This window comes from Gavia stellata, chromosome 15 (assembly GCF_030936135.1).
Source record: "Gavia stellata isolate bGavSte3 chromosome 15, bGavSte3.hap2, whole genome shotgun sequence".
In the NCBI taxonomy this organism is placed as follows: Eukaryota; Metazoa; Chordata; class Aves; order Gaviiformes; family Gaviidae; genus Gavia; species Gavia stellata.
The window spans coordinates 15,030,662-15,319,019 of NC_082608.1; the positions used below are offsets into that span (position 1 = coordinate 15,030,662).

Sequence of the window (288,358 nt, forward strand, 5' to 3'; positions counted from 1 at the left end):
ATAATGAGGCCCATAAAGAAGAAAAATGATCTGGCCTAGTATAGATAGGGAGTCACATTACAGTAACTTTTCATCAGAATTAGAGTAGTTAGAGACTACTATATTACAGCTGTGGTGGGTAACTCTGCTACTGTTAAGAGCCAGCTGTCAACATTTCTGTTATAAACACCATTTTTCAGGGGTTTATAACTCCTCTGGAAATTCCACTCAGGGTGAAGCTTAGTTTAGAAAGACTAAGTAAGGGAGTGATCTTTTGAAAATGAAATAGTGGGGCAAATGAAAGAAAACTGAAATCCATGCATTTTCTGGTGAACCGCTGTTTTCCCATTTTTTTTCCTTTACCTTATTATGGTTGCTTTAGTTTTAGTATAAAAGACTTGCTCATAGAGTTTTCAAAAACATTTCAGTGCTGATACTAAAGTGATTACTGTATAGTTAGAATCCAGCCTCAGCTCCAGTGAGTAGCTTTACCAAGCACTCTTAAATGGTTACAGAAACATCTGACTCCCCTGGGACAGTCTGTTAACAAAAGAAAAAAGGAAAAAAAGAGGGGGGAAAACCCCCCAAAACAGTACAGGATTAAAATGAGATGATGAAGATGATTCCTTTGGTCTTTTTGACCCAGTCAACTTCTGGCCCATCTCAGCTCCAAGATGTTTCTTCATGTAGAGCTCCACCACAAACTGAGATTCTGTGGGCTGCAGAATGCAGCACGGAGCATTTCTAAGACACTTGATCCATCATTGCCAAACAGAAGTGAAATCTGTGCAGGGAATAGTCATTAAATAGACTGTAGAAAATAGTAATGGTAATTCAGTAAATGCCATTTTTAACTGAGGAGAGTGTCTTACCTTGGCATTAGAGGGCAATGAAGGTGCTGCTTTGCCAACAGGACATTAAACTAATAGCCACTTGTAGGCACTGGAGTTTTCATTGGACTCTTCTTCTAAGACCCTGACTGTTAGCCTTAATGCCATAGCCAAATTTCATGTCAGGTGATTATTAGCACTAACAATCAGTGAGTGAACAGTGCAAAAATAAAGCAGTGAGTTTTTATTTAAATTTCAAAGCAAATTTATTACTTTTTTATGACCTTTTTGAATAAATCTCTAGAAACATCCTTGCACTCAAGCTTTATTAGAATGCCCATTAAATGTCAAACTTTGTTTTGTAAGAGTTAATTTCTATTTGCAGTGTATCTTCCGGTTTAATTTGCAGCTTTGCTAAAAGATATGATCAATTATTGCAAACCAGTGAAAATTACCAGACTTGAAAATAGGTTAAATTTGCCTACGTGGTTATTTCTTACAAATTATCCACCAGCTGTAGTAGTTGCCTACTTACCCAGAATTTCTCTAGCATTTATTTTACGTGATGTTTTCTGTCATGCAAACAGTTGTAACGTTCCACTCTGAGGAGGCAGCCTGGTGATGGTGAATGAAGGTCTTCAGTTGCTCAAGGGCATTGTAACCCAATTTTACATGCTCAGCTAATCATCAGTATGATTATATGAGAAATACAGAAATAGGGCAACATAGAAAAAAAGTCTACGTATTTTATTCACGTGCAAAATGAAAAGGATGGGAAAGGTATCTCCAAGATGTTCAGCTTTCTTGTGCTGTCGAACATTCCTGCATTTTGGATTTCTGTCTTTCAAGTATTAACACTTCTTTATTACCAGAAGTGTAGGTGAACACTGGGACTATGTGAAGCAAGCTGTGGGTGCCTTTTCAGAATAGGCTGAAAGTACTAATTTAATTTTGTGTCTATACATCTGACTGCTGCAAATCAGATCTTCCAGGGAAGGATGATACAACTACCTGAAAGGGGGTTGTAGTGAGGTGGGTGTCGGTCTCTTCTCCCAAGTAACAAGAGGAAATAACCTCAAGATGTGCCAGGGGAGGTTTAGATTGGATATCAGGAAAAATTTCTTCACCAAAAGGGTTATCAAGCATTGCAACAGGCTGCCTAGGGAACTGGTTGAGTCGCCCTCCCTGGAGGTATTTAAAAGATGCGTAGACATGGTGCTTAGAGACATGGCTTCGTGGTAGACTTGGCAGTGGTTGGACTCAGTGGTCTTAAAGGTCTTTTCCAACCTAAAGGACTCTGTGATTCTGTGATGTAATGCCTGCTCTGAGAATAGTGAGGTGTTATAGAAGATTGCCACTTAGTGTTTTCTTTGATAATCTTTCATCTTCTGGGAATGCGATGATGTTTCTGTAGCCTGTTTTCCCACCAATCTCTGATGACAGCATCCTTCACCTCAGAGATTTGATTCTGGGTCCATCCATTTCTCTCAGTGTGCAAAAACCATACATATAACACGTTCCTTTTGCAGACTGCAGTTTCTTTGCCATTCCTGCAGCTGAACTTGTATCTTTCCACTCTGTCAAGCAGATATTTTGTCTGTATTTTATATTTATTTAAATTATAGTTAAAATTAATGCAAGGTAAAAAAGAACATGCAGCAACAAGACAAACAATAATTTTAGTCGTGTTGTTTTATGCATATTTTATATTGTTGCTTGCCACTCATTGATTGTGCCTTGAGTCAAGAAACAGATGAATCATCATCTCAAATTTTTCCTCTCCTTATTTTTTATGATTCTCTGTTCTTTCCAGGACAGTAAGTGGGAGTAATTAATAGCCCAATTTCTTTGTTGGATATTCAAATAATTACACTCAGTATACCTGGCAGAGCAAGTATCTCATCTTTACTACAATTTTTTTACTATTTTTGTGTGTGTGTGCTCACTGTAGGCAGAGATACTTAAAAGGGCAGAGATTTTTTTTTTTATTTTATTTTTTACAGCCATCTTGACTTTGACACAAAGAATTAAGAATGTGAAACGCAAGGGCAAGTTATTTTCTCTGAGAGTTAGGAAGCTAAGGATATTTTATGATTATCAAAATCACATTTCGTTGCTTCCTTGCTGTTATGACAACACAAGATAATTGTTGCTTGTTATTCAAGGGCAAGAATGTATTTACAATCTCTTCGCTAAATTTTCTCCGTAAACTAAAAATCATCTTCTTTTCTGAAACAGCCACTTAGGAATCTAGAATATTGCTGATAGCTTGCCAGTTGAACCAGAATAAAAATTGGAATTGCAATTAACACAGTAATTTCAGCCTCTATTTTGATAAGCATTTTGTGTTGCTCAAGTTCTGAAAAATAAAACCAGCACTGTACAATTGGAAAAAAGCTTTTGATAAAACTCTTCTCACAAAGGGAGAAGCTTTTGGACACACTTTTAATCAAATCAGAATCAACAACAAATTTTTTTATGACTTTGTGGTTTCAGCAATATATCAAATGATGTAAAGGAATAGTAATCTCTGACATGAGTAATAACAATTGCTTTAGGGAGGAGAATTTACATTCTTCTGGGAAATGTGTATAAACCCAAGTGGTAAAATCTACAGAAAAATTAACCAAACGGGTTGTTCTAGCATGTCAGATAATCTGTATGAATGAAATGCCTGCTTTCAAAGATAATTGCATCTATAAAGAAAAAAAATAAATAACCTTTTCTTTGATTTATAATAGGAATATATTCCTGGTTGAATGCTCTGAGCAGATTTATGTCTACAAGAATATGTTTAAATACTTACCCAGCCTCCAATTCTAGGTTGAAACCTTATGTTTTTGTATTGGGAGACCGAGAAACTGCCAGAACAAAAGGATTGAAATAAGTTTTATTTTCCTATTTCTGCAACTCCTGAATGGGATAATGTTATCAGCAGAGATAATAACACCTTTAAATGACTTGGCATTTATTTGGTTCAGAAAATCATATGGGAAGATTGATAGCATCTTAAACAGCATCAGTCAGTGAGGATGTGGCTTGAGTATTGACAGAAGTGATTTTTCAGGTAATGAAGAAGGTGACGTGATTAAGTTTCCTGAAGCATACATTGCCTGCCGTGTGCACTTACTGTATATTGTCACCCTTCTGAGTCACAGAAGAGCTTCACTTTTTTTCAGAAGCAGGATCAATAGGATTAGGGGATTTGTGCTCAAAGCTTGCCTGTGGCTTCTTGTTAAGCATGTCGTGTGCTTTATAGCCGCTTTTGACTGGCTTTTTGCACTGTTCCATGGTATTAATCACCTAAATAATATTCTTACATTCTGATGTTTTGGCCAGTTTTTTCTATTAGTACTCTAAAAAATAAGGTATTTAAAAAGGATTCAGAAGTCAGACTCTGAAATTCATGTTTAGAATTTTAAATAATAGCCTGCTCGTCAGAAATTCTGAGTAGTCTTCCTTCAACTTTCATAGCAACTGGTGATGCTCACAATTTTATTTTTTATTATTAGAAAAGTTATTCGACTGTAGCTGTTCTGCGGAAGACCTATTGCCTTTGCGTATCAAACAGTATACACAGAGAAGTCTGCACAGCCAGATGGATAACATAGTTCGGCAGACACATCAAGTCAGATATGCAGAGGACAGCTTAGCTGGCTCCTTGCAGGTCAGCTAACAGCCCATCAGAACTCATTGGGTAAGCTGATGATTGTGCAAGCCAGATGTATTTTGCAAGCCATGCTTTGCATGAAGTGGTAAAGTCTGCTGGTGTGCTACAGTTTAATGGGCTTCCATTGAAGTGTGGAGTTTAGACATTTTATCTCTAGTCTTTATTGTCACCAGTCTAGTGGATTGTTATAAAGTCACAACAAAAAGAAGTGATTACTGAAGAAGCTGAGGAATGAAGTCCTTTGCAGAGCTATACAGAAAGCACCTAAAATGCCAACTTTGAATGATCACACATAACATTTCATTGCCCCAGTTCAACAGCGAGTGAAGAATACTGCTGTTTATCTTACCTACTTTAATCCAATTTATAACTTCTATTCTATATCTGTCCCTTTGTCGTAGACAGAGACCGTTGAGACATACAGCTAGATACTTGAGAACAGTTACTACGCATACAGGGGTTTGTGTAAGCGGAGAGAGGGTCAACTAAAGCTGGAGCAATACACATTGGTAGGCCCCCATCCCTATAGATAGAGAAAAAAAAAAGAGTTTTGTTTCTTGTGTGGTATATTTTTAAAAGGTTTCCTATTGAGGAGTTTAGAAAAAAGATGCAGCATACCTGTAGCTTTGCAATTGAGTAGTTCATTAGAGAGCTAATTAGATGAAGTGTTTGATCAGTGGTGGGTAAAATATGTCAGAACTTATCTGAGCACTGGTTTAAGAATAGGCTTATCCTTTTTCTAGGATGGAACAGAAATAGACTCCAAAAGCAGAAATAGCTGTTTCTCAGGAGAATTTGGCTTAAGAACTTCAATATTAAAGAAAGTCATTTAACTCAACTTTATTGTTTTGGAGCTGAATTAGTGGACATGAATTAAGCATTGTCATACTATCCAGGGAGAGGAAAAAGCACGTAATTGTGTGCAAAGAAGTCCAGGAGGACAAGGACTTGAAACAGACAGGTAGTAGTGGCTGAAATTTCAGTAGAAATGGATATTGGTGCTAGCTCAGTGACAATAAATGTACTGCAAAAACTGGGCCTGAGAAAAATCATGTTTATATATACATTCTCAGATATTTTATAAAGGACAAAAGGACATAGGAATCATTGAGAAGGGTGAGATACCTGTCTACTAAAGGATTAAACTTTCTCTGATGTTCATAGTCTAGCAAACTGGAATGACTTTTGCAATGATACTATTCAACTGCAAAAATGGTCAGCTAAGGAGAGTAAGGAACATTTTTCCTAAAATGGTCATACAGACTTCTAATGAGAATCTTTGAGGTGCTGTGCAGTTACTTTTATACGGACACAATCAACAATTTTGGAAATATGAGACCATTTTGAAAAAAATAAAAGAATTATATTCACAATTGAGTACAGATATTCATCCAGGGAATTACACAGAATAGATAGCAGATGGTAATTACTTTTCTGATTTATCCTGTGTTAATTACCTGATGCCCAAACTGAATGGATGACTTCAGTTGTGCTAGTGATACAACAGCAGCAGGAATGGTCAAATTGAAGTTTAGCACCATGAGAGAAGTAGTACTGATTAGAAAGTGTAAACAGGCAGTGGTACTGGTAATAATCAGATTTTTTTTTGAAGTGATTGTCATCTTTGATTGGGAAGAAAAATTTTTAAAAAAATTAAATTTGGTAGAAATATTGGCGAAAAAGTAGAACTGATGGAGTACATGTATGGCTTATGATAAGTGAAACCAGAAGTTTCCTGTTGTTGAAACAGGTCTCTCAGTGGTTTAGTGTGTTGATTCTTTCAATTTGAGTTTCCATCTTCCCTTTTTTTTTCCATCTTCATCCATTCCTTCTTCAGGAAGGAATATTGTAAGTTTGACTTAAAACTTGCTGTTGTGAGTGAGCTTTGTATAATTGTCAAATGTTACTGGCATTATGATTGCACTCCCTGAATTAAGTGAATTTCTTTCTGGACAGTTATAATATGACTTTAGCTTAACAAATACTGGGCAAATTATGACATGTGTACACATGCATTCCTTCTCATTTCAGATGATGCTCCATGCCCTCACAGTTTGCAGGATAGGATCCATCAATTAAGTAACTATAAAGTTATTAAATATACGCAATAAAAATGAGATTAATATTCAGTACTTCCAGCTGTGTGATATGTATTGCAGACTAACACCTGCATCTGTGCATACACCCGTTGATGAGACTGCTATGTACATTTGCAAAAGAGCTTGCTTTTCTACTTCACAATGCAGAGTTCTTGTAAACAGCTGTCTTCCAAGAAAAAAAAAGGTGGTTTTAGATTACAAAATTAGTAAGAAAACAGTTTGAACATAAGGATTGTTTGAAATTCAAACTGTCGCAGAATATGTTAATTTTTGCCTATATTAAACTTTGCATGTATTTTTGTTTGCTTATTTGGTTTTTTTAATTTTAAACAGACTGGGGAAAAAGAAGAGCCAAAGTTCCTGTTTCCAGGGTGAAAATTAGAGTTGTTATTGTAGAACATTTGAGCTGTGATAAAAATGGTTTGAGAGGTCCTGAAGGGAAGTGTATGTTATTTTAAAATATAAGGCACTGTGAGAAAATAAGAATGATTTAGGTAATTCTATATGCTTGTCTTTCTCTTCACTTGGGATGAATTAATATTACTAGTATTAGTATATTTTAATAAGGGAAAAGAGAATGATGCAGTCAGCAGTGTTCTGGTTGTCTGTAAGCTTTCTTTGATTTTTTCATGACTGTTTTTTCCGCCATCTTCAGACTGAAGGTTATGACTTTCCAGTAGAATTATAGAATAACTTAGTTTGGAAGGAACCTTTTGTAGGTTATCTGGTCCAGCTCCATGTTCAAGGCAAGTGAACCTAGATAAGTAATAAGAGACCCAATACATAGTTGGATTCCTGTTACAATACTTCTTAGCTGCCTTTTCCTTTATCTTAATTTGTTTTGAATGTTATCTTTACATTTTTCACGTTCACATTATGTGCAGAGCATTTATACTATCTACAGAGGTAATAAAATCAGACCCAGTCTGGTCACAGTCATTGTTACACAACTTTATCAACTTTACAATCCATTTTTTGATGGGCCACTGAGTCAAGATTGCTTTGACTATTGGGTTGGCAGATTAATATGATCGCTGTGTTACCTGTCATAAATTGTTCATCATAAATGCAGGATTGTTATTTATAGTTGATGGCACAAAGTCAGTAGTGCCCTGAGCAAAACCACCATTTGAATGCTACTCTATTCTTGTAGTTCAGTAGGTCTCAGGAGAACTTCCTGTGTGAGGTCAGGCATTTTGGATGAGGATGATGAACAAGCAACAAAGAGCTAAAAAGGCAATCATTTGAAAGATGCTTCACATTACTAGGCCATCCTCAAGAAGGCTGGGGACAACTGACAGTAACAAGGCTTCAAAGGACTAGGAACAACCATAACAAAAGGCCATGTTACCTTCAAAGGTGTTAGTGTGAACAGGAAGTAGACGTCATTTCTAACAGTGGTGTCTCAGAATAAGGTGCAGGCTTTTCATTACCTGAAGAAAATGTGTATCCTATTATAAGAAAAATAAGGTGTCAGAATTACCTTGTCTTTTTAATCCAGATCTCCTAGCCCCATCACTTTGGCCTTTCAAGAATCAATGGAAGTTTGCATTGCTATAGAAATTCATGATGCAAAGCTTGTTCCTAGGTCCAGACGAGAGTAAGAGGAGCTATAAAACTTCACTTTAGAAATTGTGAGGAAAAACAAGGAGACTATTCCTTTTTTATATATATAAAAGGGCCAGATAAGAAAGTTTGAGTTTGGATACAATAAAGAATAGAAAGGTTTATCAGTTATTGTGGTAAGAAAACTGATGGAGGGTTATTATTTGATTATGGATCATTTGGATACATTTATCAATGAGAAATCACTGCAACACATTTTATAAATTCTTCTTTTGAAGAGCATTGAGTGGGAAATCCGTAGCTACAATTTACTAGGGCATTTAAGAAATCACTTTATATATACAGTGAAAATATTCAAAAGACTAATCTATCTAAATCAATCTAAAAATACAAATGACTAATCAGCAAGATCAGTAAGTTACAAACTATGAGCAGCTCCAAGATGCAGAACTTGATTGGATCTCAGTGACAGAGGGCAAATATGAATGACAGGACTTTGGGAATTAGAGATATAAATGCAGGTGCAAAAAAGATCAGGTTCCTAACCTTTTTTTCAAATGTATTGGCTGATTTACATCATAAATAATTTGGAAGAAGAAATGTGTAGTAAGGCAAAGAAATATGCTGATGAAACAAATCCAAGGCAGGATGGTCAATACAAAGGGCATGACAGTAAGAGCAACATACTAGAAAGGACGTTATGTCACAGGCATGCTAGTTATTAATGAATTAATGTTGAAAGATTTGATGTTTTAGTTGAGAGAAGCCTGGAAAAGTTCAGGTGACAGTGCAAAAATTAACCTAAATATGAGAGTCTGCAAAACTTCTCTGGAAACGTTAAAAGACAAACCTTATTGTCAATTTAATGGGCATTTTTTATTCTGTGCCACATAATAGCTAATTTAGCTCATAACCGGAAAATAACTTTTCATTTTGAACTATTATATCCTTCTAAGATGGGGAAAGATTTGAAAGGTGTGATTCAAAATCAATGATCCTACGTTTTTTACACTTGGAAACCCATTCTCCGAGTTATGTTTGTTGCACTATGGTATAAGTAACAAAACAATTTCAGAAAAGAAAAATAGATCTCATCTGAGTATGGATTTTTTGCTATTGTTAATCTTTAATCGGTTTATTAACAATTTTTTACAGAAATAAACATCATTACACTTCTGTGAGAAGTACTATTTATGTTATTGTGGAAAGGGAGCTAAAAGTAAAAAATGAAAAATCCATCTCAAAATGAAGGCAAAGTATAGTAGCACCAACCTTTATTCTTAAATACTTTTTATGATTTTGAGTCACTAATCATTACACACACATAACAAAAGGTAGAAACATGGTTCAAGTACCTATTTAAAGCCAATCATTTACAGAAGTATTCAGTGCCATTTTCTTAGTAAATCCAAGCATAAAGAGTACAATGGAAGGTTACTATTGATTTGTCATTGTTCTCAGATTAACTTTTTTTATGTTTACTTGGATAGTCCCCTTTCTGATGCAGTTTACTTTTCCTTTTTTATCTTATTTGAACTTTTTATTCCAATAATGTAGTGACAGACACATAGGGATTAAAAAAGCAATTTAATTTGTGATGGTTCTGTCCCCTGTGTTGTGGAATAGCAATACAGCACTGAATAACTAGTTTTTTCCATTGTTGGACCATTTATTGGAAAACTTTCATAGATGGGCAGAGCAGTAATTAAAAAAACAACCCTATGGTTGGTTTTCTTAGAGTAATAATCTTCTGAGTTTCCAGATCTTTTCTGTTTAACGTTTGAGCGGGAACACCCTAAAATGCTTTTTTGGTACTTTCTCTCTCTAAAATATATACATTGTGGTATTTTTCTGTAGCTGTCACCTTTTTCCACTAGTTCTACTACAATCTTAATTTTTTCTTATGCTTATGTCTAGGTAAACTACTGTAAAATGTAACATAATAGGTGGTCTTCCCCTAACAAAATAAGATTATGTTTTTTTCTTAATAGAGTACTATCCCTCTGTCCATTTCATTTACTTATCCTAATGACTTCAGGATGTTGTAAAGTCTGAGGCACCATTATATCTCACAAAAGCCAATTCGTATTCCTAAGAGGCTCTCCTGAAAGAACAGGAGGAACAGAAAACAACCTATTTAAACATTGATTCTGTTTCTCTGAAGCCCATTCTTGAAATTCTACATATTTTTCTTCATATTTTCATTAGCAAACAAATAGTTAACATATCAGTTGAGTAGGTGACTTTTGCCTATAGCCATTTTACTGCTTCAAATGTTTGTGTTACTAAAAACTCCATAAATAAGTAACATGTTCAAGCTAGACGTCAGTACACAAGTAAATTAATAGCTGTTTCATCGACTTCCACGTAACCTGTTTTAAAATCTAGGACTTGTCAGCTTTGTCCCCAGTCATTTTACTGAAGCTCCTTATCAAAATCTTATTACTAATATTTCTGCAGTGCTGTTTTCTGTCATCCTAACTACTTTTTCTTGCTGTAAGCATCACTTTTTTCACCATTCCTGGGACAGATCTTAAACACAGAGGCTGTAGTAATGTGAAGGTTTTGTTCTTGTTTTCAGTGGAAGGTGTGCTCAACATCAAACAGAAAAAAAATCTTTAATTACCAAGAAAGAGTTGTAGGTACTTCTCTTACAAACTGTAATTCCGTACTTTTAAGGACTTACAGTTCTAGGTGAGGATGTGAGGCTTAGAACTTTTAAAATCATAATTACATTAGCAGTCCTGAAAGTAACTTCTGTTTGGTAAGATAGTTTTATATCAGGTTTAAAGTGCTTTTTGTGAAGATGAGTACTACTTAACATATGCAAACAAACAGTATCTCCTACCCATTCATTTTATGTTGTAATTATTTTGGAACAACAACAAATAACAGGATTTTTTCCTCACACAAGAAATCACGGCATTAATAATGATGTAGAAATTCCTACAAGGTGGTGTGACATCTGCTAGTAAGATGGGAAATTCAGCATGCAGCTGTGCAGAAACCCAAACTCTTAGAAACGAAGTCCTTTGTTATAGTTCTGACAATTTCAGACTGTACATACATATATATAAGTACACACACACTAATTATTTTCAGAAAGAAGCATTTCTGTCATCAAATACTTGCAATACACTTGAGTTTCAGAGTAGCAGTAAAAGAGTAGAAATAAATCACCGCACTAACCTTTTGCTGAGACAATTAGCAGGATTGGCATGATTTGTTAAATAATGTGAGATAATTATTTTTTATTAGAGGCATACAAAGTAAGAATAATGTCACAGCTGAACAGATGGACTCGAGTGTACCTATGACTAGTACAGTTCTAGTGTATACAATGATTTTTAAATATTATTTTATAAAAGTATATACATAAGGAAAAGTGTACACACATCTACTGATAGCCTTTTGTTTTCCAACCTTCTTCTTTCACTACAGATTGGGAAAAACATAATCTTCTATTTCATCTCAAATTAGAGATGGCAGTTTTCTGCCATTATTTGTTTCTCACAGGCTGTTATGAATACAAAATTCACAGACCTCCCCTAGTATTGGCCTTCCAACATTCCAGCCTCAGTAGAGAAGTAAGATGTGGTCATGTTCATATTTCCACTATGCCTGGGATTGCTTTGAACTCTTACTGTCAGGGTTTTGACCCCATATCCCTCTGTCTTGTTCATATTGGTTGTGAATATACAAATACCAAATATCCTTCTCAGGAGCACGGTCAGAGGGAAGAAAACAGTCGCTAATATTTCTTCATTTTACGTATGTATATACACATGCACACATACATACATGCTGTTAACATACATGTGGAGTGAAAATCACAGGGTTCATGCTTTCACTGACGCAAAGGCAGAAATCCCATCACCTTTGAGGAGCTACAGGATTTCATCCCAGAAATGTAAGTGTCCCAACCTGTATTTTATTTTTACTTGCATGCTTTGCCTCATTAATTAATACTATAACACACTATAACAAAGATGAAACACCAGAGACCACCTTTTGCTCCGACATTAGAGACCCAGACATTTTGTTCAAATGTGTAACAAATAGCAATGCAAATCTAATCTCCTTCCAGTTCTCAGAGACAGTTCTGGAAGAAGCATACAAAACGCCTTTGAGCCTATCCACACTTTTCAAGCTGAGCTAGTCGTGGTAAAATACACAGCATGAAGAATTTTAGTTTGATACAGACTCCATTAATGTTACCTACTTGTTTGAAATATATGCTGTTAGTGTTATCCTCAAGTGCTGTACCCGGCCATTTTTGTATTTTTACCAGAGAAAATGTGATTATCATAGTAATTATGACATTAAACCTTTAAAAATAATGTACTATTTCAAGTTGCATAATCATCTAAAACAGTGCTTTCTCTGAGTCACAGCAGAATCAAAATTTACCGTGTAAATAGTCTGGGATAGACCTTTATGTGCCAGGGCTTTTTTTCCATAGTCACTTAAAAAAAAATAACGTTCTTTGGGATATGTCCACCTCAGTGCCACCCACACATCCAGCAGAAACTCAAAACAGCAAACAAATTAGATTTGCATTTAAAAAAAATACCTTAAAAGCCCTGTTGGACTGCAACACAGATACAGAATAACTTACGGAGAAGGGAGAAGATACCATGCTCTTCAAATGTATTTGAGTAGCTAATTATTAGTTATCTATAAAATTGGAAAACACTTTTTACTTGAAATAACTTAACCTCATGAAGTTATGTATTTAAATAACATCAAAAGTAGCAGTTGTCACATCCATTTTTTTTCTTATCAGTATTTAATATCTGAGTATTTTTGTACTGATCAAAGCTACAGATACCACTCTGCTGTAGGGAATTAATGTGGTTTCACTAATAGCATCAGACATTTATCTATAGCATAGATACATAGATTCTATACAAATAGAAAAATGCTGCTGTATTTCTATTTCTTCCCCAAGGGTAGCCATTTGAAAGATTTATTCTCCACTACTCACTTGTTTCTTGTATTCATACTAAAAACCACTTCTTACTTCTTCCTACTGTGTTCAACCTAATCAGTATCAATACACTAATACCATAAGCTCTCAGAAAGCAGTATAAGATAGCTAGAATATCCATTATGTCTTAGTTAAGAGATTAGCAAACCTTAAATATTCAAATATCAATATCAAGCCTTAATTATTTAGAGGGAGGAGTTAGAAAAAGTACCTTTTTACTTTCATCTAAATACTCTCCCTGGAAGACAAAAAGCATTCTGAAAGCTTTCTAAATAATAATAAACAGCTTTTCAAGGAAATAGAATACATAGTTTGTATGAATCATTTCCACATAGTAATTGCTACTGCAAACACTAATTAGTCACATTATTAGAACAGTTGCCTATTTTCTTCTTAAAGTTATGGTGAGTGGACCCAGTAATGACATACATAAGCCACAATGTATTTGGCATACCACATACAATTAAGGGAAGAATATTGCACTTGTGTCTTAATTCCTAATTCATTATATATATATTGTGGTGGGTTGACCCTGACAGGATGTCAGGTGCCCCCCCCAGCTGTTCCAACCCCCCTTCACTCCTAGCTGCTCAAGTCCCCACCAAGTGCTACAAGGGGCTGGAAGAGTGTTCCTCTCCCTCAGTGCTCACAAGACTGCTTCCTCACCACCTAGGTGCTCTTTTACTTTTCTTAAATACTTTTTCCCAGAGGCACCACTAGCTCTGCTAGTTGGCTCAGCTGTGACAGGTCCATTTTGGAAGTGGGGCAGCCCTGACCTCTCGTCGCAGAGGCCACCCTGCAGCTCCCTACTACCAAAACCTTGCCTGGTAAACCCAATGCCTGTATGTATTAATTGGTTCTGTGTTTCAGCTGAAGCTAAACTCACAGCTGGAGTAGATTAATGTAGCTGCGCTCAAATCTATAAAGCTGTGCTAGGAGGCATTTGTGGTGGTTTTGTTGTTGCAGCAGGTGAAAGCAAGAGCAGGCTGGTGTTCCAGGCAGGGTATGGGGCTATGTTGAATGGCCTCACTACTGCCTTCAGTGCACAAGTATGTTTAAAATAATCTTTCTTTGTTTTTAAACCAATGATATGCTTGAGCTGTTTTCCCTAGGGAGGGTAGGTGTTATTTTTCCTGGTAACATTAGGGTTTTTAAAATGTTTTTTGGAAGCTGAAAGTTCCTCTGGTTTGTCAAATCCAATTGTCTGGAGCTTAGAGGTTTTTGGAGGTTATAACTTTTTGGTTAAAAAGGAAAAAAAATTGTCTGTCAGCCTTGTGAAATTGTAGTGACTTCAGTCTGTGTTGGTGATGGTCTTTCCTGGTGTAAATTTTATTAAATTGGGAGAAATAGCTTTTGTTTCTGTAAGTGGTACTTTATGATTTTATAATTTTTTTTTTTAAATTAAAAAGTGCTTGAAACCAACAATGTATTGTAGTGTTTTATTAAATGATATTTCTGTAGTAGTATTTTTACATGAATGCTGGTTTGACTTTGATATCCAAAGGAAACAGAACTATGGTAGCTAGGTTTCAGTAGTAAGTAGATTAAGGTGTGGGAAAACTTTGTTATGCAATTTCTTACCCAAGGAGTGGCATGGACTGCCTTGTGACTCTCTGGTTGAAGCGTGTCCTTGTCTGCTTTCAGAAGAGAATACACTTTGTCGATAACTTGTTGGGACTAAAATTGTCTTTATTTGATTCTTTCAATTTGGTGTTTTTAATTTTGTGCAATAATGCTGTTTTCTATAAAATGTTTGCCTTGCTATTCCCCTCCCTTACAAAATTTCTCATTAGTGTCCTTAATTGCCTCATGACATCACTGTGTTACTGTTGTGGACTTTCACATGCTCCTATAGACCGTACGGCTCATAAAGCTTAATGAAAGTAAGTTCTTTAAATTAATCCTAAAAATTAACAACCCTGCTGCTTACTTCTCAGTTGTCTAATTTGTGACAGTCTTGGCAATTGGCTTCCACTGGAAGCAAGACTTGCATCCAAAAGCCCATAAAAGTGAAAAGTAAATTAATCTTCATTAGAATTAGAATGTTGAATTTAATATCTGTTGCTGATACCTATAGACTTAAAAATGGCTTTTCACTTTAAAAAAACCTCTCCTCTCCAGTAAGAGGAGAGTTCACTAAAGTAGCTTTTCTTTCTTTACACCTATGTCTGAAATATGTTTTGGATACAGTAAATTTCCTTAAGTTCAGTCCTTCTGATTCGTTAGAACACACCTTTGGCCTCTACGGGAAGACTAAGTGGAGAAGGTGGCTAAATAGCTATGCTCTAAAAATCCAAAACCAAATGCTCAATGCCTTCTGATAATGTTTTGATCATAATTTAATATTTGTTTTCAGTATTAAATATCAGTAAGAATAAGATGAATCTTTTTTAGAAAGTCATGTAAAGAGATGATGGATCTGTTAGACCAGCAAGCTAATCTTAATAACAGCGACTGCTTGGGGAGACTTTGAATGTGTTTCTATTTTTGTTTTTATCCAGTTGACTTTAGTGAGGTTACTTGATTTGTTTATATTTCTCTAGCTAAACTAGAATTGGGACTGTTGAGGTTTTATTGTTGTATTATTATTATTAAAAGGTTTTATCTCTGAGATAAATTTTATTCTTAGTTAGAATAGTTAGTTAGTAACAGGAAAAAAAAGACACTGTTTTCTTTTTCTTGCTAAAATTAAAAAAATATTGTGCCATTTCAAATATTGACTTTGGATTTCTGAAATGGGTCAGGCTTTGCAATGAACAACTGTTCTAAGTTTTCATAGTTTTTATTTGAAGCTGTAAATAAAAGGCGAATGCATGCCAAGGGGAAAGTATGCTGTGTCTGCTCTGTGCATGTCAAGAGAACCAAAACCTTCACATGCCTTTAAGCTGGTTTTAGTACTTAACTGTGGAAGCTGTAGCTCAGAAAAGTGTTTGCCATTAAGACACCAATCCTATGTAGACATCTGAGCTCAGCTTTGGGGGAAAGGGGAATTCCAATAGTTTTTTCATGGTTGCTGCCTGAAGTGGAAGTAACAGTGCTGAGTTAGGAGCCTTGCTTCCTTTACCATGTGAAGGGGGAGCTGGTTGCTTCTAGAGGGCTAGCTAAAGATAGTAGCAAATCTCGACTCTAGCACTTCTGGAGCCTAGACTAGACTTGTACCAGATCTCTAGCTTTCTCCTGAAAGAAAACGTCTGAAAACCATCTGAAAGAACTGAGCATCACTATTGTCTTTCTTAAATTAACAGTGATCTTATCTTTTATGTAATGCCATACTCTATGTAATATCGTATTGGTTAGGCTGCTTGCTGCTAAAGCAACATTCTTGCTGCTAAATTTCAATTCTTTACACTGAAGATATCCAAATGTATGTTTTCTAATCTATAGACCCCATATGCAATCAGGTGGGGTACCCCAAACAGCAGTTTCTGAGTTGTGATGATCACAGTTTGTATGGACACATGGTACTTACAAAAATATTTTAACTTTACATTGTTAAATAGAATTCAGCTTAAAATAACTTCTTCAAAGTTTAGGTTTCTAAATGTAAGCTGTTTGACCAAGAGTCTGGTTCCAAAATGAGAAAATTGCTTTAATTGCAGAATAAGCAAGGGTAAGAAGATTTGTCTTTTATAGAATGGCAGAGAAGTTATGATAATATCTACTATTGTGTATGTGAATTTAATTTTGCTGACAGGTGACTGATTAACTATTTTGACTGTCCTAGCATTCCTTTATTTATTTTTAGACATTTGTCCATGGAATAGATTCATAGGGTTTTTAGGCAGATGATCTAGGCAAAAATCTTCAGAAGTGATCGTATCTGCTTGGATTTTCAAGAGCTTTATGGGTTCACATATCAGTGGTATGCATGTGAAGGTAAATAGTGGTTTTCTTTTTTATCCTGATTTAATTCAGCTTTCCCAAGGTGATTCCATTAATGATGATCTAATTCAAAGTAGGATGCTTGATTCTAAGGCAGGCTGTTTTTCTGTTTAAAGACCAACAGAAGGGAATGTCCTCTGGCAGAGAAAGACTGAAAGCATCATATAGCAAGCTGAAAAAATTCTAGGAGGAAACATTGTTTACTGAGATCACTGAAAATGCATATATTAATGCAAAAAAAACCCTGAAACATTTACTGAAGTGCCTCCTTTTTCTCAAACAAAAGTCTGTTGTTAATAAAAAAGTTCCAGTTTGTAAAGCCCCATGGCCTGATTTGCTCTTGCTATCTGAAACTGTTGGTCTAAGAACTCAGTATATGGTGAAAACTGTTGTATTATGTGATCTTATGCTTCCATCTGGTTTTTATGGTTTTTGATTTCACTAGTTGAGAAGCATCATACCTTTGCAATTTCCTTGATTAGCTGCAGTCAGAAGGCTCTGAATGTGTATCTATTTGTAATCTTACATAATTGACTTCAGGCAAAATGTTTATTTTTAGTGTTTGAGTAACTGAGATCAAAATTATTCTTACATTGTTAGCACTCATCCAGGTGCTTTCTTTCATTTAAAATAATGAAGTGGTTAAAAAAAACCCCAGAAATCTTTGCATGTGAACATGTACTGCATTTCTGATTTCCTGCTTTTAAACAAAGGGGAGCAACACTGAATTTTACAGAATTTGAAATCTGTGTTCGAATTTTGTAGTTAAGATTGACCTAGGTGGTTTTGAGTCTGCTTCTAGCATAATCTAGAGATTAGGGAAAAAACTATTAACTACTTTTTTGATTTAATTTTTTGATTACTTTTTTGATTTGAAGTGCTGAAGAAAAACCGGTAATAGTAACCATAAGGGTAAATGAGAAGGCAACAGTAGTGAAAGCATTTCAGACCCAACTTTAATTATTTCAGTACTGGAAATCTACTAAAAGGTTGCGTAAAACTTCCAAGTAACTTTTCAGAGTGAAGAGATAGAATGTAAATTATCTGAATCTGCTTAATATAAATTGTGTCTATGTATCAAAAGCTAGATCATAAAAATATTTTTTAGTGCAAAGTGAGAAAATTGCTTGAAGGGCCAATAGAAAGCATAGAACTTAATGTTACTTGGTGAAATGTACTATCATGTTTGAGTAGTATTGTGTTTGGTGAGCAAAGGATAGAAATAAAAGAAATTGCAGTATTGTTAGAAAAACTGATGTACCTGCTCTGAGTAGTTAAACTCCTTTTTGAAAGGACGGCTGTGGATTAAGATATGAAGTGTCATAAGTGAAGTCTCTGTAATTTTGTCCATAGTGCTCTACATGAACAATGTGGATTACAGTCAAGGGAATGAAGAAAAATTAGCTATGTATAATGGGAATACAAATTGGTGCTGACAACAGTAAAGCCAGATAAAAGTATAAACTAAATATTTTTAATTGGAATGCAAGAATTAATTTGCCAATATGGGGGCATTGGAATTTTGTTGTGATCACTGTGCAGAAATAAAAGAACTACTACAAGAGGCTAGTATTCAGGAAAGCAGAGCAATGTTGTATTTGCTCTAAAAAATGAACCCTCTATGTTTCCCTTTACCCTATGCTTTGTGAATGTTATGTTTTGATAGAAATTGTATATTAACTGATGAATAAAAAATGACAATTTTCTGTTAAATAGAAGCCTGAAATTACCATCAGCCTTTTAATCTGAATGATCAGTTAAGACTAAATAATTAAAATCATAGTTAGAATAAGTCATTTATTCTATAATGAATTATGTAACCAATAACAATAAGGTTTTTGGTGAAGTCATTCTTTTAAGTGAAATGTGGGAGACTGTTTAAATCCACTTCTTTCCACTTAAAGATCTGTTTCTTGCTATGCATGTTGTTTATCCTTGCACAAAGTTCATACTTTTTGTAAGTTCACAAATAATATTCCAGCTCTGTTACGTGGCAGAACTTGTAGTCTGGAGAATAAAAATTGAAGCTCCAGAATTACTTCTGTAATCATTTAGTCATAATTCTGAACAAGGTACTACAACAAAAAACAACCACAAAAAACAAAACCAAACAAAAAAACCCCACCTCTCAATGTAATTCATTCACCTGCTATGAAGAAAAAAAATATATGAATAGTATTTTCAAGACAAAAGGATTTACTGAAATAATTGAGCATATTCATCTCAATTAAGTATATGTTTAATAAGCCTGAAATGCAACAGGTTCTTACCATGTGTTACAGATAATATGGAACAGAGCCAGGGGTTTTCTGAAGGTTGTGCTGAAATACGGACTTGATAGTAACTATCAGTATTGATGTAAAAGCATCTTCATATCATTTTTTCAGTGACATGAAAATAATTTTGATACTGAGGCAAAGAAAGAATGAAACTGTACAAGTGATAGTGTTTTCTTAGTAAATTGGCAGATAACTTTAGTTTTCAATTAGCAGAGTTATATGTATCCTTGAAAGCTGTGTAAGATGTTAAAAAGTTTTCGAGAAAGGCTGTTTCTGTTACTTTTTTCCAAAAGACCTTTGGCTTCTAGATTCTGATGTCTTTCTGTGAAATGAGTTACAGTTAATACACAGTTACCATGCTGACCTAAGATAATTGTCCCTGCCATGCTTGATAACTTGCCTGCCAGTACCAAACGCAAGAAAACCTTGATGTAGGTGAAGTTGTTCACTTCAAACTAAGCTGAGCTGGTTTACTATATACTTGACTAAGAGCATATACAGAGACAGCTGTTGTAGCTGAGGTGATATGAAGTAGCTCATCCATGTTCCTAAAGCACTTTCCAGTGCAGTATTATCTGGCATTTCTTTGAGTGATCCACTGATCTTTGCATTTTTAAGTAATTTCTTTGATGGTCAAACAAAAAGAAATAGTGAAGGATGGGTGTTGATAGGACTTCATATCTCTTGTGATAAACTTCTGAGTATAGCTTGTGTGCTGTGGGCCTCAAAAAGGTGGTAAGAAAAGAAACAGAACCAAGTAGAAGGTCTTGCTGACTCATTTTGTGTACAGTTGTACGTTTGGAGTAATGCATGAAGCTCTCATGTACTTTCTTAGGAAATAAATGCCTGCTGCTTAACTGCTGTCTCTTGTGTATTTAACTGTTTTCCAGAATACGCCTTTATACTACATGTGTTTTTCAGTGCCAGGTATCCTAAATACTGACATTTTCTTGTACAGTGATGGTCACAAATATCTCCTGGGAGTTCTACTTCTCTCAGATTAGTAGTACAGAACAAAGTGCATCTTGTGCTTCTGAAAGTAACAGAAGCTGAAAATCTATTCTTTGCATTGTTTCAAATTATCCTTGCTCCTTTAAAAAAAGGAAATGTTTATAACAATATTAAAATGTCTTTCTAGCTTTCACATGTTCTGTTGTCTCTTGAAACCTCAGATGCTCAGCTATTTCTAGAAAATGTAATAATGTTGCAATGTTTCCCAGCTGATCTGTCAAAAAAAATTATTCATGATTCAGATTGTATGCATGTATGGACATTGAAACTATGATTTATCAATCAATGGCATTTTGTTTACCTAGTCTTGTCTTGAAATGTATGTTAAGTCTAGTTGGTTTAATCTTGTGTTCCCATTTCCCAAAAGATTCAGATAAAACATGAAAGGCAAAATGGTGATGAAGAGAAAGTGACAAAAAACCTGAATTTCTGCTGATTTTTATATTTGTTTTTTTCTGTGCTGAATTTCAGGCTAAGGCATGTTGTACTAGCCTTTAATTTCTTTTGAGTGTTAGAGTAAGATTTTATGCTGTCATAAAGCATATGACACCATTTTATGCTGTCATAAAGCCTTTTTTAAAGGCAAATCTTTCAACGTATTTCAGAAAGGGGAAGAGAACAAAACACTACAAACTATTGTCAAAGGTGTAAATGGATCTACCTGCCAAAAAAAACCAACTTGATCATGAAATGGAAGCAGTCAAGAAGACGACAAGGAATACAAGAAACAGTGCAAAGCTGTCTCAGAAGTAGGTGGAGTTATGTTTAATTTGGGGTGGTGGAGTAGAGAGAGCCTTTGGTTTCTGATACAATTGTTCTGAAAAGTTTCCATTCAGTGGAAAACATTCCACTAAGTTTTGTGCATATTAAATAGCTGCCTATAGAAAGTGGACAAAATGAGCATGTGCTTTTTACTTTTCTGTTTGTGAAAATTTTCAAGCTTTACGTTGGGTTTTTTATTATTATCTACTTAGGAGTGATTGAGTTCATAGTTTTGATTTCCACCCTCTTCCAGCAGACTAGTTTGTACAGGTTTTGAATCCCTAAGCAACTTTGTCTAGATACTATATGGGGCTCAGAGTAGTTTACCCTGTGATTCAGTCTTGACTCAAGAATGCTCATGTGATTTACTGACCTTTATCTCACACCTCAATACGGTACCCTTTTTTCCTTTATCTTGCTTCATGTCTCTGTGGAGTTTATATTTTTTGGCAAGGTGAAAAAGGTTCTGTAGTGCTGAAATACACTTAGATTGCAGTATGTTCTCTTTTTCCAATAATGCTTTCTATATGTTTGTAATTTTATGTGAAAAGAGGCATATACAGAAAGTATCCTTTATTTCTTGCATGGACAAAGTAAACAAGTGGAAAAGAAACTGCAATACATCCAAGTATTATGTTACTCCTTTCTCTTGTTCACTGAATTGGTATTTGCTTTGAGAGAAGGTGTTTCCCTGCAGAGTCCAATGCCCTTCTCCAAGTTTGACTTGTTTGAAGAAAATGAGTGGGTTTTTTGCCTTTGCCTTGTTACACAAACACACAGGTAATAACTAATTCAGTTAATCAATGTATGTTATCTTTTGTAAAGAGCTTTGAGATGATATTTTTAGGTGCATTTGAGATGTTAAAACTTGCATAATATCAAAGATAAATTTCTTAAAAATAATAATAAAAAATACTGTAGGTGAGGTTAAGTAGGCTTAATTAGTGCATGGTGACCCCTGGAAGTGTTTCATGCAGATCCTGGCATTTGGAGATACTCTTTTCAAAATCAGTGTTCACATACTTGAAAGCTTTGATCTTGAGTATTTAGTAGTGATACCATTATTTCAGAATAAACTTCATAGGTGCTTGTATATAAAATTCAATTAAAAAGATTAGATGGCAATGTGATATGTGCTTAGAATATATCAATTCTATGCTTTGAAACACAGAAGACTATGTTTATTTTAACTTATTAATGAATGATTATCTGTTGACTTACAGGAAAAATAAAATGACAATCATCTGTGGAATTCAATATAAATTCATGCATCATGTAATGCTGTGGTATATGGGAGTTACTGGTTCTGTAGTTTTTAGCCTGCTCATTTGTTTGAATGATCTCTAGTTGGTATATAACCAATTTCTTCATCTCTTAATGCAGCAAGAAATCACTAGCAGTAATGCTCATGTGATACTTGGGGATAAATTGAAAGAGTAGTGCCAGCAACAGCTACTCTCTAATCCATGGGCACTGTTTCAGACCCTAAATACAAAGATTTCTTCTAGATGGCATTTCTAGCAGGAGAGAATACTCCAACTCTGCTACATAGCTTCCATTCTCTGAAAAATGCACGTTCCAGCCTGTTAGTGTCTGAGAGTGGATGTGATTTATGCAACCAGCAGTTGGTTTCAGATCCACAGAACAACTCTTTTAGAGTAAGTCAGATTACTTATGTGTTGTTGTGGTAGCATTGCTTGTATGTCTGCCTGGTGACTTCTGCTTCAATTTATGTCACTGCAGAAAGCATCTGCTTGTTCTTTCAGTTCCCTGACACTTCAGGTTTTTGTTTCACACTCTGCTTGCACTGTTTTCACATTTCAGCCTTCTTTGGCTGACTGTTGTTATAAATCAATGTTTGGTCAATTTGTCTTCCATTCTGTCTCAGGGCTCCCCTAGATTCATGTTGACAGTCCAAAATAGTTCCTTCATACTAACCAAAATGGTTACTGCTTGTGTGCAAAATGAATTAACTTTTTTCTCTCCAGTATGAGAAAAGAATTAATGGAGAAATTAAGCCTAAACTCTATTCAGCAGATAAGTGGTACAGAAATTTCTTGCATTCTTTACAGTACTTCAGTACCACCCTGCACCGTGTAAAAACTCAAAGTACCTGGTAGTTATCACAGTGGAAACTGTCACCGCAATGATTCTGCCAAAAGAATGGTTGCTTTGTGTAAAAGTTTTGTATCAGGAAACAAAGTCAGCTCAGTGCAGAAGAATGAATAATATGCTGTTCAGAATGACCATTTCTTGGAGAATACCTAGATGTTTAACTCTCATACTACATGTGAAGTTGATGACCTGGGTGCAGTGCAGATTTTTAGTAATGGTAAAGTGGTTTGTGGGTGATTTCTTTTTTTCTAACTTCAAGGCATAAAGTTGTTGGAATGTGAGCCCTACAGCCTCTTAAGAAATGAATGAAACAAGTGAATGAAACTTGCTAACAAGTGAATTTCCTGACTTGCCAAAACATGAGCTCTAAGCAAAGCATGCTTATTTACTGACAGGTAAAATAAATGCTTTAATCTGCAGTTTTGAGCCTCCTTTAGTCAGTACAGCTGTACAAATTCAGCAAGCTATGTTCAAGTCTGCATAGGAAAGAGGTAGGAAGAATTCACCACAGTTTTGATAAAGCCAAATTAAAAATTCATGGAAGTAAAACACTGTTCTGCCTGATCAAGTAGGAGACAAGTTTGGGAAATAAAAAAGCATTAGTAGGTGCAGAAGCCTCTGGTGCATTATTTTATTTCATTTTAAATGTAACTTGTCTATTTTGTGATGATTTTATCACTTGCCTCTTGAATACAGTAATTCTCAGAGGAATAATCTTACCTCCTACGCTGCTGATGTAGGAATGTGCTGCATTTGATGATCAACAATAGTATATGCAGAAAGGGCTTTAAGCCAGTAGTGCTTGGAGGAAACGGATCTTGTAACAGTAGCAAATCAATACTTTTTATATTTGAGGAACATAAGCATTTGTGCTAGATAAATTCAGCACTACCTGGTTTTGCTTAGTTTGCTTACCTGCACAACTTCCAGAGATCATATCTGTATTTTTGTAAGGGTCATTATGATCTCAAAAGTCTATTCAGAAGAGATCTACAATATTTGCGGGTTTTTTAACATTTGCTTTTGTATGTTGGAAATAGGCATGGTCTGGAAAATAATTCAGAACTAATGCTAAACCTTTGTTAAATTAGCTAATGCAGTTGGGATTAGCAGGAAGAGTTAAATATCCCTTACAGCAAGAATTTAGCTAGTTCAGTGGGATACCTTACAGATGATTGCTTTAAGCAAGAACAACAAAGCAGGAATGCTATGTAACTCTAATTTGCAGCATAGTAACTCAATTAAAATGAGAAAAAATACAACAGTATGGAAATGAAATGGTGTGATGAACAAGTGCAAATTATATCTCCAGTTTCATGCATTTTGATAATTACAATTTCTTGACTAAGTCTGTGTACTTCCAGCAATGTGTCAGGCAATTTACGGGAGAGAGAGAGAGAAGGTCAGGCTTCAGTAAAAGTCCAAGAGTGGTCTCGCATTAGTCCAACAACAATAGATTGAGTTCCCTAGAAGTTTGGGGCCACTGAAATACATACTAAAGTCTGCAATCGAGAACTGCTCATTAGATGAACAATATTTTGAGAGCTAGGCACCTTGGTATGAGATACATAACAAGCAGAAACCCTGAACAGGGAGCTGGAGGGGCAGGGATGTGGCAAGGAAGGAACACTGAGCATGGATTTGTGCAGACCACTTCTGAGATTCATTTTTAGGGCACCATGGGCTGCAGGGAGGAGGGGGAGGCATTTTGGTCATACAACATAGTGGTTAAGGGTCTCTTACTCTTTCCTGTTCTCTATTCCCAACAGTGTCAATATTTTCACAAAACAGTCCCAGGATCCAGGACTCTTATCTCCAGGTATTTCTTGTGCTGTCTAGGCAACAGGAGACTTTCAAACTTAAAATAAAAACAACCACCACCACCCCCAAAAACAGTGGGGAGAGGGGATGTATAGCTACTTCCACTGTACAATGGCATATGAGAAGGGGGGGTGTGTTTTTTTGATTGCAGATTTTTCAATTGCTTAACTTCTATGTCCCACTTTAAATATTAATGATGTCTATGCAAATGCTTGATATGGCACTGTAATTCCTGGGGTGTAAATGGTAGCCTAAGGGAATAGACTTCATAAAGTACTGGGAAATTGCTCTGCATTGTGTTCAGAGGAGTACTATGTAATGGAAGCAGTACTTTAGATATCACAGGCTTTCATCTCAAAATGGAGAAATATTAGGAAATCTTTATTGTCTAAAATTTAACACTTGAGAATTCCATATGTACTGTTCTGGATCTTGTCATAAATATTGTCTCTAATCTGCCATAGAAATGTTGCAACTTGAACTATAGTAAATGAATAGTATTGTCTGAATTCTGTAAGTGGATTGGATTAAAAATGGTTAGATTCTGGCTTTGTCTGAAGTTGAAAAAAAGGACAGCTTCTTATTGAGACAGCTGTCTAACTGTATAGTTCTTTTGAGATAAGGCATCAATAACTTTCTCCTAATCTTAGTTGAGCTTAATCAAACACCTCACTTATCAGACTTAGCTGCTCTCAGGTAAAAGCCTCCTTATCTTGCATTCGCAGGATTTTAAAGGAAGTTAGTTAACATCAAAAAGCACAGATTTTGAGCATGACAAAGTCACCTCTACTCTGCAGAATATAAGCAATCACACTGTTCACATCCGTGAAAAGTATTAAATCTGAAATCTTGAGAGGTTCCAGTCACAATTTGTAAAATTTTCTTTATTAATCATAATGGCTGAGGGTTTTGTTCTTTGGAGTGTAACATTAGTGTTTCTGAACAGAATAGCACCAGGTTACATGTGCATACCAGATTGAATTCTTCTTACGTAGGAAAAAAGCCACATCTAAGGGACAGTGAAAAAGACATAAAATTTACATTGTTGAAGGATTATTTTCATAATAATTCAGTACACCAATGGGTGATACTAAAGGACCTATGTTGCCAAGTCAAGCTATATATAGCAAGCCAACTGCTAATTTTGCTTGGTTTAGGCATTTTGTCTCTGAATTTTTACTTATTGTACATGCCAGCCTATGAAGCAGAGGAGGCTTGCCTTACTATCTGATTCTGCTAATTTCGTTTAGAACAGTGTTGGGTTTTTGTGAGTAAATACCCAGAGAAGATCCAGAGGAAGGATTTTGTTTGTTAAATGGTAAAGGAGATATGAGAGGACAGATGTAATCCAGAAAGGGAATTGACTTGGCACTGATGTAAAGTCATATCATCCTTACTGAAGTCTAAGGAAAATGTTTCATTTCAAAAGATAAAAAGCATTATGAAGATTTCAAAGACCTGGAGTGCTACTGAACTGTATCTGGTGAAAGAGGAGTGTGAAATATTAAGCATTTGAAATGTTTTGTTCATATGGGAATTCATTTGAAATTGTTGTTGACTTTATTATGCAGTTCATGTTAATGGATATTTGACTGTAAGGTTGATTATTAATGAAGGACAAATGAAATCTATGCTTAATGTTATGCCATAGCATATCACCTTGAAACTTTAATTGTAAAAATTCAGTAGGGCCAGACTTGATCAGTATTTCAATTGAAAGCCATGAGATGCATGAAGTAGTGCTGGTGACAGGCCTCAGGACAGCTTAATAACAGTTCATGGTACCTTTAGAGAGAGGGACTGAACTGCTGCAGCCTTTCATGATCTTATATTATTTTAAGATGGGGGGAAAAAATACAAAAAAATTTTGGAAGGTTTGGTTACATGCCAGTCAATAAAACCTGTTTTAACACTTTCTGTAACTAAACAGTTTCTTGCAGTCTTACTGGCTGAAATATTTTTTTAAACTACTTTGTGAATGTTAAGTGATTGCTTTGTTTCATTCCATGACCTTCAAGTACAAATTTGCTTCAGAATTACGGGCCCTCTTATGAAATGTTTTACAATGGCACAGAAATATTTGTTGGAGCAGGCCAGGATTTTTTTGTGTCACATGTTGAGGGTGAAGCTCTTTGATATTTTACTTGGTTTTTTTCTGATAGAAAATATTGGTTTGTCAGAAGTCTTTCACTGAATATAAAATGTTAGTGCCAGGATGTATTTTTTCAGAACTAAAGAGAAGAAGCCTTCTTTACTTCCTTTCCACAATCCCAAACCACAGATTTCGGTAGCTCTTGTCAGTAACCCAGCACTCAGTATTGCATCCTTGCTTTCACAAGCATTCATGCAGAATGGGACCCCAGGAGACTCTAGAATGTGAGCCTGGCCATGTCTGTGGTTGCAAATGATGGAGACTGATGGAAGCAGAGCTGTAGAACAAAATAGTTGTTTTAGAGGACCTGTCATCCACCATATGTGCTTTTCTGTTACTTTTTTTCATTAGCTGTTTTCTGGTTCTAGGGAAATAAATACACATTTGCAGTTGGAATGCCACACTGCCACACTGTGGTTGTTTGGAAAGATAGATGATAAGCAAGAAAGTCGTCTGTGGACCCCTAAAACCATAGTACAGAGTTTTGGTCCTTGTTAATCTCTTACTCAGATGAGACAGGTTTGTGCAGGGCTGATACCTAATGAAGAGTATCAGCATGACTGTTTGTCTCCTCTGGTTTTTTTTGTTTCCTTGAATCCAGCACTTGTCTGGGAGATTTTCATAGCCTTGTGAGTAACTTGTTCTGAAGTAAGCAGAGGCAAATATCATGAGAACCAACAGAAATTCAGTCTTCAGTTTGTTCTTTTTTTCAATTTCTTCCAAAGCAAAATAAATTTCAATATCCACTTGTTTTAGTCAGGCTTCAGATGTAACCTGTATATTTAATATAATCTAATATTAATTAAACAATTCTTGAAGTTCGTTGTTCAAAAATTTATCTGCCATTAGGGCCTCTAATGGGTTCCCTTAGGGAATCCCTCTATAACTGTTCTTCAGAAGTCCCTTTCTGATCATGTCTGTCTCTCCACTCAGTGTGCTTGTGAAATTAAAAACCTGCACACAATCAAAGAAATAAGCTGGGGGGAAAAAAAACCACTGTTTTAAAGCTTCTTCAAGTATCTGTGGCACAAGCTGTAGTCCGCCTGTGCCTGTTAAACAGCATGTGGTTTGTGAACAATGCCAGTGCTGTCTCAAGGCAGTGCTCCAGCATGGGTATCGCCCTGTTCCTGACACAGCTCCATGCCCTGCTCAGCCCTGTTTTACCTCAGTGTGGTGGGATCAGCCATGGGGACCACGACCTGTGTCACTTGAGTGTGGATGTCCTTTGATCCAGGGCTGTGACTTTGCCATATGAGGACATCTTTTGGTACATGGCTAGTAGATGAGGAAGCCTGATCTCATCTGATCCAAAATAAAACAAAAGGACCAAACTTCTGAAACGTACCCTTTAGCGAGGACACTGTAACTAGTTTTCTGCCTCTTTCAATCGGGGAGCAGTTCTCTCGCATGTCCTAACTGCTGATTTATCTCATCAGCAAGAAAAGTAATACTCAAGCAATTGTCAATCTATTTAAACTTCTGTATCTCAAACCTGATTTCTTCAGCTGCGATTAGAAAGCAGTGGAAAGCAAGAGCAGATCATTGCATTGTTACATTATTTAGTTCTGTCTTACAGGGCCTACGGATGCTAATCACACAAATTTCAAATCTTTTGAATGCTGGCAATTTGCAGATGCCTAAAGGCATAGAGAATAAAAGAAACATAGTCAGGGTTATACAGTGGCTATAACAGAGCTAGAAAAAGAATTAAGAGTTCTTATTCACTCCTCCACTTTTAAGCATTAGAGATTTTTTTCAATGGTGTCAGGTCTCAATATTTGTTATAGGAATTGAGGAGATCGATTTAAATGCTAAAATTCATTGGGAATTTAAATAAGATTTTTAATGAACAAAGGAGTGTTCCTTTGTGACATGGGATACTACTGGAACCTTTAGAATTGAGACATTTGGCCCTAACACAGATTAAGCAACTTGCATGTAATTAAGATTATAGAAGTCTTCTGAAGTTATAATTACAGTTCAGTGTTTTAGAAAGTGTCGTCGTCTTTTTTCCATTCCTTGCTACCAGCAGCACGTATGTGACTTGGCACTTTAACTGTATGCATTGTTCACATTAGATCACATTAATAGGGTCAGTGCACCTGAGGTAGAATGAGCTATTGCACAGCTTTTTTCCCCTCTCTGCTCCAGCATGTGTCATAACGAAGGCTCCACGGGTCATTGTGTTGGTATCTTTGGGCTTTCTTCTGCCAGATGGTTGGGTTACAAGTGTTGAGGTCTCAATCTCATTCCTTTTAATTTTTTTTTTTCTTTGGTATATCTTTAATTCTGAAGAGTTTGTTAAATCTGAGTGCAGCATGTATAATTTTCTCATTAAATCAATGGACAAGGTCATTATATGTTAAAAGGAGGAAATAACTAGTTCACACATGTTATCTTCACAAAAATATGAGCTGAGCAATTCTGTACTGACCTTTCAATATCATTCAAAATTAAATTCCATATGCACTCTGCTACTATATTCCATTCTGATGCTGCTATGATGTTAGAATGGCTTTTAGACAAAAAATGTAAACTGTAACTATTTCTTTGTAACTGTTCCATTGCAATTGCTTGTCACTGTTTTTTCGTTTGCCTATTTTAACTTTTTAATTTAATGCACATGTTTTCACTGTGATAATGGGAATGTTGGGTAGTTTCTAATTGCAATAAAAACTGCTATGAACTTTGCAGGTACTACTGTCTCTAGAAATACAGACCTTGATATGCTTAAGAGTAACAAGTGGAAGGACTTGCATCATTAAATACTATAGAAAAGACATGAATATAGATTTGTAGTTATGTAATGAATTGGTCTGTCTCAGTGGCAGGAAGCAATTTCTGCAGGGTGTAATTGAGAACACAAAAGAACGTTGCTACGAAGGTGCTGTAAAGATACAGAACAGTAACAGATAAGCCCCTAGAGTACACATATTTACTAGAGGAATATTAGAGTGATTTGAGGATGGAGAAATGGAATCATCACACTCCGCGCTGCAGTGTTCACATCTGTGAATATGCTTAATTGTTTTATTGCAATACTCTAAATGTAATGCATGACAAATAGAAATCTATAAGATGCTTCCTTATTAGGGTTTCACCTGAAGCCTTAAGACGGAGGCATTTATCTTTGCTAGTAGCAATGTTCTGTATGAGCTAATACTTTATGAAAATCCATGGATACTATGCAAAGGAAGTCAGGTACTTTGAGGAAAGCTTTGTGTTGCTCCGTTTTCAGATCCTAGCACAGCTACCTTTTGATACTTACTGTGGTCTTGGAAAACAGCAGAGCATAATAAATATTTGGGGGATGAGGGCAGAGGTGACTACTACTAAAAACTTTCTGTGCCTAAAAATGAAGCATTTGAGGTCAGAGACTGTGCTGAGTAAGTGGGTATTATTTTATTGAAGTCTCAGTTCTGTCTTGACTGAGACCTGATCTGATGATAATGAAATTAGAGCTGGATAAGAAGGTGTCTCATCTTTGAAAGTTTCAAACAAAAGATTTGTCCACGAGGAGAACAGAATTTTGCCAAGGTTGAGGACAAAATATTAAACAGCAATAGCAGGACACTCAGAAGCCAGGGGTGCCTCTGCTGAGATGTTGGATTGCCCTGTTCAGTTGGTTCTGCTCTAGATAAGATTAATGTCCTAACCTTCCTATTTGATTAGTCTAGGATATCTCCATGTCCTTCTGGTTTTGACCGGAGACCTTTTCCAGTGTATTGCTGAAGTTGGTCTATTTTCAGCCTTTTGTCCATTGTGACTAAAAATAATTTTGTTGAGCTAGTCAAGAATTTGGCTGTTTCAAATACAGACAGAAAGGGTGTCTTGCCAAACTAGAAAGAGCACAATGGAATGGTTTCACTTTGAAGTTGAGTTCATCCCGTTGCTTTTAAGATAAGAAATTCCTGAACTGAGAAGGCTGATAGAACTTCCACTTTAAGAAAGGACACTAGGAAAGGTCAAAACAATTTAGAAGAGATTTGTCCCTTCAAATAAGGCAAGTAGTTATGTTGTTTTAAAAAAGGAAATGAAATCTTCATTGTGGATGACTTATTCATGTAAAACAGATTAAAATATGCATTCATAGTATGTAAATATAGAGTCAATTAACATGAAGATTTTTACTGTATAAGTGTTTGTAACCTGCAAGTGCCCTCTGGGACGACTTTGAAACTGAAATGCTTCTTCTCTATAGTCCCAGTTAACAAAAATCAATAAACAGTAAACATAGAGCAGTCTGCTGCCAAGTGAGCAATGTCTGAATAGGACTGTTTAATTTTCAACAGATGAGCAGAATTCACCAGGAACAGATAGGTTCAGGGGTCCACAAAGCCCTGCACGTATTCCAGGACCAATTCCAGTAGGCAACAGAAAGAGTAAAATTCAGAAAGAGGATTAATCTGTGTGGTTTGGACTGACTCCTGTCTGTTCTGCCTCAGATTTAGTCAGTTACACTTGTATGAAGTCAATATGAAGAGGGTATAAAAACATTGAGACATTTATTTCCACTTTCAGTTTGATCTTTTCTTTGATCCTTGAAAGGTTCCATCAAAGCAGGACAGTTTGAATCTGTCAGGAGGCCTGTTGGTAAAGAAGGTTGTGGTGTGTCAATTTAGCAAAAGTGACATCTTTCCCCTGCAAGTGATTCTGCTAGGAGTCTGAAAAAGGGGGATAGGGAGGCAAGAGGCCAAATTCTTAAGAGCTTTTACCACTGCCCCAATTCTCTGTAAAACTGATGCTGTCAGGAATACACAAGTCATAATGAAGAGATAGCATTATTTATACATAAAATTATACACAAGTGGATGTCTGACTTTTTCCCCCTTGAACAGTTGGAATAATTACTCTATTTGATAACTAAATTACACCATGTAACATAGACATTTAAGTGGCCATGCTTTGCTCTCATTTCTAGAATTTGGCCTTTTTGAAGTCTGACATGAAAGCATATAACAAGGCATTTGACCATTTTTACATGAGGTCTGCTTATATACAATGTTCTGTTCATAATCTCTTTCATTTTGCATATAATTCTTGAAGTATTCATCACTGCATCTTTAATTGCATTAATCCAAGTTGCAAATAGCTTGCATGTTTCTGGCGGTACAGAGGTTGGCTCAACTAAGTACAAAACTCTTAAAATTAAGTAGATTGTTGAGGGTTTTGTGCAATTGCTACATTCAGCATTTCAAAGCAGTTTCTGCTGAAAGTCTGTCTACTTAAAATTCAAGCACTCTGCAACTAAGGAACTCCAAAAAGAGGTAATGAACCATAAATTATTGCTGTTAGATATTTAATACTCAATCAGTATGTGCTCTCTCATGCATATCCCACTGGCATTGCATTTATTCTGACAGTGTGGTACTGGTTCAATTACTTTGCTCATTTACAATAAAAGATTAATGAAAAGAGGTATATTTTAGTTCACAGAGATTAATTGCATCCCTTACTTTCCCTACTCTAGAAATATTCAACCCATAATCCTGATAGCTTTTTCGTCAACAAGTACATGGAAAATTAATAGACTTTCTTCTGCTGGAATCCTCAGTAGGCTTGCAGATACAAACATCCAGGGAAAAGCTGACTGAAAGTTGGCTTTCTGGTATGGAGGAATTAATTTACCTTCTCTCCCTCACTTTTTCTCTTTCCTTCTCTCTTTAATCCACTCTGATGCTTTGAATTAGCTGAAATAAAAACACTTGTGCAGTAAGTTTGAAACCAGCATGCTCTTTGTCTTATATTGTCCAACTGATACATGTTGTGTGTTTCTCTACTGAGGTGCAGTCAAAGGCAGCTGGTCCTTGTGAGGGTGGATAGACATTTCAAGCCCTTTCTAGGGTGTTACTGCCTTATAAAATTTAACAACCTTTATATTTGCGGAGTGCTTGCTCAGGTTACTAATAAAACTTATTTTTAATCTTGCTATGAATGTAGTTGATACTTGTTTAAAATTACAAAGGTTCTCACATAGTTTAAGGCTGAATAACCTCTTGGGCATTTTAGTTTGGAGTTTTTAGTTCACTGTAAAAGATTATGGGGGGAAAAAATCAACAACAAAAGGCACTTGTGCTGTTCATGTGTAGGGAGAGAAAATGTTCTGCTTTGTTACATAGGAGTTCTATCTATATGAACAGGAAAATGAATCTAAGAAAAAGGCAATAATTAGAATATCATGAGAAAACTCACCAGTGGCAATCGTTTATAAAAATACAAAGTTAAGAGGCATACATGCAAGCTGCAGAACCTTAAGGCAGATCTTCAGCAATGTCACATTTGTAGCTGGACTTTGTTTAGCCTCTGAAGCAGTAGCCAATTTGTGACCCTACTGGAACGCAAGTATAGCAGGGCAGATTTCAAAAGGGATTGCTTTGAGTTCACCTTAGATAAGCATCCAGAAGTTCAGAACTTACCACAAATTTCTAAACCTGTTGAGCTTACAAAACCATAAGGGAAATCTGATTAAAATAATCTTTCTTGCAATGTTTTGGTGGTTCTGGATCTGTTCACTACTGGAAACTTAGTGGAAAAAGATACAACATTTCAATATTTCGGACATTAAGCATTTGTTTTAGGCATAAAAATATATATATGCTTTAGGTATGTGTCTAGTACATGTGCTTATTTTACCTAACTTGTTTGCCTCTCTACAGTCATATAGTAAAGGCTTTTAGAACTAGCTTTGAAAACACTTCCTGGAGATCCTGCTCTAAATCTACTGTAAAATATGTAACAGCTAGCTTAAAGTCTATATCCAGCTCAACCTCAAAATGCAGTTTTATGTATTATGATCCTTTTTAATCTGTACTATTTTCCATCTTATTAAGGCTCATCATTAATTCAGGTGAGCCTTGCTGACGTAGAGTAGAATGAAAGTTGAACTGGTTTATGATTGGATAGTGCAATTCGTGGGGCAGTTTAGACTAAGGTAAATGAAGAAGCATGACCTCAGGGAGCTGTAAATCCTCTGTGGTCATTACACAATCAGGTTTGTCTCCTGAGGGCTGAACAAAGTCATGGATAAAATACTCAGACTTGGATTGTTGGTATCTTAGTAATGAGGACTTTACAGGCCTGTTTAATGCATCTGGAGTAGGGCCTGTGCATCTTTCTTCAAGACTTTGTCTCGCTACCATTGGACAGTATAAGGGATTCTGAGTTGTTAGCTTGAAAAAGAGGGCATAAATCAGATACATATGTACAAGTTCTGAAGAACTGAGTTTAGGCAATATTGCTTAATGCACTATGCCTTGATTGTATGATGCTGCTGTTCATTTTCCTCATCTTACTAGGCATGGGTGGTCTTTCTGGAAATATTTCACTGGGGAATAAATGTTCTTTGACTGCTCTTCAGGATAAACTGTGGATTTATTACTTTGCTCAGTTTAATGAGAGCTGAATAGTTTGCTGGTAGCTACACCTGATTTAGAAAACTATAGCAGAACACTACTGCTGCATATAATCCTTTTCTGTGTGAAAACTGTATTTCAAATCCGAATAATTTGGCTTATTTCATTTCTGTCTATGCCTACTATTTTTTTGAATGCTAGATGATTCTGTATTTAATTTCTGATCTTTCTACTAGCAGATTTTTTTAATTTAATAATACAATAATATACTTCAGAGCTGCCTGTAATTACTTGGAAGATATGACTTCTTTTTGTGTAAGTTATATGCCTGTAATTAAAAGAAGATCTGGCATATATATCTCCAGTTAATAATACTCATGATAATAGAAAACTTGTGTAGATTTTAATAGGAAACAACTTTTTAATTTGCTTTTATTGAATCCTGTATAAATTGACATGAAACTATTTCCCTTCCATTGCACAGTATGTCTTAAGGAGAAAATTTGATAAAAAGATAGTTTTAAATTCTGCAGAATAGACCCTGATTTGAGCACCTTTGCAGAATGCCATGCAGAGCTGCACTCTGCCATTGGGTTTCTCTACCGAAACATGATGCAGCATCCTAACCCAGAAGTTGTGTTTTCGCCCAAGTCAAAACTTGTAATGCTGAAGAATCACTTGTTGCTTAACCCTAATAGGCATAGATGCTGCATAGGCAGCTCAATTCTGACCTTAAACCTTTTGTGCAGAGGTGGAATTTTAGATGTTTGTTCTCAGTGTTTCACTCTCCACAGCCTGAGACATCAGCTGGTAGCCTGACAGTAAGACCAAAGCAGGTGGGTTTAAATCTCCTGTGGCAGAGAACAGACCTGTGGTAAGGATTTAGCTACTGAGTCTAGTGTGACAGCAGGCACTGCAAGAAGAAAAGGAGATTATGGTACCTCCTTTCTAATACATCACCGCTCATTTTCTTGACACGTGGTTTGCAAATATTTTTCTGCCTTTGAGCCTGTAGGACGGTCTGAGGAGAATATGCTGGTGGAAGTCCTTTTTGTGGGCTTCTACAGTATCAACTGGTAATGAGACTACCTACACAATATCTTCCAGTGAAAATATAGTTCATTTGGCTGTCATTGGTCTTTCCATACTTCTTTGAGAAAGTGGTATGGCTGGAGTGCTTACAGCACGTATTTGTCTTGAGGATAACTGTAACACTTGCACTTCTTATTGTTCTGCTGGGTCTTCCTCAGTCTGATTGCCCAGCTTGTTGTTAATATTCTACATGAATATTTGTAATTCTATGCCTGTCTTTCAAACCATAGAAGGACCTGGTGGTCTGCAATTCGAAAATGCAATTATTCTTCAAGCAATGCTCTTGCAGAGACACACCTTAAAGTACATGATTTCACTAACGGTCTTGCGTACTCATAGAGAATTCCGTCTTACTTCACCTCAAATTCTGAACCAATTTACTTAGTGTGGTATTAAAAGATAGAGCAAAGTAAACTTGAGAGGGGAAAGGTATATTTTTTTAACTGATTTGGCAGTCTTGATTCACTTCCTCTGCACTCTGTTTTCTGCCTTCTATCAGAGACCACATCTTAAATTCTAACTCTTAATCTAAAATTTTGGACAGATAATTTTCTACAGCACTCATTGAATAAATCATAGCATCTGTTTCTTTAGCTTTTGGTTTTCTTTCTGTTGCAGCCAGGGCAGGACCAACCAAGGGAGAAGAGAACATTGATCTCTTCTCTTCCACTTGGCTGAATAAGATCTCTGGTGATGTTTGCTTCTAGGACCTAATTCAAAAGTTCAAGGAAATCAAAAGTCTTTCCATTTACTTCAGAAAGCTTTGAATATTGCTTATAGTGGATAATCACACATTTATTTTTTGTGTTTGTATATAAATTTTAAAAACAGGAAAATGTCTGTATGTGATCAGCTTGTTTAATTAAAATTTGGCTTATACATATTGATTCTTTAGCTCAGCAAAAGCACAAACAAAAACAAGGTAGAGAGCCAAATGATGATGAATCTGGCGGGAGGAGGGGAGGAAGCCTAGCAGAACACTTTACATCAAGCAAGTAAAAAGTAATATGGAATAAGAAACACGGCCTGATGTGTTGAATTCTTTTAATGATCTACAATGCTTATTCAGACTATACAGGCGTCTTAATTCTTTTCTTTTTGTGGAGGAGGGAAATCACCCTACTACTAAAAAATTTACTCAAATAACCAATGCAATTCTGCTCATCCTTTAAGACAGTAAAAAGTAAGATGACATAAATTTTAGCCATTTTACTTTATAACTAAATTTAATTGAAATGTAGTGTTTTAAATAACATTATTAATGCAATATTTTAAATCAGAGCAATTCTATGAATGACTTCTTCATAGAATCATAGAATTGTTTAGCTTGGAAAAGACCTTTAAGATCATCAAGTTCAACTGTAAACCTAACCTTGCTAAGTCTACCACTAAACCATGTCCCTAAGTGCCTCATCCACATGTCTTTTAAATACCTCCAAGGATGGTGACTCAACCACCTCCCTGGGCAGCCTGGTCCAGTGTCTGACAATCCTTTTCAGTGAAGAAATTTTTCCTAATATCCAGTCTAAAACTCCCCTGGTGCAACTTGCAGCCATTTCTTCTTGTCCTATCACTTCTCATTTGGGAGAAGAGACCAGCACCCACCTCTCTACAACCCCCTTTCAGGTAGTTGTAGGGAGCGATAAGGTCTCCCCTCAGCCTCCTCTTCTCCAGACTAAACAACCCCAGTTCCCTCAGCCACTCCTCATCAGACTTGTGCTCCAGACCCCTCACCAGCTTCATTGACCTTCTCTGGACACGCTCCAGCACCTCAATGTCCTTCTTGTAGTGAGGGGCCCAAAACTGAACACGGTATTAGAGGTGCATTCTTGTTAGGTATAAAAAGCAGAAACCCATCAGTGAAGTAATAGTTGTATGTAAGAGTATTTCTTAGTGTATTCTCAGAACTGTTGTCCTTTAACAACGTCTCTTTTTTTTTTTCCCCCAGGAGCCAAGTGGGAAAGGTAGGGAAGGAGTAGTTGCTTGAATGTATCTACATCAAATATACTTTGATATTGTCCTAAGTCAGTCAGTTCCTCATTCTTCTTCCTACCTACCCTGGTACTGCTTAACTCCCTTACAATAAAAGAACTGCATAAGTTTTATAGAAGGGTTTATATAACGGAGGGAATTGGATCCTCAGGAAATTCTGTCTGCCTCTACACATGGTGGCTTAAGAGGGAAGAGCAGTCACAGTTTGAGTTTTGAAGCTTAAAATTACCTATGCATTATAAACCATATGGGGTGGGGAAAGATGATTAGGGATCAATCATTTTTGCCTTTTATCACAAATGATTTTGTATTTAAGTCTATTTGATTATGTGAACAAAGGTGAACACCTTTTATTAGCTGAACTTTCTAAAAAAAAACCCAAACAATTGAATTCATACTTTTGGGATAACTTGTTCTTTACAGTAGCAATTCTTTGTGGCATATACTTAATGTCATCTAAAAAGCTGTCATTAACTAGAGAGGAAAAGTAGTTAATTAGGCCTACAAGTACAGAAACAGCATTCTTAAAGAACTTACGTAGAAACTCACCTGTTGCTGAAGGAGAGAGGTAGGTGGTTTCTTCCTCCTTCGTGATGGAAATAATCGGACAGTGTCTTTTAGGGGATAACAATATTGATGGTGATACATGGCTTTCTTAAGCAAACAAAGGATCAGAAGCCTTCAGAGTGCTATTGAGACTCTAGTGGCTCCATGATTTATGACTGATTTTATAAATAACTGGTATGTATTTGCTAAATTTTTTAAACTTTTTTCTTCCTGTTAGAAAATTATGCAAGAATCAAGTTGAAAGAAAACACTGTACAAATGCTATGTGAATACTATTTTAACCTTCCTACATAATGTGAATCACACTAGGGAAATGCATCTGTGTTGGAGTCTTGAGTTCTTGTTGTACTATGCAGCTGGTGCAGTTATTTACGCCATGCATCTGCTTCAAAACCACAATAGTTCAGGTTGGGGATAAAAAGTAAAGTACTACATTAAATACAGAAAATGGGGTGCAACTGAGCCATCTGAGGCAAGAGTGGCAAGTCAAAATTAGTTGCAGTCAGCTAATATAGATCACCCCTTTCATATGAGCCAGCTAGATTTAGAGCATGAACCTTCTACATATTGTTTAAATCAAACACCCTCAAAGATGAGAAGAGCCAAATTCCAGTATTAATTAATGCAACTCTGTTGTTGACCTTTGAAACATAACTTGTCTGTTAGAGGTGTGATGGACAATACTTGGATCCTTTGGGTTCTAGAAGCTAAATATTAGACTTTAAAGTGAGAGGCAGGTGTGCATGAAGTTATCTGTAGCTTGGAAGGAAAAGGAGACTGATGGTAGTCAGCCTCCACTGACAAAGCATGGGATAGATCTGTCCCAGGTAGAAAAGAGAAGGTGAGGAGATGATTTCAAGGATAAGTAAGCAGGCATCCTCACCTTATGGGGAGGGATTATATCAATTTGTTTCTTGCAGGAATAGGAAACACCAAAATACATTAAGACCCTAAAAGCAGTTACTTGTAGCATGCTTTACACTGCTATTGCTCCTAAGCCATGCCATGTCCGAAAGTCCAAACACTCAGGCTCAAATGCTCATTTGGGAGCCTTTTTCTCATGAATGTAATTATTGAAGTGATCAGTAGTTCAGCTGGAGTCAATAAATTACTGTTGGAATAAAGAAGAGGAAAAAGCAGTTGGGGGGGAAAACCCTTTTATAAAAAAATATCTTACATGTATCCCTTGCAGTTAAGGCCAATGGTGCTGCTACAAAGCTGACTTGAGTAGAACTTAGTTTGAAAGAAATAAGGACTAAATGAAACAGTTTACTATAAATCCATAGGTTCTGTGGCATTTGTTAAAATATTGTTATAACTGGTTCTGGTGGGTGAACAAGATGACAAAGCAAAATTTTTGGGGCTTCTTTTTCTGTTCGGTCTTAGTCAGAACATTATTTTATTTAGTATCAGGCTTTTAAATAGACACCAGGTCTTTGCACTTACTCAGCTGCACAGGAGTTCCATGCAGTTAGTCTCTCTCCCCACTGACTATCTTGTTGATTTTGTCATTACCTAAGTGTGGAAGAGAAGGCGTTAGAAGGCTTCTAATTTCTTCCTATTACAAGTTCTGCACCATACCTTGTATTCCTTGAGATGACTCTTACAGGGTAAAAAAAACCCACAACAATTTGCTGAAGTAAAACCCATATTCATTTGCTTTGTGACTTTGAGGAGGAGTTAACTGCCAAAGGTTCAAGAAAATAGTCCTACTGGTCCTACTTTGAAGGAAGAGAATAAAAGCACCCAGAGGGTGTAGTGCTTTCCTCCTAAAAAAAATAAAGGGGGGGGGCAGGGGGAGTAAACAAGAGAGTCTTGATATAGGAGAGTTGGGTCATTGTTGTAGAATGGGTGACATGCTTTTGACAAAAGGCATCAATAGGACATAGCTGTTGGATTCGAACCTGGAGAGAAGCAAAATTATATGAAAGCTAATGATATTATTGACAAACTTATCAAATGTATTTCAGAATAAGACTTGGTGTGAATACAACTGCAATGACCAGTTGGTGTATTTGTAATGCATGAACCTGTTGGTTTTATCTTCTTCTAAACTCTCTAGTGATTTGTGTTCTCTGAATTGTTTTTCCTTGCAATCTCTATCTCGCTATAGGGTTCTCTATTCAAAGCAGAAATGAAGGAGTGGAAATAGGAAACTGAACCATTTCACAAGAAATTTATTGCGGATAGCAATTTAGGAGACTCATTATCCCAGCATGAGGAAATACAGTAGAATCCTAAGAAAGCCAACACAATACAAATACAGTGAGTATACTCAGGGATTGAATAGCCAGTATCATAATTTTTCAGTTCAGGTTAATAAAGATCCTAATTAATTTTGCTGTAATAGAATGTATTAAGTAAATATTAAGTGTCAGTTAGTATCGTGCTATTGAAAAAGCAGGAAATATAGCACATGAGATTAGTTCAAACTGGTAGAAATTCTTAAGTTACTGGGTAATTGGGAATGCTATAACTAAGGTATGGGCAGAAGGCTCAGTAGCAAAAAGGATAAAAATGCTTGTAAGAATTTTCCAAGCAAGTCTAGTTACAAAAAGAAAATATATGCAGTGCTGAGTTGGTGGAGAGGGGTAGTTTTAAGTTTTCAATATTTTTTTAAGACTGGAGCAAACAACCTAGAAAGGCAGTTTCATCAGTATTGTCGGTGCTATTAACGCTGTTTTCTTGATTGCAGCAGGTTTAATGTATGCTGTTTTCTGATGGATTCCTCCTTGTATCCCCACTAAACACTTTTTTGAAATGCCAAGACACTCTGTAAATGGAGTCAAAAGAGCTGGTCAAAACCAGCAGAGACAGCAATTTTATTGAACATATTCTGACTGGCTATAAATATCAGTAACACTTCGGACACTGCATTCAGATATATGGTCATGTCTGTGGTATATCTCAGCTTTTGACTCAATAGGGGGTATTTGTGCTGTGGAGGTGCAAGTCATGCACTAAACTCTGGTGTCTTGAAATGAATTGTATTTGTCAGCCAGCTTTGACGGTCTAACCTTCGCTCTACCCATCATTGCAGGAACAGTAATTTTAACTTAGAAAGGTAAAGTGATAGGTAGTGCATCAATTTATTCTTAAAACACACATTTCAAATTGCTAGCCATGTTATAGCAGTTACGAGCTGATATGGAAAATGCCTTTTGCCTGACCAGTAGTGCACACACCAGAATGCTTTTCCTGCTGAGTTAATAGAATTAAACTTTGTCTACTGACTCATGATGAATTAACAGAGCAAGTAATAAAAATACTCCTTACTGTTACTGGAGTTCAAAAGATGTCTGCCACATACAAACTGAATAACAGTTGTTCAAATGAATTCAGCCTGGTAGGGGATACCTTCTTAATGAAACTATAAAGGGAAGCCACCTGAGAACTGTGTAGCACCCATGTGTCACGAAAGCCATCATAGATGACTTTTCTAACAGATCAAGGATCACTTTGGTTTGGGCTGTTTTGTGTAATTCAGTGCAGTATACCTAGTGCAAGTGTAATGGTGGCTGTGTTAGTAAAAGGGAAATATTGACAAAAGTAGTCTCACTTGTCCAATCTGGATGGAAACCGAGTGCTCGTAACAGATTCACTAGTACCAGACCAAATAGGATAAACATGCAGTATGTGGCATGTCGTGCTGAATGTTACTGCAGTAATAAAATAGTTGCCACAAATAGCTTGTGCTGGTTTTGAAAGTTACATACAAAGGATATTGTTTCTTGTATCAATGTGGAATTACAGTAGATATTTGCAACAGGCTGTATATCCCTTCACACATTAATACTTGTAATACCTGGCCACCCTTCCCTGGAGGGAGAGGGGACAACCGATATATGAGTAGGACGGGGTAGAACTTAAGTAGAGTAGAACTGATAAAATTCAGGGCTGGAGGAGGAAGTTCTTGGGCTCATGCTCTCAGCAGCAGCATTTGCTTGATAGGAGATACTCAACTGGTTGGACTTGATGATCTTACAGGTCTTTTCCAACCTTGCTGATTCTGTGTGTGATTCTGTCTTTTCCAACCTGTGTGATTCTCTGTGTGAGAGTGTGTGTGTGATTCTCTGTGTGAACTGTTGGGCTATTTTCCCTCTCTTCATCCCAACTCAGCCGTGGCACCAGGTGTCTTCTATGCAACTTTGGTGTCTTTGCCTGCTTTTAAATTTACTTTCTTACCTTGGAGGTCTCTAGTCACCAAAGAAAAACATCTTCATCTTTAGGTTCCACAGCTTGTCTACCACAACTGTGCATGCATGTGATTACTGCTGTAAACCGTTTCTTGTCACTTAGCCTCACTAATAGCACAAAAAATATGGGCATTTACTGCTTCCTGAGGGGTACCACCTACAAATCTAATTTCAGGCTTCTGGTGAACAATGCCATAAAAACTATTACTGTTCTTTCAGGGATTTCACTGTAGTGCTCTAAAGGTTATATCCATGTAACTGGTTTCTTAAACTTTGTTTTTGATGTTTTTCAGTCTGCGAATGTCCTGGAGAGTATAAAATAGATATGTTAGCGACAGAGAAAGCAAACTGTAGAAATGCAGTCTGATGTCATGTATTACTGCACTGAATAATTTAAAACTGACAACGTAGAAAAAAGTGTATGTTCTTATTCAGTTCAATATAAAAAAGAATAGATGAGCTTAATCCTTTCTCTGTCTAGAAGAAAAATGTATTCGTACAATTAGTTATGTTAGCTACTGGCCAGAGTCACTTTGTACCATCTAGAGACCTTGTAAACCTTGACTAAATCAAGCTATTGAAATACACTTTTAGATAGACTCCCTGTAATGGATTTGTATTTGTAACACCAATGCATTCAAGAAAAGTTATTGAGTCCTTCTGTGCCTCTTCACCCATTCATTAAAATGGTGTCCATAGAAAGTGTTTTCCAGTGCTAATACTGTATTTTATGTGAATATATTTTTATAAAGTCATTAAAATGACTTATGTGACTTACTGTCTTTGGATGAGACTTTTTTAAAAGTCTTCTACTTGAGAACAGTAGCGAGAAAAATAGTCCACATTACAGTGCACCAGGCTGGGTTCTTTTCCTTACAGTACAGTATGTCTTAAGCAAATGAGGAAAACTTGTACCAAATCAGGTGTTTCAACATGTGAGGTGGGGTTCTGTATGTGACACAAATGTTGGAAAACTTACTGTTGTTGCTGTACTGTTGCAAAATTAAGCATCTAATTTTCATTGAGTTTCCATGTAATAATGACTTCAACAGTAATTTACTAACTTTAATTAAAATACTTTCCAGCTAATCTTGGGACATTATCCCTTTAATTATAAAAGGTGTCTGTTATATTAATAGCCTTGGAGACTGCCTTATTTGCTTTAAAATGTAGGTGCATGTACAATTAAACTTTTGCCATGTTTCACTGTGTTCTGGGTAGGATCAGTGACCATTATGCATTACAAGTCTTACAGAGCTGTGATAATGAAGCAAATTTGTGCTGAAATCCTGTACTTCAAGCGAATATTAAAGCTCATTAATTTCATTAGCTGAATGTATCTTTTTCAACATAATTTTAAAGAAATCTTGCAACACCATGTAAGAGTACTGTGGCACTGCAGAATGGACCAATTTGTTTAATAACTGTGACTTCATAGCAAATAAACATTTTCACATGATTAGTCTAATAGTATGTGGAGACAAGATTTTCTTTCAAAGTTTAGCACTTTCTCTTTTGCATATTTCTTAACTGCAGTCAGTGGTGACACATTATATTCCACATCATTAGGAACTAGCAGAGTCTCAAGAAATGACATTGCTTGGTACAGAACAAGTGAAGTTAGGAGTTATGCAGAACAGGCTCAAGGCATAAGCAAAGTTGTAATCTAGGGTGGGAGGACAAATCAATTTGATGTCTGAGGAGGCTGGAGTTGACTGCTTCCAGCTCACCTCTTTTCCTACTCTTGCAACTCCTTCAAACTTCAGCTGTTGCCTTTACCACAGTTATGAATTGGAAAAATCCAATCTTTTGTACATCTTCTGAGATGCTTTATTTCCTGAAGTTAGAGAAGGCTATAGCTCTTTATCTGTCTTTTTTTTCAGTAGCTGGGAAGGATACACGATGTGGAGGAGAAAGGGGGGGAAAAAAAGCTGTTTCTTTTGCAGAGGGAGTTGGGGGCAGCTTGAAGGTACGCAGCTGTAGGACAGAAGGTGGATTGAAGGGGTTGGAGGACTTTATGACTGGGGGCAGGGAGAGGGGTAGTTGAGAGGGGAATTTCAGGAGCGAAGCAGACTGAGCAAGGACGGCCTCCAGGTGGCTCTGCCTCGGTTCTGTGTGAGGTGGTACAAAGAGCACCCAGGGTTCTTGGAGGCAGAAGGATCCTTCCTGCTGCCTGTTTGGGTGGACAGAGGACATGTCACTTGCTCCTGTTGGGGTCAGCTTTAAGTATCTTCCTGATCATTATTTTGGGAGACCTTCTAATGGCCACCCAAACAGAGAACAAACTTCCCTTCTTTTAATGGGCCCATTTCCATACTGATATAATAGAAATATTGGCTTGCATTCGTAAGGCTCCTGTGTTCTATATGGTTGGCTTTGTCCAACTACTAGATTGTAATACATCAGAGTTATGGTAGTTGACGCATCTTAAAGGCTGTCTCCATATTTAGGTGGGTGTTTGTTAGGCTTTAGTTATCTTTTCAAGTGTTTCATGGCAACAATGAAAGATAGTTCTCTAAAAGATGGGGTTGTGGTATCTGTTGTGAAAGCAGTAGCAGCCCAGGGTCCAGACCTGTACTGTGTATGCTCCAACACTTGCTTCACCATCCCATTGAAACTAGTGTTATTGTCAAGAAGCTAGTAAAGGATATCAGAATTTAACCTGAGTCAGTCTCCTAGAGATTATACAGCTTCAGATAGTTTTAGCATTTCTATTACTTTGCCATCATTCCAAGAAATAATTGTTTTTCTAAAATAACATGCTATTGGTACTATTACAAGTGCTGTTATTAAGGACTGCAAATGGTCAAATATCCCTTCTTTGATGATGCACTATTATGTAAATATTTTTCCCTCTTTTTCTCTTCTTTAGTGCAAGTGAGATTAGTGTTGTGTGCCCTAAATTTAAAGAATCTCTATAACCCAGCTATGTAGCTATAAGTACTTATTAGAAATTGCTGTCTTCATATCTTCCATATCTTAATTGCTTTTTGTCTATATTAAGAGCTAAAAACAAAGAAACCCCACCTGCTAAAGTCACAGCAGATTAGTCTGAAAGCAATGCATCTTATAATGATAGCGTAGTCCAAAGAATCAGTGCTTTGCTGTTAGTTGAAGAACTGTACTCAATCACCTACTAAAAATGTACACCCTACAAGTAAATGTAACTCTTTACTTTTAGAGAAGTCCCATATTTGTTTCTGTATTTAAGTAATTTAAATAAAGATTTGATCACTATAGTGATCATAATTCATCATAAAATTGTTTTAGCTAATATTAATTCAAAGCCTCATTCCATAGCTCTTGTTCATCTGGAGTGAAAACCTCATTTACAGTCTGAATCCTGGGTTGGTTTCTAATTGATCATTCTCCCTGCTAGGTCTGCTCTTTGATACTATATATTTCCAGAGGTGTCCCTTTCCTTGTTGCATAGTCATTATTCTTAACAGGCAGAAGATATAATAAGGAATTCAGGGGAGCCTGGATGTTGCAATTCTTTCTAAAGCAGGATAAAAGTTTAGTTTGCAATTAGGAAAAATAAGTTTAAAGCATGATTCCAAACTTAATGAAAAAGAACTTCCCTTTCAAATAATGGCAATACATTTTCTCATATAAAAATGTAAAACTGGTATTTCTTCTGTGCCAAGACAACAACTGAAAAAGTTAAGATAGTGAAACTGCAGCATATATTATTTTCCTTAGAGTGGTTTTTCCCAAGCTCTCTGCATTCATTCTACATGCAGCTCAACATCAGTTACAGAAAGGGCAGAGATCTTGACACACATGTAAGAAGCAGCCAAAATTGTGATCAGTGAGGAAAGACTTCATATAAAACTAGAATGATAACTGCTGGTGTTTACTCAGAAGACTATTCTGAAATTTTGTTTCCTTCCCTAATTGCTATCATGCAACAGTGTTTTGTCTAAATCTTGTCTCCTGGATGAGAATTGTGTGCATTTCAGTGCCTTTTCATTGAACTGAATTATTTACCAGTTTTTGTTGGAGTGGTTTTTTTTCCCCCTGTTCCCCCAAAAGCCGTAGCTGGCTGACTTGTCTGCTGTAAATCAAAACATAGGATCTTCCCGGATTAACACAACCAAGAGAAATCCTCAAACACAAAGCAATTGTTGTTAATTAGTATCACAGTGCCTTAAAGAAGAGTTGAGTCTTTTAATTTTGCAAAGTTGATTTTATTTTAATGTCCCTGCAGACTGCTTTCTCCGTGAAGTTTAGTAATGTTAATGATAGTAAAGTCATTTGCAATTACTGTGATACAACTTTGGTTAAGACAAGCTAAAAGGGGAATTGGGCTAGAAACTAGTGATCCTCTCCTTATTTAGTAGTTGCTTTTATTAATATAATTTAGTTGAAGGGTATCTATAAGATGCCTTGCAGGAGTTAAGTTCAGATGTTTACCTAAAATTAAATCAATCGCCTGAATTTTCTGACACAAACAAAATTTCAGTGTGGTGAAACTGTGGGCCAGGTTCTCTGCTTCAGTAAACTTGATTTGACCTCACTGGAGTTGGAAAATTTATTAGTTACGCTGCTTCTAAAGTGACGTTCAGGTCCTATTATTTTCCAAGGAAATACTCAAAGTCCTGATCCATTTTGAACAGGAACCCACTCAGCAGAAGAGAGATCATGTACCACCTACTCCCTCATGTTTTAACACCATGCATTAGATAGTGATAATAACTTATCATTGGTTTCTGAATGTCTTGCTTGCTCTCTCTGCCATGAAGTCCAACTTGCTGGTACTCATCCTAGCATTGTGAGGCTACATTTTTTTTAGCCATGGTCTAACCTGAGATAACAGATTAAGCAGTGATATTTGTGTAAAAACTGAAAGGGCTCATGCCATTTTAAGCAATCTTAAGTTTTTGGCTGTTTCTGATATATGACTGTTCTGTGATAGTCATCTTGCTTTTCAGTGTGAGGGGAAGAAAGGTTGTAATTACTAGTATTTCCAGAGGTTTTAGCTTTATAAATATCAGCCATGGAGTAGAAGTTACTACATCAGACTTAGCGGAAGAGTCATAAGTTGCTTCAAAAATGTAAGGGCAATTTTCCTTTTATGAGCCAAGTTAAGCCATGAAGGAGTGCAACAGCGTGGTGTCAGCTTTGGCTCTGCGCTACTCATTGCTGATAGAATGGCTGACGTCCCTGAGCTGAGGAGAAGTCGTCTCCAAAGAAAGGCAGGAATGCAGCAAAGGAAGGATCAATGGCTCTTTAGCGTTCACTGAGCTCTTCCAGGATAGAACAGTTGCACTTGCGTATATAAGGACTTAGGAAGTGTTAAGTCCTTTGTAGTTCAACAGTAACTCAATTTTTAGAAAAACTTATTTATAAAAAAACCAGTAATACCAGCTACTCAGAGGCAGCATTATAGTCATCCTTCTTTTCACTTGCAATCTGAGAAGTCAAAATAAAAGGACTGTTTTTCAAGGGTATTATTAGATGAATACCACGTAATTTAGTGTTCTCCATTAAATGTCTTTAGATGTCAACGCAGCTTATATCGATGATAATTTAGTTAATTAACCAAGACTTTCGTTTTGTAGTGGTTTGACACCCAATAAGCAGTAGTAAACATATTGTGATTTGAAACCTAATGCTTTCTGTAAGGTTCTGTATGGTTGTTTCTTCAAAACTAACAAATATAGAGAAAAGCAAAAAAGTGAATCAAGGCTAATCCTCAGGGTACTAATAGGTATATATTATATGACCCTTCCTTTGCGTATAAATTTGTTACTGAATTGCACATTGATCCTGTCGCTGGAAAGCTACATAGGGCCCAGATGCTGGATCCCATGCTCCTGTTAGTACATTTGAGCACTTCCTGTGAATTTGGTGTAATCTGTACTGGAGCAAGGAGTTCATAGTAAGCCCTGTTCATTGAACACCTATCCTGAGAAAGTGTGTAATTGATACTTTTTTTTTACCCTGTGTGTGTCTTTTGTTCTAAAATCTTTCTTGGGTTTGGAGCTTTGGCAAAGGTAAAGGCACTACTTTGTGTCTCTTTAAAAAAAAAAAGGGTTATATAGGGTTTTGAACAAAATGCATTGATATCTTCCTAATTTAGAAATATTTTTTGGTGTATATTTTAGAATAAATCGGTGCTTTTTCATAAGCAATCCTGCTATTGCTATTAAAAAAAGAGCAAACCGGTAATACTGGCACTGAAGACCACATTGATATCAGATCGTATCAGTTGGATGACTCGGCATTAGGTGTTTCTGCAGCAGGTATTTGTGGGCTGGAGGCCTAAAGCAGAAAAAGCAAACACTGGAACCTGGAGGGGCAGGTCATGTGAAGTGAGAAGGGGACACTGAATGCTTAAAATTAGATAGGTTCTTAGGAGAAAAAACAAACCAGGAGCTGAGTGCCCTTGATTAATAAAAGTAGTGTGAAGAGATTTCAAGGTTATTCTGAGACCAAATTTCTCTCAAGCATCCTATGACAATACTGTATTATGCTTTTCATTTGAATTAGCTACCTGATCTGATCACTTTTTTCTTCAGAGGTCCAGCAAGGCATCTAAAATCATTTGCACTCAACTATTCTGAGTTGTATAAATATTTGATGACATGAAGTCCTGTGGGCACTGCAATAATTACACAAATTGTAATGCTAATCCTTGGTATCAATAATGCCTTTGGAGAAAATAGCATTATATACTTCACTCCCAGAGAATAATAACAATATTAACGCAGCACTGACACTTGGCAGAACTGCTTCCCCAGCCTATGTTCGCTTGGCAATTGGAATTGCAAAGAAGCATAGAAAGCACACATTTCTGGCTGCAGTTCTGCTTCCAGAGTGGCAGAAAGAATTTGGCATTTAATGATATGCAAAGTGTTGTTCCTGTTTGATTGTAGTATACTATGCATGCCTTGGAGCATGACTTAAAGTAATTTAACAACTGGAATAACAGGCATTTGGGAAGAAACTAATTTCATACGAAGGTAGATCACAGACACTAGGCTTGTTCATAAAAATGTTGCCTTGTCATGCTATATGAAGTTGGATATCAAGCTAGCAAGATGATCATGAGGGGAGCAACATCTGAGTTGAGACTGGATGAGATCCACTTGACAAAATAACATAATTAGTGAAATGTAAGCATTGTAGCTAACCTGCTTTACAGACCCATATCAAAGATGGATGAAATTATTTTTAATTTTTTTCCCCCTTAACATTTCTGAGTATCAGTTTGGACTCTTGCACACTAGTTCGGCACTACTCCATGGCTACCCATCACTGCCTGCTTCCTCTATTCTGTGAACTTGGAAAGATATCAGTTGAAGTGAAAAGTGATTTTGGTTTTGGAGTCCACTTGCTTCGCAGCTATTTTGCTGGTAGACTTGTCAAGTTGAATAATTGTCAATAACTGCTGTCCAAATGTACTGGAAACATCTCTGAAGCTGCTAGTGTTTTCAAGTAGTTCACAGTGAATGTGGAAGGACAGGAGGATAAAAAAGTAGTAGCAGCCTCTATTACTATCTCTTAATTTATGTCATTCCCTATGCCAGAGCTGGATCTGGAGAGCTAAAGGCTCACAATTCAGCTTCCACTTCTTCATACCTGATGGGAGGACTGATGGGAGGAGAGAGGCTGGAGGAGAGCTGGATTTTAGAACTGTCAGATCTTTTCCTTTCCAGTCTTTCTCAAACTAGTTTGACTTATTTTTATGCCAGTAAAAGAATGAGGAGAAAATTGAAGTGGTATGGTGTGTTGTGGGAGAGCTTGGATAGAGGTCACTGGGTTGAGAGTCTTAAAGCACTGTCCTTGATGTTGTCATCAGTGTGCTTAAGGATTTAGGTGATTACCTAACTGAATAAAATCTGTGGTTGTTGACACCCTCAGCACTAATTAAGCCAGAACCACAAATTTCCCTTTTAGATAGCATATGTAAATCCCAGTTCTTAATCTTTCATATTCTACAAGATTGTTACAAGAGCTTTGAGATTTTTGAAGTATAACTCTGAGGTTAAAATTATTTTAAAAATAGAAATTATTTGTACTACTTTAGCAGCTTTCATCCAAGAAATTAAAGTGCTTTACCAACTGTAATAAAGTAAGCCACATAACATAGTTGTGAAGTAAGAAAGGGATATAACTAATTCCCTTCTTGCTGTGAGAAAAATGACGTGGCAAAACTTGCAAAGTCAAACCTTCTGAGGAAAGACAAACAAATTTTTTTCCACTATGTATAATTCTTCCTCTTTGTTCATGTATCTTACGATGTAGCTCTAGATGATTATATAAAATACCTTTCTGTGAGATGCCTATGTATCTTTACTGAATGCGTAGGATAACCATATAAAATAGGGTAGAAATAATTTAGAAAAATCAATATAACCCAGCCTTCAATCAGTGGACTGTGCAATTACTTGATATGTTATATGTTTAAACATAAGCTATATAGTACAAGTGTTGTATAATGACTTCTGTATGTGGAGATAATTTTATTCTTGCACAGGAAAATTTATCAAGTGTCAATTCAGTATTTCCTTTAAACTGAATCTTAGGAAGTTACATCCCATTTCTGTGTCCTGTGACGGCGACCATTTATCTCTCACTATGGTGACTTTACGTTAGGATATCTTGCTTAAAAAAACTAAATACTTCTTAAATCAAGTAAGAAATGGAGAATTAAGACTGAAACTGATATCATCTTGCCATTTCTGTGTTACTTTTCAGACTCCAACCTGTCTGACAAATGCAGTAGGTGGGTGTTACATCCTATTCTGAATTTTGTTACAATTGCCATTTTTTGTGAATATTAATTAAGTTCTGTGTGACACCTCTCCTGAAACATTAGCATTCCATGGTATAATGAAATTCATAGTAGAACATGTGAATGCTCATTTGAGACCTGTTTATCATATTCCCTTCAGTTAAATAAAAAAGATCATTTAGGAAATGTTTTAGGTCAAATTATAGATTAGTGTTTTCCTTATTCATGCTTGAAATTGAGTTCTATTTCAGCTGTGATGGCCAATAAATCTGATATTTTGGGGGCTTTTTTCCCTATTAGTTCTTAAAGTTCATTGTGTATCAGTAAGGGATCCTTTTCCTGCATTTTAGCAACTAATCTCTGATCAAAGGAATTTAAAACCCTAAACATCAAAGGTGTTTCTTAAGGGTTTACAAATCTCTTGCTTTCTTTTGTATCACAGAATACGGGTGCTAGTTTTGAGGATACTGCATTTTATCTCAGGGAGGAGGGGGGGGATGTCTTCAGTTGCTTAAACAATACCAGATCTACTGGTGATTTTCATCTTTGTATATTATATTAGCTTCTCCATTTCTTCAGCAGAGCCATCTGGACGATAGGCTGCAATAACGAGTGCATTGAATATAATTATAGTAATTCAGACAAAAAAGTGTTATTTCACCAAGAATTAACATTGTTAAAAATTCTAGTATGACTTTCAATTACTGAAAAAAAGCAGCAGAATTGACTAGACTAAAAGCATATCAAAACAAGTGCAGCAGAGAAATCTATAAAAAGAAGGAAACGGACAAAGAAGTTGCATAAACACCGGAGGTTGAATGCTGGTCATCTCCTCTGTTACTGGCAGTAACTGAACATGTTAGTGTCCATGTTTTTGTAGCAAAATTTTGTGGGATATTTCATATTTTTTTTAATTTAGTGTGCGGGTCTTCAATATTTATTACTGCTCTTTGTTCAGGAACTACTATTATGGGAAATCTGAACATACACAAATACTGGTACATTTATCAAAAATGTAGGCATGAAGGAGCATGGCAGCAGTGGGCGACTGTGTGTTTGAGCTTGCCGTTTGGCGTGGGGGGGTGCAACAAAGGCAGTGGGATCCTCAAGACTGATGTGGTCCTATCAATGAAAAGGCAAAGTGCTTGTCAGGAGAAAGTAGCCTGTCCAAATCTTAGGGTTAGTTGTGTGGTAGATATGTGCTGTCTTTATTACTAGAATCTCCAACAGATCTCAATAGCGTTTTCAGTCAGCTGTGGGTTTTTTGAAGATGTTCGGTGAAAATCCCCTAAAATCCTATGCTTTCTGCCAAACTTACTATGTTGTGATGCTTGCTAGTGTGTTTTGCCACAGCACTGCATCTCTAAACACATATATGATCAAAAATCTACCATCCCTCTAACAAAAATACATATAAAATCATTGAGGAAGAACACTTATTTCACAGGTCAGGTGAGATCTCAAAGTCAAGACTCTCTGATCTCATCTCCCTTCCTCTTTACAAAGCTCAAGTGTGGTCTCTGGACTAGTCTCTTTGACTTTTCTGCTCTTTTTGAACTCTTTCCTTGCTCACTTTCCACAGGACACAATCCCACACGTCCTCTTCTGCTCCTGTTAACTATTGCTGGTCCTTTTTATGATTATTCTTCCTCTCTCACCCAATCCATGGGATTTCCATTTTTTTCTCCTTCCTTTCCTGCAAGAGATTCTTCCTAGTGTTGTGGTTATTGGGTTTTTAATTTATTCTCAATTTGCTAATTTCATCTTTTGGGCTCCATTTTTTTTTTCCCCCTGCTCTCCTGCCATAGTACTATGTGACAGATCTGTTTACATAGGCATAGGAAAGAGTGAAATTTACTCCTGGGGGTTTGAAGTAGTTTGGTGTCTGTGCATTTCCAGCTTGTAGGTGGTGGTACATGTGTATTGCCTCCACATGCAGTAGTAAACTCCACTCACGATAACACTGGCTTAAACCAAAATTGTGACAGGTCATCACTTCATACTCATGGAAAAATAAATAATAAAGGAGATAGTAACAATCGATGGCTGGAAAGAGGATCTGCAGCCAAAACCTACTGAGTTGCGGACCTATGACAGACTGCAATCTGCTTGTACGGAGCATTGACAAAGAGATTATTTACCATGTTTCTGAATGAAACCGTAGGTTGACCCAGCTGTGCCAGGTACAGATTTTTAGGAGGTCTGTGGAGTCCCTATAATTATTCAAGATAATGGCACAGAATTCTGCATGAAGCAGCTACATGGCTCTTCCCTTCTGATTGCTATTGTCCTTGAAAGTGGTGTTAAAACCCCCATTGATCTGTGGGGGAACTCAGCTGGATTAGCTCCAAATGCTTTTGAAAGTCCTACTGGTTTTCCCTACACTTTGATTTATCCAGTCTATTCTAAAGGGCAATTTCAATCTCTAATGGATGCCATCGGTATTTTCAAATGAGGCACCTTTTAAAATGTGGGAATAGCTTTGAGAATAATTCCTGGTAAAGTAAACGTTGAGTGTTAGCTTTTTGTTGTTGCTGTGCAGAAAAATAGTTTTGCTTGGGGTCGATAAGAGATTGAAAAGTGTGGTTAATAATAAAAGCTGAAGTGGGAGTTACTTTAATAATGGGATGTCATGTGTAAGCCTATAAAATAAATAGTAATTATCACATTTGAGAAACTACTCTGTTAGAATTTGTATTGCTCTTGACAGCTTCATCTGTACCTCAAGCCTTTCTGGATTATGCACTTTCTTGTTTTTAATGAGCAAACAAATGCAACAGAAATTCTTACCCTGATAGAAGGTGTTGATTTCAACAAAACCTAACCAAAAATAGATAAGAGAGCCAGTATCGCAGGCTGCAGGATTATTTCTTGCTAATGCATGTTGCTGTTATGAAACAAGATGAAAAAACATAACTATAGTTTTATTATTTATGTTTTTCCTCCACCTTCTATATATGGTACATGTTGAAGGAGGTGGATTTTACATCTTGTGTAACCAAAATCAGAAGTTTTATGAGCAGTAGTGAATTCAGAATAAAACTCCATAGTTTTTGCAAAGAAACGGTAATGTCTCATGTTTGTGACTCCATAAACTTTGGTATATCAAATTTGGAAAAGATGGTGAGCGTTAGTGGGGGTTTTATTCTTTTTCTCTCTCTAACTCTATACCCCACAACTACCATTTAAGGAAAATTCCAGCAATACTTGTCCTTTGAGGAAAGGGGTTTTTTAAAAATGTAATTTAGTGTATTATTAAAACTACAGATTTTTTCAAATACTCACTAACAGCAAAAATATCCAAGAAAATAGTCTACAGCTGTTTGCCATATCTTTATAACTTTTATGTAAATATTTGTATCTTTTTGTTCAGCATTTATTTATAACAGGATTTACATGTTCTTTGCATTCTTTAGGAAGATTGAAAGTGTAACGCTCTTTCCAACAATGTAAAACATTCTTTATCTTATCAAAAAGAATGTCATCAGTACCTAACTCATAAGAACACACTCCAAAGTGGATTTACTTTGGTACTAAAAAACATACTTGGCTATAAAGATAAAACTGACTTCAATAGCTACTTAGAGATATGTAACTTATTTTCTACACATCAGTTCTGAATTTAGTCTTCTGACCCTTAGTTGGAGTTGGTGTGTGTCAAGAAATAGGAAAATAAAAGTTAAATCAAGGGACGTAAGGAGCAGAAAATAAGTTGCTAGGATCTCATTACACTGTCCTTTGAAAGAGTTTTGTCATGCTTTTTCTTTTGTTCTCTTATAGGGGGCAATAAGTTCCTGTAATCAGAACTAGTCTGTGAAATTGAGGTGTTATGTATAAAGAGGATGTAGGGCACACACTATATGCATGGATTAGCAAATCTGAATCACTACGTCAGGTGCGAATGAGGAAATATATTTTCAGTAAAAGTTATTTCAGTGTTCTGACTTCATTCACAGTGATGTTAATTAATGGCAAAGCTATTGATTTTGACATTAGCAGGATTACAGACTTTACAGTTTTATCTGAATTTAGCCTTGTGTTCTTGGGCAAGCTCTGGTGCCAAGGGAAAAAGGGAAACGTACATGTCCGACACAGCAAATAAGGGGCTCATTTTAAAAAAAAACCACTTGAGGGAGTAGCACCAAACAGCAGAAGCACTACTGATTGAGCTGTTCTAACTTTGCACAATGCTTCAGTTAGAGGGAACCCCCGTTGCGCAACAATAATCCAGGGGCTCCTGGGTGGCAAATGGGGGTTCAGCGAGGCGCAACCCCAGCTTTTGCAGACTCCCCCCCACGGAGGGGCAGGAAGATCTCCATTTCCTGCGTGGTCAGAGTAACTGGTAAAGTGGAAGCAGCACGGTTTCATTCCAAAATCTGTTTGCCATCCTGCTTCAGCACAAATTTACGTTAAATTAATCACAGCAACACCCTAGCAATCGCAAGGTTGGTACTGCCTGCAACTGTTGCTAAAATGCTGCATGTCACTTCCTAGTTGCAAGTGTGTTTGTGAGCCTCTGACAAGGCTTGGAGTTGCTTTGGCAGCACTTAGGTAATAGCAGTATTGCAAAAGACTGTTTGCAATTCCCTGGCAATCTCATTACAGCCCAAGGCTTTGCTGCAGCAGAGATCCTTTTTGGACAAGGATGATGTTTGAGCTAAACTTCTAATGCAAACCTGGAAAGTGAGAGGCATTTCATTTAAGCAGCCAGGGCATAAGAGCCGGTGGGCCGGGCAGTGGCACCATTCAGCTGTAATCCAAGTGCAACACCTCGGCTATTCATTTTTCACCATGGTACTGTCTGTCGGCTCCCAGTTCGAGAGAGTGAGGTAGTCAGATGTGCATACGCTGGGGAATATGGCACTGCATATTGATCATGCTGAGCAGGGAGGGGATCAGGGCCAAGCAGTGCGGATGGCACAAGGGTCTGTAACACCCCAGTTACATATTGCTCCTGCAGTCTTTGAGCAATAGGTCTCTAGAGAAGAGCCATATCTGAAATCTACAATCTGCTAGAGAGAAGCTAGGAAATTGATGTTCAGTTGTGCTTTGCTGTTCAGTGAGCAGTCAGGTAACTGTCTGTCCTTGGTGCCTGAGCACTAAGGCAGGTGACTTGGTTGGTTTTGCTGTTGGCCTTGCTACAGCTGTCCTGCACTGCAATGTGGTCTGCAACTTCCTAGGTGTCTCACACAGTGAAGAGATTTAACCTATTCGATGGTGCCTTTATAAAGCGTTCTTTTTGTTACAGAGGTTGCCTTTGTGATGATGATGCAGAAGAAAAGCACAGTAAAGCTAGTGCAGGTTACACACAAGAAGCAAATAGGTGTGGGAGATTGATGTGCTGTGGAAGCCTGGAAGGAGCAATAATGCAGGACAAAAAAACCTTCCTAAATGTATTGAGTTAATGGATTTTTTGTTTGTTTTGTGTCATCCCCCTGCTCCTATTCCAAGCTTTTTAATCTTAGCTAAATACAAAGGCAGAAATGGGAAGAAAACAAAAGGGAGAGATTGGCTGTGTTTTTGAAAGGATAAAATGAAGACAACAGAATGAATGCTAGGCTACTATTCCTAGTATGATATATGCTGTGCTGTCTGGTGTCCAAGTTCAACTCTATTAGCTTTAGAAAATCTTCATAAACGCAGAATTCTCACCTAATTGGGGAGTGGGAGAAGCCTGTAACTTGTGTTCATTTTGTGCTGGTTCATTGTTGCGTGTAAGTCTGCATTTTAGTCATGGAACAAAATCTCTGCAAAAGGTTCTGCTAAAATACTAATGACAAATCAGTGGTGGCAGAAGACAGCATAGCAGTAAACCCTAATAATTAAGACTATCTTGGCTAGTCTACACCATCATGTTATGCAGTCAAGCCTGATCTCTGTCGACTTCTGTTCTGGCCCCAGTCTAGAGCCAACTGGATCACAAAATGGGGAAGCTCTGGTATTGGCAATAGCAAATACTGCACTAAAGGTTAGGATAGGCTTACATTTGAGCTATGCAACTACAGGTAGCATGGATGTGTCTGAACTTGAATGTAAAAGATACACATGTGCTATAAAAAGCAAACACGCACCCCTCCCCCAGCCTCAAAGTATGGATTTGTTCTAACAGAGATAAACTGTTGTCCTTAATGTACTGAATGCTCAATGGGTGATCTTCCTCCAAAGCTCAAAAAAAAAGAACAATTTTTGGTTCTCCCACGTTACAGTGCTGTTTGGTGTCTCAGAACAGCCGCTTCCTTTGCAGAGATCCACCTTCTGAGAGAGACACAGTGATAGCTCTAATTAGTGAGACATGCTTGCTTTCCAAATGTCTTTTTTTAGCTGTTCCCAAATAATGAAAACAAGTTTCTATGGTGTTTGCATTTATTTTCAGTTAATGTAGTGACTACTCTTTGCTTTACTCTTTATAAAAGCAAGGATCATTCCTTACGTGGTGGTGCTATAGTTCTGCAGTAAATTTTACTAGAACTCAGAAACACATAGGAGTGAGTTTGCATTTGAAGTAGAGGAGCTAGTTTTTGCTTTTATAAATTAACATTCGTGGATGTAAGTCTTACTTGCCAATATTCTGCTGTGATGAGAATACTGTTACACTACATAGCTTCAACTAAGCTAGGTGTCCATTTAGTAATTATATTTTTTCCACCTGAATTTTTGTCTTCACTGAGAAAATGCTTTGTATTATACAACGGAGTTTAAAAAGCCACAAACTGATCTGGATTTGTGGTGCATAATTTCTAGTAATTTTTATGTATATTAATGTTAAGTCATGTTCTTGATTTCCATAAATGAGCCACATAACATGCCAAACAACTTCTATATTTTAAACAGCCCTAGGTTTTGATGTACAAAATTGATGGGTATGAGATGAACAAAAGAATACTGATAACACATAATATAAGCCTTGATCAAAAGTTATGATCTTGTCAGATGGTCTGCCAAAAATGGATTATTTTCTAAAAGTTTGAAATATGGCTGAGATGCGTGCTGGCCATTATTCAAAACCTTTAATTTATAACGTTGAAGCTGTTAGGCAACTGATAATCATAGGTTTTAATTTCCTACAGAACTGGGCGTAAGTGTAAAATGCTTTATATAATTTAATGTGCAAAAAACCCCTCAGATCAGAGAATAGAATTTATTAGACAACCTATACTGACAGGGATATATGACATAGATTGATATTAATATGTTACATAAAATTGGAATTTTCCTAGACCTGTGGTATTTTGTTGAATTGTTGATGTTCACACTTTCAAAAATGTCTAGATGCAATTTTATGTCCATCTTTAGTAATATACAAACTGTAGTATTTTGTTTATTTAAACATTATCCTATAATTTTCTTCTGACTTCATAATACTCTTGTTCTTTATTCACTCTGGATTGGTAAGATATCTCTGGGTTGTGCATAAATCAGACTTGTTGATTCTATTGTCTTTTTCTGCCTGTTAATAGAATGGGCCAGTCATCTACTACTGATAATTGTTTAGCTAAGCATATTTTTGGTATAGCATTTTAGGTTCTGTTTGTGTATTTTTTGTTTTCTTTTGCAAGGGATAATAACAAAGTACAAGTTGATAAAAACCCTCCTTCAAAAAATTTAGATGTCTTCCATCATATTCTCATCCCAACAAAGCTGATTTCATCAGGAAAAAGCTTTCCAGCAACCATGCAGTCTTGCAGAACCATAGTGTTCAACAGGACTCACTGAACCCCAGCAAGTGTATGATTTCCTAGCTCTTGGCTGAGTAACCTCCCCTTGATCTGTTGTATTCTGCAGACAGCTAGCCATGAGGTGGCTTGGATCTGGTGTCAGGGATCTTGCTCAGTGTTACGTTATTGTGGAGATGAAATCATGAAGTCACTGGCACAGGACCAATTAGGTATCATAAAAAGCCAACTGGCAAAGGGTCCTTTCTGGCCAAAGGAAGACCTGAGGTCCCAGGGCATGCCTCCGCAGGTCCTTAGGAGTGCCTGAGCAGCTGAATGAAACTTCGGGACTTAACAACATGTTGATTTTACTCAGCTATATATAGGGTTCCAGAAACAATGAGTTTCCAAACATCTTTCTGAGTTTTTGTGAAAAATATTTTCTGCAAAATATTTTAAGCTTGACTGTGCCTTACCTCAAAGCAGCTTGTTCTCTCTGCAGGTTTACAGAAAACTTTCCATTTCCTTTCTGAGGGTTTTTTTATTAAACACTCTTTTAACAACATGGAAAACATGCTAAGGATACTTAACAAAAAGTGTCAGTCTTAATAGTTCCATGGCCTTTAATTTATATTTCTTGAGAATCTAACCCAGTATTCTAGCAAGTAAAACTTTTTTCTATTTTTTTCTGGTTGGGCAAACTGTATACAAGGATCTGACTGACTTCATGGTGTAGAAAAGAACAGGTTATGTCTATTTGTAAGTAAAAGCTAGTGTTTTGCATTTTAACAGGGAAGGAAATGAACAGTGGCAGTAAAAACACATCTGCCAGAGCAGAGCCTAGTGGCAAAAGTTACCTCTTGTTAGTGTGATGACAGTATCCAGATGTCGCACAGTTAGGGGCATTTGCTAAAATATTTTTGAAGTAGGAACACCTGTGACTGTCAAAAGTGATAAATATTAGATAATAAAATGCATTCCTGGTAGGTGTACTGAGTAACCAACATCGTCACTGACAGAGCAATCAAATTTGCACTTCCCTTCAAAACACTTGCTTCTCTCGGTTTATTCCTGTTTATGTAGGCCTTCTCCCTTGGCTGAATCTTTTGAGGGCCTCTAATTTACTTTTTCTGCAGCTGTTTTTACATATAATGTACAGTATTGCATGGTTTCCCATTTACTTTCCCGTTTCTCTTATTTTTAGACTGATAGTCTGTAGGTCTGAAGTTCAAATATCTGGAACTTTAGATTTGGTTAACCACTGGGAATTGGGAGTGCATCTTTCTGAACAGTTGCACGTTTGCTTGGCGCTGGGTGTTGCCCCATTATAAGTAAGGAAATCGTATGTGATGAGCACATTGCCATGAGCTATGTTTGAGTATAAGCATTTGAAATACCATTCCGTGGTCTTTGCTTTCCTCAGTTTCATTGAATCTGAAGTAGAGTTTTAGGCTTTTGAGGAAACAGAACTTACAGCATGCTTGAGTTCTTTATTCATTTGAACTCAGAATATTGCCTCACCTAAAGCAAAAAACACCTCAGAATCCAAACTCATTTGTTTTGCAGTGGATCATAAAAGTTTGACCACTTGTTATCGTTCCTTCTGCAGAGTTGACTGGTGCCATTCCTAGCTTGAATATGGCTTGCTTCCTCTGTACAGCTTTGAAGCTGCTGGCAACTCCTGCTCCCAAAAAAACAACAAAGAGGGTAGCAAAACACTATCCTATTGCCATGGAGTAAGAATATTGTTTTCTTTAACTGTGCTGCTTTCAAACACATCTTTGTGCATTTTCAGTTGCAAAAGGATATTAAGATACCATCTGAGTATCTGTGTTTAAATGGAGACAGATGCAATTCTACATTTCAGAGGGAAAAAAATATGATTACACTTTGTTTTTGAATAAAAATGAAATTATGTAAGGCTTTGCTATATCAAAATCCACTGTTTCTATTCGATGCATTAATAGTGACCTCTGGGGTTGCTGTTCTGCTTCTCAAGGGGATTCTGTCTCTGCTATTTTGGCTGGACTCCAGGTTTGGATGACAATTTCAAGGTTGCAGTTTGTTTATTTTTTTATTCAGAGACAGGGGAGATCAATCCTAATCTATAGCAGGACTGAATCTCAAATGCCAGAGAGCCAAAGGCTTGACCCTCAGAAGTGCTGAGCACTCTATGCCTCTAGGCTACCATGTGGCATTCCACACCTTAAAGAGTCAGACTTACCATTACTATCTACTTTGCCCTGAGAACTGAATTACTCTCTTACTTAGCTTTCATACCAGAGGATTTTCTTCCAATTTATATTGATGCCATTGAACTCTGTCTTTTCAAGTAAAGTGAATAGGGGCATTCACTAATTCCTCTTCATTCTCGAAGGCAATATTTGAGACTTAAAGGTTGTTTTTCTTTTTTCCTTAGATTGTTTTCCACTAGTCTTTTCTGCTCTTGCAATCTGTGTTCCTTTGTTTTCCATGTTAGCTCAGAAATGTAGGAAAGCGGACTACCTGAATGACTGGTTCAGTCAGCAGCATCCTTTTTTAGGATCTAACCTTTGGTCTTTGATAGACTTGAGACAATGCTGAATAACAGAAGGCACTACTTGTCTTAATGTTGTCAACAACAGCAAAGAGAAACATAAAAAGACTGTTTCAATTCTTTCTACTTCACATTAATCCTGAAGACATTTTCTTATGGTCATTTAAGTGGGCAGGTATCCCTCCACCTCCCTGATGCTCTGTGACCTTTAGCAGTACCAAAACGAAGCTCAGTACTGGTGACAGTAGGTAGATGTCAGCAGACTGCAGAACCTGGGTGAAAATATCCAAGCACAGCGCTTCTCTGGGATGGCAGAAATACTATTTTTGGAGAAGATAACATCATAAGCTTTTAATTTTCCTTTTTATTTTTTTCTTGGTGAGAGATTGACAAGCCTAGAGAATGAGGTTGTCTATTCATGGAACAGGTTCAGTGTAGGCAACAGCACCAATTATTTCCCATGTTGCCCTGCTGGTGTTTCTCAAACCTGATCTCAAGAGGCTGCTTCTGAGACTGAGGAGTTCAGCCACCAGCCCAGAGTACTTTTCCATTCTGAGACTGCTGAGATGACTGATGCTCAATGCTAGTGCAAAAGTCGTTCTGCAGAGTAAACAGCTCTCTACTAATTGCATTGATCACTAACCAACTGGGTTGTTCATAGCTTTCAGTTCCTAACAACCAACTGATTTCCTACCCCAGCCAAATTTTTTCTTCTGTCTCCAACCTTTTGTGCTCTTAACCACTGCTCACACTTCAAATGGCATAATTAAAATCTTATAGCAGAACATGAGTCTTCCCTTATGCAAAATTATTAAGTATTACTAGTATGCTAAAAGAAATAGACAAGAAAATGTGGAATTGGTTTGCAAGTTGTTGTTTGTTTAATGTATGTTTACTACAGACAGCAGGTTATAACACAGGTTAAGAAAATGATGTGTGCGAAATTAATCTAAGTTTATCTTTTTTCCCCTTGATAAATAATTCCCCTTTCCTAAATCCTTTTTTTCAGTGTTGATGTTAGTATCATCTCCATTTGTTGTATGTGAAAGATACCGCTTTCTGGTAATGAAGATATTGGTCATACAATTACCAGAATTGCTGCTTCTGAGCATTTATAAAAGAATTTGGGGGCCCTTGCAGCAAGTATGGAAGAGAATGTGCACAAAGAAGATGATTCTGTTGTCCCTGCTCTTGCTTGTGTAGATTCTCATCCACCAGCTCTGAGAATGAATAGCAATAAAGAATATCCAGAACTAATATAGGATAATATCTAATAATTTCCTGCAAGGACAAACAAAGTTTAGGGTGACTTTAGAGGGTATTACTATCTCAACTTTAATGATATGATACTTTATATTAATTTAAAATCCTCAACTTCAAAATATTCTTTTGACGTCTGCTCTCAGCCCACACGAACCTGCTAAGACAAAATACCTTTCTAGGCTAGGAAGAGCCATCAGTCAGCAGCGCAGAATACATATCAAAGACATCACAGTTCCAAAGGTATCATTAATACCAATACAGAATAGAGTGCACTGCAGCTTTAATACCCCATCTGAAAGAAACCACACAGTAAATCACACTTTGCCTAGTTGAGAAGAAGGAAGGGAAGCATGCACTGTAAGATTTCTCAAGGATTAGCACTACTTATATCTGTTCAGATGGAGTTACTTGAGTTTATATTTGCCTATGGATCACCCCAGTTATTCCTTTAGGAAATAAAGCACTATACTGTCAGTCTTCAAAAATATGTATTGTTAACATTAGCTTTACTTTGCATTAAACATTTAAATTATATATGAGAACTCAAAGTAAGGGTGTGCAGTGATCTGTAGTGTGGAGACTAAAAGTCTGCCTGAAGGCACTTTACCAGACCGCTTTGTGTGAAGACGTATACCTGTCCAAACAAGTCTGGGCTGAACTATAAAGCAAATGATAAAACCTGTCTTATTTTCAATGACAGCAGTCACTGACTTTTCAGAAGAGGTCTTACAATGTGCTAAGCACTTGTAAACCTTTATGGTATAAGTGGTCTATATAAGCATGTGTGCGTGTTTACCTCTATATGTGTACACATAAATATCAGTTATGAGGCTAGCGCTTGGGAGGACAGAACACTTGGGGCATGCTGCTGAGAATTATCTACTTACACTGAAGTGAAAGGGAAGGACAAAATTACCATGGAAAAGTGTCTTTTGGCTCGGTGGTTCCAGTGTTTCTGTCTCTGCTGGCAGTATTTTCACATTTTCTGTATCAATTTCACCAGCATAGGAGGAAGGATGTGGCAGTGGAACCTTTCAGACTATACATGCTACTGTATATCACTGAAACACACACACAGGTGAAATTTTAGTGGTGACACAGCTGATAAGCTGTTGGCAGGGAATTTTCAGCAATCACTTAACTGTGCAGGTTTGTACATGTGCCTAGGAAGACTGCTTTACCTTATGTTTCAATGATGATCCATTTGACCCATAGTACATATATTATTCCTTATTTGTTCTGCAGATTAAGCTTTTTATTTGTAAGCATAGTGTCACTTATCACTCTTCTGAACCTTGTCAGTTAGAAACAGATGCTTTATTTGTGGAAATTTCAAGGCAAAGTAAAACATAACACTAATGGAAGCTCATTTGTTATTTCTGTTGCCTCTTGAGCCTTAGTTAAATGAAGTGGTAGAGGATATGACACTGCTGGGAAACTTGCTCTTTTTTGGGTAACTATTCCAAATAATGTCATATCTTATTTCCAGGAGATTGTTTATTTGGCAGATACTGAAGTGAAAGCTCAGTGCTTGCTTGCTTTGTAGTATTGTTTTGTGCACTGAAAAGAATACTGCAACAACATGGCTGGCAGCTATACATAATGGAATATGTGTTTATCCCTGTTTATATTTGCAGCATCATGCATGTTAATTAGAAGACTATATCTCCACTGCACTCTTAGCTGCCAAATGTGAATAAATGTTACCTAGTTTTAGATGAGTTGCCCAATGTGCAAACAAGCAAACCAGACTTAGTTCAATCTTTTTGATAACTCTCAAGAATACTCTTTTGCTAAGATTTGATTCATATGATTCTTTAATATTCTGCACAGTATTTGCACTGCATAATGGTAGTACTCCTGCCAGCAACCCTATGCATCTGTCTACCAGCAAATAACATTTCTGTAATTACAGTATGGGTGGTGACAGATAGACGAGTGGGAAATGGTGAGGGATAGTGGGAAGACAATCATAGCAACAAAACACACAATCTACAGAAGACAAGTCAAAAGAATATTACAAAAATAAACACGAATTTGCAGGGATTAAATCAGAAAAAGTATTACTGTGGTAAACAGAGAATGGCTGGAGACAGAAAGAAAACTGGAAAAAGCACAATAGCCAAACAGTTAGGCCCTCATATTTGTGTGCTTGGGAATGAAGAGAATTTCCACCGAAGCATCATTAAATTGTAGCCTCTAATAAATTTGAAATGCTGATGAGTTAGATTTGATTTGTTAGTGTTTTGCCATTTGATTTTAATCAGTGTTTCTGCAAGTGCATGTAATGCATAGTTTTTCAGTGGAAAGCTGAGACATACAGGCTACCTGGGTGTGTGGTTTATATGTACAGCCAAGGCACAAAGAACAACTGGAGTATACTGGAAAGACATAGATGTCACTTTGAAATGCCATAATTATAGGGAGACATTAAAAGTTTTGGAGGTGTGCTGGAGAAGGAAATTTATCTGGGAGGACTATAAACTTGTTGCGGTTTGAACGGTTGCCTGGCATTTGGTTTGATTCAGCAACTTTTTGCCATAACTCTTCCTTGGATTTTTTTTTGTAGAATAACAGTAAAAGTCTAGAGACAATAAGCTGAGATAAATTAATGTAAGGAAAAGAACTGGTGATATTGACACAGGGATGATGGGGTGGGTCATATTCCTTGCAAAGCTTATGCCCTCCAATCCTTTGCAAGCAAAGTGGCCCTTTCTCTTTCTTGCAAGGCGCTGACTTCCCTGAAGATTTCCTGATAGTTTCCAACTGTTACTTTTACACCTGTGTTCTGTCAGTGATAGCAAGGGAGGACTCATGAGTGCAGGCTAGAAGCTGGTCTTTGAACACGATGTCCGCTATACCCTTTTTAATAGGGTTAGATGTTAAATGGAATGCTAGAAACATGGATGGCGATGTTTTATTTGTGCTAGTTTAACTTAGTTCATTAGCACAGATAGAGCCAAGCTAGTCCTAGAAGAAGAAAAGAATAATTGAAGAAAAATGCTTAGCAAAGATGTAGCCCCTCACCAGCCCATCCAGGCAGACAGTTGAGGCTTGTGGAAGTACAGATTGTTCTGTCCTGAAAGCTGACCTTGAGTTGAAGAGGTAACATGAGGCTTCCTTCTTGCTTTTTCTGTAATTGCATGGCTATCAAAAAAAAAGAGCTCTGCTGGGTTTTTGTTCATATCTTAAAGGCATTTTACTAAAGTAATAGATAAAAAAAGAAATATGTTAAATAAAAACATTTATTAGAGGACATCATTTTAAATATTTAATGATATCATTAAGTCTTATTAATGTAATGGTCTTTATTCTTCAGCTTAAAAATTCACAAGGTTAATTTCCCTTTCATCCTTATTATGCAATGTTTGCCACAATTATTTGTTATATATTCTTATAAATATTTGATGAATATTAGAGATTTTAATTTAAATAAAAATATTGGTTGTCTTCTACCACAGTGTTACTCCAGTGTTAAGCTGGAATTAGTGAAATTAGCACAGTAGTGAATCAGGCCCTACTATTCCTTCAGTTATGCCACAATTGGCTCATTTGAATAGAGTAATTCACGGAGAACATTGCCTTTCACTACTGTCTCTTTACTTCAGAGGGCTTGCAAAGAGCCTGAGGATCAACAAATAACAGAACTATTAGCCACATCATTTTCATGTTGCTTCCTGCAGGGGACACTATTTCCAGCACCTCAGTCTTGGATACTTACTCACTGGATTTTACTTATATTTAACAATAAATACCACCTGTCAAAGTTCTTAAATGAATGTAGAATATGTATTTCAGGAGGTATTTACTTGATTCATTTAATTACTGGCATTAAAACTAGTTCTCTTCAGTAAAATGATTCTTCTTCTATGTACTCTGCTTTTTGAGCTACTTGATGAAAAAGTACTCCAGCATTAAGTTGTGGGGATTTAAATGATTTATATTCTCATTCAGTAGTGATATTTTCTACATATGCACCAGAAAATATTTTTTAGGGGAAATGGATGTTTTATTTTACCACACCATTACCTTTTTTGGATCAGTCTGCCAAACTACAATGTCAGCAGTTGCTGAAAAAAATCACTTTATGGGCAATATGTTGACTTACCTTCTTAATTAAATAAAGAAACAAAACAGAAATCTGTGGAGAAAAGTACTTTGAAATAAGCATATACTCCTAATCTGTCACTGTGTTTAGAATGGAAAAACAAATATGATTTGGACTAGCAGTCAACTTTCAGCTTATGTTGCTATTAGATTTGGCTTATGGGGTGTGCAAAACTACATGTCTGGGAGTTTCTTTAGGTGGTATATGCTGAAAGCTGAGGCCTGTGCTGCTTTTCCTTTTGCTTTTATTAGTAACCACAGCCACCTTTAGTTTGTTTACCTGCTATCATTGTCGCCTTCACATGGACCTAAGACTACTCTAGTTAAGGAAGGTACCTTCATGAAGAGCTGGTCTAAACTCAAGAGATTTCTTGTTTAGAACGGAGGTAACAGAATGCTGTGAATTTTGAAGTTACCCATTTTATGGCAAGGAGATATCCTTGCCACTGAATGGCTTTTTCCTTTATGTTATACTAGCAGGTATATTTTGCTGCTGCTGTAATAGCAGTTCACCCATGTCACTGCACTGTAATGATGAGGGCTGAACAGTCTGGATAAGTTTACTCAAATCTGATGGTAATGAATGTGGTCTATTTTCCCAAATCACCACCAAGACCTATCCGGCTCCTACTAACATGTACGTTAGGTCTGTACTTGCTCTAAAGTATGAGAGTGTCTTTTCTGGTATTGTTTCTGGAATAAATCTAGTTGTTGCATTACTGACATCACATTGCCTGGGTGCAGTGCAGCTATTAAGATAGATTAAAATAGCCTGTTAAGTGTTAGAAAACTGTGTCTTGGCGTACTGTGATGTTTAGCTTTCTATTCTGTTAGCCTCATATGTATGCCAAAACTGTGTTAGAAAAGAATGTTCTCTATGGAATGCATGAGGAATAGTTAGGTTACAAATAATAACATTCAAAAGAGCCAACAGGCTAAGCAGGGAAGAGTCTAAGCTAGCAAACAGGTGACAATCCTGTTGGCTTTTCTCAGCACCTTACTTGGAAACCACAGCCCTACAACCACAGCCCTAGTTCAGATAGAGCAATGATGACTCTTTCCACTTACAGGAAGTCCTACTGATTTTACAACTTACAAAAGATTGAATTCTCTCACCTTGTAGCATATCCCTAGTATATGCAAGTATTTCATCTCTCCTGGGATCCATCCATCCCTCTTATATCAGCTTTCAGTTAAAGTCTATTAAAAATCTGTTTTATTTAGAGTATGCTTAAGCTTGCTATCATGGAATTTTATGGTAAAACCTGCTCTAAAGTCAGACCACAATGAAATGAGGAGTGGGAAAAAGTCTTCAATGGTTCCCCCCCACCCCCAAATTAACTCATTTGTGGAGTGGAGAAAGTCAGGTGGGTACCTCAAGTGTTAAGTCTGCTTTTTAAATACAGGGGAGCCTCTTAGAAATATGATTAAGTTAAACAACCACCTCTTGCAGGTACATTTACTAATATTTTTCATTGTTTGTTCTCAGAGCTGCACCTGGTAGTTTTACCTGTCCAGACTATTACCTTGCAACATCCTCTCTCTTTTGGTCTTCCCTTTCTTCATCTGTTGTCAGGTAGCTGCCTTCTGTCCTGCTGATGTGGCAGTTAAGCAGCTAAAACTGCTTGGCTGCATGCATTGCTTCCTGCAGCCAAAAAGCAGTATTGTACAGAACTTCTTCTCACTGACAGACATGACACAACTGGTCCAGCCAAGTAATGTCAGAATCTTGACCAAGCACATCAGTGTAATGGAAGGACAGATTAATCCTGCTGTAAGGGCAGATGAGAACGCAAAGAACTTGTTACATGTGTGCTTCAGTAATTTGATTTATATTCATGGAGAATTACTTACTTTTTAAACTGGTGACAAAAAGTACTTTCATTATGGCCTTATTCAGTCAGCTGCTGATCAACAATGGGGTGTATGTGTCTATATAAGAGTACTTCCATTTTTCACAAATTAGTGTGTATTTTTAGAGGGTATTTGTGTTTGCCTAGAATAGCTAAAAATAACTTTTAAAGCTAGGATTATCAGTGGTGTCCAGCACAAAAAAAAATTTAAAAAAACCCCAAAAACCTACAACCAAACAAAACTCTAGAAGCATAATTAGGGGTTTCATTGTGAAATCTTGTTCTAGGGTCATGTTTTGCTGATGAATATGTTAATTTCCTTTTGCAGATAGAGAAGACTGTTGTTTTGATTCTGGTAACACTGAAAACTGTATGTCAACAACATTTGCACAATGTCTGGAAGAATTATTGGGCTTTATTTGACTAATACCTCTGAGAGTAAAAACTTGACAGCAAAGGGGGTGATTTGATTTTACATAGAGGAGATAATTCTTTTATATCCACACAATTAATGCAGTGAACATTGAATTTCTCTCTCCTCTGAGAAGAAAAGCAGTGTTACACATTACTTTGGGATTTAGAAGAGTAGCTGTTAGGAAAAAGAAAAAAAAAATCATTTTAACCTGCTTAGTTACTGCACACTAGAGGGCACTTGAGGTAGAGCAAAAAAATATTTGCACAGCTATTGAAACCGATCCAGTTACCTATATTCACAAGGCATATTGAAAATGAAAAGATTAACTTTCCAAATTGTATCCAGAACATTAATGTACAAAAAAAATGGTTGACTGCCTTGCTTGATACAATTTTCTTTTGTCTTTTATCTTAGTGTTTGATGTACAAAAGAAATATTTGTTTTTCTAGTAGTCGACCTGACAGCAACTAATCAAAATTGCAAACAGCACCCAAGGAATGATAAAACTTGATAATGTGTGGGTTTTTATGCATTCCATAATATCATTGGTGCATATGGTACACAAATTAGCAGTTGGGTTTTTATATTTTAAAATCTCTAGACAGTGAAGGGGGCTCAGAACTAGTTATGTTTTATTTTACTAAATGGAGTAATTTTAGGGTGGGAAAAGAATTTGCTAAGGGCCCAAAAGCCCCAGTGCTGCTATTGGGTTAAACTTTTGTTTCTGTTTGACAGTCCATGGGCTGGAAATGGAATTTGCATGGTTATAAGAATGTGTTTGTCCAATCAAGGCAAAAGTAACTTAGTCAGAATCAATGCATTTGTTTCTTCCCACGTATCTAGTAACAAGGGAATGGACTTTAATTAGAAGTCTTTGACAGAAGGCCAGACTGGAAAGCAAGTATTTTTAGGTGATTGAGAATCATTTTTGTCGCTTATAGATGCTGCTGCTTTATGGTCTGTTCTTTCTTCAGTGAGTTCTTCCTCAAGCTTTCTGTTCCAGTGTCAGATATTGAATTTTAACCGGTTTTGATTTCTATAAAGACCTGGCATTCCTTTGCAAATTCCTCACATAAGTTTCTCAGTGTTTCTAGCTTTCCCTGTTAAAATGAAACTGTGAATTCCTGTCATTACAAAAAAAGAGAAACCTACTCCAAACCATCTACCTTTATCTCATGGGCCATTTGTACAATTTCCTTTGTTTTATTCTATAGTATCATTTGTAAGCATTGTATGATGAAACTTTTTCAAGTTACAGATGTCTTCAGTGACTTCCCAAACACAGGGGATCATTATTTTTCATGATAACCACCTTGTGATAACTGTATACAAGCAGGTTTTAAAGGTTGCAAGACAGTGATAAGAACCAATGTTCTAAAGGTAATTATGTCTCTGTACTGGCATAGCGAACTGATAAAAGCGCATATTTTATTCAGAAACATTCTGGACTTATCTTGTTTCTTCTTAGTTTATGGAATGTGAATTCTAGCCTTCCAAAGCAAATTAAATTTAGGAATAATCCCTCGCATAACTTGAACAAAAGGTAGAAACTAGTTAGAGTGTTTGGATATTGCCTGAGAAAACAGCATTGAATTTATTTAAAGCTTTAATAGAATAATGGTAGGTTACACCACTATTCTGTAAACCTGCCTTAATAACTTTCAGATCAGTTATTAATTTTATATTATTAATATTACTTTGAAGTGGCATGCTAGTGGTAATCCCTGTAAGCAAAAGTTGCTTGCAGTAAAGTCATTTATCTTAATCAAGTAATTCACACTGGACTCATTAACCTCAGGTAATTTTGGATCAGGCCCCGTATTTGTATTAAAAACTGAAATCACTACTGATATGTTGAGGGAAACATCTCATTACTAAGTGATCTGATGGAATAAAATCTGAAGATGAGGAATTAACACAGTGGTTTCTTTTCCAGGCATGCTTCCCTTTGCTCTCCTCCCCACTGCTTTCAAGTTCCTGACTTTTTCATTGTTATTTAAATGAGATGACACTGAACATTTACATCAGCAGCAGCCCTTGTAAGGCTGTGTTGTGATTGAGTTGCCCCTTAAGAGCTCATTTCAAGTCACTTCTACAGAATATTTTTAAGCAGTAAGGTCTAAATTATCTGTCTTCAGAAAACAGTTTATTGCACTGCTTTGCAATGCTGAGGAACAAAGAATTATATGATAACAACTATTTTCACAAAAATATAAAAGGGTGAAAAGATGCTTGTATTCCATTATGCCACACATTTCTACATGATAGACAGGTATTTCCTGTCTGTATATGAATGAGAAGTCACATTAGGGTAATATGGAAGAAAATCTCCAGGTTCTTTTCCAAGCAGAGGTTAATTTTTTTCCCCCCTTATCAGTAACAATCAGTCAAAACCCCCACCCCCCAAAAAAATAAAAGAAAAATTGCAACCAAACAAAAAAACCCCAAAACACCACAATAAAAAGACACAAAAAAGGCAAAAATAAAAACCAAAAAACAACCCCTTGCACCACAAACCAATGCATTTTGTGAAGCTTCTGCATATTTTTTTCTGGTACAAAGATTTAATATTAAAAATTGAATTCCAGTTTGATCCAGGATGCATTCAGTCACATACATTTTGCAGATGATTTTTTCTTCACTACAGTTATTAAAATGGGATCAAGATTTTTAGTGTAATTGGTGTCAGAGCTGCTTTTTGCTTAAAAAATGAAATGACCATTTAGGAAATAGAGGAAGTATCTTCTTGTAATAGGTATTTAAGATATTTTAACAGGAAACAATTTTTAGCCAGCATACTCATCAGTGCTGTGTGATACTGTGTCTGTATATGTGTTTAAGATATTTAACAGGAAACAATTTTTAGCCAGCATACTCATCAGCGCTATGTGATATTGTGTGTGTGTTCCTATGATAAATATCATTAAATCATTTAATTTGGATAAGATGGAGAAAGTTGTAAGTGTTCCTTTGCTATTCCAATATTATTTAAAAATTAAATATGAATCCATATACTTCTTCCCGTCAAGACTTACTCCATCTGAAGGACTTTCCAGCAGGGAAATCCATGGATGACATAATCCATTTTAACAAGACATTTGCCCCAGTAATTTTCAACTGCAAGAAGGGTCATGTAGAACAAATGGTAAAAGTCAAAGGTTGAAATCAAAACAAAAACTAAACTTTTAAGCTGTACTTGGCGGTATAACCTCTACCATTAGCTTTCTTCCCACACACAACTGTACTACCTGTTTAAAGTACAGACACAAGGGATCTAACCCATTCTTATTAGTGAGAATTTTTCATCTTGATTGCTTCCATCAGGTATTTTTAATAGGAATGAAAACAAGGCGTGCAACTACTCTTTCTGAAACCTTAAAAAAAAGTTGGAAAACTGTCATTAATTACCAGGAGTAAAAACAGGCTAAACATCCTTAGTTTCCTTGTGACAGCATCTATATTCTCACTGTGTTGTTCAGTTGGTGGAAGGATGGGGTAGAAAAATACCCTTTGCCTCAGTGGAACCCCAGGTAAAGGGAAGCCACATCTCTGATGTTATCTGTTGCACTGTAAAGTGTTGTATTTCCCTCAAGGCTCTCTGCCTGTTTCAAGCAAGTATTGTGTGTTTTATATCCATCCTTCTCCAAGGAATCATCCCAGGCTCACAGCTTGGAAAGTAAACGTTTGGGCTGAGGGAAGCAAAGAAATAGTTAGATGTTTCTTCATTGCCCTTGAAAAAAGACAAATTCTGTGTACATTTTGCTACATTCTGATGAATTTGAGGCTTTTCAGAATAAATATTTGTGCAAGAAGAAATGCACCTGTTATCTGCAATAACATGCATTTAGTTAAAATAGTGAAGCACATAAAAGCTCAAAATGCAGGTCTCTTGTTCAGTCTTACCTGCATGCACACATAGTATCAGCACGAAAAATAAGATTAAATATCATGAAACTAAATTACATGGTGTTCTTACTATGTAGAGGAATATTAGGGTCCACCTTCTGTAATCCTAGATATATCTTCAGCAACGTAGTCATCTTATTTTTCGCTTAAGGTTAAAAGGTTTTCAGATTATATGAATGAGTTCAAGATGACCAGTCATTTAAAAATAAAGTTGAGCAACAAACCAACTTTAATAGAGAACCACACTGAATGCTCATATTAAATACAACATAATACTGGTCAAGGAAAGTTGGAGAAAGATGATGGAACTTCATGTACTTAAGCTTCCACAATGATCCTAGTTAAGTGTTGAATCAGTCCTCCATTTTAAGAGTTGTCATCTGTACCTGACCATGTCTATACCTTGTGCTCCTAGCACAATACTGACCCCTTCTCTATTGGTAAACATTAAACCTGGGGGAAAAAATGTAGATGGTGGTAACATTTAGAGCTATGATGTTTATGATTATTAAATATAATACATTTATGGGAATTGAATTATTAAATATAATACATTATATAATACATTAAATATAATACATTTAATCTGCCAATAGATAATACATGCAGCATACAAAGGAAGAAAACTCATAAGCTCAATTGATAAAGAAGGGGGGCAAAGGGGTTGCTTTGACCTCTCGCATGGTGCTGGCTGTGGTGTCCTTCAGCCTTCTGCAGGGGCACTTTGCTGTCGGCCCTGCCTGGGGCTGTGCTGAGCCCTCACAAGGGGTGAGCGACCTTCAGCTCTTTCAAGTCAGAGGCAGTTGAGGATATCCCATGCTTAGGGTCCCTTAGCCTCTTTCCAGCACTTCACAAGCTGGGGCTGTGCAGGATACCGGCACTGTCAGTCACAAAGAGGCTTTGGAAACGGGGTGATGGTCAATGACTTACTGTACCGCCGTTCCCCTTCAGCCATCTCTTGCTGGGTGGAGGTCTTGGCTCTGTTCTGCGTTTAGGCTGGTTCAGGTTCCTGCTTATAATTGGATTGCTACCCTTGGCTTTAAAACAGTGCAGGAGGAAATTTAAATACCTGCAGTTCTTTAGGGTTTGTTGGGAGAAGGGTTTTTAAAGGATGCCCTCCCTGTCTCCAGAGCGTCCGGCTGCCTCTCCCGCAGTGTCTGTCACGGAGATGAACAACTGCCTCCCGCCCCTCTCGCCTGCTCCTTACCCCTCCACAGCCCTCTCCGGGGTCCTGCCTCCTCCCGCGGCCAGCCGCCCCCCCGACCCCGGCACCGCATCCCCCGATGCCGAGCCGCTGTGCCCGCAGCCCGGCCGCTGCCCGTCTCCCGACAGCCCCGGCCTCCCCCTCGCGGCGGGCATCGCCTCAGAGGACGGGGGGCGCTCCTTAACGCCCGCCGCCTCCCGCGCCTTCTGCCCCCGCGGCGCTCTTCCGCCGCTCTTCCTCCCGCCCGTCTCCCGGCGCTCCGGGCACGTCCTAGCCCCGCCGTGCTGCTCGGTGGCCCCGCGGCTCGGAGCCCAGCCTCCCCCCTCCCTCGGCGGGTGCCGCCTCGGCGCCCGCCCCCGCGCCCTTCCCGCCCGGCCTGAGGGAAATGCCCCGGCTCGGAGTTGGCGGTGCGGGCGCCTGCCGCGGCTCCGGGGAACGAGTGGCTCCACGGTTTGTGGAAAAGTTGTGTGCTTACCGGGTTAAAGGCGGGGTGGTGGGGTGCGAAAGAGAGGGAGGGGGAAAAACCACCACCCAAAACTGCTTACATGAATTTCTAAGCGCTAGACCTGCCTCCGAGATCAGCCCAATAAGAGCTGTCAGGGGAGGCTCCCAGCTCACTTTTCCACATCACTTCACAGTTACATTTGGCAGGCAGGCACGCTGGAGCGCTCAGACCCGGAATTAGTGGATTTATTTGGAATATCCCTGCTTTCCTGGAGACCTGCTGCTGCTGCTGGCTTGTGCAAAGGGAGAAATTAGTAACTGCACTTTAGCATGCAGACACAGAAACCCGGGAAGCTAAGTAACCAGCATCTCCCGCATCAGCAGCCTCAAAAAGCATGAAAAGACAATCTGGAGAATCCTGCCTGTTCACAGGGACTGGCTAATGTTTTTTACCTCACCCTTTCAATCCGTGCGTGAAGTGGCTGTCAGCAAGCGGTTTCCTTGGCCCTTGAAAGAGTGAGTATTCGTTTTATTAATGTTATTTATGTCTCACTGGCAGAGGGCTGTCTCTCTGTACATTTCTTTTTGACTTAGTGTCTGTCTGTGTTCTTGCAAGGTGCACTGTGCGAGTGCCTTCCTCGTTAATAGGTATGGTATTAGGCTGAACTGTAGTGGCTCATTAAGTAGGATGTTCTGAAATTCCTGATAAAGAAAATGTCATGGGATGCTAGTTAGAATTTTTTTTTATTCCCTTGGGAGGAGGACAGGTGGTGGTGTGGCTATTTCTCCTCCTGTTTTATATTTTGGGGTGTTTTTTGCTTCCCTTCTTTCCCTCCGTTTAAAGCATCAGGAGGACTTTGGATCATAGAGGGTTGCTTCCAAGGCTGGAGAACCTGTTTCTTCTCCTTGTTTTCTTATTTAGTGCAATAAATCTCTGGGCTATTTCATGGTGTTGAATAGATGCAGGGCTGCATTCATGCATTGAAATAGATTGCAGTTTTCGTGCTGAGAATAAAAATCACCCACCAGCCAGATATGTAAATGAGGGAGGAGGAGGCTGGAAGAACCATGAGGGGGGGAAATCCCCCTGATTTATCACTACCTTCCCTCCCTCCCTAGATAAATAAATAAATAGGAATGGTATGATAGCTTCCTTTTCTACTTTCAGAGAGGAAAGCATCCCAGAAATACTGCTCTTCCTCTTAAAAGCTGAGATGGGGATGAATCTTTAGCCGTAACTAGCCAGGAGTCATCCTTGTCCCACAAGTTGTTTTCCTTCCCTTTCTTTGGTTGACTAAACAGATAATGCACCCAGCTGAAACTTCAGAGGGGGAGAAAGCCCCTTAGCTCCAGTCGCTCATTAGTTGCATCACTGCCAAGGCTCCCAGAGAAGAAATGCAGGAGTCTGTCGACCCCTGAAGCTAGCTGTTCCACTAAATGCTTCATTTTCTCTTTGAGGAAGACGGAGGAGTAACACGTCCTTACATTCTGCTTGGCTCCAGTATCTGCCGGGTAGCAGCATCCCAATCCGGAGCCCCAAGCTGTCAGACAGCATCCCTGCTAGACAGTATCAGACCTGTATACGGTGCTTGACTGGGGAGCCTGGGAGGCACTGCAAAGCTTCGGCACAGAAAGCCTATGGCAGTTTCTATGTGGATATTATAGAATAGATTAATTCAAATCCTTATTTAGACACTGCCTGCCACCATGAAGGTGACACCACTTAACACAGAAAGGAATTCCTTTGTGGTTCGTTGCTGTTCAGTCATGTCTTGAACGTGTCTCAATTCAAACAGTTTGCGTTTAGTGTCAGACTAAATAGAGTGGAATCAATCCAACCTGGCACATAACTGCATTACACAAACCTGCTGATGTTGCCAACAGGTATCAAACTCTATACCCTCACTTCTCCCTCCCTCTTCCTCTCTTTCAGACAGGCACAAACACACATGCTCTGTTTCATGCCAACAATTCTTTCTTTCCTCTGAAAGTAGGAATAAATACTCATACAACTTTCATAAAGGCTGATACTTCTAAACAGCCAATTTGATCACATAAACGGCTTGCCATTTGTGTCTGAGTATCACAGACAGATGTTTTTTGGGGGGTGCTGATTGTAAGAAATCAAATAACATTAACTGTTTATTGTTTCAAATCTACCATGTTAGTGCTTAATAGAAGGGAAGCTAACAGCTGCTCACTTCAGTTTCAATTAAAGAATAGAACTGATAACTACTGAAGCTATAGATAAAGAATCCTCTTAATTTCACTCATCCTCTTTTGGAAATTCTTCAAGAGTTTCTCTGCAATAAGGATACAGAGCAATATGCAGTACTTCTGTATGAATGGTATTCCTCCTCTACGATCAACACCAGGCTGTTATGAGCAAGAAGAGGCTTCACAATAGGCCTCTCAGTAAATAATAAATACACTCGTAAGAGTGAAAAATTACCCTAGTGTACATTTTACCTGTCTTAAATAAAATGATGAAGTAGCTGGAAGAAGTTAGTATTTTGCATACCTGTGAAATTATCAAATTTCACACCCGTAAGATGTGATAACATCAAAAACCAAAAGCTCTCTGTAGTGTCACCTCACAGTCTAATTGTATGAACATTTGCGACAGGAAAACCCTAGGAAGGGAAGTGATTATGATGTGATATTCTAGTCTGTTTTCATCCATTCAGCCTTATTGTTCTACCTTACTGCATACAGAATGAGCACAGCTTTCTGCTAACTTCCTCCTAAGCTTGCTATTTATTAACTCTCCCTTCCTTTCTTAAAACTTGTATCCTGGCTATAAAGAACATTGATTTCTGTGCCTAGTTATAAGTTGAGGGCCTTTAGTGTCCTCAGAGATGGAACTATTTCATGAAAGTTGGTTCTTAAGATATACATGTGAGCAATTTGTTAACTGAGCAGGCTGCTAGCGAAAAAAACTAACTTTGGATATTTTCTTCAATATTAAAAAAGTCAATAAGTAGTATGTATGCCTGCTTAATAAATGCAGCTGGTTTTAATAAGAATAATAATAATCCCTATATAGGACAACTACTCCTTTTACACCTTTCACTTAAAAAAAAAAAATAAAAAATTTCGTATCTGTGAGATGAAGTAGAATCCTCCTTAGACAAAGTTGCTCAGTGCTTTTTCAATATACTTCAGTCATTACCATCAGCTCCTGCTACTGAAGTCCAAAACAGGCTTGTAAAGGGGGAAGTAGTCCCGCAATCAGATTTAAATTCACTTTCTTTGTCATCTTTAATCTCCAAAATTTTTCCAATAATATTGCACCTTTACGAAATAAATTCATTGATCGCTGGATGCTTTATTTGTATCACTGTTAACATATGCTGCATCGTCTTCTCTAGAATAAATATACTGGTACTCCCTTCTTCAGCATATAGAACTGTTACAAGTAAGAACACACAGTCAGACATGGATATAGATTTAGGTCTATTACCTCTTGAAGTACTTCCTGAATTTTCTTTCTATTTTTTCTTGCACAGTTGCATATTTCATCATTTAAAATCTTCATTTTAGAAGACCTAAGTGCCCTACAGACTTCAGCTGGGACTTTTTTAGCTACTTACTGAAATTAGGGGCTTGAAACCCACCCACCTGACACTTGATACATACAGATAATTTAATTTCAAAAAATTGAGAGACTTTCAAGGGGAAAAAATACTGACCTCTAAATTTATGAACAAGAAGGGGATGTGAATGTGTACTTTAAGCTCTTGGTGCTGCATATCTCTAAGTGATGACTGTGCATACTCTGTAACAGAAAGCAACTGCTCAAGCTACATAGTATAAACAGGTATTTTTATAGCATAACCAATAACCATAAGATATTGTATAACTTAGCAGTATTCCTTTTCTATTCTGTTCTTCATTTTGATTTCATTAGAGCCTGACCTTTTGGATATACTATTAATACTGACAATTGTGTGCTCACAGTAGACACTATAGTTTATCATAAGAGTTTTTAAACTATGAGTTTAAGATAATACAAACTAAATTCTTTCAGTGGGAGGGAAATGCTAAGGCATTTTGAGCTTGAAACATTTTAAGCATCATTGCTACCATAAGATCGCATCAATAGAATTAAATTAGATGATGGAAACTCAACATTTTTCTTAGTGTTGTTGCCATAGAAAAGGTGGCTCACTTCATAGCTTTCTGAACATAACTATTTGAGCAGTAGATAGAAATAGAACAAAATAAAATCCAGTTCAGTCTGAGATTTCAAATGTGTATATTCCCCGTCCACCCCCGATAGACCCCTTTGTTCTAGAATCTGTTCAGCACATTTACTTGGTTGACAAAATGAGAAATAACATCAACACAGTGATGTTTCAACTATATTAATAAAATTTTGTTCCCAAAAAACATTGGGTACTGATGGTATCTGAAATGGTAAGTGCAAGCTGAAAAGGAAAGATGACTTCTGAACCAGTTCAGTACTAACAGATAGAGTTTAAAGCATCTGACTCCAGGCAAGAGACTGATTTCTACCTGCCTTAGTCATGAGAGTAGCTTTTATCCATGAGTTGCAATGATAATAGTCATAGAATTGATTTTCCAAGGTGTTGAGCATGATATGTCTTGTGAAAATCATTTGAAATTGAGAATGATCAACACCTTGGCTTGGATTTGAAGTTAGTAATGTCAACCAGATCTGAATAAGTGAAACCTCATATGAGAAGTGTCTGCTGTATCCCGCAGTGCCCAAGTCATAGACAAGCTCTGAAAGGTGTTTCTCGGTGTGTCTTGCTCAGGTCTTTGCAACTGGATGTGGGAGTTCAAAACATTAGGAAAGCAGTCAGTCTTGGCAGTTAGTTCACAGTTTCAACTTTCTAGTTTGGTGTACATCTGGTCGAAGTAGCTTACTCCTGGGAAGCAAAGCTCAGCCTAATTTGAGAAACTCGGAAAACCATTTAAAATCCATTTCCTTTGCAGTCACTGATTATGATTATCATACACATGTGTATTTTATATTTTTATGGGGGTTTTATATATATAAAAATCACTATATCAAAGCCCCTAAATACTAATGCAAATGGACTGTATGCATTCAGAGGTAGTGCAATTCATTAGTTGGGTTTTGCAATTGAGCAACACTTCAGATGTGAACCTCTCTTACGGATTAAATGTAACAACTATGATTGCCTTTTAAGTAACAGATCATCAGAACTTAATGCTGCTGAAATTTGGATTGACTTCTGTATTCTAGTCTGTGGGCTTTATTTTTTGTGCATTTCCAAAAGTGAGATTAAAACAAACAAACAAATAAATGAAAACAAACCAACCAAAACAAAAACCTCAGCCTGGCAACTGCAAAAGAAATGTTTCATGTTGGAGGACCCTAATTCTTTCCAAACAACTCATTTAAGTTGATGATAAAACTGCCATCAAATTCAACGATGCAAAATTAAAGACCTTCACTTCTAATTTCGTATGTTTTAGCAAAAAAGATTGGAGTAGGCTTACTGCAGCAGTCCTGTATGTAGTTAGAAAAGTTCAGTTATATTCATGTTTTTTCCTTTTAAAGATTTATTTTATGTACACACATTTATGTATATGGCTGGAAACTTTATACAACTGTCACTTAATCATGATGACAAGTCATAATTTATAGTCTTCCTTTAATCAGAATGTATGTCAGGAAAACGTGAGTTTTTCCTTAATTATTATATTTTGTTTAATTATGTAGAGAATACCTAATATCCTTTAAAGAAAACCAATGAAAATGAAAGCTCTGTTGTATATCAAAAAAAGACTGAAAAAGAAGCCCACAAAGCAAGGTATTTATGTTCTCCATTAATATTTAAATGTTTTTCAGCAAGTACAGGATAAGCACATCCCAGCTGCTGAAACTCTCATGATAAACAGCGCCCTAGGCAGAGCATGGTTAACACCTAACTCTCAGTCACAAGCCAATCTGTTTGCCTTTTTATGAGCTTTTTCCATGCTGTGCACAACTTGCCTTTTTTCTCCTCTCTCCTTTAAAAGTGATATAGGTCTTCAAATTATGTAATACACCATCATAAAAATGAGCATCAGTTTGAGAGATGAGGTCAGCACGAGCTGAAGCTATTAAATCTATATGTAATGCAGTTCTATTTTAGTCAAAGGAAAATCGCTTTAATCAGTGGACTGTAGAAAATAAAAATTACTTCAGTTCATTTCTTCCTCTTACTATAGAATGAAACCAATGCAGATACGACTACTTTTGTTGTGTTTAAGTTTCTGGATCACCTTGGTTGTTCAAACAGACTGACTTTCTTCCCTCTCCATTTTGAGCCTGTGTCATGGGCTTCTCAGCACAACGGCGTGAGGTGAGCTGGTGTTTTGACACATGTCAGTGGAGTATCTGAATCCTATAAACCCAAAACCAATATTTTTTTTTAAGTATAAGAGGTTGAAAGGAAAGTTTGCAAATACTTTTTGTTCTACAGTAGATCTAAAATAGCTATATTGTAATTTTAATGCCTAGTCTTTTGGTATCAGCTGTCATGAAAAAGAAAAAAACACCAAAAAAAATCCACAACAAAAAAAACCCCAAACCCCCAACCCTACAGTGTTGTAGATACTCATTTTATTGTAAAGGAAATCTAATCAAACAAGTCCTATTACTTCAGTTGAAAACTGGAGTACATACTGCCTCTTTGTCCGGTATCTATACAATGTCTAGCACAGTTGGATTCATGACTGGAATTCCTGAGCGCTACACAAAGCAGGTAATAATAAAATAGAAAAAAACAGTTTGGAAGTGCTAAGAACACACTTGTTTTTTTGAATGCATTCTGGTTCTGTAAAGTAGTGAACGCTTCTGGAAAGACTGACAGCTTTATATACAAAGTATCAGAGTCTTGGCAGCTTTAAAGCTTTAAATCAAAGAATAACGGCCAATTTATTACAATATATTACTTTGATTAAAGAAGATATATTTCAATGTGATGTACATACCATTTTTCTCTTTGTCCCAAAGCATTAGTCAAGTTGTGTAATGACCTATATGCTGTAGCAGCCTCATCTCTGCTTCAGAACACCAGTCATGGTGTTTCCTAGTTAAAGCAAAAGAGTAAGGAAACTAAGGAAGAGGAATTTGTCTTAGCTTTTCTAACCCTTTCTTCCCTCTGCCTCTGGAGCAGACCCCTAAAATTGAAGTAAGCTGCTTTTGCCAATAATAATCTTCTAATAGATTAATAAATCCCCCAATAAATATTAAGGTCTAAATACTGAAGGAACTGTTGCATTTCTGTACCTGCATGTGTATTTTTGCATGTGTATATTTCCTCAGTGCAAGTGTATGGATTCCATCAGCTGTATGTCCGATGCAAAGACTGACAAACACTGTGCTTAAAACAGTCCCTTAGCATTTGACACAAGCTTAAGAACTCACTTAATAACCTAAAGAGCTGTTCAGATGTCTTTATAAAGAGTAGCAATGCATGACTAAGCTTAAAAAATAAAGTGGCATATCTTTGCACACTGAATTACTCTGTGTGCGTGTGTGTGCGTAGGACAGAACATCTAAGACCAAAAGAAAGAGAGAGGTAGTGTCTGTTACTGTTGTTGCTGAAATAAGTAATTCTTCAGATAACTGCCTTTGATTCTCCAAGCAGCCATAAGGAAATTGCTACATGTAATATATCAAAACAAACTTGGACAATTGATTTGCACTTGTATTGTCAGGATCCTCTCATGCACATCTCTGGCAGCACAAAGTATACTTCAAGTGTATGTCACCCTGCTGCTATAGTAAAGTTAGCATAGCATTTCCCATCTCATTTTCCTTCCTTTGAAATTTCAGGTGCTTGGCCAAAGGAAAGCATGTGTGGATAATGCTTTTCTATGTTGCAGTTAACTCCAGGTGACATAACAGTCCCTTAAAATCACTGTTAAGTGGTGAAATTTAGAGCAGCTACAAAGTATAATTATGATTTGGGGCAATGCCTGGAACACGCATGGCTCAGAATCTGGCTGCTGGTTCGCTGCTGTTTTCAGCCCCTCTCCACTGTGCAGTGGTGTGTGGTGCTCGTGGTCAGGATCGCTGGGAGTTCTCCTCCTGACAGAGACTGTTCTCAGAACAGCACATCTGACTGCTGTCTGGCCGCAGCAGAGACTGAGGGAGAGGTTTCCATCCCTAAAGTCTGCCAGCATCAATGAATGGAGCTGCATTAGATTGTCATGGTTATATACTAGGAGTCTATCAGAGTTGTATTTAAGTAGTTTCACTGTCCCTAATTCTTGTTCTCTCCTCTTTTCAACAAGTTACTCTCCACTCAGTTTTGTTGATTCAACTATTTGTCTGACTGCTCTCTAAAGCATATAGTCAAACTTCATATGCTCTTTGGCAGCACAGCTGTTTTCAAAACTTTCTGTTGTCTTGTAGTTCATGGGCTCTTCAGTTGTGCTGATGCAACGACTTGTGCAGCCATGCTGTAACCTAGATCAGTGCAATGATCTGGGTTATAAACTTGAAGGCAAAGACTTCTTGAAACAGGGTTTTGGTGTGTTTTTTTTTTTTTAAACCCACATTTCACTGATCTGGCTTACAGTGTTGCCTTGCAAATAGCACAACTGCAGGGACAGTAAACTGCAGTGAAGAAAGGAATGGGAATTGAATTATTGGAAACATGCAGCTGGCATGGTGATGGGGGCAGGGAAGAACCTCTTAAATTAAAATTGCTTGTGGTGGAAGAACAGCATGAGCAATGGCCTAAACCAGCTCTGTCAAAATGATTTGGTTTAAAAAACACCTTACTATTAAAAGCGTTTAAGTTAACAAGATCATTGTGACAGAACTAGGTTAGGGAGTGACTACACATACAGTTATGCTGGCAGATAAGGGAGGCAGTAAAGTCTAGCTAGGGCATGCAAGTGGCACTTTGCAGTGAGCACTGTAAGCATTATCTTAGCTACTGCCATAGTAGCATGTCTGATTACAGCCTCAGTCCCTTTTCATCTTGCAATAAGGTGGAGAATTGCTTTTTATTTTTAGTTTTTTGGGGGTATCTGAGCAATATTTTCACAAATGAGTAATCCACTGAAGAATAATAGTTATTACTTATGGCAAGAAGTACTTATTCCTTCGCAGCAGAAAAATGAGAATGCTGGCTTATCCAAGGTAATTTAAAATCAAGTTCAGGTACAATATAATGGATATGTACTGGAAACAGGATGAGTATGTAGCAAACTTATGCAGGCAAGGATGACATGATTATTTGTTGGTTATGGTGTCTTGATAGTTCTATTCGGATGGACTTTGGTTTTGTTCTGCTTTAATGGCAAATTAAAATCCTTACGACACCTTAAGTGAGACTGGAGTGCTAAGGCCTTATATTTTTACTATTGAAAACTTAAGGCTCTATTGTGCTGCCAAAAGAGGATCAATGAAGGAAAGATAACTGTGCTTCCCACGGTGGGAAGGCTTTGCATCATGTTGCTGCTATTGGCGGAAAAGGACCCTGTCTGAATCCCTGAGAAATGGGACTACGAAGCATAAGTGGTAGTGTAGCCAATACCTGCAGTAATAAAAGTAAACCTAAAGAGCTTAAGGAACAGGAAGAACAGTGTGAAGCCAAAAAAAACCACCAAAAGATTCTCTAGCTACTGTGGGGACAAAAAAACAGGAAGGAAAGAAATGGTCAGAGGTAAAAAAAAGTAATAGTAATTTGAACAATAGCAAGAAATTTGCTTGGATGTTAACAAAGGAAACACTAAAAGGTACAAAATACCTGCACCTGTGTAGAGACTGCCAAAATGGATCCCAAGTATGCAGACCTATTGATGGGGGAAATACAATACCTGATCATGAGCTGTGGGAAACCTGTGATAGTGTAAAGAGAAACTCATTGTTGCTTAATGAATTTCAGATAAGGGAAGTCACAAGATGTAAATTTCTGTCAAGGACACCTGATTAACCTTCCTATTTTATTCTCCTAACCTATATTAAAACTATTACCTACAGCTCTGTTTTGCAGGAATAAGGATCCTTATTTCTGGCAGAAATTAAATTAAATTCATTCTTCTGCACACGAAAGCCCATGTCGGCTGGATGGAATTTCAAGGCTCCAAAGGAAGCATGCAGAATGCACAGGCTATCTTCCTGCTGTCGCACAGCACTAGTTGGAACTCGCTAGGTGATCAGTAAATAAATGCGTCTCATCAATTATTTGAGGCTGCTTGTACTGTAATGCGGATTTGCTTATGTTGAATTAGCATCAAAGGTAGAGATTATGCATAAAGATATCTAAAACATTTTTACTAGAACTCCATTGCCTTTATGTATTGTTTACCTCCTCATGTTGTTGCAGTTTGATATCAGTGTTCTGAATGATTGTTGAAGGGGTCATTTTAATGTATAAAATCTAAAAGATCCTGAAATTCTGCCAAAGAAAACTGCTTTAGGCAGAGATCACCAACTTTTGTCTGGCATCTCTAGTGTAACTTATTTAAATAAACCAGTACTTCAGGGTTTTTTAGCTTAATAACAGTTGTTTAGGAACTGATAAAACCCACCCTAATGAAATAGTGAGCTCAAAGGGCTTAGGTGTTGCATATCATCACTATGAATTATAAGGTAAATGTAGAATGAAATAAAGAAAAAACTTTGTTGCAATTCTTAAGACAACCCTCCGTGTCTCTTATGTGAGAAAAGACTAGAGTGGCTCTAAAATCTTTTAAACTAAGATCATGGTGTAAATCAATGCACTAGCATTGTAATAAAGTGGTTTAATTGACCAGATAGATATTCTGTGGCTTGAAACCTAAAAATATAGATTTTTTTTTTAAAGCTTTTTATGGTCTTACTTTGCTTTTCTTTCAATAAGAAGTTTATAAATTGAACTACTTCTAAGTTTATTGTTTTGAACACATCTACTGCATTCACCTTTTAAAGCTGCAAGATGATTCTAAAATAATGGTAGTGAAATTAGTTACATCAGAGATGTTAGCCATCATAAAGCTTTCCACCATTCACATACAAAATGAGAATGGTCATCAGATAGTATATCTACCATAACTATTTACTCTCATACCTGGCTCTAACTTTATGCAGGCAATTAACTCATACAAGTAACCTACATAGATTTTAGTTCCAAAAGAGGTTGCAATGTATATTATATTAATTTCTGAAGCTGGTATGCTAGTTATGTTCTAGTGTTAGATTATAAACTTCTACTTCATTGCACTTTTTGTGTTGTATAAAACTTATGCACTCTGTGGCCTAGAGTTGTATGGGTAGTGCTCCAAGATGCATGTTCCTGTTAATAGAATAATATTTTTCTAAAACTATATCAGCACAACCAGTGAGTGGGAAATGAACCACTCAGCTTTCTCTGTATTTTTCTATAGGTTGTGCATGGAGAGCCAAATTTATGAATACAGTCTTATGTTTTTGAAACATAAGACAGTTATCTGAATCTCTGCTACCTGGCATAGTGTCACATTTTCTTTCATCTATTTGCTACAATAAAGAAATTCTTTATATTTGAAATATCACTTTCCTCTCTCAGGGATGAAGGAAGAACTAAAGCTGTTCTGTAAACAGCTTTGCTGGATTAGAGTTGTATCTATAGTTGTATGTATCATACACTATACAGGGAAACCACTTAGAAGAACAGTAAAGTTTTGTTAAAGAAAACAGCCCAGGGCCATTTAAATACATGACAATTCAAAGCAAAAATTATGCTTTTATCAACACCAACAAAATCTTCATGATGGTGGAAATACCCCCTTTAAGGGCTGTGCGCTTGTCCTCTTTCGGTTGCTTAGCAAAAGGTAGTTCTGGCTTCACTGGAATAATTTTGCTGTCATTCTATACTCACCACTTCTTTAGACCCTGGCATAATACAAGAAGGGAAAATGCTGCTGTGCCTCACCTGCTAGTGTTCCCTGGTTGCCAGATCTCCCTTTACATGTGGCTTTTTAGTATCGTCGTAGTAGCCTGATTCAGTAGCCATATCAGTTTCTTCTACACATCTAATCCAGAGGATTATAATTTAACTACCAGGCATTTCTTGATTTTTTTATATTAGCCAATATGAAAATTGCAGGACCAAGTATTTAATAATGCCTTCCATCAGCTCCCAACCATATACATGGTGTTCTGCTCCCAGGAATGGAGAAGAAAATTAATTTCCAAATTTGGTAACGAAATTTGGGGACAGTACAGTCTCCACACATTGCACAAAGTAAATGCCACGATCCACTGATAGAGCAGTGAATCCCAAATGAGAGTCTGTTTCTCAAACACATCTCAAAAGGCTCCAGCAGTCTAGGTTGAACTGTAGAGAAATTTATCCAGCCCTACTGTTACACACTGATCATGTTCCCCTGCAGTACACCGTTACATGCAAAAGCCCCATCACGTTTTTTCTTCATGCTACACTGCCTAACACTTGCCTAACTTTCCTGTCTGTACTTGAGAATCTCACAGTTTTGTGTTCATTGAGCTTGTGTAAGTGTACTCTTGACAGTGTTATTTCATTGAGTTAGGTTTAATGACATGGTATGTGCATTACTAATATTTTTGGTGTGCTTTTGACTCTTGTTTGCCTTAAGGTGTATTGCTGAATAGGGAGATACTGTGACGACAGTCCAGTCACAATGAATCTTATGCATTAGTGCTAGTGGAGAGGACCTCAGTTTGATTTGAATTAGTGAAGAGTAACAGGCAAGAAGTCTGGGGGAGGAACTGAGGAGGGATGCACCGAAATGAACTTAATGCTTGCCAAGGATTCAGAGTGGCAGTCTGAAAAACAAATATCCTGTTCTTTCTTCAAACAAAAATGTTTCTGTGAGCATTGTATTGTTTTATCTCATTTATTTAATCTCTTTTAGAAGGCAGCCTGTGTAGATTAATTAGGAATTGTTTTCAAAAAGCTTCTTGAATATGAAAAGTAGTGGTTTATTATTTGGTCCTGTGAGTAAAAGAGCTATACCAATTTGTACTGGAAGAGTAAGAAAGTCAGTCATGGCCCATTTGGGTTCTTTTTAAAGGTTTCTTGGACAAAGGTGTAGCATACTATTCTGTTTCTGGTGGGCCTCTATTTCTGGGTCAAAAATCATTTCGTATATAAAAACTGAAAACTCAGCTACAGAAAAGGACTCTCAAGCTGGGTTTTCAGTTTATGCCCCCAGTTTTAAATTTAATTCTGGATATTGTTTGAAGATGATGTCTATTACTCTGCTTTGCAGTGGTTCTATTTCTCCTGTGTTTCAATTCTTGCTCCATTGAAGAGATCAGAAGAATCTGTCCCCTGGCAGACACCCGCACCCCCAAGTCCATTTGCATATGCATGAGGTTCCCATGCAAAGAAACTTAACTGCTTTCGTTTTCTCTCTTTTGATACCTTCTACTGCCAAACATTCGCCAGGAAATCTTTTTAACATCTGCTAGAAAGCAGCAGCAGTAACCTCCGTTTAATTCCCTAGACCAAAGAGGGTTTTCAGAGGGTGACTTGACAGACCCTTCCTATCAAGCAGTTAAACTGTTTGCTGTTCATCCTTTTCCCTTTTCTAGGATTGAGAGAATGCCGAGAGATTGAAGGCCTCTCTTGCTTCCCTCACATTTTACCTAAAATTTCATTGCAAGAGCATACTGAATTCTCCGATTTCTTTCTTTCCATCTCAGTCAGCAATGAGACCTAAACGATGTTTCTAAGCCATGCAGCTACTTCTGTAATGGATATTCACCTCATTCTTGATGCATTGTCAAAGCACTGCACTATTAGCTTACCATTCTTCCATGCTACTTGAGATATTGAGTTTTAGTTTGATAACAGCTCTTTACCCCTTTCAACAAGACAAGTTTCTCACAGTTTCAGATTTTCATGCAATAGATTTCACTGTTGCTTTGGCAATTACTGAAGTTTTAAAAAAAATTACTTTTTACATTGTTTACTCCTAAAATAACAGCTGACTTTTACTGGTGTTATTCATGTTTTCAGATATTTTCTTCCATGAGTGTGTATGAACCTTAAAAAAAAAAAAAAAAAACAACAAACCCACCCACCCCCCCAAAAAACCCCCCAAATCCCGCAGAGGGTTTTTAATAGACATGCAACACTAGGAACTCATTTTAGAGTGGAAAAACAACAGCCTAAAACACAGTGTAAGCTTAAGAGTAGACATTTCTACCTGTCTTGTATGTAGTGGTTTCTCATAAGATTGTTTGGATTTGAGTCAGTCAAAGAAAATGTATCAGGAATTTTTTTACATAACTCCAGCCTCATTAGAGTAGCTGTAATGCAGCCCTTCTCCCTGAGCTATGTCCCATCTATCTTTCCAAGTGATTCACGGCTGCATATCAGGTTTTGCCAATCACTGTGGCATTAGCAAGCCCTACTATGTTAACTTGCTTGTCCGTTTCAAGGAGTATTTACACTGAGAGGAAACCTGATGTGGCCTTTTTAATACATGAAAGGGCGAGTGGGGAAAGAAAGACAAAATGCTCCCAAGTGTCTATCGAGGAAAATGTCTTTGAAACAAAATCTGACTGTTTTCTCTGAAAGTGAGACACACACACTGAGAGTCCTCTAGTGCAGATGTGCATAAATGAGCTTACTTAGGTTCTGGTAGTGGTCTGGTTTGGAGATCATGGATTTCACAGTGGACTTAGCAGTCCTGTTCCTCAGCTGGCCTGTGAAGGTTTTGCTGAGCTGTGTGCTGCTGCAGCTAGATGATTACTAAAATGCAAATGTAACGCTGGAGCTTTGTACACTTACTAGAAGTAATTAATATTTTTTTCTTGTGGAGGAAAGGAGAGTAAGTCTGTATGCAAGAACATTATTTTGTTTGACTTTTACTATTTGACATGCTAAGGGTTTATAGTTGACTACATAAAAAAAAAAAACAGGCTAGCAAGAAGGCCAGAAGCTTCTTCAGACCCTAGACAAACTGCAAGTAAAATGTTTTCCTGAGTGTGTGTAATCATGTATCTGGGTTTTCTCTCACTATTTCAGGCAATGAAGGAGTTCACAGAATCACTTAAATTTTTTTTTAAACACATTTAGTATGAACTAATATTATGTACTACAAATTCAAAACCTAATATAGCTTGTTTATAATGTAAAAGTAAATAAGATCTTTCAGAATGCTTTTGTAAGCTCTTCAGTCACTGATTTGACCTTTTTTTTCCCCCCTCACTAGGAATCTTTAATGACTGGAAAACTCAATGGATCATGTTTTTATAATCCAACCTATTTTTACATTGACTGTGCTGTAAACACATGGAGGAGCTGTAAGTAAATGTTCTGTACTGCATGATGAGTTGGATTGCTACAGTCTGGAGGAAAGCAAAGTAATAATTTCATTTCTGCGGTGATTTGCGTAGCTTGTGGTACAATGCCAGAAAGACTAACGGAAATGCTTATGGATACATGGACTCCATTAATAATGTTATGGATTACTGTTCTTCCATCCATTTATATGGCTCCAATGAATCAATCTCAAGTACTACCAAGTGGATCCAGTACAGGACTAAAAAGGCTAATTGAAGAACAAAGAGTTTTGAACCGTTCCAAGAGAGGCTGGGTTTGGAATCAAATGTTTGTATTAGAAGAATTTTCTGGACCTGAACCAATACTAGTTGGCCGGGTAAGGCAAGATTTGTTTTTTTTTTTCCTCTGACTATGTAAGTGTATAGCATGTGAAGGTCCTCAGTCATTTGGACTCTTCTAAGAAATTCAAGTTTGAGGTGCTCTGTTATTCTGAAATTCTTCTCTAGTATCGATACATTTCTGCTTTAAATATACCTCATTTTAAGGATATAGTTTCCTGGTTAGCTAACCTGCTATTTACAATAAAATTATACATATTCCATTTGACAAAAATGCACAAGCATGTACACATCGTTTCTTCAATATTGTTAGTCAGTCACCACTCTTCACCTCTGTCAACTGAAGATTTTCGCCAAAGCAGCTTTTTGTAATACGTTCCTATTCATTCAAAATACGTTCCTATTCATTCATTCAAAAAGCTTGTTACACCTATGGGTTATTTTCTATCTCCAGCCTGATTACACAGAAGTTATTTATGCTCTGAGAATTTTTAAAAACAAAAAGGGAAGTGTGGTATATACACCAAATTACAAAGTAGTACTTTATAGGGGGTTCCTGATATGCACACATATGAAATAACATTATTGCCACAGATTTTGTAATTTACTTTCAAAATTAAGAAGATAACACAAGGAAAATTACCATGTTTTTCTATGTGTCCTAGCTTTCCTGTTGCCTCAAACCTTTGACTCAAGTTGCCGTGCATTAGGTTATTCTGTAGCTCAGTGTATTACTCCCAGTCAGTGAATCAGCCTTTCACTTTCTCTAAAAAGAGGTCATGGGCCATCTGCATTCACCAGGAATGAATTATCTTTAGAATTGTTCTTAGAAAAGAATTGTCTGTTCCCTAAATGCATGTTTGGCCTATTGTGAGCAGTTACAAATACCTTGATTGTTTATCACTAAAGTTCAGTTCCCTTTGAATAACCAGGTACATTATTGTCATGTTACCTGGCTACTGAAATTGAGTAAGAAAAATATCTAGAGAACAGGAATTATAGATATCAGTTAAATCCATGATACTTTTGGAAATTCTCTGGGTAAAAGAATAGCATATAGCATAATATAGGGACTGTCAATAGCTATATCTCTTATTGACGAGAACACAGATGAAGTGCATTCCTAAATTTTTCCCTAGTGTAGCCACTTTCCAGTCGAAACTTAGGGTCAGAAGGTGTAATGAGCTTTATATCCAGTCACTTTTGAGCACTGTGTTAATTTGCATTTATATCTGGTATTATAAACCTGTTCTCATTTGGTTTTCTGTGGTTAGTAACTTGTCTCAATTTCAGAGAGAGAGCGATATGCTTATTTCACAACTCAAAATATTTTATCCAACCCATTCTTTTTAGAATATTTTGGTCAAGCTTTTAAAATTATTTTGAGTTGCTTTGCAGTAGCTGGGGAGAATCTTGAGTTTGTACTTTGTAGTACTTTGATTTTCAGGGTGTATCCAAGTCTTAATATTTCTACAATATTAGGTTTCTTTGGTGGATATAATATCCTGAAATGTTCAAGTCATTACTGAATACAAGTGGGTGGGTTAAACTAAGCCAAACCAATAAACATGTTATTCCATCTTCTGCTGGCATTTTGAATAGAATTAGCTACTCTAAAATGCTGTGACAATCTATTTGTTGAGACTGATGCATAATTAAAACACTGCATGATACAGATGGAAACGAGCAAAAAAGTGAAATTTGCTCCCACAGGGAGAAATCCTTGGTTTATTCATGAAAATGGCTTAAAATATTCTTGTAATTCTTGTCTGTATTTTTTCTCTCACCAGAAAAATAATCTGTATTTCTGACTTATTTTTCTTACCTAAGGTTTATGAGTACTATGGGTGCTTTCAAACTCTGCTGTAGACAGTGGGAACAGAGGTACTCCACATCTTTCAGAGCTGCTGTTAATCTTTCCTGACTATAAAGCAGCAATTCCCTCAATTAGAGTTCTTGGCAGTCCTTCTTCCCAAAACTTAAAGGTGTGCAGAGTGTCACAAGCAAAATGCTCTCCTTCTCCATGAAGTTGGGCTGTGGTTTGTCCTCTGTCACCCTCATTGGTTTCTTTCCATTGCAATTTAAAAATAACCTCCTTTTCCGAACTCACAGTAGATCTGCACTTATCTATCCTCCTCATATCTTTTCTACTTATACTTTTCCTCCAACCTTTCAATTTTACCCCTGCCAAAGGATTTGCACACTTGGGGTATCTCCTTCGTTCTGTGACTTTCTTTATCAACTATTTTTCTGCCCTATGACTTTTTTTTCCCCAGACTCTGAATGAAGGGCACTCTGTAAAATATGATATAGTGAATTTATGTAGAGAGGTTTAATATTGTGGAGAGAATGACACCAAACATCTATGCCACCTATTTGCTGCATTTTCTGGACATAGGTGTGCTTTTGTGCTATTATAGAGGCAGTGTTGCTTGTATGTGCTTTTTACGTGTTCAAAGTACTAGTATAATCTCCAAACAAATGTACTATTTGACAGTTAACTGCTTCAAAGGGAACATTCTTGAAGCAAATGTAATTATGTAGGTTTTGGTTGCAGTTTTTGTCTCTTTCTACATCATTGTATAGTGTACATGGTACTTTTCATAGTCATGTATGATTTGTACAAACATATAATTAGGTGATCTAGATAGCAAATACAAAAATAAGTTTTTGCACAAACAGAAATAATATACACACAAGCAGAATTTGATGTATGTTCTCAAATACACCTTTGAAGCCCACTGAAAATTCAGCTCTTAAGAACATCTCAGAATAATATTGATACTTAAATAATGTTTTTCATGTTAGTGGGTGGAAAGACACAGAGTAGAAGCATTTGATGCTAATTGAATTGAAATGTCTATCAGCAAAATAAAACTGAAGGTTGAGATTAGTTATAATAAACAGAATACAAATCACTTCCGAAGTAAAAGCTTGAATATAGAGTCTATGCATTCATTCTGTTATTTAAAAAGATCTCATACTAAAGTTTCTGAAGTACAGAGAAAGTTTAGCAAGACAGGATTTACAGAGATACGTGATATCTTTTATTAGGCTGCTCAGTTTTTCCAGGAGGAAGAACTTCTATGCAGGAAGACCCTTCTTCAGAATTTTAAAGTGTTGCAATACAACTGCACACTCTTTAAAGGTACTTACTCATTGCTGTTCTGCATGAATATATATTAATAAATGCATTCCCAATGTATTTGGTCTAATAAATGAAAGAATCGGGGGTGAGACTAATAGGAGGATTTAATGTGACTTCTTTCTTAAAGCATGGTGGTTTTCTTCAGTGACTCGAGTAAAGGACAAGAGAAAATATTTTGCTTTCAATCTTGAGCTTCTTACAATGAGTTTGAACAATATACACTTTGAATGTCAATTCTTGTCATTATATTCAGTAGGATCAAGCTCAGACAAAATAAGCACCTCTACTTGAGTTCACACACCTGTAAAAAAGTGTATGAATACTTATCGCTTAACATGATTCCTGAATTTATGATATTTTTCTGTAAAATGTTACAAACATTCTAGTTTTACTTTTTTGTCTGTATTCAATATTGCATTTATTTTGACATATGGTATTGTAATAAATTCCATATTGTTTTGATCTGTACATATAGAAATGCATATATGCATTTTGAGAAACCTACAAAGTAGTGTTTTTCATGTGTGACATACTTCAAACGAGTTTGATTTTGTTCACAGAAATACAATACAGAAAGATAGCTTTACAAATACCCTTTCATACTTCATTTCTTTTTTTTCTTCACCTGTAGAAACAGGTATGTACTTTACAAAGCTACTCCGTCTACTTTAGAAGACTCCATATACTGCATATTGCTGTCAGCAGTTTGCAGGCCTCCCAGTGGCTGACAACCTCATTCAAGTGTAGAGTGATATGTCTTGTGACACTGTATGCTGTCCCTGTGGACTTGATTAGTTCGATAGAACTTTTACTTGATATACACTGCCGCATTTTCTCAGTTTCCTCTGCATGCGTTTACAGCACCATGGCAGATGTGCTGTGAAATCTGTGGTGTAGCAAATGCCACTGTTCTTTCACAGGAGACAGCCGCCGAATTCACAATGAAATAGATAACAGAGTTAAAAAGCAATAGGAAACTAGGTTTTGGGTATATAATTGTAGTTCCTGTTTTATGGAACTTGTTATTTGTGGTGTTTTAAATGGGATAGGACCCAGTTTAACAGACGGTTTTAAGCAAAAACCTGGGATAGTTAATGTGTTAACAGTTGTGGTTTGTACATACAGTGCATGTAGAAAACAAAAGAGAGAATGAAGGTGACAGAAGTTTGGGGTTTGTGTATTTTTTTTAATATTCCTTGACTTACTGCTAAATAAATAGGCCGTTAGGTCAAGACACAAAAAACCACTGTCAGTCAGATCAGTGCTGTTTCTGTGGTATCACTCCTCTGACAGTACTCCACAGTTTCTCCCAGAACCTTCCCCAGACATTTTAAATTCACCTATTTCCAGTCCCAAAATTATAACATTGCATATTTTGCACACAGACTCTCTGATGAGAGATTTGTAAAATGAGTGGGCCAAGGAAGACCAGCACCTATGTCATGTGCATAGCTGCTATGTCATGTCTGTGGCATGTGGTTGGGAGAAGAGCTGTGCTGGCTCTTGAGAAGTTGCTCTGAAAAGCCTGGACAGGGGAGGAAACAAACCAGACTGAGTTACTGAGGCTCAGAAAGACCGTGGCCAGGTCAGCTCTTTAGTGCAGCGGAGTCTCAGGTAGACATTTTTTATCTGTGACTGTGGAGTTTTTATTCTTTGCTTCTGACTTACATGGTATGTGTCTTTTCACTCTGTTTAATGCCAGGGGTTTTTTGCATGGCTTGTCGGATGAGGGAGCTAGGCAACTTTTGCTTTTTGGAGCAATGGAGATTTTTCCCTTGATGTATGGAGCTTAGGTTCAGGCCTTTAGAGGAGAAATAATTTTCCTGTAGGAGGAGCAGTAGAGAGGCATCATGTTTTCACAGTTAAGTGCTTCAGGCTGTGCTACTGTAAAAAGCGAACCTGGAAATGCAGAGAGCGCTTATAAATAGCTTCAAGCTGTATGTTCTACATTATACATGCTTTATGCAATCTTTGATTTCATTGCCAACATACATTTTATCTCTTAACAAGGAAATGGTGAAATCTTACTTGTTTAAAATTATAAATAGTTCTGTTGAAGTACAAGTGATACATATATGCAAAGTAAACAAGGTTTTAATTAAACAAGTTCTTTCCATATGTTTTCCTTTTTATTCCTGCATTGAGCTTGTGATTATAATGGCTACCTGGAAATACTGTTGTACTCAAGTGATACAAACCAGAAATGTATATAACTAAGGCTCTCATTACTTTAGGGGTGAATTACATGCTGTTTCCCTGAATGGAAGAAATCATTCTGAAATACAGGTGTAGTATAGCCCTAGCATAGGTTTCATAGGGTATAACATGGTCCTACCTTAATGCATTGTTAAAGTTTTCACAGTTAGAACAACAGAAATCAGAACACCATATTGTATCGAGTCTCCTCTTTTCCTTCACTTGTATGTTTTGCTATCTATGATTTAAATGCATGCCATAAAATATTCAATATCTGAAATGTTGCAAAGTCAACATTGCTTTCTGAGCCCTAGATTTTTGTTGTTGTTTTGCAACCATAATTATAGACTAATTTTCCTACTTACATTTAATAAACTTCTAGAAGCTGAAATGTACCACTTATTTTGCTACTGTATTCTTTATGGAAAATACTAATTCCCCTGCCTTTTGTGTGCTTCTGAAGGAGAAGAGATGACTGTATACTTCATAGAATGCTCTAGTTTAGGTGGTCTAAATCAGCTTAGTAAGCAGGAGTATGAGTAGCTCTGAGGAAAAACTCTCCTTAATTAGATATTGCTGCAAAGACAATAAATATAGTATACAATATTTTATAGAAGTCTGATAAAAGTAGCGTGTTTTAAACAAAAAATCCTGAGTCTGCAAAAATTTCCTTTGTTTCTTTTTAACTAAGTACAAGTTCCAAGAAATTTCTTTTTGGAATGTATAAATTTAAACAAGGACAGTTTGACTGAGCCAAGAGTGTCTACATTTTCTAACACAGTGTGAACATTATTGTACAGATTTCTCTTAGAGTTAACAAACAAGACCTATCTTCAGACTCTAAAATCTCATTTCTGTATATTTCTGGGAGTATCACTGAGTAAGGTTGAACACTTTCATGCTCCCTCATGTCCAGTCTGGGGGCATGATATAAGCACAATTTAGGTTAGAGTCACAACTTAAAGCGGTTGTATGTCAGCTAATAGAACTAGACTGGCAATAACTTTAAAGAGGCATTTCATCAGATGCTGCCTCTATTTCTGCGTCACACTACTAAAGCAATAGAGTAAAAAAAGTGGCACGTACCAGTATGGTCCACTAATGTGGAAAGCATTTAAAGGAATGCATTATAATGTCAAGTTACTTATGAATCCTGCAGAGTACAGGGTCAACCTGCAAAACACCAGGCACCTTCTGAGCTGTCTGTATTTTCTTTACTAAAGGGGAACACCTCTGTGACATGATTTGTATCTTAAATTTTAGACTTCATAGACAATAAGTGTAGAATAACTTCAATGGGTTTTTGTTTGTTTTTTGGGGGGGGGGTTGTTTGTTTTTTCTTAAAAAAAGAATGTTTTATATGGTGGACACAATTACATTGTGTGTGCTTAGGCATTTGGGTCACCTGATGTTACTTTAATGTTATTTGCTTGAATTTCCTTGTCATATTTTTCTAAAGCCACAAAGATTTCTAATCTTTTGAAAAAAGTGGCTAAGACTGAGAATTTTTTTTTGTTTGTGGAGAATTAGAAGCTTGTGTACTTTTGTTCAATATATTGATCTAAATACTTGATTTTTCTCTCAATGAATTGAAATGTTTTCCAAGTATGCATGCAAAATGCTGAAGTGACAGTATGAAAAATTAAGTAGAGCCTTCCACATGATATTCTGCAGATGCCCTATGATCATTTAGTCTTTCCAACATTGCTTTAGTTAAATGGTTTTCAATTTCTACCTGTAGGGCCCACCTCTGGTGCTGTCAGGATGCTTCAGTTCCAGTTGTCAATTTAACTACCAATTAGTGCCAATTGTGATGGTGTTTTTTTGCTAAAAGTTTGTCCTTCCTGAACTTAACAAACATATTTCCCATAGGCCTCTGAAAAGCTATCAGATAGTAGTGACTTCCCAAAAGTGACAGAACATGTTGCCTTTCGACTGGTAAAGTGAAAGGAAGTATATTTATTGTTTTCAGGTCCTGATATGATGTTCCTCAGTTTGCCAAGGATTCATGTAATGAAAACATTAAAAATAATTTTGCATTAAAATGAGAAATGCTTAGGGACTAATTCCTTTGGTGTCTGCAGGCTTCCAGTAAGAGCCCTGCAGCTGAAGTGGGTGATACCTCATGAACCTCTCTGAACCTGAGAAGGGTTGGCTTTTTAGCTGGTGGACAGCTGTATATTTTTAGAATGTAGTAAATACACATTCACAGTAATCACAAGAAAAAATAGTTTACGTGTGAAAATGGGAAAGAGTTTGCATAAATTATGTTTCTTGAAAGTTCTGTTTTAAAAGTTGGGGTTTTTCCCTATTCTAGTAAAGTGAAAGAAGAAAAAGGAAGGCATAACGTTGTGCAACAGACCAAGGACTTTACAGCTGTAGGTCTTTTGCTTGGTTTTTTTGGTAGGTTTTTTGGACAAAGCCAGGGTTGTTGATGCTGTGCAATTTAATCTGGATGTGAAGCAGTCAGCTTCATTACAGAAATAATTGACTGCAATAAGTATTTTAGGCAGTGTTTAAAGGTAACTATTATTTGAAAGGAATGTGTGTGGGGCATGTGCCATTGAAAATAAATGTAGATAATTTTCCTAAAGATATATAAATACTTGCTTAAATATCTGAGTTAGCCTCTTTGTGATCCCTGAGGAACACCTGTAGTGATATAGAGTAATATATAACTTTCCTTTTTCCTGAGGACACTCTTAGTTTAAAGATTCCCCCTCCATAATTTCTTTCAAAGCCTTTATTTTACAGCAGTGATGCCAGCAGCTAAGAAAAAGTAAGCGTAGCTCTCCCTGCAGACTATCAATGCCATTCCTGAATTAACCGGAGGAATCATTAGGAGCAACATAAGAAATCCCTTTTCTTGTTTCAGGGTCTGAGCTCAATAACTGTTAAGCACCCAGCCCCTGGTGAATAGAAGGAAAGCTGAGGGTTTGTGTTTCAACTTGATGTGCTGCGTGTTGCTATTAGATCGCCTCAATGAAGGAGAATGTAGTGAAATTTTAAAAGACTGATTCAGAGAGGATCACTGGAGGCAAGGAGCCCAGTTGTAGGTGGAACCAGCAAAACATATTTCTTAGCAGTTCGGAGTGCCCTAGTCATCTGCTGGTTTAAATTCAGAAACTATATTAGCTAATTTTCTTTTCCCTTGCTGAGAAAACTGCTTACATACAATAGGGATATTGTTACCAAGTGAGAAAAGGTGAATTTTAGTATATGCAGAACTGGTGGTGGGCATCCAGATGTGAAGTACACAGAGGACAGAAGAATTGAACCAAACGATAGCTCTTCTATCCCATTATTTTCTAAGGTCATCAAGCTACAAGCATTGTTGAGAGCTATGGCATGCTATGACACTCAACCTAAGAAATCAGGATATTAAAGTGAATGCAATAAAACACCTTATTTTGTAATTAATTTGGGATAATCTGCAATATAATTGATGCAACGTGATCCTGTATGTTAAAACATGATGCAAAAGCCTCAGAATCTGATATTACTCAACTCAAATAGCTTACTGACTTACCTTCTATTCCCTTTTCACTCCTTTTTTTTTTTTGAAATTGTCTGTTTTGCAGGCAACCTGTTCTCTAATTATTATGCAGTCTAAAGCATTTAATGTAGACCACTGGCACACATCGCAATTCCTATTGTTGTCTTGCCATACAGACAAGAAAATACAATGTCCAGAGGCAAAATGTTTGTTTCTTTCTTCATGCAAAATCATCTGAAACAAGACTTAATGCCAACACAATATTTCAATTTGTTAGTTTATTTCTGCTAATTAATGGGTCTTGATTATTTTGTTGGATAACCCACATACTTGTTAGAATATTTATTTAACTGAGAGCAGGTGCGGATCTAAATATACAAGGACACTTTTTTTGAGTTTTCATATGAATAAAGAGAATTTACTTAAATAATTTAAAGTATATACCAGGATTTTACTTGGCACAAAAAGATTTACAGACGGAAGTGAGATTTAAGCCATGGGGTTTTTTTAAGGGAATTTCAGCATGGACTTGTTTCTTGTGCAAATTTTTAAAACATTGTACATACCCTCAAAGCACTCATGGAGGGCATTTTTGTAAACTGAACGACAGCAAATGAGGAATGGTACACCAAGTAACAGTAAATGTGAAAGCTGTTAATGGTGCCATTTGTATTAAGAAGCCTTAGCTAACATTTTGCTCCATTTTGAGTAGGAGATGATACCTGTCTCAAAGTTGTAACTGGATATGCAGACTGTAACTGAGGAGGAATATATAAACGCAGAAGGATGGTGTGGGCAGAGGTGATTTTCAGTGTCCACAGTTATGCCTTAAGTCCATGGTATTGCCAGGGGACAAGCTTTCTGATTCTCTGGTAATTTCCGTAGACGGTGCTGTCTCCCACTAGCCAGTAGTGGTATCGCAAGGTGAAAAGACCGAATGTTATCGGGAAGTCTAAGAAACCATGCAATTACTTTTCAAGTGTGTGGGACATCCTGTAAGAGATGCATCCTATGCAATTTATTAATAACTTAAATGTGATATAATAACAAATATATGTACATTTAAATATATTGAACATAAGGCTTACTGACACGGTGGAGTTACTGTACCTCAAAAATAACGAAAGAAAATTACAAACACTCTAAATTGTTAGGCAGAATTAGGCCTACTATGTAGAAGGCAACTGCACTGATCATCTCATTAAGTAATCATTTTGTAATTGATCTAAGTTCTGTCACTCCAGAAGACCACCTGCTAGTTACTGCAAATTACCAATAAGCAAAGGAATGCTAGGAATTGAGCAGTATACATGCATAAATAAATATTTGGATTTTTAAGGGAACTTTTTGTGAGTAAATGTTTCTATCTAAATCAATGGCATTCTGCCAAATACTCTAAGACAATTCTCTATGGGACAAAGTCTGATGGATAGTAAAGCAAAATTTTGCTCTACTAGTCAGGCTGGAGGCCCACTCTGAGACAACAGGTTCACTGCAGTGCTTTGAATGTGTTATGAAATGTATGTGTTTCATACTTGTAAAGTGAAGAAGACCATAGTATGACTGAGTTGGTATTTATTCCAACGGACATCTCCTATGCAGAATCAGGAATACATTTATATTCTTAAAATTGCGGAAAGACTGAAAAACATTGAGATATTTTCCCCACTCTAAAACAGGCAAATGTGGCTCCGTTTTGTCTTAAGACTCGGTTTCCAAGGGTAGTTTCTTTGTGAGAGGAAAGCTCTGATGTCACTTAGGAAGGCAGTTTGTCAGCCTGGAAGAATACAAATACTGACTCATCTGATAGTCCACTTTGTATTTAGCTCTGAGAATCTCCACAGCACAGGAGGATCTAGGCTGGTGCGACACAAAGTAACTGACCTCAGGAGTCTCTTTTCTTGGTGACCTTCCTGCTAGAATAACCATGATACAGTCTTCAGGCACTCATGTGTTCCATTGTCCCCATGAGGCACTATCAAAAGAAATCTCTCAGGATCATTTGTTTGAGAATTCTCAGGGAGACCAATAATCCAGTAGTAGTTCATCCTTAATTTATTCTTTTCTCAGCCACTTAATTTATAAGTCACTTGTCCTTATTATGCCCCATGATACGCTCTATTACAGAGCCTGAATTTCTACTTTGCGAAGCTGTATGCTTTGCAGTACTGCTTTTAGTTGATAAAAATAATTTTGAGGGATCCAGCCTTCTAGATACTTTGAATTGCTTTAAATCCAATGAGTCAAATTCTTTCCAAATTTGGTTAGTAAAGTCACTAGGCATTAAGTCTGTCTTAATGTACTTAATGTAAAGCCTTATATACAGTTTATGCAGTGGCTAGTGGAGGCAGAGAGATAAAAGAAAAAGCAATGACTACACTGAGATTAAAACTGGTGGGTGTGTGTTGTACATATGCACATGTTCGTACGTGTATCTAAGAATATTAAAAGGATTCCTGTTAAGAAGAGGGGACAACAATCAGTAGGGTATGTGTTTCATTAGGGTTGCTCTTTCTAGAATTAAGTAAGCGTAGGAGCATAAGAAAGCTACAAGCACTCACACAGCTTCCTCTCCATGTAGATTGACCATTGTAATGTTGGACAAAATGTCCTTTGTCATTCTTTTAGAAATACTGTTAACCTTTTCTTCAGTGACTGTACCTTCACACTTGATGCAACAGCGTTGTGAGCCGAAATTGAAAAAAAAAGTGCACCAAAGGTAATTTTGCATGGCATACCAAGTTCTGCTCTGCAGCAGGAAAAGTGCTTCAGCTACTTAAAATCCTTTTTTTATAATCTTCCCTATTGATCACATTTGTATTGAAATACTGTATGTGGAAGCTCAAATATTCTTTGCTAGGGCTTCTTAGAAATAATTGAGTTATTTATTTCATTGGAGAATCAAAAAGTGATAGAGACATACTTTAATTTCCAAAAGTCAGAGTCTTTTGTCATTCTGTACCTTACCAAGCTAACATTAGTCTGGATTCTTTTGGAATTGCAGCTTGCTCATTAGGAATGTGTGAAATGAAATAATTTAAAAGAGGAAACATTTAGCCTATGTATTTCTAAATCTCTATTATTTTCAATTGACCCTCAATATGAAAAATTTCTTATTAAGCTTGTTTTGAGAGGCATAAAATGTTTTGGGTGTTAAATAAAAGCTGATATGGTTTCATTTATAGGGATTAATGATGGGCCGTGTAAGTAGAAGAGGTATTCTTGTATATAATGTATCACAGCAAAACTGTGGAAAGGTTTGTCCTTGCTACTGTTCTGGCCTTTTATTACAAAGAGCAGGAAGAACAGTCAATAACCACTTATTAATGTTTTTCTCTCTCCTTTATTGTAGCTTTAGGTACATTAGGCTCTCGGTAATTATCTCATTCATAATCCTCTATCACAAGTAATATTTTCTGCATCTTGTGAAGCATAATTGGAAAATATTTTCTTTGGATGTACACTATTTCTATTCCCTCTTTAATATAACTTTACCCAAGAGTATCTTGCCTAGGAAGAATTGAGCAAGCACAATTTTATACAGGTAATCAAATCTCTCAAATGTTGGCACATTTTCCTTTATCTCCATGGGACCAAAAGCTAACCTTCAAATACACCTAGGCATTAAAAGAGAGAATTTCAGCACACAATTAGAACTCAAATAAGCTTGTACAAGGCAACTTGAACAGAAGTGCTATTTTGAGTTAATAGTACTGTATTTCTACTACAGGGTATTCCATTTGATTAATACAGAACTGCAGGGGAATATATATATTAGGCTAAGGGTATGCATATGTGTCTTGATGTGTGTATGTATAGATATGTCTAACATTATTTAAACACTGGCATATAGCAGGAGTTTTCTGCCTTTCTGTATAATTCTATTTTTTCCCCCACTTAGAACTCAAAACCACGTCGTGATACAGGTTGTCTTATTTGGTTTAGCAAAATAAATGTCTAGGGGAAAAAAAAGAAAGAAATCAGCATGTCTTTAGAATCATCTTGGTTGCCATACACTGTAGGACAGTTAATTTATTCCAAACCTTCTGACATAAATCATGCTGAAGTGGGAGATGACAAAAGCCATACAGAATCGCAGATACAAAGTTAAGGACTGGTTTCAGGCAGAGCAGACAATTTCAAGGCTAGTATATGGTAGACCTACAATGAAACCTTTCAGTCTCTATTTTTGTTGTGGAACTGAACATTCTCATTTCTATTTTCACTCATGTCGGTATCAAGGGCTCTTGTGAATACAGAACCCAGAGAGAGATGATACTGAAAGATGATATGACTCTCCAGGTGTAAACAATTTACCAGGATTCTGGTAGTGTGTAACCCAGCAAGATAGCTGCCATTTTCACAATGCTCGTTTTCAAGGAGATACTAGATCGCTCAGTGAAGGTATTTTTTTTCCCTGTTCCAGTTTAAAAGTTTGGCTTGACATTAGTGGTATATTTAAATGCAATAGTAGGCTTATGTTGGTAATTAAGAATTTTGTGCTGTGAATATACTCATTCTCCAAGACCAAATTTTGGATTATTTTAAATTTCATTTTCAGTTGGCCAGATTATTACATGGCTATCATATGTGAAGCCTGGTAATTGAGGTCTGAATTTGGTTTTTTTATGTTCTTGGGCCAAGATTTTGTTTTGCATTACCATTAAAATATCCGCTGAGTACTTCCAATTATAATACTTGAGGTCTACGATAATTTGCGTAGTGAGTTTTCTGTTAATCATTGTCTTAATTTACTGTGAAAATGCTGTTAAAAATGGGATATTCAGTAATTGGCTTTTTAAATCTGGTGCAAGTATGATTAAAAAAAAAAAAAAAAGAACAAAAGCTCTCAATACAAAAGTTACATTTTTAACCTGAGTTAAAACAGCAATGGAGAAGAGGTAGCTTGGCTAATAGTTTTGATAACCTGTTGAGTTTATTTGCTGATAGAACAAACTCAGATCACCTGTCTCTGCTTGGAATTTCAGCCCAGGCAGAAAGTACCTCTAACATGGAGTCAGTATGGATCCTTTCCTGCATTAGGCTCCTAGCTCAGGCCAGTATTCCTCCTCCAGAAGAGAGAGGGCCTTCATTCAAGGGGTCCTGATAGTCTGAGGTGGGTCTGTTCTTAAATTTCTTCTTTGTGCAAAAATTAAACATCAATGGGCAGAATAAAGAACAGGGATAAAGAGAAATGGTATAACCTAGGGGAAGGGAATTAAGAGGGGTGAAAGCCGCTGTTCAGTGTTCTGGTCTTGGGAGAGAGGATTTTGAAATACCTGCCTAATTATATGGGTAGAATGTGGGATGAGGAAATTGTCAGCATGTTTCCTGTGTTCTCTGAAAGTTAGCTGCGTGATTCTGTAAATCAGGCCCTTTGTGAGAAGGTGTGTCTTATTTTTACATCCAAGTGATGTGGAAGGCTGAAGTATATGCAAACTGATGGCTGTCAGCTTTTGTGCAGACCTGGAAAAAGGCATTTAGTTGTTTCAGGGCTAGAGAGAGATTTTAGATACAGTTGCCTAAAGCTGCTGGTAGATTTCTAAGTCTCTTTGAGAATCTAAGAAGCCATCTGCTAATGTCCATATTGATGCTAGATAATTGTCCTGAAATGGACCTGGTAGTTATTTGTCCTGAGAGTTGCTTAGGAAATAAAATTTTTTAATCCTCTGCTGACACTTTTGCTTTGTGGGTGAGATGACCTCTAACATTTCTTACTTTCCTTTCAATGCCTTTTGAACTATACTTCAGTCTATTTTGTATATAGCTGCTTTTAATATTATTCAGTGTTTCAGTTCCTCTTGTGAAGCTTACATATACATTGACCATGTCTGTAAATCAGGCCTTGCAGGTAAAGGGATGCATATTTGTACATTTTGTCAAGTCTTAGGGCTGGATAACGTATTCAGTTTGAAAAATACAATTTAAAAATAATGAAAAATCAGCTTTTAGAGTACAGACACTCTAAAGGCCACAGCAGTAAAGTCAGAGGTGTGGCACGCTCACTTACATGTGTCAGAACATGTACCATGCCATCTTTCTTAAAGAGCTTCTCCATGAACTTGTACAAGCATATTGTATTATTTGCTGATACAGAAATGGTACTATACATCTTTTCCAGTTGTATTGTGCCTGCTGAAATGAGCTTCCACAAACTTCACTTCAATGTATTTGACATTTTTATTGTGTTTGGATCTTTTTGTCCTGGAAAATAGTGTCCTTTGCACATTCTAGTCATTATTCCTGGGGTCATCTTCAAAAGGTTCATGAACTTAGTGGAAGTACTTCCACTGTAAGAATATGCAACCTTTTTTTCCTTATACTTATTTTTCTCCCTTTCTATATTCCTTTGTGTTGATAAGGAAACTGAAGTTTGAGGGATGTAAAAAAAATTTTAAAAATCCTTTACTTTTTACTTTCAAATTGTCCAAGTATAGCATATCTATGGTGATGTTCAATACTATTATCATTAGGACCGATTAGGGAGGGGGAGGAAAGGATTGTGGGAATAGCAAAAAGGAAGATTTCAAAGGAATTAGTTTTTATTTTTACTGAAATATATTTTCACAAAATTGTCTGGCTGTTCATTGTTGTTTAAGATATTAGTCAACCTCACAAATTCATGAGACTTCTACTGTTGGAAATATGAATTTCTGAAAATTAGTTTCTTCCTAAACTTAGGAGAATCATATGTGAGATTAATAGAAGCTATGTACTGTTTTATTTATTTTGCTTGAAAAAGTCTATTGTTCTTGCAATGCTATTTGAGTTCAGTGAAGCATTTGCATTACAGCACACATTTCATTACAAAGTACTTTTACATAGCCATGCAGGTCTGTAGCAGGGAACTTGCTGCTTCTCTATTTCTCTTAGTATGTGTCTTAATTCATTACATTTAGCTCATGTGGCATAAAAATGTGATGCACTTCACTGAAAAACTGTGAATATATACTCAGAAATACGCAGTTGTATGTGCTCTGAGATGAGAGTCACTCTTAGTATCTATATTGGCTTTTCAAGCACCAATAAAGGAAACTCTGTAATAATAACGGAACACTTGTGACTGGCAAACACCCTCCTGCAGTTCAGAACTGGAATATGAATGGACACCATGGGAGGCTGGCCCATTTCTGATGAAGACAGTTTTTAACAGCGTGAATTTATGAATCTACTCAGTGCAAATGAGAGTATATTATGCTGAGAGTCTAAAAATGATGCTTCATTTATTAAATTAATACAAAAATTGTATTCAGATACTGCTGGAGAGTTTTGTTAGACCTTCCTGAATGTCAGAGCTGAGGCTGAAACCATTGACTTAAGTTATGGGATGTAATAGTGAAAACAGGACAAGCTGCCAAAAACTTCCCATTCTTTGTTTGATTGAAATGAATGTGTATTTGGAACAGCACCTGTCACAGTTTCCCAATCTGTGCACTAGAGAAAATGATACTTGCCTATTTTGAAAATACTGGGATTGTTTAATAAAAGCTTTTTGTGATTATTTTGCCCTAGAAGAAAGCTTTTGTCCTTTTAAGACCATTCCTCCACAACATGGGTCAGCTACATCTAATTGCTGCAAGATTGGAAGCAATGGCAGCTACTGTAGTAGAATCTGAAGTAACTTCAAATTCACGCTGTTACAGTAGAAATCATAACATAAAATTCATGCAAATTTGATACCTAGTCACACATAACTCTAAGGCTTATTGCCAGATTTTGATATCTAGTCTGCCAGCTGTACTGTGCACTGCCCAGTTCATTCAAACCATATGCCTTGAGCAAACAATCAGCAAAGTGTGTTAAAAGCTCTGAAAAGTACCACATTAGCTGTAAGTCAACCAGCTGCATGCACTGCCCTATTAATTTGGATAAAAGCTTACCCCTTCAAAACTGATTTTTTTTTTTTTACTTCTTTGTTCTAAAAATACAGCTTAAATATAACCTGTGCATCTGCAGTTAGGTTTATAGCAACAATTTCATACTATTTGCAAATTATTATTGAAATTCTGGTTAGGCTTTAAAAGTTTCCCTAGAGACAGAAGAGTCCGTTACAATCTTTTCTGTAGCTCAAAAGGAAACAGTCATTCATGGAGTACCCTAAAGCCTTAGCACATATTCTTCATACTCTTGAAAGAGTCTTGGTCAGAGTAGTGTGTTCATTCTTGTGCCATAAACAAAATGAAAAACGTATGCATTATTTTTCCTCCTTTGATTGGATTTGGCTGGCACTCACCCTGGTTGAGTCACTATCCTACGGCTATTTGCGAGTCAAGAATTCACTGGCAATAATAAACATTTAAATTGTATATGTGTATGACTTCTATGAAGTAGTGCTTTGTCTCTACACTTCTATACATTATTTTTTTCATGTGTCCTGATTAACATGGATTCTCTGGTATTTACATTTATGTAGCTATGGATCGTTATTATCTGCATGTCAAAATAAAGGGTAAATAAGGAGATAGCATTGACATTATGACTGGTAGAAAATCATACTTTCTTAGCTATAATCGTATTTCAGTATCCAGAACAGTATTGTTCTAGATTCAATTTTGTAAGATTTAAAAAGAAAGAACAATGCATATTACTAAAAATTTTAGCAATATCTCTGAGCTAGAATGAAATATTTTGCTCCAAGCTGTCTTAGCTAAATAAAAAAGGGTAGCAAGTATGTTGTGAGTGAAACATTTTCATTGCTGCTTCTTACCTACATAGTCTTCTGCTTTCATCCTCTGAAATATATTATCAAGAGAAACCAATGTTGCAACTGATAATGCGGTACAGCAGAGCAGCTGGGGTTAGTTGCCTGTGCTTCATAGTGGTTATGGCTAGGCCAAAGTGAGGCATAATTAGGCAAGTAAATTCAATCTACTTTCTTTCAGTAAAACTAATATTGTACCTTATTAATATCACTCTGCAATGTTAGGAAAAAATCTTTAGGTAGAAAACCTGACAGACTTACTGTTTTATTTATCCGTTGACTTGTGCAAGTTCTCACAGCAAATACAAACAAATTACAAGAACACAGTTCCACTCAGCAGTGCTTAGAGCCTGTGCAGCAGATGTAACATACCATTGCTTATCCTGTGTTGCTCTTCATCTCATCACATCATAGACCTGTAATAACTTTATTGTATAGTTTAGTGACTCAGCTTCCAGTTTCCTTTTAACTTCTGTTCCAGGTCATTGCAGATGGAATATATCTTGAATTGGTGCAAGATGTCTCACTGTTCTACATAGCTAAAAAGTGCTGAAGTTCCTTCTCATTCGTGCAGCAGTCTTAGATAGTTGCTGTCCTCCAAATCCTGGTCCCCAGTACTAACAATGTCAAACATGTAGTTTAAGACATTGGTACAGTCTCAGAGCTTTACGCTCTCCACTTGTGGTAGAAGTGGCTGAAAGTCAAGAGGCATTTTGCCAGGTCTGACTGTGGCTATGAAGTCTTAGGACTTTAGGTCTTCAGAGACATAATAACTGATATAAATACGTGTTATAAAGTTCACTTCAAAGTTGGGGATGTGGCTCCCTGTGGAAGTATTCCTCCAGTCTTAAACTGATACTACGCTGGATGAGAGCCAACAGGCTCTTAACTTTGCTTTTAAAAACCTGAATCTGGAAAGCTTTTTGGAGAATACATCTGTATTTCTAATTTGCACCTTGAAGGATGAAATTGACTGGAGAGTTGGTGAGAATGAATAAATTGATTCACAGCGGGTTGACAACTCCCTGTGTCTCACTTTCTGTGAAACATCTGTGGGTGATGCCACCACAAAATTTGACTGCTGGCTTGCAAGCTGGTCTACTAGCAATACATGATTAAAAACCTGTTACTCAGATACATGCAACTGATTTTGTGGCGCTGTTCTCCAGATTACTTTGTGTAACTTTGAATGGGTGATAAGGGGATGATAGCAGAGCAAGGAAAGACCTGTTTCTTCAAGAAGTGTCATCTCTGCTCTGCTGACTCTCACAGATGTGCAAATGGAATAATGCAGCAGAAAATCTAAGCCCAGAACTGAAAGTAATAATTTATTAAGACAATTTTTTTCTTTTTAAACAGGAATTTTCTTGTGAATTTTTTTACAGCTTTAGAGAGAAAAATAATGAAGATGACTAAGTTTTAGCAAATATTGCAGGGTGAAATTTGTAGCAGCCAAATCATTAGATGCATTCATTTGTAAATATCAGTGATGGAGATGACAAGTTATATAGATCACAATTCTTCTCTTTTGTCATGAGGAGTAGTAATTTATTATTTTAGGAATCTCGCAGCAGACCACAGAATTTAGATTCCCCAGGAAAAAGATTCACAATGTTTGTGAATGTGCTAACAATTTATCATTATAAAATTATGAACTCAGAAGAAATTATCAATTTCTAAAATGCAATGCATGTACACTGAATACAGCTGTTGTATAAAACAGACAGATAGACCTGTGAATCAAATGCTCTTGCACATCATATATTAACTAAAGATTTTCCTAATTTGTTTCTGTTATAGACAAAGCATACTCACCTTCATGCCACTTTAGTCTATGATGAAGGGGCAGAATGTGCTCAGAAAGCATCCTTATGTTGAGCACACTTAATAAGTAGAACTGTACTATTTGGCTTCCTTTCACCCAGAGAATTGTCCAATTTCGTACAAAGATGAAATGAGACAAGAGACGCGGATGCCCTGGCAGTCTACAGTTGGTGCTGAAGACTGAATTTCAATATGTGGAATTCTTAGCCACTGTCTTTTTACAAAGGAAAACATAAAATTATGTAATTATACAATATTGGCATTTAAATTTATTCAGCCCTTGTAGAATTTGCCTGTGGCTTTTTTTCCCCCAAACGGACATTATTGTAGCTTTATTATAAGGAACAATTTGCTGTATCACAGCTGGCCATCAGTGAGGCATTGTAGACTTAATTCCATAGATGGCCTTCAGTGAGGCATCATCTGATTCATTCTTAGCTGAACAGTGCCAGGACGCATACTTGCTGACTAAAACAGTAAGTGTTTTATGTGTCTTTGTCTGTGAGTGCATGCTGTAAGCTTATTTTTCCAGGCTAAAGGGAAGGACTATTAACCACAAACTCTAGAGCCTCTGATTTTATAATTAGAGATCAATTGGGCAAAGCTTAGTTTTGCATATGTGACCTCTTCCTATGACTGTATCCCAGAATGGTTTTCTCCTGAAATGATTTGCTTAACAATTTTACATTAACAGCTAATCTATTTGCAAAATAAGTTTGAAATACTAAATTACCTGTGTGCTTTTGGTGGCCATGTAGAAAAAAGTTTAACCAACATGAAATTACCTGAAAATTTTTTTTGTAATTTACATTTTAATCTTGTTGTTTATTTGTTTTTATTAAAAGCTGTCACAAAACTTGTTGGCATTGCAGAGTTGCATTGACTTTGGTAAGTGCACAGTAGGGCCAATTACATCTGGAGTTTATATTGTTCATTTGTGTCCACAATGAGGGTAAAATGCAGCCGGACTGTGTTATGCCAGACAGATTGCTAAAAGACATTTACTCAACTGATTTGGCCACTATGGGCCACTATGGTGGTGTGGATTCATTTCTGTCCTGATTGCCCTGGTATTTGGGAATCCTCAGGTGGCAGAGATGTAGCGTTTCCTATTCCACTTATTTTCTGGTATTGCGCACAGAGAGCTTTTTAGCTCTCTAAAAGAAGGTGTCTGACCAGTCTATTTCATTTCAATAACCTTCAAATTCAGAAGTGAGGGAATAGGAACGGGAACGAACAATCTGGTTTTTTTCCTGGAAAGTAAACTATAATTTGTAGTAGCCCACATTCCGTATTTCATTTGAGTTCCTAATACAGGGAGGACTGAATGCAGGGTAATACCACTGTTACTCTTTTTCCTGTATGTACAGTACAAGTCAGCCAAACTTCTTGATCTTAGCCAAATGTAAACATAACAAGTTAATTTATAAAATATCTTGCTCTCTGTTCCAGTTAATTTTATGTTGGGAATAGAAAGCTCTTTCCATGTTAAAGGGGAAATTCCTAATTAATAACTCAGTAAAATTATTTGGAATTTTTAATTCACAATAATGAATTTATTGGGGTGGTAACAACTTATATTTTGGGGGAGCAGGAACCAAGAAATAATCTTCTGTGTTTTGTCCTCTTTTTGTATAAGATCTCATTATCCGTGCAAGCTTATCATTTACTATCCCACAGTAATACTGTTTTAAAATGTGCAAGAATATCTGAGATTTGTGGTATGATAGGGCTGAATTGAATTGGATCTAAGTAACTGCAGATGGGGCTGGTTTCATCTTTATCAGCTTATCTAAGCTTTTGCACTTAAAGGCTTCTGTCAGTTCAAAGCACAGACACTGCTTGGTTGAACAGAGCTAAACTATGGTTGCACTTCTTAGCCTTTCAAAAATAATGCTAACTTAATTCAAGCTCATGTACTACAGGGCTTGAAGGAGTTTAGATATGCATCAAGTAAAAATTCCTTTCTGGTTTTATAATACAAGGAGGCACCAAAAAAAACCCCAAACATATCAAACCTCTTGAAGTTTAATTATAGTTTTCTCAAAAATGCCTTTTCTTTCCATGTGAACAAATACAAGAAATCACTAAAATATAAATAAAAATTTAGCATCAAAGAGCAACTTTGTCAATACAGGCATTTGGGGAGATTCTTGGAATGTTGGAATAATTATAACATTGGATATCTGTTCAGCATAGCGATAGACAAAAATTTGCTACTATGTAGCATAATGAGATACCTAACTACATTTCTGAGTTTGAAATGATGGGACAGCCTACTAGTGCAGCATAGATAAAAACTTTTTTTTTTACCTTGGGTTTTGTTTTGTTTATACCTCCATTTTTGATAGTTTGTACTTCAGCTAGACATCATGGCACATTCAGAGGAGAGCTGGTATCCTTTCTTTTGATTGCGCTTCTTGAAAGGGCAAAAATATGGACCGTGTCACAAATACATAATTTCAAAAAGAGCCTCAAAAATTAGGCCTGGAGATTTTCAAAAGCCAGAGCAAACTCAGCTTAATTGATTTGCTAGTAAAATATATCCAAAGCAATACCAGAAAGGGCTGTGCGCAGGAATGATTGGGTTTGCACGTCAAAACTTGTATTCCAAAATCCTTTGGCCAAGCTAGGATCCGTGAAAGATAAGCAAGAAGAAATGATTAGGAAGAGACTGTTGAAAGAGCTAAGAAGATATCGGGTATAATCATGTCTTTTCCTTTCCCAAAACTCAGTCCATCAGCTTTCAGGCATGCTTATGCATTGACCTTTTGCCTTAGGTTAAGTTTATCAGGCTCCTATATGATATTCACTGTTTATGAAAACTTGACTTTCCTCATAATGATAATCTATATAAGATGAGAATATGTTTTGAGAATGTAATTTTCTGATCCCTGGAAAAAATAAGCAATTGGCTCCCCTGTAGTATTTGTGGACTCAGCCTGGGCTGATGAGAGCAGAGGGAAGAGACTAAGTCCAGGGGGCTGCCTGTGGTGCCTTATAGATCAATCAGATGGCACCAGTGGTGACCCTGTCTAAGGGATCATTCATCTAGAATGGCCCCTGTCATCTATTCTGTTGGTGCAGATGGTTTGCACATCCTAGTCAGCAGAGTAGTCGACAAACATTTTAGATGGGTATTAGATAAAGCAGCAGGATATTCCTTTATGCACAGTACCCCAAATAATGTAAAGAAAAAGCACACTAGGAAAAAAAAAGGGGAGAAAGCAAAAATTGAGAGATTGGTTTGACTGAACATCTGAGGCTTTGACACTGTGGGATGACCCTGTCACTTTCTGTCTCTGAATACTGTCAGTTGTGCTAGTGGCAGGAGTCGATTGTGCCAATCCATTTCAGAGGTAGACTTCTGCAGTCTCTTGTGTCTCCATGTTCTTTGGGACCATGGCGACATCTGTATGTGATTAATAGAGCTTGTTTACTGGGGGGAAACGATTGTCTTCACAGGCAGATTTCTCTGTGTCAGTGGTGGATTTCTAAGTAACTGGAAGGGTATTCTGTCACTGGGAATGAGAGGAAACTAATTTAGGAGAACATAGCGTGTGGATGTTTATCATCCTGTGATATAGTTCAATGACTTTCACTGCAAACTACAAAAAAGTTTAAATAATTTAAAGCTCTTTCTAAATCCTACACAAGTTAAGAAGGGCTCTCAGCAGGTACTATAAATGTGGATTTTACTCCAGTCTTAATGCGTCCTGCTGTGATTACTTATTCAAATTGTGCAGGCAGCTGCCAAGTTGTACATGTGATGCCCTTTATCAGAGAAGCACAATACTTAATTTTGTTTGTTAAGATATACTAATCAGAGATATCTTGATCTGTGTAATTCTAGAGCATGATCTAAGATCTGATTTTAGAGACATTAATATGTACTAGATGAATGATTACAGTGGTCGCTTAGCTTCTGTTAATTTGAAGTCTTTAAAGCATTCAATAAAATGAGTGTTTGCTGTCCACCCCTGACTGGAATGCCAATTCTTGTTTATAACATTATAAAGTTAAAAAGAAAGTCCAATAATTGTCTCCAGCAGGCTCATTTGCATTATTTCTTCATAGCAATTACATGAACAATAGGGATTCTATACCTAAGAGCAAAATATATGTTGATCTGTATATGCTGAAATATAATCACAGCAAATATGTTTTAATTATGTTTGTGATGCTGTGGAAGTAAAGGCACGGTAGAAAGCTGTTCTGGTATCTGCAGAATGAGTCATAGCATAAAACACTAAAATAAAGCTGGCTCTAATACGGAAAACAATTAAATTATGATAAACAAAGAGAATGAAATGGCTTTATTTTTGTTGGAAATAAAGGTTTAATTGGAGGATTTGTGTAGGCAGCAGGAATGGTTTTGTTTTTAAAGCAAATAAGAATTTAATTCTCCTAGAACTCAAGTGCTTCTTCTGAGTTGAGTAACAGATTTTCATTTTATGCGCAGTTTGAGAAGTTGGGGAGAAAAAATACTTTTGTGTCACTCCAAGTACACATTTTTGGAATATCCAAAAATATTTTGGGCTACGCATAGTATTTTTATTATATGAAAAAGAAATCCCTAATACGATAACAAGTGAAATTAATTCAAAAGGAAACATTTTGTTTACATTTCAACATATTAAGAAGTTAAATACTGTAAAAGAATGAAATGAATGCATATACAAGCATAGAAATTTTTTGAATGTAAAATAACATTGAAGCATTCTGGTCAGGAAACGTTCAGGAAAAAATACTGCACTGGTCTTTTCCCAAACCTGTATTTGTTTCCTAAATCAACTTCTCAGTAATATGCAGTTGAATGGTTGAAGTGAGTGTCACTGAATCATTATTCTTGTCCAAAAAAATACAGGTGAAAAAATACATGCAGCTACAAGAGTAAGGCTGGTATTTTGGGTGTGGCTTCTTAGTGGTCTCGAGCAGCTGTCCTTATTAGGACCTTCAACTACTCAGTTTGTTCGGAATATTGGGTCTCTTTAGTTCTGTGACTGTTTCCCCATCAGCAGAATGAAGAGAAAAATTAATTTTTGCTTTGCAATGGTGTGGTGATGGTGATTCAATTACTGAGGCGATACATTCAGATTGTGGAGTAGTGTACATGATGTCCATGCATTACTATTTAGATGATGATAACATTACCTTGATTGCAGGAAGACAAATAAAAGGTTATCTTTGGTTTGTGCAAAGCTCTGAGTGCATTGCTGGTATTCAGGATGTGTGATCACTCTCGGCATTGCGCCCCAGGGCTGAATGACACGGCCGGTTTGCTGACGACTCTCTTTGCTTGGGCTATCAATATAAAGTGTCACTTCTGGAAGAGAATCAGGCCAGAAGAGAGCTTTAGCCACAGGGAGTGAGAAGAAATGAGCTTGGCAGTAAGATTCCAGGCAGAATAAATAAGGTTTGGGAGTATTCTTAGCAAAGAAATAGACTCGCTATTGAATATACATTGAAATCCAAATCAGGTATTACTTCGGGGAGGGGGGAGGAAACAAACCACAAACTCAGAGGCTTTCTATTGATCTCGTATTCTGTATCCATTCATTTAGCTATCATCTGCAGTCAAAGAAGCTATTGAAACCTATGTTTTCTTTGCAAACAACTTGTGGCCCACCTTTCAGGAATGTAATACCTTGTATTCTCCTTGATTTCAACTAGCTGCTATTCTAATTTTTCCTCATGCAGATTTCTTGGAAGAGCTTCTTCCCATCAAGCAGCTCCCCTATCCCTTCGGTGGTGAGGGACTGCTTCCCCAGTGTGTCTCCACACAGGCTTAAAAATCCAGTTATTGTCAAATCTTTTGTAGACAAGAGCAGGGAAAGGAAAGAAAAAGTATTTATCAAATGTAAAACTCCTCAGGTAACCCTTAAAGTGAAAATTATCACAAGTGTATATAGATTGTTGGGGGCTTTTTCGTCTTTGCTTTAGGTATTTGTAAGGCTGTGGTTTGTTTGTCTTTTATAACAAAAAAATCCCCAACCATCTTGTAATCAATAAACTGGCATCTGGAAGTTCTCAGCTTCATTTTCTGTGGCAAGATTTAAATTGCCTAACATTCATGTAACTTTTTTCCTATGTGTTTTTTAGGAGCCATATGCTTGGTATTTACTTCCTTTTGTTTCTTTCTGCTTTCCCGTTTGTTTACTCTAGATATTTCTATTTCTTGGTTGTTTCTATCCTCCAAACTGGCTGATGTTTTTGACTTTCACTACCACCCCACTTTTGGAACTATATTTCAGCAGATAGAAGAAAGCTGTAATATGAGGATTTTTTTTATCCTTATAACAATATGCCATAATTTAGATGGAGGCTTTTTATGGTATTTTCACATTTTCTCTATTATCCATCACCTAATCTGCATAACCCCATTCTTTTTTATTGGTAAAGGACAGATACCAGACTTCTAACTATTTAACTCTTATATTGAAGTTCTTTTCTAAGGTATAAAGAGTAAGTACGCTGTATATAATACAACTTCACTACTGTCTTCCATTCTGTCTTATAAATATACATTCTGTTTAGGTCTAGAGAATGGTTGGAATTAATGTAGTATTAATCTAAATTGTTAGAATTGGACTGAGCAGAGACTGACCATACCGTCAAACAGCATACAGAGCTTTAAAGTTACAGGTCAGCTGTAAGAAATCCATGGTAATCGCAGATCAGGAAGTAGAACTGAATCTTTAAATCGTGATTTCTAGCAATACTTATGCATACTACAATCTCCATGAATGTGACTCAGCTGTAAGGGACTGTTCATGACCTATTCATAACAATTGACAAACAAAAATTTTTCAGTCTTTCTGGATTCTTTGACAGACTTAGAACAGTTTGTGAAACCTGCATATCAATAATATATGAAACAAAAGCAGAATATATAGCTTGCTCAGGGACTCTGCTTTTCTTATGAATTTTTATCCTATTATAGGAAATGTAAGTGTTGCAGTCCCCCAAAATTGCTGTGTGTTTTCTCCTTGTCAGGTTGAGATTGCTTGAGCTTTGTGCTGGTTAGAAAGGCAGGGTTGTATTCAGGCTAGTTATTTTTTCTTGAAAAGAATGTTTGAGCCTGTTCCACCACTATGTCATACTTTCTCATAGCAGATACGGAAAAAGAAAAGGAGCCTGGAGAACCCATGGGATTTCCCTGTTTAGCCACCTTGCTAACACTGATGCTGTATAATCAGAAGCAGTTATGTACCAGACTGAAGAAAATTATAGCTCCAAGCATTCTCGTCCTGTGGGCTTCTGTCTTTTTCTGAGAAAAGCTACTTATTAGTGAAGTTGGCATAGCTGAGACAGGGAACTGTGGTACAGCTGATAAACATACACAAACTCAGAACCCAACTGTGGTCAGTAGTGAGATGTTTAATATGGCTTTGAATTTTTGGTATGGGTGGAAAAAAAGTTTAGTTTAATCATGCTATGATTATGATTTTTGACTGGCCATGATCCCAATTTGTGTCAAAAAGGAGTTAACATTTCATAAGCCAAGATACGTTTGTTAACTGTATCAGTTTTTGTGTCAGAATATCCATAACAGAACCGAGCAGCAGTGCATTTGTACTGCTAATATTTTGTTGAAGAACATCATACAGCAGATTATCTTTTCAGTTAACTTTGCCATCAATGTCCATTTACATACCAAGTGACCCCATCTCCATAGGCAAACAAAATATTCCATCTCCTATATCCTGAGTAAATGTGAAAACAGAGCTTTACTGATTGATAAATAATCTCAAATATTTTACTTTACTTCAGGCTCTTGCTATTTTCAACACTTTATTTTCTCACAGTCAGATAATTGTTAATCTTATTATTTGTCTAGTTTGTATCAAAGTCAGTTACACCTGATCTATTAGTTATCAGAAAAGTATAAACAATAAACTTGTAGGCTAGCGGTAAATTCTGAATTTAATTGGGCTATAAATTATGGAGTCATAATATGAATTAATAACTAGATGTCAGTTGTGATTTTTTTTTTCTTTTTTGGGGAGGGTGTCTTTGGTTCTGTATCTTTCTTTGTAACTCTACATATGCTTCAAATAAAGAGTTTGGTCTGGTGTCCCTTGAAATTTGAGACAGAGACTCCTACTGAGTTCCTGGGTCTTACATCAGATCCTAAAGCCATTCACATTAAGAAAAAAAAAAAAAATACTTTTAGGACTAGAAATTTATGTAAGAATTCAGCCCCATTTTTTCTGAGTTTGAACCATACTGAATCCATGGGTGTTAATTGTAAAAATTAGCCAATGTCTTAGAAACTCATTTATAAAATTATGTATTCTGGGTTCATTCTTCCTTGTCCCTTTTTCAGAAAAAGGGAAGGGGGGGAAAAAAGCCATTTGGTATTTCATCATAAGCAGAGGACAGTGAAGTAAGATCAGTGAAGGCTGCAGTACACAATATAACAGAGCCCTTGTGTCAACAAGGACCTCTATGTGTTACTGTAATACAAGTAATTAATAATCATTATTTATAGATGAGTACTGACTGCAGTTGTCAGCTGCCCAGCTAACCAGCTGTCATTTGGTTCTCTCAGTAGAGTTCTTTCAGATAAATAGCAAGAATGTACATAAGATACTTGGATTTTGTGTCATTCTTGTATCTAGGGCATCATTTGGATCATTTAAAAACTTCAGTTCTCAATATGGTATCTCTTTCTCATCTTTTTAAAGTTGTTTTTTCTTCTTTTTTTTCTGAGCCCTTGTGATAGGTACCTGAACTCATTTTATTAGAGAAACCTCAGTAGACTCCTTGGAGATCTTCAAAGATCTCCCTTATGCAGCTGTTCCCCTCCTTTGCTGTTCCTTTTGTGGCCATTATGTTCTCTGGCGAGCAACCTAATAATCAGTTCTTTGAAGGAGGGGGAGCACACTTATCATTTGAAAAGAGGTCCTGAGAAATCATGACATGTTTGTTTGCCTCTTAACTTTTGTCTAGTGTGTATTGTGCATCTTCTCTGCTACTCACAACCCCAAAAGGTATTAGTGCAGGGTAGCTGGTCACCTGTCCTTTCTGAGCAGAAAGTCCTCGTAGAGAAATGCAAAGAACAGCTGAATGGGGAGAGGACCGTATGTATGGGCTTTTGGCTGTTCTGTGCTCACAGAGTGGTATGAGCACTACCAAGTTTGTGTGGGTAGAGAAATCCGACGGTGATTCAACTATCATTAAATTAGTACAGATGTCTCCCGCAGCCTCCCACAGTAGTCTTCACCATGAGCTCAGACAATTTGGATAAAGGTCTAGACTAAATCATTGCTAAGTCTGTATGGATTCTGGCTGGTTTGGGATTGACATATGTTACACACTTACAGCTTTTGTGATACTGATTTGTATACAATTTGTCTGTATTCATGCTGAGCCAGATTTTCTTTTTTGATGGGACATTGACCCTGAATTTTGGATGTTTTGAATGACAGGTAGGTTAGGTGTTTACAGCGAACGACATAAATAGTCCAAACAGTGCCCACACTTATAATCATAGCACTGCTATTTTTTCTCCTTGGAAACAGGTCAGGTTATCTGATGTGCCAGAAAAAGTGATAATTGGCACTGAGACTTTAGTCTCCATATGTACTGAGAAGGGGACTGCAGGACTCAATACAAGTTGCTAGAGAATAAGGGGTAATAAATCACTAAATATCAAACCCTGCTGCAGTGGGCACAGTTGTTTATTTCTGCATATTTAATATTGGCTGGGTGTAATTGTTTGTGTTCTCCTCTCCTCTGTCAATTCTTCCAGAAAAGCATTAACAAAGGCAGAAGCTATGATCTATCTCCAGTGGTTTAAAAAATATTTCCAATTTAATGGTATTCCAAATTGATCACATTATGAGAGATAGAACCTTTGCAAGTCAGTTTGTAAGAAATTCACAGGAACACATGACTTAGTGGAAATGCATGGGAAATTACATTAGGAAGCTTTGAAAACCACACAAGTGATACAGCAAATAATTTCTTGTGAAATGGCATGAAATCATAATAACTATTTTCAACCAGGTTCTTCTGAATAAGTTACAATTCTGCATGACTTATCCCTAATAAACATCTAACTGCAAGAAAATGGGAAAAATAATCAAATTATCCTCATGTTATATCTATTTATTCTGATGTGTGACACTGATGTTACTATGTAAGTGCAAACATAGTAACTCAGAGGAACTAATGTTTTGTTTGACATTTTATAAGGATTTTGCTTTGTAGCATTTCCTAGCTGTGTTTATTTTCACATTCCAAGTAACTTAATTTCTTTCTTACTGAAAATATTTTTCATACTGTACCTATGTGTACAGTTCACAGGTTAGTGTAAGTACACTAAAAATAAGTTATATTATCACATGTAAGCAGATAGTTTATAAGATAATCAGGGTGTAAGTACTCACAATTTAATTTTTCAATTCTCTATTTCACTCAGTTACCTTCTCAACAGTTTTCAGTTTTAGCTCAAAGCTGGCTGCATAGCTGATGTTTATATTTCTGCACTGTAGATGTGTTTGACAGCCAGTTGCTAGAAAAGAGCTTTCTATTTGCACTGCCAGCTTTACACATTATGTGGTTTTAGACAGTACTTACTTCCTTATGTTCAGACACTGAAGTATGCTAAGCAGTCATCTTAAGTTTGAAAAATTACCTTAAAAAAAAGGTATTTTAATGCTTTCAGGTTTGTTTTATTAAATATCATTAAATAACAGAATGCTTTAAATAACAGAATGCATTCTGCATGGATTTGAAATTCTTTTATTAAGAAGGAAAATGGGTTAAATATATTATCAGTGGGATCCTCCTAATCATTGTGACAAAAGCATGCTTAGAAGCCAGGGTGGTGAAAGCAGCTGAAAGCAGAGCCGTGAAGGACTGTAAAATCATGACAACTTAAATATGCTTAAATAAATAGAAATATCCTGTCACCTTTGAACACACTGGTCTATTGTACTTTTTTCTGCCTTTGCTGATCTAGGCTATAGCTTGTCTAGGTTGACAGATTTTTGTAAGCAGCCTTCAAATTACTGCTGTGGGTATGTAGTGATTAACTTTTTTATTCCTCTTCTGCAATCCTAAGAGTATGTATTATAAGATATTGCTCTGACATTCACTTGAGAAAATAATTTGAAAAACACAAAGAGGTCTTAGCGCTGGAGTGCAATGTACTCGGTGCCTGAGAATGAAGCCTAGCAAGTTATAATAAGCTTTTAAAGAGGGAAGAATAAATACAGCTCAAACAACATGGAAGAAAAGCTCAGAACAGTGTGAATAAGATGATGATGATTAAAGGAACAAAAGAGAAGGATTTGGTATATAGGAACTGCCGAACTCCTGCCTAGCGCATTGAATGGGAAACTCCCATGGCTTATGGTTCTTTACAGCCTTCCCCAGTTTTTGTCTATATTGAGGAAGGAGTGGCAAGACGGAGTCTGCTGGCAGTAGAGATTGACAGCCAAAAGGCAACAGTCTTCTGAAGTCATGTTTGGAGGCTTCACACAATCTTACAGGTGGTAGAAACTACAGCATAGTTTGTGTCCAAGACTGACAAGATGGAGGAGGGAGCAAATGGCTTTACTGCTGTTTCACTGAGTTGGGAAAAGAGTGACAAGTGCAGGAGGCACTGTTAATTGTAATGCCTGAAGCACTTGGAATTGTTAATATTGTGCTTGACCCCAAACAGTGGATGACAGACAGATAATTTTTTTCCCCATAAAGACACAGAAGAGGGAATATGTTTCATGAGACTAAAACTGCATGCAATTTTTGAGGCTTTCTATACCCAGCTTTCAGATCTCCTGTGGTGAACCACAGTACACTATAGATGAACTAATAGAGAAGTAAATGAGATGGGAAAGGATTCCTCTTTGGCAATATGACACAGTTTCATTGCATGTTTCCAAGTATCAGAAACAGTTGGATAAAAAAAATCAAGACCTTTTTTCAGGAGCAATGTCTGCTGGAACACGAGAAAGGAACAGCAGTCTGGGTTCAGAAATAGTTAGATGAACTCCAAGCTAGGCAGAAAGCCAACTACAAAAAGGTGCCAGCCATCTGAGGCCACTTGACACAGGACACTTGGGTGTTAAATAGCTGCAGAAAGCAGTGACTAAAGGCGGCAGTCCAAGCTGCGGTGGGACACAGGTCATATGTGGTGGTGGTGTTCTCGGGACAGAAGGGAAGACAGATGGTATTCCCAAATGGAAAGGGCCAAGGCCAGAACTAGGAAACAGAAAGCTTTATCTATCATCTGGCTTAACATAAGGATTTGGAAGAAGCAAGGTATGTAAGAAATATATGCAGAAAAATCAACCTGACACCATGCTTTGGAATGAGATAGCAAAGAGTAGAAACAAATTACCTTGTTTTTGTTGCCATCACAACCACTGAAGGTGAACATGTGATTGTGGATTTGGGGAAGACACTGTGTCTGGGGGGCATGGTTTCCTCTCTCTTAGGGAGTTCCCCTGGCAGGGGGAACAACTTCTGTTAAACAACACTATCAATACATAACAATTCTAATGAAAAATTAATGCTGTGATGAACTGGAAATAAATGTGTAGAGCTGTTTAGCTATGGCTTGGGTAGGTCCTGTGGTCTGAATGTTTTTTCCTGATATGGATCTTTGTGAGACTGAAAGTGGGTTTATCTCTTCTTCTGCTCCTCCCACCTGTAAAAACAAGTATAGCTATTTTTGTTCTCCTAAGACATTGAGTGAAAATATGTATTAATCATTATTAATTCAGCCTGGTGAGGAAGGGAGTACATGACACGTACAGAAAGGACCAATGGTGCTCTAAGCAGGAAGGCCTTAGATCAAGATTCAGTCACATTCCTGAGCTCTTTTCTTGCATCAGTTGGTCATAATCAGTGAATTAGAACAAACAGATTGTTAGATCCCAATCTTGTCTCCAGTTTTTAAACAACAGTTCACTCTAGTGTATTATAAGATGATACCAAAAGGTAAGCAATGAAAAGTAGTTTGTGCACAGTTGCAGTATGAATAAAAACAGAGACAAAATTAGCAAATCAAATAGAATAAAAAAGCAGTAGCAAAGAATAAACAGAAACATAAAAGAAGCCATCTGGAATCAAAGATACTCAAGTGACATGGTAGGAAACTGAGGCAGACAAAAGCAGAGATTACACTCTTAAATGAAAGTGTTAGGGATATTATTGCTTAAATTTTCTTTGAATATGGTTATGAAACTGCAGCTGAGAAGTGTGAGCAGTAATGTCTTTTGACAGTTACTCCAGAGGCATCAAGTTACATGATTCTCACATATTAAATGAAACCTTTGTCATCCATGGACATGTCTGTTTCCTTTCTGAAAGTGTTCCAAGAACTGACATTGTCAGGTACATCGTGTCTGTGCCCCAACTCGTCATTACCCTGAATAATAGTGCAGAATATTTGGTTTTCCTTTTCCCCATTGTGCAGCTATAATTCCCATGACTAAAGATTGGATCAGTCTATCCATGGAGAAAATGAAAGATTACATTAAATTGAAATTACATTCACTTTATTAATTCTGTGTTGTGTGCAAATGAATTGAATCTATGATAGTTTATTAATTATTTTTTTAAACAGTGGGTCATCAATAAACATGCTCATTGTCCATTATGTGTCAGAGCACGTCAACAATACACAACAAAATACCTAATTCTGGGTATGGACCAGACCCAAGTGCGTTACGTACGTTCACTTGATGGTGAACACGTACATGGCTCGAACATGAAATTCATTGTGCTGAGCAAGCTGCTGTTTTGACTACCATTGATTTGCCAGGTAGCTGACTGAGAGCAGGTGAGACAGTTTCCATCTGCAGAAGAGACTCATAAATCTCCCTGTGTACTCAGAGTTGCAAAAGAACTTCACAAACCTAGCTTGGAGCTTCTGCAGGCTTTGTCCATACGTTAAGTCCTTGGCTGCATACATAGTTTAGAACCAAGTAATTGTTAAGAAAACATGGTTAAAAATATGATGAACAAATATCTATGGAATAGGAGAATTTAATATCAGTAAGATGCTCATACATTTGTGTTTTACTGCAGTAGTACTGCAGTACTTTTGTATCTACAGAATATAGAGGCTCTTTGACTAAGTTTCATCTCTGCACTTTCTCTTGCGTTGATTGTAATTATGCATGTTTATAATGTATGTATGTGGGAGACTATAAATACATATTTGAATAGTGTGTTTGCAATACTTTTAGATATGCATTCATTGTTAGTGAAAATAATGTTAATTTTGTGGAAGTACACTGGGTGTGCTGTTACAATTAATACTGACTTCATTGATTATCATCTTTATTATAACATAGAATAGCAAAGGAATTAATAACGATTAGAAACTGCGGTGTTCAGAGGGTTCATTTTGAATAAAGTTCATTTTTTAGGAATAGACCTGTGCTGAGGCTATATGGGAGCTATTAGTAGGGTATTAATATAGGGCATCTGCATCACCATTAAAACTAGGAGAGGATCCAAAATCTCTCCTGTTGTCATAAATCTAGGCAAGAATTGGGTGATGGGGTTGCATCTGCTACTTTAAGGGAGAGGGATGTTTGAATTTGTAGTTCCACAGGCAGGGCAGTGATGGAGGAAGATTTCACTTCCTTTGAAGTCTAATTAACTGAATCTCACATAAAGGAAGGGAGTTTGACTCACTCTGAACATGATTAAGTTTTCCAGTAAACATGCTTTTCTGTTTGTTTTGGGATGCTGTCTAGTAGTGGAACATAGGGGCTAGCTATAGATGTCTCCTTTTTTAAATGGAAATTCTTGTTACATTTCTCGATATTGCTCTGAAGAATAAGAGGTCAGCTTTCAAGTACAGGCACAACAAATAATGCTACAGGTATGGAAAGCAGTTTCACATTTACAGCATTTGTGAGGTTTTTTCAGCAGAAACTGATATTCATTTATCATATTCATTAAGCCTCTCTATCATTCACCTAGACCCTATATAATTACGTGTTTAATGATCTTTAACCTTCACATGAACACAGCTTGCTGAAGCTTGACAATTGCTGTAAATTATCATTCACATCTGGTAGAAGAGAGGAAATATTACTTGGGAAAAAATGCTATGCTTTCTGGCTTAGAATTTCACTTCAGTTCTGTGTTTTAACTTTGTAAGTAGATGATGATGTTTTAATCCTAAATCCAGACAAAGGAATTATTTTGGAAAAATGGCTCTTCCGTAAGTAATTTATTATAATATTTTGGTATTAGAGTGTAAGAACTTTAAAACCTAGAAAAGATATTTTAATCTGTCAGCCTAGATGCTCACCATAAAAAGTATATATGAATTCAGTAAATGCCATATTTATGGCTTGTTTTTTATTAAAGAACTAAAAAAAATTTACTATCATTTTTGCCACTATTAACCTTTGGGTAAAAAACTGATCTTCTGCTAATCAGTCTCAGTTTCAACTTTAAGATTATAAAATGCTTCTAGCTCTTCCACTTTTTGTTTAATGTTTAGCCCTTCATTTTATAGTGTTTTAAATGGCAATATTTATTTATTTATTTTGATACAAAAGACTTTAACTTATTGGAAGAAGCCATTAATAGTAAACATAGACTACTTTTCATTTTAACTGTTTGTGCTGGTTTTGTCTGGGGTAGAGTTAATTTTCTTCATAGCAGCTAGTATGGGGCTGTGTTTTGGATTTGAGCTGAAACAGTGTTGATAATATAGGGATGTTTTCGTTACTGCTGAGTGGTGCTTACCCAGAGTCAAGGCCTTTTCTGCTCCTCACACCGCTCCACCAGTGGGTAGGCTGGGGGTGCACAAGAAGTTGGGAGGGGACACAGCCGGGACAGCTCACCCCAACTGTCCAGAGGGATATTCCATACCATATGACGTCATGCTCAGCATGTAAAGCTGGGGGAGGAAGGAGGAAGGGGGGGACATTCGGAGTGATGGCGTTTGTCTTCCCAAGTAACCATTACGCATTTCCTGGAGATGGCTGAACACCTGCCTGCCCATGGGAAGTAGCAAATGAATTCCTTGTTTTGCTTTGCTTGCCTGCGCGGCTTTTGCTATACCTATTAAACTGTCTTTATCTCAACCCACGAGTTTTCTCACTTTTACTCTACCGATTTTCTCCCTCATCCCACCTGGGGGGAGTGAGCGAGCGGCTGTGTGGTGCTTAGTTGCCAGCTGGGCTTAAACCACAGCACTGTTGTTATCTTACTAGCACTGCAAAGGTTTTATAGCTCTACATTAATTTATACCAAAACTGATTTATGAAGCGTAATTTCTGTTGGATAATATGATTAAAACTTACACCAAAGATTATACTCTCCTACTTACTAGCAAATAGCAAATTGGAGGATCTTTGAGCATTCTCAGATATCTGTGTGGGATAGCTAGTTTATCCAGCCAGTGCCTTCATAGAAATTCAGAATGTAGTTTTTCACTGTAAGGCTCTGTGTAGTTGGGTGAACTGAGATTTTTCCAGTTGCTTTGCTGAGTTGTGTGTGTCCAGACAATGTTGTGATATGACATCACTCTAATTCAGCTATGAATATTCTGCCAAAACCTTCATATGCAATGTTAATAACATATAGATCTTATTCAGGTATCAGATTACTTAAACAATCTGTTTAAAACACAGACAGATTCTGGATGATCTTGACAGGCTCTGGGACCCTGAAAATAATTTTTTGTGTTGCTGATGCCTAGATTGAGTATAATCCTGCTCATAAGGACAATAATCTTTAAGACAAAAAAAAGTTGTATTGACGTGTCTTCCTGAGCAGGCAAAACTGCAGTACCAACCAACAGGGGAGTGCTGTTAGCTTAAATGAACGTAAGTTATGTTGATTGTTCTCAAGTAAAAACTGATGGCAACTACAGAAAGAAAAACAGGTTGAGTTTTTGGGAAAAGGACTCAGCTGTCACTTGATGTCTGTGTGTATGTTCACATGGATTGGGTAGGAAGAGTGAACTGGATTGAGTCATTCTATTCACAGACAGTTAAAGTGCTTTTAAAAAGTTATTAAAACAATGGTGTGGTAATAGCTGGTGTGGTAATAATGTGTTGTCCAGCAAAACACAGAGGATGAAGTTACACCTCTTGTAGTCGGTAGGAGTTCTGCTATTTATTGCAGAGAATCCAGAGAATACACTGGTGGCCCAGGATTTTGTATGTATAATAAACCAGAGCAACTGGAAAATCAGACCTGACTGCTGTTGTCTGCTGTGCTCGTTGCAATGATTCGAGATTCCTTTTTTTAAGGTGCTGTTACCGAGTTTTCTAAGCTCTTATTCCTGAACAGCTAATTTGCGGATATAACTGTATGTGACCAATTATCTACTGAAGAACCTGCAGAGCCTGCTTGTGGTATGACATAAAAATCTACTTGTGGCTTGGCTGTAGCCAGTGTTACAAGGCTTTTTTTCCCACACCTATTTTAATATCCTAATGCAGGTTCTGCATTATATCAAATGACAGAGCTGCCTGGCCCTAGCAACCACTGCTATCAATTGAAGAGTAAAATGCATAACCAGCAACACTTTCTGTTGAGCTGTCTGCACAAAAATGAGCAAACAGGAGCAAGTCTAGTAGTAGTTGTTGTAAGTCATGTTGCAGCTACCCTAAACAGGTTGTATGTATTTCCTTCAGACTATGTTTTGTGAGGCAGAGATAAAAAATAATAAATACAACTTACATTTTAATGACGTTATTCACTACTAGTTATTGTTCATATTGAGTTTGTTAGATTTAATGGTAAATAGAATTTAAAGCAGTGTTACTGTGTATTTAAGTTGTTATCCTGTATTTTTGAATGTGTTGACACTAATACATATGGTCCACCAATTGGTGCATTTGCCCTCACAAATTCAAAATTATTGGAGATAATATCATACTTAGTACTTGTCTCTGAGCCTACAACAAAAATCAGTGGAAGTCCTTTGTCTCCAGTGTTCTTCAGTTCAGGCTTTTAATTAACAACAAATTCAAAGTAAAGAAGAAAACCTATTTTTCCTTTACTGTTTCAGATTATTATAATCTTATCTTGTTTTTTGAAAAGCCAAATACAATCTAAATATTATTTTTTCTAGTGGGCCATTGAGGAGAATGGGAATATGTGTGTAAGGGTCGTTCTTATATTTCTGGAAACTTGCTTTAACAAAGCTTTCTTTCAGGGGAAATACTTTTAGAATAAAGGTCTTAGAACCTTTTAAGTTCTGTTAACAGCTGAGTTACGATATGGTTCTAAATTTCTGTGAACACTGTCCATTACAACATTTACATAGATGCCAGTGTCCAGCCACTTTCAGTCACCTGAAGATAAGCTGAAAGTAATAACTAAAAATAAGAAACTAGATTAAAATATACATTATTGTTAATCCTTCATTTGCCCTTTGATCTAATAGGTTAAGGACATTTGGTGCTTGTTCATTTTGGCGGATAATAGTCCTGAAGACATTTACATTTTAGAACAGGGATAAAATATATATATAACAGCTGCTTTTTAAATAGAAAGTCTAATTATGCCTATGATTACATTCACTTTTGATTAGTATGCATACAAATCCCTACTCTCCTTTGTGTATTCAAGCTGAGATATGGATCACTGGTGCTAAGATTAGAGTACAAAAGAATAGCTTGACAAAATGTATGGTGAGACCAATGCAAAAAAAATTCTGGGTGTAATTTTTGTCTCTAAAATGCTTTTTTTTCCATTTAGTTACACACAGACCTGGATCCTGGCAGCAGCAAAATCAAGTATATTCTATCAGGAGATGGAGCTGGAACAATCTTTGTGATCAATGACAAGACTGGAGACATTCATGCAATGAAAAGGCTTGACCGTGAGGAAAAAGCTGAATACACTCTAACAGCTCAAGCAGTCGACAGGGACACAAACAAACCTCTGGAGCCTCCTTCAGAATTCATTATTAAGGTTCAAGACATCAATGACAATGCCCCAGAGTTTGTTGATGGTCCATATCATGCCACGGTCCCAGAAATGTCTGTTGTAGGTATGTGTGTCTAAACATTGTTGAACTTTGATTACTCACAGTTTAAACTATGCTAGTATGCCATTGAGTTGTTGATGAATAATAAGATATTTATTATGTTGTTAGCATTAATTTGCATGTTTTCAAATCTCTTCTTGGCCAAAGCTTTCATCTGCAGCACAACAATAGAGTCCCTAAGTAGTAAGAAAATGACTAACAGATGTATTAATGTGTCTTTCTTTGTCCAACAGCACTTTAATGGGCTAAATTTATATTTCCCTTATGATGCTGTAGTTAGAGTATTGTTACTGAGAAGGATTTATCAAGATTTGTTCCAACATGACACTCTAATCCTATTGATATTTTGTTGATGTTTAATTATCTGTTTGTGTATTTTCATACACAGATGTAGCACTTGCAGTATGTTGATACATACTTATTTGTTTTTCTCTAAGTGTAACTGTAATCAGCCAAAAACATTGAAATGAAAGATGCTGTGTCTGGGAATTGATGGTTAGACTCTAGAGTGGACTTAACCAATTAGCCATAGGATTTGCGCAGAAGATGGAAGGGGAAAACAGAGAAAGCTGTGGAAAAAGATGGTGAAAAGGGAAATTAACTGTGTGAAAGGGGAAAAAAAGAAAGGAGTAGGAAATAATCTTCTACTTATATTTATTCATTTTGTCGGATTAGTGTGAATCTATTTCATTGTGGATTAATATATTAGGGGGGTTTTTTGCATAGTTTATCCCTTACTCTGTATTTGCAAATGTATAAATATGTACTTACAGAGGTACGTATTTACATACTCAGGTCCTCAGTCTGTACTGATTACATACATATTGGGTGCAGGTGATCTTTAGCTGTCACTAAAGCAAAAGGGAAGTAAACCCATCAAACCAAAAGAGTCAGTTTCAGGGTAATATAAGAATTCAATATAAGCAAAGACATCAAAATCTGGCCATGAAATGCAGAGTAAATTCTAATGTTTTCTAGTATTAGATTGAACATAATGTGCTTTTCAGCAATTTGTCTACATCTGTCAAAGCAAGATAATTGAAGGAGTGCCAAGGCACTTCGTAAAATAAAGCAGCCACCGTATCAAAAAGTTTCAAAGACACCATTCTGTCTAATTTGGTTAAAAAGAGAAGGAATGTGAAGAGCTAGAACCATCCTCTTACTCACATTCAGTACAATGAGTTGTACCAGGTCATTTTCAAATGTGAGCATGGTGTACTGACTAGACGGTGATAACTGAGGCTTCTTTTTTTATCAATGCTTCTCCAACAGATTTTCATATCTTGGCTGCATAGAATTGCTTGTGCTGAAACTGATACATGAATTTTTAAGCCTGTACGTCAGGTCTTTTACCAAAACATAGGTTTAATTTGTTAAGTTACTTTTATTTATACAGCAGCACAAACATTATATGGACCTGCTTTCAGGAGATATTTTTTGCCAAGCTCTAGGCAAGAAAATGGCTTAATTAAATAAATTAAAAAAAAAAAAGGAAAAAAAGGAGGGAGTAGGAGAAGGAGGAAGGGAAATTGAAGGCAGTTTATCCTTGTATGAATGAGACTTGGTATTTTAGGAAAAAAGAAAATTAAGATATAGGCAGACAAGAAAAGATGGTTTCTGATCACAAAGGCTACTATAGTAATAAGCCATATGTTTGCATATGAGCAATATTTATAATCCCTAGTAAAGGCATGGCCCCTGTCCAAGGAGTATTCACTGTAAAGAAGATGAGAAAAAAAAAAAAAAAACTTTGACAGGAAACTAGTCAGAAGATCAGATGAATAAAAATCTGGTGAATTGGTTAACACGAGGTTTAAAAGAGGGTAGAATTGCAATGAGAGCAAGAGAACAAAAGGTAAAACATTAACGAAAGAGAGGGAAAGTGAAACAATTGAGAAGAGTGTGAGGGTGAAAGAGGAGGGAAAATGTAAAGGAAGGTCATGATAAATTAACCAAAAGATAAAACTTTATCTGGGAAAACTTTATAACAGAAGATTGTAGAAGAAATGACCAATACCTGGACATAGATGTCAGTTTAGGGAATAGTGAAAGCGGTTGGCTTTTGGAGGATATTTCACCTGTTTCCCCTAGCACGGTGGGGGAAAGCGAAACAGTTCTTCACTGAACTGCTTCTGAAATCATGTAGTTCCACATTTTTACGTATTCTTAGGCTGCATGGAAGAGTTTGGTCGAAAACAAGTTTATTCTAACAACACAAATTTAGGTAGAAATTTGTTACAGATTATTTCAGAGGTCTACCATTTATTACCTTTATTACTGAAACTATGCAAGTTTTGCACATTTATCCCTTACGATCCCTGAACCTTGCATGGTTTTTTTGATGTGACAATCCTAGGGGTGCATGTTTTCAAGCTATTTCTCTAAAGAAGTACAAACATACGCTCCTGCTCTTTTGCTGAAAAACAAAACCTAATTCTCAGCTGCCACTTCAAACTCAAAGTGTGTTTGCCACTGCATTACATGGGTCATGAATGACTGTAAAATCTATGCAGCATACACAGTCAAGTCTGCGTCTTAATCTCTGATGGAACCAAATTTCAAGGCTGGAAAGTTGAAGATGAGAATGTTACCCCTTCACAAATGTTGCTGTTACTATTTTCTTCTGCCTTCCTCTTTTAACCCACAGGTAGCAACTTCAAGAGCTGTACTAAATGATGCTCCATAAAATATTTTAACTTTAAGTTTTCTTAGTGCTCTTAAAATTGCTTTAACTCCTCTGTAATGATTATAAGAAAAAACTGTCTGCTTTGAGTTCAAGGATTTATTTTTTTTTGCCACACTAAGAGTATTTCATTTTCATTATCCACTTACTTAATTCCCCTTAAAGAGATCTCCACCCACTGCTAATTTCAGCCTTGACATTTCTACAACACAGTCATTAATAGGCAGTGTTCTTATTCAGGATAAAACAAAGTTCTGCTAAACCTCTTCTTTCCTCAAAATGCTTATACCAATTCTGACTGCTCTGACATAGAAGAGGGACTCATATGCTATATATATAGTACTTACGTAATAAGGATACAGTACAAGGCACTATATTTTTGGACCTCTGTGGAAAACAATGCATAAAATACAGATTAATGCATTAACCTTTCTTTATTCTATAATGTTGAGATTCTAACACAATGCAGTTTTTCTAATAGGTACATTAGATAGTGGTCTTACGGTCCTCACTAGAAGAGATGTATTATGCAAATGTTAGTGGTATTTTTGCATGACTATCTAGAACGTGAATGGTACAGTGTGGAGATGGGAAAACTGCAATCTGTGTGCAAACTTTCTGTATGTGTTATGTATGAATGTGTGTGTATGCCAATATATGAGATTATCACACGTGTATGGCCACAATTCAGCCTGTTTGATTTTTATGTTATGTATCAGTGATATATGGAAAATCCTGCTTCCCTACTAAAACAAAAGAAAAGGATTTGCATGGCTTTCCTCCCACTGCTTGGTGCAAAGACGATTAGTATTACACTGTGTTATCTCCGATAGGAACGATGCTCACTTTTTAGCTGTCTTCACAGAACACACACCCACACGTGTACTGAGTGGTGTGTATCGTCACTGTGTTCAGAGTTATTTTGAAATAATTTATTTCTCTCTTTGAGGAAAGAGAGGAGCACATTCCAGAAAAAGTTTTGAGAACTAGATTGAGTTTTCATCCTTGTGTTCCTTTCTTTTTTACATAATTCCTATATAATCTACCGTAGTAAGCCCTGTTCCCCAACTCCAAAATGATGAATTTGCTTGTGAAAGGTAGTAGTATATATGGAGAAATGTTCTTTGCTGAAACTTGAGCACTTTAATCTTTTAATTCTGATACTAATTTTCTTAAGGAATTAAAGATCAAAAAGTGAAATCTGTGAAATCACTTCATTGTAACAGTATTGCCTTTCACAAATAGGAAATACATTAATTTGACTGTAAATCTCGTTTAATCACTTTTAGACGTAAAGGGACACATTGGGAATGAAACCCAGTTAAAACCTTTCAAAAGGAGATTCAGCTAAGCTTCTGTGAGAAAGAACCCCATGACTCTTTTTTTCTTCCCTATTTGTCTATGAGCTCTGTATATATGCCTGCAATGAAGATAGCATATTATGTAAATGAATGAGCAATCTTAGAAGATCTACAAGGATAATTGGAACTGGTCCTGTAGCTTATTTAAAGTAAAGAAAAAAAAGAAGAAAAACACCCCGACACACTGCCGCCCCCCCCCCCCCCCCCCCAAGTATGTTCTGTTTCTTTGTTGCCTTCTCAGCTACACACAGATTCATGTGAAATCATGCTGCAGAGGGGATAATGGGAGCAATAGAGGATATTGTATCCCAACAGTATAGTTTCAGGATCTTTTTTTCAGGAGACAAATGAGGAGTGAAATTTCTTGATTTGGTTCTTGGTGAAGCCAAGAGTGTTTAGACAGCTAGTGTCATGTTGAAAGACAAGACGACAGAAGTAGAGTGACAAACGTGTTGGTGAAATAAAAAAGGACACAGATGGAAAAAGAACAAAAGCCATAAGGGAAGAGAATTCTCTCATAGTTTGCCTGCATTAAGGTAAACAGACAAACTTTAATAATCTCCAAATATTACGAATTTCCCTGACAGTCATATAAAACCCCATCTTAAAATACATACAGTGGAATTCAGTCTGCCATTGCTCTAGAAATGCTTTTGCCTTTAACACTTGAAGATATTAACAATGTGAAAAAGATTAGAATAATATTTCTGTCCTTAAATGCTTCCATGAAAACTATTTACTGGGGGGGAAAAAGGTCTTACTGGAAAGGGTTTAAGCTTTCAGTTGAGTCAGAATATCAATGTCCAATTTGGCACAAGCACATCTACTTGGCAATGTTTTCCTTTGGATCAAAGTTTGCCCTTGATTACACCACTGTAAATAAGAAATCATTCAATCATTTTATTGGGTTTTTTTTCAAAAGCAGAACAGAGTTATTTAGTATAGCCGTGTATAGTCGAAGCACCCTGTACACAGTGTAGCTTTTCTTTCCAGTTCTCCCAAAGACACTAGTTCTCTTCCAGTTAGAAATTGTTTGCAAAAGGACATCTGCTGAATATGAAATCAACATGCAATGTCTGATATAAATAGTGATAAAATAACTTGATAAGTTAGAAAGTTGCGATAAAAACCTGACCTGAAATGTTATCAAGATCAACCACACTGTCTTACTGTGTTTTTTCCTATGTATTCATTGATTTTTAAGGCTCTGAGCATGACTGTTAAATCAATGATAGTTTGTCACAAAATTGTAGAGTGAAAGGACTATATTACTGGGGTCAACTACAAATTAGCCCAAAGGGTAAATGCAAAGGGAGTGCAAAAGCTAAGGAAAAAAACAGCAGATGCTGTAAAATATGGCAACAGCGTAACAGCTGTTAGAAAATGTATATCTTCATGTTGTCTTGTTCCTCTGCTTGTTCATCTTGTGCATAATCAAATTCACTAGCTGTGGTACTGAAGAGCATTTTACGTGAGAAATTTATTTAGTGAGTGTGCGTGTGTTTAAAATCTTTTGTACATTCTGCATGACTGAGACACGGTTCCAAAAGCAAATTCATAAGTAACCTTAAGTAATTGGTTAGGATATATTCAAAACAAAGATGGTCTTCTCTTTAATTTGGCTTGTTATTGAGCCTTGAAAAAACATATTTCTGAGTATGCGCTATTATTTTTGCACTTTCCATTTCTCATGAGGTCTGATTGAAAATGTCATTATCTTTTTCTATTCTTCTTAAATGACCATTATGAGCTTGAGGACCATGGATGAAGTTATGATATTGCTTTTAGGGGTTTATAATCTGACACTTTAGTTGCACTGACCTATATTGTCCTGAGTGTACTAAGCTAGTTCATTGACTTTATACAAAATTGCTAAAATCAGTGGGATTGTTCAAAATACTTCATACCAATGGCAGCAAGTACTTGAATGTTCAGGTTCTGAAGACACTGTCTGGTTCTTAGAAATAAGCCCTAAATTACCTGTGAAGGTATGGAGCTATTAATGTGTAGTGGTTTCTTAGACAAAAGCTGCCTTTTTTCCTCTCCATTAACTGTCAGCAATTTGTCACAAATTTTCCATTTTTTGCACGCATGTTCCCTTTGCACGAAGGAACGTCATGCAAATGACACATAGTGAAGATAAACTCCTCAGGAAAAAGCTGTTTGGATCAGAATTGAAGTCATAGTTCCTTATGGAGTTCCATATAGAGGAATACATCTTCCTATGATGTTTGTGTTTCACAGGATGAGGACAGACCCACAGACATAGCGATACGTTGATCATATGAGGGCAGAGCAGAGAAAATTTTGGCATTGTTAGGTGCATGCTTCTCTAGTCCTATGTAATCTACAAGAATCTGTCCTGCTGTTGTTTTTCTAGATGATTCTTGTCTCGGTCACAAACATCTTGTTCTTGTTGCAGATATTCTGCTTCTGAACTTCTTTGTGTTGCTCTCATTTGTACGTTTCAAACACATTGTCGTATTTCTGTTCTGTGACTATATGAAAATAAGTCTTTGACTCAGGTTTCTGATACATTCTCTTTTGGTTACAAGTTTAAATCTACTCTTAGCAAGAGTAGCACCATTTTCCCAAATTTCAAATTTTGAAGAAAAAAATGTTTAAAACAGTGGTAGGGTTTTTGTTTTGTTGGCTTTGAAAGCATGCCATTTCATTTTTTCAAGCAGCTATGCTTGTGACATGAGCCCATTTGCTGGCTAGTGGAGGATGCCTAAGGGTAAAACAGACAGATGAGAGGAAGTAGACCAGTACCGATTTCTGCCAGACTGAGGCTCTGTGAAATGCCGCAGAAGCGGGCTGGAACGTATTCTCTCTTTTCTCAATTGTGGGAAATGTAGACCAGTTCTAACCACGAGGTAGAAAGTTCTAGGTCGGAAAATTCAGTGTGGTCATATTTTCACAAAAACTTTTGTTAGTATAACTTGTATCACTCTGCTAACAGAAAAGATTTAGCTTTAGAACACTGGGGACTAATACTCCTCAAACTCTGTTAATTCAGATGGCCTGTGTTAGATGTCTCTGATGGACACACTTGACATTTGGGAAAATGAGATTCAGATCAGATTCAGAATCCATTTTTTTTCTGGCACTGGTCGTTCCCCACCCTGCCCCGAATTGGTACCTCTGTCTTTGTTTAGTTGCTGAATCTGCAGCGCTTAATGTTTCTTCATGAATACACATAACCACTTGCCTGTGGAGCTGATGTCAATACAGCTTTCTCATGAATCAGCTGTAGAGTACTGTTGGGCAGCTGATTCAACGGTACCCTTTCCCTGGGGCCCAGATGGTCTCTGCTGCCATATGCTTGCTCCGCAGTGGCCTGAGGGGGCAATATTTCAGAGTCTGCTTTTGCAACCTGGAATACAGTTGCTGACATTATAGGCGTCACTCTACCAAACAAAGCAAGCAGAGCATCAATGCTGCAAGATTATACCAGCTGTTTTCTGTTTCCAAAACAGAAAGTTATAAATGAAAGAAATTCTGCAGTAAACAGCCAGGGCTACTTTATTATTTATTTATATTTTTTTACAAGACACCTGAGCATAACCTGAAACTTCCATCAAAATCAACAAGCCTTATGGTATTTTTCTTCTTCTGCTTGGAAATACAGTGTACAGTGATCATCCAATTTTACTGTCTTTGCCGGGGGACCTCGCAGAATGAATGCTGACAAAATAGTCAATTGATTAGAGACAAGCAGTCTTTCAAAAAGTCCTGAACAAAAGAATAGCTATTTCCCATGTCTCACAAATATCAATTAATATTCCATAGTGAGGGTGATATCTAAAGGGAGACTAGAAAAATAACAGGAAAAGAAAACATAATTCTTTAAGCCAAACATAAAATATATTTTACCCTTCTACTGTTGCCTGTGATGTTACAGGCTGTATTCTAATCCTAACAGCCACCCAGGGGAATTTATAAAAGAATACCTGCAGGCTCTCTAATGGCACCATCTTATAAGTTGTAGAAGGAAATAACTGCCAACCTTAAAACCGAAAAGGCAGTGTCCTTTCTTATTAGATTCACAGAAGCTAAATCCAAGCAGTAGGTAACATCAGCAAGGAAGATTGCCAAAGAGTTATCTATATCACTAGATCTAAATATATATTTCTGATGTAAAACATTTTTGTTTCCAAAAGATCATGTTAAAAAGGCAGCATCAGAGTTCTAAAACAATTAGTTTAGGCCCAAAAAATTGTAAAATATACAGCTTATTAGATTTCACAGACATGCTTCCTACAGTCCTCATTATACAGCTGTAAAATGCTGAAGACTGCCAGCTTGCTCCATTGTCTGTGGGCTGTACAGAAGGCATTTTTCTCCTATGCATAGCAAGCACTTTGCATACTTCTGCAGTTACACATTTGCATACAATATATTTTCCCATTTCCCTCACATGATAAGAAGTCCTTAAAATGAGACATGAGCAATCTAAAAACATTGTTGTATTATATGTGGTAGGATATTCAGTTGTTTAGAGATTTTGACTCATACACATACTGCATGATATTAACATTTTTTAAATATTTCATTAAGTTTCCAAAATATCTACTCTAAGAATTGCATTAAGAAATATGAGCATTTGGAAGAAACATCCAGATTCCTCTCCTGCTTGTGGAGCTAAACCTGATTTAGTATCCCAGAGGTATATGAAAAGATTCTTTTCCTGGTGGAAACAGGAAACAGTTTCTTGCATTTTCCTGCATGGTATTTCATAATTTATTGTAGCGGTTATTTCCTGCTGTTGACAGAGCTGCACCTGTTTGGTTCTTTCAGATCCCTTTATTAAGCCAGATTTTTCAGGTGTTAAAAGTTTTAGTTTAGGCTATCAATTCTTGGGTGCAGCATCTGCCATTTCCTTTAGGTCTGTAGAGTACTGGGTTCTCAAATCTCTTTTTCTTTGCGTTTCAGCGAGATTGCGTACAACTGCTTATATAAAGGAAACTAGCAAAGCAAACAAGTAATGCTTTGTTACTCTAATCTTTTAGACTAGATATAAAAGAATATGAAGTATATCACTTGCAGTTTATTTCAGAAAGTGTATACAATGTCTATATGAGTATATAAGTGCAAATAGCAGTGTATATATATGGAAAATAATGTAAATGAAAACAAAAGTCTTGCAAGATTTGTACTTGTCCTATATGTTGGTGTACTAGCTTACATGCTTGAAGTTCCTGGAAGGTTAATATTATAGACTGGTATGGCCTATTTTGAGTACATACACATAGGAGAGTAGTCATATGACGGAAATTGAGGCATTCACATTAGCTGGCTAATTTAATTTTGATTCCTCTCTGGTCAACCAAGAAAGACGGATCCCCATGAGAGGGCAATTCTGTCTTCCTCCCTTGGATAGAGCAGAAAGCTAGTGCAACTAGGTATCTAATTTAGCCAGTTGAGCCTAAAACTGAGTTGTATGAATAACTCTCTTTTCCTCTTCCTTACCTTAATCATCATAAACAAGATCATGACAGCATCACAGTATTTCACTACTTAGAGTCAAATAAATTGCAGCTGGGAAAGACAAATTACCCTATTAGTTAATCTTCCTGTCTTTCTAGGGTTTTCCCCTAGAATACATTATCTAGCATGCTGTGCAATAGAGTGAACTCTTCAGTGAGGAGGCTTCTGTTATTTCCCTTAGGGAGCTATTCCTCCTTGTACAATTTCTCATTGTAAGGAAGCTTTTGTTGTTTTTCTCTTTGCAGAAGATGAAGTCTTGTATCAGTATGTATTTATATGGTTCTCATCACCCACATATCGGTATTACATCTGTAAAGTACACAAATTTTCTTTCTCATTTCTCCCTCTAGGAGTGGCTGTATACAGGATTCTACTATAGATATAGTAGAGTACATTCTGGCCTTCCTCACTCTCTAGCACGTCAAGCATAAGTTGTCCATTTTTCCGTTAGTGTACGATTCTGGCCCACATCTCTACCCGTTACTGCTGCTTAGGATGCCATCTTTCACTGAAGGGGGTCCACTGGACACTTAAAAAGCAAATACCTTTCTGTTTTTCATATGCTTTCCTTTTAAGTGTGGGAAGATCTCCCAAAAAACCCACACAAGACCTCTGTCATCTGTTCTCAAAGCAGTCCTTAAAACTCTTCCATGATGCCTACGTACTGTAGGCACTGTGTGGTAGTTGTGTTAACCTGACAGCAGTTAGGTCAGGCAGCAGCACCACTGTGTGCTGACAGCATTGCTTCCCAGGATGATTTACATTCTCTTGTCATTTCCTTGTCTCTCTTCAGTTGTCTGTCTGCATTTGTCTTTCCTGGTACTCGGCTCTTGGAGTCTTTGGGAAGAGGACTTTCTTGCATTGTGAGACCTGATCCACATATTGGGCTTTTAGAGCTTTGGCAATAAAGTAACTATTAATAATAATAAAAATACATTCAAGTACTGATGTAGAAGGTAGGAATGAAATAACGTGTGATCTGCAAAAGAACCCTAAAACACTCATACAGCATACCCACATATATGTGTGTTTATCTGCATGCACACCAAGCTATGCAATTTAAAATACCAATGATATTATTTTATGTGTGTGTATTGCATATGTGAGCAAGTTCTGAAGTGCATTACACGTATTTCTCTTTCATATACATTTTCTTTATTTGGCTAGTGAAGTCTCTAATTTATAGATTTTGTGTTTAGAAATGGTCTCATATAGAATAATACAGGATGATAAGGGTTAAAACTATGTTTTTGTATTTAAAAAAGATCAGCAACAATGAAAAACAAATAGGAATAAGTTTCTTCAGCTTTAAGGCAGTAATAATTTACATGTCAAGAAGTTATACAGTTTTTTATGAGATTATTGCAGTTTTATTCAATAAAAAATAGTTACCATGACAACAAGTCATGCTACCTGTGAGATTATAGCAAAGAAGGACAATGAAGAAAAGGCTTCACTTTGGAAAGAATGCTTATCTGACCTGCTGAATACAAACAATGCTTTGCTTTGACCACTGCTGACTGCACAGCTACTATCAGCCAAACTCCAAATCTAGCTAGAGATTTTGAAGCACAGTGATCCTCTTAGAAAAACAAAACAGTTGGTAAATAATGGTAGGTCTTTTTCATGCAAATATACTCTTAATGCCCTGTCAGATTGGTAATCAGATTTTCTGAATGAAATGGAGATTTCAGGCTGCCAAAATTTGGGAAGAGTAGGAAAGAGTGAAGGAGACCAAAAAGGGCATCAGAAAAGCAAAAAAAACAGAAATCCTTAGGAAAATGAGAAAACATGGTCCCACTAGGTTGCATTATGGTCACATTTTTTATTTTTACCAGCCTTTACAATCTTTCAACAAAATGGTTGCTTCATTGAATATGGATTCATGTAAATTTCTGGCACCGACTATGCGTTACTTCCTCTAGAACATACAAGTTTGATTTTTTTTTTTTTCAGTAAATACATTTCACTGCCACACGAAAAAATTTGCTTTCCTACTCCCTGTGGCAGCATATGCATTTTTCTTTCTGACTAATGTGCAGAATCTGTACCCTGACTTGCACATAAAAACACAGCCAAAACAACAGAAGAGCACTAGCTGAGCACACACGTCTGATTTTTATGATGGCTTTTAATCTTAGTTTGCCAGCAAACACAGCCTTTCTTACCTAGCCACATAAAAATACTTTTATTCTTAATCGCGTCTCTGATTGCTAGCCTGTTGCAAAGAGAAACTATGAAACCAGACACTAACAGAGTAAACCAATCAGCAATGGTTAATGGCTAAATCACATTAGAAGTGTTCATTAATTAAAACCTGTTGAATCTCTTTGCAGACCATATTTAATTGCAGGGTCATTAGCATTGCAAAAGTGTACCTCAAAAAAAAATGCAGAAAGGTTTTTAACTGAACATCTAAAAATTTGCCTCATCTATTGAAAAAATGGTTTTGTTTTACACAAGGCAGTATTAGGTATATAAAGAAAAAAACAGTGGTGATGTTGTTGGGCCAGATTATATAAAACTGCTATATTAATGTAATTAGGACAACAGTGACTTGGACTATAATAGTGGCTTTCTTGTAAAAATGGCACCATTTCAAATTTATACTCTCTAGCTAAATGAGTTTGTTGTAGCATTGACGAAGAAACAAATACAAGCCAAATGCAGTCAAAATTAAACACAAACAGAAACCTTAGCTGTTTATTTATTGGGTAGAACCCGGAATGTTGTTTTTCAAAGAGCATTTACTTAATAAATGCTTTTCCCTGCATTCTTACTGCTTTTTCAATGCAAAATTTTTATCTGTAAAACTTTAAGCACATTATGCATGTGAAAAATCCTTATGTGCATGTAGTTTATAACTGCAGTGTCTATAGTGGAGTAAAATCCTGCTTAAATATTGATAATCCAAAACTCTAGACCAAAGCACGGAGAGTTCTGCTGTGTTTGGGAGATTGCCTAAATAACAGACATGGTGGCTGTGAGTTCCTTCTTTCTGCATTACTTTTCACCCTCAGGAATCTCTCAGTTCTCCAAATCCTTTCTTCACGCTTAGTTGAAAAGGGTTCTGTCCCTTATAGGAGTGGGATGGGTTGCTACTTCTTCTGGACCTATAGCATTTTGCAGTGGAACCAGAGCAGCACTGAGGTAGCAACATCCTCTGCAGCTGCAGAGGGGACAGAGTTTGCTCCCTTATATACTTCTCATTGCCAGTTTGAACATGTTAATGTGGCATGTCTCACACCTGCAGAAGATTTGATTCAAGGCATAAAACAAAAAAATTCAAATTAAAGGTGATAAAATTTAAACTATGTAAAAGCTTAACTAATTTCAGTAGTGGAAGTAATGTCTTTAATTTCTGTTTCATGATTGCTTACATCTTTCATGAACAATTTTCATCAATGAGATTGTTGGAAGCAAATTACTGAATTTGACAGACCTTCTCAGAACTGTGTATGATGGTCAGAAATGAAGTGCTGAGCGGCAGAGACTGGCAGTGTAAGAAATTGATTTCTAGGAGCTGGGAGGGTATTTTATTTTTTTCTTCCCTTCGTTAGTTTTATTAGGCAAGATTATAGTCACACTTCAAGTGACCTGTAAGGGAAAGAAAAAGAAGGGTATGCCATTTCCCCCCACCACCACCTTTTTGTGTGTATAAAAAGTGAATGGGAATGCTGACTATTACGTATGTATTTTTAATGTGTGTATAAATTTCAGGTAAATTTGGGGCTGCAATAAGTGATTTTATATCACAAAAAAAAAGTCTTGAGAGTGAAGCATCAGGATTGGAAGCAATATTAGGCACTGATTGCCTCTTTTTATTAAGGCGTATTCAACTTTAATGTCTAATGAACACTTGGGATAAAGGATGCGTTTATCAGAGAATCAGCATACCCATTTAAGTTTTGAAATCTTGAAATAAATATCTACAAAAGTCTTCAGGAATTCTCAAATGAAATAAGAAAAGCCTAGACATTGTATATCAAATCTTTCTAAACAAGCAATGTAATTATTTCCAAAGTCCTTTGAAATGAGAGTCAGCTAGGCAAATCAAACACAATCTTGAAGAAGTCAACAGTTTCACTTCTTTATTTTCCTTTGTGTATGAAGTGTATCATGGAAACAAAATGGAACAGCCTAGATAAAATACTCTTACAAAAATATTCACTGTTCTGTGATGAGCCTTATCTTATTCCAGCCCTGTCCCATTTTATGATGTTCTGCACAAACCTCTTCTGTCTTAGGAGATTACAAACCAGAAGTTTTATGATAGCAGCCACAGAAACCTAGTACATCACCTACACTTTCAGTTCGCGTCCAGTTGAAGAAAGCACTGATCTCTACGTTCATATTTGGTATCGCACATGGCCAGCAGCTGTGAACTGCAGGAAATGCCCTGCTGGGACGGTGGGTCTGTAGCCTGAATTCTGTGAGAGGGGAGGTACAGCTTGGCTAAGAGATTGCTTTCTGTAGCAACAGCAAAATAGAGAACTTGTAACTGGTGTATGAGTTACAGAAGGGGAGCCAACAAAACTTAAATATGTGAGACAATTCTAATAGCAACATCTTTTCACGCTTTGTAACTATTGTGGGCAAGCCACAAAGTGTCCTTTTGTTCCTCTGTTCTTGCAACATCCAGACTCAAGCTTCCTACATACTTCCTTGTCATTGTTCCCCATTTCATTTATTTTCTGTAGCCTGTGCCTTGGCTTTTGAGTGTGCCCCGTGGTTGCTTTCCTGTTACTGTTTTTATTCTACTGTATGTAAAGGAGGTCATTCAGGATATCATCTATAGGTTGAGGCTGCTGTACTTTGCTACAGGGCCGGGGACTACATTTGTGTCTTCTATCCCTTTTATTGTTTTCACTCAAAGCTACCAGGCATTGTCTGTTAGCATCTGGGTATACACCAAAATTTGTAATTGGTCAGATAACAAATTTCCTATGTTCATTCCTTACAAACCAACCATCAAGTTGAGGATAAAGTCCATTTCTCATGCCCAATGGCAGGTTAAAGATTATTATATTAACAGTTAGGTATAAGATTACCATTCAACATCAAAATCAGTTAAGCTTCAAAACATAAACATGTTTACGTGTTTTTAAGAACAGGTTCAGCAACCATCTGCTAAAAGATAGATGCAACATACTATTCATCAGCATTGCATTCCTTTTCCACATGGTACGCATCAGCTGCAGGCCACGTGGATTCTTCTGGACCCTGCTGAGCAGCAGGAGAGATGCTGGTGGGGCACTTTCCTGCCAGGTGGGCCCATGATAGAGCTTGCATGACAGCCAGCTGATCTGCTTCCCTTCATTGATGTTCTCCCCCTGTAAGAATAGATAAATTTATGCCAGTAGCCAAAATAAATGACCAATACAAGCCATAGGCATTTTTTTCCTCTAGTGAGAGGTATTTCTGCAACCCGCATTCCCTTGCCTGGGAGTTATCCCATTATTCCCATACTCAAACCTGCCACAACTTCAGGCACTGCAGAACTTCCACTCCGTAAGCAAGGTGTTACCCGTCCCTCTAGACACTCCCAAATCCTGCTAGCCCCGTATCTTGCCCTAATGTTTGAAGTGGCCAGGTGGGAAAGCGTGACATGGAAGCTATTGGGTGATATGCAAATGATCTCTAAATGTGAAACATTCCTCTAAATAACTTGCATGTACTGTAACGCACAAAACTGCCCAAACCCATAGCAGTGATGTGCCATACAAAGAAAAAAGAAAAGAGAGTGCAATGCAAGGACATACCAAAGGGATCTCCTCCCCCTTTAGCTTACTGTTCCTGTCCTGAAGTGACATGTAATTTGGATACAGCAGCACACAAAGCGTGAGAAGGAAGAGGAGGCTATTTTTATTGGCGTATCCGGAAAGGGGGGGTGTTTTGGTGGGTGCTATAACTCTTTTTCTTTCTGAACGTAAGAAACGTATTTCAGCCCTTAACCTCTCTCCTACCCTTCCTTTCTCTTCCTCTGTAGATATTGTCTTTATTGTTAGCCTAATTGAAGTCGTCATGAAGTTTTTAAGTCATCCAAAAAAAAGTCTCTGCAGCAAGCTTAATGTAACCGACTGAATTTCATTTGATTTTGCTTCTCACAGAAATGGCAAGTGCCATGTTACCTAAGAAATAAAAAGGGCAATTTCCTTAATTTTTTCTTCTATTTTTTTGGTCAGAGTATGGAATTTATAACTCTGGCTAGACGATGGCCTCCTCAGTGGCAGAGACTGATTACAGAGACAATAGATGTTGTCCTAACTCTGTCACTGTGGCCACATCAAACCATTATTATGGCTGCAAGCCAAGAGAAGAAAAAAGAATCCTTTTTATTATTGCTTTTCTATGCGGTCCCTGTAACTTGGCAAGGTTCTTTCAAATGTGATTTTGCAGCTTTTAAATGCAACATATTATATTGTATTTCATATCCCTTTGATACGATTCCTTTGCAAATGCTTGAAGTCTACTCAGATCTATCAGGTAGCTTTAAATGTATTCTACAAAGAAACCTTAAGTAATACTGCTACTAAAAAGGTTTCTCTTTTACCCAGAAATTCAGTCTGCTGGTATATATCATCTTGAAGGAAACATTTGTTTTGTTGTTTTGTTTGTTTTCCACAAGTAATGTTTTAAGTTGTTACTGATGATTTTTCTTCTTTTATTATTATCAGACAACTCACAAGGAAAATAATTTTTGTTTCAAATTATTTTTTGAATAAGTTACGCAAATTTGTAGTAAGAGCATAAACAGTAATCGTGTATATTCTTTTCGTTTAGGCACCTTTGTTACTAAAGTAACAGCTACAGATGCAGATGATCCAGTTTATGGAAATAGTGCCAAGCTGGTTTATAGCATTCTGGAAGGACAGCCTTACTTTTCTATTGAGCCACATACAGGTAGGTGACTCTGAATATGAATCCCTGGGTTATATTTGCACAAGCAACCGTGCCTTTTGCGTATTTCATATAATATACTTAAACAGGGAGCCTAAGTAGATGTCTGTCAGTATTACTGAGTTGTAACACGTGTCTCACTTGTATTCCATCAGAGTCTGATCAAGTGAAAAGACAAAGAAAAATCTGTATTAATGATAACATAAGTAATGGTGGTGCTAATATTACAGAAGTTACTGAAGCAAAACCGAAGGTAGTGGAAGTGCCATGTGACTTAAAACTGATTAGGGATTGAAAGACTTGGCGTGAGGAATTTAAAGAGTATACTGTAATTTTCAATATAAGACTATAGTATTTCCAGTTAAAGAAAGTACAGTTTAGCTTGGGAATTTTAGTGAATATATTGTGTGTTTTCATTAAAAATTATTTTTCTTTCTTGATTGGCTGGATTGGGGGAAAGAAAGAACATGATACCGAGTGTTAGTATGAAGTTTTATTAGTATGCATTTAGGGTGACTTTATTTCTCTGTGGTTTTAAAGTCTTGAAAGTCATCTGAAAGAAGTGCTAATAAATCCATTTCCTCTTGTTTCTTATACATATGTCATACTTACAGCAAATTAATTTAGTTATGTCTAAAAAGTGGTTTTTTAGAGTGATTTGATATTATTTCTTATATTATTTCACCTGTTACTGGAAGCTGTTTTTAATCACTCTGAGTCAAGCAGCTGTGATCTCTGAAGGAGAAGAAAACTATAACTCATTTTAAATCATACAAAAAAAAACCACCGGAATTTATATGACCATAAAGGAGTAAAGCAGGAGTAAAAATTATTGTCCTCATGCAGATTAACAAAATTAGGAAATAAATGCTAAGAGAAATTATTAAAGGATGTTTTTGATAGATCAAGTGTGCTAAGCTTTCTCACCAACATTAAACAGAGTACTGTTAGACTCTTTAAAGTCCAGAAGTTCTGTAACTCTTTCTGGTGAGATTGCATGGGAAAAATTATTTCCCTTTCCTAGAAATGCCCTAACTTGCAGGGACTTTAGGTAAATAGTGTAGGTCAATAAATATTAATAGATTAATGGATTAATCCATTAAAGTATTTTCTTCTGGTTGAAGGACAGCTATGCTAAATGCGAAAACTATCTCTGGAATGTGATTTGGTATTTTATTTTATGCTGCATGTAAAATAGAGTTTTACAAAGAATTATTCTAGCATAGCACAATGGAAAACAGCAGCTTCTTTAAAAAATAAATATGTCAAGAGAGTGTTATTAGTGAAGCCCCTTAGTCCATGCTGGCTGATTTGTCACAAGTCATATGGAAATATAACTGAACAGACTCCTGGCCATCAGGTATCCAAATATATGATTTGGTTTTCTTCAGTATTACAAACTATTGCATGCAGTAATGACTTGAGTTACCCATCTTAATTAGAGGGGGATTAGCTGTAGGCTCTTTCCCAGTTTCTACTAGGGAAAGTTAGTACTTTAGCATGGGGACACATGAGCTTTCACAGAGGAGCTGAGAAGTGTATTCTCCATCTACACAGAAGATTTTTCACTTCTTTCACATAGAAATAGCCTGAAAGTAATATTCCAAATGTAAAAAAATTGTTTAATTTTACTCAGGTTTATTATTTGTATTGCATTAAAACCTTATGCTTAATCTAATGAAGTAACTATTCATCACCTAGGAAAGTGATTTCCATTATCATGAAAGCCAGAGAAAACTCCAAAGCTTTTTGGTGAACCTGAAAATCATGATTTTTCTCCTGTTTCACTAGCATTAAATTCCCCTTCCTACCTTCATTTCCAGTTACAAATGGTCCTTTGAGTAGCAGTTCAGTTACCATGAAAATGACATGTTAGTTTCCAAAGGGAATTTAATGATAAAGAATTCAACTGTGGCTTCGCCACAGTCCCTAAGTAAGTGGCTTCCTATTATGGAGCTGCTTCCGAATGAATAAGTGATTTCAGATTCCCCATTTTTCTAGATCTATGGAGGACATCAATTATGTTCTTCTCTAAATCATTACAACTGAATGAGTTTATGTACTGAGGCCATCCCTTGTTTCTTTGCCATCTCTGTGTAATTGCCTTCATTTGTAGTGTAACTACCATACTACTCTTACAGCTACCCACCAAATTGTTTGTTAAATCCGGAGAGTATGCAGTTGTTTCTGTTATATTAGATGGACCTATCCATTCCTTGTAATGTTTTAAAATTTGCAGAATTTGTTCTTGTGTCTGAGATGTGTCTTCATTCACTTACAGAGATCTTAGCCATACTAGATGTTAAATTGTGTAGAGCCCTCCAGCAATACATTTGTTTAGGATATGTAAACAATAAATACACATAAAAGACTAGTCATTAAGCAAACCAGATGCAGGTAGTCATGTAGAAACTGCAGCTGCATATTATACAGGGTGAAAAAGATTGATTTAAAACCCAGCAGTCTTGTGGTTCTTCCGAAGAGAAGCATTGATTTCAGAAAACGTAACGAACTATGCAGCGGATTTTCTTGGTAATACCAGAATTTTGGAGCAAGGACATGATAATGTTTATTACATAACAGAGAGAGTTTTATTGGTTGTTACATGCAGTCTCAAAACGCCAATAGTATTATGCTAAGATAGCTGTAATTTTGTAGTAGCTTGTGGCACTGTATATTTCACCTTTTAGAGGTAGTGATGCAAAAAGCATGCACACTAGTTTAGCAGCTGTATAATTTGGACAGTAGTGCTGTTACCATGGACGGATAGAGTGGAAGGTGCATTTTAACAAAAAGAAAATGTCCAAAGCAAATAGAAAGTATGTAGATGCTTGATTGTTTCTTTATCCAACTTTAGCAATGTGAACCATCACAACTAATATTTGTTTCCTCCTAGTAACTAGGCCAGGAAAACACATTATCTTACACATTTGTATGTAGTACTCGGGAACCTCAGGGGAAGTTTTCATGTGGGAAGATGTTTGGATGCTATTGTGACAGTGTACACATTAAAGCAGAACAGCCAGGTATAGTAGTGTCTTATCTGAAACAAATCAAACCTGAAGATGATCCTCCAAGCATGGTAGATATTTTAGGATTTGAGGTTGGTTTGGTCCGTTTTGTTGGGGTTTTTTGGCCAGGGGCGGCAGGATGGGGAGATGGGATTGTGTGTATAGATACATTTTCTCTGTGGTTACATTTCATTAGTGCCCCTGCTAAGTTGAAACCCTTTCCAATTCATTTGAAACTGAATCGTTTCTGAACACAGATATGGTGTCTAGAATTCTGTCTTTCCCAAAATGGAATCACTTTTTTAAGAAATGGACTATGTTAAAGTGATCCGCTTCAGAACGTAAATATTTTCTGTCATTCCATGGGAATGTATGAAATGTTATCAAAAGTATAGCTACTTAGAGCTGCTCTACTTAACTATTTTTCTAGATGAATGGCCTTTTCTTAGCTTCATGTATTACAAATTAAGACTAGATTTAGATCTGTGCAGCTACCAGCACCAGGGCAGCCATAGATAGGCTGTCCTGCCTATAATTTTTTTCATTTCCTGCCTCAGCCTAAAGATTGTCTGACCTTGCTGCTTTGTTTTAATGGTGCACTGAGAGCTGACCATCAGGAATAATCCCAATCATGCCTCCTGACTCCTCTCCCTTCTGTAGTACTCTGAACAAAAAGAGGGAGCAAAGGTGTAGGATATGGTTTCATGCCTACGGTAGAAAGAGTTGCTACACCTCAGGGTAAACGTGAGAAAAGCAGTTGCTTACTCTCTGCTTTTTTGTTCCTACTAACTTGACATTAACTAGGTGTAGTCCTTATCTGAATCACACTCTTGGTTGAAACTCTGACATTACTCTCAACCTCCTTGCTGAAACAATTCTATAATGCTGCGTGCACAGAAATAAGTACCGGTAAGTGACCCATAAAACAATAATTTTCCATTACCTTAGCTGAAAAATGCATATACTTCTGCAGTTCTAGTTTGCAAGTTCTTCTATATGAGTTATAGACACATGGAAGAAAGTAATTCAGAGGTTATTTTTCATTCAGTGCTCTGAATGTGGCTTAGAGTAAATGCTTTTTTGATGGTTTGTTCTGAATATTTTTTGCTTTTCATGGGTGAATTTTAGTATGACCACTGGTTTGTTGGATAGAGAGTAAACATAAACAATATGTTACAAACATAGAGATTCAGATTTTCTACGAGAGGCTAAACTTACAATGTGTTGACATCAGATTAGTAATGAAACTCACGGTAGACTAAAATATATTCCATAAATCATGAGTCCTGGTGGACAACAGGTTGACCATGAGCCAGCAATGTGCCCCTGTGGCCAAGAAGGCCAATGGCATCCTGGGGTGCATCAAGAAGAGTGTGGCTAGCAGGTTGAGGGAGGTTATCCTCCCCCTCTACTCTGCCCTGGTGAGGCCACATCTGGAGTACTGTGTCCAGTTCTGGACTCCCCAGTTCAAGAAGGACAGGGAGCTGCTGGAGAGGGTACAGCAAAGGGCTACAAAGATAATTAGGGGACTGGAACATCTTTCTTATGAAGAAGGGCTGAGGGACTTGGGTCTTTTTAGTCTGGAGAAGAGAAGACTAAGGGGGGAATCTTATTAATGCTTATAAATACTTAAGGGGTGGGTGCCAGGAGGATGGGGCCAGGCTTTTTTCAGTGGTGCCCAGTGACAGGACGAGAGGTAACGGGCACAAACTTGGTCATAGGAAGTTCCATCTAAACATGAGGAGGAACTTCTTTACTTTGAAGGTGGTAGAGAACTGGAACAGGCTGCCCAGAGAGGTTGTAGAGTCTCCTTCTCTGGAGGTATTCAAAACTCACCTGGATGCATTCCTGTGCAACCTGCTCGAGGTGAACCTCCTCTGGCGGGGGGGGTTGGACTAGATGATCTCCAGAGGTCCCTTACAACCCTGTCCTTCTGTGATTCTGTGATTCTTGTTACATCTGACTAAGTGACCTCAGGTTTCCTGACTAGTGTGTATTATTTATAAAGGTATACAAGTTGTATGTATTCTCTCATAATCCAAATAATGACAATCAAAATGCTGGGGAAGGGGGTTCCTTAAGACTGCTAAAAGTAGCTAAAGTACACTTCTCACTTTTAAGCTTTTTCAAGGATATTAAATCATGACTGTCAGCTTTAAAATAAGATTATCATAATGGAATGTAATATGAAATGACACTGTGTTCTACAATATAGGAGTGGCAGAGGAAATAAATTTTCAGCTGTGTCTGACTTATTTACATTTCACATGAACTTAAATAATGTCACTCCTACACATACCTGAAAAATAGTTACATGAACAAGGCAAATTACACCAAACGCCCTACTATATTGGAAAACACATTGTATTATTCAAGCATAAACCATTACTATATATGAAAAAGAATAGATTTTAAATACTGCCATCTTGGATATGGTCATTTGGTACAAGCCAAAGTTCAAGTTAGTAAAGCTGAGATGAATAGAAGAGTCAGGAGACCTAGAAAACTAAAGACTCTTCTAATAGAATGGGGGTATTTCTTTGCAGAGTGAATAATTGATTTTTTTTTCCCTATACCTAGCTTTAACTTTCAGGTGAAAGTGCACATGCTTTAATCAACAGAGCTTTTAATGATTTAATATATGGCCCTCTCTGGACCACAGCCTTGAACCCTGTGGTTCTGAAATCAGAACATAAATAAGTAGGCCTAGGAGGAATGAAGACAGCATTCAGCAGAAGTCAGGTTTGAATCTTTTATTTTAATTTGCAGTCTTTATTATCTTCCTCCATCTAGACCTTGAAATACAGTCCAGCAGAATAAAAACAAGTAAGGTAGCAAGAGGATAAATGCAGGCAACTTTTGAGTACTGACATTTTTGTGATGTTACAGACTATTTCTTCTATCTGGTTGTTAATGTCCAGTTTATTACTAATGGTACATATTAATGATAGCACAAGCTGTCCTCGGAATATTGCATGTAGTACTGATGAGACCCGTCATCATAAAAAAGACTACTGAAATACTGAAGAAAGTTCAAAGCAGGGTAGCTAAGGTGAGAAGAATATTACTTATAATGAAAGATTGATTGAACTTAATTTGTATAAACTGGATAAGAGGTGATTAAAGGAGGATATGAAATCACTGCACAAATATTTGAGAGGTGTTAATAAAAGAGAGGCATGAGGACTATTTCTGTAATTATTCCTGATAAAATGACAAGGTTGCATTTTCAAACTAGAGATGGGAAAACAGTTTTGATACAGGAAGTAATCTGCAACTGTAAGGGGAAGGTAATGAGCTGCTGGGAACAGAACTAACTCACGTTCACTAGAGCCTTTCTAAATAGTTCAGCTTATATTATCTAAACAGTTTAGATTTAAACCCTCATGGGATTAGTGTAGAGAAAGAACTTGCTTGACATTAGTCAGAGCCTGGATTGAACTGCTGCTTTCTAGCTCATTTTATTGACTAGGGCTACTGTGATATCCTTGCCCATTACTGCACATTTAAAGTTAACTAAACTTCTAACTGAAATAATTTTAAGAGACGTGAACTGGGATGGGTGGATGTTGTTCTGTCTTAGCAAGTGAGGTGTAGGAACAACTTTCCTAGAGGAGAAGGCAGATGTGTGCAGCACCATACAGAAGGTAGGTCCATGCAGCCTGGTTAGCAACTTTCCCAAGGTAGCAAAATCTGCTCCAGCACATGCAGGGATTTCTGGAGTTTATACTTGGTTGCTTCTGTTACAGCACTTCCAGCTCTGTCTTGAAAGCATTTGATGCACTTAAGCACAATGCTGAAAATAGGGTATATTTTCAAACTAGTATAAGCTTTTTCTTGTCATTGTGTACTAAGCATACTGTGCAACCTTAGGAGTTGCGTTAAGGTGTTTGTACAGAGATTCTTTGGTGATTCTGAGAGTTGTCTTGGTGACAGCCCATTAGGAGAGAGAGTTCTACTGACAAACCGCTAGTGCAGCAGACCTGAGGGTCAGTCCTGTAGTTCTTGCTTTTTACTTAGAAATATAAAGTGTGACTATTACGGATAAGGTATGTAGGATTGGATCCTTCAGTAGCAGCAGGAGCTGTCTTTTCTGATTAATAAAGGAAGTATAAAATCACTGCAGAAACGTTTGAAAACAGTTATGATGGTCCGTAGTTGGTAAAGATGAGTGGCTTAAGATCAAGACAGATTGGCATTTGGAAAAAAGTGATTTCTGCTTCTAGAGTTTATCCAATAATAGTAGTAACAAAAAAGCTGATACCACACATTTCTTGCATTTCAGAGCAATACCTCTATCATTTTAGAAAGCTAGTGAGATAGTTAGGACTTAACCATTTTCCTCATGCTGATTAGGGAAACAGGGGCTACATATCTAAATGATGTTGTGCTTCAAGAGACTGAATTAGAGAGAGGAATTTGAACTACATAGCTAGATTTGGAAAGCATCCGGAAAAGAAACCAAGGCTACTTTCTGTAAAGAGTCTAGTATTATTGTAGGTATTAGAAGATCATTATAAATAAAATCCTAAGGAAGCAAGGTCATAAATGCAGTGCAGAATGTTTATTTACTGCATTAATTCTCAGTTGGTGAGAGGGTGATCCTTTCACTATGCCAGTGAAACTTGGTCCCAGGGAAAAGGCAATGGCTGGTAAGTAGAGATGAAAGCTTTTTACCCGTACTATGAAACCCAGGTACAAGTTCATCTGAATTTAAAAGGTAGTATTATCATAGGTGTTATCCAGTCATATCCTATATGATATTCTTCAAGCAGAATACATACAGAGAAAGGTAGGTACTGTTAATTTACGCACAATGGCGAACTTGCAAGGTCTACTTCAGAATGAAAGCAAGATCAGAAAACACAAAAATGGAAGTAATATGGGCTGAAAAAGAAAATACAATAGCTTGTAAATTACACAAGAAACAATAGAATTAATGAAATGATAGTCAACCTTCATCTCGCAGTTCAACAGAAAGGCAGGCAGTGCCATCTTCCCCATATAATTTTAAAAAATAAACATGGTAATAAAATATGTACACTGTTAGCTTCTCTCTTAACAATACAAAAATGACACAGAGTCACTCCACATAATTCAATTCCTCACCTAGAGATTATTCTTACTGTGGCTAATATCTTTGAAATATATCTACATCTGAATGCAGTTCAGACAACTCCTGTAATTGATAATTTTTCTAGAAGAAAGTTAGCCAACATTGTTAGGAACTGCAGATATTTTTCTTGTCTTGCTAAAATAAAAATCCTAAGGCATTAGAACTAAATAAGAAATGAGAATATTTGATGATAATTTTTATTAAAAATATTTTTATTTTTATGAAGGGTAAACTGAATTAAAAATAATGGATCAGTATGCCTGTATCATATCATCAAAGTACTAGAATTTTTTTAAATTTCAAGAAAGTTAGTTGTGATCTATTAATTTTTTAGGAATTATGGTACAGATTTTCCACAGACCTCCAAGTGAATCTGTTTTATGGACTTCTAAAACATCACTGAAGTCAGTGTGCTTCATGGGAATACAAAGAATGCATCTCACGGCTCTCTGAAGAAATTACAAGATTGATTTTTCAGGAGTTTGGATCCTAAATGACTGTTATATTTAATAAGAATCTCCACCAAGATTTTAGCACAGAAGGAAGATCAAAGCGATTACTTAGCTCTTCCAAATGAAGAAGGGAAAGTTCCACAAAGTATACAAGTTGAAATAGCAGGAAGTCTTCATCAAAACGTGTGAGATGAATGACTTGCTTAAGAAAGGCTTTTCACGGCCAGATTCCAATTTTGCATAGTGCTTGCTTGGTTTTGTTCCATGTTCTCAATTATTATGATGTGTAGTTTTATAGCATTACCATAAAGAGATCCTTAAAAAAATGGAAAGTGAAAAGTGAAAAACAGATCCTTATTTCTGTTGTTCCTTTTGCTTCTCTTCTTTTCATCAGCTATAGCCTCTGACACATTGCTTCTTTTCCCCTGATGTTTTTCAGTGTGAGACAGTGTATATTCTTCCAAACAGGTTTTGAAAGTAGTCCACAGAGGTGTATTTTAACTGATTCAAGTTGTGAGGCAGATTGTGCAAATTGCTCAGTGTGTGCATTTAGGACCACTGTAAAAATAAATCCCGTTCTGCAGCTGGTTTATTTGCTATTGAGCAGTGTGACACCAATAGCCGTTTAGGAAAAGCAACTCAGCCAAAAAAAAAAAAAAAAAAAGGTACTTCCAATATTGGGGGGGGGTGTGTCATTCTTTGATGAAATAGATTACTTCCTGATTTCTTTACCTTCTACCCTGCTTCCTGATGTTTCCAGGTTTAGTCAGAGCATCCGTAGCCAGATTATGATGCAAGTATCTGTTCAGTGGTTATATTACATGTCCATTCAATGTTTTCACAGGACTAAGACTTGTGAAGGATTTTAGAGTATATAAGGCCTTATCTTAGACAATATGGAAGGAATGGACCTCAATTGAGAATGCAGTGAGTGCCCTTGCCCCAAAAAAGGATCATGTTTATCCCTTCTCATTCTCGACAGACGTTTGTCTGATAGGTTCTTAAAAACTTTCAGCAATGGAAATACTACAAATTCTACAGGCTGTCTTCTGTCTATATTTACCTTCTCTTTTACAAAGTGTTCCCCTATGTTTAACTGAAATCTCTCTTGCTGCAATTTAAACCCATATTGTGGTTTATATTCTAAGCCCATCATTTCTTCTCTTATCCCCAGTGGAAAAGGAGAGTAGCTCCCAGTAATTTCTACGTATTTTGCTGTAAAGTCTTTGCTCATACTTCCATAACTATATAAACCAATTTTTTTCAAAACTGGACATGCCATTCCAGCTGCAACCTTACCAGTATGAGTGAAACTGGAAGGATTATTCCACAGTTCTTCCATATAACATACTAAATAATATACCAGGAAATGTTTGAGCATTTTTATCAGCAAAATGCTGTTGACTCATATTCAGCTCATTTTGACTCCACGTTCTTTTCTGTCTTGTGAGTCATATGCTCTATTGTAATTGTGAAGTTAATTGTTTCACCCACACAAAATACTTTTTACTTGCCAAATTGAGACGCATCCTGCTTTTCTAGACTATCCAATTTGTCAAAATCGTTTTGAAGTCTAATCCTGTTCTTCCAGTACTTGCAATGGCTCCCAACTTTGTGTCATCTGAAAGGCTTGATAAGTTCTTCCTGTCTTCCATCATTCAGGAAATATTGAATGATGCTAGAAACAGAACAAACCCTATTAACCACTTCATCCATCTATCCACTTTGACAGTAAGCCATTGATAACTGTTCTGAATACAATCTTCCAACAAGCGTCTACCTGCCCTACATTAGTTTACGGTAATTCTCATCCCTCGCTTTTAAACTACTCTCCTGTTTGGCACATGTGATTTTCATCCATCATAGCATGCTGAAAGTGATTATGTTTTTATTCTCGATTTGTTTCTGGGTTGAATTGAAGTAGAGCAGGTTGAATGTTCAATGAGTTAATGTTCTGTGTGCTGTATGCGTATTAGTATTTGGTGAGTCTGAATTGTTTTCTAAAAATAGATTGAAAGTTTCAGTACTTCCTGTGAGCCCAGGCTAAGAACTGGTGAGTAAAGCAAAAGAATAAATAAATGTCCTTGAAATTCTCTATGCATAACTCCCTTAGTCTGTCTTTGTCTCAATCACATTACTTAGGTGAGGATGGAGCCTTTTTGTGCTTATTAATTTCCCTCATAAGAGATACCAACACTTCTCTTTTTGCTGACCTCCATTCTGTAGATTCTGAATATAGAAATACTGGTGGTAACAACCAGTTAATTTGTGTAATTTGGATATATTTGATGTTTAAAAACCTTCAGCTCCTCTTATAGTAGTTAAAACAGTAAACTACTTTTTAGCTTTTTATTGTGTTTGAAATTGAAACTTGACTTTGTCTTTGACTCAGTTTCTGGCAAATGCTTTATGGGCTGAGAAAACAGATAGAAATATGTGTAAAACTATTGAAATAACAAGTTGTGTTAGTATCTTTATACAGAAAAAACCCCCAATTTTTATGTCTTAAAAGTCAGAAACTATAATTCTGATTTAGGCACTTTTTAAGGTATTTAATCTTCCTGCTATCTTTCAAACCATAGACAAGGGCTAGACTGTTCCATACATTAAGAGACAAATTAAAATACATGTCTAGGAAAAATCATCACTTTATTGAAATATTTAACTTGTCTCAGAGGAAACTGCAGAATACAAAATGTGACAACTTATACAAGTCATCTGTAGGCTAGACTTAACTATGTAAACAAGATTTAAAAAAAAATAACCAAACAAGGGTAGGTTTGCCTAAAAATAATAATGGAGAAAAAGTTATAGTAGGTTTAATAAAAAACCCATTGAAATAAGGTTTCACTGATCTTTGGATCAGCTCTATTAGTGAAAAAAATTAATGTGGACAAAATTCTGGTACCCTAAATTTGCATTAGCATCCTTTTTATGAGTTACCTCACTTATAACAATAGATAGAATTATTTGCAGATTGCATCATTATTATTCCTAAATAGTAAACCAATCAGTCCAAACCAGTCACAACTGTCAAATGCTTTTAGAAATAAATATCATTTACTCTTCTTACCCAGGCTGCTATGGAGGAAATGGCCCTACTCTTTTACTGAATGTATTTTGTACCTATCACATCTGATAAATGGTTTATTATTATCTTCTGGGTTTTACTGTTCCCCTGTTTTAATTCAAAAAATTTAACAGAAGCATATTCTTCAATGTTTTCCAGAATAACTTATGTCCCCTCCTACAGATGGTATAGAACAGTTCAATTACATGAATGTTGTACTTTAAGGTTGCTTCATTGGTTTTACAAGCACTGGATTACATTGTAGTTGTCAGGGTCCTGAGCACGACCTCCTTCAAGGAGTTTAGTTGTCTATGTTTAGAAGTGTAGCTGGCTGCGTCCAAGGTCAGCTTCTTTGCTGATACGAGCTGTTGTGAAGAAAGTTTCATGCAGGGGCTGCCCCTCCTTCTACTTGGGAGCTGCCCTTAGGCTGAGCCTCTACTACTGGCCCCGGCTGTGCTACATCTGCGCCCAGTCTCATATTTTCTCAGTTCTGACCCACATCCAGACCCTCTAGCTGGGTTTCCTGGCCTGGCCTCAGAGCTGCCTTGGTGCTATGGACTTGCTGGGTCATTATCAGACTGTGGCTCAGCCTGGCCACTGTCTCCGGATCTGAGTGGGACCCTACTTGCTACTCTGCAGCCTGGCTCCATGTTGGTGAGGTCACTGCTCCTGCATGCCTTGTTTCCACATGCTGCTCCCAATTCACCTTTAACTGCAGTGCAGTTGGCCTTGCTGCTCCTAACTCCACTTACCACATGTTTGAATGAAAAAATCGCTGATTACATATTGATCTCCTTGGGAACAAAAGATTACTCTGACTTGGCAGTTGCAGACATATGATAGAGGTTTCATTTTCACCCAGAATTCTATTTATAAAATATGTAAGACAACAACCCAAAATATTTTATGGAAATAATTTACAGAATTGTACGTCACAAGACTGCTATTAATTTATTATGTCAAGGGCAACAAGGAAAAGCTTCTATAGGTACATTAGTGATAAAAGAAGACTAGGGAAAATGTGGGCCCTCTCTGGAAGTAAATGGGTGATCTGGTTACCCGGGATATGGAGAAGGCTGAGGTACTCAATGACTTTTTTGCCTCAATCTTTTCCGGCAAGTGCTCAAGCCACACTGGCCAAGTCACAGAAGGCAAAGGCAGGGACTGGGAGAATGAAGAACCACCCACTGTAGGAGAAGATCAGGTTCGAGACCGTCCAAGGAACCTGAAGGTGCACAAGTCTATGGGACCTGATGAGATGCATCTGGGGGCCCTGAGGGAACTGGTGGATGAAGTTGCTAAGCCACTATCCATCATAGTTAAGAAGTCATGGCAGTCTGGTGAGGTTCCCACTGACTGGAAAAGGGGAAACGTAACCCCCATTTTTAAAAAGGGAAAAAAGGAACACCCAGGGAACTACAGGACAGTCAGTCTCACCTCTGTGCTCAGCAACATCATGGAGAAGATCCTCCTGGAAACTATGCTAAGGCACATGGAAAACAAGGAGGTGATTGGTGACAGCCAACATGACGTCACTAAGGGCAAATCGTGCCTGACAAATATGGTGGCCTTCTACGACAGGGTTACAGTGTTGGTGGATAAGGGAAGAGCAACTGACATCATCTGCTGGACTTGCGCAAAGCATTTGTTGCTGTCCTGCATGACATTCTTGTCTCTAAATGGGAGAGACATGGATTTGATGGATGGACCACTTGGTGGATAAGGAATTGGCTGGATGGTCGCACGCAAAGAGTTGTGGTCAGCGGCTCAATGTCCAAGTGGAGACCAGTGATGAGTGGCATTCCTTGGGGGTTGGTATTGGGACTGGCTCTTTTTAACATCTTTGTCAGTGATGTAGACAATGGGATTGAGTGCACCCTCAGCAAGTTTGCCGACAACACCAAGCTGTGTGATGTGGTCGACACGCAGGAGGAAAGGGATGCCATCCAGAGGGACCTTGACAGGCTTGAGAGGTGGGCCTGTGCGAATCTCATGAGGTTCAACAAGGCGAAGTGCAAGGTCCTGCACATGGGTTGAGGCAGTGCCAAGCACAAATACAGGCTGGGCAGAGAATGGGTTGAGAGCAGCCCCGAGAAGGACTTGGGGGGGTTGGTTGACGAGAAGCTCAATATGAGCCAGCAATGTGCACTTGCAGTCCAAAAAGCCAACTGCATCCTGAGCTGCATTAAAGGAAGTGTGACCAGCAGGTCGAGGGAGGTGATTTGCCCCCTTTACTCCGCTCTTGTGAGACCCCACCTGGAGTACTGCATTCAGCTCTGGGACCCCCAACATAAGAAGGACATGGACCTGTTGGAGTGAGTCCAGAGGAGGGCCACGAAGATGATCAGAGGGCTGAAGCACCTCTCCGATGAAGACAGGCTGAGAGATTTGGGGTTGTTCAGCCTGAAGAAGAGAAGGCTTCAGGGAGACCTTACAGCAGCCTTCCAGTACCTGAAGGGGGATCCTACAAGAAAGCTGGAGAGGGATTTTTTACAAGGGCGATAGGACAAGGGGTAATGGCTTAAAACTGAAAGAGGCTAGATTTACATAAGGTATAAGGAAGAAATTCTTCACCATGAGGGTGGTGAGGCAGTGGAACCGGTCACCCAGAGAAGTTGTGGATGCCCCAACCCTGGAAGTGTTCAAGGCCAGGTTGGATGGGGCTTTGAGCAACCTGGTCTAGTGGAAGGTGTCCCTGTCGATGGCAGGGGGCTTGGAACGAGGTGATCTTTAAGGTCGCTTCCAACCCAAAGCATTCTATGATTCTATGTTAAGTTTGTTAGTTTATGTAGCAAGCATATTGCTTTATTTTAAATGCCTTTACACCCCCTTGCTCTTAGCTTGGTCCTGTACTCAGCCAAGAAAAGAACGTCTGATCAGATTCTTAGTAGTACAATATTAAAGATAAATGGAGTCTAAAATTTACTAAAATGCATCTCTATTAATCATAAAGACCAGGAACATTTCTTTATTCGCCATAAATACATTAACAGATAATCTCGGCATTTCAGCTAAAGTGTCATTTCCAAGAAGCATATTTAATAGAAACTATCCCATGTGAAAGAAAAAGAACTATTTGAAGTCTCCACAGCTATGCTAATCCTAACAAAGAAATCAAAACTAACAGATTCACAATAAGTATTGATTGACATCTAAAAACTCCTGGCAATACTTAACAAAGAACAGGTAAAAACAAAATACAGTGTGAGAGCTAATGAAATGTATGATCAGGCCCAGTAACAGGTATCTATGGTCCAGGGTGTGAACTTGGCCACTCTATTCAATATGCAGGTCTTAACAAATTTACAGTACAATATAGAATTCTTACCTTCTTTTTTTAATGAATTCCAAAGACTTAGTGAGTTACTGTCAATGTCTGCCCATAAACTGTGTCCTTCAGCTCTGTAAGTGCAGGCCCTTGAAAAGAGACATTCTTCTTTATGCCTCATAAGAACCCTCAAGCACCATGGTTTAAAGGAACCACTGCAATGGTGGATTCAATTCCCCTCGGCACTCTTACGCTTCACTTAACCACTAAGATAATTCAGTAACTTGAACTTTGTGCTCTCTTTTCACAGACAAATGATTTTTTAAAAAATAGAATTGAAAAACAGGATTAAAAGAAAAAAAATGCCGTATTTCAATTTAAGATTTAGAGTTGTTTTCCCTAGGTTTAGTGGGAATTCTTTAGTTGATTATTATCTTTTTATTATGGTGGACATTACTAGACTGTGATGAACGTGATTTAAATTTACCATTAAACGTTTAGTATTGTACTTTACATACTGAATGTTCTGAATATAACAGCACATTACAGGTGGAGAAGTTTTGGAAGGAAAAAAGTTGTTTTTTTTTTTTTATTTCTTCTGTTAGATGTCAATGAAATCTATAGGAGTTTGCAGTGGATCTGGTCCCATACTTAATTGGATTGTCCCTTGCAGATATCTTCCTGCTAGCCCACTGATATTTTATATTTTGATATACTACAGATCATTTTACTTCTCCATCTTTAAAAACTTATAACCTAATAAAGTAGGTGATAGCAGCTTACTGAGATCATTGTCCAGAAAGTGGCCCTCCTAGAGCAGGGGCAATGGAGCGTCTTTAGGAGTTTGCAGTACTAGTGACTGTGCTGAAAGACATACTGAAAGACATGCTGTCATTCTCCAGTGGAAGTTTAGACATTTGATTTAGGTCTTAAGGGAACAATTGTAGCCTGCATTATATACAACAGCAAATTAAATGGTGGTTTTGGTTTTAAAATATTTGAAATAATTAAGCTGACAGATATGGTTAACAGTGTTTACAGATTACATTTACTATGTGGTTGTCCTCTGTTTGTGAATTCCGTGCGGAAACGATGGATTTCTGTGGGAGGTAGGACAGAAACCAAAAAGTTTATCAGGAAAGAAATGTAAAAATTAATATGTATCACAGGTACGGTTGATTCTTGGGTTTGGGACCACAATTTCAATGTACTTTTAATTAAATCAAGGTAGGTGACCTCTAATATACTTTTTTGAAAATCTCAAATTTTTCTTTGTCCTTGGTACTAAGAGGCAACTTAACTGGACCTTTAGCAGTTCAATTTTTATATCAATATTTACATACATCCATAAAAATAGCTGCAAAACTGAATTTGGGTCTGTACCTGACTTTTTTCCCCCCCCATTATTGTAGCTATAATTAAAACAGCTCTTCCCAACATGGACAGAGAAGCCAAAGAAGAGTACTTTGTGGTCATCCAAGCAAAGGACATGGGAGGACATATGGGTGGACTCTCTGGAACTACAACAGTGACAATTACACTCACTGATGTTAATGACAATCCTCCTAAGTTTGCACAGAGTAAGTGCCTTTATGTCTATGTGTTCTCCTATATAAGAAAGTAACAGAGTGCTTTTTTATTTTTATCAAGTTTTTTTTTTATCATCATATTGCCTGGGTTTGTAATGTAATTTAAAAATATGTAGCTGCTACTAGAGAAAGATTAATAGTCCTCTGCCTGATTAAGAGCTTAGGAAAGAGGGAATTACATCCACAACAGTGTACACAGCTCTCTGTCTTCCTTGTTACCCCTCTTACATCCACACAAAAGGGCTTGGGCAATTTTTTTCATATATTTATGAATATATGCTTTCAGTGCAGTTGTTTCTAAGTGCTAGTTTTAGTTGCTGTTATGTGTGCTTCCATCTCATGCAGACAAGTGACACCACCAGTAAAAGACATATATAACTGATAAAAGAAATAAAGGTTTGACTAATTAGGTAATAGTGAAGAAAACAAAGAAAATAAGTCTGAGTCTAGATAATTGTTGATCTTTAACTCAAAATCCATATTTACTAGTGTGGTTCCAATGGATATCTTGCTGGGCTAGGTTAAAATAATTTGGCATCCTGCTGAGATTCTCTACAAGCTTTGTAGTCTATTTCAAAGATGAAGACAAAAAGTAAAAAGAAGAGGGAAGAGCATAATGACTGGATCAATTTTATTTGGAACAGGTGCAATCTAATGCACTATTAGAAACTTATCTTTTTATCCAGCTTGTTCTGAAAAGCTGAAGTTGTAAGGTATTAAGAGCCTTTTTGGGGTTGGAGAATGTTCACATCTAGACTTGGTATCATTTTTACTTTATTAGAAGCATGTTTTTCTAACCAGGTACTTATGCGCCCAATGTAAAATTAATTCTTTTCCACATATGTATGACTCAAAGTCCACTTTTGCCCTGTTCTGAAGACACAAAGAGTGAAAGGTTTGTCCTAGTACTCGGCATGTAATAAATACTCTCCTACAGTCTAGAAAATGCACGTACAGATATAGAGAGAAAAAAATATAAAACAAATAAGCAGAGGTAAAAGCTTATTTGCAAAGTATATATTTTATTACCTTATATTAGTGGTTTTTAACAGATAGGCACTCTATGCACAATAAAAGGTTTTCTGTCATTATAAAATAAGAAATGCATGAATTTTTTACTTCATACCACATTGCATTGCGTGCACTTGTGTAGTAGCGTTCTCCAACATGTGATGACAATTTCCATAATAATGTAAACATCTATAGATGAGACTCCTGGCTGAACCGTATCACCGGAATGCAGAGGGCCATTTCTTTTATACCTGCAATGTACTACAGCTCTAACTCTGTGACTACAGATCTACTTTTGCCAGCTTACCTGGCTTTTATATTTGTATCAGCACTTTCTGTCTCAAAAAGCCTTTGCCTGCCAGTGTGAAAAAAGCTGATCAGAAAATCGGCAGCACAACTCATACTAATTGGTATGTTTGTTGGAGGTCTCAGCAGGAAGCACAGGAGTGAATGCATACAGAGATGAAACTGTACTTTCCCTGTACAGTTTACTCCTATCTGTCCTCCTGTAGTTTGGATACAGTGACACACTGACTGGGTAGCATGGGGAAGACTGCATCACAGATCCCTGAAATATATTTTCTGTAGGGAAAATGTAGATTAGTTTTCTTTCAACAGAGAGTGAGTTGCTGTCTTTGAAGCTGTTACAGCTAGTGCATTCCAGTGCAGGATTCAAGCTACTATCTAGGAATAACCACCCTGTTCTAGCACTGACTATTATGCAACTTCATTAGAAAAAAACCTGTATGTACTATAACTTTGTATTACGTATATATTGCATTTAATGAGGATGAGCCATAGTAAATAGTGTAACTGGATGTTATTATACAAATTCTGCCTTTTGAAACTAACTATTCATAGCATGCTGCCTAGCATTACAGATTAGTCATGACTCTGGCCTTATACAAGGACTGATCAAGTCTGTAACATTTTTTTACACTATTGAAGCACGGTTTGCATTTGCCTGGAAAGGAAAATAAGAAAGGATCAAACTTACAATAGAGCCTAACCAGAATGAAATAGAAATTCATAAGATGTAATACATGCTGCTTTCACAATAAATTGTAATGAACTCAGAAAGCAGTGTGTTTTATCAGTTTATTGTTTCCAGGCAGGACAGAAATGTGTATTTATGGTTTGATTTCAAAGACTGTTAGCCTCCTGGGTTTTAGAAATGAAAAAGATGAACTTTCACTACTTCTATGATCTCTTTGAAATAATTTTAGAGGCATTTTATAAGTCACAGAAGCTTTTAACCTGGCAGTTTACCATAGTATTGTACTGAGAACAACTGTGCATTACTATGAAAACCAAGGGTGTTCAGAGATGCATAATGTGGATGGATTTTTGGTCAGCTCTGCACTATGACATTGTGACAGGACAATTCATAATTCTTGAGAGCAATTTGTGTAAAAGAGTCAGCTGCATCATCATTTTTTTTTTTACAGTATTTTGTAAACTATCTTAATAAATCTGAGAGAAAAAAATACCAACATAAAAATGCAATCAACTATGTCTGGAGATTCAAACCACAAAGAGTGGACAGCAGTATAAATTGTGAACGCATAATTTAGTCTCCTGAGGCACTTGATTGCTTTGGCTGCTCGTTGTTTGTGAGCCACTGTGAATATTCTTGAGGAATCTTGATGATCTCCAATTTATCTCTAAGAATTTAGCCTAGAAACATTAAAGAAAAAAAAATACTTCACTTTGGGACAGGCTAGATGTATAGCTAATATATGTATTTGTGAATTCCTCACAGTTTCCTTCCTACTTTCAACTGTTACTACTGCAGTCAGCCTACAAACAGTTAAAGCAACAACTCCAGAATATTTTGGTTTTAGAAAACTACTAGCTGCACATAACCGTAAAAATCACACATTGTCTTAGAACAACTATGAAGACAGAAAAGAACAAGTCCAGAACCTTTGTCAAAAACTATTTTAATGATCTCATTGCTAGCCTTGAATTCCTTTTGACTATTTTAATTACTAAGTGGCACTGCAGTTGATTAGATCACGTATTAACCATAGCTTCAATAAGTGTAAATTACCAAGAGTTAAAAAAATAGGCACTTCATAAAGAATTTTTGATGTAAAGCATGCATGTGTCTTCTATTTTTCAGAGTACTGTTAAGGACTGGGAGATGTAATAATAAAATGGGTATTTTGATTTTTCTCTTAATAAAATGCTTACCTAAAATGTACTATACTACAAGTTCTAAATAGATTTTTGGCACCTCTTAGGTCAGAAGGTTTGAATCAAGTATTACAAAAAATAAAAATGCTGACAATTTGAATAGCACTTCCTAGTGGATTTTGGTTTAACCCTACAACCAAATAGTAAATACACTAATGATTACTATGAAAAGTTATTGTTTCTTTTAAAACATTTTGGGAGTTTCCTTGAATGTTTCTTACCACAAAAGGGAGGTGGAAGGGGTTAAAGAAAATAAAATTAAAAGGGTTGAAAAAGTAGTACAGAACTGAAATTGTATAAGACTTCTTTAAAGTATTAGACAAGTTTTCTACAGAGTAAAAGCTAAAGTTTCATAGTTGAATGCTATAAAAAATATAACTACATGTCTGTAAATAAAATGGTAAGTACAACAGTGTCTGCAGTAGAGAACGTTGCATACTTTCAGTGTTGGAAGTAGTTTAATATTTGTTTGCCAACACTAAGCATCACGAAGGAAGAAGCAGGATACTACTGTAATGAAAAGAACATTCATATACAGTAAACTAAATATTCCTATATAAGGAACACATTTTGCTGCTTTCAGTAAATAACTTGTGTGAATGTAGTTTGTATCAGCTGTACATCTCAAGAGTTTGCATTGGGGAAGTATAAACAAATGAAGAGCACACAAGAGATACTGGAATCAGGTGTAATGTTTACTCTTTTCTTCTTATTTCTAAGGTCTATATCACTTCTCAGTAATGGAAGATGTTGCTCTTGGTGAACCAATAGGAAGGGTGAAAGCAAATGACCTGGATATTGGAGAAAATGCTAAATCATCCTATGATATTGTTGAAGGAGATGGAATGGATATATTTGAAATTACTACAGATGCCCAAACTCAGGACGGCATTATTAGAGTGAGAAAGGTAAATGATGTATCTGTTAAAAAAAAATGTTTATTGTACATACAACTATACAGCCAGACTGTACTCTGTGAGAAGATGCTGGATTTCCAAGGATTCTTTTATCTATGGATGAGATGTCAAGCCAGTGAAGTGACAAAAAAGGCATGTATTAGCCATGTCCCTCAAAATTGCCATTTAGGTGACAACTGGGGAGACATTCATGGAGGTATTTTCTGTGCTGGGAATATATTAATCTTACCTGGGCTTCCATGTGGTCAAATCATATTATTTAAATTACCTGATGTGCAAGAAGCTTAATCTTCCATCTTTACTCATGTTGAACTCTCTTTGCTCAATGAATAGTGATTTCAGTGAACCTTATCAAGGACATCAGTACTGTTTCACATGAGAAGTGCCAAATTCGGGCCCTAAAGAAGGCTACGACTCTGTTACCTATTCTATGCTTGTACAGTGTTTAATTGCAGGCTTAATTTTCATTATTTTCTGGGGAAGGAGAAGAGAGACAATTCTCATGCTCTGTTCCGAAAAGGGATATGAATATAACATTGGTATAGAGGGTTTTAAATATGTAGCATAGAACACTCTAAATGGATCTTTGTTTTTTTAAAAAACAAACAAACAAACAAAAAAACCCACCAAAAAAACCCCCCATGACATTCCAGTGAAAAAAGAAGAATCCAATGAGTACAGGTAATTAATATACAACTTGGACCTGTAATTAAAGAGGTCAGGCAGAGTACGTGTCAAAAGTTTATATTTTCTGTTTCTCAGTGAGTAGGTCAGCACTGTAGACGCATAATAAAATGATGTATATTTATCTAAATTTAGATCTGTTTTCCTAAAGAGAAAATTATGATATACATCCCTGATCTTCCTTACTGTTATTTATTGTATCCTGTGGCCTCTTTTGTAAACTAAGGCAATTAACCTTTTGCCCCAGTTCCTTTGGCTTTATTTCATAACTGAGTCTCCAACATAATGTTGTTTCATATATTCATTTTGACAGCAGTAATCATTTTGGTTCTACTACAGTAGATGATGTATGGAGGGTACTGTTCACCAACAGATTTTCTCCAGCATAAATTCATGGGCTTTAAACAATGCAGAGTAAATTTTCAATATGATATTCTGATTAAGCGCGACTAAATGTATTGGGGTGCTGTCATTTCCGTAAAGCATATGAAAAGCAATTGAAAAAATTATATAGGAGCTATGATTGGCAAATTGTGAATATGCTGATTTATAAATCACCATTCATAATTACAAAAGCTTACTAATTTAAGAGCTGCTAAAGAAGCAAGGTTTTCTTATTTACTAGAATTTGTGAGAAAGAGCAATCCCATTAGAGCTTGATTCATACCTGGGAAAAAAATCAACAAAACTTGAAAGTATACATATTGAAGACTTTGACAGACTTCCTGAAGGTCCCTATTTGTGCTCTTGCTGGTATTTGCATTGCAGATTCAGAGTTTCTATGTCCTTTTCTTTTTATCCCTGGGACATTGTGATGCAAATCTTAATATCTTTCCAATGCTTGGCAATTTGCATCTTTGAAATTTGAATCATTGTGAGACACAAGAGAATTATATAGTGAATATACTGATATGCTTCAAGACACAAATTTGAATCTCCTATAATGAAAAATTCTAATATTCAAAAGTGTCACAGATTTGTTTTTTATCTGGTATTTCATTCGTTTAAACCCTCTGTGTTTTCATCTTTTATGTTTTAATATGGAACTGTAAAATAGTAAAAACAATGGTGACATGGCAGGTATATTGACTGATAGAATAAAGTAATCATTTTGTGTTTCTGTCTCTGAAAAAAAAATAAGATACAGAAATAGGAATTGCTGCAGTTTTAAGAAATTCCTGAGAGATGTCTACCTCATTTACCCCTATAAACAGAAATGCAGAGTTACCTGAAGTGCAATAATACTGAAGTACTTTCTTATATGATTAGCTGTACATTTTCCCACATAATGCCTCTCATGTCCAACACATAATAATTGCTAGTTCTTCGCATTTCTCACATTGTTCTGGAAGTAATAAAATATTTATTCTTTGTGGAGCTAGTATAATTTTTTTTCGTTATTTCCATCTAACAAAGCACTGATTAAGTGCATGATTAGTACACAAGTCATGTCATCACCAACAAATTTGTAGTATTTTTCTGATAAGTAATTGTAGCGGTATAATTCATGAGAGAGAATACTTTGGTAAACTTCTTGTGAAAAGCAAGAAAACAGAGAGTCTTGTTTTCTCTGAGGCTGGTTAATAAACAGATATCAATATATGCCTAGAAAATTTGCAGGTTGGATTTCTGGGAGTGAGAAGTGATTGCATTAAAACTCACTGAATGTGCTTAAATGCACATAACTTTCATCCATCAGCATTATATTAATTTGTTCTTTCTCTGTGGCCATTAGTAAAAGACATTTATCTTTGTCATTCTTAACAGCCGCTGGACTTTGAGACCAAAAAATCCTATACTCTGAAGGTAGAAGCAGCCAACGTTCATATTGATCCTCGCTTCCTCAGTGGAGGACCATTCAAGGATACAGCAACAGTAAAAATTGTAGTAGAGGATGCTGATGAGCCACCAGTCTTTTCCTCACCTACTTACCTACTAGAAGTGCATGAAAATGCTGCTATTAACTCTGTGATTGGTCAGGTGGCTGCCCATGACCCTGATGTGTCTTCCAGTCCTATAAGGTAGTGCTGCTTTAAAGGTCTCTTTGAAAAAACTGCTGGCAGAATGCTAAGTATATTTTCCCATACATCATGTGACACTGTTCTCATGCCGGTTTATTTCTATGAAAATACTTTTATAGGGTTTGGTTTATGATGTTAGATGTATCAGTTCAGATCATTTTCAAAATCACAAAAATACTCCTTGCCACATGAGTAGTCTTATGAAACAGTAGGATTGTAATGAAAATAAGAAATAGGGTGTATGAGGTCTGATGGGGTTGAATCATCAGTGTGTATCTCTGCTGTTATTTTAAATAATCCGCTAGTGTCTGCATTAACAATACTGAGTTTGTTCCATGTAGTTGTAAGGTTGTCAAAACATATTTTGTATTCCTTTGGCTAAACCCATTCCTTGTTTAAAGGTAGAAAGTCAGAGATGATTATGCCCATATGACTTTTGCATCTTCGAGGTACAATATTTGTCCTTGAACAAAATCTGTTATTCTGGTTTCATCAGATCAGTGTTTTCTATCTCACTGTAATGAGCACACATCTTCCCCTCACTCTTTGTAATGGTTAGTATGGTATGATGCAAGTGTTCCCAAAACACATTTTGTTATGTATAGTACTGCCTGCTAAAAGCATTATGAAAACAAACACCAAAACATCAAATTCGTAGTAAAGATATGTTTGGAGAGAGTCTATTAATAATAATCATCACTGTACATTATTGCCTTAGGGAATTTAAGCTACACAAGCAGGCTTCAGCATTGTGAGGATGATGCTAATTGTTATTATCTATTAGTTAAGACCATTTGTTAATCATCGTCATTTACATCAGGTTTGTTGCAGAGCCAAACTTTAAACCTTTATTCAGGGGGCCTATATGTTGCATATCATATTTTAGTATTTTCGGAATTAGAAATTCAGATTTTCCAATATGTTTGGATGTATTAGAACTTGTGTATGAAGATGTTGGAGAGTATGTTGCAGCCTGTCATTTCTAAATCATCCTTTCAGAACTAGCTAAATGTAGCATTAACTATCACAGATTTCTATACAAATGAATTGATTAATATATTTTCTACAGCAGTACACAAGCCAGATGGTATTAATAGGCACTGAATTTATTTTCTTACCAGAGAAGCTCTCAGGATGATCAAAGATCGTGATCTGATCATAGAAACAGGAAATAAATGAGGGTAGTTACCCAGGTTAGAAAAATGTTACATAAACAGAAAAAAAGTAATATAGAATGCACAGAGTTTGATCTATCCCAATTTAAGTAGTGGCTCCGCCCCTAATTTTATTACTGCTGTCCGCTGGCATCTGTGAAAAAGGGCTTGCACTGCCGCTACAAAGATAGGGTCTTCTGAGGTGTGTGAAACCAGCCACGGTGACAGCAATTTGGCTTTCTTCCCTTTATTCCAGCTCAATAGTAATTTCTCTTTCAATTTAACCTTCGTTCCTTCCCTCTACCCTGTTCTGCTTTGCTCTTGGCTTGGCCCTGTGCTCCTCTGCCTCTTGATTGTGTCCCCTTTGTTCCTCATCTCAACCTGTCTTCAACTCTGCTTCAGTTTTACCCTGGCTATTTTTCCAGTCTTGCTCTGTTTCCCTGGAATTCTTTTCTAGTCCTGCCCCAAACTCATAATAGTTTAGAACAGCTACCTATGTCCTAAAATTGAGCCGCTGTTTTTTTCCAAGCCCAAAAAATTGAACTGAGTAAAATATTTACTTAATTTCCGTTTTTTCATCATTTTATACATAAAGAGATTTTCAATCTTTTAAAAGCAAAAATACTGTATATGTGCAAACCGAATTAGAATGTTATTACTTATCAAGTCATATAGAAACAATTGATATACATGAAACAGAAATGGCCAAAATTCATTACATTTAAACAAAAAGGTAACTGATTAGTGTGATTTATATCTTCTTTAAAAATATTATCTGCAGTACTTTATAAGATTTAATTTATCTACGGTATTGGCTTGATAGCTAATTAAGGAATATACAGAGCTCAATTTTCTATGCAACTTTTTTTTTCTTTGCTCACCTGATTAATTTGGCTTTATCTGGGATAGCTCTGGAAAGTCCAAATTCCTTTTTTACATTTTTTGAATGAAAAATATTTTAAGACAAAAAAAAGGAGATTTCAAGTTAGTAATTCTACTATTATGGGAGCAAAAGTATTCATCAGTGACAAGTAGGGATCAGAAATGCAGTTACTTTCGTTCCAATTTAGAACAAAATTGGAACATGGCAGGTTCTAACAAAAATATGTGGAAGCATCATTTTGTTGTATTAGAATGTTTCATTTTGATTGTGGATTTCAAGTGTTTATTGTGTTACTGCATCAGGTATATGAGGTAAATTTTATGTGTATGTTCTATGATATACTTTCAAAAATATTAAACATAAGTTAAAAATTTGAAAAGCAGAATTAAAACATTCTGTTCTAAAAATAATGGACTGTTTTAATACTGTCTGGCCATTTTTAAATGTATTCTTCTTCTTTAAAACAGAATTTTAGGAAGCAACAACCAATTGCATTTCAAGTAAATTATATTTTTCAATAGATATGTGTTCTATCGATATTTTGGTTAGACAGAGCTTTTGTGTACAATTTTTATAAAAACCCTAGCAACACAAAGGAAAATATGAATCACCTTATGTGCTACCAATACCACATCTGCTGCACATTAGTCTTACACACAAAGACAGCAAACTCAGACTATTGCAGTACCATAAATGAAATAAAACTTGCATATCTCTGAACATGGAAATAGTCTGATAATGGAGTCATGAGACAAAACATTAAAGAATTTAGAAAAATTATTGTAGAAAACAGCTTGGAAAGAAACTTGTCCTAGGTTTTCTTTTTTTTTAAAAAAAAAAAGTTTAACCTCATTTCTATCCAGTACAACAGTACTCTTTTTTTATGCTTGCTTATAAGGGATGAAACATATTCTCTGATCTTTCCATCACTTGATCTGAAAGACATTAAGCCTATCATAGATTTACAAGCAGGTGTATAGATGGGTTACCAGTCTGGTTCTGAATGTGCCCACCTTATGGAAATACCTGAAGAGGGTTATTTAGCAATGTCTTGTGTCAAATGCAGAGGTTTGGCTGTGGTTATTAGTCTGACATCTCTGTATCAGCCAAAGAAATTTAGACACCTTTAGATGGATGGGACTAAAGGCTGCATATGTTGTATGGGACTTTTCTCATTGTTGTTGTAGAGCCCTAATTGTGGATAAGCAAAGGCATCTTTGAATGGCTAAGTGGTAATATGATATTCAGATGAATTATGCTTTCATTATCCGTTTCTCCAATGTACATGTACTATTCCTATCAGTCGTTAGGTTAGTCTAACTATTTTGTATCTTTCATAAGCCAGTATTTTTAAAATAAGCAGCAAAATTTCTCTTTATTTGCTCTTCTGCTGTGCACGTTGCTTAAGGGCCTGGCTCACTTTTAAGTCCGATGGTGAAAAGGATTTACAAATTTGGCTAATAATTGTAAACACAGTCAGTAGTTTGTCTTATTCTAGCCTAGTTGTTTCAGAAGCATGCATCAGTGGCTCGCATCATACTACATCTAGACCACATGCATCTCTTTTGGGAAAGGGACCCAGTGAATTCAGCTAAGCTAGTTGTAAAGCTTTACTGTAGTTTATTTAGTAAGGGTGGTACATTCTGGCTTATAGTATAATTAGGCTTGAAAGATCATTGTCTATTAGCATACAAGTCTACTGCTTCCAGTAGTACTTATTTCATGTTTCTGTTGTTATTTTATAACTATGATCTATTTACCTACAGTGAATTATCTTGGATAAAGCATGATCCAAGTGCATAGAAAAAAACATGAGTAATAATCTTTCCTCCTATACTGTCTCTGCCCTCCTGTAAATAAATCACTGCCCTGCAGTGTCTTTCTCTGTGGAGAGAGAAGCTTCACTGTGGCAGGTTTTCCCCATTCATATTGACAGAGATTTCATCTTTGGCAGCAGTTGATCATTTTCTTAATTCACAGCAGGCCTTCAAAACCTAGATACAGTATTTTCTGCCTCCCTAATGGTACAGCTGTTTATCTATCACTAAGTTGCATGTCCGATCTGCCTGGCATTAATAAACAATGGTGATTTACCACTGATGAGGTATCAGTACTGTGATTCAGATCTCAGCAGGTCGAGCAAAAAAGGATTTCTGCTCTTATTTACATTGGTGCAAATAAAGAGTAGATCAAATTAAGTTATAACAGCAATAGCAGTAGTGCAGGAGCAGGACTAAGAACCATTTTAAGTCTTCTGTTAAACCACTATGGGGTTATTCCTGTAATTGCCATAGCAGACCCATAAACTAACCAAAACTTCCCAATAACCTGTGCTGGGTTTATGGCAATTTCAAAAGATATTATTTCCCAAGATACTCTTTTCTCATTTTTAGAGAAATGTATGTTTTATGTATAGCTTATGGATTTGACAATGAATTCCCATTACAAAGAGTCACAATACCATTACCATGAAAAGGAAACTGCAAATGTATTGTTAGTTTTCCCAGGTTTATGACATTGCAGATTTTATTTTTTATTTTTGTATCAAATATTTATCAAATTAAAATCAGGAAAGGGTTTTACCTCTTTGTAGTCTTGTAAAGCCATGTAACATGTTAAAAATGTTTAATTTTGAATGCTGGTTTTGCATTGTGAATAAATACTGTTGGGATGAGATGAAATGCGATGTAATAAACTCCCAGATGTTACGCTCCCAGTTTTATAACTTCAAAAAATGTACTGCAGGAAGACAGTGAATGAAAGTTTAAAAAAGGATTGATCCTTAGAGAAAAACTGTGTCATCTCAATGAAATTTATGTCAAGCATAGGTCAACTAAACTTTAAATAGCATATAAGCATTTCATGTTTTGTTTTGTTTGTGGACTGTAAAAATTTCATAGATGTTTGATATCAGAAGAGTTCTTTCTGCATCATTACATAAATATCAAGAATTAAAAGATAGTTTTAAGTGATGACATCTTAAAAAAAGTTATCTTGATTACTGTCTTTCTCTTATTTTCTTGAGTGAAATCTTAAACATGTGAAAGTCTGTAAGATGTTTTTTACTAACTTCACTAGTACCAGAATTTTACTTCTAATACTTTAATTGGAGCTAGGGAGACATCAAAATAAGGTTAAGATACATTTTCAAAAATGATTGCCTGAAGTTAGGCACCTACAGCTTCATTCTTCCACATAAGTGACCTGATTTTCAGAAATGCTGAGGATAGTACAATTCCCATTAAACCATTGAGAACTAAGTATGTGGAGCTCACTAGAAAATCAGTTTACTTAAATGTCCAAATATAGATGCATGTGCTTAGCTTTAAGCACATATATTTGGAATTTTAGGGTTTTTTTTTTTTGGTACTCTTCTTAACCAAGCTACTTGTTTTCAAGTGAGTAAAACTAGTTCTTCTCCGAGTTTAAAAACAGAAAACTTAAATGTCTAACAAATCCCATCTCCTAGTTAAGCAGGGGTTTTCACTCTTAGTTCATTAGTTGTTAAGCACCTTACCAGTGTGATCATGCTAGCCTTGATCTTTAGCAATAGTCTTAAACATTTAAACTTTAAGATTTTGATAAATTTTCATTATTTAGAAATATTTTTTTTAAATTGAATTGTATCTTACTGAATGCATTGCACAAGCAATCTAATTGCAATGTATCTTTCATTCTAAATATGAAAATATCTAACACTGAAATAAAACAGATGAACACCATAATCCTAAGCTTTGAAAGCAGATCCTAATGCTATTTCTATCAAAATCAATTGTGTTATGCTGGAATGAGTTTGAGTTCATCAGAATACGTTTATTGTAGTATATAAAGGAACTTCCGAATCAGAACTTTTTTTGGAAATTGCTTATGATAAAGCATAAAACAGAATGGAGTAACTGATTTTCAGATAACTGTGCCATTGTCACTGTAGCAAAGCATGCTCTTGTTCTTTTATCAGTGAATTAACAGCATATTTGCAAAAAGTAGAAATGTAATGAGAAAATGACTGTCTGAGTCACTTTTCTGACCACTATATAACGTAATTCAGTCTGATACAGTATTCTAACTCACCCTATTATGCCTAGATATAATGCAGAACAGATGTAAAAGTTGTCAGTGCATGCTGTTAGGTTCTGTAATACATAGACACAAAGGCTTAAAAGCCTTTTATATAAATCCACAATTAGGATTCAGTAAAGCCCCTTGAAGTCAATTTTTGTTGAACCGTATCAATAGTTTATCACTAAACTCTCTCATTTCTCACTTTTCCTGTCAAAAAATTGGAAGGCCTAATTTTGTGATTTAGTTTCTTTTTGCGAATAATACATTAATAAAGTAACTCTGTGAAAATGGACAAACATTAAAGCTTTCCTGGAGATCGTGTTCTGAGCTTCAAATCATCATCCTGCTTAATGCACCGTTGGAGCACCTACTGCAGCTCTTCCCTGTTGTCAGGCTGGCTCTGTTTAGGCTACGAAATTTACCTGGACATTCACATTTGCAAACTCTGACTACCTGTCAGATGAAACTTGTTTTGTTAAAAATCAGTGATGTTAATCCATAAAACAATCAGTCCTTCAGTGTTTGAAGTGTTTTATAGGAAAATGGTGGTTCACTAACTGCGCGCTGCCCATGGAGCTGCTTGAACCATAACCATATAATATGCTTGGTGAATAGTTCATGCTTCATTAATCTGAAATTTATTGGTAAAATAATATTATTCAGCCCTTTTTAAAATAACCATGAAGCCCACCATTTTTGTGTGCTTAATACATTACTGTTGAAATTATCATTAGTTACTGTGAAATACCATAGAAATAATCTAATGTCTGAAAAATGTGATGGATTGTGTAATTAACTCTTGATCAGTACCGTTTTTCAAAGATGTTACACAGTGAACCTGAGGACATTTTATGACCTTCACACTGGGTATACAGCTAATTACTCCTTGGGCAATTATTATTAAGTTTTTTTAGTCTCAGTTTGTCATTTTGTCTTTTAAATTATTATGCTATTGAGCTTCTCAATCCATTTGGCTATAAAGCCACAGCTCAGAAGGCTCCCTAAATTGTCTTGTGATTGTATGGATTACACCAACTTCATTAAGTAGATTACAGGGATGTCTATTTTGTAGGTTTTCCATTGATCGGCATACTGACCTTGAGAGACAGTTCAACATTAATGCAGAAGATGGGAAAATAACTTTGGCAACACCACTGGACAGAGAAACAAATATGTGGCACAACATAACTATTGTAGCTACTGAAACTAGTAAGTATTTGTGTATACTGACTTTTAGTTCTGTTGGTTTTATAATTAATTTTAATGGCGTGTGCAGTGGAAACTGTATATAATTCGGTAAAAAGTAAAACACATTGGATTTTTAAATTACAGAATTTTTGAAAGAAAACAATTTCTGCTGAAGTTCCATTTCTTTTAGTTTTCAAAACTGCATTTTTTTCAGTGAATACAGTAGTATAGGTTTTGAAGAGATACAGGAGTACATTTGTACAGGGTATATAGGGTAAATGTTAAAAAATGTTTAAAAAAAACCAAAAACCAAAGGCTTATATTTAGTTAATTATAGTAAGACAGAAAAAATAAAGCTTTCCTTTTGCTGCTAATTCTTGCATGTAGAGAATAGGGTGATGTTAATGCTTCCTTTTCCCCTAGAGTATCTTTTCTAAAGGATATAGTGTTATGATACAGAACTTCTAATGCTCAGTTGCATAATGCTGTAGCTATGAACATAATGAATGGGAGGAAAAAATATGCTTATTTGGCCCATTTTTGTTGTCCAATATTTTTCTGTAGTACTTGCTTTCAAAAACAAACATGTTAGGGGTCTGTGACAGGTAACTGAAATGGCATACATAAACAAGAAAGGTCTGAATATAAGGTAAGCTCTCAACTTACAACCCTTGTAAACTGTATTCCCATGACCTACCTTAATAATTTGTGTATTTCATTGCCAGTAGTGCAGTAGTGCCAACAGTGCCCTGTTAATTACTGTTAAAACTTGCAGGCAAACACTACTTTCATAAATTAGCAAGAATACTTTCTGCTTGCAGGAAGGCCAAGCCAACACAGAGAATCAAACTACATAAGGAAAGAAAGTAAGCTCTGGTTTCATAGGGCATATTTTGCCCAGGTTAATATCAAACCAGTTAATAATTTTGATGTTTTTAAAGGAGAAAGATATAAAATTTCCATACCAATTTTCTCAAGACATGAGGAATGTCAGGTCATGAGATTTACCAGTGGCATGGAAAGCAGAATTATTAGTTTGTGATCCAAAGTTTTCAGACATTGGAGTAGTAAGATGTAAAGTGAAGTAATTTTACATTTTGTTTCCTCCAAAAAGTCAAAAAAGAGCAAAATAAAAAGAATAATTTTTCAAGAAACTCCTCCAATTCATTTTTTGATCTCCCTTATACGTGTGTGTCAGAGCAAAGTTAACAGAAGTGCACTTTACTAAGCCACATCAGAATCAAGTCTGCCTGTTGCATCTTCAGATTTTTAAAACATAATTGTGCTCAAGAATTTTGTAAGAAATCAGCCTTGTCATTAGACTTCATGGGAGCCTCAGCATCAATCACTATTGTAAAATTGCCTCTTATCAGACTAGCTGTGAAAATAATAACGCCAATCTTGTTCTAAGCATTTGTGTTCCTGCTGGTGGCTTATTTTTGCATTCCTAATATAATTATTTGACATTTACATAAAACAAGAGCTTAATTTCATAGACTACTGTCTTTGCTTATTTAAGAGAAATTATTTTTAAACTCTTCATGCAGAAACTAAATGTGTTCATAGAACTGTCAAGCAGGGTAAAATGGGCATTTTTGGATTTTTTTCCAACACAGTAATAAGCAAAATGTTATAAAATAACAGAAATCTCTTGGAGACAGACACAAGCAGCAAATGAAAATACGAAGTGTGTCATTACGATGCTTTCACTGACAGTAATATTAATGGACTGCTGACTTCTCCCATAAAAATGAGTATGTCAGCATTATTCGTACCGGAGCATTTTCTCTTCGTAGGCTAGCTGCTTTCCAGGTTCAGTTCAAGGCCCACCTCTGTTCCTGTGGGGCAATGATCAGACCATTTCATTGCCATTACACTTACTTACTAATCATAAGCCATGATATCGTTTTTTTCTTCTTGATTCCCAGCATGGTAGATCCTAAATACACCCTGATTTATCAACGCTTTCATAGATAAACACCAAGTTTTGCCAAAACATAAATTACTATTTCAGAACTTCATGTTGGTAAGTTATCTGCAGCTAAATTTGTGCTTTAAGCACAGGTAATTTTTGGCAGTTTTCTGCTGTCACCATGACAAAGTTATTCTTTTGTATCATCCCCCAGCCACTGTCTCAGGCGGGAATCTTCCAAGACAAGATTGGTCTGGCTGAATTGAGCATAACTACTTCTGCATTTTCACCTGGCTTGAGGATGAAGATTTTTAGATTCCGACTGGCTGATCTCTTTGAAAGCGATCAGATTTGGAATGTCTATGGATAATTTTAAACATGCTACTTCTATTTAATCTGAGCACCCCAAAATGTGAGCTTAACCCTTTCATGTCTAGTAAAACTAGGAGTTGAAACACAAAAGCATGAGCCAGTGGGGACTGTGACTCTTCTTTGCCTCTAACAGGCAAAAGACCAGTTTGGGGTTTTTTTTTAGAAGGACATTTTCTTTTCCTATTCTTAGCCAAGTGTCTGGCTAGTTCTAATTCAGAACAAATTCATGCTATTGGTGACAAATAGTATTACCATCATATTCTGAGACCTGTGCAAAGTGAGACATTTTGGAGGGTGGCATTTCCCTCCTTTCACTTTCCCATCACAAGCAGATTCCTTCCAGCCTCTGTGAAGGAGTTTCTATTTGTCTGCAGCCTTTCTTCTTGGGTGGTTAAACTAGCCAGGCAGGCTAAGGACAAGTGAACTTCAGTGGCTTTCCCTCAGACAGTTGCCCAAACTTTTCTATTGCCTTTTTGTTGTGGTTCTCAAAATATGTAGACAAGTTTCATATAGTTTTATGCCTCCTGTTTAAGTCACAGTAATTACGTTGCATACTGGTTGCATGCCCCCTAGAGATAATTCTTCAAATATCTCATCCATCTGAATCTTTTTTTTGGTTACTAAAGATGAAACAATGCAAAGAGCAATCAGTGAAAAAGACTGGACTGAAAGTGATTAACATGGTACAAGTGATATTTAGGTGACAGTTTCAATATTTCAGACTTAGTTATACGTTTTCCATAAATACAGTGAAAAACCAGTAGATAAATTCCTTCTGCAGCTTTGATCCTCTCAAATACTCCCCTTAAATCTGTCTGCTCTTAAATGTTCCATTCCTTTTGCACATTTTTTTCTATTGCGTGATTTCTTATACTTCTTCCTTATATTGTCAGATTAATTTTTGGTTCTTAGTTGTTCAACTTTTTTCCTTTCTGGTCATGTAGTGACTCCTCTATGTTGATGAATTTTGTCACATGGATTTTTAAGAGAAGAGAATATTATAAAGAACTTTGACCTCTTTGAAAGATCACTCTGAAATACAGGCTTAGGATTTGCAGAAGAAATACATGTATTAACACTCATGGCAAGAGGAATACTGAAAGTTATTGCACCTATGAATTGATTCTTAAATTTTGTTTCTACATTGCTATACATCCAAGTTTACTCTGCTGAATGAGTCAGGAGCAGGAACATCTAGATGATTACAGGCTAGAGGAGGCAGGCTCACTGGCAAAATGACCTTTCCCTGAGAACGTACCTTTTGGTCTGTGGATGTAAAAGGTGAACTTTGTTTGCTGTCACTGACTGTGGACTTCAAATACTGGACTAATGAGATTTCTCATTGTTTTGTTGTGTAGTTGAGACTTATGTGGGCTTAAAATTGTATCCCAAGGTTGGGAGGTTTATTTTAGCTAGATGCTTGAGAGAACGGCAATGGATATAGCCTTGCTTTGTAAGTCAGGGCTGATTAAGCTGCTCGTATGTTTGGCCTCTCTGGAGCTATGCCCTGAACAGGAAAGGAATCTGGGGGCATATGCAAGTATTCTCTGAGAGCCTGAATTGCAGTGCAGTAAGAATGAATGATTAACTTACAGACATTTCTTTTGGTGCTTCTCTTTTGTGTGTACAAAGGCTCATCACGTCTTTGGTTCTTTGGTACTTTTTTGAAATGGAATTTTCTGCCATTCAGTAAAATCTAATACAGTCATGATTCTAATAGTCATATGTGATCCCATTCATATGAACACACAAATACATTTTTTAGTTTCTATAAGTTACAATTATAGCTATAACTACTGTTCACATTGACATGCTTGTGTTGCTTGCATTAACTGGTTAGCAATTTTGCTGGGCAGTGAAGCAGAGCAGAGTTCAGACTGGGCTGACCTCCTCAGTATTCTCTCAGTTTCTTGTACAGGTTTTGCAGTACTTACCGAGTTATGTGATGCCACTGCTATTCAGCTACTAAAAGAAAATCAAACGGCCATGATTTATTTATTAGAACATTTTTGCTACAGTTTGCACAGATTGTGAATGGAGTTCAGAATCACTGATCATTGAAGCTATCAGATTGTCATACATGTATAAGGCATATAATAATTAAACTCTCTCTTCTTTCTGCCTCTAACTCCATGGATTTCCATTTCCATTTCCATCTTATAACGGCTATAACAGCCACATTGCAGATATTTCTCTAGCATCCTTACTGTGTGCCTCATTAATATTAAGGAAATGCCCTATACTTCAGTCATTGCTGGTTAATTGATATAACAAAACCAGTAATAAATGGAGAACTAATGTAGTTTGAAACCAAAGTAAAGACTTATCTCAGAGAAACTGTTTTCACTTAGGCAAGAAAGAAGTGTATTAGTAACATAATTTAACTGCACAACATTCCTCCAATTTAAATATGAATATCCTGATATTGGCATATTCATACCTCCTAAACTGCAGCTGAGATCTGCTTGAGATACAGGATTCTACTGAGTTCTTTGAAAACCAAAAGCATACTATAATGTATTCACTATTAGCAATGCTTATCTGGAATTCTCTTTTAAAAAAGTGAGGTAATACTTTTCTCAAGAATATGTGTATTACGTAGTAGAAATTCATTGACTGATACCATAGATTTCAACAAGAAAAGACTTCTAAACATATTCCAGTTGGCAGCCTCTGAGATTTGTGAAAAACACACCAACAAATAACAGAAACCATGGCTTATAATCCTTAAAGACAACTAAATGATGATCCCTTTAAAGTCCCCAAGCTGTCTTTCACCTGACATAACATTGAGTGGGCTACTCAGGATTTATATTTTCTTCCTAGCTTTCTTATGACCATGAGTAGCACTGGATTTCTCAGGCTGCATTCAGGTCGAATAGCAGTTACCGTTTGTGAGGTACTACCGTGAGCATATTCAAGCATAGACAGGTTCTTTTATAATTAGTGTAGACTCAAGCCTTTTCAGACATACTGGGAAATACAGAGATGAAGTGTGCATCCATTTGCTCTGTTCCGTCAGGTTACAAGAAGTCTTTTCTAAAACTTCTTCCTCTTCTCACACTCTGTGCATCACATGCACAGACATGCAACAAATCAGTCTGCTGGGGAATTCCAAAGCCAGTGCAGGACTGCTTGGGAGAGGATATTTCTCTTAGCCTAGAGCAATGCTTTTAGCCAAGTTTTAAATCTCTGAATGAAGGGTTTTAATGGAATTTCTGTTTTCCTTATTCTTCAGGCACTGCAGTCATGGAGCTGTTATTTTCATTTTGATTGACTGCTTTATCAAATGATTCTTGGTATTCAGCTTCACTTCCCAAACAAAAAGTATACCAGTGTCTAGCTAAGCCCCCTGCCCAAGTCCTTGGCAAAGCACCAGAACTGCCACAACTAGTAGAAATTCTTGTGGATTATTAGTCAGAGCAATAGATGAAAATATAGACAAGATCTTGAAATGTAAATTGGGATTTGACCACAATAAATATTTTCCAGGCATACAGCATAGAAATCTCAAGGACAAAGCTGGGGGCTCTATCTGACAAAGGTAATTACCCATACCAACTGCATTCTTTAGAAACGAAGAAGTATGAGGCAATTTTATCACCTAATGGGAAAGGGCATAAAGCCAGAAAGACTCTTCATGGTTTACCAAGAATATAAATACAATTATTGAATCATCACCCGGCACATGCTCTACTAAAGTTATCTGTATTGTATATTCCTTTAAAAAAATGCAAGGACACTAATGAAAAATGAAGAGAGACATAATTACTCTTCAGAATAAGCCTTCAGCTACAGTGTACTTTTTAATGCCATGAATACCTTTGCTCATGCTTTCATTTATTTAATTTTATTTAGCCTTTTATTGTAAAAATTTCTATAGGCATTGTTAGCAATAATTTCAACATTTTAGGGAGTTACTTTGGTGCATCATATAATTTCCTCTAATTTAGGGCTGAGTAAATTTCAGTAAGTTTTAGAAAGAGAAGGAAATGAGCCTTTATGGAGTTTTAAACAGGAGAAGCTCAGGAATATTAACCTTCTTTGCTTGACAGTTTTTTCTCTGGCTTAGTGGAACTCAAACTAGGTGATCCATCATTTTTTCACAGAAACACAGTACTTAGTAAGGTAGTTTTTGTTCATTTGCACATAAATACAGGGTTACACAGAACTCCATATATTCTAATGGGTCACAGAGCATTTGCCATTGGTCAGTGGAGGGCTGGTATATTACGTAAAGCTAGTTTGCAGTTCTCAGCTAGGAAAGTGCATTCAGTCACATTGCAAACTTTCCCATTAGTGTTTTTCACAGCTCAAGAATAGCAGGAGAGGTGATCCACATGAATAATAGTATGGGAGTGGCCATATTATGAGGAAATATGAATGGGAATGGAGTGTACTTATAAACCAACCTCTATAAAATGGTCTCAGTAGTTCACAAGCAAGCATTAAATTTCAGGTATGGGATGCTGAATAGAAGTTAGCAACCTCTGATTTCAGAGGAAAACATGTAAGGCAGCTGTGAATAAAGCATCTGAGTAATTCAGAGCAAAAAAAAAAGTCAGACGAGGTAATAAAGATAATAATGGCAAGGAAAAGGAGAGAGATTTGCATGAACAGTCTAACTTTTTTTGTTTCTGGTTTCAGGGCATTGTAAAGCCAGGCTAGACATCTTAGTTCTAGATTTGCAAATGTTGATTTCACAAAAACATACTGGAATTGAGAATGCTATTCAAGGCTTAAAACACAAAAGGTTAGGATACTAGGTGGTGTTTTCGAAGGGAATAAGGCTTTCTGGGACACAAAGCAGTTAGGGATTCAAGTAAGGAATACAAGGATCATCAGTGAAAACCCACTTAACTAGTTCATGTGAAGTATGTTTGTTAATTACCTTGAGAAAACTGGAGGCATGGTTAAACTGACAATATACATATTATAATAGCAAAAGGAGTGCTTTTTTAAACTGAACAACTAACAATTGGCCATCTGCACTTTGAACATTTGAATTAGAATTTTTGAAGAAAATACGATTAATCTTAAAAATACTGTGTAGTTTGATAAGCTGAATTCATCTACTTCCAAGCAGAAAGTGGCTATCAAAAATCTCCACTGTTTTTTCTCCAAGGCTGAAGCATGAGACTAGGTCAGAGTAGAGGTTTGTAGCTGAGTATTGTTTTAGTCAATCTTCTTTAAGCACATTTCTTTCTAGAACAAAGACTCAAGAGTAGCATGCTTTGAGCTTCTAGTGAAGTTGCTGGATAGCAAAGAATGACAGTATTTTCTGGCTGAAAAACAGAGGAAAGGGTTTTTTGAAGGTACATACTGATATGCTAGGGAGATCTTATTGTTGAAGGTATGCAAGTAAGAATGGTTTGATGCTAAACTCCTAGAACCTCATTCAAATCCAGCAATATTTTATCAGTTAAGGAAGCATAAGAGTAATTAAATTGCACTGCTAAGAAAATCAGTCCCAGAAAGGAATATGAGCTCTAAAAATAATGACATTTAAATACTTCTGTAATAAGTTATTGTTTAATAAAATTTTTTATTAAAGCATTTTGATGTTTTGCCTATCAGTAAGGGAGGGATCATGAAATCATTAAAAATAAAAAAATCTAAATATTCCAGACATCTTGTCCTCAATCAGTTTGCTTATTGTTATTATTATTGCTGCTAGTCATTATAAAATTTCATAGCTAATTATAATTGACAATAAGACCTTGCCTATGTAAGTCAATGTTTTATAACATTATAATATGTATGATGTATTAGCATATTAACAATGTAATTGCTCTAAAGTGTGGGCCAGATTCCTGACTGGTTTATGCTAGCGCAACTCCCTTGATTAAGCTGGAATTGAGCAACACAGCAGCAAATCATGCCCTGGTACACTTGTTGTGTATTAAAACTTTTCTTCAATCAATTTTCTTCCTGCCTGTTCACTGGTTTATTTATTAAGGCAAATCCTTTTCTGTCACTTAATGGCACCATATTATTTTCTGGAATTTTTTTCTCATTGTTATATTTAGAAATTAAAACCTGTTACTTCCTCACAATGATTAAGGCATTATAATGCCTCAGAAAATCTGGAATCCTGATTAGGTTTGTTGTGCTGTGATTGACAAGAAATAAAGATCCAGTAGCATTTCATCATGCTGTTATTATTGCTAGTGTGTATAATAACGGTAACAGAAAGATGTGGTTCCCCTATGCTTTTCTGTTGTTTCCTGTTTTCCTAACTTTTTTTTTCCCTTCTTATTGGTAGCTGCCACAAGGAAGTGGAAAAAACTTTTTTCAAAATCTTTTAGTAGACTCTGACTTTTGCTAAAATGATAGGTCTGTAGAATAGTGCTTCCTAGTTGCAGATGTTTCCAGAGATTACAAATGCTATTGCTTATTCTTGAATTTGGGTATAAATTTTTCCTTTTTTTTTTTTTGATTTGCATTGATTTTTGCAAAAAAATGTAACTGTATAACTTCAAACATTTCTAGCTTGCCTTTCTTTATAGTTTATAAGTCCACTGCTGATAGTTGCTAAAACTTAGCCCATATTTTTAATTTTTGCACTCTTAACAATTCACCACTGAAATACGTAACATAATTCATTTACTGAAAGTGACATAACTGCAAACTGCATCCTGACTTGCATCCTCATTAGAGACAAATACGGCTCAATAACACAGTACTGTATACTGTGTTATACAGGGTTTTTTCCACCGGCATTTGTTTCAATTTGGTCTCTGGATAGATGTGTGGGTGGAAGGATGTTGGTGGTGTACTTTTTAAAATTTTTTTCCCTTAAGGATTTACGTAGGATCTGTGAATAAAACAGAATTGTTTTCATCGTCATAAACCTGACATGACTATAGCAGCTTCCAATACAACCCGCTCAAGCAGCTATACTTGTAATTTATTTTGAATTATGTATTTGTTTACTCAATATGATGTGTCACATATATCTTGATTATGTGTCACTATGAATATAAAGCTCACTGTGGTCAAAATTAGATATGCAGAAGAACAGTCTCTAAGGACATGCTGTTTGCATCCAGAGCTTCTGACAAGAGACAAGTGCCTGTAATTGCTACTCAAATATTGAAAAGGTGCTACGGTTTCTGATTAGGATGCCCCTTCTAACTCTTACCAAGCCTCATCCCATCCATTTGTTCCCCCTACTTTAACATTCCCCCTTCTCTCTCCTAGTGCATATCCCATGCAGTCTAATTACTCTTTTATGCAATATGTAGGTTACATGTGATGAGCACTCATGTGTTACCTAGTACATCTAGTATCTACTGTATTTTCTAGCATTTTCTTTTTGGAGTCCATGAAAATTAATGGGAAGTGGTGAAACTAAGGTGGGTTTTTCAAAACATAAACATCATGATTAAAGGGAGACTGTCATTCAAAGTGATTTATAATAACCAGAAACCCTTGAGTTTCTGGGTTGTTGGGTTTTTGGGAGGGTGGCACGGGGGGTGGGGGTTGCATATGCTTCCCATTCCCCTCCAGCTCTAAGGTGGGTATGAATTAATTTCAGCATCCTCTGCTCCCTCAAGGACAAAATTACAGCTCGCTTACCGTGGCCCCTGGTTCTCAATCACATTGCAACAGTGAATAACTTTTCCTCTCTTATTGTGCATGGCTAAATTTAAACAGAACAGTCTTTTGATTTTCCCTTATACCAGGGTTATGGTAGAAGAGACCCTGTTCCCAACTGTGAACTACATTTGAGGGGATGTTTTGCTTTTCCAATCTAGTTTTGCCTTTCAAGCCCTTTTGATCTATCTGTGCATTCAGACAAGACAATATCATGCATATACACCAAACAAAATATGATACTTCTGCAAAAAATTACAAACATTTCCCAGTTTTGCAAATGGATCTTTCAATTCACAGAGGATCAGAGGTAATTACAGAGCAACTATTTGTTTGGCTGCTGAATAACTGTACAGCTTAATGGTATGAAAATAACAAAGAGGTTGCATTTGAATGTCAAATTATAGCCTGCCCTCAGATAACCAAAATGGGGGCTTACTGATTCCATCAATAAATATTGTGTCTGTATGAAAAGAATATACTAACTTTTTTAAAATACCGTTTGATTATCAATATTTATGTATCAGTGTTGATACTTTGAAGTTAACAAAGTACCCAGTTTAAGTCCCTGTTTTAATTTAAATTATATTTACATTTTAAATCTTAAATTATTTTCAATGTAGGAAACAGATAATGTAATATTACAGACAAGGACTAGATTAAATTTCCAGAGTAGAAGAGATCTGACTAACTTCAGTAGAAACTGAATCAGGCCTTGAAGTGAAAGGGAAAAGTGCATACCAACATAGTCTGTTTACATTACTTTGCTACTACAATGGCAAGCAAAGAACTCAGTGCAGGGTTAGGTGGAATGTCACTGATTGTCACTGATTCGGTTGCACTCAATGATCTTAAGGGTCTTTTCCAACCTAAATGATTCTATGATTAAAAAAAATGATCCACATGCAGACATGTTTCATTTTTCTGCGAATTGTAGGTAATTGATTTGAAATTCATATTGGTTCTGGGCTATATTAAACAATTTTTATGTCTTGCATGCAGTAATGCAAAAAAAAAAGAAAACCCTACAGAAAATGAAAGTGAGTGAAAACTTTTTCTGAACAGGGCCTGAAGAATATGGCTTTATTTAATTAACGTTTTCTGGCATGGCTTGTGCATCTGTCACAGAAATTTTACTCTTTCTTTTTTCTTTTGGTATTATCAGCAATCTGAAAGTATAATCTGTCCTTTAGTCCCAAATTATACATCTTATATATTGATTAAAGGTAGGTGTGTGGCCTATCTTAGTCACCTCTTTTCAGATGGAGTTGCTGAACTTTGGAAACCTCTTAACTACAAATTCAGCTTTGAAGTCAAGGAATTGAAAATGTAGTCTGTCCTCAGTTTCCCCTCCTCCTTGTCCTCCTTTCCAGGATACGCAGTCGAAATACACTCCTCGCAATCCACCTGTTTAGCGGGTACGTATGGTTCTTCTGCATTTGTCCATGCCTGTGGAAGCATGCATTTTGCAAGAGTCTGACATCTTTTTCATGGCAATGAGAGGCAGAAGAGTGGACAAAAATGAAGGAGGTGGAAGATGTTGAGCAAGTCCTTGGTTAAACCTGTGACAGTCTACCAGTGAGGAAATAAAAATAGAATGTAACATAGTTTTGCTCTTGACTTGTTCATCTTTCTTCTGGAGACCATGATAAACTAAACTGAGTGATCTACTGAAAGGAGACAAAACTTTTCAACTCTATTGTTATTTTTTTCCCAAAGAATGACTTAGGGAGCAAACCCAAGAAATACGTTTCTCATCTTTTTCTTTCTGCCTCCCTCCTACACACATGTACATACAGAGACTCACCACAATCTGTAGTCCACTAATATGTTCCAGTGTGATGAAATAAATATAAATGGAACATTAATTTTGAAGCAGTGTTTGTTTCTTGTCTTAGCAACTTGTGCATAAACCTTTCTACTATGCACTGATATGTTTATATTATTTTATAGATATTGCACAACTCAGTATTTTCTCATCCTTTAAAAATACAAGCATTTCAGGGGGGATCTAAGTCTTCATGATGACCAGTCCTGTTTGCGGGTATTTTTTTGTTTGGTTGATTGAATTTTATCCTAATTCAGAAATAGCTTATGTTCTGTTATTTTTAACAGAAATATCGCCAATTAACGATGCCTTTTCCTGACAATTTCAGAGTCAGTTTCAGGCACTCAGTCGCTCTTGAATCAGATCATTACATAACACTTCAGGCAAATAAACACCATATTTGCTGCAGTACATGATTTCTATAGTTAAACTTCAACATAAATAAAATTTCAGTTTCACAATAGCATCTCTGTTTCTCAGGATTTTTGAAGTTAGATTTGTCAGTTTTATATGGCAAAAAATTGTTATAAGCTGTGGTGATATATAGTAAAGGATTTCACAAAGACAACAGCAACATAAACCCTAACAGGAGAAATAAACTTGTCCTGCATGTAGATTATCTTAGTAAAGTCATCAGATAAAACCTTGATAAAGTCATGGAGAATTGATCTATTAAAATACAACTTAATAAGTGTGAAATATAAAGGATGTAAAACAAGTGTTGTTGTTTTTATTAAGTCAGTGATTCAGATTTTATTTTGATTTCTCTGTTAGAACTAAGTCTTCCTCTACTTCTAATTTAAAATATTATTATAGTAGAAATTTCACTGAATCAGAGGAGCATGAAATAGCCATTTCCAAGCCATGTGGTGATGACAATAATAATAAAAGATGTGTTATTTTCTAGGAGTCTACTTCTATTAAGGTACTTAATTTTAGTTAAAAAGCAAGACAGCTTATGACTTTTTAAGGAGAACCTTGAAGTGATTTTGGATGATTTAATTAAATAAAGGAAAACTGGATTAAACTGGATTTCTTTGGGTTAAACAAATGATGAATTTCATTTTGTGCAGCCAATAATTCTCTTTCTTAAAGACCACTGCTCTTTAAGACCACTTGTATGTGTATCTGCCAAGGAAAGACAGTGGAGAAGTTTTAAGCATGTTTATGAAGTGTTTATGGGAGTTGAAAAGCTCCATTATATTCTGTTAGTTATGGCTCAAGACCAAAAATTTCATATATAAGCTCTAGTTACTCCTAGTATTACTTGCTGCATGCAGTAACAATGTTAACAATACTTTGTGCTTTGCGTTACAAATTTCCAATGATACATGCACATCTCGGGTATGTAGGGTTTTTCCAGGAAGGAAGAAATGTGTTGATCACAATAAGAACTAGCATGGGTCTGTAGCCTCCAAAAGTTCAGGTTTACAGACACTAAATGGCTTGATAATGGGATTTTTTAAATTTGACTTTGATTATCTCATCTACCTCTTCAATTTTGTATCAAACTCTGCCGCCTTTTTTAATCCTGAGTAAGTTTCAATAGGTATGTTACTCAAAGATGAGTACCAGCAAGGCGTGTATTTCAAGCTTTTAATATTCCAATAGAATCTTGAGAACTGAAGAGAAAAGCAGAAGAGCTTTTAAGGTGCTTATAATTCTTGTAAACCTTTCAATATGCATTTCTAAACTCAGCTGGACTTCCTGTTATTTTTGGAAATTTATTTATTATCACTAGTAAGTTCCCCTAGTTATTTTTGTATTGAGTCATCCTTTCCTTATATCTGTCTAGATGTTCCTTTCTTTGTGTGTGTGTTCATCTACAGCAGACTACTGGATCTTAGAACTGTGGGCAGTAATTGAGACTTCACCAGAGACATAAAAGAGCTGTACTTCTAGGAAATTATGCAGACAATTTGCATATGTGTTTCTTATAGCTACATGCTGTGCTGTGGCAGTGGTGTCCAAAGATGACCAATTGAATGTATTAGAAATTAAAAACTAAGCCTTCTGTGCAGCCTTACTCTGAAAAGAGTTTTGGTAAACTAGACTAGTGGAAATTTTCTCAATATTTTTTGATCTTGCAGCTCAGTGTGCTAAATTTTCAAACCAAGCTGTTGCTTCTCAAGTGACAGTCCTAATGATATACTTGTATTGCAAGATTCAAGGTAGGTCTTTTTAAACTGTGCATCACAATAAATACAGGTGATGAAGCTTTTACAAATTCGTTTAGTTCCTTAAGAGAGAGAGTCTAACTTTACACTCTTTCATGATTTTGCATAAAATAATGGATTGGAACTTAAGCAATCAGTCTTATTATCTACCTGGTACATCCTAGAAGACTCAGTCTCCCTTAGTTCTATTGACTGGGTGGTTCATTGGGGAAAAAAAAAACAAACCAAACAAAAAAACCCCGGTAATTAAAACTCAGTTTTGTCACTAGTTTAGAAAGAACTGACTCATGCAAATGAGGAAAAGTTCTGAACATTGCATACTAATGAGTATGAAGGCGGACACTATGCAGGACATTTGCCAATGCAAATGTAATAGTTTGTGCACTCTGTGGATCAGAGTGGATCCACTTCAATCACTTTCTGCTTTCAGTTCAAGGATACTGGGCACTGCAAATAGCAGTGGATTTAAACTTGAGAGGAACATCCTCTGCGTACATGTTTTACCACGGAGAAGTTTGCAGACATGACAAGTATGAAAATGGACAGATGAAACTATTTTATCTTGACAGTGTTTTCATCCACAAGTGAAATCTGGATTTGCTTAGTGAGATTTCATTAATTTGTTTGAATAAGTATGCTTAGGGTGATTTTTATTTACAGGGAAAACATTTAGCATAAAGTGAAATTTCATTGAAAAGTTTGCAATGACAAAATAATGCAGTGCACTCAGTGTGGTGGGCAGTACAAACAATAGATAAAATTCCCTCTCCACCTCTCTCTATCTCTTTCTCAACAGTAAATTTCATCATAGTCAGAAGAACCCTAATAGGCAGTGGATATCCCCTTGTTTGGAGATTTCCAAACCAGTTGGGTCTCTCTTGTGTTTAGTAAATTAATTTTTTAAATGAATTCTCATCAAGTTTCTAATTATAATATCTTTAAATTTAATGTTTGTATTTCTGATGAAAGACAAACATTTTGGGGGCAGTCACAAGGGACATGAATAATTTCTTTAGAAGCTTATCTAATTAATTACATTTCTCTGTAATGTCTTTAAAATTTGAACTGCCATCATTTCATTAATTTAGATAAAAGTAAATCTTTAGTGTTTAAATATGACACTAGTGCTGAGAATTCTGATAAGCTCAAGATTCATTGTCTGTATTTTTATCAAGTTAAGATAAAAAAATGTGTTTAAAATGTTTGGGATTCATGATTTGCATATTAACTTCTATTTTATTTCAAATACATTATTATTTCTTGGTATAAGTGTTCACCTCACCTGTTAATAAGTAAGATCATATGCTGCAAAATGGACATAAATATTACTCTTCAAATATTTTGGTGGGGTTTTCTTTTTCTCTGTAACATGTTTCTTTCTGAACTAAAGCTTTTGACTCTTCAAATGGGAAGCATTTAAAGTCTGATGTCTTGTAATCTTCCATATCCTACACGGGTGGAATTTTAAAATTTCAGGCTATCCAGCAAACATAAAGCCTTTGTTTATAGCACTAGTACATTTGGTGATACCCTGGCTTTGTGTCTTTTGAAATAGTTATTTTTAAGCTATTTCAAAGTAATGTTAGTAGAGCAATTGAAATTTACACATTTAGATTTATAGGTGGGGCCTCAAAAATTATAGCTGTCTTCAGCATACAAGGAAAAAAAAGGATGCAAGAGGTAGGGTTTGGTTAGGTCACAACACAATTAACTTTGATCGAAACCACAAAAAATACAGCGGTTCTTCCTTTAATCATCTCTGTCACTTGTAGGGCTGCCACCAGTTGCTACCTGCCCACTGGTGGAGCCTGACATACTTCTACTTTGTAGACATTTGTTATGAGAGGTACATTGAATTACCGGGCAATAGGAACTTCTCTCCTGCCTTCCCCTAAGCCAGTTCTCTATTTCCAGAGAACAGAACCCACTCAGACAGATGACAGCTTTGGGTAGCTGCTAAGCTGTCACGACAACTGTGAGTAAGTTGATACCCTGACTTATGGTAGCAGCTTTCTTGCCTGCAGTAATAATTTAGGCAAAAGCACATAGTTCAATTACAAGTCAGACCCCAAGTTTAATTCACACAGTGTGCAGTTCTTCAAATTGTTGATGATATAAACAAGATAAAATACTATGTTTGTAAAATAATACTCACTAAGAGATGCATTTTGAAACTAGTATTGAGTTACTTGTAAAGGTATACATGTGCTATAGAACAGTGTTTTAAACTCTTCAGATCAGCTGGTCACCTCAGTTTAAACTGAATTAATGTTTTTGCTCTTCAGGAAAAATAATCTAAAATATCTATAAACGGTCTCTTAAAATAAGTTAGCTATACTGAATTGAAGGAAAGACACTAGAAACTGACTGTGAAATCTGTTCAAAGTAGAATGCAAACTGTTGGTTTGGCTTTTCTTTCCTTACAGTTTAACAAGGTTATTCTACTCTTTACAGTGATAAACACTTTTATGCAAAATAGCTTTATATTATAAATAATGAGTCTTTATTTCAGTGAAGAAAGAAGTTCACAGGTCATATTTTTGGTCAATGGCAGATGAATCAAAGTGCTTTAATAGCCCAAAGTACTATCTAGTTTTGCCTATGTCAATCTACCATCTATCTTTCTCACAATGTGGGTCTCCACATTAATCGTATTTCTAATGAAGAAATAATAGATGTGCAGTCAGAACAACTAATAGAGTAAAATGCTCTGTGTTCTGCCAAAGATAAACAAAGAAATAAATCTATGTTGTTTACAGCCTTCCCTTTTCCATGTATAATGGACTTTATCAATAAAACAATGCAAACTTCATCAAAGAAAAATCTTACCAATTTAGTCGAAGAAAGGTCTTCATTGAGCTAATCTCCAACAAATGCTGTTTGCAATAGGGATCTATTTATTCTTTTCAACCACAAAATACTGTCCATCCTTCTTTATCTCATGGTCCAACTCTATGATCCATTACAGATAAGACAACCCAATTAAACAAGGACAGAAGACAGGAAGAGTATGGTTACTATGTAAGCATTTATGTATCAGTCCCTAATTAAATATGCTTACCTTTTATGCTTTGATTTCTTTTCTTAGGGAACCACAGTCAAGTGTCCCGGGTGCCTGTTGCTATCAAAGTTCTTGATGTAAATGACAACGCTCCTGAGTTTGCATCAGAGCATGAAGCCTTTTTATGTGAGAATGGGAAGCCTGGACAAGTAAGTATCTCCATGTTTTTATGTTGTGTACACTGGTGTGTGGGTATGGGGTGCAGTTTCTCCCTCTCATCTTACCATTCATTTAAGATAAACCTATGATCGTATTCTGTGGTACAGCTCTATATATATGGACATGCATATTTTTTTGAAGTATAGGTTTTAAATTAAAGGTAGGTAGGTATCTTGGGACAATATCCAGAAAAGATGCTGAGTGTCTTTAAGCTCCAGCTGTTTCCGCTTTGTTTGGTGGAGCTCATCACTTCATAGATTCATGTGTGTTAATAGGTAAAAGTATAATCCAACCTAAATTCCAGTTTAGTTGTTGAACTATGTTGCAGCTGGTCCCAAGTGTAATTTAGAAGAAATGCTTAAAACAATAAAACCATATCCCCTTACCCATATCTCAGTTGTAATCTCTATCTATTTAGTTCTTGCTCACTTTTCTATGACAATTGGGAAAAAACAAGAAAGCCAACCAGAACTTGATGGAAAGTCAAGTAAATTGTAACTGCATGTAAAATATGTAAAGAGGGATGGGGTGTTGGAGAAATGGAGTTCGAGTTTTCATTATACTTCACAAAAAAACCCCAACAAACCGTAACAGGTTATTTGGTTCTTGATTTAATGAAATAAAAGGCTTGGCAAAGGAATTTACACAACACTCTACAAGGTGAAATAAACACAGCAAGATACCAGAAGCAAGATTTAACCTGTATAGCCTTTTTCAAAGAAAATGGAACAGATTTCTTAAAAGGCATCCATTTTGAAGGACAAACATAAAGAAATAGGGAAGAATATCTCATATGCCACGTAAATTACAAGATAAAGATTCAAGAAAATGTACAGACTTTTAGAAGGTAATGCAGTGTAAATGAGATTTAACTTTTGTCCAGTTTGAGAAACACTGTATAACAATTCACTGTTTTTAAACTTTCTAATGTACTTCTAGATTGTGACGTTTTATTTAAATAAACAGCAGCTAACAGCATGACACTAGTCTTGTTAATCCAACTATTCCCGTGTCTCATGTGGGTGTTAGGCATTAAATTCACTATTCTCCAAAGAAGGTTACCTGACAATAGAGGTAGAAATTTTCTTTTACTTTAAATGACAACTTATACAGTAGTATATGACAACCTACTTCTGCCAAGACTGGATTGTTACAGAAGATGATTTGACTTCTAGCACCCCTTTTTGTTTATCATAAAGGTGTCAAAAATGTGTCATTTCAGAAATGAGAATTCTCTCTAACCACTGAAAAGCAGATTATTGAAATGTGCCCTTATGGGCAGACAGTTATGTTACTGTTGGTATTTAAGTTCTTCTAACTTAGAGTGGATTTCTCTTTAGCTCAGGGTGGATTTCAGATGCTGAGTAGTTACGTTTTCTAGGATATATTAAGTTTTAACGAGAATGCCTTTATCCAGGGCTCAGTAAGCTTCCCTGAAATCAGAAAGCTGTGTTGCACTGTGTTTTCTGAATATATTTATCCAGGTATTCCTATCGCATTTCAGGTGGTTTAAGAGATGGTGAAAAATGTTCGCGTTTCATTTTGGAATAAAACAATAAATGAGATGATTAAGAGTCAGCTGGTAAAAGAGGCTTTTGTTTAAGCACTTACAGAAAACTTTCATTAAACCATTATATTCTTCATCTTACCATCGTCTTTTACACTCTTGATCTGATGGCAGATGTCACTTTTGAGCATGAATCCTTCTGTGAACTTTACAGATGGTTATTAAATATTTGGCTGTCAGCATGGATGAGGTAGCACTGATCCTGCAATTTATTCTGTGTTCTAAACACAGAACATTATTGGAACAGCAACTAGTCCAGAATAATCACCAAGGTTAGGTTCTAAATCTAAGTTGTCATTCAAAAATTATCTGCTCCTGTAAAGACTTTAGTATCTACACTACCTGATTGATTTTTCTTATGCTTATTATTCTATATTCAAATTTTGGAATAAATCAGTCAAGATGTAGAATTCAAAAAATATAACTAATGTGAGAAAGACACTACTCTTTTACATAGTATCAAAAGCCTAATTTGGATAGTTCTCCAAAGTTTAAACTTGAATGTTACATGTGCAGGAAAGGTGCAGTTGTGTTATGGTATTCCAAGTTATTTACATTTGCAGTTCAACTTAAATCTAAGTTTAAATCAAATTTGGATTACCATAAGGGAGATTACACTTGAACCTTTTATGAAACCTTATTTGCAGCCCCTAAATATATTGAACCATCTATTCCAGTTCAGTTTCTAAGTGTTCTATTTTGGGTTCTGATATAATTGCAAGTGGCAAGTGCAGCTGCTGGTGATGTGACAGAATGTATTAAAAAGTGTTGTTGTATAACATTGCCAGATGAATTTTCTTTGCTTTAACCTACCTCTAACAGTAGACATACTACAGCTAGTAGGAGAGGAAAGGGAGAAGAGGAGGAAATTCATTTGTCCATGCACATATTTATTTCGTCCTTGCACATTTTTACCCACAACAGAAAAATGCCAGAAATATTTTTGTCAGTTTTAGGAAAAAAATTAAAAAGAAAAAATTTGAAGGTACTGTTACAGTACCTCTAAGCTAACCATAAACCATCTCATGCCTTTCCCTATTATTTCTTTTTTTGCATAGTTCCACTTACTAAAACCAGAACATTCATGGTTTTGCTGGCTATAGCTGTACAGTTGATTGTTCTCCTATCCAACTAAACTATTTTCCTGAACTCCAAGAACAGAACATCTGTATTGTTGAGTAAGAAAAGTGCCTCACTCACTGTTCCCAGTCCATAGCCAGACTTTTCCAGTGATGTCCTTCTACATCATTCATTACGATTATAATGGTAATCTTTTGTAAATATTATTTCAGGCATACGTGGCTTTGTAGAAATGCAATACAAACCTGCAGACTATAATGCCGAGTTGTCCTAGGGGATCATTTAACTATTAATTTCAATCCAGAGCTGCCTGTTAAGCAAAACATGCTGATTTACTATGTTTCTACTAAATGTATGTACAGAATCAAATATATGCATGAATTTTTAATACAACATCAAAGTTGAAATTTTACATGGAAGAATTTGAGAAATTTGAAGATTGAACAGCCAAAGAGTTATTAACTTTCACTGTAGTGCTTATGGATATGAAGTGAAAAAATCAGTTCTTGTTTTCTTTATTATTAGTATTGACCAATTTTGTTATATGGAACACCTCTGTTATGCATGTTATAACTAGGAAAGAAAAAACATCTGTAGTGATAGGTAAGGCAGGTCAGCCCTGGAAGACTCTTTACCATGTTATGAACCACAAATTGAGTTGGAGAATTACTTCAATAGTGTTCCATTACATGATCACACAACACTGAGCAATAAAGTATGCTCATCAGCATACTAATAAAAATGTGGTAATGAGAATTACTGGACTTTTCTCACCCCTATGGAGTAAAAGATACAGCAGCTTTGTATCACTGTATATGTTAGGCTTTTTTTTTTTTAAGAGCCTATTTTAATGCAAACGCACAAAGAAATAAGGTTGCTATGGGAACACTAACTCTTAATTCCTTGATGTGCGCATGTAACACAACAAATGTAGTGTTCCACTAAGCCTGTCTTTTGCATATAATTTTCAGTGCATTTTCAGAGAAAGAATGATTTGGTAATCAATGAAGGGAATGGATGGAAAGAACTGAAAGAATTCTATAGGACATTAAGAGGTCTCTATAGTTCCTGGGGTGGGGGGGGGGAAGAACGAAGAATATGCCCAGTTTCTATTTCTTGAAAATTTCCAATCTAGATGATATTCTAAGCTTATTTCATAAAAATTCTGTGAGCTGAAAACCCGTTACTAATTCTCTTGGCTACTGGCTTTCAGGTATATTAACTGAAAAGCTGGAGACAGTGAAATGAATTTTTACAGTCAACTCTCTTACATAATGCTGGAAAGAATTAACAGTTATGTAGCCAGTAGAGAGAAAATTGCATAACCATCTGATAAACTGCACCTATTATGTGCAGTTGACCTTCCAGACTTCACTGTGCCATTATCCTTTTTCCCTATTGCTTTCCCATTCTAGCAGTATTTGAAAAATGGAGCAATCATAAAATATATCTGTCTAAAGATACTTCTTTGGGATTCCATTCTAAATTGCACTTATGTGTGATGCAGAATTACTAGTACCTACTCCAGCCCTGGGCCCGACGCATGTAGATAGTTTAGTGCCTTACACCTCTGCAAAGAGAAAACTGAAAAACTTCCACATCTGTAAAAGGGTTCATCTCTGCAGTGGGACAGACAACATCTGCTTATATATTTTTCAGCTGTTTATATTTTTTCACACTGCGCAGCTCTCTAGGATCCATTATGCAGCTATTAAATTGGAGACCTACTTCTTTAAGCAAAAGCTATGTTAGGCCTTTTTTTGTCCATACATGTGTTTGAAATCATATCAATAAAGTTTCCACATTGGCAGATGCAGTTATCAAAAAAAAAAAGAATCTATTTATGTGGTATTTAAACAATCTAAAACTTTTTCCAGTAGATTATTGATAATAAATCTGACCTATCCAGAATATGATTAGGCAAGGAATTAATTGTCTCGAATTCCTTCCTAGGTTGCCTTACAAATTATACATGCCTATATCAATACCTGCTCAAACATCTTTTTACATACATAATTTCAAATATTTATGTTTTGATGTTGGTCCTTGTGGTTATCTAGTAAGATTTTATTCTTTCCTTGACTCTTGAAGAACACAGAAGAAAGAATGGGATATTGACTATTATCATATATGTAACGTATACAGATTGATAGTCCTTTCTCTTGCGGTAAAGCCAGTATAAAATATTAGTTATGAGCATTTTTTTAGTGAAGCTTTGAAAATTTAAAGTGTAGGTCTATGAATTTAGACAGCATCAGACACTGTTTCCATTTTTTACTCTACTCCTAACCTTAGTATCCTGCGTTATTCTGGGAATCATTTGTTAATAATGATATTTTAAAACAAACCTATGTTCCTAGTACAGGAATAACAGAGGTTTTATTAAAATTAAGGAAAAAATCCAAATATAGACTTAGATATTTTCTTTTTATTTCAGTTCATTTATCATATAAAACTTCACACCAAAAGTTAATTTTATAAAAAAATAGTTATTCAATGCAGTAAAAAATGGGGGATGTGGGGAGGAGTAGAAAGGATTAAAGGTAGATGATACGTTTTGGTCCAGTGAGAAGCATGGCTTTATGAATGAAAGACTACCGTAGGCATCATGAGTGTTTCTGAAACGCGGTTTTCCTCCTTCTTTACTGCTGAATAATAATATTACTTGCCTAAATCAGCAGAAGTTTTTACTGGCCTCTCTTGTGTACCTTTCTCTCCTAATTTGCTGCCTCCTTGTTCTGGGAAAAGTTTAAATGGGCCAGATACAGTCCCTGTTCCCCAGACTTTCAGTCTAAGGTCTGCAAAAGCCTTGCAAGATTATAAATCAGCATTTTTAATCTGGTATGTAGTCAAATGAGAATGTGTCCAATGGAATGGAATGTTTTTTTCAATACTGTATATTTATCAGGAGTGTGAATACTTAATGAGAGCATTTTCTGTTGTAGGTAATTCAGATTGTCAGTGCCGTTGACAAAGATGATCCTAAAAATGGGCATTATTTCCTGTACAGTCTTCTTCCGGAAATGGTCAACAATCCAAATTTCACCATCAAGAAAAATGAAGGTAAATATAAAACATATAATGTGTCTCTGAACAACTTAGTTTTGAGTTGCTTTGCTGACTTCCAGTTACTTTGCCAGTTTGTCCCATGGGCAATTACAATGTAGATAAACTGTTTAATGGTGCCTTCATTATATATCTTAAGCTATTGCCAATATCTTTACAGTAGATAATAAGAAAGTAAAATGAATACAGAATTTAGATCCGGAAGACAGCTCACTGGCTTAAATAAAATGAAAGTATGGATTTACTGCCTGTTTTATTTCTATTAATTTGAAATTCCAGAGATATGCTGTAAGATAAAAATCTGAAACTATGTTGATAAATAAATGTTGATCCTATGTTGACTAGATATAGATGGGAGCATAAAATTAAGTATCTACTGAATCCCCCAAAGGGAACAGCTTTTAAGCCTGTTTGTTGTGTGTATAAAGGTTCCAACGTATTTCAGTTAGGCACTTTTACTAGAAAGAGAAATCTGCTAGGTCAGCAAAGCCCAGAAGGGCATTTTGTATCACTAAGCTTTAGAGCACTTCTGGAAGGGCATAGTGTCATTTTGTAGTACTATAGAAGTGGAATTTCATGCGTGAGGGAAAAAAAGACCCATTTAATATTGTTGAGCAATACATTTACACTGATCCTTTTCTTTGGCACACAGATATACTTGAAGGTCATGTGAGAAAGAGCTAGGAATGGTCACAAGAATGCTATATATAGTGCTTTATATATTTGTACTTACTTAAATATTCAGCAAAGTTTTTCCATCTTGGCTTTTTTTTTTTTTTAATAAAACACTACTCTGTCAGGAATTTTAGTCAAATTCAGTCTCTTATTTTTCTCTTATTTGAAACAATGAAGGAAACCTCTATTTACTCTATTACTAATAGGAAGATGTATGTGTGAGGCGTATGTGCATGAGTGTAAAAGTAATACGTGAAAAGTAATACGTGAAATAAAGAGAAAAAGCTGTTTTCATTTTTTATTCTAGCTGTTCCAATCAAGAAGAATGATGGTACCATTTTGTTAATTGATACTATAAACCCCTAAATTCTTAAATCTGATTAAACATATTCTGATTTTTTTTTTCATTAGATATGTTTTTCTCTTATAGCATTCACAAAGTGCCTCTCTACTTATTTCCTACGTAAAAGTACAAATACAAGTCTGTATGTTTTCTGCACTTACAGGAGAAGATAAAAAAACCCTCTTCAAAATGCATTTCATAATCATCAGCAGTGTAACACAAGTTGAATTAAGCATCCTAAATGTGAGGTGGTTTGCTCTGCACAGCATGACAAAGTAAAAAAGGTCTTAGCATTTCTCTTCATGTTTAAATACTTAGCTCACGTCACTAATTAGCCTTGTCCTTCCAATCTGTTACCCATTTAAAGACCTACTCTTACTCCTAGTCACAGCCAACGGCAAAATGACTCCTGATCTGAGCGGGAGTGAGGAACCTTTCTGTGTAACATGGTTTAGAAAAATAAGTCCAATTTTGTTACAACATTGCCACTCAGTTTTACACAGTTTTTAATATATTTGAATCAATTAAATGTGTAAATCCTCTTAAAAAAAGATCTTGAAATTAAAAATCCACTTAAAGAGACTTCTCCGATTTAATCTTTCAGTATCCAAGAATAAAATTCCAGCTATGCATACTATCCTTTTCTATCAAGATTGCTCAGCCAGGGATGCAGTCCATGGCTGATGCTAGAACATGATCTCCCACAGGAGGCGAAAATTCCTGTCAAAGCCAAACTCGGGGTATAATTTGGGTGAGGTGAGGTTTCGTGTCATTTAAACATGATAAATCTTTAGTAAGTCTTTATTTAGTTATGCCACTTAAACAATGAACTTGACCATGACTTTGTCTTGCATATATCTGCTAGATAAGCATTAGTGATTATTCTTGTTGAAAAAACTCCAGTATTCCTAAAAAAACTGAACTCACAAGTCAAATTTCTCCTTAGTTATACTAATGAGTGTCTGGACTGTCCAAAAGCCAGTTTGATGTGGTTTATTAGAAGCAATGTAAGAAAATGCCTATAAAAAACCCCTACTCTCATTTCTGGAAAATTATGTTTCTGAGGATCAGATCAGCGCACAACCCGCTTAGGCTTAGAACAGAAAAAGATTTCCTCATACTGGTGGGCAAAATCCTCGACATCTTCCTGACTGTGACCTCAGCCTCAATTTCCTCCCATATTCTTGGCCCTGCCAAATTCTTCAAGGCGGCGGCAGAGGCTGACTTGATGGCTGCTGAAGAAATGGTACCCTCTTACAGATGTTATAAATGGATTGCACTTTCTCAGGAAACCTAATACAGAAACCCAATCTTTTATTTGCTAGAATTAGTAATATTTTTTCTTTATTTAAATGATTTCATATCTTGCCTTTCTCCAAAATTCTCTCAAGTGCAGAGATAAACAAAAGTACCCCCCCTCAAGAGAATTTGTGAAATTATATTACCCTTTGGGATTCTTCCTTTGTGCTTTAGGTAACATTGTGGGCATTTGTCAATTACCTCTCTACTCCACGAAGTAGTGACAGTATCTGATCTGGTGGCCCTAGTATGCAAACAATGCAGTTTGGCATCTGCCATGGGAAGAAAGCTGTGATGTTCTGTTTCTGTTCTTCATACTAAAGAATACATAACATGCATGTATTTTGAATTTTCTCTTGCTATATGGAACATAAGTATAACCATTAATTAATTTATTTTGTTGCCTACAGGCTAATTCTATTGTTTAAACTTTCCAGATTGCCCTAAGGCAAGTTTACATGATACTTCAGTAATTAACTGTGCTGCTCAAATATACTACAAATATTATGATCGGCTACATTGTTATTGCCAAATATGTTTAACTGAGTGACACAACGGTATATCTTCATCAGAAACCACAAAAACCCCCACGTCTCCTAAGATGATACGATGTATTATAGATATTACCCTGTGATCATAGCAGAATCTGTTGCTTGAAATGATATACTGGTATACATTATTTGTTTGGTCTGTTAAATTTGCATATTTACAATCCCTTCTGTAGACAAGATGCCCAAAACCGTAGAGGCTGTAGTACCTTTCTGATGTAAGTAATGTAAAAATGTAAATTTAAATGTCATCATACATCTCACTGAATGTCTTTAGATCATGTGTTAGAAATCTTTTATTTTCCATATCTCCTGATCTGTTCTTTCTGTTCTTTTCTGAGCTCAAATGTCTTGTTACTGAGTAGTTTTTCTTAGGCTTTATGCTTTGGCTAAATGGGCAGCTACTGATAATCTGAAGTAAGGCAATCCTACTCTCATACTGTAATGCAAGGAACACTGATCATTTAGATTGCCAGATGCATAAACCTTTATCCCTTCACAAGAGAAATAATAAAATTATGTAATAAAAATATAAGAAGTTAATGCAACATGAAAATCATGTAATGTTTTCTATTTTAGTCCTGGTGACTAAACCTGTGACTCCATGACATAACAAATCCTTGACTGCACAAACTCACATAGACTGACTGACTGGTCACTTACTTCTCACATGTCTTTGTGTTGGGTTTCTACATAGGAGCAGAAATGTGAAAAATGAAAATTAATGTTTTGTGTAGTGTTTCTGACAAACTTCAAACCAGAAAAAAATCTAAAACTTCAGATGAAAATATCTGATGTTTAGGCAGACGTTGTTATGCTCTAGCAATGTGTTCTAGATACCTTAGCTGAATGGAATTAACCCTTCCAAAAAGCTGTACGATCACAATAAATGACAAAAAACTGACAGGAATTTAGACAGCTGATAAGGATTTTGTACTGTCATGGCATCAGTAAATTGAAATGAGACCTCTGGAAATGGAATTAGCATTTGTTGACAGTCTTTTTTCAGGTGAGTGGTCTTCACAAGGCATTACCTAAAATCTAATGCCAGTACATGGATCGTCTCCTGCATACCAAACAATATGCTTACAGCAATACCTGTTTTCAGCATTGAATTCCTGATGTTCTATGGTTTCCTTAGGTTGTTCAAGTGACAACAGAGTTTTCTGATAAAAGTGTTTTCACAGATACAAACATTTTCATATGCTGCCAATGCAATTTTTTCCTTTCAAAAACTAGCAAATACATCTTTGCCATAAAGAGACTTAACGTTTTTCCCAAAAGATGTTTCCGTTGCTATTCCATTTTTCTTATGCCAAATTCTGTTTCCTAGTGGAATAAACCCTGAATCAAATGTTCTACAGTGCCTTTGGATACAGTAGCTCTTCTGACAGAAGAAATGGTTCATCTCTACTGTATAAATGTGATATTACATACTTCTTACTAGGGCTTATGTAGTAGAAGCAATCACAGGGTTGCTTGGAATATGGGCAGGCCTTATCTTTGGGTTAAGAGAACCGTCTTAATGGCATGTGTTCGTATTCCTACAGAAGTCCATGGCCTTACAAGTAATCAGCCTCCCCTCTCCCCAAAATATTCAATGTCCATCTGGTGATTTCAGCTCTGATTTTAGGCCAAACTGGTTTAAGTGCATAGTAAAGAGGGGTTTTTTTTTTTTTATTTTTAAATTGAAGCATTATATGTGCTTCAGTGATGAACTTTTCTGTTGGTTCTCTGTAATGAACTTAATATTTATTCTCAGCCATCCTTAGTCTATTATACCTATGCTACCTATAATGTTCATGTTTAAATGTCCATTTCTTTTGTTCTTTCCATCTAGCAAGTTTAATCTGTCACTTACGTCCTCATTGCGCTGCCTTGAAAGTATAGGCAATGTGTCATGTATTCAAAAGGAAATAGCCTGGTATAATCACTTCAATCACTAACTGGCTTGCATGCCTTTGTATACTATTGCACATCTTATTTTAAAATATTTGCTATTTCTCATCACCTTTTTACCATTAATAACCAAATATTTCTAAATTATTTTGAAATAGCCAGAGAAGAGAATTGCATGCCACCTCTCTTTTAGATATCCCAAATAATAAAAACAAATTATCCGTACTACTTCATTTTTGAAGGTACTTCTGTGTCACTGTGTTTTTAATGTAATAAAACCTAGATTTTTTCCACATCTTTTTTGTGAAAATATTTTTAGCAGCATCTGTCAAATGCATACCTGGAGGGTGAGTCTTTTGTTCCCACAAGAGAAACTCTCATGTGTAAAAATGAGTTTCTTTCCCTGAATCAGTTTCTCTTGGCATTTCTCGACAAGTCTATCTGCCATTGTCTCAGCTGCCAGCTAAAGCTCCTTCTGTGTTTTTGATTGACTTTTCTTTCTAAATATATACCTCAGAGAGCTAAGAGGTGGCACTGCTATTCGATTGCCCTCCTTCCAGTTTGCCCAATTTTAAAGTTAACCCACTGACCTCGGGTACAAATTGCCTTAGCAAGGACATCATTAAACCCATCATTTCTTGATGGATGTACAATGAACATCTAGACTAACGGCACCCATATGGTTCCTTGGATATGAACAGTAAATCCTTGTAAATTTTTGCAGTTCCATGCAATTTTTCAAGAGCCTTAGGAAACGTTGTGGCCCAGCTGCCTTCTACGCCAAAGGGTGTCTCACAATGGCAATTCTCAAGGGAAAGCACATGCTTATATACTTCTAATGTGTTTGATTACCATCCTCATTTCTTTTATATATAAATAATTAGACTTTCAAAGTACAATTCTAAAACATACCAAATCAAATCCTTGTTAGTGGTTTTCTTGAAAAGTAAAATTAAGTGACATGATTAAAGCATCCTTTAAGTCTTGCATCCTATAAATAAATAGTTTTCTACCATGTGTGTCAATATTAGTGGTATGGAATAACATCTAGAAGACTGCACCTAAAATTGTAAAAGAATGTGCTGCATGATCTAGGAAACAGCATTGATCAGCATCTCTCTTAGCAGGTGTAGTTTTGTCACCAGAAATCACAGGGAATAGTTGAATAGCAAGGTGTATTCAGTGTGAAAGTAGTAGAGTTAAAAATAAATTATTCCAATGTATTGAAAATAACAAACACAAACTAATCTATAATCTGGCACTTCTGTGCCAGAATCTGCCATCCACAGGCACACGTCATGTTTCTTCAGGAGTGTTCATAGTGTGAAAAAACGTATTATACATATCATAGTATCAGCCTTTTTCTCAGCATGGCATTAAAACTGGAGCTGTTTAAATAGCAAAGTTCAACATTTTTATAAACTGAGGATACCAGAACAACCTGAAATCATTGATTTTTTTTTTTATGAATGAAATAGGTAATAACGAAATTGTTAACATAAAATTATTGAAATATTTCCTTTTTATTGTGGTTGAAAGATTTTGTTCAATAAGTTCTTTTTTGCTTATGTTATAAATTTTAAATTATAGAATTTAAAACAAGAAAGCATAAAGATGATGTTGGTATTTTGCTGAGTAGAAAGATCTAAGTTTTATCAAAACAAATCATGTGATAGTTAAGGTAGCTAAGCTCCATGAAACATTTTAGTTCTGTGGATTTAGAGTATTCTGACATGAAATCATATTTCAGAAAACTCTCAATTATGTTTTGGATGCATACTTACCTTTCTCAGTTAAAAACAAAATGTGATTTACAGGCCTGAACATTCTACTTATGATCTACAAGTTATACTACGCTGCTGGATCTGAGTCCCTTTCAAAGAATGGCGTCTCAAGCATGTCTTGGTCTGTGTGCTGGAAAGCACATAAGAATTATGATCCGGCTGTGTGGTGATAAAAGAACACTATGCCACCTTACCTCCCTCGCTATTGGAGCAGGCAGGCAGGGATATCGCGGCCTGAAAAAGGAAAGGACAGATTCTAGCTTCCACTCATTTAATATGCAAAAAATGGTATTCAGCCAGTGCAAATACTTTTCCTAGAGCGAGTGGTGGTGCATTAGGTGGTAAGTGTTGAGTCCCTGAAATAGTTTGTTTTTATAACAGAGGAAATGCAGTTCCTTATTTATTAAACTCTGGTTCCTTCATCCTTAGTCCTTAGACTATTGACCTGATTGAAACTGCTTTGGATCAGAAACTATGTTAGATCATTCTTTGTAGGAAAAGTAATCAATTTTCTTATTTACATATCTGACAGAATTCTAAGATGTAATGTCATCCTGTGAAGTAACAGACTGTGTGTAAAGACTCAAAAAGATGAGCCCTTTCTGCTAGTGATAAAGTGATAAGCAACGTGAGGTGGAAATAGATCTTTAGACTATTCTCAAATTCTAGAAGACTGGTAGAAATTCAAGTTAATGATAATATTACCAAGGGACCCCAACAGAGTAATGCTCAGAAGTTCTGTCTTGCCAGGCACTGAATGCATTTCCATTTCCATTGTATGATTTCACATTGCAGTTGAAGTAATATATTCAACTCCTTTCTACTATACCATTTTGTGGTCCTAGCAAGGTTACACTTTTCCATGGTACAGTAGTGTTAGTTCCATCTAGTCTGAGAATGTCGGTGAAAATATTCTCAGTATATATCTTTCATACCTGATAGCTTTCTGCTTCCTTTCCCCCTTCTTTTACTATCATCGCTATTGACTATGTTCTGTTATTCCCTGATGTTCTGTTTTTCCTTGAGGTTGAATATCAATTGAGTGCAATTTGAAACAACTTCCCTGCCATAGAAGGATGTGATGTTATTTTCTGAAGTGAAGATTACATTAATGTAGATGGGAAACTAGCATTTTTCCACTCCAAACCTTTGTGTGCCACTTCCTTCACTGACACCTGCTTCTGCTGTCTTTCCCATCTTTCTTCTTGCATGCAGATCACTGCTCTTTCTGGACTCCCTTCTAATTAGAACCACAGAACAGGTGAAGACTAAGTGCAGTTCCTCTGCAAACATACTTTTTAGCCCTATCTGGATGATTTACACCTTCTTACAATGGTTATGTGCTTTTCACCACTTCGATAGGCTAAAGAGATTAATCCTTCTTGGTGCACGTAGCTGCTCTAGCTGAAACTGAATGTCAGGAAAAATAGAATCAACTCTTCAAAGGCTAACTCAGCTACCAAGCTTCTCCACACTTTGACCATTCTGTCTATTCTGTCCATCTGAAACCTTATTCACTCCTCTCCTGTATTCAGGATGCAGGGCTCCAGACAGATTCCCTCTCTCCTCCGCCCTAAGCCAGATGTGATCCATCAAGTCTTCATTCGACTGGACAGGCCAACCTGATGAATGAACCAGCAAGGAGGGGGCCATCTGGTAAGCTGATTGTCCTCTTTTAGGCATCTTTAGGCTCTTCTTCAGCTCTGCTGTGTTCCCCAGCACATCCGTACTTTTTGTAGTTTTGTAGCTGGCAAACTGTTTCTCTGGGAGCACTTCTGTTCCAAATGCTGTTTAACCTTTCAGTCCTGTTTTAGTTCAGCTCTGTGATGACAACTTCTTTCCAAGCCTCACAAATACAAACTTTCAGACAACTACAGAAGAGTTGTATATGCATATTGGAAAATAAAACTAATTTCCACAGCATTACATCCTTGCAGAGAGTGGTGGTTTTTTTAATCATATGAATCAATCACAATTACATAGCTATTTCAGGACAATTATGTAAACATGATACAGCCCAAAACAACATAAAATGTGAGTGATGAAATACAGGGTAATACTGTATACATGTAGCATGCCATTATGCATACATGACCAAAGAGACTTTTACTTCACTCATTCTTAATTTATTATTTGTGCTGCTAGCAACATAATGTTGCCAAGCCGTCAATTATGTTTCATTTTATAAATCAAACTAATTAAGAACCAGATGCAAGCTGAGTGAAAAAGATCTGAGGTCAGTGTTGTGTACCATATGTACGACAGTGCTTACTCATGATGAGGAGATGGATTGGACAGCTGTGAATTTTCCTGCTGTAGGAGTTTCATCACGCTCAGATAGTGTAACATGCTTATCTCTCTTTTTCCAGTTTATTTCTTTCATTTTGTAATCAAACTAAAGAAAAGTGAGTGACACTGCCACGACTTTCAAAGACTAAATAAGGGATAAAAGGTTATGAAAACAAAACAGAAGAGGAAAAGAATTTGGTCATCAAATTAGCATGAAAATAATTATTTTAGTAATAATATGGAACATGGATGAAAGAAATAACAGAGATAAGAACAATTTGAATCTTCAGTGTGACTTAATTTCAGACACATAATGGGGAAAATAAACATTAAATCAGGGTCTCAAAACTGAACTGCTTAGCAGACAGAAAGGTGTTGTTCTTAATGAGTACAAAACTTCTTAACTAAGTGCTATCAGGACAACAGTAAGATCCGTAGTACCATCTCGCTGGAGTTTGTCTTTCAATGAAACATTGCTGCAATAGCCCTTTAATTTTCAAAGGTTCCCTAAGTGGTTTAGAAACATAACTCCTTGAAAGCTAACAGCACCCATGATAATTATATTCTAGGACTTTAAAAGTATTTCATAGCAGAATTTATAACTAAGTGAATATAGAATATTTGGAGATAAGTTTCCGGATTTTTAATCAACTGTCTTCTGAAAATATGTTAAGAGATTTCTGCCAAAGTACCACTTCGGGTTTCATGAGTGGATCTAATTCCTCCAGGTTTTCTGCGAGAAACAATTTCTGTAGTGGAAGTGTTCACGGACAATGCACTGAGTATGTTTGATTTCTTGTAAATGGGTTTAATTTACTGAGTAGGAGGAATGATATCCTAGAGCTGAAGGTTCTGGTAGGGCCTCTACCCCTTCACCACCTCAGTATGTTACCTGACAGAGACATATTGCATCTTAAGAAGTTCCCCTCTGTTTTCACCTCATTTTTAGGTTTTGTTTTGGATATTTGGATTTTCTCTCTAAGTACCTAATCAGTAATTATGGCACAAAACCATTTTTCTTCCTTTTCTTGCATCTTGTAAATTTATTGGTTGCTCTCATTATGGAATGTTTCTTTGTTTTATCATGTTCTAAATAAATATGCTGTTGAGGGGTGAATAACAATTAATTTATTAGTTGCTCTAATTGTGCTTTTCTTTTGTCAATTAATGAGAAACTAGGTAGGAGTCCATTTTAAAGTTTCAGTTGTAGTAAATAATAAAAGAACCCCAACACTCTTCTACTAGAGGAAGAATCTAAACAGGCTAATAATGAAAACAATAGGAGCAGGAATCATCACATATTAGCTGTTAAATTTTCCTTTGATTAGTAAAAATCTCCTTTTGTCATTATAACAGATATAAAGTATACAGGCTATTTGCACATGGTTCCTCCATTAAAATAGAAGGTATTAATTTTTCACACTTAGCCTCAAGGCTTGTGTGATAAACCATTGCACAACAAACATTATAACGTGAATTAAAAAGACAAATACCGTGTTCCAATTTCCATCTTGTTTTGAACCAATTACACAAGTGGTGTACAGGAAGGAAGTAATTATTATTGGAATCAGAGTCATTCTTCCTATGAGGTGACATTGATTATTATGTGAACTCTATGTCTATACATTTTCCTGAACCTGTCTGGTGTGGTCACATTTATTCCATACCCTTTCATTTCCTCTTACTCCTTTTAAGGAGATGACCGTTCAAGAATGGGCTGTATCCAGTCACCATCACTGGAGGTGTTCAAGGAACGTGTGGATGTGGCACTTCGGGACATGGTTTAGTGGGCATGGTGATGTTGGGTTGATGGTTGGACTTGACTATCTTACAGGTCTTTTCCAACCTTAGTGATTCTGTGATTCTCTGGCAAGAGCAAATATAGCAGTGACAAACTGAAGGAAATCTGAAATTTTTAATCATTTTGACCAGAGCTTGTCACATCAAGCTTTAAAGAATAAGGAAGACAAAGCTTTTATTCTGTTGGTTGGGGTTTTTTTGGTACTGCTTACGGTATTTTCCCATCAACTTCTGATTTTGTAATTTGTATGGGTGGCCTTGTAAAATGAGTCACGTTGTTGGTCTTCATTTAATTCTGTCTAATTAGGATGTATTCTATTTGGCAAGCATCCAGTAATTACTGATATTTTTATGTAATTATTAGTATTTAATATCGATACAATAAATATGCCTAGAACGCAATCCATTCAGAGGCCAGAAAAGAAGTAGAGTACATGATTTTACCGAATGCAAAGATCTTAAATACTGAGCCAAATGCAAAAAATAAATGAAATATGTAAGTTGACCTGTCTAGTATGGGGAGGGAGTTTGCATATCCTAAAATGATAGGATGTGCACACTTGGTAATCAGTGCTGATTATAGAGGGAGTGAAGATGGCCTCCTGTTTGAAGTGAGATAATAAGCCAGCTTGTTAGGGAGAGATAAATAGAAGAACGTCAAGAAAAGGACCAGATGTCTGCTTGATGGTGTTGAAGAGGGAGAGCTAGTGGGGTCCTTCGAAGGTAACATGGACAGATACGTAGTCAGATTATAGTGAATCATCAAAGCAGCGGTAGCTGTCTGCCCATATTAAAATGGCAAACTCAGATCACCCCAGCTTGGCCTAAACTATTTGTGGGCTCAAGTAAGTAAACTTCACTTTTGCTATAGGCTAAGAGCTATGTACATTCTTGAGCAGTAACTGTAGCACTATAGTAAATTTTTTTCATACATCTGATTCTATAAGAAGAGAGAAGTCGGGAATAAAGTCTTATCTGTGGAGTTTTGAATGGAGTTAGGTATTGCAGTCATAAACCTTATAAGAAACATCAATAATAGTCACTGAATGTTGATGAAAGTACTCTGCTATATTCTATAGAATGTTGAACTGTTGTGAACATGAACACTGACTTTTTCCTTCTCTTTAATTTTTAGAATGTAATAAATGACGTAACAGTTGCACATTGCTTTCATAAAAACACGGAGAACTTTTTGGTTTTGTTTGTGTTTTGTTAGGTAACTTTCATTCAGTCTAATTTAAAAATAAAGCTAAAATCTAGGTTATAGGAAATAATAAGAAATAAGATAAAAATGTTTCATGTAGCCTTTTTGAACTTGTCACTCCCTAACCTTGCTCAATTCTATCATGTCGCTTTCTATAACATTTTCATCCGTTACATACGACCCTTCTGTAAATTATACAGTGTTCACCCCAATAAAGATTAAGACCTTGTGATCTAAGAGCATTCTACAGGAGTGATGGGTTTTTGGTTAAGGAACTGTGCTAGACTTCAGAGTAGTTTTGTATAGCTTGGTTACAGGTTTCCTGTATGATTTTGGACAAGGCATTTAATCACTGTGTCTGTCATTGTGCCATGCAAACACTGCAAATGGTCTTTTAAAAACATTCATCCGATACTGACATACCACATTAATGGCACCTATTAGCAGCTCCCGATGGATTGGTAAAGACTGAGGTTTCCAAGAGTGTGTTATGGTGTCTCTTTGGATTCTTCTGAAACTCTTGAGTTAGAAAAATATGTAGAAGTTATTCTGCAGCTCAGGGAAGGAAATGGTGGAGCCCAGTCTAATGACAGCTGTAGCTAAAGCATTGTTGTATCTTTGATACAAGCTGGAATACTAAAAATAGAGGAAGGTAATTTAGACTGAATTCTACACCATACGTCTCCTTCTATATCATCTTTATCTATCCCACAACATTACAACTTCTGTCTTTGTACTACTATTTTTTATTTTGAAATGAGAAAAATAATTTTTTGTAATGTATCAACTTTCTCTTATTTTGTGCGTGTCTTCTGGATGAGGCGCTTAGGGACGTGGTTTAGTGGTGGACTTAGCACGGTTAGGTTTATGGTTGGACTTGATGATCTTAAAGGTCTTTTCCAACCTGAATGATTCTATGATCCTATGATTCTGCTAACATGCAAGACCAAAAGATGTATTTGCTAAAAACTGTATAGAGTTCTAATGCAGTCTGTCTAGCAGAACCACTTGCTTCAAAACTTTATATAAAGAACTTAGCTTTTTCTAGACTAAAATTGTTTTTCTTAATCTTTTTTCTTTTCTTTTTCCCAGTAAGGAAATATGTATCTTTCTTAAAGTATATGTTGTCTTTTTCTGCTCTCCTTTTTGACTATTTAAGTTTTCTTTCGTGATCATGGAGGGTTTTTTGGCATACTAAGTTGTATTCTCCTTTGCCAGTAGAATTGCCTAGTCTCTTGTAATACTTTTTCTTGATCCTGCTTCGTATTTTTATTGCAGCTTCTGCCTATACACTTCATTTGTACTTTGTCAGACTCTTCATCGTGAATTAGAAGACAACAGGGAACAATTCCACTGTGATGTGCAAGTTGTTTTCTTAGCATAGAGTTGCATTATATATTTGTACCTTATAACTTCTCCGCCTGATACAAAGAGAATGAATGAATAAGATGTATTCTGTTTTGTCGCACACATATTTCAATTGTGACTAACAAATGTTTTACTATTTGCTGAATCTCCATCCTTGGAGATATTCAAAACCTACCTGGACATGGTCCTGGGCTCTAGGTAGCTGTGCTTGAGCAGGGGGGTAGACCAGATGACCTTCAGAAGTCCCTTCCAACATCAACCATTCTGTGATTCTATGAAAACTATAGAACATCTTATGAACTGATGCTATAGTTTGCAGATATTTACCAATATAAGCATTGACTGTAATATCTTTACAGCGGTGAGGCAGAATTCAAGTGTTGACATTTTTCACTGGCTCCTTCTTCTTTCCAAGTTATGTGTTGTCTCATGCAACATATATAGCAAAGTTAGGGTCTTGTAGTATGTCCTGGTCTTGAAATTTAAATGTGTATGCACATGGGTTCCTGTAGACCTGCTTTGATTCTCAGTAATCTAACTGTGTATGCTAGTTTGGAACTTCTGGCTATGCCAAGTTTTCTCTATGTAATCTTTACATGGTGTGCAGAAATGTTCCCAAGAGTATCTGGAACGTTACATTTGAAAACTTTATACAATCTATTCCCTATTCCACTGTATAGACAGGTAATTGTTTTTTTCACTTACTGAAATTCCTTCTCTGGATGCATTTTGCTGTTCCCTGCATTTTAAATGACCATTAGTCTTCACCACAGGAGACACGTCCTCATTGAGAGGTGTGCATATAATAAGACATTATGTGTATAGTTTGGGTGTAAGACAGAGATAAAAATTGCTGCCATTAATGGCCTGATGATAAAAAATTGTTATTGTTATATGTAATCTGCATATAAGAATGTCTTCAAAAAGTCATTGTCATGCTGCCTGTGTGCCCAGGGGCAATCTTATACCACAGCATTTCAGTCTTCGAAATTACAAAAAGCTAATATAACTCTTGATGACATTTACAAAAATGTGTAATGGCACTCCTTTCAGTTCTCTCACAGAAATTATTCTCAGTGAAGTTAAAGGGAGTTTTGCTTATATAAGAACTGCAGGATCTGGCACTTTTTAAAATCAAAGCCACGTTTTTTTCTTAAGTGGCACCAGCTCAAGAAAATGTGAAGTCAAATTTTTTTTTTTAATTTATTTTCTGACTTAAAATGCCTCAGCCAATGTAAGTCATATTTAACTTTCAATGCTCTTTGGCAGAGAGTACACATTCTAAATTTCTTCTCATAGTAAGTTGTTATGTCAGAGTTATAAACCCCTGAAAATTGGCATTTTGTAATGGAAACGCTGACAAGACCTTTATTACACCAGTACAAATAGGCGGCATTCCAATAAATGCTGGTTGGGGTTTTTTATAGTGGTTGCTTTTTTAAAGTGGTTGCTTTCTGCCACTGTATTTCAAAGTGAACATTATAAAAAATGTAATAGCATAATAGAAATACAGTGGTATGGCTTGAATTTGGCTCTCTGACTGTTGTAACAAAATTTCAACATGGTTGATATGTCCAATTCCAGATTCAGTTTTAAAGGACTGTTATATGATCTACTGTAAGTTGTTTTAAATTCTTACCATGTGCATGTGTAGGTCCCATACATACTTGGGACAGAAAAGACAATTATCATGGCATGGAGAAGTGGATGTTAAGTTGCTTAGTGTGACACTCACTTAAATGCCAAGAACACATCACATTTAAAAACCAAAATGTTCCTGCTTATTTTTCTTACTACAGTATTCATAGTTTACATTCTAGAAAGAAAGATTCACTTCAAACACCTGTGATTGTCTTCATAGTCGTGAAAACTCTGAACTTTTCCAGACCCTAGAAGTAAGTCACTGAAGTAAGAATTGAAGGATGTGTGTGAAGTGAGGAAGGTGAAGAACATAGGATGGAATTCTTGGAACGCTTCTATCACCTGCCAAAAGTACTATAAATTTCATTGAATCTGCTTGAGATTTAGCTTTACACATAAGAGAACCCCAGATCAATGTAATGTGTAAAACTGTAAATCTCTCAGTGACCTAAGGGGCTTAGATATCTCTCTTTCATTAATTTCACTGCCTAGACTGCACTTGTAAGTACGCATTCATAGAAAGAATAAGAATAAGAATCCATTATCCCTAAAGACAAATACAGATGGCAAAGGCTTGGGATATTTTGGCTTTTTTGTTTATCTTTGCAGCATTTTGTTGGAATATGGTAACACAGTAATGAAAAGTTCTTGGTTCAAATGCAAAATATAGCCATTATTTTATCAAAGCATTATAAAACACAGTATTACTTTCTGAAACTTTTTGGTTAAAAGATAATAGAATTAACTAGAATATGTAGATTTCAAAAAATGATCCATCAGTCTATGCAAATTGCTGTGTTAATAATGTATTTTTAATGCTAAGCACATTTGACAGCCATTTCATCTCTCTTTCTAAACTAGAGCTTGGCAACCTGCATTAATTCTTACGCTTTACAGATGTAACATTCAATGCACATGCCATGTAGTGATGTGATCCAAATAAAGTAAAGCATGTCAAAGCAATGTGATTATTAGTAAACAAGTTTGTGGCTGGCTTGTTGAATACAGAAGAGAAAAATGAGAGGCAAAAGCTGGTGCTGTTTTAGCATATCTTACATCTTCACTGGCCTGAATTTGCTTCAGATTATGGGAGCGTCAATCATAACTGGCACCAGGGGATTCAGAAGAGATAAATGGGCATAACATCAGAGCGGGTGAGATTAAAATCAGGTATGTTGGGTACAGTTCTGACAACTGTAGTAACTGTGTAGCTTAAACAGACCCAGAGCCCAAAGTTTCCTGGTATGGCTTGCCATAAATATCTGTAAATTAGAGAGAGAGATACTATGTCCTAATTATTTCTCTACCCCATTAACAATAAAACTAGTATTGTTTCAGACTCAATGCGTGCTTCTACATCATTATTTCTTCAGCAGAGATTTTCTATCCTTCCTTCAATGGGTTAAAAAACCAAGGTACAAAATATAAGAGTTGCTGCTAGACTGCAAGTGACCATATAGATATGTTTGATTATAGCTCTGCTGGACTAAAGGTCAAAGGAAAGTTTTAGAATACTTAAGAGACAATTATCTAAAGTTCAGACTTTTCCAAAGGAATAGAACTAGAAATTATACAGACTATTATCTAAAGTTCACATTTTTCAAAGAAAAAAGCTAGGAGGAAATGTTTATTCCATCACTTTGCTATTAATTTGTCTGGGGTTTTTTATTCTGTCAAGAATTTATTTACTACAAGTTCTGCATCACAGTAGTATTAACGTGATTATTCCCCTTTCCAAGAAATTTTAACATATGAGAATGATGTATTCTTATGCATGATTAAATATTACTTTGCTCAGGATTCAATATTCCCAGCAGCACTTTTTATTTCTGCAAAGGAACACATAACCTGGAAGTGTGTTTTGTTTTTTAATTCATTAGTTGATTCAGCAGTTAAATTCTGGCATAAGCTATTATTATTTAGGCCAATTGGTAAAGAAAAAAAAAAGAAAGATACAAAATATGTGACATTTTCCAATTCTTCACCTCATCAGTACATTTTCTCCTGTGAAATACTTTTTTTCCTGTGTTCTTACTGGTGTTTTAAGGGATTCCAGAAAGTCCAGGTCTCTAGAAAAATAAAAATTCATTCAGGTGTTTGCTAACGTGTCATAGGAATGTTTTGTGAATTGCCATTTTATGTGTCAGTATGGCATGTGACTTACTATGGTGCAGGAGAGATAATTTGATCAGTCAGCTGAATTTTTATAGCACAAAAACTTTTTTCTTTTGAACCTGATGTCTGCTATCAAATTTGATAGCAGTCATCAATCTGCTTTTCTGAGGACATTACAAATTTTTGACATTCATGAAAAGCAGGTCAGTTTGAAATATCTGTGAATGCTTCAGTGCCCATATGGTTTGGCTATCATAAATCAGACAAAATATACTATAAAAATGGCCTCTTTTTATTTTCAGGTTATTTTATAAGCCTGCTACTTGAATAGAACATTTATGCCTTTACCATACAGATTAGACAAAGGGTCATCTCTCTTGTAAACTGCTGTTGAACAGGATTTTGTCTGAGACACTCGGTCATCAAGGAAGTACATGTGTAAAATATTACACGTGACCCAGTTGTTTATATATATTAACATATATACAGATAGGAGTTCTCATAAAAATGTGTTTGGTGTGCATAAATACATCCATGCTGAAAATACTAAGTTTAATCATGAGACACAGTTGTTATTCTAATACTAATGAACAAATAGATTGTTTTTTCACCTACTAACAAGTGGCAAATTTATAACATACAAACTCAAAATTGTTCCCTTTTAATCAGGTATTCCTTTACAAAGTGTTACAGTCTAAGGCAGAAACAAAAGAAACTGTCTTACATAAACACGGGTGTATGTCTCAAAGCATTTTGATGGCATTCTTTTGGAAACAAGCAGCTGATGCTTCTAACTTGTACTTAAGTGTAGTCTGAAACATACAATCAGTTTTTCAGCTCAGGACCCGTCTATGAATAGTGTTCTTTTACAAGGTGAACATTGATGAGGGTATGCTTTGAGTTGTCACTTCTGGTTTTTGTGCTAGATCAGAAAGCAGGTCATAAATATTCTTTCCCACTGCTTTCGTAATTACAAGAATAAAAAAAGATTTCAGAACAGTTGAGTTAACAGAGAGCTATCACATGTGGGACTATGAATAGTGAATTGTTGGGGCTGCATTCATTGGTCTTGTTTCTGCAGTGTAATACTACCAATCTAAATATATGTTAATTGTAAATCCTTTCATAGAAAAGTATGTACTATTGAGAAAATACGCAAAAGAATAGTGATTAAAGAATGGCTTATAGCTCATGGAGTGTATATAGAAACTTTTTGAGAGACCTCCGTGTCTCTGGACAACTATATTTCCCAGGCTCTAAAATGGGGATTGGAATCTTCCCTATATTCCACTATTTCTCTGTCGTAAGGTTTGAATTTTGAAGAAAAACAAAAATACCAGTATTACTACAGATCTTTTGAAAATCTGTTTTTAACATTGCAAGGTCTCCAGTACTGAATAGTAAGTATTACAGGAGGCGTGTACGTGTTACGCAAAGAGCTGAAATGCTATCTTAGCATTCTTTTGAGCGTTCTCTTCTAGTGCATTTGCAGACTGCTAAATATTATGTAGCTAACATTTCTTAGAAAGTTGTACATTTTGGTTTTTTCTGCCTGTACTTTGGTAGTTTCCACTGAAACCTTGATGATAGTAACTTAATTACTCAGTTATTTCAAGTTTTCACATGAGAGTAGATGCCATTTATGAACTGAGAAAGGAAATGAATGAGCTGTCCTTGTCTTTCCATTATCAAAAAAAGCAGGGAGTATCACAGTAAGGATATTCTTGCAGCCCTTCTGCTTGTGCCAAAGGACTCTGTATTACAGAGAATCTGTTTTAGACAAAAAAATGTTCACAAAAAGATAGCTTTAATAAACATGAGGAAACATATATTTCTGTCATTCTAGTGTTTCCAGACATAAAGTTTCCAACTGAAATTCTTTCTTCACATAAGTAACATCTCCAGCGTAGATAACAATTTCTACCATAATGTCCTTAATACCATTAATGATTTCTGAGAACATTATAAAAGGGATAGAAAAAGAAAGATAGAAAAAGAGCTATGTAGGTGTGAGGTTACACAGCAGGGAAGTCCACTGATCTCAAAATATTAAAGACCGTGAGGGAATTAAAGAATTGCAATAATGTGTGCAGAGAAAAAGACACTTGGATGTAAACTGACTGCTTCTGCTTTTTACTTTTGTTCTGCCATTTTATTGTCTGACTTAAAATAGCAACATGCATTCTTGTACAAAGTGGAAGATGAAGAAGTTGACTCCTGCCTGCTACTTTCACATCTGGATTGATGTTGATGCCATTAAAGTCACTCATGTCCAGCAAATCCAAAAGTAGCTTTGTATTAAAATTATTGCATTTACTTTTTCACAAAATCTTTCATCCAAGAACCTCAAAAGAGATCGGGGGTCTTGAGAGCAGTTGGGAATCTGCAGGAAGCATTTGGCCCTGTGGTAAGCATGTCCTTGGTTGTGGTTATTCAAACTACTTTTGTCTAAAAATCACACTGAACATCTTGTAAAGCATTGTCATTCTTTGTTCCAGCTGTGAGGGAGATATTCCCATGACAGTCTCTTTCATGGTTGTTTCTCAAATCTGCTTGTAAACTTAAGAAACTGAGAGTCATCCAGTGATCTAAATGACTGATTTGGTTTTATATTTTAAAAAAGGTAAAAATAAGCTCCAGATCTAAATTGTAGTTATGTATTCCTGGAGCTATGTTACTCTGACCTTACACTGATGCAAAAATTTGTGATGAGTTAAGGCAATTATTAAGATCACTTATCTTACACTATTCCTTAAGCCTGCAGGACAGAATATAGCTCCTAGTCCACCCCATGTAGTTGGTACATCACCAGTGAAATGGCATTTAATAGGGCTCTGGCATTTCAATGAACTTCTTCAATCACTTCCCCACATAGAAGGGTACAGAATTCAGGGAGGCTCATTTTGATTGAGAATGTCAAAAGACCTCCTGAATATACCTCACTGATTGAAGGTAAAGGCTTAGTGTCAGTCTTTGCCTGTGGTAGGTTACCTCAGAGCTTTATTAACAGAGAGGAGTTCTTTTTTTCCACATGTAATTTTCCTTGTTTTGCTAAAAGTAACATGAATAAATAAATAACCTGAATAGCGCTATAATGAAGGATCAGTGGGTTAATTGGAAAGATGAGTGGAAAGTGATTGTCTCCTTTCCTGCTGAGCACCTGCTGCCAAGTTAATTCATGCAGCAGTGCTGGAGGTTGTTCCTGGAGGAGATTCTTGCTGTTTTGTCAGCTATGGGTAAGGGGGATGACCACAGAGAGGAGAAAGCAAATCAGATAAACTGAGTTTATTGCTAATCAGCTGCTAGGATTTATTTTCAAGTTCTAGGAACCAACTAAAACGTCAATTGGAGAGTCATTGTTCTTCACTCAAGAGTCACATATCCAGCAACACCAAGGTATATTTATTTTAGGACATAGCAAAGAAGAGGAAGGAATTTGTTGCTAAACAAAATTCCCAAGGCAAAATTGAGTACTTGCCATCCATTGGCATAAAAATTCAGTAATTTCATTCTGCTTTTCCTATTGACTACTTTTGATTGCCAGTTTCTTTCCAGGCTCAACAAATTCAACTTTAGTCTAACACAGCAGTTTTTAACTCTTCTCTCCTTGTCTTGCATCTCTTCTTACATAGTACTAACTATTCAGCCATTACAACTTCTTTTACACTTAAATAGTTCAGCTAAATGTCCCAAATATCTTGTGTATCTTTTACTTTGTCTTATTTCTTTTGAACTTGAATTGATAACCGTTACTGGTAGCAGGTAGTTTCTTATACTCAGCATAGCTTCACTGATTGAGAAGAAATGGGCACTTTATTTTTTCCATCCCTCCTCCTTCCTCTCATTTTTTCTGCCCTCTTCTATTTATCTCTTTATAGTACTCTTCCTTTTTTACTTTGTCTTACTCTCTGATTCTGGCTTACTAGAACCAGGCAGAGTAGCAGTGCGTGTGTCAGAAAGATGGAAGGGATCTGAAGCTGTCACCAAAAAGAACAGCTTCCTTTTTGAATTTCTTCCTAAAGCAGGTTCCTTACCTCTTTTGCATATCTGTAAAGGCCAGGGATGCTAGAGCTCAGCATATTAATCCTTTCCTCCAGCTTGGACAGAGAAGGACTGTACCAGGCTTATAGGAAGGAACAGGCTGTATCAGTACAGATTTCTAGAGCACAAGAAGTCACTGTGTAATATAACTGTAAAAGTCTCTGGAGTTCTGAATAAATGACTACAGATGTGACACTTCTGAGTGGGATTTGTCTCAAAGACAAAAAGAGCTGCAAATTGAGGCCCACAGTTTTTTCTCCTCTGAAAGGTTAAAGCAAAAGGATTAAGGATGCAACTTATGCTGAGATATTTTTAATTTTGCAGGAGAAAGTCAAATGGACAGATAAATTTATTTTTCAGTATTTGAAAATGGAGGGTGTGGAGGAGGAAAAGAATGCTATCAGATAAAAAATGGACCTTTTACACATTACAATAGGTGTTGTAGTCACTCTTACTTTGGTAAAGCTATACACACCTATATTGAGGAAAAGTTAGCTACAGTATTCTTTTACTAACATAACATTTCCCTTTGTTCCTTGCAGTTCAGCTAGAGAGCAAGTATGACACTGGAAGTGGTTTAACTTGCACACGTGTGTATTTAAATCTCTGACACATTCAACCAAGGAGGAGGAGTACAGTTTTTGCTTAATTCTAAATGTGTGCTAATTGTTGACTTAAAACATACTTGACTTTTCCACTGCATCATAGTGTCATGTATAGCACTGGGTGCCATCAAGGAGTTTGGTCCTATTTGAGTTGTCAGAATTCTTAAGAGCTTATACCTGAAATTTATCTTCAGTAAACACATATGCTTCCTTTAATTTTAAAAAGGGCACAAGGAAGGGCTAGACTATTTATTTAGCTCCAGCATGCCAGCAGTTTTGATGTGACTGTTTCCAACTTGAATAGATAAAACCTCAGGATTCCTGGAAAGAAATCATTAGGAATCCGTTTTGTTCTGCATAGGTATTATGAAATGACCATATTTATACTGCTATATAAAGTAGTCAATTTTTAGGTTGATCTTCATGTGTTACGTACTCTAAATGCTATGAAAAATACTGAAATGATTACATAACCTGCAATATGAATTAGAGTAAGAACCTCTCTAGGCTGCATAAGTGGGATTGGTAGGTGATTCCACCATGGAAGGGATACAGCAAGACTGCAAAATCAAAGACCCTGAACTTCAGAAGGAGCCTACTTGAAGCTGAGTTTCTTAGTCACTGAATGGGAAAACAAGACTTCTTTGTTCTCTTCTGTGAGACAGTTACCCACTGTGCTTAAATATCAAACAATCTTTCTTCATCTTTTGTTTTATGGCAGTAATAAATTAACTATAGGAGTTATCTACTGATTGATATCTTGATATAGATTCAGGACATGATAAAGTTTAGTAATGTTTCATTCTGTAATCATTATATTCTGTAACTACCTTTATTCCTTATTAATATGCCTCCTTACTAAGAAGGACTTCAAGAATAAAATACTGCATTTTATTTTTTTTTTAATGTGAAAAATGTCTTTACAGTATTTGCTTCATGAATGTTTTCCCCTTCTTCCTTCTCTGCATCTTTGTCTGGCTTTTGTACTTCGTAGACTGCCAGCTATTTCGAGCATACATGTGTCTTTTATGTTGGGGCAGTGATACATGCTGCACAAATACCATGGGATGTCAGAAATGTTCCTGGTGATCACAGTTAGCACAAAGTAAACATTTCTAAACTATTTCATGTTTTCAAGTGAGTACCTACCAAGATCAAAGTAGCTACAAAGCTTTCTTACAGTGACTCTATATGTATATGCATACACATGTTGTCACACACTTCAGGTACCTTTTTTTGGTTTAAACTCAAGAATTGAGTCTTGTTATATCTGTCATATGAACGCTGCCTGTCTTCCAATTCTTCCCTTCCTTATGTCTGCCACATAACTCTCAGTAATGTCTTCCCTTCCCTGGAATGGCATTTAGTGATTGCATGTGCCCATTTTATAGCATAAAATGTCAGGAGACTTACTTTTGTTCATGATACTTCAGGAAGATTAACTTTGGTAGCACAAGGAAAGAGAGGTTAATGAAAGGAGCTGCAATCTCCTTCTCCCAAATATGATGTGCAGCTTTATTTTCAAATTGTCATTGGATTCCTCAGTAACACATATGCATTCCTATTCTGTGTGTGTCGGAATCTTTTTATTAACTTGCAGTGTTATTTTTGATGAAAGAACACAAAAACCAAAACCAGTACAAGTCAACATGCACTCTGTTAGTATATAACTCATAATACTGAATTAATTTTTCTTATTCCACAGAATAAAGCAGTTAAAAGCTAAAGTGTATATTTAAGTATGTAAATAAATCAAAGTGTTTTGCATATTTTACATGCTCGTTAATCATGGTTTATACCTGAGCATTCTGGCACATACAAGGTCATTGATATTTGATAGTAGCATGTTGTTAAATGGCTAGAATCTATAATTCTTACAACTATACACAATAGAATCTATACAATTACCCTAAGTAAAATTAATTTGTAGTCATTTTGAGAACTGAGTGGCTATGAGAGGTTTAGCTGTGTAACTTTATGTCTGGATAGGATGCCGTGTAGTCAGATGCCTCTATATGTTTCTAAAATTAAGTATCTGCATATGTGTGCAGAGGTAAGAATGTCTGAGAAGCATTTCCTCTGGCTGCCTTCACAGGAGACACAGTCTGTTTTGGTTTGTTCTATTTTCATTATTGAGGCCAAATAAATGTTTAGGTCACTGAAAATTAGGCCTACAACTTTTAATACATTCAGCTTTTCCTTTGTTTATATTGCTCATTAATAAAAAAGAAGACTTTTTTATAGCAGGGAAAAATATTGTGCAATCTGTGCTTATAATGTGTGGAACATTTATTTTAATTTATGAATGTGCTTTATTAAGTTTGGGTTAATTTAACATTTCATTTCTCTTGTTGTTGTACTGGTTGAATTTTTATGACTGTGTGACTTGAAAAAAAGTGATGAATCATGATGGGAAGACATCTATAGGGGTGCATGCAGAGAAGAAAGTGAGGGGTTGCCCTTATGATCATACCACATGACACAAGAAAATGCGTATGTTGCACTCATTCATTTGGGGCATGGGCAGCCAGACAGAAAGGGGAAGGATTTCTGTGTCACAAGCTGATAATATAATGAGTATAATAAAGTGCATATGTGTTTGTATAGAGGTTTTCTAAACACATTAAGAAAAAGCTGTGGTTTTAGCAGTTATTCTATGTGGTGAAACAATGCAAATGTTCCCTTTTTCAGATAATACTCTCAGCATATTGGCAAAGCATAGTGGATTCAGCCGACAGAAGCAAGAAGTATATCTACTGCCAATCATAATAAGCGATAGTGGGAATCCTCCCATGAGCAGCACTAGTACTCTCACTATTCGAGTCTGTGGTTGCAGCAGTGATGGTATTGTCCAGTCCTGTAACGTTGAAGCATACGTCCTTCCCATTGGACTCAGTATGGGAGCCCTAATTGCAATATTAGCATGCATCATTTTGCTGCTAGGTATGTATTCATTTCACAGCCTGGTGGTCAAAATTTTTCTGATTCCTGAGTGGCTCTAAGTAAGCAAAGAAGTCACATGGAAGGACATACAATCTAATACAATGTAATGTGCAGCAGTACTGAAAGACCTGTCAGGACTGCATCCCTACTTTACTAAGATCTGAACAAAAGTATATAAAGCAAAGTCCCAGTCTGAAGTAATCTTACACCCAAGTTACATAATAAACAGGTATGGAATATGAAACCAAAAATCAAATCAGGTATGTTGAGTACCAAGGTGGACACAGTATATACTGCACATGATGGAAAATGGATTTGTTTTATCTTCTAAGACTTGTATGAGTTTATTCTGGGTTTTAATAGCATAAGTGACATTACAGTTTTACAAGATAAGAAGCACTGTATATTTTAATAAAACATAGAAAATTTGTATATGACATCAAGCAAGCAAGAGAGAGAACAGTGAAGGAAGAAGCCTATTTCTGCACTTTGCAGCTTCACGTTGTAACTGAGATTTACATTAGTAACTTGAGATTTTAGCATTAAGCTGCAAAAACAACAGTGTAACCAATTTAGAGCTTTTTGTGCCTCTGTCCATGATCCTGAAACTGATGTATCTAAGCTCTTTTTTTCTCCCTTACTGTCTCATTCTTTTTTCAGTTACATAGTGTGAGTCTGTTGCAGCACATAACAGAAGGAAATTGGTGTCTTTTTTTTTTATCAGGGCTGTTTTCAGAAAAACACCCTGTAATTTTGGAAAACTCCATCGATAATGTAGATCATTATAGACTATGTTCAGTGAATGATGATAGCTTGACTTCACCTAGGTTTGTAACTTTTCCAAAGGGAAAAGTTGTTGTCTAAATTTAATGCTCAAAAATGGAAGTATGCGAAATCTTATTGCTTAGATAAAATTGAGCTTCAGGTGTAAATATGAGCTGATAATAGAAAACTAGAGGACTAACCAGAGCTTCTGATAAAATTTTCATCACTTGAATGGGGTTTAAGTTATAGGTCTTTTAGCTTTTCACCACCCTTGTTACTCTTACTTTCAGAAAAAGTAACCTATTACCTTCCACAACTGCACTTAACATGTGGTGCTTTGGTTGGAAATTTTTTACCTAATCAGCCTGTGATACTTTCTTTGCAGTCATTGTGGTGCTGTTTGTAACACTAAGAAGACATAAGAATGAACCTCTAATAATCAAAGATGATGAAGATGTGAGGGAAAATATTATTCGCTATGATGATGAAGGAGGTGGAGAAGAAGATACAGAAGCTTTTGACATTGCAACTTTGCAAAATCCAGATGGAATTAATGGATTTTTGCCTCGTAAGGATATTAAGCCTGATCTTCAATTTATGCCCAGGCAGGGTCTTGCACCTGTTCCTAATGGTGTTGATGTTGATGAATTTATTAATGTAAGGCTTCATGAAGCCGATAATGATCCCACAGCTCCACCATATGACTCTATCCAGATTTATGGCTATGAAGGAAGAGGGTCAGCGGCTGGTTCCCTTAGCTCATTGGAGTCCTCTACATCAGACTCAGATCAGAATTTTGACTACCTCAGTGAATGGGGTCCTCGCTTTAAAAGGCTTGGAGAACTTTACTCAGTTGGAGAAAGTGACAAAGAAACTTGACAGTGGATTACAAACTTTTTCACTGTTGACTTAATGATCATGTAATATTCTAGGGCCACTGCTGTTAGTTAAAACTAACGTGGCTTTTTGTTTTAGAGGCAAGTTTAGCGCCAGTCATCTATAAAATCAACTACATTGTAATGTTGAACCAAAAAAAGTATATGTTAGGAGGTTAAGTCTTGTGGAGTGTGAAGTAAAGTATGTGGAGTGTCTAGAAGTCTTTGGATATTTGATATTCACTTGACCACTCTGAAGATGGAGATTTGGATCTTTGATTATCTTCAGTGAATTAAAGGAATGAAAAGAAATTGGTGCTTTCTTAGAAAATGGACTTGCAGGGAATTTGCTATTGAACAGTAGCTCCAGCCAGTACGTGTAAAGCTAATGGTTTGTTTCCGCATTGCCAACAAAGATCCCACCACAGAAATGTTAAAAGCAATATCATGGTCTTCTTAGCAATGCTGAATAGAAGTAGCATTGTAAATTCCTACTGGCTTCTACTGTGCAGTGACCATACATTGTACATACAGTAATTGTTGGCCACGTAACCACAGACTGAATATCATCTTTAAACATTGTGTCAAGCCTTAAAATATTCACATGTTCTTAATCCATTCCAGTGATGGGTATTAAATCCTACTAATGTGCAGAGATTCAGAAGCAGGGCTACAAAAGCTTGCTTTACAAACGGATCTTTTTCTAGAAGAAGGATCAATCCTGTACTTCGTCTTCTGAAAGGGAAGAAAAAAATGTGAAAGGGGATGGACTTACATATATGAAAGAATTGCTGATTTTATTGCTAAAGATCGAATTTATTTGTTTAAACTTTGAAATAAATATTTTATTGATGTCCATTACTGCTTTTATTTATTAAGACTGATAATCTATAGAGTAAGATTATGAAGAAAACTAAATTATATCCGTTAGATTTTTTTTCTATATGTAATGAATGTTTAATACATGTACGTTTTGAAAAGAAAAATGACAAATTGTTGCAGGTTAAAGCAGTAACCTATCCATTTGTAGTAGGTGAATTTTAAGAGAATGTTGGCAGGAATAAAACTTTCCCAGAGAAAACTTTTGACAGTTTTATATCTTCTTCATAAATCTAGTACCTGGTGTTTTTAGTACAAGCACAAACAGCTGGAAGTAAACTGGTTCATGTGAATATTTAAACTATAGACTTTTAGAAATCCACACATAACACAGTACAGTAAAAAACATGCTTATAGTTCTCCACTGTATTAGAGCAGGAACCAGTGTGTAGAAAATTTACTGCTTATGTTATTAGCATTTCTTTTCTATAATATTCATAGTGATGCACCAGGGCTCTTGCACACAGAGAAAGAACAACACTAGAAACTGCAAGCATACTCAATTTGTAATGCAAACTTGCCATTTAGAAGTAGCAATTGTATAATAAAACTATGTATTACATGCAAATCATTTTAATTTTCTACTTTGTTTTGAAGCTATATTATTGTTTGTTTATTTACTCCATGTATTGTATTCAGAGAAACTCCTGTATTGTTTCCTACTTTGTGAAATATATTTTTATAAATACTTTTCTTGTTACTGCTTTTCTTTCAGTTTTACCGGTACACTGCAGAAAGGAATCTGCCTGAATAACTTTGTAGTTTGTTGAGGAATGTATTTCCTTCAAAATCATGTATTTATTAGTTGAATACAGTCAAAATAAAAAAGGGTAATATTTGAAGCAATTTTTGACAGTGTTCGCAGAATTAGATATGCAGCAGCCTGTCATCACAGGAGTTATGTGTGTCTAATTCACTGCACCATGCTGAAAAATAACCTCACACTTTTTTTGTTAAAGTATTGCTAGTAAAAACAATCCCCTCTCTTTAAGCTTCTCAGTAATGTTTGTTCTGCAAACAAGAACGTCTTAATGAGTCACCCCCATTTTGCCTGTATTTCAAAATGGAAACATTTACTTTGCTTTAGCTGCAGCATGGCTGGGTTTAATGACTAGTTTGGGGACAACTAATACACTAACACCACTTCTATATGTATTAGAAAAATTTTATTGAAATTAATGAAGTATCTAATTAATTTAAGTTACACTGTATTAAAAAAAATGCCTCTGGATAACTTTTTCTAGCAATTTAGGTGATACTATAAACTAAACAGTGAAGACATCCAAAGATGGAAAAAAAGCAGTCATCAAGATTTCAATGAAATCAAACATATTTGTGTAACAGACTGTAATAACAGCCAAACACATTCTTACTTATCACTTGCACCAAGTGCCAGGGTGTTCTGAATTGCCATGCCAAATCTAATAGTAGAGTAAATGCAAAAGTCTGAATCAAAACTTAGACTGAGCCAATTTCTAGTCTACATCCCAATCCTGGGAGCAAAGGAAGATGCTGTGAGGTATGGATCACATTGTCTATAGTCACATAAGCATTTAAGGCAAGTAGCTCTTACTATAAGTTATAGTACATACTGTAGAGTTTTGCAAAGCTCTTTTGTAGGAAAACTCATAAATGGATAACCTCCTGATTGCCTTTTTGATTGAAAGTTCCATCTGAGACCACAACAGTGCATTCAGTAATAAGATTTCCAAGAAAAAAAATCCCATCACTGGCACTGTAGGAGAGGCAAAGCATGACAGAAATCTCATCACTGTCAGTCAGAAAGAGATGTTAGGTACTACTGGTGGGCATAGCTGTAAATTGTGCATTTATACAGGTTTTAAATGTGAATATCTACAATGCAAAGAGGAGAGAAAAATTAATGAATTTGTGGTCTGTCAATAGTGATGTACTATTTCTTCAAGTCATTGCTACCCCACCAAAGGGAGATGATTCATTCTGCAAACTAATTCCATGTAATTTGAATATAAAATTTATACCAACGTATGTATGTTAGAGACTGAAATGTTTATCATTCAGTTTTCCAGTACTTGCTCTTTTTTTGACAATGAAATTAATTCAGTATAAAATTGTTTTGGATAACAACGGTATTTAGGGGGATTAGAATCATTTCACATCTAGATTTAGACATATTAGTGATACTCTTTTTAAGCATGTAAAATGGTAATTCATCTTTTTCAACAACATTTAATTAGCAATTGACTCATAAGTGACAAGGAAAATGCATTAAATTAGAATTGTTAATACTGATAAATTTGAGAATTAAATTCTCAAAATCTTTTACAACTGCCAAGCGCTTTAGAGTCCCATTGGTTCTGGCTTGCCTTCACATAACTATATCTCAGAACTGCTAAAGTAAGTCATCCCACACAGAAGCTGGAATTCTAAGGTTTTGGCCTGGACATTGTCCAGACGCAAAATTCAGCTCAGGCATTTCAGTATGCTAGTACTGTGAAGTAAATGTGTGTACATGCTTAGTAGTTATAACTCAGATGACTAAAGGTCTTCAAAATGTTCTGTCCTTTACAGTAACTGAAAGCATATGCTATTTGCGTGCTGTGACCTTGAAATCATATCATGGAAAGCTAATTTAGACACAACACATTTTTCACCCAGTGTCGTTTATACCTTTTTGTCTATGATGAATTTGAAATGACTGAAATATACAGGAGAGAAAATGGCTGAAGATTTTCATTTAAGTCAGCAGTTGCTGATCACAGGAGAAACATTTAACACTGTGGTAACTTGAAATACCATCAAATATGTTGCAGTGCAGCAGTAACAATTCTCAATCTGGAGAACAGGCAGAATGTCTGCAAAATAGTATGTTCGAAATAACTTTATTTGTACAGCTCTGCTAGAGGTGGATCTGCTGATTTTAATATACGGAGAAAAATAAATCAACTATACTATATCCGTGCAGTTGCATGTACCTGCATATGTGTGTGGCAAATTTTTTGAACAGCCTGCATGGTCATTGAATTTTAGAAATGGATAAATGGGCTTAGAAAGCTTCTCCAAGGTCTTTCTAGCTGTAGGAAATCTTGGCAGGTAATCTATGTTTGTATCTGATTTTCCTGGGATAGCTTAACTGAGTTATTTGACTGTTTATCTCCTTTTCCTTGCCCCTCTCTCCACCGTTCACCTATCCTGAGCTATAATACTGTGAACATAATGCTAGGAAGTAAGTTCATTAAGACCACATAGCTCTTTTTCAGCTGGTTTCAGCTGGTGTGTTCAGTGACTGGAAACAAGCAGGTAGGCCAGGATAGTTAAGTTCACCAAGCTCTCTTCCTTCTCTCTTATTATCCTATTTGTGTTTAAAAAAAACAAAGCAAAAAAGCAACAAATAACTGTATGCAAGTGACTTACTTTTCAGATGTAGTGAGAGGATTGTATTGTTACTTGAACGAGTTCAAGTGCTGCATAAAAAAATAAAAAGCATGACTAGGAGCAATACAAAAACCTGTCATAGAAAGACTTACAGTGAACAGTCTGGGTTACTTATACCAAAGGCCTGTTTCTGTATTTTAAATTACGCTGAAAAATCTAAAGCCAATGATGGTGCTTTTTAGTTAATAGGAAGAATTCACAAGTATTTCTGGTCAAGAAAAGTGAAAAAAGGTTACTCAAAAAAATTATTTTTCAGATCTGGAAAGTTTTTAGCAGTGGATGTGCTAGTAAATTAAAGCTTAGGAAAAAAAAAGAGGGAGTATTCATCATTATTAGAGTTTACTTTCAGAATGTAGTAGGTGCCGTTAGCAGCAGACAGAGAGTATTGACAGAGTGAGCAGTGGAGGCTTTCTGTAGTCTGTCATTCAGCTAAGTTGGACTTGTATTATTTCTACATTTGTACACTATTTGTGCAAGATAATATTCTGGCTTTGCAGAAGGTGGAAACCAATTTAGCTTGCTGTATAATTCACTGTGATGGGTTTTGTAATCACACTGCAAAATGAGTCTAGCTGCTGTATTATACAATACTGATACTGGCTTATATGCTGCAGAACTAGTCCCTCTCCAAATAATGTCAGAGGATTCTAAATGAGAAAATATAAAAGCCCTGACAATGCTTTTTGTGCAACTGCAACTAAGACATCTTCCAAAATGGCTAATAAAAGCAAGCTGAAGCACAAAGTTTCTGGCAGAGCCTTGTAAATGTGCTCATTAACATTGCAAAACAACTATTCCTTCTTTTTTCTCCTCCTACCCCCCACCATTGCAAAAATTAAACCAGTGAAATGAACAAAATGAAAATTTCAGATTTCTCTTCAAGGGAGATATGTTATAATCTTCAAAATTCCCTTTCATCTCCTTCCACTAATTCAGATGCTTGCTTGAATGAAGTCTGTGTGATGATGACAGGCAGATAGAAGGGATGAGTAGAGGTTATCTGTTTCATTACATGAATGGAGAAAGCATTTATGATATGAAGGCAGTAGTATGCTTTCCTCAAAGTCTTGTCAAAATAAAAATCTTGCAGATGTTCCTCTAGGGAGTTCTCATTATGCCACATATATCCAGGGAAAGATCTTCCTCAATGTATACTAAATAGAACTGTTCTTTTTCTGTGCACTCCTAACGAACTACTTACAGTCCGATACTGGCATCTCAAATTCCTATTCATCAAAAGAACATGGGCCAGGTATTCTGTGATAGATACCCATATACAGACTCACTCCATAGTGCTTATGAACACATAGATTTGTTTCTTTACTGATGTGGAAAGGTTCCGATTTGTGAAATTTGGAATAAACAGCCAGTAAGACAGAAGGCAGGTAGCATAGATAACTGACGGTAAAAGGATGGATGATTCTGCAATGAGTCCTCATTTTGTATCTTACCTGGGTCTTTGTGTTGTCTAAGTCTAGCCTTGATTTTTTACCTTCAAAGTATCTTTTTAACAGCAAAAAAAGTCAATTTCGTGCTCTTCATAACAGCTTGGTTTTTGAATTATGAAACAGGTATTATGTTTGGAGTGGGGGTCTTTTTGTCATTTCTTTCTTTGTTAATGGAACTTTCACTGGTGGCAACACTGCCACAGTTCATTCTGCCAACTTTCACAAGCTGGCAGTTTTAACAACTAATATGAAAATAAACTATGCGCATTTTTTTAACTGAAATATAATTTATATAATTGGAAGCAATGCAAAACCAGTTGAATCACCTTTAAAATAAACTCCAACAGTCCCATCTTTCTGGCCACAGATGTGATCACTTTTGGACTCATTTTCAAATACACTGGTATACCTGTATTCACATATGTAGTTGGTATGAGTTTTACATGCAAGGGAATACCTCAGTCTCTTTAGACATTGTTGAGGAATAAGTTTCCTATATTTTATCAAAAAAGTATGTCATGACTTAAACCTATGGACAAGAATAGGTTTTTATACTCAAAAACACATGCACAAGTAGAATCCAGAGCTGAATTCAAAGTCCTGGTCCAGTGTCTCAGCTGTGAGATACAGGCAAGTGGAAGGCTGATTAGAGGTAAGTAATAGATTATCTTGGCAATGCATATGACCTCCCTTCTTCACACAACCAAGGGTTCTTGTCACAACTATCAAGCACATGATTATTTTGTAGGTTACCTGAGGCAGGGGGTTGTCCCAGCCTCCTGCCAGGTAAGTTCCATGGCAAAGTGGTGAAGGTGGCCAAGAGTCTGTCATCTTACAGAGGGGTAGATGTAGCTTTATAGTCTTGGTATTAAGACAGCTTTTACAGTCTTCTAGTCAACGCTGGCTTCCTTTCAATTTCTGCAGTTTCAGGTGTTAGCTGTTTCAAGCTGTAGCAACCCAGTATAACCCATTACATCAAATAAAGGCAGAGTATTGTTAGGTAAAATGTCATTGCAACACAGAGCAGGAGATACAATTAATCCTTGCAGAAAAAGGTCAAGTATGAATCATCAAATGCTGGTAGACTTTTAATGGATATTTTCCAACCCTCTTATTTCACATGAAACAGCAGCCATTTATTTTGTTGTATATAATATTTCTTCCTTAAATAAAAGTAACAGTTGATGATAAAGGGGCGTTATTTAGACTCATAATGTCTGCTGGTTGTTTTTTATAATTTACAAAACAAACAGGAAATTTTCAGCCCATGATTGTATAGACCCAGCCTAATATCTGACCAGAGCAGAAGACTACATTACTCTCTTCTTTCTGTCCCATCCTCATGGATGCTTTTGGCTTGTTTAATTAATTAATTAAATACATTTAGCATTGTGTCTGGCTGTCCACAAGCTGTCCACGTGGCAGCTTGTTTAAGAGCTTTTTGACTCAGACTCTGGTAAGAACCCTTTCCTTTCAGGCAGTGTGCTAATATCAGCTAGGGAAGAAAAGTATTATCTTACGAACCTGTGATTGCCTTAATAACTACTTTTCAGGTTTTTCCACAGTTTCTGTTTCTGAATATATTTTATCATTTAAAGATGCATGGAAGAACTAGGTGAGTGGGGTTTTTTGCAACCCTAATGTGACACAAACAGAATCTACTAATTTTGAGAATTTACTTCCCCTTATATTATCATGATGGTCAAATAAGCACATAATGATGTGAAGAATTTTGCTATCACAAACCAACTTCAAGTTGAGAATACAAAGAAAAAAGAAAGACATTTTAAATAAATAACACCCCGATATATTTTCCTAAATTTTCAGAATTATTCAGTCTAGTTTTAATTCTCATTTTCAATTCCCACATATGGATTCTAATAAACCCAAAAGGTACTTGCACCGAAATCAATGCCTGCTAGCTAGCTTCACATGACAAAGGGGGCTGGATTCAGCCACAAGAAATGCTACACCAAATGTTTACATTGTGGAACAGAGTACACAGATAAAATCCTTATTCTCCACTCAGGAGATGATACAATGAGAGTTCAGGCAAGTTTTTTTGATAGAAAGTTACATTTTACATTGAAAACCATGTCCCCACTGCTGAACATTCTTGGGTTCCTCCTACTACATTCAAGCCTGATTATAAGTACCGATATATATACAAATCTTTTGCAAACTGAAATCTATTGTTTCTCCTTATGAAAAATTGAGCAGTGGCTACAGCATTTTATTTCAGTAATATTTCCAGTGTGCTTTGTGCAATATTTTGTGGAAACAAATACGTATGCTGGCAGTCATAGGAAAATTATTTCAACTAATAGAACACACATTATTGCTGCAAGTGGTCCTTTCATCATTATGGCCTGATATCAATTTCGTTTTCAACCAGGAATTATGGGAGCTGTAGTCCTCATGGAGAACTTGGATACATTCAATTGCTGGAAGTCACGACAGGTAAAAAATTTGAGAACTTCAGGGTGAACAGGAGGTTTACACGGTGTAAGAAAAGTTGTTGGGAAGACACAGATTGTGCTCCATGTTTTAGTGTTATGCTGTTAAATGCTTCCTCATCCTAATTTTCTGTTTTCATATGAGACTAGAAAACAGGAGGCTGAATAAGCATTTCAGAGAGTGAACCTAGCCATACAAACTCTGGGTGGGAAGTAAGCAACCCTTTTGTTATATAGCAGCCTAAGGTAAAGGAGGAAGTGTGTAGGGCTCCATACGGTGTGATAAGTGCACATGCCTGCTGCACCAGGTGTGAGTGATGTAGACTGAGAAGGGCTAATTTGCCTGTTTCTGGTTTGGCATTTATTTCTGGTTGCTTTTAGGTAGAAGGTGAAGCACAAAAAAATCAGCCAGAAACAAACTGAGGCACTAAGTCAGATGTAATACAACACATCCTGATCTAACCTAATACCTCATCAGGTAAGTATGTAGAAATAATTTTTTTATTTGTCCTAGGAATCCAAACATTTTTCTTTGAAAGCTGAAATTCAAATTATGAATACTTGGAAGTCCATATAGAATGTTGTTTGTATTCATAGCACTTCATGCTTTACGTAAAACATTCAAACAAGTTTCTAGAAGTTATGAAGGGCTAATGATGAAAAAGGGGTACAGCTGAAAAAAAAAAAATGACTGCTGTGAATAGTTCACCTAGCTCACAGGCTAAAAGCTTCCCCTGTGCAGGGAACCAGAGTGAGACCTATATACCACTTAATTAACACTTAAACCCACAAAATATGGCCCTCAGCACTGCAGTGATTTTCTCTGAGGACACAAACATAGAGAATAAGCTTCAAACTTGCAGGCTATTGCTATTATGTTGGCAGTCTCATACATCATTGTAACTTTCATGCTTGTACCCAATGCCTTTATAATTCTGTAGTGCAGTGTAAGCTGAAAATGTTCAAAATTGTACCAGTCAGCTGGTGAGAATTCAAATAATGTACAAGAGTTGAAAGTGAATGAGCAGCTAAAACATAAGGTGTCACTTATAATGAGATCACTGTATTGCAATCTGAGTCTAATTGTTTTTTGTGTGTATGCAGTAAACCCCAAATCAGATTGGGAATGTAGTGATTTCTGGGATGAGTAGCAGGGCAGAAAGCAGTGTAAATGAGAACAAAAAACCATAACTTCTTTCTCCCAAATACATTTTAAATAAGAGACAGAGTATGTGTGTGGAGTATGGAAGAGAATGACAGAGAAATTATCAAAATTTTGGAAAAGATTCTGCAAACATGGACATTTAACACCCTGACATTCAGTCTTTATAAACAGGATTAATGGTCCAGCTTATAAAGTTCTCAAGTATTTCTATTCTAGTGAGATAACTATTAGAAACTTATACATCTACTCAGGTAAATACTTCACTGCTCTTATCTGCAACACAAGCAACTTTATTTTTTCTTGTTATAAAAGGAATCATCATCAGAGCCACATGATCTGGGCAATAATATATGTCTGATCATCTCACTATGCCTTAAACAGAATTTCATATTTCAGATTGCCTTTCACCCAAAGGTGAAAGACAATCAAACATCTTACAGTATTTCTTTCTGATGTTGCAGTATTTCATCTCTTTGATTTGATGATATTTATACAGCTCCTTTGCCTATTGCAAACTGAAGGAAAGATATGTGAGGTTGTCTTCTTTTTTTAAAAAAGGAACCATCCTTACTGGTCAATTTCAGAGAAACAGCATTGGGTAAAGAAATTATTTTGTTCCAATTCAGTAGAATTTCACAGCAACAAAGAAATGTAGTAATATTTTTTTTCTTTAGAGACCATTTTCCAGAACAGATGGATTTCCCCATCACCACTAATTTGTATGTGTATTAGGGAGAGAACTACAATGATCCTGATGATGTTAGTATTGATGCTAATAAAGAGCTAGATAACTCAAAGTTTTTCTTGAAGTCACAGGTTTAAGCCTGAATTTGATTGCCAACGAATCCTTCAGTGTGATACACACACCGTGGACAATACTGACTGAGCCAGGAATGAGCATCCACACTGCACAGCTGTCTAGTAGGTAGTGAATATCACAGAAGCATGATGCCAGAGAACATTCTCATATTTTCCATAGGATCATAGAAAAAATTAGTTTGGAGGAGACCTCCTGAGGCCTCTGGTCCAACCTCCTTCTCAAAGCCCTCATTTCAAAAGTAGACAATGTTGCTCAGGACTTTGTATAATTAAATTTTGAAAGTATGCAAGGATGGAAATTCCATAGCCTCTCTGCACATCTAACCATCTACATATCCTTTTTAGTTGCATATATCTGAAAAATTATTATGTTTGTCTGTGAAAAAGTAATGAGTCTAAACCATGCTGGAGAATGAAAAGGTTGGTTTGTTTAGCCTGGAAAAGAGAAGGGTAATGGGGAACCTAGTGGCAGTCTTCAAATACCTGGAGCGGGATAATAAAAAAGACGGAGTCAGACTCTTCCCAAAAGCACCCAGGGAAAGGGCAAGAGCCAATGACCACAACTTGCAACAAAGGCAATTCTGAGTGGTCAGAAGGAAAGAGTCTTCACAACAGAAGTGGTTAAGACCCTGGGGTGGGTGCTGGCTTAAACCAATATGCTAAGTTGAAGTCCATGAGAGCTTCAGTGATTTAATGGGCTGGGATGAGTTCATATTTTTTTCTTTAAGCTGGATGTAAAAAAAAAACACCACAAAACACTCAACACAACAAACTAACAAAAAAACCCCAATATTTCTGCATCAGCTGGCTATATCTGACTGTTATCCAGGTATTTAAAAAGCAAAGTAAGAATCAATTCACTAAGAAATCTAAGACTGCATCTCAAATAAATGTGGGGAGAGGTAATGAAAAATAGAGAAAAATCTAGAGATCTGCTCCCTTGCTGGTACAAGCTCTAAATAAGTCCAAAATTTGTAGTGGCTTCCTTCCCCCTGTGAGTATGGAATGTCTTTCCATAAAAACCAGTGTACAAGGAAGGACTGTATTTGAAGGTAGGATACTGATCCCTGGATACATTCCTGGGACTATCTATTTAGATGTTGTCTAAATGAGTTCAGGATTATCAGAAAGTGTCATTCTGTCTCATCAGGGGACCAGAGTATGACTTTTTTGCTCTCTCACAGTAATACTGAACATATTACTAAGTGTGAGTAAAGAAAGGCATTAGAATAAAGACCACAAAAGGCAAAGATTAGAAATAAAATATCTAGTCCCCTGCAAGATTAATTCCTCTTGAGAGTTAAGAAAGACTTTCAGATCTTGTTTTGTAAAAATATGCAATAAGCTTAAAGAAGTTATATGATACTATAAATAACTTGAATTTTTGAGTAGGAATTGTCATTGTAATACATGCATCAATAAAGAGGATTTATATAGTTCCTAAGCAGATACTTCACAACAATGGTCAATTTCTCATTACCCTTCACTCTATGCCTGTCTTACTTTATGTGCTATTCTCTCAAAAAATATTCCTTACTTATGTCTGTGTGCTCTGCTGCTGATGTTCCTGTGGAATGTGTTGCATGCCGAACTTTTTAGTTAATGTGGGGTGGCCAGAAACAAAAAATCAACCCTCCTGCCAATTCTCTTCTCCCACCTCTACTCTGTTTTCTGACAAGAAGGTAGATGTATTTTACTAAGGTGAATACCATTTAGTCAATAATTGTTTTAATTATAACCCCCTTTGGTATGGTATAGATGAATTGTATGTTCATCACATGTTTCGAGGTATGTTTGAGTTCTGGATAGTAAGTGTTTTTTAATCATAACTTCATTCATTTAATCGGGCATATTATGTGCCAAAACAGTGTCCTTTTCAGGAACTGGTACTGTCTTTATAGATATCTGTGTGAAAAGAACGGAAGGCGAACTTATTTTAAATGATAGAGTCTCTGAAAAAAAATTAAAATGTGACATTCAAGCTAGATAATTTCTATCACATCAATAAAGAAAGAATATGAACAATTTGCCCTTATATTGCCTGAGCTTAGGGGAAAGGTAGAAAAGAAGGAAAAAAGGAGCAAATGATACTGGATTGGACAAAATTATAATGGAGATTAAAAAAAAAATTGCTGTTATTCACGGGAGGTTCCTAAAGCATTAGCCTGGTTATTTGCCTCCATAGTGAAGCTGAGAAAGATCACATTAATAGTTTAATTAATAGACAGACTTTAGAGTCTCTAGGATTTCAAGATACTGTAAGAATTTTTTTTTGAGATTGAGTCCAACAAGTCGAAGAGAATTGAAGAGGAGGTATATACTTCTGTCTCTTTAATGTACATTATTAGTTTCCATTACTGTAGTAGCTGAATGCTTCTCTTTTTTTAAAAGTTACCTGCACAACACCTCTGTGTTGTAACAATGTGCTATTAACCACTTTGCACGAATTAAGGAATTGAAACTGAGACACTAAAGGGCTTGTGTAGGGCCACACAGAAAATATAATAAAACAGGAACCTTAACCTAAAACCTATGCATGTCCTGTAAGACCAGAATAACCTTCTTTCCTATTTGTATTAAAGCAGACTAGACAGTAGCTTGATCAATTTAACAAAATAAACTATAACTGAAGAGATTGTAATATAAAATACCAGATTTCATATTTCTGTCATTTGATTACATTCTCTTCTTTTAAAATAATTATGAAGTTGTTCAGCTTCTTCTGAAGTGAACAAGAACCTTCCATTGAGTCTAATGTCAGCGTGATCAACTGATTAATTAATAATTTCTCAACATTCAGATGAGTGAGCTGCCTCATTCCTTAGTAATATTTTTAAATGAACCAATCTAGAATTTCTTACTCAGTTCAAAATCCTGATCTTTTTTGGTCTGTAAATTAATCATTTGCATGGCTCTGTATTTCTGTGAGGTACCTATGAGTGGAATGGAAGTACTATGTGGGAAAGGCATTTCTGAGTAGTCCAAATGGGGATGATAGTCTCAAGAGATGAAAAAATTACTCTGGCCTGCTTTTCATACCATGCTTTGGATAATCATTCAAAAAGCTTTTGAAATGAACCTTCAAAAATTTTAGAATCATCCATCCCTCATAAAAGCCCTTTTCTGCATCACATCAGTGAGATGAAATGAAGATGAAGGTTGCTCTGTTTAAAATTATTTCTTCCTGACATTAGTTTTAATTTGGTTTTTATTCACTCTACAGCAATCTCAGTGGAGATCATGTGGCACGGGCTGCTGTTCCCATGCTCAGAAATTTTACATTTCAATGATATGTTTGTATTTCTAGATCTAAGCAGATAGAGATAAGTAGTGATTTGAGCATGCCCTGAATCCAGAATGTGCTGTCCGCAAGCTAGGGAATAAATGTACTTACTATGTGTTAGTTGTTTGTGTTCTTGAAGGAATTGGGACTAGAGGAGAGGATTCTAAACGTCAGTCATGTTTAGCTTAGCCCTGCACTGCAGGCACTGTGAGTGTGGTGTATCCTTGGGTAATTTGGCCCTGCTGAGTGTATGCTCTGAAGTTGATTGGCATACACAGCAAGGTGCTACTCTTCTGAATGAGTAGCTTTGACATGTGGAGATCTTGGACAAATAGCCATTATTGTCTGTTCTCAGCTGGGTTGCAAGGAGGAAATACAGTGGGCCTTGTCTTGGGAAAAAAATGGAAGGGTGCATCTTGTGAAAGGAAATACATTCTCTGTAAAACTGGAAGAAAGTTTCCAGGTTTCTTATTCAAATCCTTGAAATGCAATATGCTTGACAACCCTATTACTCTTCCTTTTTATTACCACTTAATGTATCATGCTGTCAACTAAATAAACAGGGTGGCTTTCTAGACAGACGAGCTTTTTTTGTACAGTTATGATCCAGAAGGCTTTTGGTAATGACATTCCATAAACCATCCATTCAGATTCCTAACTATTTCTTACACGAATGGGAATCTGCAGTCATTTCAGTGATGTGAAGTTGTAATCCAGAGCCAGCTGAAGCCAGTGGAAAGAACTGACATCACTGGGCTTGCCTAATATCCTGCTTCTCAATTTCTACTAGAGTAATCATGCCCACATGTGGACATTGATCCCTGGTAACATCTGTGTAACAATCCTCGTTAGCAATTTTGCTTTCATCTTGTTTGCTATTTTATTTGTCCCATATGATAAGAGGTCCTAGGCATTTTTTCCTTCAGTGTTTTAAGGAAAAACAGTAGGCCTGAAGAGAATGTCTGCAAATTACTTCTGTTTTGCTTTTTATGATGATTATGGATAAAAGGATGAGATAACAGTAGTTTCATAAAAGAGCAACATTCTTTAAATGTATGACATCTCCCCTCACATTTATGCACTATTCGTTACCTAAATATTTCCTTCTCCCTGTTCTCTGTGTTTTGGAAATAACAAAAGTTATCAATCACCTGGAACTCTGCTGATGTTTCCATGGCAGTTTAGTAATTAGGTTTGTTCACCAGGGGCTCTGATTAGTCTAATAAAATCCTTTGTGCAATTCTTTCAGAGTATTACCCTGCGTTGCCAGCCTATGGACAAAGTAAAATTGTTCTAGCCACAGACACTTATTTTCTCATTGATACACAATACTCGAGCCTTAAATGCCTTTATTTTGTCCTTTTAGGTTTCTCCGTATTTAATTCTGATTGAGAAATCCAAGCTCTGACCTGAGAATAATCATGCATTCCCCAGCAGGGAACAAGCAGTTAACAGTTTGTACTCTAAAAAGTGCTAACAGCTGGACAGCTTTTACTCCCAAATGACCACGGCCAGTATGATTTAACTGGTAGACACTTTTCCTTCAGAAGAAAGCAAAGAACAGCTCTGTGAACAGTTCACAGTATTTGCACAGCTATGTTGCACATCAGCATTTAAAATTGTCCCTTCTACTAAGTACTTATAAGCCAAAGCAGCACCTCCAACTGAATAGAGTGACTAAAATAACCTATTAGATGAGTTCTTCTACCTACTGTCAATGTGCCTACAAAGCTGGCATATGACCCCCATCTTCATTTGACTTGCACTTACACAAGGAAATTGTATTCCTACAGTTGTGATATGAGTGAAATTTCTATTGTACTTCTGTTTATATACTCCTATCTCCAAGTACTGCCATATGAAACTGATGAGGTGCAATGTTTGCTAGGAAGGGGCTGGTATGATTAAGACACAGGAGCATCTTCAGATACTCATTGGGCAGAAAACTTAAAGGTGAGTTAGTTTCCACTTTGGAGGATAAAGGGAAACTCTGGTAACTTGGAATTTCATGTAAATTTTTGGTACTCCAAAGAATCATAAGGCAAATAAGTCATATTAATCCAGTGTTCAATTCTTTCTCGTTGCACCTTGCCATCTGTCATATCTATCAAACAATTAGTTCTACACAGTAAGTTGCTAATTCTTCTGGGTTCTCCAGTAACATGAAACAATTAATTCTTGTGATGTAAAGATTTCAATTGCTCTTTATTAAAGGTATTTAAGTATTGTTTGCGGGCACTTTGTTGAATCGTAAGTCTCTACCATAAATATAATACATAGAAGTTTGTGGTTTCCTAGAAAGTGTAAACAAATGCACTATATATTGTTTCCTATACTAGCATAAATGCAATCATCCATGTTCGTCACTCCAAACACATATGCAAATACTTAATTAAGTGACTAGTGAATGAAAAATGACACATATACGGTATATTCACAATAGCAGAGGAATGGAAACTAGTATCAGTGTTTTATTAAAATTCACAAGTGAAGTTTCAGAACCTTGTTCAAAGTTGAAGCTTTTTAGCCTTTTGATAGAAAACACAAAGGTTTTTGGAAGTCAAATGGCAGTGAGGAAGAAGTGACAGATTTTACCCTTTTGTGAAATCCCGTATGGTTGCTTGTGATGCTTTACCCTGCCACTCTTTACTTCTTCTCCCCAAACAGAAGTCTACAAACCTTGTTTCCATGTTTCTGCAGCAGTAAAAGTGTCAACTGTCACAAATTCTGAGGCAATAAAAAATGTTTAATTCCTTTTTCAGCAGTTTTATGCTGCAAAATATGTTTCATGCCACTTAACCTCCTCAACTCCTTGTAATTTTCTCTTTTTTTAAAAGGATTAAATAAGAAAGTTTTTAATTTATTGAAGAGAAAGAAAAAGAGAATTGAGGAACACTATTTTACCTCTTGTGTCAGCAAAGTAATGTATGTTAAGCCTGGATGTATGAAGCTGTAATGTGAAATGTTGCTTGGATGATGGGGCCTGTCATTTATCTCCAGTTTTGTTCTGTGGACAGCATGACATCTTTCTTGTACTGATGTTGGCTGTTGAAAACATTGCAGTGAAGCTTTTGTTCATGCAAAGACCAAGATGCAGTTTTTGGATTGTGGCTTTTTTTTGCTGAGTGAGAAAGGGAGTAAAAATTTAGCCTTTTTAGTAGAAAACACCAATGGATGCTTCAGTGCTAGATAGCTAATCATAAGCAGCAGTCTTCAGAGAGGGAACTCTAATGCCCTAAACAGAAGGACAACAATGAGTGATCTTGGCTGTGCATGGCACCAGGAAGCTAAGAAGCAAATTGATAACAGGATCTGGGAATTACATTTAATATAATAGCCTTATGACTATTCAAGGCACCTCTACAGACTTCCTAAACAAAATGCCAATGTGGCGAACATACCAGTGGAAATCAGCAGCCCTGCTGCTGATCAATAGACAAAAAAATGGAGTGATTCTAGATGGGTAATGTCTGAACACTATATTTGTATACAGTAATCTGGCAAATCCTGAAGCATCTGTAATTCAAATTACCATTGCAATGCTTTATTACTTTTCGTGGGGCTGGGTGTTCTACGCTTAACATTTAACTTCTTCTTCTGGGCATTTTTTAAAATCACAAAGCTTACCTTTTCTTTGATTTCTTTGAAAAAGTCCCCATTTCATTAAACTGACAAATAGTAGGGTCTATAGCAGATAAATGATGTTTACCTCATTATTCTTTGACAGCTTCCCTACACTAGAAAATTTTGTTGTTTGAATCTGTGTTAACTAATATGGTACAAGTCTGTGCTGTAGGCTAAAAAGAACATGGATCTTATGGGACAGTACAGCTAAGTGATGCTATACTAAATACCCTGATACACACTGAAAACTAAATTCTTAAATATTAGGTTGATGTCCGCAGAGTAGCATAACTGGCTTTTATTTTAAAAAAAAAAAAAAAAAAAAAGAGAGAGAGAGAGAGAAGTAAAATGGCTTAAGAATGGGACATTAAGCAGATGGTGACTCATTCTTGCTGACACTGCTTGTCTGTCAGTGCAGGATTCCAAAGTAAAAAGAAACCTAAAGATATTTGAATATTTCGTTATTTTTTAATTAGAAACTCAAGGATATAGCTAGATCTTTTCTGAAAACTGTTGTAAACCTCACTGTTTCTTCTGTCCAGCAAGCAACCTTTGTTTTTTCTTCCTATCAATTAATACAACCTCTCAATTTCTCCTCTAATAATAGAGGAAAATATGGGATGGGAAGGTCTCATAAAGAGCTGAGCTGTGACTATACTCAAAGATAACCAATGCCAAATAGAATAAAAACATGGTGATCACTCTTTATTCAGAGGGAACAGATGCTCAACCCACATCATTGCCATAGAGACCTTGGAATTCCTGACTACCCTGTTGTTGAACCTTTAGAGATGTAAATGGGACATGCAGAGCACATAGCTCTTATTAAGTTTGAATATGCAGAAATATAAAAATGAGGTATCATCTACCTACATACAGCCTATAATTTTCTTCAGATTGATTTGTGAGTAATAGTGCTAATTTTAGTCTTTTTTTTAGTATATGTTACATTTGCTATGAACTAAATGGCAGAGATTGCCCTTTTAAAGTACCTTGAATTTTCAAATGTGCACCCAGAAGCTGGAATAATGCACAAAGTTATCTCATGTGCAATCAGTATACTTTTACCAAGTGGTCTATTATTTTGAGGTTTTCTTATATAACTAGCATTTTTATAAGAACAATACATGAATACTAACAGTATTTCTTGTGGAGATGCTTTCCTTAGTAGATAACAGAGGTTTACAAAGGTACTGAGATATCTGTCAATATATTTGACGTATCTGAGGTATTATTACAGATCTGTTCATGTATGTCTTGATCAGATATCTGGTTAGGTAATCACCATGATTATCCCAAATTAATGTGTTGAAAATTATAATGTATTGCACACTTCATTTACATTATCTATCTTACTGGATTAACTCAGATGAGTAATGCATGTTCTCTCCTATATTTGTTAAATATTTCATTTTTGGGTATGCTGTTAGACATTAACCAAATAATTCATGATTCAAGATGCACATTGACACAAAAGCCCAAAATATTCCCTATATGTAAATAATAACTAAACTGTATGAGAACTAATGATGGGTCAGAGCAAGTTAAATTCCAGACTTCTCCAAGTAGTTATTTTGTAATGACACATTATTGTATGTCTAGAATTTTTGACAACTCCTATTGCTAATCTAAGTCAAGGAGGCATCTTGCTCCAAGAGCTAACTTTGTTAGTATCCTTATTTGGTTCTTCACAACTCCAGTTACTGAGTCGTGTGTAGTTGAAATCACACAAGCAGTGCTCGAGATGACGTACAGCTGGTAGAAGCTAAACAATATCAGACTGATTTGGAGTTCTTTTGCATGAGTTTCACTCGGAGTTCAGAAGAAAGAATGAAATATGAGTACCTCTATTATGGTAGGTACTGAGAAAGTGTAAGGTAACATAGCAGCCTCGTACTTAATTCCGTGCTTTTTTCAGACTACTGGGTACGTAGAATGGGTTAAGCAAGTCTAAAGATTTTTACTGTATTAACCATTTTTAAGTTAGGACTGTTGTCCATATTATTTTTCCTCTAGTGCATTAAGTTTAAATCTTGCCTAAGATTCTTCTATCCATTCAATATTAAAAATGCTGGCAGAAACAAAAATTTCTAATATAAAACAAGCAAAGCCTTTACAAAACCACCTCCTTACACCACCCACCTCACTTTGAGATGTTTTGGATTTGAACTTGGTTTTAAATGAAAAACAAAATTGAATGTTCAAGTTCAGAATATGCTCACTTTTGATACTGTACTTGTTCACTAGATATTTTTCAGTGTATTAATTTATTCCTACCGTCCATTTGAGAGCCACATATTCATCAGCTGGCTGCCTTAGTAGCATTTCACTCCAAGCTAACAATTTTTTTTCTCAAAGATAAAACAATAGCATAGTTCTTCCAGTAATGCAATATTTTTGTTTAATTTCTCATCACATTATGTTTGAATGTCAGTTTTCAATTAGATGAAATGAAAATTATATCCTTAAGCAAACAATGGGGGATTCTGCCAGTATGACCTTTAGGGTCAATCATTTCATTAGCAGTCAGCTTTTACAACTGGATGTTATTTATAGGAGAGGGATTTACAAGCTGTTAAACTAAACAACAAATTAAATTGTCCATGAGCCACCATCATCCAATATAGAAATTCCCCTTGGGTAACAAGCTGCTGCTTTTTCAATGGGAAGTTTTGGAAAAATTTAATACACTTTATTTTTTGTCAGCATAACCTTTATAGGGAACAGTCCCTTTTTTATTATGACGGAAAACTGTGCCATCAGTGTAAACAGCTTCAGATGCACAGTGAAATTCAGCAGTCACAATCCACAAGTCTCATTCTAATGAATGCTCACAGGCATCTCTCTTGTCTGCTAATTGTTTTCAATCAAATTTAAAATACCACAAATAGAGAGTAGCACAGTAGTGCATTTGCAGTCTCCATTAACTAATGGTTTTTATTAAATATATTTGAAAAACAATAATCTGAGAAGATAGCTTTAGGAAAGTTTTCCATCTCTGCTTTTTGAAAATAGTAGTATCATTTCAAATAACCTGTCAGCCTGAGCATGATGTGATGTAATAAAGAAACACATTGTGACATCATATGTCCAATGTACTTAAAGAATAGGTAGACCAGATTTCTAGCATGTCTAATGCTGTTTTGCACTGACTAACTTAAGTGTACTTTAGTTACCATCACAGGGACTCTTAATGACTTTTGCATGTTTTGCTGTTTCTGCCTTAATATTTTCAAGTATTTCCATCTTAAGTATTAGTCTTCTCATATAAAGTCTATTGGTTGTTCTGTTTTGAATCAAATTGTTTATTGCTTTCAGAAGTCTAAGTCATTGCTCCATTGTGTGTTTCAGCTTACCTCACTTTTGTGTATTCTTTTTTAATATTGTCCTTATGAAAGAAACATAGTCCAGTCTTAATTTATCATTTTCCCTTGTTCCAATACCTCATTTTTGCCTGAGAAACATTTGTATCAAAACAACTCCAAAAAAAACAACTTCTGTTACTCACTGTGTTTTGTGCTTGTTCTGGTCTCTCTTTACCCTGCATATGGATAGGCAGAGAAATAGCAAGCTGCTTTCAGGGCTTCTGAACTCCTTATAGTCAACTGTTTCTGGAAAAGAAACAGAAAGAAACAGAATCCAGAGTCAGGTGCTTGCTTAAAAACAAAGCAAAAAACCCGCAAAACACCACAAACTTTTCCACATTTTAATATTTAGTCTATATTGCTAGACATTGGCGGGTAGGGGAGAGCAAACCCTGATACTGTAAGTTCAAGTGAAACAATGCTCATTTTCTGTAAGAACTAAAAGAAATTTCTGAAAACCACATTAAACTATCTGTGCCATAGTCCAATCAAGTCAGCAAACCTTAGATAACTTACTTCCTTTATGACCTTAATCAATGCCAGACTAACTTCACAAATCTAATCAAAGCCAATGATTGTTGAGAAGTCTGGTGACCCTGTAACTAATAATGCTACCAACATCAGGCCTACATGCTGACCTTATGCTTAAATTCATGGTAAACATACAAAAAATTCCCTGCAAGACATACAATGTTACATAAAACTATTCTAATTCATCACACAGCATGAACGTAAGAGCACTAATTTGCAGAGAGAGCTTTTGTCAGGGTAGTGGCTCTACAAAGGTTATGACTTTTTTGGGGGGGCTTCTATGAAAAGGTGAATCAAAGTTCAGCCAGGCAAGAAGTCAAGGAGGACATGGAGTTTTCACTACAAGAAGGGTATGGCCTTCTGATATATTTAGCATGGACTAGACAATCACAAAAATTACCATGTTCCCAATCATGTGTTTAGGACAGTTTCTCATGAAATGCATAGGGGGTCTAGTCCTTTAATACACTGATGTGCAAGGGAAAATTTGGGAGATAAAATAGGACCCCTAAGACCTACAGAAGAGAAATAATATTTTGCCTTGGGTTGAAAACTAGCTGTGGATGGCTGCGGTCAACTTTCACCCTGGTAGAAAGATTATGCAAGGACCTGTGTCCTATACTGTGAGATTTAATTCTGGATAGCTCTCAAATGGATTAAATTAAACAAGCTGTTACTCAGTTAAAACTTGCTATTAGCTCTTCATTTGCTTTTTTTCCCTCACACATCGGAAGAACATTGTCTAAATCCTGCAGTGAGAGTTCACATTAAAGAAGGAACTACTTTTAATGACAGTTGAGGACTTTTGGAAAACAACTCAATAGAAAATAGCAAAATATGTGTCGTGGTTTAAGCCCAGCCGGACTAATCACCACACAGCTGCTCACTCACTCCCCTTCCTCAGCTGGACAGGAGAGAGAAAATATGAAGAAAAGGCTCGTAGGTCGAGATAAGGACATAGGGAGATCACTCACCAATTACCATCATGGGCAAAACAGACTTGACTTGGGGAAATTAGTTTAATTTATTACCAATCAAAATCAGAGTAGGATAATGAGAAGTAAAACCAAATCTTAAAAAACCAACACCTTCCCCCCACCCCTCCCTTCTTCCTGGGCTCAACTTCACTCCCGAACCTCTTCCCCTCCCGAGCGGCGCAGGGGGATGGGGAATGGGGGTTGCGGTCAGTTCATCACACGTTGTTTCTGCCGCTCCTTCCTCCTCACACTCTTCCCCTGCTCCAGCGTGGGGGTCCCTCCCACAGGAGACAGTTCTCCACGAACTTCTCCAACGTGGGTTCTTCCCACGGGCTGCAGTTCTTCACGAACTGCTCCAGCATGGGTCCGTTCCACGGGGTGCAGTCCTTCAGGAACAGACTGCTCCAATGTGGGTCCCCCGCGGGATCGCAAGTCCTGCCAGCAAACCTGCTCCAGTGTGGGCTCCTCTCTCCACGGCTCCACAGGTCCTGCCAGGAGCCTGCTCCAGCATGGGCTTCCCACAGGACCACAGCCTCCTTCAGGCATCCACCTGCTCCAGCGTGGGGTCCTCCACGGGCTGCAGGTGGATATCTGCTCCACCGTGGACCTCCATGGGCTGCAGGGGGACAACCTGCCTCACCATGGTCTTCACCACGGGCTGCAGGGGAATCTCTGCTCCGGCGCCTGGAGCACCTCCTCCCCCTCCTTCTTCACTGACCTTGGTGTCTGCAGAGTTGTTTCGCTCACATATTCTCACTCCTCTCTTCTCCGGCTGCCTCTTCCTGGTTTTTCAGCCCTTCTTAAATATGTTATCACAGAGGCGCTACCACTGTCGCTGATTAGCTCAGCCTTAGCCAGTGGCAGATCCGTCTTGGAGTCGGCTGGCATTGGCTCTATCAGACATAGGAGAAGCTTCTAGCAGCTTCTCGCAGAAGCCACCCCTGTAGCCCCCCCTGCTACCAAAGCGCTGCCACGCAAACCCAATACAATATGAATCACTAAACCTGTGAAAATGTTTAAGATTATGTACTCCACATTCTAGAATGATAATACGTTGTACACAATGCTAAGCTCCAGAAATTACATCTAAATGAAAGACTTCTGATAGATATTGGGCATAAGCTACTGACATCAGTCTGTCCCAGGTGATTAATTCAAGTCACTCACAATGACATGAGTGGCATCTAGTTTTTACTTCTGTTATGACTGCCGTGTCAAGCCAATGGTGCAATGAACTGGTATATATTTTATTGCATGCGTCATCAGCAGAATTGCAGCTGGGTCTCACTGTGGAACTTTTATTAGAAAGATGATGTATGAAGCAGAAGGAACACAGCTTGACTTTCAGATCCCAGACTGAGTTTGCTGCTCTAGCAGTTGGAGAAGTGGGAGAAAATCTTTTGACATGCAAATTTTGTATCATTTTGGTACAAAGGCAAATGATGGATGATAAATACCATATCCCATTATATACACTTTGCAGACAGAACCACACTTTGATATGGATAACCAGGAGAAAAGGAGTCAAAGGGGGACTATGATAGGGACATAAATGTCTACAAATAATTGATCAGCAAGAATCCCTGTTGTGTTATTGACAGTGGCTGCAAATAGCATAATAAGGAGCAATAGCGTGAAATTACTGCATAAAAGGAAATATTTAAATCAGACATTAGGGAAAAAAATCCTTAACAATGAGAAAAATTAGGCAACGGAAGTACATATTTGTAGAGATATTTAAAACATCACTATGAGGTGTTCGAAAGTGTGATTTCACTTGACAAGTAGTCATAAAAAATGCAGTTTCTTTACCCATTTTATCTGTTTGTTTAGTCACACTTACTGATTTTTAGTGACAACTTGTTTTTATACCATGCTGTTCTTGTCATGGGCACTGAGAAGCAACAAAGTGAGAGAATAAGGTGAAGTTTACTGGCTTTCAGTTATAATCAAGAAAATTGGTGTTCTTTAGAGTAAGTTGACAGTGTCTTTTGGATTCCTGAAAGAAGATCTTGATTTTAGGACTGATTTTGAAGTAATAGAAGTAAGCACGTCACTTTACTTACAATGCAAAATTCAGCCATATGACTATTCTAAGAAGAAGCATACCTTTTTAAAAGTGTGCAGTAGTCATACTGGGAGTTGGTATAAGAATGTAAAAGAATCAAGGTCTGCTGGGAAAAATAATATCTTCATTTAAACTGCTGATATTGCTACTGAGCCTCTTTTTATGGCATGGTAGTAGCCTTTAGGTCTCAGTCTAATTTTGTAGATCACAATGAAAAATCGAATGAATTCCAAAGTTTGGAGTCATATGAACATGCTGAAATGTACAAAAAAAGGTGAAATCTAACACCAGTTCATTTCTGCAAGAAACAATGAAGTTTGTATTCAGAGTTTCTTTTGTGTGATAAACTGTGATAGTTTGTTTTTTTTTTTTTTTTTCAAAAACATCCTGCAGCATGGGGGACAACTCAGTTGTATTGCAAAGTTTAATTTTTTTTGCTAAATAGGGCATGTTTGGTTTTGGTTTTGAGTGGTTTTTTGGTTTTGTGTTTTGGTCTGTGGTTGCTGTGGAAACAGTTTTTTTCACATTTGGGGAGTGTAAGGGCAAGTTAAGGACAGATGGCAAGCTCCCTTAATGTTGGCCATAGGACAGAATCCATCCATAAGGCCTTCTCCTGGTAAATGTGCATCTCAAAATGCAAACTAGTCCTTATACTAGGCATATTTTACAAAGGATTACATGTGACTTTCTGCAGTAGTAAGTGTGGCAGCATGAGGGAAAAAATAATCTAGGCTGCATTCCTGTTTCCTGGGTATTTGCTAGAAACAGTATTCTTATATGAAGTGGTAAGATATCTTCCAGAATTGGGTGGGTCAGTCTTCTGCTTATTAATGAGGATGTATTAGTCATTATATGAAAATCTACCAGAAAGGACTAATTTTTTCTCTTTATTTCTCACTTTTTTTTAATTTCATTCTTTTGTAAGGAAGTTTCCTGTTTACTTTTTGGAAATTCACAGTATTTTAGCATTTGGAGTCTGCTGAGACTCCTGTCCATCCCTATTTTGTGCTAGATTCTATTATGAGCAGTCAATACTTGATGCGTACTCATGAACCACAAGAAATCCATTATATGTGGTATGCTACAGCCTTTAATGTAGCATATTGTATGTGTTTAGCTTAGACTATTTTATTATTTATCTTAGTTTATTTCAAGATAGATCAATACCACCTGCTGAATTTGGTACTGTTTCCAAGACATTCACTTGTGGCTAAGAAAATGAGCGCCCAATCACAATGTACATTCTTTTTTATCACTTGAGATAATTCCAGTTAATGCAGCTTATGTACACTTTAAGAAATTGAATGTTAAAAGCATTTTAAGAGGATTCAAAGGTAGAATTACTGACATTCTGAAATGATACTTAAAGGCCAATTTTATCTACTATATATTAAACTTGTCAAGGTGTTTTAACTTTCCTTTTATTTTTGCATTTGTGCATTAGCACAGGGGATGAACTCCCATAGCTTGCCACTTTTAAATCACAAACAAGCTTGCTATTCAGTGCACTGTGAAAAGTTTCTTGGTAAATGTAGTATTATGGAGATCCAAGGTTGTTCTACCTTGATGACTCTTTACTGAATGTACTTACCCCTCAAGAAGAGGGATCTCCTGCCAGTCTGGAAAATTCTGTCTGTGTCCAGAGAGTCAGACAGATGTTGGGGTATTTTTTTTCTGACTTCAAGCATTACTACTGTTAAGAAACAGTCCGTTTACTGAATTAAGCCCCCAGTGGTACCTCTGTACCCCTGTTGTACAGCTATAACTGACTGGAACCTTCCAAACTATTTCAATCCTGTATTGGCAGAAATACCCTTCAGTTAACTCTAACCTATTTTGGCTCTGCAGGAGCAATAGGAATAAACTTTTGTCACTAATTAGATATGACTGGATACACATATAGATCAGATTTGTTGAAAAAGAAAGTGCCATTTTAGCTTGTCACTTTCCAGAGCAGAGCAATGCTTTAAATAAGACCTGACAGAACACTGCTCTTTCTGGTGTCTGAGTGGACAACTTGATACATTACTGTGTAACATCACCATTTGTTTGCAGTTCTTCAGCCAGCTTCCAGTCCAGCTGGCTTGTTTCCAAGTCATTTTGAATTACTTTTGGAAGATTGTGTAAGACATTCTGTCCAATGGTTTATTACTATAGAGATCTTGAGCCTTTTCATCCTTGTAGAAGCTTTTATTCCCCTGTATTTTTCTATATTTCTGTAAGGGGGAGCAGCCCTAAAGCCGATTTACAAAATCTTTAGAGGAGTTCTTCCAACAGAGGGAATAGTCTTGTGGCAGACAGGGGCTGTAGAGTCCCCACCCCCTTTTCATGCTTGTTGTCTTTTCCCTCTCTTACACCTTCTAGAAATACCAGTTTACTTACTTATTTGTTACAGTCTTGTTTTATAATGCTATCAAAAAGGATTAAAAATAATGAGGACAGTGAAATGCACTGTGGAGAACTTGTTCTCTTTTTAAACCTGCCCAGTTTCTGGATGGTAGTGAGAGCTGGTGTGTAGGCTTTTGGGGTTCAGACCTCAATTCTCTTTCTCTACCTGGAACTCTTTGCCAAGACTTTTCTCCTTGTGCCCCAGTCTTCTCTTCCCTAAAATAAGGATAACAAAACTGACCTTTGTAAATTACTTGGAGATCTCTGATAAAAAACATAAGTTGAAATGATTATTCTTTTTTTAATAACGTTTTTTTTTTAAACCAGAAAGTAGTACTGAAGTATTTGGGGAGGGTGGGAAGGGTGTGACATTTAAAAGCATTCTTCCTGTGCAAGATGCACTAAAAGGTGCCTGCAAAGATTGTCCTTTTGGGGCTACTCTTATCATAGAGGTTCATTAATATTAATATTAAAATAAATAAAAAAAAATGTTTCTGTCCTAGCAAAGCTTCATCTTTACTTGTGTCCTTTTTCCCGTAAGAGTAGCGGAAAAGAACCTATGGATCTGTCCAGCACTGATCAAGTTCTGATCTTGGGGGTTTTTTTTAGTGCTTCAGTGGGTCATTGTACAGTAAGATGACAATGTTTCTTGAATTGCTGAGAAAAGAAATAATAGACTGGATAATTTTTAGCGCTCTGTTTTTCTAAAAATGTAATGTCATAACTCTTCCATTTCCATGTTTTCTACTTCCTGTTATTTCTAAAAGAATGAGTCAGAGAAATGGAAAAATAGCTGCTGTGAATAATTTAAAAGTGGTCTGAGAATAGCTAACCATTACTTCTGGTGATGCTGCTTGTGATGGTTACACAATGATAAGATTATCAAAAGAATTGTGCGAGACAGAAAAATGGAAAGGATGCATTAAGTCATGTAGTCATTTCTGCTATTGTAGGATTATGCCTTACATTACTTTTACTAATGGCTTGTCTGGCTACCTTTAAAAAGTTTGAGAAAATGGATTTCCAGTATTTCTTCAACATTATCCCTATACCTTCTGCTTCCACTAAAAGATTTTTTTAATTAGTACTATTATTTCATCCTATTATTTCTAAAGAATGTTCTTGCCGCTAAAGACTCTACAGGTTAAAACAGATAGTGATCACTCCCTTTCCTCTTCATACAAGTGATGAAAAAATCATCCTTCATATTTGTTGCATAACAAAAATGCATGACAACACATGTTTTCATAAAAATGACAGCACTTCATAAAAATGAGTGAACTTACTGAATAAATTTCTTTACTTTTTTGCTTTCTCATCTATTGTGTCTCTGCTCCATCTTTCATACCAGTGGGTGTGAGTAGGATGCACAGCCCTGAGACTGGAGTTGTTGTCCAGCCAAACCATTTATGTTTTTCTGTGAAAGTAGGATGGCACCATGGTTGTCCCAAATATTCTCTAAGTAGCAAAAAGATAGGATAAATTTAAATTTTTTCGTATCATCTTCAGCAATCCTCAACAAATTGTGTAGCTCTGATTCAGTAAATGTTTGATACTGAGTCTGAAGATGGGACAGAATCCCATTTACTCCTTCATACTTGTTTTAGAAACTTAACATAATAAAAAGCAATCAAATATTAATTTATTCTAATTTGGTCTCTGATTTCACTGTTTGGTGAAAAGAAACTTCGGCTTTACCATAAACAAGCATGTGCTGAATAACTGTAAAGATCAAATTTGATCAGGATGGGAGGATACCGCTTTCCAGACTGAAATTTCAGAATGTAACTACCATCTCAAAACTTGGCTTTCCTGTTTGCTTTTCTCCTGTTAACACTATTTTCATAAGAGATTTTAATCCTTAACTCAGGCAGAGAAAAGGTCTGGAATTAGAGATATAAATGGCTCAGGGATAAATACAAGCAGTGGGTAATTTTTTCTGTGTTGCCTGCCAAAACAGAACACTGGATATTTCCCATTTGGCATCACTTTAATTAGCTGATTCCATTGTAACTACACAATTACCTATCTATTAGTATTGCTTAAGCCCTGTTAATTTTCAGGAAAAGTCTACCTGTGAAACTGAGCCCCTTCTTATGGCTCTACACTGAGCCCTTTTCTATGGCTCTAAACTATTCAACTACAGGGATATAAATACAAAAGGACAGGCCAGAGTGAACCCCCAGAGCTGTATGTTTGCAGAATGATAGAAATCGGATTTCACATTTGTCTGAAGGCTGACTTAACTCGGAGAAGCTGTCTACCTTCTGGTCCTCTGAGTACCAAATAGCAGCCAAGAAGTGGCCTGGCCATTTTCTCATTCTTGAGGTGCACATTGCCTGATCAAGCCCTGCCTTATAATGTCTTCTGCACTGGCATATTTGACAAAAATCATTCACTTCACTTGAGGTTTGACATTCCTCTAGTTTCATAAATTCCATTTTTCCACCCAAAGCTGTACTGATCTTTTATCACCACTGTTGCTGTTCCAATAGAAAAAGCAGTTGGGCAGCCTCTCTGCTTCCTTTCTTCACAGTCTATTGAGCTTACACCTAATGGGCAAATATGAAACTGGGACCAATGCCTTGGAAATCCCTTCAAGTTTCACTTAGAAGTCAAGTAGTTACAATCCCCTCAAGTGATCTGTACTTTAACCCCAACAACTGCTGATTTTCTTCGAGCTTCTCTATTTATCCTTCTCTCAACTTTTTTCCTCACAGATTCAAGTAATAGTTTTAAGTCTTTAAGAGAATTGGCCACACGTCATTACTGCTAGATCTTTCAGCAGGGTGAAATCTACTTCAGGGAAAGCCATAGTCACCTATCATACAGTTTTCTGACATTGTTCTCTACAAGAAACTACTTCTATTTGGTTTTGACTTCAGGAAGTTTCAATTACGTAAGTTAAAAGGTTTCCAGCTTGGATGTTTCTCTCTGATTTTGGGAATGAGAGAAGAGTGGGAGACAAGAGAGGACAAAAGTTTTATCAAGCAGCTTCTAAAGTGGACTCTTGCTTTTGCCTGTGTTGAGGGACAAAAGGCAATCTTTTCCTTTGAAAGTACTAACTTTCTTATACGTGGATTGGATATTTTCTCCTTTCTTGTCCAGGAGGTACCATTGGGATCTTAACATTTGTATCAATTTTCCTCAATTAAAAATTCTTTGCCCCAAAAATGCCATAGAGAAAAGCCAGAGGAGAAAAATCAAAAGCGATCCATGGCAGCTGGGCAAGGGCACATTCCTGTAGCGCTGTGCTCCCACACAATGGGATGACAGGCTAACAGGAAAGGAAAAGAGCTGAGTGACAAAGGCTGTCCCTACCCCATACTCTGCTTTTCCTGCAGAACAGCATTCCCAGGGGTCTTACATCTCTCCAACCCCCAAATGCCTACACCTCCTTTCCCTTTCCTTCCTCTGTCTCACCTTCGGGGATGTGGAGGGGCGAGAGGGAGCAGCTGGGGCACATTTGGATGCACTCCCCCCTGCCTCTCCCCTCACAAGCGGTAACGGCAGCAGCCGTGGCCGCGAAGGCGGGAACACCCCCTGCTGCCCCAAGCGACGGAGGATGAGGGGGGAGAGGCGGGGGCAGGGGGGAGGGGCAGCGGTCGTGAGGCATGAGAAAGGAGGGATCCGAATGCACCAATCGAAAAAAACTGCGCGCCCCCAACCCCAGCAGGATTGGCTGAACACTGCAGGTGCCGGGCGTGGGGCACCTCTGAGGTGAAGTCCACCTAGCAACCCAGAATGTTCTGGAAACTCTGAGGGACAGAGGGGAAGCAGCTGGTTCTTCTTGTGCGGGCAGTGAATGCTCTGGTTTCCCAAGGGCCTTTGGCAGGCTGGTCAGCCAGCGCTGGTGTGTTATGCTCATGTGTTTTGTTTGCCTTGGTTTTCTCTGCCTCATGAATCCTGCACAGTTTCTCCCCCTTAGTAACTGCGGAATTGGCTGTGGCTTACCCCTTTGGGTAACTAGTGCTGTGGGGAGATGGCTGCTACGAACCTTACCTGAAAAAAAGGTGAGAATTGCTGTTCTCACAGTTTTAGTTTCCTTGGTGTGACTGTACTCTGCTGTTGTGAGTGTCAGTTACCTCCTTTTCTAAAACCGGTTGCACACTGGTGGCCACCTCCAGCTCGTGTTCATTAGTGCAAAGAGTGGGTGCCTGTGCTGCAGCTTTACATGTGGCAGCTTGGTTGCTAATCCCTGTGGATGTCACATAATAGTGAAACTGTCAAGAAACTGATGGGTTTTGGTCTTTTCCTAAGGGGGAAAAATGCAAAGTTTATTAATTCCTTCTTAAGATTACAAAATAAAGTCCTTAACAATGAAGAGTGTTAGTGTTTAACTCCCAAGTGCCTAATTACATGGTCACCAACCAATTGTAGGTTGGTTTCCTGAAGAAATGAGGTTTAGTTGTTTGTCCTCCTTGGCTCTAACAATGTGATTGAGTGCATAAGAGAGATGTTTTCTCAAAGTGATTTTTGCATTTTACCAAAGATTTTTACATTTTACCAGACTAAAGGAAATTCAACTCGAACACATAAATGCAGGCACTATTTGTTTCTATGCGTGCAGGTTCACTAAATTAAGGTGCGTGTGGCCGCCTTGATTTCTGTGGGTTTTCTGACTAGTGTTTGACCTTTCATTTTTAGGAATATTTAACCAAACCTTTTGTATAAGCTCCAAGATATGCAAAGTGTATGGATTTGTACAAGACTATAATCCATGTTCAGAGGGTTCAGTGGGTGCAATCCCTATTACATAGCATATTGGATAGCATAGGGTTATTTGGCAGCTCTGTACTGGACTTCAAGTCTGCCTCTACTGAATATTTAGGGATGGGTTTAATATAGGATGAAGTAGACATCTCTGTTTGAATGACTTACAGAGGCATCTGTGCTCCTTGTTGTGGGCTGGACTGGTCCCTGTACCTTCAGCTATCAGAACACGTGGATCAGCCACGATTCTGATAAATTCCTTAAAGTTTAAAGAAGCTTTTGAACACTGAGATGCTTTGTCCAGACAACAATTTTGTAATTAAAATTCTGCCCATACCAAAATTTCCATAGTTGATTCCACCAAGCATGTAGCCTGTCGTCCTCATTTGAAATTTATGAGGTCAAAGTTTTACCACTTTCAATGACTCATTTTCAGTGCTGTGCTGTTAGTTTAATTTAAAGCAGGGTAAACTGATAAAACCATAGATTGAGGGATCACAGCAAAAAATAAATCAATAGTTTCAATATTCAAATAGGTTTTCATAACCCCGTACAGCCTCTGTTTTCTACTCCTTTCTGCTTCCTCCTTTCTTCTAAAGGATAAGACTGTTTCTTATTTTAGTATTACAGCTGGCAATTTAAGGAATGTAGACTTTAGCCAAAACTGACCGCCTTGGAGTTCAGATCATTCATTAATGGAGAAAAAGGGTTCATGGCTGCTCATAAAAGTAGCCTATCTGCTTCATTGGGAATGTTAATTTAAGTAACAAGTGAGTGGTGCAACCAAGACAGTTGGACTTTTGCCTCTTGTTAGTGAACATTTACAGAGTAATTACATTGTTAATAAACATCGTGTCTGTTTTTTATTTTGAAACACTTTCAAATGTAGTCTAAAATACTTGTATTTTAGCTGGAGGGGCTAGTGATGATATTTTTGTTTTATACCCATGGCAACTCCTTTTTTTAATTACTCCTTAAAAAGAGAATTTGCTACTCTTTAACATCTTTTTTAAAAAGTTATTGAAACATAGACTCTTTGTTTCAATTAAAAATATTTTCTGCTTATTAAAATATTGAAGTTACTCTATTTTTAAAAGAAAGAGCATAAAAAAAATTGTTATAGAAGATGAAATACTTTAAAGCAGTATCTTTCTCGTTGCAATTCAACAGCATTAAATATTTCAATGCTGTGTAACTCCCAGTATATATATTTTTTATGCTAGGGAAGTGAGGCCTATCCCTTTTTAGAGAATCAGTTGTGAATTTTGGTTCATTTCTAACTTCTGATAAAATCCTGCTTTTTTTTTTTTTTTTCCCCCTGAGATACATGTCCCAGATATTAACTGGTCTGTATATACCTTCTCCATCTTTAACAGGTGAAACTTATATAGTGGCTCAGCCCTAGCATTTATTTTGTGGAAGGAAAGGAATGCTTCGTTATATCTTTTTTTCTTTTTGGAGTGGGGGGAATTGTTATGTATTAGAAAATAAATAGATCAAAGGCTATGTTATATAGAAGTGCCAAAACAAGGTTCTTTTTCATGTAGGCTCGAGAACACAAAATATTAAATTAATCATAGTAATGCTTTTCAAGTAAGATTAGCTTTTCATGAAATTTAGAAAGAACAGAAGGTGGAATGTACAATGTTAGTTGTATTTTATATTATTACTAGGAATCACTTGCAGTGGTATGTATGTGAATTGGAAATAACCTGGGGCTACATCAAGGTATGCACTTCAGCAGTGTCCTCAGGCTAACAAAGCTGCTCTAAGCTTGCAAGTTTTACTGGTAAGCATTCTTCAGGTTGGCTTCAGGTTTAATTTTAATCAGCCTTTCCACATTTTCCATGAGGAGTGAATCTAAAGGCATTGCTCTTGCTCGCACTGCTCCATCTGTGGAAAAATGCAAATGACGTCAGTTTAGGACCTGCTGAAGTGAATGACTGTATTCTAAAGAGTGACCTTTTATGTGCTACACTGTATTTTTTTCTGAAGGGAAGGGATAGATGTGGGGTCAAACAGGTGATGCAGAATGTGTACATTGTGAAAAGAAAAAACAAAATACTTCTGTTTAATAGCTTCTCCCCTTCCATCAGACAGGGAGTGGCTGGAGTGAGCTCACACATATTAGAGGTTCCACTCTTACATGGGATTCTTTCATATGCTTAGCGCTGTTTCCAGCTTTTGTGAATCTGAGAAGGAATCCAAATGATATGCTACAAAGCCTTACCACTTGAGTAATCTTAAATGTTTGAGCTGGATTAAAATTTTTTTATATGTTCTGAAAAAATATTATTGGAACAGATTATTTTTTTTTTTTTTTTTTTTAATTTTACTGGGGTGGGGGGGAGCTCTTTCCTTGTTTTTCCTTTGTGTTTTCCTATTTCTTTTGTGTTCTTCCCATCAAAATTTTTATAAGAAGTAAGCCATAGAACAATTATGCTTTTTCAAAGCTATAAGAAAAAGTGAAAGATTGTGACAGAAATATTTGGAGTTTGTTTAATTTTTCTTTTGCTCTGTGTTAGGCTATGTTCTGTCAAAGTGACTGCTGACAGGATCCTCCTAGAGGAAAGGAGAGATTGTCTGCTGAGGGAGCCACTAAGCAGGCACTCCCAAGGAATGGAAGCTTCAAGAGGCTGCAAGGCATGGTAGGAATGGTGCTACTGCAGCTTGCCATGCGGAGAGGGAGACCCAGCCAGCCACGGCAAAGACAGTTCAAGAGGAACTGCCTGTGGACCCAGAGGGTAACAGGCAAAGTTTGCTGCAGTTGTGGAAGCTGTTGAATCAGCATCACCAATCCAGGAAGTGGGGACCTGCCTGGAGGGATGCAGTAGGTAAGGAAATACTAATAAAATTAATTTACTAGCTAGAATAGGGTACAGTTGCAGTTGCTTTACAATTTTCTGAAACTAGTCTTGAAGCTTCACTGTCCTTCCTGCGAGTCAGTGGTTTTGGTATCCAAATTACTGGTTTTAGTTTCTAGGCTCATCTTTGAAAGGTGTCTGAGAGAGAGACCCCAGAGTCAAGAGAGACTTTTTCTGGTAGGTCCCCTGGCAAGCATGATTTCTCCCCGCTCCCCCTTAATGAACTGCGTAGTGTAGTAGCTGTTTGTTTTCACCTGAGGGCATTTGGTAGCCAAATGAAGTATATTCTGCTCTAGAATGAAGGATCTGAAAAAGCTTATTTTTCTTATGCCAATTATTTTGATGGTAGATGTGTTAGCATGTTTTACATTTCTACAGTGCAGGCTCTCTGGCATGTTCTGACAAAAAGTTCGCTTTTGATTATGAGTTTAGTAAAATGGAGAGGAGGTGGCATTTGAATTTTAGAGAGTGGTGGTGGAAGAAACATGGTACTGAAAAAATTCTCTTGTGCTGATTGGTTGGCTTTTTAAAACATGTGTTCTGATTGTAGAGAGGAATGTCCTTGCTGGCAGAAGTAATCCTTTTTAGGTTATTGAGGTAGGAGTGATAAACTTTCCTCTGAGTAAATGCAGTGGAATTTGAGGACTTGACTTACCATTGGAATTTCTGAAAAGTGTTTCATTGTTTCTGAATTAGTAAGGTAGATGTGCTGATATGTGTAATTTATAAGGGAGTCTAGTATTGGCTGGGAGATACTGTCTAGTTTGACCTAATCCCAGTTTCAAAATGCATTTTAGTACTTAAAACTGTAAATTCCATGTTGCATGAACACACTGTAGAGTTCATGCTCCTAGCAATAAAAAAACATGGTATGCAAGCTGATATGCAAGCTTGGTTTGTTGAAAGTCATGTACATGTTTGTATACTTTGTGCCTACCTTTGCCATTGAGAAGGTCAATGGAAGAAGAGAGCTAGCTGATGGCTATCCATGTGTTGAAACTGATTTATAAGAAAATGTTGGTTACTATTGTGTTGTTCTGGAAATGTCCTAATCTGAGAAATAAAGGTTTGGCTTGCTGTCTGCAGTATGGGTCCTTTCCAGAATTCTTCAGTCAAGCAACCTGATCATAGTATATCAGTTGTGAATGAAGTTTACTTTCATTTTGCTTAGTAACTTTATGACTGACATAGTTTGGGAAAATGGAATGACATTGATGAGGTGATACGTTATGGCAAGAGAATCTGATTTAGTAACTACACAATTTACATATCATTTCAATTATGATTATTTTTTTTTTTAGTGCTCTCTTGAGACTGCAATTCACTGCAGTACTATCCTATTTAAAGTGCAGGGAAGGTGTGTTGTGTAATGTTCACTGGGTTTTTTTGGTCCCTTCTTGTCTGGTTTATGGACCTGTTGTGACTCCGTCTGGCCTGTGTATGCAATCTTCTACCTCAGGGAACCAGGTTATAAAGCAAATAATCTGGCACATTAAGTCAGCCAGCTGTGCACATTCACTAAAGAACTGGGAAGTGCTGTCAGACTTGTGGTTTAGAGGTAGCTGAAAGTAGGGTAGGATCTACTGAGTACATAATTATTTCTTAGACTAAGAAATAATGAGTTACAGAGTATGTCAAGTTGTTCAGAAGCAGCAGGGAATTTCTAAACATTTTCGTGGATTACTTTGGGTTTGGTTTGATAATGTATAGTAGCAGTTATTTGCCACAATCAACTTTCAGTGTTATTAACAGTCTAAAATAGCATAAGTAGGCAAAAGACATCTTAGTGAAAAAGCAGATAATGGTTTCTATAATCGCTAGTGATAGGCCCTAAAATGTGTTTCTCAGTTTACCATTCTATTCAATGAAAATGTCTTCTGTTTATTGAGATACAAAGATTTTCTGAATTGGCTAGGAAAATTAAAACTTCTACCCAAACTGAACAAGGTGATGCAATTTAAAAAAAAAAAGGTAGCAAAGCCAGACGCCTGAATGATGCAAATTTCAGCATCAGATGTAGAATTTGTATTGTGAACTACATTGTCTTTCCAAATTAATCTTATTATTGTGATGCCTTTAGGTTGAGTTCTGGATTTCTGTTTAGTGAATTACACCCCTTGTTGCAAGAAAATCAATTTGGTTAAAGTTGATGTTTCTCAGGGAAAAAAGGTCTAGAACGCAGAGGCTTCAAACATGGAGGCAGATCTGTCTCAGTTGTGTTTTGTTATTGATAGGGAGGGTGCTGACTTTTATTGTTCTATAAATTAAAAAAAAAAAAAAACACTAATTCTCTGGTGCCTTAAAATTAAAATGGGAATTCTCTATAATAATGTCTATCACCACAATACCATTTAAAGAAGTTTATTTCACAATGTGAAACCCGAGCTGGCTAAAAATATCTACTAGTGACTCTTCATAGTGTGATACCTGATGTGTAGCTTTGATGAACAGTAGCTGTGTTGAAACTGATGTGTGGGGAGAAAAGATACTATTAAGAATTCAGAAGGAAAAAAAACGATGCAAAACTTCAGGTCACTTCTTTCCTGCTCTTTATTGAAGGCCTCTTCTGCACATTATGTGTGGGTTCACCTCTTTTTGGATATTTAGAATAAAATCCATTGTTGCAGTGCAAGTGCAGAAATTTAGGAGTGTTATAATGCATTACAAACGTGCTTTTTATTTGTTTTAAAATTTTCATTTCATGAGAGAAAGAAATTTTTTAGGTGGATATACATAGTCTCATTTATAAAAGGGTGGGGGAAATTGTACTTTTAAGAAGGCATTGCTTTCAAAGAATTCCTGTAAAAGCAATATACAGTATGTTTCTTACAGCAGTCAACAACTTGCTTAAAGAAATAGAGAAAATATTTAAATAAAACAACTTTGAGCAACAGTTATTTCCAGCTCGGGCTTTTTGCTATAGTTTTTGTGGACCACATTCATCAGAAAGGAATTTCTTTCATTAGGGAACAGTAATCATGACTGTTAAGATTTGAGTGATGTAAAGATTAAAAAAATGCACATGCCATGTAGTATTTTAAAAATTCTTGTCCCCGTCGATACTGTGAATGAATTCCACAAAAGACTGGTCTTTTCCTTCCAGATCTGTTGTTCAAGGAGTATCTACAGTTTTCACGTGTTTGTATAGTGAGCAGTATTTCCAGCTAAACTGAGAGACATCCAAGAATCCAGTTCACATCTTTAGACTGAGCACAAGAACTCTATGCTTTCCGAATTCATGAGATCTATTGTGCACATGTTGCAAAACAAAATGCATGGAACATGTTGGACTTAATGCTTATGTACAGATAATTTGTGTAGCAAATCGTTTGCGTCAAGCAAAGTGCATATGCATGTGTTTCTGTCCAGCAGATGTTCTGCTGGAGAAGTATGGGAGTCTGCACCAAGAGAGAAATCTTGCATTTAATTAAAATGTTTTCCTGGTTTTTACTGGCATTCCAACTAAACCTTGTCAGACTGTGAGGTGTGAAGGGTGGTAGCATAAACGTTTATACACTTGTTCAATTTTTGACACCTGAGAACTGTAGACTAGAATTTACACACCGTTCAAATTAAATTTTACAGCCTATCTAGCCATATTAAATTCTGTTTACATATTACATAAGGAGAGGCTGTGTGTTCTATATATCTGTAATTGGTTGTGTGATGCATTTGAATCGTAAGGATACAAAGAGCCAATCTTAAATATCCTTCACAAATATCTGTATTTGGTTTAGGGGTAGGGGAGGAGAACTCTTTGTTTTCAAAACCTCTGAAGTTCTTGAAGTGCAAAATGTTTTCTTTAGGTCAACTGATTATTGACATCAGATATTCCCATTTCTCAGATGGTGAACAGAAACAAGGCCTGCTTGATGAGAACAAAGGCTGTTCTATTACAGTGGATGATTAGACTTGCAAACCTAATTATCCCCTTTGGGACTCAGCACAGACGTAATGCAGCTTGGATTATGGAGACAGGTTCTTACTTTCAACTTTGTTCAGTAGATTTCTGACAAGTCTGGTCTTACAGATGATTAAATTTCAGTACAACGATTAAAGAGCTTTCTGCAAAGGAATCACTGGATTTTTGGGGATTGGAATGGAACAGTGCTTCTGTTTCACTTTGAGGTTTGGGGTTTTTCCTCCTGTTATTTTTATTCAAGGGAAAGTAGTAGGGTTTTTTTTTCAAGTAGAGCTATCCTTCAGGTCTGATGTATGAGAAGTGATTGATGCACTAGGTATCTACCATCTGTATCAAGTTTATGTTTGCAAAATGAAATTGTCATAAATAAGTGGTAACTGTGGTCATTGGGCAATTTTATTGCCACATCTAGTTTTATCTTGGTGAGCTGATGAATGGCACAGGAGGTTAGGTAATTTGGGTAGTGACTTACAGTCCCTGTGATGTGTAGATAGACTGTCTGACCTTCAAACAAATTCATGCCTACTTAGTGTCTCCCCAAGGCTGTCCGTGAAGATGTAACAGGCTGTAGGTAGGCTCTGGAGCTTCAGTGATAAAGTCAGTTGATCCATCTTTAGGTGTTTGCATTAGCTGATTGTTACTGAACCTTCTAAAGCACAAGAGCATATTTAATTTCCCAGAGGAGGACAATAAAAAGAGAATTTTATTGAAATCTAAATCCTAAGCCTCAAAAACTTACTCCTGGAGTGTTACCAGTGTAAACATAGTTCCTTTTTCCAGGCTGTACTTACTACTAAATTTATACTTTTATAACCCTAAGCCAAGCTACATATCAAAACACATCTATCCATGTCTTTTGATACACTCAGAACTTATGTTACTGCATCCTTGTAATGAAGGTAAGAATACTTGCAAATAATCCTGCAAACACTAATACTAGAAGAGTTCTAAGGGTTTGTCTTGCAGAATTTCCAGATGCTTAATTATGAGCACCCTTGTACAGAAGCTTTTCTTGTGGGCTCTTTTAGGTAGATTTTCTTATATCCTTTTGTCCCTTAAAAAGGGTTTTAATAATCTGTCAGCCTATCCTATTTTCTGTTTTCTGCAAAACTTAGATGACTGTCATTTATTTGAGACTGCCATCTCAAAAAAAAAAAAAAAAAAAAGAAAAGAAAAGAAAGACATTGGCCTGTAGATTAAGAAGTGGTTAGGAGGAAGAGGGAAATGAGGTGTTTGGGGTTTTTTTAAGCCCTCTTTCTGTATGAGACTAGGCTAAAATATCTTCCCCTAAATATGTGATATTCTCATTCTGATTAGCTACATATTCTCGCCACTGAAAGTTGAAGAAAGCCCTACAGCCTTACAAACAGCTCTTAGACAGACAGGCAAACAGAAATTTTTGTTGCCCGTAAAGAAATTATTCAGGTAATTTACTGAACAGTAAGAATGCATTGTACATCAAACTGATTTAAAAAAAATTAAACAAGTTGAAATGTCATACATTAATAATGCTGCTGCTTAGTTAAGATTACTTTTACTGTAGTTCGGCCCAATCAAGCATCTAATGAATAGTACAGTAATTCTGAAAGTTATAAATACGTAGTCTGGACAAAAATACTGGCAGTCAAGAATATTGTAGTCTATATTATATTGTATATTGAAAAATATGTGCTGCTAGGGAAAGAAATGTCCTACCAAAACAACATATAGTTCTTATTACACAGTTCTTGATATCTTACTAGTAGGTATGGATTATTGGCATGATGGGGTTGTCAGGAGTGACTTGGGAAAGGGCTTTATGAACAGAAGCATGTAAAGGAAGGGATGTTGGGATCCTTAGGAGTTATCTGGCTTCTGGAAAAAACCCCAAGCCTACAAACAATGCAAAAACCCAACCCAGCTAACCATTATTTTTCTTCCATGAAAAGTCCTGGAGGACCTCTTGTGTGTATCCTCGATCCCTGTTTGCTGTATATCCACATCAGAAGATGTCTTGAGAATTCTTATCTTTGCATAGCAGCCTCATGGAACTCGTCTGCAGGACAAAAGCATCACCCACATTCATGTATTCGAAACGGTCTCTGTTTAACTACCCATATGCTGCATACCTCCTTCTAACCAAGTCATGGTTCTTTTTCCAGCTCTAGGTAATGTAAACTGTTACAGAAAACCAGACTTTGCTCAGTTTTAGATGTTTTACAATGTTACTGTGGAAGGAAAGGAAAAAGAATTCTAAAGGGTGTGTGGAGGAACCTTTTGTATGGTCCATGCTTCCTTCATTGGCTGTTTTTTGGTATGTTTTTTTCCTAGCTTACTAGTTTGTACTACTATTTTTGTCTATTTAATATAAAAATCGCAATTCTAAAACATTATCTTAATCTCTTTGAATGCCTCCACAATTTACCTCTCTACACATGTTCACGTAGGGGTAAAATGCTGCAGATAAGTTTCTTGTGTAATGTTAAAAAGCTAATGATTTCTCCTCAGGCATTTCTAAAAGTACTATTCCATTGTGTCTATTGAAAGGAAAAAGAAAACCCTGCTGAAATAGAAAATGAACAAAAATCCACCTGAATTTATAAAATGTGTACATTTTTCTTGGAGTCTTCACAGCTTTGGTAATGTTAGTCCCTCACAAGAAGATCTTAGTAGTGTAGGAAGCCATGGAAAACTGCGGTACCTTTAACCACAATTCAAATGTTGTACTGTAAAGGAGTCTATTTTACTGTGATATTTGGATGTGTGTGGATGAATTTCATGTTACTATGTCTGTTTTTTTAGGGACGCATAGCAATATTTAAAATTATATGTAACAAATATCATGTAAGTGTTTCTGAAGTTTGGATGCCTTTGTAAAATACCGATACCGTGCTGGCAATAAGATTCTTAAATTAAGACTGATAGTTGAGGTTACAAATGAGGACAAAAATCTTAAATTCCTGGTGTATTCAGATGCACACTTGTAAGCAAGAGAAACTTTTCAGCAGTACTATCTTAGCCTTCCATGAAACATGGCTTAAGATTAGGGTTCACAGTTCAGAAGTTTCTGCCTAGGAAATTTTCTTTCTGCCATATGCATAACCACTCAGCATGCATTTAATGGTTTTATATTCTGTAGTAACATAAGTACAGATTAAAAAACCCTTTAGTTTTAAAATACATAGTTCATTAAAACATATTTGTTGTTAGCTTGTCATTTCCTTTCTGTTACTAAGGTAACTGTCTTTTTCCTGAAGGGCAAAAAATTGATTGTCAATGCTATCTAAGATTTAAAAAAAAAAAAAAAAAAAGGAAAGAAATAATTCTTGACTATCTTGCTTTGCAGATTGCCTCGATCTACTTTCTCGGGAAATTTTAAGCAAGCATTAAAAAAAAAGAAAACCTGCTGGTTTGTGAAAACAGCGTATGACACAACCTCAGCTATAGCAAGCATCTTGGGAGAGTATAAGATGTAAATTGAGTAGTTGATAGTAGGGAATTGAAGTAGAAAGTAATAGTTTGATAATAGTATGGTAATTATCTCCTTGGATATAGGGTTCCATTTTTATTTTAAAATGTTTTAAATATGAAGGTTTTCATATCCCTGTGTGCCATGTTGCACTGTAGTACACTGACAGACAACACAGTTGGACAACTTGCCTTTTTTTATATATTTGAAACTTCAAATGATAACATCAGTTTCTTTGTGTTTATCTGGACAATCCATATCTCCAGTGCTGGGAGAGTTTGGCTGAGTATCTCATAGCAACAGTCCTTTAAGAATCTCCATTTAGTCATCCTCTGTGACTTGGATCAGGCTTGTTACTGGAAGCAGAAAATAAAGTTAAATAAAACAAGAGCAACTTAAAGCTTCTATGGTATGTATTTATATGTAGCACAGAAATAGTTTGAATTTTGAATACATTTGTAGTATTTTTTCAACACCAGTTCACCTGTTTCCTAGCATACTTTTTAGGCTCCAAGAGCACTTTTACAAAACAAAAAAAAAAGGCTGGGGGTGGGGGAAACCTTGACATCTAAAACATTTGCAGCCCTTTTGTGAATACGGGTATACCTACTCTTACATTTTGAAACCAGCATGCAGAACTTTTCTTGTACGCTTCCACTTGGAAGTTACTTGGAAGTTACTTGGAAGTTACTTGGAAGTTACTTGGAAGTTACTTGGAAGTTACTTGGAAGTTAATGGGAGTACAACAGCTAAATTAACATGCCAGTCTTTTGAAGTATGTTTGGTTTCCTGTGTTTGTTTGGAGAGCTGCTTTCTGTAGTCTCCCTGTGACTTTCTTATCATATAACTTTGTTTTATGAAAAAGAAAATATGAGAACAGACTAAAACTTATCAAGGTTTGGCAAATTTAGAGTTCCGTTTCAGGCCTGTCCCTTGTTGAGTTATAAGCATTTGCTGTGTTTTAGCAGCCTAAAAACTGCTATGGTGATTAGTTCATGTGAGAATTTGAGCCTTGGTTGCTTAGTATTTAGATGCAGTCCTCCTATATGAAAAAATTAAATTGAATAGGGACCTCTCCAGGTGAGCCTTGTGCCAAAATTTTTTTTCATATATTTCCATATATGATCAGAATATTATAAAGTGCTGCCCAAATATGTTCAATCCAGGGACATTTCTGTGCAGATGTTTTAGTATTCTGTGTAAGAGTGTGTATTAATTGCAATAGAGTCTAGTTAGTCAGAGCCTGGAGAAAAAGGTTTGAAACTCTTAACTTTTGGTCATTGAAAGAAATACTGAAGACTGCCAATTTCTGAAGATGCATTTTTGGGAATAAAATGAAACAAAGTATACCTGCTTCCATCCATAATACAGACGTTAGATAAGATAAATAAGGCAGGCATCGTATTTGTGGCTCATTCACAATTTTAAAAGAGGATATACTATAAATATATATATATATTCAATGATCAATAAATAAAACTCCCATCCATCCCATTGTTATCCAGTTTTTCAAATCTGGTAACATCAAATACAGAGGTAAATTACCTCAGTATTTAGCAGTTACCAGTATTAGATGTTATCACTGATCTGAGATGAGAATAAAGCTGATGATTGCAGTATGAATCCCTTTCAACAGAGTTGAGGGAAACAAAACTTTTTTAAAAAGCCATGGTAAAATATACAGCAAACTATTATTTCTCTGCTATGACCATGGAAAGACCATGCAACATGTGTACCTCAGGTTTCTTATTTCAGATGAGTTATTTCACTTGCGAGTGAGGGAAAGGTAGCCAAATTATTACAAATTTCAACAATATGAGTGAGAAAATTTCCCTGTCTCTGTACCAGACAAAGAAGAGTACAAAGTAGTTTGCCTTCCACTTGCTGGTAATGATCTGATGAGTGAAATTTAAAGTTGATTCTTTCAGAGAATGAACACTTTCAAATAATTTTTTAAGGTCTGTATAGGATGGAACTTTGCTATTGGCATGATGGTCTAAGAAAGTAGAGGAGACCGACGCTGGTAATAAATTCTATTGGACCGGGTGTTAGAGTTGGAAAAGCTAGACGAGTTTTAAAGCACATAAGCCCTTCTCACTGCCTGAAATAGAAATAGCGGGTTTCAAAGCTAAATACAAGTGGACAGCTATTGCTGAGTTTGCCTTAGCTAGAAAATTTTTCATTTGGAGGATGAAGTTAAATAAGATCCCTGTTGTATGGTAGCCTTGATACTCAAATACACAGCAAGAGACTTGACTCCAAAGCTTACATGGGCTGCACTTGTTTCATCAAAAGAAACAAAAAAGGTTTAATTTTTGTTTTGATGTGGAGCAAGAAAAATGTGTGCAGGGATGTTTTTCAGACTCTTCCAGTTAATAATCATGTTATAGAAATTCTCAGGAGGAAAAATAGCATAACTGAAGCTAAAATAATATGCATTGTATCCGCTTCTGTAAAATTGTTTAATGCTTGGAATTCATCTTGCATTTTTGTTACTGGTAAGGTATTGGACTAGTTTTCTTGTTTGAGGTCAGAACGAATACATTTATACTGTTGAAAGATTTTTTTTTTTTAAATGTACATGTATTTGAAGTACCTTTCGAACCAGCTCTTAATTATAATTTCAGGTTTCTTAATCTATCAGTTTAGTGCTCCTTAAGAAATGACAGGACTTAAAAATTGAGCACTCATTTGTTTAGTCATAGGATGCTTCCTCTGAAATGCAAAGGTTGTGGAAATCTGCCATTAAAATAGGGATCCAAAGGAAAATACAAAAACAATAGCCATTTGCTTTCTAGGTACATAACAAACAGTATGGTCTTGCCCTTCTGCTGTCAGATTCTCATTGTGTCAAACATACAGTTCTGTGAAATCAAACTCGTACTTGGCAAATATTTAAATTGTGTTTTAAGAGAACATTGAGAAGACTTCCTTGAATATTTCATTCAAGCAAGAAAAGAATCGCAGTATTAATCTTTTCCGAGCTGTAGCTCACTTAAATATTTTGCACTTTGTCCCTGCATAGAATCATGCTGATGTCAGTGGACTTTCTGTGGTAAGCCATGCAGATTTGAGACTGGATTAAATAACACGTGTCTGGCTCCGATTCAAACAGCCTGACTTTGACTGAAGTCCTGTGTCTCCTGCTACTGCTGAATGATGTTTGGCTTCGGAAACATCTAGTCAGTTGTAATAGTAGCCTAACTTCCAGTGTATTTGATAAGAATCAGCCTTTTGGTCAATCAGGTGAAGATGTGGAGACTTTGGGCAAAATGTTCAGCAGTGTGCCTTTTGATGGATCTGCTTTTCTGTGCCAGCTGAGGTTTTCTATATTCTCTTCAGCGAAGAGAATTCTATGGAATTCTCAAAAATCATTACTGCGGCAGCTGAAGCTTTGATTCTGGGATTTTACTAATTTAGGTTGATATCTGTTCCCATATAGGAAACAGTTCCACTGTTCAATTTAGTATATTTCCATGTAGGTACACTTGCCAGAATCTTGCTGGTTTTTAACCTTTATAGTTATTTGGTCATTTTGCCAGAGGTGTTCAAAAGTTCGGAATGCTGAGCTTCTGTTGGAGATACATTATCCCTGGTTACAGGCTCTTTGTGTCTTTGAAAACTGCTTGGTTGCTACCTTCCTTAGTTGCACGTAAAACATTCACAGTGTCTGTGAGCCAGATTGGAACCCACCTGTTTAAAAGGTGGTCCTCTCTTAGGATGTTAGCAATATTTTCTAAATAATTGTAGTAGTTAAAGTGCAAGTACAGTGTAATTAAGTAGAAATGTCATTTTATAGCATAGAAGCTAACACACAGGCAAAGCTCACTTTCTGAGATGAGCAGAGAGCATGAAATGCAGAGCTATTTAATTCAGTAGGAAAGGTTTACAGCCCTCCCATTTTGAAATACAGAACAAAACTGTATTGTTGGAATGGTAATACACAATACTTCCTAAAGCTAAAGGTGTCTAACCTTCTTTAAATGTTCTTCAGAAGCAATCAGATGGCAAATACACATTTTCACAAAAGCAGTTTCTTCCACAAAGCAAGAAAGCTTTATAAAGCTGCTAAGCCTTATAAAATCTGTTATTACTTGTGTCCTTTATACTCTAGGTGTTTTAGCTTTTAAAGTGATATTATCAGTTTAATTAAAAACTTATCAAAATCTACCTTTCACACAGAAGCAATTCAGAAATTCAAAACACAAACATCTCACCATGTAAATTAGATGCTAGAAATAATATCAAACTTCAGGTATGTTAATTAATAAAAAAAAAAATCCCCTATGCATTTAATGAACTAGATAATCAGAGCACCTTGTTGTTAAAGCTGAAAATGTCTTTGACCTCTGAGGGAGTGGAAACAAGTAATCCCTTTGGTGCAAGTGAGCTTTGATTTTTATACTTAAGCATGTCTAGTAAGCTAAGCCTTTTTCATAGAAGGTGATACTCATTATGGGCTAACATGATGGAAGAGTTACTGAAGCCTACAGAAGCATTCTAGGTTAGAAGACTTTGGATCAGGTTCTCTGTAAGGCCTGAGCTCCTGTAACTCCTGATCTTGTGAAAGAACATACTTTTTCTATGAGGATTTTCCTTCTATTTAGAGTAAACACTGGAAATAACAGGTATTTTTTCCTATGAAGTTAATGGATGCAAACTAAGAGTTTCTTGTACCTACACTGCTTCTGTTCCTTTAATAAGGAATTCAGTTATGACTGAATTTAAAAAATAACAGTTTTTACTGTGTTTTTTAATCTCTTGGAAGAACCTGTATCGCTTGGATGCATGCTGCAGTATGGGCTGATGCAGTAGACTGAAAGATCTTTCCTAGGTGTCATGTGCTGTACTTTCAGCAGACTAGAGTAAGGCAGGCCTTTTATTAATAGGTGATCAGTAACTCTGTTGGTTTTCTAGAACTGTTTATTTAGGATAAGATTGTCACTATTACATGGTGCTGACAACTCTCAGTGGATGTTAGGGTGAGAAGCGCACCTATACTGTGAATTCTGGCATTCCAAACAAGATAGCAGTCCCTCAGCAAGTATCTGAAAATGTCTTCTAGGGTCATTATGGCACTAGGTAGAATCTTACATCATGCTGAAATCTAACGGGAACAATATTTCTGTATGTAACTTGTTACACGTGTAAAATCAGTTTTTAAACTTTGCACCTTTTAAAGAGGTTGTTAATAATGGTTTGATGTGCATATGGGTTTATTTTTGTAAGTGTATTTTTAAGGGACTAAAGTTTTCTAAAGTCTTGCTTCAGTGTACTTTATACAAGAATGTTGGTGATTATTATTGTTATTTATCATGACAAAATACCTAGGCAATGTCAACAAGTATATATTAAAATCTCTTTCCCTCTTTCTTACATGGCTTCAAAGTTTAGAATAAATAGGGCTAATATGTGTTTTTTAATAACTAAAGTTTACTCCTCTAGCTGTATTTTTTAGATTCAATAGGAGTATTTGTTAAAAACATGGTGTAAATAATGTGTATGATTTAGTGCTTAGAGATCAAACAATACCTGCGTATAGATATAATAGACATGCAGTTGTTCAGCCACAAATCTTATATTGGTGTAAGTTTCCATAGGTTCAGTGACTTTAAATGGAATAACAGATTTGCCCCAGTTGAAGTTGTCTCTGTGTGTTTTTTTTCATTTGTATGTTTTTAGGTTTTATAGGTTTTCTTCACTTGGGAAGTTTGTAGGTAAAACTGTATGCATGCTTGGTCTAATTTAAGAATGGAATGCCTAGAAATCTATACACAGAATGTATGGAATCACTGATCTATTTTAAAATTTGAATTATTGTGAAAGATTATGGATATTGTTTTTTCTCTTGACATTTAAAAATTATTGATTTCTCAGCACCCTATTATCAACAATTATATTAGTAGATGGAAACAATATAGTGTGTTCATTTCGTATTAATGCACTAATGGATACTGTCTGCTATATACCTGTTTGCTTTCAAGATATATCAGTTTTTAGTGGATTAGTGTATATCCTATCCCAGAGTAGCTTAAAAATTTACTGCTGCAATTTTGAGGTCTGTTAGTTTTACTATAGTGAGGGAAATTTGTAGCCTATTTAAAATTGGGTTTTGCCTTTGAAGAATGACATTATTAATTAATTTTGAAAATAATCTGTATTTAGGCAAATCCTATGTAACTTTTTGATCAAATATTTCTGTTAATACCAACTTTTGATAAGGGGCTTGAACTGAGCATGTCCAAAATCCTCTGAGGTCCATAGTTACTGCTAGTGATGTTTTGTGAACCTAGAAACATGTTGTTTCACAGTTGAATTGTTTGGCTTTCAGCTGTATACCCAGGCAAACTGATAGTGGAGCTGAATTTCTTGGGGGTTTTGAAATCTTTAGGTAATTGCGTGCACAACTCAGACTTTAGTAGCAAGCTGGTAGGGTAGAACAAGACTGTTCTTGAAGAACGGGGAGGCAGGGCACAAAATTCTATGGTATAAGAAAGCAATGCTGACTATTCCCAAATTACTTCTGGCCCAACCATCTTCCAATCTTGTCTGGGAACAAAGGTAGATCTGCTTTTCTCCTGACATTCCTAGGAAATCCTAAGAATTCGGAGGAAAAACATTCATACCAGAGGTGCAGCAATGCCTCTAAAATTAATTTTTTACATGTGCATTCTCAATACTTTTACACCCACCCAGTCCCCTTGCTAACCTAATTACAACCTTTCACAAGATACATTGTTCTGAACAATTTTGATATTGCTGATGAAAATCCCAACACTTTCAGATTTGTAACACAGAATTGTCCCTAGCTGGTATCCTCATGTTGACTTCCATTGTTGTTTGTTGTTCTGAAAATGTGCTTTCTTTTGCTATATGTTGTTTTAAAATAAGCATGTAGTTTTCTCTTGAGTTGAATGGATGGTGAAGGAAGAAGAAAGGATTTCCCTAATGGTTCAACAAGAGCACTTAGTAAATAATTTATCACCATCAAGTGCCAGCTTTATCTGAAACTTGACAGGTCTTTCTTTTATGATTCAGTAGTGTCTGTGATGACCTGCTGTACGCACTGGCTGTCAATGTTGTAAATCCATTCTGGTGTCATCCAGCCACGGTTACTTTATAAAGTATAAAAAGTAGTGGATTAGTGTATCTACTGATATTCATGAATTATATGTTAGTAAATGTATGAGTAAGTATTTTAAGGCTCATTAATATTTTGAAAACAGAAATACAACTTTTGTATTGGAATTTGTAACAGACAACTTGGTTTATGATAACTGTAAGAAAATGATTTTGCTTATTGATTGACATTATCAAGCAGTCAGGCAGACACTCTAGCAGGTAGAATTACCTTTTTGTGTTGATGTCTGCCAGAAGTTAACAGCAAAAGTGATGTCCTTTCTGCTAGTGAGAGCTAATATGCAGGAAGGTAATGGGTTTTAAAAATGCTGCGAACCTTAATGGTGGGAGCTCAGTATTACTGCTACTACAGGTAAAATGCTCCTACATATATTATTAAGACCTTCTACAAAATTGAATTACTTGAAGGACTTTTGGACTGTTAGAGGATTTATCTTCACAATAAAATACTAATGGACCTGAATTTGGGGGAATAATATTCATATTTTTCTTCTGGTTTGGGAATATGAAAACTTACTTTAGGAATGTAGAGATGAACACAACAACACCAGACAAATCTATTGGTTTCCTTGCTACTAGGTAATGTTTGAGATTTAGGGACGGTTAAATTAGCTGGTACAGGAGCTAGACAATTTTGCAAGGATTACATGTATGCCTGTGTGTATATTTGTCTGATGGGAAGAGAATGAGCAAGATAATCCTGTTTTGTTCCATTAGCGGTATGTTCATAATCTTGATATGAAGGGTATATGTCCCTAGTGAGGCCTCAGAAACACTGCAGGATGTTTAAGACCTCAGATATTTTGCAAGCCCCATTGTTTGCCTATTAATGTGTGTGTGATTCTAAGGTTACATGTGTTGAGTGCAAAGCATACAACAGTTACTCTACTTGCAGTGAATTTTTTATTTCTTATCTCAAGAACGTTCTTATGTGCTCTGCAGATTATCCCGTCAAGTTCTAACCTAGCTTGTAGTATCTCATATAACTTAATCATTTGTTTGGAATTGGGGTTCAGACAGGTTGTCGGAGAACACTTTTGCCTTCCTGATGGTTTCCCAAGGCAGCTAGGGGAAGGTCCACAGCTTGTGTCAGTTAAAGTAAAAATTGCATTTTTTGACTTGCTAGATGCTCATTGGTTAAACAGGCTGGGTGAAAAAAAAATGAGGTTGCCTCAAATGTTCTAACTGGAAATAAACAGCATATTCATAAACAGAACTGTCTTCAACTCAGGTTGAGCTGAGTTCCAACTGAAATATATTAAAAATCTGTAAATATTAATTGCAATAAAAGAGCTACTTCTTTTTTTCTGTTTCCAGAGCAATTAAACAATTACATTTACGTTGACATTTGTTATTCAGTATCCTTGTTGAGTCTTTTCACTTACAATATACTATATGCTAAACAACTTTGGCAATAAATTATAACAAGAGTTGTGTGTCATGATTGCAGCTATATTGCATGTTTTCCTCATCTGTAACTTTGAAATTCTCTGAACAGGTTTTTTTTCTCTGTGGCATGCGATAGATATTCAGCTTTAGCATGTTCAGACTAACACATGGAAAATGAAATATTGTGGCCTAAGCATACAGTCTAGTTTCTAGTCCTGGACAGACAGGCAAAATCATCATTCCCTAGAGATTTAGCTTTGTGACTAGATCACTTGTCACAGTAAATATATTCAGTGTTCCATAACATTGGCACAGTCTAACATGAACAAGTATCAATGCAGAGTAGTAATCCTACTCAGAATTTTTCACTTTCTTTATTGCAGTGATATGTTCAAACACATGAACAAATGTGAATTTTACACGGAATGGCAGGGGCAAAAATAAGGCTTATGAAAAAAATTATGTATAAATATTGTCATAAGGTGAGAAGCACATGGAGTTCATCCTGCTCAAACCCATGTTTGGCATAGATCTACCAGATTGTTTGCTGGTGATTTTTTTTTTTTTCTTTTTCTATGCTTCTCTGTTCAGTGGCAGTTGGAAAACATAAAAGCTCTACTCATTTTCTCAAGGGAAAAGGAAATAATTTTTCCCACATTTGTGTATAAGCATGCACCCACATACATAAGGGTGTGTGTGTATGTATATATATATTAAAAAAAAACCCTGTGTGCATATGTCTATGTATATTAAAAATACTTTTTGCATGTATCACACAACAGCAATCTGAAAAAGTTACACTAAAAATAGGAGACAAATAACACTGTATAAAAAGAAAATACAGACTTGGGGAACTGAGGCACAGTGTGCAAAATATGATGGTTTTATTATTTTTTACTTTCATGATAATGTCTATGTGCATAAAGTAAAGTATCTTGTAAGTAATTTGCTAGTTTAAAGTATGATGTTTATAAGATAATTCATAGATAAGTTAATTCCTGGAGTATTAAGGCAAGAGAAGAGATGAGTCATATTGGAAAATCTTGTTGAATTTAATCCAGTATCCCCATTTGTCTTTTCTCTAAATATATGTGCTTGTAAGTGCATAAAAATGCAATTAATATTGAACTATAATGTGTACCTATGTTTTATTGCTAATAAGTTCAAATCATTGTACTTCAATAGGAACTCCTTCTCCTTCATTCCCTGTTGGGTTTTTTTTTTCTTTTTTTCTTTTTGCTGATGTTACATTAAATCTGTGTTGGCTTTCAGTGACTGCCTAACAGCACATGAAGGAAGACCGGCAGTGCAAGCTGACCTGTCTTCATTTTTAGGGTAGCTGTGTTGGATGTTTAAGTGGAACTTGCTTTGTTGTAGTGATCTTTATTTACTTTGGGACTCTTTTTTACCATGGAGCAGTAAGAATGTTAGAAAACCAAACCAATGTAAGCAGTTCTTTAGATGCAGGAGCCTTTGGTCTCTAATGAAGAATACAAAGTTGTAAAGAACATTACTAGCTTGCATGCATTCACCCACTTTTGGTCACCCTCTTGCAGAGTCAGTCTTTTTTTAAGAGAAGCTGAGGAACTGCAAATAAAGATGAGCTTTCAGAAAGTACCAGTCATCTGATGGGCATGTGAATGTACTTGCAATTATAATGTGTCTACATCTACGGCTTAAGTCTGAGAGGCATATGATACAGTTTCTGTTAAAGAGGGCTTAATGGTGAATGCAGGATACATGATGCTGTGGTGTAAATGGAAGAGAGCACTACAGAATAGTGCATTTTCTGAATTAAAAAATATTTCAGGGCATCATTAACAAGTGTATCCAACTAGGTTACACTGGAGTTGCACCCAGGCAGGTTTAACAACTGTGAGTGTCTGTGTCGACAACAAGAAAACCTGGATTACAATGCAGAAAAATGCCAAAATTGTATCTTCAATTAACACTTCACTGGATGGCTTCTTTCCATATTTTGGGTGTGAAAAGCAGGAGGTTACTTCAAGGTGATAATTCACTGCACTCTGTGTAGCTTTAGATTCGGTCCTTATAACTAAGATGAGCAAGAGCAATGAATCTATCCACCCAAGGACCAGTTTGACTCTCCTTCAAGCTGTGTTTGTCCAAGCTCTTGAAAATCTGAAAGGTTCTACAGGGAGGTTAGGCTAAAAGTCCTGAACCATGCAATGTATTCATCAGTCTGGCTCCATTTACAGCAACTATTGTTATATATGCATACACAGAAACACATAATAGCACTGTATTTTTTATGTTCAGTTAATTAAAATCTTACCCAAAATATTTTTCTGTTCTCTGCTATCAGAGTGAGTACCATACATACAGACATAATATTGTTCCTATTTTACAAATAACGGAATGGGGAACTGATATAATAACTATTAGAATCTTAATGACAGTTAGGTATCTAAAAAATTTAGGTAGGCATGATATGTGATTTGCTGCTTAGAGATCCCACTGAATCCTATTAATTTCAGTGGAAGCTATGTGCTTCAGGTGCAGCTTTGCCATACAGCTGACTTGATTAGTGCCCTATTTGCTGTCTAAAAGATGCTGGCTGCCTATCCCCAGTGTTTCCTTTGTGCCACCCTCCGTGCTCATCTGACCTTGCAGTGAGCCACATGAAAGAGTTAAGATGATAGGGACTAAACTCAGTAGAAATACAATTAGGTATTTTGCTAACTTATCTTGTGAACTGCTACACCATGAAGTCAGGGGAATATTGGTCCTGAGGCACAGGATATGATGGTAGAATGCAGGTAGTGATGGAGAACAGGTTTGCATTGCTTGAAATAGAGTAATCATTGGCTTGGCTGTTGCCTGAAGCTATATCCTGAGGTATGTTATCCATATGTTAAAGCATAAAAAGCCTTAAAGGAACAACAACATAAAAAACATGGTGCCAGGTTATTTCTGGAAAATTACGGAGAAAGCTTGTGCCATGCCAGGAGAACTGAATGTGGCATTCTGAACCCCAGACTGGTCAAGTGTATCTTTCAGTATAGCAGTTTCATCATAGTTCTTAATAATGCTGTTCTTCATGTTTTCACTACTTCTTTGTATTAACTGTCATCTGCCTGGTTTTGAGTGGGTACTCTGCTTCTGATGGCTATAAAGCTCTTTGTGAATGAAAAAACTGTATTCTGATAAAAGTTTTTCAATGAAATGTGTGTTTTACAGGTTATACTTCTTTTACTTTTTTGCAAAGTTAGCACTGCATTTAGCAAGTATTTGACTACTTGTCCATTTATTTTGTTGGAAGTTAGGTGCCTTTTTTCTTTTTTTAACATCTACATTTTAAGCCCGTCTTGATATGAACATGTGAATAACATAAACCAGTATTTCGCTTATCTGGTAGCACTTCAACTTTTATTTGCAGAAAGGTGTTTAGTTTTCCTTGAATTTCTAACCCTGCAACAAAGGCAAATAGTGTTTGCCTTTGTTACAAGTCTGTTTAAGTTGCAAATTCCTGAACTCTGAAAATTGCTACCATTGCCTTGTTTTTGTATAGCAACAACTTTCTTTCTGGAAGTGATTTTCTGTGAGTGAGCTGTAAAGGCATATTTGTGAAGTGGTAGGTATATGGGGAGAACATCTACCCTTTGTAGATGTTGTATTTCAGTCTTTTAGGGTCACTGGCTGATGATATCCTTACACTTATTTTTTCCATACACTTGAAGATATTTTGCGTACACTTAAAACTTTCAGAACCTGGGGTGTAATTCTGGCAAATAGACGTGAACAAAATTTTCTTTTACTACAAAGGATAAGATTACTTATAGTTCACCTCTCTCTGCTGATCCTAATGCAGCTGTGCATAACAGGGTCCTGTCTCCTTGTGTTGTTTTGGAAGAGAATTTACATTATATGAGCCAATCATACATGAAGGACACTTAAAATGTGGTTACAAAGCCACAACTACTTTTTACTGGTGTTTCAGCAGCAAAATGTTTCAGGAAGAGAAAGAAGCATTTATGTCAGCCATCTGAGGGTTTTATCTATCCTCTCAAGTGCTGTCTTTGATTGTTCCAGACAGAAGTGGTTGGGGTGCAGGGAAGGATCTTGTCTGTAATTTCAAGATGATAGTTGCAAATCACATGCTATTCCTTAAAAGTAGATTCAGTGTCATACATCTTAATTGCCCTACAGGACAGAGGGCATCCACTGATTCTTAAGGTAAGCTCTCATTGAGCCTATGGCTCTGATGTTCTCAAGTCTGTAAATAGTATTGCTTATTTACAATCGGGATCAAGACTATAGACAAATTCTTGTCTTATTGCTTGGCAGTGGCATTTGGGAAAACTCCAGTACTAAAGTCAGACTTTGCCTGAAGTTAATGTAACTTTGGTGGCTTGCAGTCTGAAACTGTATGCAGTGTCAAAAGTTGCATTCAAGTTTAGTTTAAAACCTGTTAGAATTGTTTATTGGCTTTGTCGGAAGTGTTTCCCTGCTCTAGAACAGTGAGATGACTGTGCTAACTTAAAATTAAAGAAAAAAATGGATGCATATCTGTGTAAACAGGAGGTGGAAAACAAGTGATTTCACCTTCACAGAATGAGTTTTAAATTTTGTAGTAGTTGACACAGACCAATTCTGCTGTAACTTATTACTCTTCAGGCATCTCAGAAAGGTATTCAGGATCTGATTATTCAAAAAATTGCTTGTTGTCAGAATAACATGTCAGTTTTGGTCTTTGAATTTTATGTGCAATGCCCAAGAAAATACAACACTGATTTTGAAAATATACTTGATATTCTCCTCAGAAGTTGCATTAGAATGATCTTGATTTCAATCATATGTACTAGACATGTATTTTATGGGTGTAATAACTGATATTTGGACTTTCCTAGGGACATTATGACTTGTTTCATTGTGGGATCCATTTGAAAAATATAATGCTCAAGAAATTGTGGGTTCAGTGAAACCCATGGGGTAAATACAAAGCATTTAATTACTGTGTATTGCTAAATTCATATAGTGAATTGATTTAGTGAAATTTCTTGTGAGATGTGCAAAAATAAGATTCTCCTCTGCAATAGGAGTTTTGAAACTTATATTCAAAAATTAGTGATTGAATATTTGGTATTAAAACACTTTTATGCAGATAAGTTTAATGTATAGAATTCATAATGATAAAATTCTGTTCAAGTTTTAATGAAGTTAAGAACCTGATCTTAAGGGAAATCTGTATATGAAGGCCTCTAGAATTTCTTTGCAAGTGTGAAGTCTTTAAATAGACCAGTGGAACACAGTATATAAAATGGTAATTAAGCATATAGTGCTGGGACAGAGGAGTACCTCTGAATGCTGCTACTCAACAGAGTTCACTGGAACTTGTATATCAGGTACTACTCAAAATACGCAGTTGAATTCTTGAGGCCCTGATGTACAGAGTTATACGTTTTGTTTGTATTCGTACCTGAAGGGTCATATCAAAGAAATTTAAACAGCCTGAACATCCAGGCTGTCGCATCTCAGTCCCATAATTTCCTCCTGGTTTTTTAGAAACATTTGAAAAGGGAGAGGTAATGGGCAAACAAACAAACAGTACTATAGCCCCAACTTAAAAGTTTGGCAAGTTCTGTTTTTAATAACAAAAATGAATTTAATTTTATTTTTGCACACTTAATGCAGTATGTTCTTATAATTCCAGAATTTTATGTGGATACAATTACTATTGAATAAATGAATTTATTTTAATAATTTTACATTAATTTTTCTCTTCATGAAAGGTGGAACTGGTTTCAGTGTTCGTCTAAATGCATTTCCAATCCTTCTAGAATCTTTGGATAAAAAGCAGTCCCGAAGAAGACATTTGTTGTCAGGAATTAATAAGCATGTTATAAAATGTGTCAGCCAGAATAACAGGGCAGCTTAAAGCAATCTTTTCCATTATTTAAAATAATAGTCCTTGATATTAAACAACAAGTAGGTGAATAGAGTGTTCCTGGAAATTAAGCGGATTACATATACAAAGGTATTACACTTAATATTTCAAATAAGAAAGTGGGGGGAAAAAAAGAAAAGAAAAAAAAAACCTGTAAGAATACTGTGGCAGTAGCACCAGTCATCAGATGTGTTCTTGGTTACTCTAATTATGTAATTGTAATGGCTATCTAGAAATACGAGAACCTAATGTTGGCAAATATATATCAACAATTCCCTTTCTATTTTTTGTTTTTAGCAGAAGTTGGATAGAGGTTGATACTGGTTTCTGTGCTATTAATAGTATTAATCAGCATTGTGTTCCTTGGCTCTTATATAGCAATATTCCCCCATAGAACTTAAAGTGGTGTGATTATCCTCATTTCACAAACAATAGTAAGAAACAGAAGTGGAGTGACTTGTCAAAGTAATTGAGGTGATCTGTAGAGCCTGAAATTGAACTTTGGTCTACAAAGTCCTGTATCTGTGCCTGTTAGGTTATTCTGATGTCAGTGGTATTTTAATCTTGGAAGAGTAGAAATGTTTATATTTTCAGGTTTTGGTTTCCACTGTAGCTACCAGTAGTCTGTCTTCCATGTATACCATTCTTGTCACAGCTGCATTATGTTATAGTACAATGTGAAAAGGTCCCAAAATATGAAGGAATACAGACTATAGAAAGTTAGAAACATTTGTAGTATATCCAGTGTTATTAGTGTTTCACTTAAGTATCATAGAAAACTCAGTGAGCTAAATCATCAGACTAAGGGACTGTAGTTTGACGGACACAGTCTTGGAATCAGATGTATTACAAGAGCCGAGGATAACATAGGAAGACGAAAGTAGATCAAAATACTAGAAGATTAAGAGGATTAAACATGAAGATCAAGAGTGTCCAGAGTGAAGACAACATTTTGTGTGCCTGAGAAGCTAGGACCAAACTAAGCTTTATCATTACATCCCTGAGACAGAGTAAGCCAGAGTTTGGTCTGCGAGGAATCTTTCTATATAGTTTTGTTGTGTGTGTGTTGATTGCTTTTTAAAACTGGTTCTTAATACAGGATTATGTATTTTGGGGACACTGTGTTTATGATGTGCTTCTAAACAAGGGCAGGCTTCTCTCTGTGGTTAGAGAACGAGCATACATAACCCCTGCGATTCTCACAGCCAGCTGCTGAGCTCCTCGGAGAAGGAAAGGCTGGTGGAAGTAATATCTTTGGTAGGTCTAATTAGCTGTATGATGAGATTGAGTATTTAGTTAAATATTTTATTGTTCATTACAAAGTGATATCTTATGAAGGCGCTTTTTTTTTAAAAATAAAAGATTTTTATCATGTTTTCGTAGCATGCAGTTAGCTTCTGATGGGTTGCTAGCATTAGGATAGAATGATGCAGTATAGTTAGAGGCCAGTCTGTAATTACATAATATACAGAACCCCAGTTCTAGCTGCAGTGTGTATGGTAGCTCAAAGGGTGTATATAACAGTTTTTGTCTGTAGCATGCACTGATGATCTAGGCTCTAATTCTGAAATCAAGTCCCTGTGAATAGATTCTCATGCTGGTGTGAAACTCTATTAAAACCAGTGGGGCTGACGCAAGGATCCTTATACATAAATATGATTGCAGGCTAAATCTGAAACAGTGGTTGTGTCCAGGCTTGTCCTTTTAACATATCTCTTATTCATTTAATCCTTAAACTTTGCTCTTTCTCAAAATACATAAGCAAGATAAAAATACTCAGCAATTTTAAAAATGTTTTTTAATTTTTTTTACAGAAATGGTATTATTAGGAAAAATAGATATGAGAATTTCTGTATGTATGACTTAAAATATTATGTTAATATAATCGAATAACACTTATGACTTACTTTGGATTCAATGAGCAAATCCTTTGTTCAAAGAAAGAAGCATTATTGGAAACCCCAGAGAATGCATTTTGTTTTGCTGATTGAAAAGGTGGCATTGTGATTTAAAAATTACGAACCTTCTGATACCAATTGAATTTTTTTTTTTTTTTAATAATGTTCAATACAAGCATTGTAGTCCCATGTGCTGTAAACTTTCCGGGACTCATTGGTGACCATTCAGTGATACACTTGCATAGGTATCCTACTTCAGTTAAGACTAGATAGTGATAATATGCTGCAGCTGCTTCTAGCTACATGTTGCTTTCTCTACAGCTGGGAACAACTGAATTTCTCAGCAAGCAATGATTAGCACTTTGATCTTGACAAGCAATTTACTGTCTGAATACCGATGTCTGAATGATTGTTTTTGCCAAGCAAGGCATAAACAGCTATTGCATATATAGCTTGTAGTTAGCTTCTGCTTACTAGAAACATTTGATCAAATACTTGCACACTTAATTTTTTTAAACTATATTAGAAGTAATCTCCTCTGATTTATAGTTGTAGAAAAAGTGTAGTTTTATATGTCTAAGTATGCTACATCAACTAATTGCAGTGTGAAATGCTGGATGTCTGAAAGAGCATTTAGTGTCAGGTGTCGTGATCGAATATGTTAGTGGTTCATGACCGTGCTCCCAGCTACATGCAAATTAACAGTATTCAAGTGTAACTAGACGGCATTTATAGTCTGCAGATTAGCATAGCTTGAGAAGAATCCAATTATCCTTTCCTTGATTGTTTGCCTTCATTATATTTTTGTTTCAGGGTACCTTTTTTGTTAAAATTTTAGAAATATTTATAGAACTAAAATTGGATTTATATATAGCAAGTGATAATACAAATCACCAGGCAGAAGTATGAGAGAGTGTTATGTAAAGGAAACATCTCACAAATGAAGCCCAAGTACCAGGAAGTAGGGGAATAGAAGCTAAGCTTTGCAATGTGTTTATGCTTTGCTGCAAAATAAGCTGAAATCAAGACCAACTTATGCTCCTGGCCCCATTTTAGCTGTTAGAGAAAAGCTTCCTGTCCTCCAGTCAGGGATAGAACAACTATAGAAAGCTATCTTGTGGAGAGCTGAAAAGAATAGAGGGATGATAGCTACAGGTGCTTCTGGTCATGCCCTAATGTTCCCTCTGTATGTTCAGGAATGCTGCTGAAAAGAATATGCTGCAGCACATGACTACAATGCATTATCTAAGCATGCATGATACTTAATTACAAGGTTGTGAGAATTGTTCACAAGAAAATACTGTGTAAATGGTCATACCTATTTATGGAATATGGGGTATACCTATATTTGTTTAGATAATAGTAGAACTGTGTTCAATAGGTTGACTAAACTTAAAGACGCAGGCAGATATAACTATGTCATGTCTAGTCAGGGTGTCCAATGTATATATGTGGCTAACGGCTGCTTCTCAGAAACTGATTTGGTAGAAGGCTGGAAGGAGTTTGAATTGTAGCTCAGATCCCGTTTATTGCAAAAAGTAAGAGGTTGGGCTGGTATGCCTTCAGCTTTTGGGTAGGGGTTGCAGGTTGCCAGATGCTGATGAGCAAAGCTGACTCTCAAACCAATTTCTGACTGGCCTGAAGGATTTGGCATTGTCCAAATACAGTAGGAACAGTGTGTTTAAGCACAGGAAATCATACCGCTTCATAAAAGTCTCTCTGTATATAGCTGTAAAGAAAATGTAGCCTTCTGTTCAGGTACTTCATTCTTTATGTGATTTTCATCTGTATCTGAGTCAACAGGAAAGACAAATGTTTGGAAATCGCTTAACAGGGAATGATATTAATAGCAGTCATATGAAATGTATTAGTTTGTCCGTTGTTCAAGATATGCCCCTGAACAGTGCCATCCAGCTTTATTGGATAATCAAGGAGAGCTGATTGAGACTGAGCCCCCCATCCTGTGAGACTGGGAGCGAGAAGGAGCTGTGTCACAGTAAAGAATCAGCTGAAAAAACTCAGTTACAGATATCTGTGAGGAATTCAAAACACAGATAGGAGTATCCATTAACAAAGAAGAGGTCTTAGGCTTTAGAAAACTGTGTAAAGCTTGCAGAGCGTGTTGATACCTGGTGGGAGAACAGTCAGAGATACGGTAGTGGGAATCACAGAGGGACTATGAGAATATGTTGAAGTATGAAGAACAAAAAGATGGTTTGAAGGTTGCTTGAAGAAATTGAAGACTGATGTGGAGTGCAGATAATGCACATTCACTTTTACCCATAGGTTGATTAATACTGTGAAGATAAAATACTATACAAAAAATTATATTTGTGTGGTTTATTAGAGAAGATGAAGCAGATCAGAAGTACAACTGAAGGGTTTTTTGTGGGACCATCAAGAGCAGGTATATTCCTCTTTACATTTGCACGTACTTGAGTTTTTTCCTGAAGTGGGAAGACCTTTACAAGGTCTCAGACGGCATTGATGTTACCCTGTGGATACTTTGTAGAAATGTACTGGAGCATAAACATTTTTGGAGTCCTTGTGAAATGGTGCCTTTTCATGGGAGTCGAATCAGAACAGTGAAGAAATCTTTCACTGAAGTCAGACTAAAGTAAATGGGGGAGAAGCAATTAGCAAGAAAACTCAAAATTAACAGGGTGTTAAATTGCTGTCAAAGGCCCTTGTGACATAAGTGGACAGGGAATGCATATTTCTTGCAAAAAATATGAAGTTCAGATGTTTTTCAGTCTTTTGCAACTAGAGTTCTAAAGGTAAAAAATGCATGTAGCCAGGAACTTGTTGCACATCTTAGGTGCTTGGACTGTACAACAGCATTGTAGCTTGTGAGCAAGGTACGTTTTCGACTTTCACATTCTTCCTCTTTGAAAAGATTATGTATACATAATTTGTTTTCAGAATGGAATTTTACATGCTACCCTACAGATTATTGGACCCACTTTAAAAAAACAAACCAAACCTCTCACCCCCCCAAACAACCAAAAAACCCCACCCTCAACTCCTTTTTTATTTCCTTTCCCCCCTCCCAAGGTGGTAAGGGTTTCCTTAGGTGACAATTCTGTTGTTTTACTACACTACTAGTAAATTGCTGCTGTATGGTGAATGAGGGTCAGATGCATAAAAAGGGAATTTTTCTCAGCTGGTAATTTCATGCACAAATCTAAGTCCCTTTACTACATTGAATCTTCTGTTTAGATTCTATGCATTACTTAATAACTATACATAATGCAAATGTAAATGGTGTTAATACATCCAGCATCTCTTTCTCTGAAAGTATAAAACATTGGGATGATTGTAGGATTGAATCTTTGAGGCATAGGCGAGGCAGGTGTATGAATGTGTGAAAGAGTAAATGAGCTGAGAATCCAAAATTGTTACCAAGAATGTAGTTATAGAAAGTTTCAGGTAGTAGTGTAGTGGGAGTCTTAATGGTGAAACAAGTAGAGATAGATGGCTATTTTCTAGACAACTGAATTGTGTGTGAAGAACTAGAACATGATGAAATTCAGAAAGCAGGCAGAACCCTCAGGAATAACAAAGCACCGGGTGTTGATAACGTTCCAGTTGGGGCTCAAAGAATTATCAGTCTGATTTTGTTACTTTGGGGCAAAAAAGTCAAGGAATAGTAAGTAATGGTCATAATGAATAGAAGATAAGGTTTTGATTGTACAGAGAAGAGCTATTTATTTGCTAACACAGAAAGCAAGTGGCTGGAACTAATATAGGCTAAGTAATATGTTCACCATCCCTCATGGAGTCACCCTTCATGGAGTCACCCATGAGTCACTGGTGGGCAGGAAGTCATCAGTCAGATGGAAAGGTGTCAGCCTGTGTGGCTTGTTGGAATGTGGTGAATATTGGTCTTTCTGAACTACTATCTTCCAACTAATTTTGTTTTCCCTCTCAAGGTTTTATGCCTCTTCATATCTGTGTTTTTCTCTTAGTTAAGTTATAAAGTACTACCAACTCAAAAACTGTTGTATGTTTCTCCTTACTAAAAAAATCTTTCAAGCTTTTAGCTTATATGCTTTCTTTGTGTCAATTCAGCAGCAGTCTTTTGCTTTGAAGTTGAGCCAGGGTCATACATGTGTGCTTTGCAGAACTTGGCCTTATATTAGAGACAGTTTATCCTCGTTATACTGGGTCCTGGATTATAGTTCACCTACCTGCAAAACAAACACAAAGATACATTTATTATTTTGCCACTCTCTTCCTGCCAAGGATTTTGAGAATAATAGAGGAGCTTTGAGATGTTTTGATGAAACATGATGGTTGAATTAAAAAAGATGAAAGTAGGCTAAATGCAAGTAATATTAATTGCTCAAATCTGTGAGAAATTCTGTACAAGTACAGTAAGTAGCACAGAATTAATGTAATGATTTATAGAAATTATAAAGGTTCAGTAAATCATGCATCAAGATCCTACTTGCTATTACATTTTCAGATATTATGAGTCAGCAGCTTTGTAACTGTAACCGTCTGAATTTCAAATGTTAAATGTATTTTTAACACTACTCTGGAATGCATAAGAAATTACAGAAGGTCACCCTTTTGAAAAATTTACCTGTGTATGTGTCATTTGATATATGAAACATAATATATTATGCACATCAGGTTTGTATTGTGCAATTTTATTATGTAAAACATAGCACAAGCTTCATTTTTTTTTTTCACCTTTCTGCCAGCAAAAACACTGACTGATAGTTGCATTTCAAAGGCAAAGTTCTGACTTTTTGAGAAACTGCAAACATAAAAATACAATATTTCCTAGATGTGTACAAGGCCAGGCCTCACTTCAGGCACAGCTTTACTTGGAGCTGTGCATCACCTTTAATTGATAGGCTTATTTGCTATCGGTTAAGGAGTATGAGCAAGAGTCTGGCCTCTCAGCTGGAAAGGCCAGTTATTAGAAGGAAGAAGTCTGCCTATAAAATCTGATATTTTTTTGTTTCTCATCCAACGTCCAATTGTCCAATGAACCATCAATACTGATAGAATATATTTGTACACATTAACATTAAGGTGTTTGAAGTCTATTAAGACTTTTGAATCCTGTTTAAGGAATAGGAAATTTAAACCAATAATCCTTTCTTAATAGAGAGGTCCAGTTTAAGTGTTTACTAAAGATGCTAAACCTAAAGGCAGATCATAATATATTGTCTTTATATATGATTGTTTCAGTTTTGAAATAAAGAATAATCTTAAATTCCTGTCACATTATTTCTTCAAGCAGCCATCTAAATTTTGAACTTTGTAGTATTTGTGTATGAGAGGTTTGGAGTCAAAATCTATTTTGAAACATCACTTCATGAAGTAACATGACCAAAGAAGATGACCCAGAAAGTTAATTTGATGACAGGAGGAAACTTTATTTAAGATGCTTGAACAGGTAAAGTGCTTGGTATTAAAAAAAACAATAATAAAAAAATTAGAAGCTGCTCTGACAGTGGCTTTGTTATGAAGTCTTCCTCTAATGGATCTGTAAGTAAAACAGAACAGGGACCAAGTGCTGTGCATGTAACTTGTATTTACAATGTATAAAAAGTTGCATAAGTGCTTCAAAACTGCATACTGTTTCAGAACTGGGGAAGTTAAAAAAATTAATAGTGTATTGAAAAGGATGCTAGGAGGTCCATTTCTTCAGAGAGAAATTATTTGGGAATATTTATAGTGACCAAGAGAGCAGGTGAAAGGTACAGTCATTAAAACGTGGTTAGATATTTCACTTTTGAATGTATGGTTTGACATGGGGCAACAGTCAATTTTCCTAGAAACAGTGCAGAGGGAAGATGTCACATTTACTGTTGAAAAACATCACTGGGCACTAAAGAACCTATATGGCATTAAAAACACTGCTTGTATCAAGCCAGGTAAATGCTTCCGCTGGTGATAAAGAACAGTCAGTTATGCTACTGATAATAAAAAACAAGTTAGTCTCCATAGGCAGAAATTGGCTTTCTAAATCCATACAAAGTAGCATAGTGTTTCTCATGTTGTCAAACAGTATTGTCATAAGACTGGGCAGCAAAACTCTCCAAACGAGGAAAGCTTTGTGACCAACAGTAAATGGTAACGCTGGGATACAGCCAGCTGTTAAAAAGACATGCTCTCAAACACTAAACTGCATTATTTATGTTGACACTAACTACCAAT

The 288,358-nt window shown here is 36.4% G+C and overlaps 1 protein-coding gene across 3 annotated transcripts; it reads left to right on the forward strand.

The window, feature by feature from the left end:
• The first annotated feature begins 74,920 nt into the window (after positions 1 to 74,920).
• On the forward strand, positions 74,921 to 224,486 carry CDH8 (cadherin 8). Of its 3 annotated transcripts, XM_059825032.1 has the most exons (14): positions 74,921 to 74,997; positions 89,646 to 89,731; positions 89,825 to 90,087; positions 128,117 to 128,411; positions 144,726 to 144,845; positions 161,172 to 161,339; positions 165,279 to 165,466; positions 167,927 to 168,180; positions 175,352 to 175,488; positions 186,724 to 186,768; positions 192,444 to 192,565; positions 198,168 to 198,285; positions 222,591 to 222,842; positions 223,993 to 224,486. In XM_059825032.1, the coding sequence occupies exons 1-14, from the start codon at positions 74,921 to 74,923 to the stop codon at positions 224,484 to 224,486; spliced, it is 2,619 nt and encodes an 872-aa protein (XP_059681015.1). The 3 variants fall into 3 exon arrangements, with proteins under 3 accessions (XP_059681015.1, XP_059681017.1, XP_059681018.1); XM_059825034.1 differs by lacking the exons at positions 74,921 to 74,997; positions 186,724 to 186,768 and having other exon boundaries at positions 89,650 to 89,731; XM_059825035.1 differs by lacking the exons at positions 74,921 to 74,997; positions 89,646 to 89,731; positions 144,726 to 144,845; positions 186,724 to 186,768 and adding an exon at positions 187,170 to 187,180 and having other exon boundaries at positions 90,019 to 90,087; positions 175,352 to 175,492; positions 192,459 to 192,565.
• The last annotated feature ends 63,872 nt before the right edge of the window (positions 224,487 to 288,358 follow it).

What these genes read in the sequence shown, in the direction of transcription:
- CDH8 (XM_059825032.1), top strand. Translation starts at nt 74,921, where the DNA reads ATGTTTTTTACCTCACCCTTTCAATCCGTGCGTGAAGTGGCTGTCAGC. An exon ending in CCCAGAAATGTCTGTTGTAG is followed by an intron (nt 128,412 to 144,725) that starts GTATGTGTGTCT and finishes CTTTTCGTTTAG; the next exon opens with GCACCTTTGTTACTAAAGTA. An exon ending in ATGCATCATTTTGCTGCTAG is followed by an intron (nt 222,843 to 223,992) that starts GTATGTATTCAT and finishes CTTTCTTTGCAG; the next exon opens with TCATTGTGGTGCTGTTTGTA.